At 47.0% G+C, this 288,358-nt stretch overlaps 2 long non-coding RNA genes across 11 annotated transcripts; both read left to right on the forward strand.

Moving 5' to 3' along the window:
* Positions 1–45,851: 45,851 nt before the first annotated feature.
* On the forward strand, positions 45,852–168,181 carry LOC149126184 (uncharacterized). 2 transcript variants are annotated; one of them, XR_016235631.1, is made up of 5 exons: positions 45,852–46,012; positions 46,142–46,186; positions 143,975–144,087; positions 162,643–163,678; positions 167,750–168,181. It is a non-coding gene; the product is annotated as an uncharacterized LOC149126184 (long non-coding RNA). The 2 variants fall into 2 exon arrangements; XR_016235630.1 differs by having other exon boundaries at positions 45,852–46,186.
* LOC149126185 (uncharacterized) lies at positions 74,080–87,037 on the forward strand. Of its 9 annotated transcripts, none has more exons than XR_016235627.1 (6): positions 74,080–74,238; positions 75,190–75,317; positions 78,229–78,365; positions 83,790–83,887; positions 85,470–85,628; positions 86,792–87,037. It is a non-coding gene; the product is annotated as an uncharacterized LOC149126185 (long non-coding RNA). The 9 variants fall into 9 exon arrangements; XR_016235621.1 differs by having other exon boundaries at positions 74,089–74,321; XR_016235628.1 differs by lacking the exon at positions 75,190–75,317 and having other exon boundaries at positions 74,086–74,238.
* Positions 168,182–288,358: the final 120,177 nt, after the last annotated feature.

Consider the following 288,358-nt stretch of genomic DNA (forward strand, 5'->3'; position numbering starts at 1 on the left):
ATCTATGTGTTTTTCTCTTTTTTCTGCCTGTTCAGACGGCAGCAGTCTGGGACTGGTGTGGATATAGGTTCCTTGACTCTGTCGAGCTTCCTGCTTGGCTTGTGTATGTGTAGATTTTGTGTATTTGATCTCAAAGATGCTCACCTCATGTCAAAACACTGCTTCTGTATCCCAGGCAGGAGGAGCAAGCAAGAGCATAGGGCAGAATGTATCTCCCAGCAGAGCCTTCTTTTTTATTAAAAAAAATAATGACTTCCTGGAAATACTACCAAGTACAATTACACTTCACTTCATGAGCCAGGTCATGGTTATCCTAGCTACAAAATTTCTTTCCATTAGTAAGGAAGAGAGAGGATATTGTAGAAAGAAAGACAAGGGTTGATGATGTGGTGCACTGTGTTAAGTCGCTGCTTATGACACCAGTATCCCATATTAGAATGCCAATTCAAGTCCTGGCTGCTCTGCTTCTGATCCATCTCCCTACTAATGTGCCTAGGAAGCTGTGGATGATGGCACAAGTACTTGTGCCCTTGCCATCCATGTGGAAGACTCAGATGGAGTTCCTGGTTCCTGACCTCTGCCTGGCCCAACTCTGGTTGTTGTGTCCACTTGAGGAGTGCACCAATAGATGGAAAATGTCTATCTCTTGCTGTCCCCCCCCCCTTTATTCTGTCTTTTAAATAAATAAATAAATAAATAAATCTTCACAAAATTGTTGAGACTTACTTTATTGCCTTAAGTATGGTCAATTAAAAAAAGACAGAAACAGGGGCCGGCACTGTGGCATGGTGGGTGAGGCTGTCACCTGCAGTTCTGGCATCCCATATGGACGCCAGTTCGAGTCCCAGCTGCTCCACTTCCAATCCAGCTCTCTGCTATGGCCTGGGAAAGCAGTGGAAGGTGGCCCAAGTCCTTGGGCCCCTGTACCTGCGTGGGAGACCCGAAAGAAGCTCCTGGCTCCTGGCTTTGGATCAGTGCAGCTCTAGCCGTTGCGGCCATCTGGGGAGTGAACCAGCGGATGGAAGACCTCTCTCTCTCTCTCTCTCTCTCTCTCTCTCTCTCTGCCTTTCCTTCTCTCTGTATAACTCTTGCTTTCAAATAAATAAATAAATAAATAAAAATTTTTTTGACAGGCAGAGTGGACAGTAAGAGAGAGAGACAGAGAGAAAGGTCTTCCTTTGCCGTTGGTTCACCCTTCAATGGCCGCCGCGGCTGCCGCACTGCGCTGATCTGAAGGCAGGAGCCAGGTGCTTATCCTGGTCTCCCATGGTCCCATGGGGTGCAGGGCCCAAGCACTTGGGCCATCCTCCACTGCACTCCCTGGCCACAGCAGAGAGCTGGCCTGGAAGAGGGGCAACCGGGACAGAATCCGGCTCCCCGACCAGGACTAGAACCCAGGGTGCCGGCGCCACAAGGTGGAGGATTAGCCTATTGAGCCACGGCGCCGGCCAAATAAATCTTTTTTAAAAAGAGAGAAACAGTGTGATGGATTCTAGCAGGATGCATCCCATATTCTTGTTTTAAATGAAGAAGCTCATTTGGGAAGTGGGTATCAAGGTGGCACATAACCAAGCCAGGGAGGATATTGTGTTAAGTCCTAGTGGCCAGAATCTTGGGCTGACATTGGTAGGTCATATAGAAGGCCACCCCTGAGGGAGGAATGGCAAGACATGCACAATGCACAGGCAATGCATGGGGCACTAGCATTTGAAGAAATGGATGTGATATGTGACCCAGATCTGCAGAAAAAGGTAGGTGGTCATGGCTCTCTGAAGCTGGTGAATTACTTTTGAGACTCTAAAATTATAAAACGTAGCTATAAAGTAACGAGGTTTCTTCTTTTAACATGAATATATAGATGAGGATTGCATCTTAAAATGAGGCTCTTGCATGGCCTTATTGTTTGATGAGATGACATTGATATCTTTGTTTTACAAATGTGAAGACTGAGGTTCCAGGTGGTTCAGTGATATTATTGTTGTTGTTGTTGTTATTATTATTATTTTCATTCCCGGTCACATAGCAATCAGCCCAGGGTTTGCACCTAGGCCTTTGTATGCTGAGTTCATACCCAACACACATGGCAGTTGCTTCTTATTTTAATTGAATCAATTCTTGTCCTTGATCTTGGTTGAATCCTTTAGCATTTAAAATCTGGAACATTTTATTTTATTTGTTGAGAGAGACAAAGGAAAAAATATTGACATTTAATTTGTCACCACTAATCCTGAGGGGAAGCCTCTGGTAGGTGTGGTCCCTTTCTCTAGGTCACTGTAGCCCTCATGCTTTGTCCAGTTTTGTCTTCTTTGGCCAATGTACTACTCTTCTTCTTCTTTTTTTATTTATTAAAAGATTTTATTTATTTATTTGAGAGGTAGAGTTACAGACAGTGAGATTGAGAGACAGAGAGAAAAGCCTTCCTTCTGTTGGTTCACTCCCCAAATGGCCACAATAACTGAGCTGTACCAATCTGAAGCCAGAAGCCGGTGCTTCTTTCTGGTCTTCCATGTGGGTGCAGGGGCCCAAGCACTTGGTCCATCTTCTAGTGCTTTCCCAGGCCATAGCAGAGAGCTGGATTGGAAGGGGAGCAACTGGGACTAGAACCATATGGGATGCTGGCACCGCAGGTGGAAGATTAACCTACTGTGCCACAGTGCTGGCCCCCATTGCAATGCTCTTCTGAGAAGCCCACTGTGCCTCAGGCCCCACGCTGGGCTCTGAACTCTGGCCTATCTCCTGCCCCAGGCCCCTCCATGAGCTTCTCCTCTCTTCACCTCCCTGCTGCCTTTGTATGTGCTTCATTTCTTGTTTAAAAAATGATAGTTGCTTATTGTAAATTTTATAGACTTTCACATATATTTTATATTTTTATATCAATGTGTAAATAAATCAAAACTAGAAAAGAACCCAGATTTCAGAAATAATAACTCTGTTAATTGGTTGTTTTAACACTATTCTAGATTTTTCCTGTGTATATATACAAATATGAAAATATAGGAAGAAAGATATTTATAATCTTATATAAACAGGGCTCTATTTTATATGCAGGTCTGTTACCTAATTTTTCATACAATGATACATCATTGGATTTTTATCCATACCAATAAAATAGCTGTGCATCATTATTTCTAATGGTTGGTAGAACTCCATTATACATGCACACTGTAATTTACTTAACCAGACTCCTGTTAGTGGAGATACATGTTGTTTCCCATTAAAAAGGAAAAGCATAGCAAAGCTAGGTGTGCCAGGTCAGGTGTAGTCCATCAGTTGCCCGGAGATATGCCAGGTATCTAATGTGGAAGGTGCTGGCACAGAAATTGTAGTGCTGTTTCCTGTCTTGCAAATGTTTTGTGGAAGGCCTGGGCTCTAGCCAGGGCTGATAAGAGCAAAGTGGAGAGTACCAAAGGACCCAGGCAGCTGGAACCTGTTTCTACAAGAAATAAAAGATCCACAAGGTAGAGTTATTCTATCCCATGATCAGAAACCCACAAAGTCATCATCATCTACCCTTTGAGCAATTCTTTCTTGCCTAGGACACTCTCCTGTGAGAACACACACTCTACATAGTAAGATGAGTGCAGGAACAAGTCCAGGGCCCTAATGACACTTCCCTATGGTCTGCTGAATTCTGTCAGTGTTGAGGTGAAGTTACCCCAGCCTAGGTATTTTGGGATTACAGGCTGTATAGACAAAGAATAGCAGGTTGCATGGGGTCAGCGCTGTGGCGCAGTGGGTTGATGCCCTGGCCTGAAGTGCCGGCATCCCATGTGGGCGCTGGTTCTAGTCCCAGCTGCTCCTCTTCCGATCCAGCTCTCTGCTGTGGCCTGGGATAGCGGTGGAGGATGGCCCAAGTCCTTGGGCCCCTGCACCTGTGTGGGAGACCTGGAGGAGGCTCCAGGCTCTTGGCTTCGGGTTGGCGTGGCTCTCCAGTCGTTGCAGCCATCTGGGGAGTGGACCAGCGGATGGAAGACCTCTCTCTCTGTCTCTGCCTCTCTCTGTAGCTCTGTATTTCAAATAAATAAAATAAATCTTTTTTAAAAAAGTATAGCAGGCTGCAGATACCTCAGCACAGGACATAGTGGTGTCCCAGGTGTAAGCTATCCACACTGAGCTGTATGGTCATTGCTTGGGACTAGCTTTTTTAAAGAATTTATTATATATATGCATTTAAAAATTTATTTATTTATTTATTTATTAGAAAGGCAGAGTTATAGAGGCAGAGGGAGGGAGGGAGGGAAGGAGAGAGAGAGAGAGAGAGAGAGAGAGAGAGAGAGAGAGAGAGATTGAGAGATAGATCTTCCATCCTCAATGGAATCTTCACGCTCCAAATGGCCATGACTGCCAGGGTTGGGCCAGGCTGAAGCCAGGAGCCAGGAGGTTCATTTGGGTCTCCTATGTGGGGTCAGGGGCCCAAACGCTTGGGACATCCTCTGCTCTTTCCGAGGTCATTGGCAAGGAGCTGGATCAGAAGTGGAACAGCTGGGACTTGAACTGGCACCCAAATGGGAAGCTACAGGTGGCAGCTTAACCTGCTGCACCACAGCACTGACCCCAGGACTAGCTTTTCTTATGCTCAGTCCCTGGCTCCCTTGGGAGGGGCCCACAACAGATCCTGGTCAGTCCCATCTTTGGTCTCTTATCTCCTAGTGCAGAGTTACCTTTCTTGTCAATGGTGCAGCAAATTGTGCTTCATAAATGAGGGAGGGCAGAGCAGCTGTTCCCAGTAACAATAACGACACGATTGCTGAGACAAACATTTTCATGGTGATGCATGGGAACACTAAATCCAAACCACATTGTTTAGCTTTCCCTCCAGTAAAGGGGAATGCCATATCCCCTAAAGTAAATGGAAGAGGTCATAGTTTAGAAAATATGACAGAGTTGAAAACTTAAAGCTGTATCACACAGCAACATCCTTTGGAGGGGAAAACAACTGATACAAAGGAGTGTATATATATTGCCATGGCAGTTTGTTAGTTTGGAGACTTCCCTGGTCCAAAAATTGAGCCCAGTGGCGGTGAGTCAGGAGTGCCTGGGGCAGCAGTTAGGGGAGGCGGGAACACTCACAGTCGCTGATGGGAAAGGGCCGCACGTGGACATGGACAGACTGGAGGAATGAGGGCCGTGAGAACCGCTCCATGTGCTGCTTCCGTTCAGTGTTTGTCTCAGGCTGACACCAGACACCATATATGGAGCTGGGCGACCCTCATATTTACATGCTCGGGCTCCCTGTTTTTCTTGTGGATTGAAAAATCGCTTGGCGTCTGTAAACACTGTACGAGGGAATTTGGCCTTCAGAGGCCAGAGCAAGCTCTGGGGGAGGGGCAGCAGTTACTGAGATGCCAGAAGGAGCCGAAAGGAAGTGTGCAGTGAAGGCACGACTTCCAGCCTCTCCCCAGAGCGGAGGCAGATTTACCGTGGAGCCAATACATCTGAAGCTTCAAGGCTCTCCCTTGCCCAGTCTCGGGGGGAGATGCTGGGAGGTATGGCACGTGCCAGGTGATGAGAGGAAACCAGTTTGCTGTCTGCAAGGCTTTCTGTATACATGGTTACAAAACTTTCAGATCTGAAGTGCTCAAAACTCACTTAATTTGTCGTGTTTTCTTTTTGCATTCTGGTAAGTTTTAATTTTGTGCATTATACAATTAGGCATCCATTTTCTTAAAGAAGGGCCCCAACTTACATAGGTTCAGATCCTATAGAAACCAGGACCTAGCACCACCAGTTTTGCTTAGTGTCGTGCTTGAAATCTGTATATTCAGGGGACACAGTTCTAGGAGTCCTGTGTGACCATCACCAAGGCTTCATCACCTGCTCCCCACAGAGCAAGACATACTATGGTTAGTGAAGGCACACAGTAGATACTAGCCAGTTTCTGCAGCATCAGAAAACAAACTTCTAGAACCTCTTCCTAAGGCATGAGATGTGTTTCTACTCTAGGAAGTGAGTCTGCAGGAGGAAGTGACTGAGTAGCTGTCGATAGCTCTTCCTGCTGTGTCAGTGTCCATCAGCTGCTTTAAGGAACACTTTAGAAAGGCCGAGATCTTGCACACAGGAACAACTCTTGGCACCCTATGATAGGCAAAAGGAAGAGTGCACACGTGGGAGGCAGGCTTTTCTGTGTGGCATCTTTTGTCAGCATTGCTGCTTAAAAACACTGTGCCGAGAATGAGAGGGACTAGCTGTTGGGAAAACCTCTGGAAATCTGATACTATTTAGTTCATTCTTTCATCTTACAGATAAGAAGACAGGTCTGGACAGATCCATGGCCAGCCCTGACCATAGGCAGTGTGCACCCTGATGTGAATATGGGTAGCTGGAGAAGAGGACACCCAGCAGAGGCCTGGGCTGGGCAGATCCTGAGAAGGTCAGTGTTGGTCCAGCGGCCTGTTCCTTCAGGGGTGTGACACATAAGAAAGCAAGCCAGTGTGCCACATGTTACAGATTTAAGACTTTTATCTGGCATCCAGAGGATGTGATAACTTTTTCCATTGTGGTGTAACAACTTTCAGGAGTGCAGGAGCCCCACATGGTCAGGTGGGTGTTGTAGGAGACTCACACACGTGAAAGAGGGATACTTTGAGAAAAACACGGGCCTGGCTGCCTCAGACTTTGCTTGTTTCTGCCATCTTCATTCCCAGAGGGCCCGAATGTTACCTCCTGTCTTGCCTTCCTCTGAGTTCCGTGCTGGCCACTGGCAGATGCAGGCAGGAAATGCAAGAGTAGGAACTGGGTCCTGCCAGCATTTGGACTGGAAACTGCTCAGCAGGGCCCCTTCAAACAGACAGGGATCTGGCTGCCCCAGGAGACTTACACTCCTCCACTTGAGCCATCGGTAAATTAAAAACCCCTGCAGCCTGGCTCGCTAGTAAGGCCAAGCAGTGTGTAACACAGCTCCCCTAGAAAGAGGGCTTATGTGCTTTTGTTTTATTTCATAATCCTTGGTCTCTGTTCAAAATGTTAGCAAGCTTGGGAGCCCGGGTGGAGAGCTGCGGCTCTGCTGCAGTGGGTTCCAACAGGGCAGCCTACATAGTTGGCCATTTCCCGGGTGAGACCCTCTTGGCGCTTCCCGCATAGGCTTGGTCTGCACCAGGCCAATTAGGTTGTTGACCAGCTGGCTCCCTGGGGCAGTGTGGCTCCACTCTGGCACCCTAGTGTGTTAGAACAAGCACCATTCCATGCTGCCTTTGTGCAAGGAAGAAAGAAGCCATCCTTCATGGGACCTGGGCTATGTATCAAAGAGTAGTGCAGACAGGCAGAGAGTGCTTGCCAAGGATGGGGCTCTAAAGCACTGGGTGTCATGCTCAGACCCCTGAGCAGGCTACACAAGGTGGTCCAGGGAGTCAGAACCACTTGCTGTTCTCAGGCAGGAATATTTACCTGAGCTGATCAAGGTCCACACTGTGGTTCTTTGTGGGTTTCAGTTCTTGGATTATAAAACCACTGGCCAAAGTCTTGTCCCAAGCTGGGCACTCAGATTCTCAAGCTTGGTCACACAAGAAAATCGTTGAACACATTAAAGTAAAGGTGTTGGGCTCCACCCACAAAGGTTGGGTGGGTCCTGAAAAGGAGCAGTTTTGGAGGCTTAAGGACTAAGGATCCCAGCCTGAGATTAGAACACTGCCGCAGAGGGATCATTACTTCAGATGGGCTCATCGCCCGGGATGACTCACTGTCTCATCCGAGATCGCTGCCTCAGGCGGGTCATGGCCTCGGTTAGATTGTTGCCGCAGATTTGATCACTGCCTCAGATGGATCACTGCTTCGGACATTCACCAGCTCAGATTGGATCGCCTCCTTGGAGCGTGTCACTGCATCTTCTCAGACTAAACCATTGCCTCATAGTAGACTAGGCCGTATCCTCAGACTGTGTTAGCACCTTAGCCTAGATCATGTCCTCGGACTGGTCACAGATTGTATCTAAGCCATAAACTGGATCACGGCCTCACAGACTGGACAATGAGTTTCAGTGAGTGCTGCACTGAAATGCCACAGAGGAATCATCTACTCCAATGCCTGGGCTGCCAGTCTGGGAAGAAGAAAAGGAAGGGATCAGTGCACTACCTCTTTTGTTCCCTGAAAACTGTGCAAAAACTATGCACTGTGCATCATGTGGAGCACCAAGTGCTGGTACAGCCATACCCCACTGATAGGTGTGTCAGCCTCTATGCTACATAAAGATCTTCCAAAATCAGCAGTGCAGTGGAGCAGGAAAGAGTCACCAAATCACTGGGAGTTTTAGAACCAGAGTTCAAGTCTGAAATAAATCAGGCAGTTGTCTCCCAAAAGGTGTCTGGAGATGAGAAAAAACACCAGGATCACCCAATAACCCGTGCATGGACTATGGGTGCATCTGGTCAGCCTTACTAGCTTCATCTTAAGACCCTTGTTCTGCAGAAACTAGGAATGGAACACACACTCCTGTGGCACTGGGAATGGTCTAGAGACTAATCCGGAAAAAAAATGTTTGCGTTGCATTTTATGCCTCGAACATATTTCAGGCATGTGCTGAAGATATAAAAAGTGTGTGTTTCTTAAAAGATAAGAAATAGATTTCTCCTTTAAAAAAGATGTTCACTGCCGGTCCTTATCATGCTGCAAGAATGACTCACATCCTGAGGGAAACTGCTGAAGTTTGGGGGATGGGTGTGTGGGGGAGAAGGCCAGTATTTCCAGGCTTTCAGTCAGGCCCTGCACATGTGGCCCCTGGTCTTCCAAGACAGGGGACTTGTCTGGCTGAAAATACGCTGGTGGGTCCCTGTCACTCGTGACGCCCACACTCCGTAGGGCGGAGGCATGGAGAGGCTGGTCAGTCAGATCCCGCGCCAGGGCTGTCTTTGCCGGCCCGCGCCAGGGCTGTCTTTGCCGGCCCGCGCTGAGGCGAAGTCCGGGAGAGCGCGCGAGCGGCCGGGGCGCCTGCGTCACGGCGCGGCGCTTCCCGCCAGCCTGGCGCGGAGGCGGGCGGGCGCCGCTCAGCTGGCCGCGCCCCCAGCGGGAGCGCCCCGGCCGGCGGCGCGGGCGGCCACATCAAAGGGGTTGTGCGGCCGGCGCGCGGCGCGAGTTGTGTGTGACAAGAGGTTTTACGAGTCTGGACTTTTATCAGCTGTAGGCCAACAGCTTCCTCCTCTCCGTGTGTTGTCCGCTTTTCCAACTCGCCGGAGCGTTCTCACGCTTTTTAGACTCAGCCCGCGTGACTCCGGGCTGGCTGCGGCTCTGAGCTGGGCTCATTCAAGAGCCGCTAGTCACAGTCTGACTCCCGACAGCGGGGCTCCGGTGAATGGGAGCGGGGTGGTGGCTGCTTCCATCTCCCTGCTCCCCGCCTCCCCACCCCTGCACAGTCCCAGAGGCCCGGGTCCTCGGGGGAGGTCACCCGGGCTGCCCAAGCAGACTGACCTTACAGAAGCCACAGAGAAACTGTTCCCCAAATCCTGCAACACCCTGCTGGCCCAGTACTGGGTTCTCCCAGGGGAGAGACCACGTCCTAGTGGGCCTCACCCCTTCTGATGGCAGATGGGCTTTCTTTCCCCTCCAGTTTTCAGTGCATCACAAACCTGTATTTTGATAAGCTATGAGAAAATAAATTACTTAAAAGTGAAATGAAAGAAGAAGCAAAATGCAAATTCAGTAGTTTAATTTTGGATTCAACAGACATCAAAAATCTCTCTCAAATTGCTGTAGTGGTTTCTTAAAAAAAGATTTCTTTATTTTGGAAGAGTTACAGAGAGAGAGACAGAGACAGAGAGATAGAGACAGATCTGTTGGCTGGTTTACTCCTCAGATGGCTGCAGTGGTCAACACTGGGCCAGGCTGAAGCCTGAAGTGTCATCCGGGTCTCCCACGTGGACGGGAGGCTCAAGTGCTCGGACTGCCTTCTGCTTTTCCCAGATCATTAGCAGGGAGCTGGATTAGAAGTGGAGCAATTGGGACTCTGACAAGGGGCCCATGTGGGATGCTGGCGTCACAAACAGATGCTTGCTAAGCCACAGTGCTGGACCCTATAGTGGTTTCTTTCTTTTTGTTTGTTTTTTGACAGAGTGGACAGTGAGAGAGACAGAGAGAAAGGTCTTCCTTTGCCATTGGTTCACCCTCCAATGGCTGCTGTGGCCGACGCGCTGCACTGATCCAAAGCCAGGAGCCAGGTGCTTCTCCTGGTCTCCCATGTGGGTGCAGGGCCCAAGGACTTGGACCATCCTCCACTGCACTCCCGGGCCATAGCAGAGAGCTGGACTGGAAGAGGGGCAACCGGGACAGAATCTGGAGCCCCAACCGGGACTAGAACCCTGGGTGCTGGCGCCACAGGCGGAGGATTAGCCTATTGAGCCGCGGTGCCGGCCCCTATAGTGGTTTCTAATGTCTGCTCCTAACTCCTGTGTTATCTTAGGCTGTGAGGTGCTAGTGGGAAGGCCTAACATTCCACTAGTAGGTCAGTGAGTCTGGGGTGTGTGTGTGAGTGTGCATATATGGATGTGTGTGTGTTACTAGTATGTGTATATGTGAGACAGTATTGTGTACATATATATGTGTGTATACTGAGTATGTGAGTGCATTTTTGTATTTGAGTGTGTGTGTTATATTGATATATGAATGTGTGTATTGTGTATCTGAATGTGAGAGTACTTTGGTAGTATGTTTGTGTCTGCATGTTTGTATGTGTGTATATGTGAGTACATAGATGTATATGTGTGTGTGCATACTGAGTGTGTTAGTATTATGGATATGAGTGTAACTGAGTGGGTGAATGTGTATGAGAGAATATGTGTGTACATGTGTTTTTGTGGATATTGAGTTTGATATTAGTATTGTGTGGATGTGTCTGCATGTTTGTTTGTGTGAGTGTGTTTGTGTGTGTGTGAAGGTAGACTAGAGTTTACACCATGAGAAGAGTATACTGAGGCTTAGATAGCACTGCTGCCTCAACACAGGGTCTATGGGACTGGTGCCTGCAGGTAGGAGTGCACACGTAGTTCAGGTGCACAGGGACATGTGTGAAGACAGGAGTGGACTGGAGGGCCATTGCCAGGAGGACAGGCCTGTGTGGGAGAGGCCATGGTTGATTCAGGATGGATCCATTCTCTCAGTGTGCAGGCCCTGGTCAGATGTGTGCACGCCTTAGCCCTTATGGCCCTCCTGGAGCCCGTAAAGATGTGTTATCATGAGCTCTGTTTTTTTAATTTTAATTTTTATTTATTTGAAGGGCAAAGTTACAGAGAGCAGTAGAGACAAAGAAAGAGAGAAAGGTCTTCTATCTGTTGGTTCACTCCCCAAATGGCCACAATGCCTGGAGCTGAGCCAATCGACAGCCAGGAGCCAGAAACTTCTTCTGGGTCTCCCACATAGGTGCAGAGGCCCAGACACTTGGGCCATCTTCTACTGCTTTCTCAGGCATGTTAGCAGGGAGCTGGATAGGAAGAGGAGCATCCGGGACATGAACCAGGGCCCGGATGGGATGCCGGCACAGCAGGCTGTGACTTAAACCCGCTGTGCCTCAGTGCAAACCCCCATAAGCCCTGTTTTGAAGTGGGGACCCTGAGGCTCAAGGTCCCAGGAGCTTGTTGAAGGGCGGCTGGAAACCACCCATCCAACCATATCTCCAACTCCAACACAGCGTTTTAGCACTCCAGAGGCATCCCTTCCTTTGAGACTACTATTACTGTTGTTGAGTCCTGTTATACAAGGGGTCCTTTAAGGGAAGCCCATACATGCCTGCCTTTGAGAAGTATGGCCCTTCATTGAGAGACCTGATGAGAAATACAGAATGACACCTAATGTAATACAATTCTGAAAAAAAAAATCACTTTACGTAGACATTGTATGGTTACACAGTTTATTCCGGCATCTCCTTCTCTGCAAGAACTGGCGGGGGGAGGGGGGGAGGGAGGGAGTACAAAGGAATTTTTAGCGTTCTGTGGAAATGAGCTCATTTTCTATTTTAAAAAGTTTGGTGTTTCACATGAAGCCAGAAAGGGAATCCAGTTGTCTCCATGAAGACTTCAGAGGGCTTCACACACACATGGCCTGCCGTCCTGTGCTTCTCAGGCGGGAGAGCCAGACTTGGGCAGCATACCTGGGGGGCTGTGTGTGGTGGGGCTCCACACCATCATGGGCTGCATGCTGTTGTGGGGTCTGGCTCTGCACCATAGGGGCTCTGCAAGGCTGCATGTGCATGGCTATCACCAGTTGATTTCTGAGTGATGGTGGGGGCTCCAGTGTCTTCAGGTTCCTAATCCTTTGCTTCCTCAGTGACTGGTCAGGAACCACTTTGCACATAAGGATACAATAAAACCACATGCACACATACACACACACAGGCACTGTTTACCACACCACTATCACCAGATCCACTGTGTAAGGTAAATGGAAGAGGAGTAGAAAATGATCTCTGCAGATTGGTCATTATTGCTTTTCATTTGCTGGGGCTGCATTGCCTTGTCCTGTGAGGTCCAGAGAGCCAGGGAGAAGGATGTCAGAGGGGCTGCCGGGCAGAGCACCGGGCACTGCTGACCCCTCCTGGGTGCTCAGCAGTGGGAAATGTTGGGTTGTAGGAAGGTGGACCTGGTGGAGTCTGATCAAGGCTGAGGGGCTTCAGTGTTCCTTAGAGAGAATGCCACCTTATGTTTGTTGGATTTGGATGGGACATTTTTATAATTGTTGGTATCAGACATGGGAATCGTGTAAGGTTAATGCCTATGAAACTTGGAGTCAGAAAAACACAAGATGTAGATGGAAAGAAACAATACACAAACAGCAGGGAAAGGATTGGGTGTATTTAACTTAGTTTATGAATTGTATTTTTTGAAAAAAAAAAAAAGATTTATCTATTTGAAATGCAGGATGACAAAGTGGGGTGGGGGAGAGATCTCTTCCAACTGCTAGTTTACTTCCTAAATGTCTATAATAGCCAGGGCTGGGCCAGGCTGAAGCCAGGAGCCTGGAATTCTATCCATGTCTCTCACATGAGTGGCAGAGTCTCAAGCACTTGGGTCCTCCTCTGCTTTCCTCGGCACATTAGCAGGGGAGCTGCATTGGAAGCTGAACAGCCAGGACTGGAACTGGTGCTCTGATATAAAATACTGGTTCATAGATGGAGACTTAACCTGCTGTGCTATAGTGCTGGTCCCCATGAATTACCTTTTTACAGAAGATTTCACATGTGCTTGGGACAGGTATGGTGAGAGGGTGATTGCATGATAGCATGATACAGCTTTTTGCCTGTTGGCCCTTGCAGTCCTATGTGCCCTCTGGGGTCACTCTTGAGGGTTCTACTGATCACTTCAAGATTTGGAAAGGAATTCTTGGTGAGCACCATTTTTAGTTGTCTGACTTCCCTCTGGCATCTGAGGCCAGTGGCAGCAGTGCTGTTCAGTTGGTTCAGGAAGGTCTGCTGGGCTGGGTGAAAGTGAAAGGTGGAGCCTCTTGGTCATAGTGTGTCTGGCCTGGAGGGCAGGCTCCTCCTTGGAATCATGGGATCATGGGATCATGCTGAGGCCAAGTAGAGAAGCTCACTGTGGGCAGTCAGAGCACTGCGGAAAGTAGCAGGAGCCAAGGTGAAGAGCCTCAGGAGACAGGCTGGGGAGAGGCTGCTCACGAGGGTGAGGGACTGGAGCTGAGGCCTGGCTTTCTCCTAGCATACACCTGCACTGCAAGACAGGTCCCATCTGAGCGGACACCTGCCCACACCCAGATGGGCTTTTAGTGCCGCAGGCACCATTCAGTTCTTTATCTTCATTTTTTTGAACTTATTTTTAATTACAATGTTGATGCATTCCAGTACATGCATAAAAAATAGAGTAAAAGATCCCTTATAGCCTCCTTTTATAATCATTTTTTCTAGTGATCCCTGTTAAATATAAGAGTGGGAATAAGAGAGGGAGGAGATGTACAATTTGGGACATGCTCAATCGGACTTGCCCCAAATGGTGGAGTTAGAAACGTGCCAGGGGATTCCAATACAATCCCATCAAGGTGGCATGTACCAATGTCCAAGTGATCAACTTCAGTGCACAATTGATCACACTGATAGGTCTCAGAGTCAAAGGGATCACACAAACAAGACTAGTGTCTGCTAACACTAACTGATAGAATTAAAAAGGGAGAGAACGATCCAACATGGGAAGTGGGATACACAGTGGACTCATAGAATGGCAGATGTCCTAAATAGCACTCTGGCCTCAGAATCAGCCCTTAAGGCATTCGGATCTGGCTGAAGAGCCCATGAGAGTATTTTAGGCATGGAAAGCCAAGACACTCTGGGAAAAAAAAAAAAGACCTAAATGAAAGATCTCTGTGAGTGAGATCCCAGTGAAAAGAACGGGGCCATCAAAGAAGGAGGTACCTTTCTCTGAAGGGAGGAGAGAACTTCCACTTTGACTATGACCCTGTCGGAATAAGATCAGAGTCGGCAAACTCAAAAGGCTTCCATAGCCTTGGCAACTCATGACTAGAGCCTAGGGAGATTACTGACGCCATAAACAAGAGTGTCACATTGTTAAGTCAACAACAGGAGTCACTGTGTACTTACTTCTCATGTGGGATCTGTCCTTAATGTGTTGTCCAATGTGAAGTAATGCTATAACAAGTACTGAAACAGTATTTTACACTTTGTGTTTCTGTGTGGGTGCAAACTGATGAAATCTTTACTTAATATATATTGAATCGATCTTCTGTATATAAAGATAATTGAAAATGAATCTTGATGTGAATGGAATGGGAGAGGGAGCGGGAGATGGGAGGGGTGCGAGTGGGAGGGAAATTATGGGGGGGAAAGCCAATGTAATCCATAAACTGTACTTTGGAAATTTATATTTACTAAATTAAAAAAATATATAATCAGTTTTTCTTCCCAGGAGCAAACTCTTTTTTTTTTTAAATTAATTACTTTATTTAAAAGGTAGAGTTGCAGAGAGGCAGAGGCAGAGAGAGAGAGAGAGAGAGAGAGAGGTCTTCCATCTGCTGGTTCATTCCCCAGATGGCCGCAATGGCCGGAGCTGTATTGATATGAAGCTAGGAGCCAGGAGCTTCTTCTGGGTCTCTCAAGTGGGTGCAGGGGTCCAAGGACTTGGGCCATCTTCTACTGCTTTCCCAGGGCTATAGCAGAGAGCTGGTTCAGAAGTGGAGCTGTTGTGACTCGAACCGGCTCTCATAAGGGATGCTGGCACTATAGGCGGCGGCTTTACCTGCTACACCACAGCCCCAGACACAGTGTGTTTTCTTAAGGACTTTCTTTTCCCTGTTCATCAGCTGCTTTGTCCCATAGTTAATTCAACCATTTTCTCTATTGAGAAACATTTAGTTTTTTTTCTGATTGATCACAATACAAATATTGCCACTATGAATATACTTGACCCTTTGTACCCATATTTGAGTATTTTTATGGCATATATATCTAGAACTGAAATTTCTGGGGCTCAGAGAGTCCCTACTTTATCCCTATTGTTAGGTGGCTGCTTCCAGGGTGGTGTTTGCCTGGGTTTGACAAGTTGTGATCGGTTACGTTTGATTTGTATAAGATGGCACAATGATGAGTAAGGCTGGTGATGCCTTAGGAGCAATGGTCTTTGGCTTGGTCCTAAACAGCTGATGCCCTCTCTCAGGGGCAGCTACTGTGGCCTGGAATGGGGGAACACTGCACTCCACAGCCTGGACAAACCTCATCTGGACTCCTCCAGCAGATTGTGCCAGGTTCTTTTAGATCTCTAGCTTGTGGTTTTTGGTGGATGATCCAGAAAAAGAATATTTGAAACCTCCATCAGTACTGGCATCCAGCCAGGGACTTTTTCTGGAATCATGGAGATATAATTTGGTGGCAAATTGAGAGGTCTCATACAGGTGTTGGCTATGCCTGGACTTGGCTGAGGACTCTGGCTCACATGTGTGTCTACATCCTCATCTTGAAACAGGGCATGGCTGAGGTAGCCCTTCTCTCACAGTTCCCAAGCATTTCAGTTTTTCTACACCTCTGTAAAATACAGCTTCACTGGCCCCCTTTTATGTTGTGCTTTATCATGCCCCAATGCATTGTTTCTAAAAGGTAATAATTCATTCTACAAATTCCGTTCCCAGGAGTTTAAAGCTCTACCCATTGCTTAGTATCCCAAAAACCACAGTGAGGAGGTAGCTCAGAGGAAGGGCACGGGTGACAAAATCACACCAAGAGTTATGTCTGCAGCCTCAACATGGACAGCGCCTGATTCAGCAGCAGGACTGGCCCTAGGCAAACTGTGGAAGAAGCAGTGGGTCCCTGAGCCACTTTCTCCCTTTTCCTGTCTCTTTCCTTTCCCAGACATCCTCCCATCTCTCCACCAGTCAACTTCTACCTGTCTAGTATCCTTTTCCTGCACTAAGTCTACTTCCTCTGAAGGGGTTTGATGCATTCATTCACTTGCAGTTATAAGTGAATTTTATCATTTCCACCTTAAGGAGGTAAAGGCAAAATAGGCCACCCAACTTCATTTCGAAGTTAATGAATTCATTGAATTTTGAGTATTTTCTTTAGCTACAAACAGGGGCTGCAGGAACTTGTATGTTGTGTGTTGTATATTGTTTTGCTTTGCCCTGCCAGTGTTGCTCAGCCTACAAGGTGTAATTCATGGCACTACCATGATGCATGGGGGATGTCCTCCATTTTAAGCTCCAGAATGTCCAAATGTGTCATGTTTCTATGAGAGTATACACAGTATATTGATTTTCAAAAATGATCAGCTTGTATGCTAAGTAAGCTGTGCCTCCTCCTCTCCTTCAGAAGTGGCTTAGAGATCATTCTGCAACAGAGAGGAATGCAATAATGTATATCTTCATAAGAGAAAGAGAGAGAGAGAGAGAGAGAGAGAGAGAGAGAGAGAGAGAGAGATCTTCCAGCTACTGGTTTACTTAATGGATGCCAGGAACGAGGAGCATCTTCCGGGTCTCCCACTTGAGTGGCAAGGGCCCAAACACTTGGACCATCTTCTGCTGCTTTGCCAAGGCTATTAACAGGGAGCTGGATTAGCAATGGGGCAACTGGGACTTGAACTGGCATCCATATGGGATGCTGGAGTTGCAGGCAGCAGCTTTACCTGTTTACACCAAAATGCTGGCCCCAGGTTATTATTTTTTAGGATGACTGAAGCTTCATTGTGTTGACAAAGATAAAGCCACTGTGACCAGTTGTTAACAGTGACAAATGGGCCGGTGCCGCAGCTCAATAGGCTAATCCTCCGCCTGCGGCACCAGCACCCCAGGTTCCAGTCCCAGTTGGGGAGCCGGATTCTGTCCCGGTTGCTCCTCTTCCAGTCCAGCTCTCTGCTGTGGCCAGGGAGTGCAGTGGAGGATGGCCCAAGTCCTTGGGCCGTGCACCAGCATGGGAGACCAGGATAAGCACCTGGCTCCTGGCTTCGGATCAGTGCAGTGCGCCCGCTGCAGGGGCCATTGTGGGGTAAACCAACGGAAAAGGAAGACCTTTCTCTTTGTCTCTCTCTCTCACTGTCTACTCTGCCTGTCAAAACAAAAACAAAAAGAAAAGCAAACAAACAAACAAAAACAACAGTGACAAATGAATAGCCTTTGCCTTGAATGTGGGAATCTTAATAAATCTTTGATCAATCGATTTATTGATATGCTTATGAAGCTTATTGGTGAAAGTGTCCACACATGAATGATAAAGGTGAGTAGAGTTTTGGATTCAAGGAGAAATGGCTCCATGGACACTGCTGAACCATTGTAGAATCATAACTTGAGCAACATGGTACTCTTTTGTCATTCTTTTCGGGCTTGCTACAGAAAAGTTTGCATCTTATAAGTGGCAGAACTTTGTTACTATAAGTGGATTTTTTCAGCAGTACTTTTTTTATTTTCTTTGTGCCCCTTGGCCCAAATAAACAATGCTTTATTGAGAGAAAGATGCTCTGTTTTAGAAATGTGATATCATCATAGTCTTCTCAAGAAATACTGTGTGGGCACCATTTGCTGAGAACAAGCCCAAACTCTGGGAAAGAGGTGCTATTTCTCTTAGAAAACAAAGAGTGAGTTCTGGAGTTAATTATTTCCTGCTGTCAAACAAGGCAATAGCAAATGGTCATCTAACTCTTTCATCACGTCCCAGTAGGACGAGCTCAGCCACTTCCTTGCTCTGATTTCCTGCAGGGCTGCACAGAAGGGCTGCAGTGTTTGTTACAACATCCTTTTGAAGTCATAGCAGAAAGTTCTTTCTCTTCCCAGAAGGAGGAGGAAGAGAGTGAGGCTGACACAATAGCTTTGTGTGTAAATAAGGATCTCATGTATGAAACTGGGACTGCTTTTCTGCTCTAGATCTCTGCAGGGATATCAATAATTAGATGCTACTTGCTATTGACCTTGGAAGATATTTTGCAACCCGGAGTTATAACAGTCTTGGGAATTTCCCTGATGTTATTTTTCCCCTGCACTGTTTTTCCGTTAACCCTCAGAAACACCACTAGCGCCACTCAAGTGTCTTAGACACAACCCTTCCCCCATCCAGATCTCACTCACAAGTCCCCTCATTGTGCCACCTGTCATCTAAGCACCCATCTTGCACTTGGACTATGTTGGGAAAGAGTCCTTGCCTGCAGCGCCCAAAGGAAGTTCCCCTCCTATCCTGTAGCCCGTCTTTCTGCCATCTACGGAGGAAGCTGTCCTATTTATTTATTTGACAGGTAGAGAGAGAGAGAGAGAGGAGACAAGAAAGTCTTCCTTCCGTTGGTTCACTCCCCAGATAGCAGAAACAGCTGGAGCTATGCCGATCCAAAGCCAGGAGCCAGGTGCTTCTTCCTAGTCTCCCATGCGGGTGCAGGGCCCAAGCACTTGGGCCATCCTCCACTGCTTTCCCAGGCCACAGCAGAGAGCTGGACTGGAAGAGGAGCAACTGGGACTAGAACCGGCACCCATATGGATGCTGGCTCTGCAGGTGGAGGATTAACCTAGCGCGCCACAGTGCTGGCCCCAAGGAACCCTGTCCTTTCTTGGTTTGGAATCCAGAACTCTGGATTGGAAGCAGAGACTTCAGACATATGGAGAACAAGTGAACACCAAATGGGTAGAGCATGGGAAGGCAGGAGAATGTGAGAGGCTCTCTCTAAATGCCATGGTAGATTATGTCATTTGACACCATCTTGAACATGTTGGCCCAGAGCTGTGGTTTCTAGTCACTACCATGTGCTTTGGCCTCTGCACACTGGGGTGACATCATGTTGGATGCCATTTGGCACCTTTGCTTGGCTGACACATAAGCTTCCCACTTTTGGACTTGGTTTCTATAGGTGCTGGTTCCCCTGCTGCTTTGTGGACCAAACGCTCATGGGGCGCTCGCTCAGTGACCAGCTGTGCACTGGGTTCTCAAGAGCAAAACTGGGAGGGGGGCAGAGGCATTGAAGAAAGAGTCCATGTGGCCGGACACGACCATCACAGGAACATCTCAAAGAGTTTCACACTTGATATCAAGCAGATCCGCTGGATACCCAGTGCTAGAGTTGCATTTATGTAGTAGAGAGCCAGGGTTCAACTCATAGAAGTTTTGGCTTTCTGCTACGGGAGATCAGCTCACTGTTTACTGGTAAGATTTTAGGCATTTCAAAATGATCTTCTATGTGTCCTTACAAGCAGAGAATAGATAATTAAAATTCATTCCTTAGCTATCATTTTTTTTAAGGGAAAGGGTTTATTGGGGAAAACCCAGCAGACTGGAGTGAAGGGGCGGTGAAGAGAAAGAGCAGGAGACTGTAAGAGAGACAGAGAGGAGAGAGGAGAGAGATGAGAGGAGAGGAGCCAAGAGAGCAGAGAGAAGCCAAGAGAGAAGAACCAAGAGAGCACGTGTTCAGGAACAGGCCCTTTTAAAACTTTGCCTGAGGACTGGCAGGGAAGCAGGAGCAGCGAATCCCATTAGGATGGGGGTGGAGGCTGGCTCAGGTAGCTGGGCTATGCGGCCACCTGGCTAAAACTGCGCCAGTTTCCTAACATTCCCCCCGTTTTGTTTTTTATAAAGCAGGGTTTGTATGGATTATATTAGTCCCAAAAGTCCAGGAGGGGTAGAGGGATGATGATCTGTCTTTAGAGCTACTTCCTGCTGACACAGGGCGACGAGGTACTCTTCGCTGGCATGGGGTGATGTCTCAGGCTGCTGTCTCCTGGTTGGGGAGCCTAGTATATTCCTGTAGCAGCATTTGGTTGACCGCCTGGTTTCTGAAGGCCTTGGTTTGGTTCCATTATGACCTGCTGTAAACACTTAGACACTGTAGTATAAGAAACAGGGTGAGAATAGTAACCAATGATCCTAAGAGTAGCATTAACCAGGTAATGAGAGGATTTTATAGAGGAGAGGAAATGGAGGGGTCTCTGGACCCTTGTGGGGACAGTTTGATGGATGTGGCTTAAAGCTGATTCCAGCCAAGACAGGGAGAAAAGTCACTCATCTTTTGTAGGTAGAGGGGTTTGTCTGTAGAGAAATTCTGAACAATCATATAACATTAAGTGGGGAGAGGACCATCAGTACACACAGGTTGGGAGTAGAGCCATTGGTGGTAGAGTAGAGGCTATGATTACAAAGGAATGAGGCTCAAGTGGGCTAGATACAAAGGAAACAGCTAAAGTTATTCAAGGTTACATTTTAATTTGTGTGACCTAAATCTGTATCATATGTTTTAAACTTGTTGGTAGAAAGAAACTAAAAACACTTTATATGTTTGTGCTTAAGTTTACTGGTTAAACAAGTTACACCATGTTAGATATTTAAGAGAAGTTTCCAAATACATGTATTCTTAAAATTTATAGAAGGCATTGGACCTTCTGGTAAATGTTATCTTAAGTTGTTATCTAATGGTTAAAACTGCTTTCTAAGTTTTCATTTGATACTGCTATTGTCAGTAAGCAATCTGGGACTGGCATCCCCATTTTCTATTCTAAGCCCGACTTGTTCTTTCATTTCTCTATTCTCTTTGAGGTAGGAAACTAATTCTATTATAAAGAAATCTCCAAGATACAACATTTGTTTTTTAGTTATGGCTAACATTTTCTGTAGTAACAGTGTAGCCAAAATGAAAGCTTAAATTATAATTTCTTAGCTAGATTTACTTCTCCATCAGTGAGGTAAACAGTAAACAGGAAAAACCTTCCTTTCAGACCAAACAAAAGGAAAGAAAGTTTTAAAGTGGAAACATAGTTTTCCTCATGGGCATTGTCTAACTCAGAAAAACTACTACAGAACATGCCTGTGACTATAGACTTCTAGTTTAGGCCACAAAGGTTAGAGATGGGAATTGGGCACTCCCTTGACTTGCATCCTCTGGTCTGCTTTAACAAAAACCAAGAGGAGAAGAAAGCTAGGCATCAGAAATGTAGAGATAAGTGGCAGGCCTATTAAAGGCAGCTTTGTACAGTGATCTGCCCTCAAGGAGACCCAACAGGCCAGTCCACTGCAGTGGCTTTCAATGTGGTAAGCCTGGGCTTCAGCAGAAGTCAGCTTGTGATGAGCCCTGGCAGCTCTGCCAGCCAAGAGTTAGATCTCTGGAAGTGGAACTGCCTTGGAGTTGAAGGACTTCAGGTCAGAGCCACAGATTTTTTTTTTTTTTTTTGACAGGCAGAGTGGACAGTGAGAGAGAGAGACAGAGAGAAAGGTCTTCCTTTGCCGTTGGTTCACCCTCCAATGGCTGCTGCGGCCAGTGTGCTGCAGCCGGCACACCGTGCTGATCCGATGGCAGGAGCCAGGTGCTTCTCCTGGTCTCCCATGGGGTGCAGGGCCCAAGCACTTGGGCCATCCTCCACTGCACTCCCTGGCCACAGCAGAGAGCTGACCTGGAAGAGGGGCAACCAGGACAGAATCTGGCGCCGCGACTCGGACTAGAACCCGGTGTGCTGGCGCCGCAAGGTGGAGGATTAGCCTAGTGAGCTGCGGTGCTGGCCAGAGCTACAGATCTTACTGGCTCTAAGCTGAAAAGCCCTTCACTCAGCCAAGCTTCCAAAGTGACCACCGCAGCTGAGAAAATGGCCAAGTAGGGTCAGCAACACTGCAGGGAGAACTGTAAATTTCCTGCTAGAGATGCCACCTGCCTTTACCTGGCCAGCTCTCCCAGGCCGGCTAGGTAATGGAAGTCAACAGGGTGCCTTCCCCAAGGAGATTCACACCTCCCTTAGGATGTACCCTATCTGAAGAGATAGATTGTTCTGGGCCTCTTAACTTACAAGGCCTAAAGCCCACTAGTTATTATTGAGCCCCTTCTGTCAGGTTCTATTTGCCTCTCAATCAGAACACTTATTTGTAGCTTAGATGGCACCTTTCTTAGCTCCTCTGATAACAACTCTGTCCTTAGCTATCATTGTCTTCATTCACTCCTTGATTAAAATAAAAATTCATTTAGATCGGAGCTGCCCTAACTTTATGGCTCATTAATACTGCAGTGTCATACTTCTTCAATAAAGAATGTGGATGAGGGTGAATGGGGCAGGGGAGCAGGCTGTGCTGACCAGGGCAAAGGGCAGTCCTAACAGAGGCAGAAGTCCAGCTTCCTTCACAGGCCGTGGCAGTGCTGACTGCCGAGCTGTGTGGGGCTGGGCCTGGGTCATTCACGTGCACTGTCTGTTCTCATGCTGCCAGTTGGCCTTTAGGGGAGACTCACATACAGGGCCTTACTGGGGACATTGTTGCCTCTTTTTACTCACTGGTGCAAAGCCAGTGAAACCAGTGACTGTGGGATCAAAGGGCAACGTTGGTCCTTGGAGAAATTGTGCAAGGAGGAGACGTTGGCCACTCTCAGCAGTCGTCTAATCTGTCCCTTTATTGTTTGGATAACAAGGGCCATTTTCTCAATTGAGGGAGAGACAACAACTCAAAGCTGCTTTCCTCTGGATCCCTGCAGCCCCACTCTGTTGGGAGCAGGAAAGGTCGCAGTGCTGAGCTGAAGGGGGCTTGCACAGGTGCTGTAGCACTGGCGTCTCGTCCCTGCCCCCAGAGGAGGAAGAGGCAGGAGAGAACAGGCCTGAGGGGGCATGATGAGTGGTGGTTTTGGAGGGGGAGAAATTTGCTGTGCTGTAGGTTTAGCTGTAGATGGGGATCCTGGCAGAGTCAGCTTTGTGGTAGTCACTCAGTCATGAGAGGGGGCGCGCTAGCTGGCAGGCAGGATTGTGAGCTCATGCAGGAGTGCTCAGAACTGATTCTCTTGGGCATCCCAGGGCCAGCAGAGCCCGGGTGTCAAGCCATGGGCAAGAACTCATTGAAGAAATAAATTCATACAACATGCTAAGAGTGCATCTTGGGCTTCACTGGGCTCAGGTATGTTGTGGCAGAGGGTAGTATAATAGCGTAGAGCTCAGTGCAGTAGGACATAGTATAATGCAGTATAGCACAGAATAGCACAGCGTAGTGCAGGGCGGCCCAGAATAGTACAGGTCACAGTGGTGCCATATAGTGTCCTCCAGTGTAGTAGGTACAGCCGAGTATAGCTTAGTGTAGCATAATACAGTACAGTACAGTTCAGTGCAACCTAACGCGGGTTAGTGCTGTGTAGTAGAGAACAGCACAGTACAATAAAGTACAGTGACAAGTACAGTAGGGACGGGTGTGGGTTGTTGTGCCTTGTAGTAGAGGGAGTAGCACCTCTTTGATTTCTTTCCTTTGTAATTTCTTAAAGTTTCAACATTTCAAAGTTTTTAATGCTTGATTTAAGAAGTCAGCTTTACTGAGATAGAATTCACATAGCACATAATTAATCTGTTTATAGGATGTGAAATTCCATGATTTTCATATATTCCCTGGATTGTGCAACACCATCAGAGTGAATTCTAGAACACTTTCATCACACCAGAGGGAAACGCCACACCTCTTAAGCAGTCACTCTGCTTCCATTCTCTTTCCAGCTCCTTGCAAACACTAGAGTGATTTCTACCTCTAAAGGATGGGCCTATTCTGGACATTTTATACAAATGGAATCCTACAGTATCAGACCTTTTGTGGCTGGCTTGTTTTATTTAGCATAATGTTTTCAAGATTCTTGCATGCTGACATATTAGTGCTTCATTCCTTTTTATTTTTGAATAGTGAATGGCTATAGCATAGTTTGTTGACCTATTCATTAGTTGATGGGTAGCTGGATTGTTGCTACTTTTGGGCTATTTTAAACAGTGCTGCATATGAACATGTACTTACACATTTCTGTGGATATATGTTTTTATCCTTTCTAGGTGTGTATCTAGGAGGGAGATTGCTAAGTGTGGTAGTCCTGTGTGTGACTTTTTGGGGAGCTGCTGGACTGTTGTCCGAAGAGTCTGCACCAATTTACATTGCCAGCGGTGTCTGAGAGTTCCAACTTCTCCACATCCTCCAATACTCGTTAGTGCCTTTTTATCGTGACCAAGCTAGTGACTTTATTCCTTTCTTCTCCTTATAAGAAATGTTCTATATAATATATACACCTAATAAAAGCAATCTAATAATATCAGGGAGTATAAAAATAACAAACAAGCCTCCCTCTGATTTTCAACTTATGGTCTCCTACTAATCTTTCCTTGTGGTAATTACCAGTAGCTTGAGATCCTGCTGGAACAATATTCTAAGCCCCTACAAGCAAATATAAACCCTTTCCAGAGGATACACTGGGGGGTGTTTTGTGCCTTCTTGCACATTGTTTGCTGATGTACAATGGTCGTAGATTGGGCACGTAACTCGGGCTTGAAACCTTTCTACAGCTATGTAGCATGCTGTAGTTGGGATGTACTGTCTTATTTTTAGCCTCTGTCCCCCCAGTGATAAATACATAGGTTGTTTCTATCCTTATTTTGCATAAAGATCAACACTGCTGTGAACATTACTGAACATAGGTGTTTTTGTGCGCTCATGAGATTATTTCCCTGTCATCCTTTCTGCGTAAGAATGAAGATGGAGGATCAGAAGGGTCTTGTGGAGTCTTTCCATTTCCAGTGCCCTGTGAGGGTGTGCGGTTGGCTCAGAGGACTCCCAGGAAGTGCCGTGGGGTGAGCACCAGCTGTCTGCAGCAGCTTGTGGTGTCAAAATCCATCCAGCCATCAAGCTTCAGCCAGAGCACCTCAGCAGATGCTTCGGGCCAGGGGCAAGGTCTGGAGCTCTCGTTCTGCTGGTTGCAGGCTGGGAGGTAGGAGCCTGGCCTGCTGGTGGAGGTGGCCTGGTGTACAGTGTAGCACAGATCTGCGGTGTCAGCAGCTCTTCATCAATCTGGTGAGACCAAAGCCAACTCTCCAAACAAACATTTCCTGCGTGAACAATGTGTTTGTTATATTTTCCTCATTTGTTTATGATGGCTGTGTCAGCCACACTGATTTACATAAACACTGCCAATCTTGGGATGTTACACTCTCAACAAAAGTAGCTGAGTACAAACAGCATTCCTCAATTTTAATTCATATTGTCTAAACATAGCAGATGTTGATAAAATGAGCCAACAAGAAAATACAACAAAAGGGACCATTTCAAGGGGGTATTTGATTAAAATGCATTCCAGATTGACATAACGCTATAATATTAATGGAATGGATCACTTAGATGTCATATTTGGCTCCTATAGAACTATAAAACAAGCTCAACTCCAAGCTTTGCAGCTTCCAGACTGTAAATGTACAGGATGACTGTATATGCATTTGTGATTGAGCCAATTTGGTTCTTCTTGCTCCCCCATCATTGGCTTAGTCATTGAGTTTTGCACAGGCCTTGCTGTTGCTGTGTTGGAGCCTCAATCCTGGTCACGGTAGACATGCATTACCCTTGGGAAGATAGATACCTTGTGCACTTTAATGAGCCAGATCTACCCAAGGGGACGTGTTACTCAGTTGAGCCCAAAGTGGGCATATAATGTTATCCTCACCTGGAGCCTCTTTATTTCTCATTAATGTGACTGTAGGAATCAGCTTTTTTTTAAAAAAAAGATTTATTTATTTATTTGAAAGGCAAAGTGACAGAGAGGCAGAGGCGGAGAGAGAGAGAGAGAGAGAGAGAGGTCTTTCATGTGCTGGTTCTCTCCCCAGATGGCTGCAATGACCGGAGCTGTGCCAATCGAAAGCCAGAAGCCTGGAGCTTCTTCTGGGTCTCCCATGCAGGTGCAGGGTTCCAGAGACTTGGGACATCTTCTACTGTTTTCTCAGGCCATAGCAGAGAGCTAGATCAGAAGTTGAGCAGCCAAAACTCAAACTAGTGCCCATATGGGGTTCCAGCACTGCAAGGCAATGGCTTTACTCACTAGGCAACAACACCGGCCCCCAAGGGAATCAGCTTTTATATCTAAGGGGTGTGATTACAAATAAGGAGACGATAGTAGACCACAGTAGTACAATAGTAGACCAATTGTTTGACCTTTTATTGTACTTTATGTTGGCTACCAGGGAATAACTTTTAACTGGCAAAGTCCTGCCCTCGAGTTGTTTAGAGTCAGATGAGAGTGAGCAGGAGAGTTAAAGTCTTCCATTGTAAAGGATGATATAGTCAACTTTGAAGGATGACAGTGAGCCTTTGTTTACTAAGGATCATAGAAAAAAGTAAAATATAAAATTGTCCGAGTATCTTGGCTTTTACATGAAACATTTGGATTCCAAGGAAGAGTTCATAGAGACAGCTATGGATGTTATGGGACCTGGAGCGGCTCTGGCTGCTGACCCTGGGGGATGGGAAGACTCCCCAGTGCAGTTTGGGTCCTTCTTGGGATTCTTTAGCCCAAGAGCTGTCTTTTGTCAGATTCCTTTAAGTGCAGTAAGCAGAGCTTAGTCACTCTTTTGTGAGTTCAGGGCTAGCTTCCCATAGCTGTTGCCTGTATGCTATGTGTGTGGGACTGCCACATTAGACTTTTATGTCCAGATTTTGAAATGGAGATATTGACATTCATCCCACTGGTTGCTTTTATTTTTATTTTTAAAAATTTTTAAAAAGATTTTTATTTATTTATTTGAGAGGTAGAGTTACAGACAGTGAGAGGGAGAGACAGAGAGAAAGGTCTTCCATCCTTTGGTCTACTCCCCAAATGGCCACAATGGCTGGAGCTGCGCCGATCCGAAGCCAAGAGCCAGGTGCTTCTTCCCAGTCTCCCATGTAGGTGCAGGGGCCCAAGGACTTGGGCCATCTTCTACTGATTTCCCAGGCCACAGCAGAGAGCTGAATAGGAAGAAGAGCAGCCGGGACTAGAACTGGCGCCCATATGGGATACTGGTGCCGTAGGCGGAGAAGATTAACATGTCGCCGGCCCCCACACTGGTTGTTTTCATTTATTTATTTATTTTTTAGATTTATTTATTTATTTGAAAGTCAGAGTTACACACACACACACACACAGAGAGAGAGGGAGAGAGAGAGAGAGAGGTCTTCCATCTGCTGGTTCACTTCCCAGTTGACTGCAATGGCCAGAGCTACGCCAATGGGAAGCCAGGGACCAGGAGTTTCTTCTGGGTCTTCCACATGGGGACAGGGGCCCAAGCACTTGGGCCATCTTCTTCTGCTTTCCCAGACCATAGCAGAGAGATGGATTGGAAGTGGAGTAGCTGGGATTCGAACCAGCGCCCATATGGGATGTCGGCACTGCAGGTGGCGGCTTTACAAGGGGTGTAAAGGGTCACTTAGCTATGGAAACTTTGTCATAAGGAGAAACAGCACTGCTTGCTTCCTGCCTAATGACTCAGTGAGGGAAAGGCATAAAAGAAGACAGTATTTCTTTGTAGGAGTAGAATATGTGAACTCCTTGAATTTGGTTATGATGCAATAGCAACACCGAGGTCTGTTTTGCATGTGGAGAAATGAAGACCAAAGAGGCCAAGGGCGTGACTTGCCCAAGGTAACACAAATTTGGGAGGCGTCTCCAAACTCAGGGTGCTGATTGGCTCTTGTCCATTCTCCCTGTTAAGTCAAGCTTTGTATTATCTCCAAACCAAGCAGCCCACTGTACTGCTGAGAGCAAAGACCGTGGTACTTAACGCCCAGGTCAATAATTTGTTCAGTATCCCTGCAGAATGCCCATGAAAGATGAGCATTTTCCAGCTACAGGAGACTGTAGAGAGGAAGCAATAAAAATGCCAACCCCACCTTTTTTTTTTTTTTTTTAAAGAAAGGTTTATTTACTTATTTTGAAAGGGAGAGTTACAGAGACAAAGAGAGGGAGAGATTTAGAGAGAGTCTTCCACTCACTGGTTCACTCCTCAGATGCCCGCACTGGCCAGGATTGGGCCAGACTGAAGCCAAGAGCCAGGAGCCAAGAATGTTTTCCAGTTTTCCCACGTAGGTGCAAGGGCCCAGCATTTGGGCTGTCTTTCGCTGCTTTCCCAGGTGCATTAGCAGGGAGCTGAATTGGAAGTGGAGCAGCTGAGACTCCAGCAGGTCTTCTTATAGACAACCAGTGCCACAGACACTGGCTTTATCCACTATGACAAAGTGTCTGCTCCAACGTTTTTTCTTCATCCCCATTAGAATTTGGACATCAGTGAATTGTTATTAACTTAAAGAAAACATTTTATTGGGGCTGTCATTGTGGTGCAGTGGGTTAAGCCACTGCCTACAAGGCTGGTATCCCATATCACAGCACTGATTTGAGTCTCTGGTGCTCTGCTTCAATCCAGTTCCTTGCTAAGGCGCCTGGGAAAGCAGTGGATGATGGCCCCTGCCACTCACGTGGGAGATCTGGGTGGAATTCCTGGATCCTGGTTTTGACCTGACCCAGACATGTCTATTGAGGCCATTTGGGAAGTGAATCAGCACTTAAAGATCTCTCTCTTTGTCTCTTTCCTCCTCTCTCTGTCATTCTGCCTTTCAAATAATAAAATTAAAAAAAAATTTTTATTTTGAAACAGTTCATATGCAGATTCATATGCAGTTGTGAAAAACAAACAGACCTTTACCTAAATCCCCCTATTGGTGACATCTTGCAAAACCATAGATAAACACCATAACTAGGATATTGCCATTGATACAGTCAAGGTAAGGAACGTTTCCACCACGAGGGCACCTCCTTTTAATAAAAGGGCACTTCCCCTCTTATTAACCACACCTACCCCCTACCCCTGTGCTGTATCAGTGGAATCCTATGGTGTGTAATATGCTTGTCTACTTGGAGTAATTCTCTGGAGAATCATGGAGGTTGCTGTGTGTGCTCCTTCTTACTGCTAAGTAGTAATCCATAGTGCAGATGTATCACAGTTCATTTAACCATTTGCCCAATGAAGGGCTTCTAGGGTTCTTTTTTTTTTTTTAATTTTTTGACAGGCAGAGTGGACAGTGAGAGAGAGAGAGACAGAGAGAAAGGTCTTCCTTTGCCGTTGGTTCACCCTCCAATGGCCGCCACGGCTGGCACGCTGCGGCCGGCACATCATGCTGATCTGATGGCAGGAGCCAGGTGCTTCTCCTGGTCTCCCATGGGGTGCAAGGCCCAAGCACCTGGGCCATCCTCCACTGCACTCCCTGGCCATAGCAGAGAGCTGGCCTGGAAGAGGGGCAACCGGGACAGAATCCGGTGCCCCGACCGGGACTAGAACCCGGGGTGCCGGTGCCGCAGGTGGAGGATTAGCCTATTGAGCCACGGCGCCGGCCTAGGGTTCTTTCCAGGTTTTAGAAATAAAGTGGAACATTCACATCCAGGTTTTTGTGTGGACATAGCTCTTCATTTCTTTAGAAAAGATGTCTAGGAGAAACGGGAGTGATCCCGTTTCTCAGCACCCTTGACACCATTTTTTTTTTATTTTTTATTTATTTATTTATTTTTTGACAGGCAGAGTGGACAGTGAGAGAGACAGAGAGAAAGGTCTTCCTTTGCCGTTGGTTCACCCTCCAATGGCTGCTGCGGCCAGCGTGCTGCAGCCGGCGCACTGCACTGATCTGATGGCAGGAGCCAGGTACTTCTCCTGGTCTCCCATGGGGTGCAGGGCCCAAGGACTTGGGCCATCCTCCACTGCACTCCCTGGCCACAGCAGAGAGCTGGCCTGGAAGAGGGGCAACCGGGACAGAATCCGGCGCCCCGACCGGGACTAGAACCTGGTGTGCCAGCGCCACAAGTTGGAGGATTAGCCTAGTGAGCCGCAGCGCCAGCCACCATTTGGTTTTATCACTGTTTTTTAACCTGGCCATTCTGTTAGGTGTATACTGATATCTCATTGCTATGTATCTTATTTAATTTACATTTTCCTAATGGTTAATGATAGTTGAACATCTTTTCATGTGCTCATTTTCCATCTGTATAGCTTCTTCAGAAAGAGAAAGAGAAAGAGATCTTCCATCTGCTAGTTCATTCTCCAAATGGCCGCAACAGCCAGGGCTGGGCCAGGCTGAAGCCAGAAACCCGGAGCTTCTTTCTTGTCTCCCTCATGGGTGGCAGGGAGCTGGATTGGAAGTGGAGCCACTGGGAAATGAACTGGTGCCCATATGGTTGCTGTTTTAGCCTACATGGTACCTGCTATGCTATGATGCTGGTCCCTTAATAGAATCATTCACAGAGAAAAACTTTTGCGTTTTGATGAAGTTTGATTTATCAGTCTTCACTTTTATTGATTGTGTTTTTGATGTATTTTGCCAAAGACTTGATCCTGAATATTTTCTCTGGTGTTTTTTTCTCAAGTTTTGTAGTTTTACTCTTTAAGTTCAGGGCCATGACACACTTTGAATTATTTTTGTGTAAGGTTTGAGACTTGGCTCTTGGCTTTCATTTTCCCCTATGGATGTCCGATTGTTCTGGCCCCATTTGTTGATAGGCTTTTTTTTTTTTTTTTTTTTTTGTTTGACAGGCAGAGTGGACAGTGAGAGAGAGAGACAGAGAGAAAGGTCTTCCTTTTGCCGTTGGTTCACCCTCCAATGGCCGCCGCGGCTGGTGCGCTGCGGCCGGCGCACCGCACTGATCTGAAGCCAGGAGCCAGGTGCTTCTCCTGGTCTCCCATGGGGTGCAAGGCCTAAGCACTTGGGCCATCCTCCACTGCACTCCCTGGCCACAGCAGAGAGCTGGCCTGGAAGAGGGGCAACCGGGGCAGAATCTGGCTCCCCGACTGGGACTAGAACCTGGTGTGCCGGCGCTGCAAGGCGGAGGATTAGGCTAGTGAGCCGCGGCACCAGCCCTGGGCTCTTTTTATTGCTTTTACACCTCTGTCAGAAGTCTGTTGGACATATTGGTGTGAGTCCGTATCTGGGTATTTATCTTGTCTCATGGATCTTGTCTCTGTGTCCATCCCTCCACCAATAACACAATAAAACAATAATATTGTTTATGGTTGTGATATATAAGTCTTGATATTGGGCACTGATTCTTTCCATCTTACTGTTTTCTTTCAGAATTGTAGTTCATTGCCTTTTTACACATGTTTTTGAATAATCTTGTTTATAATTACAAAAGATCTTGTTAAGATTATGGTAGGAATTGCATCAAATCTGCATAATTGGGTGAAAACTGACATCTTTACTTCTTGAATCTTCCTATTCACCAACACCACATGTTTCTATTTATTTAAATTACATTTCATTCATCAACTTTTTATCATTTCTGGTATATAAGTCCTGTATAAACTTTGTTTCATTTATATTCCCTTCCTCCCTCCTTCCCTCCCTCCTTCCCTCTCTCCTCCCTCCCTCTTCCTTCCTTTCTTTCTTTCTTTCTTTCTTTCTTTCTTTCTTTCTTTCTTTCTTTCTTTCTTTCTTTCTTTCTTTCTTTTCTTTTCTTTTCTTTTCTTTTTTCTTTTCTTTTCTTTTCTTTTCTTTTCTTTTCTCTTTTCTTTCTTTCTTTCTTTCTTTCTTTCTTTCTTTCTTTCTTTCTTTCTTTCTTTCTTTCTTTCTTTCTTTCTTTCTTTCTTTCTTTCTTTCTTTCTTTCTTTCTTTCTTTCTTTCTTTCTTTCTTTCTTTCTTTCTTTCTTAGATTTATTCATTTATTTGAAAGGCAGAATTACAGGAGGAAGAGGCAGAGAGAGAGAGAGAGAGAGAGAGAGAGAGATCGATCTTCTATCCACTGGTTCACTCCCCAAATGGCCACAGCTGGGCCAGTCTGAATCCAGGAGCCTGGAACTTCTTCCTGGTATTCTACATGGGTGCAGGGGCCCAAGGATTTGGGCCATTTTCCACTGCTTTCCCAGGCACATTAGCAGGGAGCTGGATCAGAAGTGGAGCAGTTGGAATTGAACCAGTGTCCAAATGGGATGCTGGCACTGCAGGTCGAACCTTTACCCACTATACCACAGTACTGGCCCCCTTTCTTTTCCTCCCTCCCTCCCTCCTTCCCTCTCTTCTCCCTCCCCCTTCCTTCCTTCCTTCCTTCCTTCCTTCCTTCCTTCCTTCCTTCCTTCCTTCCTTCCTTCCTTCCTTCCCTCTCTCTCTTTCTCTCTCTCTCTCTTTCACCAATTACAAATGATATTGTATTTTAAATTTTCTTTGAAATTATGTAGATCACTTGTTATTTGCAAACAGTTTTATTTTTTCTCTGTGTGCCTTTTATTTCCCCTTTCTTGCTTTATTGTTATTAGCTAGAATTGTCAGCACTATTTGAATAAGAATGATTAAGTAGACATCTTTATCTTGTTATCAATTTTAGGGAGAAAACATTCATTCATTCACTGTTAAGTATAATATTAGCTTTAGAATTTTTGTAGATGTTCTTTATCAAGCAGATAAAGTTTATCTCCATTCTTATTTTCATGAGAGTTTAAAAATTATTTATTTATTTTGGTTTAATTTGGAAAATAGAGAAAGAACAGAGGCAGAATGAGAGATTATCCTTCTGCTGGTTCATTCCCAAATGCTTGCAATAGCTGGGTTGGGCCAGACCAAAGCCAGGAGCCAGAAACTTCTGGGTCTCCCATGTGGGTGTCAGGGACCCACGAACTTGAACCATCAGCTGCTGTTTTTCAGGTGTGTGTTGGTGGGATGCTGGATTGGAAGTGGAGGCGGGACTTGAATCCAGGAGCTCTTGTATGAAATGTGGGTATCTCAAGCAGAATCCTAACTACCACATTAAATGCCTACCTGAGTTTTTAATAAAATCATGAATGAGTATTGAATTTTGTTAACTTATTTTTCTTCATACATATTTCTTTTTCAGTCTATGAATTATGGTTGGTTATAAAGACTGATTTCCAAGTACTGAACCAACTTTGTGTCTTTGAAATAAAACCCACTTGGTCACTATGTATAATTCCTTTTGCATAAAGCAGAATTCTTTTTTTAAAATAAAGATTTAATTATGTATTTGACAGATATCGTTACAGACAGTGAGAGGGAGAGACAGAGAGAAAGGTCTTCCATCCACTGGTTCACCTCCCAAATGGCCGCAACAGCAGGAAGGTGAGCTGATCAGAATGCCAGGGTCTAGGAGCTTCTTCTGGGTCTCCCTTGTGGGTGCAGGGGCCCAACCACTGGGCCATCTTTTACTGATTTCCCAGGCCATAACAGAGAGCTAGATGTGAAGAGGAGCAGGCAGAACATGAACTGGTGCCCATATGGGATACTGGCACTGTGAGCGGAGGCTTGGCCTACTATGCCACGGTGCTGGCCACAAGCAGAATTCTATTTGCTAATATTTTGTTAAAAGTTTTTACACTATATTCATGAGAGACATTGGTCTAGTTTTCTTTTGCTATATTGTGTCTAGTTTTGAATTGAGAAGTATTCCCTCTTCTTATGTCTTCTGAAATGATTCTGTGGAATTGACATTAGTTCTTCTTTAAATGTTTCATGGGATTCTCCAGGGACACCATCTGGACCTGGAGACTTCTGGGAATTTGTTAATTATGGGTTCAACTCTTTTAACAGTTACAGTTCTAATAAAATCATTTGCTTAGTAATGAATGAGTTTTGATACTTGGTATTTATTCTTCATGGAATTGCTCTATTTCAGCTAATTTGTAAAAATTGTTTGTTGTGTATAAAATTGTTCATTTTATTCCCTTATTATCCTTTTGAGCTCTGCAGTGAAAGTGATATCCCCATTTTTCTTTCTGATGTTGATGCTGAGTTTTCTCTTTTTTCTTCATCAGTTTTCCTAGATGTTTGTCAGTTTCATTGAAACTTCAACAAATGTCAACTCTTGGGGCCATTGCCTTGGTGTAGTGGGTGAAGCCACCACTTGCAGTGCCAGTATTCCATATGGGTGCTAGTTTGAGTACTAGCTGCTCCACTTCCAATCCAGCTGGATTGATGATTAATGAGCCTGGGAAAGCAGCAGAAGATGGCCTTGGGCCCCTGCACCAGGGTGAGAGACACGGAGGAAGTTCCTGGCTTTGGGCTGACTCAGCTCTAACCGCTGTGGCCATTTGGGGAGTGAACCAGTGGATGGAAGATCTCTCTCTCTCTTTCTCTATCTCTCTCTCTCTCCACACACCCCTCCCCCCACTGCCTCTCTGTAACACTGCTTTTCAAATAAATAATCTTCAAAAAGAGAATCATTTAATAAAAAGATTTATTTATTAAAAAAGTATCAACTTTATGTTACCGATAGTTTCTACTCAGCCATTCTTATTTCCTTCCATCTGATTGCTTCAGTTAATTTTGTTTTTCTTTTTCAGGTTCTTGAGGTGGGAGGTAAAATTAGTAATTTGGAATTTAAAACTACTTTTTCTAATATATTTACTTAGTGGTATGAATTTCCCAGGCAGCACTGCTTTAGCTGGGTCCCACACACTTGCAGACATTGCATTTTTATTTTCATTGGGTTAAATGTGCTTTTGTATTTCCCCTGAGACTTCCTCTTTGACCTATTGCTTTTTCCAGGTGTTTCAGAGGTTTTCTTAACTTCTCAGTACTTGGATATTGATTCCTGATTTGTTTCCATAGTGGTCAGAGAATGTATGATTTCAACTTTTTAGGTTTGTTAAGATTCCTTTTAATGGAACAGGACTTTTTTTTTTTTTTTTTTTTTTTTTTTTTTTTGGTGTGTGTGTGTGTGTTTTCTGAGTCACTTGGAAAAACAGTATATCTGCCTATTGTTGAGAGGAGTATTCTATAAATGTTGATTAGAACCTGTCCTTTCAAGTTGTTGATTTATTCCATTTTCCTTGCTGATATTCTGTCTAGTTATTTGAACTACTGAAAGTTCAATGTTGAAGTCTCCAACTGTAATTTTGGGTTAGTCTAATTCACCTTTCAGCTGTATCTTTTTTTTAGATTTATTTATTTATTTATTTGAGAGTCAGAGTTACACAGAGAGAGAAGCAGAGAGAGAGGTCTTCCATCCGGTGGTTCACTCCCCAGATAGCCGCAATGGCCAGAGCTGAGCCGATCCGAAGCCAGGAGCCAGGAGCTTCTTCCGGGTCTCCCACATGGGTGCAGGGGCCCAAGGTCTTGGGCCATCTTCCACTGCTTTCCCAGGCCATAGCAGAAAGCTGGATCGGAAGTAGAGCTAGCAGAGAGCTGGATCCGAAGTGGAGCAGCCGGGACTCGAACCGGCACCCGTATGGGATGCTGGCGCTTCAGGCCAGGGTGTTAACCCGCTGCACCACAGCGCCAGCCTCCAGCTGTATCATTTTTGCCCACATATTTTGTGGCTCTGTTGTTCAGCACAAACCCAGCTAGGATTGCTATTTCTTCTGGTCATTTTGAAAATTTGCTTTTAAGCCCACTGTATCAAATATTAATACAGCCACTTTATGTTCTCTTGATTAATGTTTTATTTTCAATCTGATGGTATCCTTATGTTTGAAATAAGTTTCTTGTAGATAGCATATAGCTTCATTATGTTTAAAGCATTTTAATTTAATGTATTTATTGATATGTTAGGGGTTAAATTTGTTATTATTTTTCAGTTTCTGTTCTTTTTAAGATTTATTTTACTTATTTGAAAGACAAAGTATTAGAGAGAAAAAGCGATCTTCCACTGGCTGGTTGGTCCCCCAAATGGCTGCAATGTTTGGACCGATCCAGGCTGAAGCCAGGAGCATGGAACTCCATCCAGGTCTCCATGTGGGTGTCCAGGGTCCAAGAACCTGGGCCATCATCTGCCGTCCTCTGCTGCCTTCCCAGGCACAGCAAAGGGGTCTGGATTGGAAGCAGAGTAGCCAGGACTTGAACCGGATCTCTGATATGTGATGCTGCAGTTGCAGGTGGCAGCTTAACCTGCTATACCACAACTAAGGTTTTCCTGCTTTCCTTGAACATTTTTTTCAGAATTCCATTTTAATTTTTCTACACTATTTTAATTTTAATTTATTTCGAGGCAGAGGGAGAGCTAGCAAGGGAGCAAGTACTCCCATCTTTCAGTTTACTCTAAATGTTCACCATGGCAGGGCTGAGATAGGTTGATGCTAGGCCAGGAACTTAATCCAGGTCTTCCACATGGGTGGCAGAGACCCAAGTACTTGAGCCATTGCCTACCAGCTGCCAGCATTAGCAAAGAGCTGTACTCAGTAGTAGTTTGATATGAGATGTGGGTGTCCCAGTTGGCATCTTAACCACCAGGCAAAACACTTGCCCCATCTACAGTGGTTTTGAGCAAATATTTAAAAGTAAAACTTTTTAAAAAGTAAAACTTCTTGGCTAAATCTCTACCAAAAGATGTATAATCACAGTCCCTTTGCTTGAATTAAAGTCTCCAAATGTGTTTTGTGTGATTTTATATCATTTTGAACTTCATAATGCAGGCTATGAATAATTCACTCTGGTTGAATAAGAGGCATCTAGAAGTGAAAAGTGAATAACCAGAATGATGCCTTTTAAATGTGGTCCCTGAGCATTTTAAATTCCTGAACTGTTTTGTAGGCCAAAAATAAAGCATAAAGAGTGAACATAAAGATTTGAAGATTGTCATCCAGATCCCAAAAATAAGCCTAAAAAGGGATGCAGTTCAACAAGAAGCAACCACTCCAATAGAAAATGTAAAAAATAATAAATGTAAGGTAATAAAAATATAAAAATACACTGAGGATGACATAAAAAATTTAAACAAAAGATTGTTTTGTCATCCAAGACGGTTAGAAGAATGCTGTCCTGATCCCATAAAGGCTCCTAAAAATCACAAACCCAAAACTTTCTTAGAGGGATAGGGGTCTGCATCAGCTGTAATTTTGTTATTATAAAAAAGACCTTATAAAATGTAATTCTGTTTTCAAAAATAAGTCCGAAATTATAGCTTAAACATGTAAATTTTTAAGTATTTTGTTTTAGGTGCTATATAATTTATCACAATTTACCAGAGTATTATTTTACTGGTTAGAATGACTTGTAGAAACCTTTCCTCCAATTACATCCCTAGCCCTGTTCCTGCTACATATAGTGTACAGTTGGGTTATGTTTAAATCATTTGCATTTAATGTATTTGTTGAATACATTAGGAGTTAAGTCTGCTCTCCTTTTTAAAAAATATGCTTTTATAATACACTTGCCTTAAGCATTTCCCTTGCATGCATTCAGAATCACATCAGATGTTTAGAAGTTTTGCTTGAACTGTGCAAAATAACTTGGAAGCCTCCAGAGGAGAAGGAAGGTCAGTTGTATATTTATGCATATTTTGGCTCACTGTGGTCTTTTGTCTTTCCTTTATCATTTCCTTTCTGTTAACGGAACTTCCTCCAGTCATTCTTTTAGCATGGGTCTGTCGGTGACACATCCTTTTAGTTTTCCTTCATCTGAGGATCTTTTGATTTCCCTTTTGTTCCTCAAGAACATTTTCACTGGATGTAGAGTTTTAGTGTGACAGTTCTTTTCTTTCAGCCCTGAAATCACGTTGTGCCGCTTTGTCTGGCCTCCATGGGCTCTGATGAGAAATTTGTCATGTGAATTCTTTTCTCTTTATAGATGAAGTGTTTTTCCTTCATTTTAGGATTTATTTATTTGAAAGACCAAACAACAGGAGTGGAAGGGAGAGACAGACAGAAAGAGCAAGAGACAGGTATTTGCCAAACTCTGGGTTCACGCTCCTAATGGCTGCAACAGCCAAAGTTGGGCCAGGCTGAAACCAGGAACCAAGCACTCACTCCTGGTCTCCCACAGGGGTGGCAAAGGCCCAAGCACTTGAGACATCCTCTACTGCCTTTCTAGGCACATGTATAGGAATCTGGATTGGAAGTGGAGCAGCCAGGACTTGAACCAGTGCTCTGATGTGGGATACTTAAGTCGCAAGTGATGGCTTAGCCTGCTTTGCCCTTATTTATTTTTTATACATTTTTTTTCTATTATTCAGATTCAGTAAACTCTATCCAATTGTCTCTCTGGTCACTGATTTTTTTTTCCTCTGGCTCCACCTTTCTGCTGCTAAGCCTGTCCATTGAGTTTTTAATTGAGGCCATATTTTTTCAGCTCTAAAATTTCCATTTGATTCTTTTTCTCTTGGAGACTCTCAATGTCTTCACTAAGGCTACTTTCTTATTTGTTTCAAGGGTGACTGTGCTTGCTGAAGTGCTTTGAAGCTGGCTGCTCTGCGTCATCCAGTGTTGGCGTGGATCGGTTTTCTTTTCCACACAGTGTGAGATCCTGCTGGCTCTTGGTATAAGGAGTGAGTTTAGACTGCAACTTGGACATTTGAGTATTATATGATAGGATTTAAACCTTTGGTTTTAGTATGTTTCCTGTGACCTTTGTCCAGTGGGGCAGGGTGCTGGCTTATTACTGCCAGATGGGGTCAAAGTGCAGGCTCCCACTCAGTCCTTACTGGTACCTTAGGGTGTCTCCTCACTACCATCAACTAGTCTTCCAGGATATGTCTCTGGCTGTGAGGGGTGAAACTTCCATGTGTGGCTTCCACTGACCCCATGGTGGGGCTGGCCTCATTACTGCTGGACTTGGGGGCAGGTTCTGACTCTCCACCAGGCCTTCTCCAACTCCACCCTAGTGGGGCAGAGGGCAGGATGTTGGCGTACCCCTTATATCCTGGAAAGGTGGCAGGCTTCTGATGTGACCTTGTTTGGTGTGGTGTGTGGGAAGCCAAAGTCTTTTTTGTGATGTTTGGCTGGAGTTGAGTGGCTTTTATCTCAAAGTTTTCTGACTTGCCAATGGCACTGTGGTGCAGTCAGTTAAGTTGCTGCTTGTGATGGCAGTATCCTATATCAGAGTGCTGGATTGAGTCCTGGTTGTCCCTCTTCTGATCCAGTTTCCTGCTAATGCACCTGGGAAGGCAACAGAGGATGGTCTAAGTGCTTTGGCTTCTGCTATCCATGTGGTAGATCATGATGGAGCTCCTTGCTTCAGCCTGGATCAGATATGACTATTGTGGGCATTTGGGGAGTGAACCATTGGATACAAGATCTGTCTCTCCCTCTCTTTGACACTGTATTTTTCAAATCAATCATCAATCAATCTTTAAAGAAGTTTTCTGTCTTGATAAGTTGCCCCATTCCTGTCCTTTGCCCAGAGAGAGTACATTTTATTAAGGTTTTTTTGTTTGGTCCATGCCCATTGGCATTTCTAGGTTGCCAGCTTCTTCTCTTCCAAGTCTGGAATCTGTGAGCCAAAAAGAAAGCCCAGGACACTCAACACCACATTGCTGCTTGGGTCCTGAGCTCTCTGCTCCTCTCAGTGGTTCCTACGCAACCTCCTGTCATTTTGTTGTGCTTGGGGGAAGGAATCATGAAAAGAACAGCTACTCCATCTTTCCCGAAGCAGAAGTCCTGCCATTAACTTTTCAGTGTCTTTGCTGAGTAATGTAAACAGTGAGCAGAAAGCAGAAGGCCTGAGACTTTGTATGCAAATCCGTCATCATGATCTAGTAGTATCTACCTCCAGAGAGCATGTTGAAATCCTTTCTGGTTCTTGCAACACCGTTGATTTCTACAAATGTGTTTTACATGGGGCTATTCTGGGAACTTTGCATTGAATTTCCCAAGCAAAGTCAAGCAGGCAAGTGTAAGTTTGCTGAGGGGTAATCACTTAAAAACCAATCTAAATGCTGCTGCAAACTGTGGCTGACTCTCTGGGGTGCAGAGCTCAGAACCTCAAGACTGTTAGGGAGGGGTAGAGACTTCATGGTTCACATCATTAAGCAGTGATGGATTTAAGTGACTGTTCCTGGACAAGACACATTAGTGGATTTCCTGCAGCACTTCATAATGAGCGGTTAATTTTAGCCAACTCAAAGGAGAAAGGAGTCCTCGCTGGCTTGCAGCTCAGTTTTCAGGGATCACTATAGTGACAAATACTGTTGTAAAGTATACAGAGGAAAGCGACTAACAAGTGCCCACTGATGATGAAGTGTTGCCAGATTTCCTGTGAAATGGAGAGGGGTGTGAAGACCAGGCCATGTGCTGGCGTCTCTTGTAATTAGTGATTAATGTGCTTTTGAACCCAACTTTTCCACTCATATGTTGTTTCTAACTAGAGGTCGAAATGGAAACTATTTATTTTTGGATCCCAACCCTAGACACATTGAAGAGTTCAGAATTCATAAAAGGAAGTCTAAGAACCAATTTAAGTCACTTTAGAGACGCAGATTATTGTGGAAGTTACTGATCCGTCTGACCAGAACCAAGTACTCCACCTCCAGTTACAGCCGCTCTGAAGCAGCCACTGATCCCACTGCCTTGTCCGCTACTGCTCTTTACCCATTGAAAAACGCAACATTTGGCAAATAAATATCCTGGATGCCCCGGTCCAAGCTAGTCCTACTCATTTGTGACATGGAATTAAGTTTTCTGAATGCAGTTATTCTGGTGTTCCAGGCTCTGGCCCCATGTCTGGCCCAAAGAAGGTGCTTAGCAAATATTTATGGGCAGTGTGAAATATGAAGGCTCCATGTACCCAAAGCAAAGGGAAGGCTGGAGTCAATTTCAATTTGGCCCTGGAAATTGGACTGGCCTTTAGATGGGTAAAGACGTGTATTTGTTTCAGTTCAGGGTTTACTTTGTCAATAAGACTTGAACCTTGGAATTGACTATGAATTAATGTGGACCTAATGGCTTGATCTTGCAGAAACATTATAATATCAAGAGTCATGTACATGCCATATGCACATACATTGTACATATGAAGGTACTTCAAAAAGTTTGTGGAAAATGGAATAAAAAGTTTATTTTGGTGTAAGAATTTTGAAATCCACACACTTTTTTTCATAATATGCATTTTCCACAAACTTTTTGAAGGTTTATCGTATGAATTTCAAAACTTTTTGCACCAAAAACAAACTTATCTTTTAATTTTTCAGGAGCCTTCTGAAGTACCCTTATATATATATGTATATATATACACACACACACACACAATACATACACAAAACACACACATATATAGCAAACACATGTATCACACATGTACACACATATGCATACACAGAGACACGTATATATACACACACCTATAAGTAGCATATACATGAATTAGTTCCTTCTCGGCCTCTAGACGTGTACCATTGTTTGTGCAGCACATTGGAAAATGCTTTACACAGTATTTTAGCATCTGCTTGTGTGGCTTTCTCTATACAATATACAACAATACCCCGATGATATAGGTTTAGGTGTGTCCATAACTAGAATTGGCCACATTTTCTATGTCACTTTGAGTTGGATTTGATTTTATATGCCAAGGTCAGTGGTTTTACCAAATAGGTGTGCTGTGAGCAAGACTACCCCTGGTTGTAAAGGAGTCTGGGTAAGGCGAGCATTTTTAATGGGATGTGTGGCTGCTCCAGACAAAAGTGGAATTATGTCGTTAAAAAAGAAAAGGAAAAAGAGACTGGATATTCTGCTGATGATCTACATTTTCTGCCACACTACTGCAGTGTGTGGTCATGTCCACTCTTTACCCTGAGTTGAGAGGCCTGCTAGCATTCATTTCTTAGTGCTTATTTGCATGAGAACACCATGGCATGCATTTTTCTTTCTGTTTGGGGATGATATAGGACCCTGTGAACTTGATTTACTGCCCAAATGTATCAGGCGCCATTAATTTGAGCTGTTGTGTAACATCAAACTGAAAAAAGAGAACATAGTCATATATATTCTTAGAGAACCAAGGAATACTAACAGCAGATATGGAGTGAACCTACCTAGAAGAAGAAAAGAGGTATCACGCGCATCCTCTGCTTGGGCAGAATCACAGGAGCCTGCTGGCTGCAGAATTCCAGGAGTGTGCAGGGTTTTATGAGCCCTTACTATGAATGTGTACTTGAAAGTAAGCTGTCCCAAATCAATCATCTGGGCTGAGCTAAGGAGCTGGTGTTTCCATCTACAAAAGCAATTTTTCAGCCCCTGATGTTTTCTTGTGTTTCACCCCCTCTTTCTCTGCTTTTATTTAGCTTCTTTGCAATTTCTTTTTCTATCTTTTTTCATTTGAGAGGCGGAGTTGGAGGGAGGGAGGGAGGAAAGGATCTTCTTGCACAATGAGAAACAATGGGACTATTTGCTATGGTTTGCCCCCTCCCACCTGCCCCCTGCCCCATGTGTCCATGTTCAACCACTGCTCTTCCAGAAGCATGGAGGTGGCTGAAGACACCTGCCGCAGTTGAAACCACTCACAGTGGATTGAAAACATTTGCTGAACTGCCTATTTTAAAAGTAAGGTCATTTTCTTCCCATAGCTGTAAGTCATGGGAAGAGAAAACCACTCTACTTTTACAGATTTCAGACTTGTATGTTCAATGATAATCTATCTTTATTTTAGTTTAGTTCTTAAAGATTTATTTATTTGAAAGGCAGAGCCACCCACCCACCCACCCACACACACACACATACACTAGCACAGAGAGAGAGAGAAAGAGAGAGAGGGAGGGAGGGAGAGAGAGAGATTGATTTTTCTATCCACTGGTTCACACCTCAGATGGCTGCAACAGCCAGAAATGGCCCATCTGGGTCTTCCACTTGGGTGTCAGGAATTCAAGTACTTAGGCCATCAAAGCTGCTTCCCAGGAGCAGTAGAATGGAGTTGGATCAGGTGTGTGGAGTAACCAGGATTGATCCCAGGCATTCTGATATGGGATGTGGGTGTCCCACGTGGCACCTTAACCCATTGTGCTACAATGCCTCTCCCAATAATCTACCTGTAAATCTACCTGTAAATATCTACCTGTAAATATCTTATGAGGTAGACTGAAAACATGATCACAACTCTCCACCCCTCCCTATACCAAGTGAATTCTCTTCCTTGAATGTGGTCTGGTCCTGTGACTTTTTGGCCAACAGAATGCAGGAGAAGAAGCATCATATGTAAGATAGATATTGATTGTTAATATTTATTGAGCATTTACTATATGTTGGTTGAAGCCTGTAATATCAGGATGTGTTTGTCAGTCAACAAACTGCTATAAAACTTAGTGGCCCCTTACAGACTGAATATTTTTGTCTACCCCCAAATTTGTGTGTTGAAGCCTTAACCCCCAGTGTGATGATATCAGGAGGTGGGGCCTTTGGGAGGTGACTATGTTTGGATGAGGTCATGAAGGGGTAGCTTCCATGACGGGGTTAGTGACTATTTAAGAAAAGGAAGTGGCCACATCCCCCACTCTGCCATGCGAGGATGCAACAAGAAGGAAGCCATCCACAAGCTAGAAAGTGTGCCCTTGGGGCCGGCACCATGGCCCACTTGGCTAATTCTCTGCCTGCGGCGCTGGCATCCCATATGGGTGCCGGGTTCTAGTCCCGGCTGCTCCTCTTCCAGTTCAGCTCTCTGCTATGGCCCGAGAATGCAGTGGAGGATGGTCCAAGTTCTTGGGCGCTTGCACCCACGTGGGAGACCGGGAGGAAGCACCTGGCTCCTGGCTTCGGATTGGTGTAGCTCCAGCCGTAGTGGCCATTTGGGGGGTGAACCAACAGAAGGAAGACCTTTCTCTCTGTCTCTCTCTCTCTCTCTCTCACTGTCTAACTCTATCTGTCAAAAAAAAAAAAAAAAAAGTGTGCCCTCACCAAGGACTAAATCTGTGGTCACCTTGATCTTGGACTTTCTAGCCTTCATACCTGGGAGAAATGAATGTGAATTGTGTAAACCACCCACTGTATGGTATTTTGTTATAACAGCTTAAACTAAGGGTTATTTAGTATTTCTCACAAGTATCTGAGTGAGTTGGGCATGGCCCGGCTGATTTTGGCAGGGCTTGTTTATGCATCTGAAGTCAGCTGGTGTGTTGGCTGAGGCTGGCTGGTCTAAGAGGGCTTTGCTCAGATGTCTGACAGTTGGCCACCTGATGGCCGGGGCCATAGAGATACCCGGCCACTTGCCTCTCATCATGCATAAAACTAGCATCATTATATTCACAGTGTGGCAACAAGGTTCCAAGAAGAAAGGTAAAAGAATGTGCAGTCTCTTGAGATCCAGCTCAGAACTGGAATGATGCTTCTTCTGCATTCTGTTGGCCAAAAAGTCACAGGACCAGACCACATTCAAGGAAGAGAATTCACTTGGTATAGGGAGGGGTGGAGAGTTGTGATCATGTTTTCAGTCTACCTCATAAGGTGTTAATTCTTTAAATCCAACAACCTCATGGAGCAGCATTAACTTCCATCCCCCTTTCATAGACGAGAAAACTGAGGCTTACAGGGCCTGAGCAACTTTGTTCCAAATCATGTTTTTCGAACACGGCAGAACTAGTATTCAAACTCAGACTTGTTTCTCCTGGAACTTGTTCTCTTAGGTAGGGTTGTAACTCAGGTAGGGTTGACCTTCACATGGAAAAATTCTAGATAGCAGTAGAGAAATCAAGTAAATGTTAACATCCAGCCATTTGAAAGGGTTTGCTATCAAGGAATAGATAGTGCCTGGCTCACTTAGGTGCAGGGCATAGATTTGAGACTGTACCATTTCCTCTCCCACAGCTGCAGAGGCAGCCCCCAACATGTCTGAACATGGTTCTGCTATGAGAGGCAAGAACAACACCTATTCAAATTCCCAAGGACCCTGTGGTTTTCTCCTGACACATATGCTCCCAGATTGTTCTAGATGCTGGTGGTCTGCTCATGAGGAATGCCCTGTAGACAGATTCAAGAATACAGCTCTCAGCTGCAGCCAGGCTGACACCCCACCCCACCCCCACCCTCCAACCCCACCCAGAGAGCAGAGCAGGTGTCCTGAGGAATAGGTGATAAAGAGGGTGGTTGTATCATAGGGAGTGAGTCACTTGCCGTGAGCAGTCACCGGGGCTGGTGGGCCACTGCCTTGCATTGCACAGTCCCAGGGGCCTGAAATTTAGAGAAATGGACACAGATTGTGATGGTGGCTGCACAGACCAAAAAAGATGCTTGATGTGTCTTTAGGATGGCTGTGAGGCCAACAGATTTGTTGATGCAACAGAGTGGAAGGAAGTATCCACCTAGAATCCCAAACCTACCTTGGTCTAGAAAGAGAAGAGACGTTGAGATCCCCAACCCTAGACTCCTCTTTGCTGACTCCAGGCCTGGCAACCTGGGTTTATGGCATTTGAAGTGGTCAAAGGAAGAGTGTTGAGGTCCCAGAAGGCCTGCAGAGCATGGCTTGTGTTCTGCTGTGAAAAAGTTAGGGGGACGAGCAGTAGCCATGCACATGTGTTTCCAGCACTTGGTACCTTGTCTGAATTGAGCAGTGCAATCTGACAAGAATGAGAGGGAAGATTTTTCCTTAGAACAAGTGGTCACTTTCCCAAGACAGTGACTAATGGAGAGCCCAAATCTTTTAGTACAGTTCTCCTTGTCACAGTGAGACTGAAGATTTCCTGGTCAGTGATCACATAACTGATGAGAAGTTAGACTAAGACTTTCCTTCTGCACACATAGATGGAAAAACACTAAGAATTCAAATGTCCCTCCTGGAGAGTGTAGTTGAAATGCCAATGGGCAAATTTAGCAATACTGAGAAGAATGCAGACAGTGCCTATGAATATAAAGTGACCACATCTAGAGGGCTGTGAAGCTGCCCTTAGAAGGGGACAGAGCCGCCTTCCTGTGCTCTGCACCCTCACCCAAGGCATGCCTCCTAGGTTGGAGCCTCTGTTGCCTACCCTCAGCCAGAAATAGCTTTGGAGTGAGTGATTCTTTCATACTTCTTTGCACTCAAACGTAAACAACCCCTTCCCAGCTGTGTGCTTTGAAAAACAAGCTGCCTGAGAATTGTACCAGGGCAGCAAGTGACCCAGACAGGCAACGACTCATTGAAGGTTGATTGTGGACAAGACACATTCATAGAACATGAGGAAATGAAGACAGACTCGGCCTGAGTCAGATTCTCAGACATCAAGTCAGGAGCATGGTGTGTGTGACAGGAACAGAGCACGGAAATGAAATTAGTTCCGAATGAGAGGGAATAGTCTGCGTGCCTTACCAGCCAGGGAGCCTAGAACTGCCTAATTATCAGTGGTGCCTTCTCTTCTTTTCCCAGGAATACCTGCAAGGACAGACTGTTCTCTAAGTTACTGAAAACTCGGTAAGCGTTCCTGTATACTTCTTTAATATGCTGGGATCACAAGTGTTAGTGCTACTCTATTTTTGTCTTACTAACCCTTATTTTGTCCAAAGCCCAAACATTCTAACTTACAAATGTACTAGGAACAAGCCAAATGCCAGACAAGGAGGCCAGCCCTACCATGTCCCACACAGAGCTCCTGTTGACTATAATCAAATTGCTATGTAAGTGTAAGAAGGACAGAGACAGCAGAGTTGCAGGACCCTACGCCTTGGTTGAAGTTGGCAGTGCAAAACTAAAATATGCAGACAAAGGTTCTCCCAGAAAAAGGAGCTTATTTGCCATGAATTTCATTGCAGTCATATGACAGAATCTCTCACTAAAGACAGATGAATGGATGCACTGCTGTGTGTGTTCTCTTCAGTGTAGACAAGAGGAGCTCTGTAGCAATGTGAGTTTGGGAAATGTTGGTTAAGCAGGTCAAATGAGCTTCTTTACTGCAGAAGGTCTCAATATTCTTATCCTCACATATGTTGTGAGTCTTCCAAGAAGGGTGTATGGTATGCAGGACTTCCAAATGGAGGGAAGCCACAGGACTCCTGCTTCCATGGGAAACAACCTGCTATAGTGATTAAGTTCGAGGGTTCTGAGATCAGCCTGGCTGCTTGGAGTCCAAGATCTCCAACCTAAGAGCTGTGTGGCTTAGGAAAAGTTCTTTTTAAGTCTCAGTTTTTTCATCTTATATAAGAGGAGGCTTTAAAATGTTCATGGAAAGGTGGAAGTAAAAGATACACTTATTTGTATGCAAAAATTTAAATTCATGCATCACTTTTTATAATATACACTTTTCATGCACTTTTCAGAGTCCTTGTGTAGGGTTGTGGGAAGTAAGTTAGGTAATTCACTTGAAACACTGCATTTATTATGGGGCCTCAGAGATAATTAAAGCCTAACTAGTCAGCCACGTCCAGCTTCCTGCGGAATGAACACTGCATGGAGTATGCTCTTCAAAATACTGGTCTAGTGTGGATGTTGGAACAGCTGCTGAGCCCTCTGACATCCCCTGGTACCATTAGGAGGATGCTCACACATGTTCTTCCATGGTGGAGAGAAGGACATCCTTTGATCCGGGTGCTGGGTGGGCGTTCTATTATAATGGGACAAGCCAACCTGGGCTGGAGGTAGACATTGTAGGACAGAGGGTGCAGGTGGTGCCGGCATCTGCCCCCACTGGAAACCTGGCTGCCACGGGGCTTGTCAATCAGGAGAGCCTATAAATTCCTTGGTGTTTATTTTTATCTGAGTAACGGCTTCTGTGATTGGCGTCTGCAACCTCTCAGGAAGGGGAGTGGGCAGGGCACATGGGCTGCGCCATGTTGGAATTGTCACTTGACCGCCCTGCCTCTCTGTTCCCTCTGTGGTGAAAGGAAGACGGTGCAGACTTCCCTGCTCAAACTTGAGTGTGAAAGGCAGGCACAAATGAGAAGTGTGTGCAAACACTTTTGAGACAGCCTTGTGTTGTATAAATGCGCAGCAGAAATGTTTATAGCAATAGTGGAAACTTGACCACATCTTGATTTAAAGCTGCTACACTGAGGTGGCTCAAGATTTTTGGTTAATGCTAACATAAGAACATAAAAGCCAGCTGTCAAAATATTATAATTGGTGTCTGTCTACCCCTAAGGGTTTAAATTCTGTGATGATATAAGTTTAAGGGCTTATCTGTGGATTTCTGCCATTCTGTAATACTTCATCCCATGTAAAATTCTATAGTTCTGACTGTTTTGAGAGAACCTCTGGAAAATATTTGTGTATAAACATGGAACCTCAGAGTCTGGCCATTTTAAAATATTTCCAGTCTTTGTACAACATTAGTCCATAGCATGGCCATTTTTAAATATTTCCAATCTTCGTACAATATTAGTCCAGATTTATCCTAAGTTTTAATTCGACCAAGTGAATCAACTGCTATTTAATAAAAATCATAAAGTTTTTATGCCTAGTTTTAGAGATAAATAGACTCTGTAAAAGAAATCATTTACAAAAGTCGAGAAGAAAGCCTGCACTGACTTTAATGAAATTAGAAGTTTAAATTATTGGCAATAGTAATGGTCAAGTCTTGATTGGGAAAGATTTTTCTTCATGGGTTTCTTGAACTTTTAGTAATCTTGGAGGTATTACAAGAATGCTAGGCACTGATTGATGGGTCATTTCTCAGGATTGTTGTGTTAGCAAACTTTTCCTTACTTTAACTAAATTACTTGAGAGAATCATCTTAGGGAGAAAGCAAGCAATTTTTTGGCTCACAGTTTGGAGTTTCATGCTACAAGATGGACTAGTCCCATTGGCTCAAGCATCAGCTAAGGCTGGAGGATGGTAGAGAGACAATCAGATGGTGAGCCAGGAAGCAGAGGGACATAGGGAGCCCACTCTTCTACTCTCTCTGAGGTCCGTCTTTTAATAATGACATCATGTCACTGGGCTGTACTCAAGCAACCTAATCCAATCATTTTCCAAAGACCCCACCTGCAGACATCATAATGAAATGAATGCTCCACCCTAATCAGTCAATCATTAGTCTTTAACATAAGATGTTGGCGTTTAAACGTTTGTGTGAGTTTGAGGAGTTAAATACTGTTTAAACCCTAGCAGTCATGTTGGTAATAAGGGACCTGAAGGGATGGGGGTAAGATCTCACTCCAGGTCAGAGTAGGTGTGCTTACTGCTCGCTGCAAGAGTGGAGGGCTCCCCAAACTTGGTATTTCTTGGATGTGACACAACTCACTTTATGTTAAATATCCATCTGGGACCCATCATGATGGGACTTGGGGGCAAGGGAAACTGGCATATGCATGCTGATGTTCTCACTGTGTGCCCTGCTTTAACTAACCAAGTCTGTACCTCTGATCCCGGGGTCTCATGTCTTCTGCCAGCATCCAGAACCTGCTAACCCATTAGCTTATGAAGAGATAAAGGAGTCCAGACTCTTCACAGGTCTTGATGCTTTTGATGAGTTTGTATTTGCCTCATTCTCATGAAAAATTCCTTATTAAGGAGTCACAGCTATATGGTCTTCTTTGTAGGCTCCTGGCATCTTCATTAGCCAGCAGAGGGAGCCCATTCTAATTAGCTGGATACAAACCAGCTTTCTTTGTGTTGGAGCATCCCATAGACACAATACTTTTGCAGCGTGGTAGCTCTGGGATCCACAAGGAGATAAGGCCTACACGTCCAGGAATGGAGAGTCCCTAATTGCACTTCCAGGAACGAAAAGTCCTTGTCAAAGTCCCCGAGGGTGCCTAAAGGTCAACCAATGAGGATCAGACCAGCCTCAATCTTTAACCCCCATGCCCGCCCTGTATCTATAAAAGGAGCCCTCCCAACCTCTGACGCGCGACTTTCCCGGCCCCCGCTCTGTTGGGACCGGTGAACCTCGCCGGGGAGCGGAATTCCAATAAAAGCTTGTGAATTAATTGATTCATCTGACTGGGAAGATTTGTTACCCGCCAGACACCTTGTACAGCCCACATGCTGCTGGTAACACATGGGAAAGTGTAGGGCATGAAGCAGTAGCATCACTTACCTGGGCTTCTGGACATCAAAGGTAAAGAGGTATCGCATTTCCATGGGGAAGTATCTGGAACTTGCATCACCAATCTGCATCACCAACCCAAAGAAGTCGAAAGAAGTCTCTTTCTTTCTTTCCTTCTTTCTTCCTGCCTTTTTTAGAAAGCTTTTATTTAATAAACATAAATTTCCAAAGTACAACTTTAGGGTTTTTTTAAGATTTATTTTCTTTATTTGAAAGACAGAGTTACAGAGAGAGGTAGAGACAGAGAAAGAGATCTTCCATCCATTGGTTCGCTCCCTAGATGGCCGCAACGGCTCGAGCTGTACTGATCCAAAGCCAGGAGCCAGGAGCTTCTTCCAGGTCTTGCACGCAGGTACATGGACCCAAGGACTTGGACCATCTTCCGCTGCTATCCCAGGCCACAGCAGAGAGCTGGATGGGAAAAGGAGCAGCCGGGACTAGAACTGTCACCCATATGGGATGCCAGCACTTCAGGCCAGGGCGTTAACCCGCTGTGCCACAGCGCCAGCCCCAACTTTTGGATTATAGTGGCTTTTCCCCCCATAACCTCCCTCCCACCCTCAACCATCCCATCTCCCATTCCCTCTCCCATCCCATTCTTCATCAAAATTCATTTTCATTTATCTTTATATACCAAAGATCTACTTAGTATATACTAAGTAAAGATTTTAACACTTTGCACCCACACAGACACACAAAGTATAAAGTACTGTTTGAAAAATAGTTTTACTGTTAATTCTCATAGTACAACTCATAAAGGACAGAGGTCCTACATGGGGAGAAAGTGCATAATGACTCCTGTTGTTGATTTAACGATTCACACTCTTATTTATGACATCAGTGATCACCCGAGGCTCTTGTCATGAGCTGCCAAGGCTATGGAAGCCTTTTGAGTCCACAGATTCTGTCATTATTTAGATAGGGCCATAAGCAAAGTGGAAGTTCTCTCCTCTCTTCAGAGAAAGATACCTACTCCTTTGATAGCCCCTTCTAAGAAGTATTTTCTAAATAAAAAATTATTCTAAAATTGATAGCACTAGATCTTGTGAGAGGAGAGCTCCTGAATATAATAGTTATTTGTCTTTTGAACTCTTGAAATCTTTCTTTTCTTTACACCATATATCTTATTAAGAAATGAAATCCTGAGGTGGCTGGGTGTTTAGGCTTAGCATTTAAGGTGCCACTTGGAACCTTCCCATGGCAGAGTGCCTGGGTTCAATCCCATCTCCATGTACAATTCCAGCTTCCTCATAATGTGCACCCTGGGAGGCAGCAGATAATGGCTTAAGTACTTGAGTCCCTTCCACTCATGTGGGAGACCTGGTTTGAATTCCTGGTTCCTGGTTTCAGCCTCAGTCATGCTCTGGCCATTGCAGGCATTTGAAGAGTGAATCAGCGGATGGCATCTCTCTGTGGCTCTCTAGTAAATAAACGTTAAAAAAAGAAGTGAGTATTAACTGGGAAATTATCTGACATTTATTATGCTTAAAGCTATTTGTAAGTCAAGTGCATGAATGGGCGCACAAATAGGTCTTTTGCGCTTTGCGTTGGCATTTTCATGTTTGTATGTTCATCCGTCAAAGTTGCAGGTGCACGGGGGCAAGTCCTGAGCTGACCGTCTGCCTAGAGCAAGGCTGGTTCCCCTGAACAAGTCTCAGCAACAGTATCTGACAGGCTCAGAACCTCCTGCTTGTTTATACAATAGAGCTCCTCTCCATCATTTTGCCTCTGGGTGGAAGCACAAAACGAACATATTCATTAAAACAAGAAAAAACAGCAATAATTCAAAAATTGCATTTTAAGAATTACCACACAGAATAAGACCAAATTCAATGGTATTAATGATAGGTAGTTATGATGAAAAGTATTTCCATGGTGTTTGTTGTCACTTGAATTTTATCCTGAAATTTAGGAGTTACTTGTGTGGTAGAGGCAGATTATTCCACCTCCAAGTCTGGTTTGCACAGTGATGTGACTTAGGATTTGGGAAGTAGTCTATTTACTTGTGTGTTTGCATTTAATCTTTAACTTTAATTTTTTTTTACTTCCAATGATGTCTATCTTGCTTAGAAACACCTTTGAGAACTTAACTTGTAGAAGAATAAGAGGTAAGAAAAAGCAAAAGGTTGTATTTCAAATATAGTTGATCTTTTTTTAAAGATTTATTTATTTGGTAAAGTTACAGAGAGGGGAAGTGGGAGGGGGGAGAGGGAGAGGGAGAGGTTCTTCCATAGGTTAGTTTATTCCCCAAATGGCTGCCATAGCCGGAGCTCTGCCTAAGATGGGCTGATCAGAAACCAGGAGCCTGGAACTTCTTCCAGGTCTCCCACGTGAGTGCAAGGGCCCAAGGACTTGGGGCATCTTTCACTGCTTTCCCAAGCCATAGCAGACAGCTGGACCAAAAGAGGAACAGCCGAGACTTGAACTGGTGCCCATATGGGATGGTGGCACTGCAGGTGGTGAATTTACCGGCTACCCCACAGCACCCGCCGGCTGCACCAGCCCCAAATATAATTCATCTTTAAGGCAGGCTATGTCCTTGGAAGAAGTTTTGTAAGGAAGTGACATAAGTCAAATCTCATTTTCCCATGCAAACACTGCTATGAGTCTAGGGTTGTTCCCCTAAACAAAGACTTGATGTTTTAAATTTTAAAAGAATTCTTTACATATCATACTGGTTCAACTGCAGATACAGGCTGCTGGGCTTTGGGAGGAACATGCAAATTGGAGAAGGAGGGAAATTCAGAAGTTGACTGCCTCTTGTCTATGATTTAATTTATGCAGGGGCAACATCCTTGAACTGGGGCAGATAAGATGGGAGGATCTCAGGCTGCCCAAGGCCCAGCTGCAGAGTGGGTTGTGTAGCTGCAAAGAAGAGCAATAAGGTTCCATGGTCACTGGGTGACCCAGCGAAGGGCTCAGTCAAGGAGGAGGTGCTGGAGGGGAGGGGCCTCAGTAAGAGGCTCATAACCCCCAGATCAGTGAGTTTGTGAGCCACCCAGAAACCAAAGTGCCTTTGTGGGAACTCTGGGGTCTGAGGAGGTGACTGCAAATCCCTGAGGAGTCTGTGATAGAAGAAGACCCTTTTGAGAAGGCAGAACTGCAGCCCCCCAGGTAGGCCTGCCAACCATAGTCCCTGCTGCAGACCCCAGAAACTGCTGTATTTTCCTGTGGACTTATATAGCCTTGTTTGGAATAGATCCTGCCACCAGCACTGTCTGTCAAACTAAGAGGCCTGAGAGGAGCCACGCCTAGTTATGCTTCCAGGGAGTGTCCTGTGAGTGAGCTCCAGCCCCTCAGCCAGGGTCAGGGAGAGGTACTTGTTTGCCCACTGGAGGGAACGGTGAAGACACACTGTGTTCCCTGTGGCAAGGCTGCTGACTTGTCCCGCCATGGCTCCCAGGGCTGTTCCTCTTGGTCACCATCTGAGCCCGTCCTGTTGCTCACCCAGGGATCAGCCCGAGGGTGCAGTGGGAGCCAGACCTGCCCACGTAATGGAAATACGACTTTTCAGTATTTATGGGATACAGTTCTAAGTGTGGAGTTCATAACAATCAGTGCCTACATTAAAAAAAAAAAGCTCCCCAGGAAACAATCTAACTTTACACTTCAAGGAACCAGAAGAAGAACAAGCTAAGACTGAAGTTAAGAGAAAGAAGGAACTCATAAAGGTTGGAGCAGAATTAATGAAACAGAGGCTAGAAAGACAGTTGAAAACAGTAAGGAAATAAACTATGCATTTTATTTTGTAAAGATCAACAAAATGGACAAACCTAGGCTGGGCTAAACAAGCAAGAATACTCAAATGCATAAAATCAGCAATGAAAGAAGAGACATTGCAATTAATCTCACAGAAGTACCAAGTGTCATAAGAAACTACCATGAACAGCTGTGTACCAACAATTTAGATACATTCCTAAAAACATATAACTTACCAATACTGAATCTTGAAGAAATAGAAAATAAAACACCAATAATGAGTAAATGGTTTGAAGCAGTGGTCAAAATCCCCCCCCCCCCCCAAAAAAAAAAAACCCAGGAAAAAAATGGATGGATTTGCTGGATAGTTCTATGAAACACTTAAATTAGCACCAATGCCAATCCTTCTCAAAATCTTCCAGAAATTGAAGAAGAGGAAACACGTCTAAGCTCACCTTATGTGGCCAGCATTACCTTGAAACTAAAGCTACATAAGAACACCATCAGAGGCCGGCGCCGCGGCTCACTAGGCTAATCCTCCGCCTAGCGGCGCCGGCACACCGGGTTCTAGTCCCGGTCGGGGCGCCGGATTCTGTCCCGGTTGCCCCTCTTCCAGGCCAGCCCTCTGCTGTGGCCAGGGAGTGCAGTGGAGGATGGCCCAGGTGCTTGGGCCCTGCACCCCATGGGAGACCAGGAAAAGCACCTGGCTCCTGGCTCCTGCCATCGGATCAGCGCGGTGCGCCGGCCGCAGCGCACCGGCCGCGGCGGCCATTGGAGGGTGAACCAACGGCAAAGGAAGACCTTTCTCTCTGTCTCTCTCTCTCTCACTATCCACTCTGCCTGTCAAAAAAAAAAAAAAAAAAAAAAAAAAAAAAAAAAAAAAAAAACACCATCAGAAAGGAAAATCATAGAAACATATTCCTGATGAACATAGGTGGAAAAATTCTCAGCAAAATACAAGCAAACCAAATTCAACAGCACATTAAAGGATCATATACCATAGTTAAGTGGGATCTATCCTTGGGGGTACAAGGATTGTTCAACACATACAAATCAATAAATGTGATGTATCACATTAACAGAATAAAGGTTAAAAAATCAGATGGCCATCTCAATAGATGTCAAACAAGCATTTGACCAAACTGAGCATCCATTTGTGATTAAAACTCTTCAATAAATTAGGTTCAGAAGGAGGTCACCATGACATAGTAAAGGCCATATATGACAAGCCCCCAGAAAGTATATTCAGTGATATGAATTCCATATTATTTTCTCAAAGATTTTCCTCTAAGATCAGGAGCAAGATAAGGATATACACTCTGACCATTTCTTTTCATCTTAGTATTGGAAATTCCTTCCCGAGGATACAAAGTCAGCATACAAAATTGGTAGCATTTCTATACACTGACAATGTCTATGCAAAAAAATTAATCAAACAATCCCGATTACAATAGCAGAAAAATAATAAAATATTTTGGAGTAAATTTAACTAATGGTTAAATATATGTGTGATGAAAACTATAAAACACAATGAAAGAAAGTGACGAGGATATAAGTAAATGGAAAAGCCTCCTGAGTTCATGAACTGGGAGAATTAGAATTGTCACGTTGCCCATACTTGCACAACCAAAATACACAGATTCAAGGCAATCCCTATTAAAATTCCAAAATCATTTTTCAGAGAAGTAGATAAAATTCTAAAATGTACATGGAATCATGAAAGATCATGAATTGACAAAGAACTCTTGAGCAAAAGAGCAAAGCTGAAGGCCTCATACTTCCTAATTTCAAACTATATTACAAAGATATAGTAACCATACAAGTAATCAGTATGATATTAGCATAAAAACAAACTATCGGCCAATGGAACAGAACTGAGACCAACAAATAAATTCTTGTGGATGTGATCTGTGGGGAGCAACTCGGACTAGACTGTTACTGGAATTAAGACTTATTCTATGCATCTGCTCTCCCACAATATGGCGCTGGGAGAGGAGGAAATAGCTTCTACACAGCTGCCTCCAGTTCAACCAATAAACAGCAGGACCTGCTCCTGATTGGAGGAGAGCAGCGTACTCGGCATGTGGGTAGCAGAGTTGGGATTGGTGGAAGAGGACTATAAAGGAGGAGAGAGACAACATGCACCGGGAACATCTATCTGAAGGAACACCTGTGCAGCCCCCGAGAGAGCCGGCCGGCGGTGTGCCGCTCCCCCGCGGAAGTGGGGAAAGTGGCAGGGGGAACCGCCCTTCCACGGAGGTGGAAGGGTCGGTAGCCAACCCGGGAAGAACCAGCAGCAAACCCGGGAAGGGCCGAGCAGACGAAAGAACAACGCAGGGTCCTGTGTCGTTCCTCCACGAAGAGGGGGAGTGACAGTGATCAACTAGTTTTTGAAGAAAAAAACACCAAGAATATACAAAGAGAAAATTATGTTGGGAATCCCATATACAAACATGCAAAAGAACAAAATTGGACTGTTTTTTCACATCATAAACAAAAACAATTCAAAATGGTTGAAAGGATTAAATGTAAGACCTGAAACTCTTAAATTCCTAGGGGAAAAAAAAACCCTACAGAGTAAACTATGTGACTTTGGCCTTGGCAATTATGTCACCAAAATCATAGATGACAATGGAAAAAATAAATAAGTGAAATTATATCAAGCTATAAAGCTTCTGCACAGCAAAGAGAACAAGAGCCTAGGGTGATTACTGATGCCATAAACAAGAGTGTCAATTTGTTAAGTCAACAACAGGAGTCACTGTGCACTTACTTCTCATGTAGGATCTCTGTCCTTAGTGTGCTTTACATTGTGATTTAATGCTATAACTAGTACTCAAACAGTATTTTTCACTTTATGTTTCTGTGTGGGAGCAAACTGTTGAAATCTTTACTTAATGTATGCTAAACTGACCTTCTGTATATAAAGAGAATCGAAAATTAATCTTGATGTGAATGGAAGGAGAGAGGGAATGGGAAAGGGGAGGGTTGCGGGTGGGAGGGATGTTATGGCAGGGAACCCATTGTAATCCATAAGCTGTACTTTGGAAATTTATATTCATTAAAAAAAAGGGAAAGACAACCCATAGGATGGGAAAAATATTTGCAAGTCATATATGATAGAGAGTTAATACCCAAAATATATAAATAGCAACCATACATCTCAGTAGTGAAAAAAGAAAAGAAATAACCTAGTTTGAAAATGGGCAGAAGACATGCATATCCCTTTCTTCCAAGGAGACACACAAATAGGTGATGGTTATATGAAAGAGTGCTCAACAGTATTAATCATTAGGGAAAATCAAATTCACACCAATTAGAAAGGATATTACCAAAAAGGAGAAAGATAACAAGTGTTGGTGAGGATACAGAGAAAAGAATCGCTTGTACATTATTAGTGAGAATTTAAATTGGTACAGTTATGGAAGACAGTGTGGGGATTCTTCAAAAACAAAAAAATAGAACTACGATATATGATCAGGAAAGTGCCGCTTCTGGGAATTTATCCAAAGGGCATAAAATCTGTATGCTGAGTAGATATTTGCAATCCTATGTTTGTTGTAGCATTGGTTATAATAACCATACATGGAAACAACCTAAGTGTCTGTCAGTGGACAGCCAGGTAAAGAAGATGTGGAATGGATATGTAACACACCCACAGAAAGGAGGAAATCCTGCCATTTTCAGCAACATGGATGAACCTGCAAGTCATTATGCTAAGAGTGGCAACTTGGATTAGTTTAGTGATATTGAAGGGGAAACACTGACTGATCTCACATATTTATAAAGAAGTAGAACTCATAGAGAGTGGGATGGTAGTTATGAGGGGTCGGGCTGGGGGTGATGGGGAGATGTTGGTCAAAGTACATAATCTATGCATTAGAAAATGTGCAAATTCTGGGGTGGGGGGTCTAACACTCATCATAATGACTGTAGTTACTGCTGTATTGTATTCTTGATATTTGCTAACAGAGTGTATCTTAAATATTGTTAATAGACCATCACACAAAAGGTACCTATGTAAAGTGATAGATACATCAATCAGCTAGACTATAGCAATTATTTCACAAAGTATTCATATATTGGATAATTGTATACCTTAAATAAACACACATTTTATTTGTCAGTTATACCTCCATAAAGCTAGAAGAAAAGAGGCATTACTGACAGGTGCAGGAAGGCTGCTGCTGGTTTTAAGAGCCCCCAGAGGGTCCGGGCAGCTCCAGCTGCCAGAGAAGGCAGAGGGTCAGCATCCCTGGGGTTTGTGCCTGAGCACTGTTGACTGGGCTGCTTGAGGAGAAGGAAGCATTCTTCGAACACCTAGGAGTTACGAGACTTCCAGTGCTGTACCAGCCATTCTTTCCCTTGGGTAGGAGGGGTGGTGGCGGGTCTGGACTTCCAATGTGGTTGCAGCTGGCTAAGCCCAACCAGTATCTTCAGCTGGAGCTGAGTACTCCTGTCACGTACTACTGATGAGCCTGTTCATGGTATTTGCTATCAACATTGCTTCTCTTCACCACTTTTCCCAACAATTTCTGACATTTTCCTCTCTTCTTATTTTTGTGTAAACTGCCCCTCCCCCCCCAAATTATGGTTCCTTGGAAACTGAAATTGGATATGAGAAATCTGGCTTTTGTATTTTGTCCCCAGCGACTTCCCATGGAAAGCTACACATATGGGAAATCTTCAAAATGGTCATGCAAAAATGCATTTTATAAAAAGAACTATGCATGGATTTCCCATTTTTATGTTTTGCTTCTCCTGTAATGCTGGTTTTTCCTGAACCTTCTGATACACCCTTGTGGTGTTGGGACATTCAGAAAAACAGAGGTGAGAGTGAGATTGTGATTTTCACGCAGGCCACACTGTCTGGGTGGGAGGGAGCATTGTTTCCACCCCCGCACCAGACAGGCAGTCTACACACCGTGGCAAGTCTGGAGCTCAGGTTTGGAGCTTTGAAGCGGGACGTGGGTCTGTCCAGTGGCACTGGGGCCCACTGGCCATGTCGAGCAGTGCTGGGGAGGGTCCAGTGGAGCCCTCCCTATGGCCCAGCCGCCGGGACGGCGCTGACCCGCGATCGCCACACCAGGCACCACAGAGTCCTATTCATAAGCTCGTGTTTTTGGAAGAAAGGTCCAGAGCCTCTAAAAATGAGCAGTGAGACAGTGACATCATAATGGTATTTATTATTTCAGGTTAGACTGGCACCTACTAAATCATTAGGGCCACAGGTAGGTTTTTCCACTGCAGGGAAGTCGTCTTTTTTCCCTCTAAAGCTGGATTACTTGGGAGGCGTGAAGCACGCACGCCCCCTCGGAGCCGCTGTGGCTGACATAAAGGCCTGAGTGACTCCCGTTTCATTTGATTTTCACACATTCCCCACCCCAGAAGTTGAGTGGATTAAGTTTTATAGGGCACAGACTGGGTCAGGCTCACACGCCGGCGCTGCTGGCTGCCACCTCTGCGGTGTGATCCTGGACGGAGGAACATCTCAGGACATCCTGCCCCCAAATGCACCTTTGGGGCCGGGAGTCCTTGTGTTGCTGAAATCTTTATTTAGGCTCAGGCTCTCAAGGGCCCTATGGATACTTGCTGTCAATTTATTTGAGGCACCCAGCAAGTAAAATCCTGAGTGTTTTATCAGACTAGTTTATCACATTGCCCTGAGGTGGAACGGTCTGAGAGGAGGGCACTGGTTAATCTGGGTAGAGGATGAGGCATATGGAAAAGCTCTGGTGAATGGGGCTCTGCCCAGGGCTGTCCGGTGTGGTTCCTGCTGGGGATTTCTGTGCACACGCACACATGGACATGCATGCATATGTGCACAGGCACACAGGTGCTACAATACATGTGCACACATGAGAATGTATACTTGTGTGTGGTTGTGTGTGTGTGTGTGTGTGTACAGACTGGTTGAGGTGGGAGTGGGTGTTAGAGGAAAGGCATGCCAGGTTACAGAATATTTGGGATGTATGGTAGGACTTAAGGAATAAAAACATATATTTGTACGGGTATTTATTTATTCATTCCATATTTACTATGTTAACTTCAACCTAAGCGAAGTTTTAAAGACAAGCTGGAGAGTTGGGCAGTGGTTCAGAGTCATCTCCACACTCACCTGACAACCCAGGTTGTATTTCAGGTGTGGGGCTGGGGCACTTGGGGCACCTTGGTTTTCCCCTGTGGAGTGGAGGCTTGGCAAGGGGAATGCCAGGGAAACAGCTCTCTGTGAGTCAGCCCCAGGCCTGTCTGGGGGAGCGCAGGCTTTCTTGTTCCTGGAGGCTGTGGTTTTCCCTGCATTCAGTTTCTTTCCCTGTCTCAAAGCAGCTGCATCATTAAACTCACCTGGCGCCCGAACAGAAGGATAAATCTTTGCTGAGATTAATGATAATGCACTTAAATTTACATAACACGTCAAGGCCAGAAGGATCCCAAAGCATGGTGTCAACCTCCTAGGAGGGCTGAGACACAGCAGGCTTCTTGGAGGCCTCCCAGAGCTGGGCAGGTGGATCAGGAAGGCGGGTCGGCTTGGGCTTGCTAATCCTGGTGGCTACAGCAACGTTGACTTCACGCTGGAGGGTCAAGCACAAACTACTCCACAGTGTTTTGGATAGTGGTGAAGGTTTTGTAACGCTCCAGCTCAGCACTTGGAACAAAGTGCTTTCCTTCCACGTTGCACGTAAGGGTTGTAAGCCGGTGATGTTGAGGCCCCTGCGCCCCCCAGCAGGTGTGCTCGGGGTGGACCGCAGCCAGCACAGGTGTTCTCTGGATCCCTGATGAGCTGCTGCACAGCCACAGGCAGCAGGGTTGCTGGAGAGATGGAGAGGACCATGCCTAAGACCCTCTGTTGCTGCTCCGCTTCAGGCACACGGCCTTTTGCTGTTCCCCCAAATCACTGAGCTCCTCCTCCCAGGGAATGCCACTAGAATTGTTTTTGCCCCAGCGCTGACTCCTGCAGATCATGCTGGTCTCACTGGCCTGAGTTAGTGTGGGAGGGTGGATGTCCCTGACCTTAGCTGCATTCATTTTCATCAAAGCATGTGCCTAGCTGAAATCCTATTTGTAGGCATGTATCGTTTATTGCATCTCACGTGAGCTGCATGTGTGGGGGGCTGTGGCTTTGTTTCCTGCCGTGTCCTTGGTGCCCAGGAAGTGCTCAAGGTCATGCTGTGGATGAGGGATTGTGCGTAAGATGCTTGCAGCCCTTATCTGTTTCTCCCCTAGGCTGGAGACCTGGGTGCAGTTTGGGAGGTTCCTCATGCTGGCATTTTGGGGATAGCATCCAGAGTGCGTCCAGACGGCACGTGGTTGAGGGGCTTATGTCCAGTTGATCTTGTGCTTGAGATTGAAGCTTTCCTTTTCTTTTTCCTGCTCAGTAGGGGCTTTCAAGTGTGCTGGGCCGGCATTGTGGCACAATGCGTTAAACCACCGCTTGGCGGTGCTGGTGTCCCCTATCGGAGCACTGGTCCTAGCTGCTCTGCTTCTGATCCAGCTCTTGCTAATGTGCCTGGGAAAGTGGAGGATGACTCAGCTGCTTGGGGCCCTGCTACCCCTGTGGGAGACCTGGGTAGAGCTCCGGGCTCCTTGCTGCGACCTGCATCAGCCCTAGTGATTGTGGCCATTAGGGGAGTGAATCAGTGGATTGAGTTTCTCTTTGTCTCTCCTCTCTCTGCCTTTCAAACAAATAAAATAAATCTCAAGAAAAAGGAAAGTGAAGAGTCAGCTGGACCGGGGAACTGTATGGGTTGACAATCTTTGGTACCTGCTACCCCACAGGGAGGCAGAAGGGCATCTATGCTGGACAGTGTCCATCCCTGCCTCCAGGAACTCAGGACACGCAAGCTGAGGATGCGGTCTAACCGGTGCAGGGCAGGTGGAGGGTCTCGGGGGAGACAGCGAGAAGAGCTGGTGGAGTCAGAGCCTGTTGGCCTGGAGAGGAGAGGAGCCGTCAGTGCCTGCAGTGAGAGCCTGCCGAGAGCTCCACGCCCTGCGCGGGGCGATGAGCTCACTGGCTACGCAGGACCAGACCGGGCCAGAACTCATAAGGAGACCTCCCAGGAAAACCAGGGGCCTGCCGGGATTGATGCTGGTGACTCATTCTGCAGCAAGTCTTTCGTCTGAGTCATCTCTGAATCAGTGTTCCAGGACAGCCGTGTGTGTGTGTGTGTGTGTGTGTGTGCGTGCGCGTGCATGCGTGCACGTGGAGTCAGCCTCTGTGAATAGCTCTGTCTTCAGTATAGGAGAGCCCTGGGTCCCTCATATCCCTGGGGACTCAGGCAGGTGCCATCTTCTGGGGTCCGAGCTGTGACCCTTCCCTGAGGTGCCCTCTGGAGCTCCCTCCCATATGCCAAGATGCTGCTGCCCTTGTGACATCCTGGGGAAGTGCACAGGCAGATGTTTCTCAGCTCTGGGAGGCCCTTCAGAGCTCAGTGGCCAAGGGCCCCGGGCTGCTGCCCATTCTTGTATAAAAGCACCTCTTAGCAAACCAAAGGAGCCAGGTCCCCCAGGACAGGGCAGGTCCAGGCTGGCAGCTGTCCACAGAAGGAGAACACACTGGGCCAGGGCTCCCCAGCTCACCTGGGGAGGGCAGGCAGAGGGAAGCACCCAGCTGAGGTCACTGTGTGACTGCCGCCCTGAAGCACCCCTTTATGTCCTGTACTAGTTTTGTCCTGCCAGTCCCGGATCTGAGCTGGGCACACTGTTCGAGCACATCCTGTCTGTCTTAATTATTTTGGGCAAAGTGATGATGGTTCCCGTAGGAGAGCACTCCGTGCCTTCTAATCAAGAGGCTCTCTGCTCTGGGCATAGCTGCTATGCCTTTCATCCTGCCCTGCTGAGTGGCTCCCGGGGTGGGCTGGGTGTGTGTGTGTGTTTACAGGGCTTGCCTGGCAGTGCGTGGCCCCACAGCCTGCTCACCAGGCCTTTCTCAGCATCAGGTGCCTGGCTGGGAGCGGGGAGGGGCCATCCGAGACCCATGGGATGGAGACTTTTGTCTCTTCTCTCAGATCCCCTCAGGGAGGCTTCCGAATGGAAAGCTCTGCTCCTGGCTTCAGTGAGACAGATTTCCCCGAGTTATTTTTGTCTCCTTTTTTCCTCCTTTAAGAAAGATTCTGAATCTTTGAAATAGTCTGGGGCATGCTCGTGACCCGTAGGATTGTAACTCAGCCTCGCAGGCCTGTGAGTTTGAGAACTATTGCAAAGAAGAGTTCTCAGTAGCTGATTGGGGCAGCCCAGGGATGTGTGTCAGGTGCTCACAGCGACTCTTTTTCTTTGTACGAGACCCCGACAATGTTCAGAACCGAGGCTGAGAGCACTCAGCTTTGGAACCCCGTCTGTATCACGCACAGATAGGCCAATACATGGGTGCAAGTGCAAGCCACGCCTGCCACATTACTTCCTTGTGTATGCATGTAGGGATTTTACAATTCTTTGCACATTTTTTCCTCTGACTTTAACACGTCAAATATGCATGAGGCACATTCATGAGTGGGTAGAGTAAAAGAAATGAGTTTTCTACATTTCTTGAATTTTGTATGTTTGGATTACAAACTATGTGATGAATCAAGAATTCTGCCTGTGGTAACTGGGCAAATGTATTTAAGCTTTCTGGCACACCCAAGTTATAAATCTCTCTGGAAACACAGACTGCATGAAGACTTGCACTAACGGTTCCAATTCTATTTCTGCGTTTTTATTCAATATTGTGACTTTGTCAGGCTGAAGGTACACCCTCCCATGCTATCTATGCCAGATTCCTGGAAGCTGGAACTGCACTGGAACATGTTGGCCAGTACAGGGAGGAGTTCCACAAATTACAAAACGCAATGCTTGTCATCTGAGAAAAATGAAGTGCTCCCGACCTGATGACTGATGGCTAATCATCCCCTCTGCGTGCTTTATTAGCGGCTTCATGCTTCCTGTGTGGCTCCTCTGACTTGACCGTGCCTTCTGATTCTCACCCCTCCGCCCCGCTGCCGGGCTGACACCCACCTGCTTAGCAGAAGGTTTGCTGCTCGCGGCCAAGCTGTTTTGGCAGGCAAGGAGCTGGAGAAAAATGCCAAACCAAACCAGGTTTTCTGCATGAAAAACAAAAGCAAGGTGCATGCAGGACCTATCAGAGCCCCTTTCTTAATACTGTGTGGAAATTTCTAGTCTACTGGGGCTACACGTGGCACACATTCTAAATTTCTTCCCTTCTCCGCCGCTTGTACGTGAAAAATTGTGTATTTATAAAGTTAGATGCCACCTGGAGCCACTAGATGTCGCTGCCCTCAACCTGTTCTGCACGCGGCGCTGCGGAGCCGCTTCCTGAGATCCTCAGGTTGAAAGGAAGGTGAACCGATCGTCGAAGGGAGCGCCATTCCCGCGCCAGTCGCGCCCGCTAGGCCGGGCAGGGTGCACGGAGTGGGACAGAGAGTCCTGGGGCGCTCACGGGCCACCTGCCCGCACGTGCCCACCACGTCTGCCTACCAGTTTCCACTTTGCAGGAAAGGAAACGGAGAGGGAAAGTCAGCTATAGGCGCAGGAACAGCACGTCCGCATCAGCTCGGGGACCCTGGCTCCTGGGAGGGGCTGCTCGCTGGTTCCGGATTGGGGAAACCGGGACAGGGACCCGAGGACAGGTTCTGGTGGAGCCGGGTTGCTATGGGGTTCATAACTAATGCTACACAATTGTGGGAGGTGCACGGCCTACGGGGTAAGCCTCCATCGCGAGCAGAAACATCTGGGAGGGCCCCGCCTTTGAGAACGTGCCCGTTGCGGGGCACAGGTGATGCCTCAGGAAGGGGGCGTGGTGTGGCTGGCGTCTGACCCGGGGCTTTTTCTTAACTATTTTCTTAGCTACCTCTTAACTAAATTCTCCCTCTTCTTGCAACGTTCCAGTTGTAATATTCATTCCTATTGGGTATGAACAAACCCATCGACACTGCATGCCGGAAATGACCATTTGTGCAGGAGACAGCGAGCTAAATTATCCATCTATTACCATTGAGCCACAGTGAGAAGGCGCAGAAACCCGAGGGCGTCTGGAAACGAGCGGAGCAGTAAAGCAGCAGGCGCTGCGTTTTATTTGTGCAGTTAGGTTCAAGAACATTCGTCGAGGGTGGGGGCAGACGGTCTCTGTGGTTGGGATCTGAGATCATGGATTTCCTTTCTGAATTCAGGATGAGGAGAAGCCTGCCAGCGGCCTGCAGCGTCCACTGAGCGCTTCTCTCTCTCTCTCTCTCTCTCTCTCTCTCTCTCTCTCTCTCCTTTTTGTTAAGGAAGGCAATGGTCACCGTCTCCCACCAGCCAGGCTGGAGATAGCGAGGTGCCCGGGTGATTGGAGATTCTTTTTACCCTGGGCATATTTGGATGGATGCTTGTTTTTCTGTTTCTACTTGAAGGAATTAGCTGGATGACAGGATTCGCAGGTTTTGTCTGTACTCAGTGTTGGGCTGTGGCTAAGAGGGTTTCCAGGTGGGCAGAGAGAGAGGTAGACAGGAGCTGGGGGTCTCAGCCTGGGGCAACATCGCTGGAATGCAGAGAGCTGTGTGGTTCCTAAGTGGGGGAGCGATCAGCAGAGGAAAAGGCAGGTGACACGGGGGCCTCATATATGATTCTCAAATCGAATCCGGGCTTCTTCGGCTGGGACACATCAGAGAACTCCCAGCCCCAGAGGAGAGGACCCCCTGGCGGGGAGGGGCACAGAATTGGTGAGAGAAGACAGTAGTGCAGTGGGCCAGGTGAGAAGTGCCAAGGAAAAAGAGGAAGGTGTGTGTGTGTGTGTGTGTGTGTGTGTGTTTAGTCCCAGGTAGAGAGTGACATTGCAGCAAATGTGTGGCGCCTGTGAGGGGTCGTCCCAGGGAAGGCAGGGGACAGCATTCAGGTGGCACGTCCTGAGGCAGGATTATGCTGGTGTGACCGACGCGTATGGCTGGGGAGTGAATGAGCAGGGAGAGCACCGACGTGGGCCAGATCCTGGTGGGGAGGGGTTTGTAGTCAGTGGGACACTTGGGCTGCACTCAGGGAGAGACGGGGCTGAGCACAGGACGGCCAGCCTCTGACTCCCGTTTTGATAGAGGAGCCAAGGCTGCTTAGAGAAGCCTGGCAAGGAGGTGATGGCAGTGGTAGAGGTGAGAGATCATGGTGGTTAAGCCTGGGAGACACAGGGTCAGCACTGAAATGTGGTTAGTTTCTGGACATATTTGGATTACACAGTCCAAACCAGGCCTGCAGGAACCAGTTCAGGAAGGCAGGTTGTGAAATACTTAGGGACTCTGTCATCTGGTGGTTAAGCTATCGGAGGCTTGAAATTAGCCATGGTGGGAGTATTTACACCACTGGCATGAGCAAATGGGGCACAAAGAGCTTCTTTCTTTCACAGGGCCTATTCCTCAGCACATCCCAGCATGTGGGGGAAGAGACAGGTGCAGCTGTGGGCAGGGCTGCCCGTGTAGCTGGGGTGCACTAGCTTCCAGGCTTGGCCTGCCGTAGAATTCCTGCCATTTGAAATGCTCTGCTACCTGTATTTGAAGGTGTGTCATCTAGTCTTTCTTTTCAGGTAGATTATATCTAATTCATATCTATCTAGGAGAAAATTGGTATGCAGTGTAACATATGGGGCCAGCATTGTGGTGTGGTGGGTTAAACCAATGTTTGTGATGCCTGCAGGATGCTGCTTCGAGTCCCGGCTGCTCTGCTTCTAATCCAGCTCCCTGTTAACGCACCTGGGAGATCAGCAGAAGGTGGCACAAGTAATTGGGCCCCTGTTACCCACATGGGAGATCCAGATGGAATTTGGGACTCCTGGCTTCAGCCTGGCCAAGCCCTTGCCATTTGAGAGTGAGCCAGTGGATGGAAGATCTTTTTTTCTAGTTCTCTCTCTGCCGTTCTTTCAAATAAATGATAATAATAGTAAAAAGATACAACATATGATTACAAATAATCATGTTTTTCAGGTTCATGTTCTTGGACTACAGCTCTTCATCATCCTCTGAGAGGAGACCAAGCCCACACTGGCCCACTGATTGGTACTTTGTGCTATGTTATGTCCTTGCAAAACTTTTCCTCCTGGCAACTTCTCAAACTGCCTATCCCTTCATCCTGATTTGTACTTCCTGAGGACATCAAGGAATCAAACTCTGTGTTCCTCAGCAGTTTGAAAATTAGCAGTCATGCCATAGCAGTGTTCAGTAGCAATGATTTTTGGCATTGTCCATGACTTTGGCTTGGATATGAGACATCTTTGAGAAGTTCATGGAAAATGCATATTATGCACACATTACACTATGCATGTGTTACAGAATCGTTTTGCACCAAAATAAACTTTTCAAAAATTTATGTATTTATGTGAAAGGAAGGGAAAAGAGAGAGTGCTCACATTTGCTGGTTCACTCCCTAAATGCCTTCAGTGGCCAGGACTGCCTCCCCAAGGATCCACATAAGCAGTAAGTTGGCATCGAGAACCAGACCAGAGGTGAGTATGGAAGCAGGCACCCTAGTATGAGATGTGGGCCTCTCAACAGCCAGGCCAAACACTCACCCTCACTTATCTTTTAATTCCATTTCCCACAGACTTTTTGAAGTGCCTCATACCTTTGTTTTACAGTGTCCCTTCTGCATCAGCCTAAGCATCTGAGGTTAAGTTCCGTAGAAACTTGGCCCTGGCTGGGCCATATGTGGTGACTGCTCCTTTGTACACAGCAAGAGTTCTTGCTGCTCTTTAGAACAGGCAGAGCTAGCCCAGTTTTGAGCACACAGATCTTCCTTTTGAGGCTAATAGAAACACACTGGAAATTTTACAAGAAGTGGCTTTTCTGTGACGTTTCCAGAATTTTCACCTACTACACGGCCTGGCACTGACAGCCCCTGTCCGTCAGTATGGGCCTTTCCAACTGGGAGCAGGAGCTCAGAGGTGTGAATCTGCAGTGAGGGCTAAGGCAGCCAGGCAGCGGGGCCCTGGAGCCAGGATGTCCAGGCACCGTCCCCGACTGGCCTTGACTCACCCTTTTGGATAGGAAAGGCCACGGTAGATGCTCAGCCTCACTGAGGAGTTTGCAAAGATTGGCTACAGCCTATGCGCTGGTTTTGGGGTGGAGCTGGCTGCCAGACCTGGAGGTGGAATGCCCTGTGGCCTGTGCTGTGTGGCTGAGGCCTGCTCCACTGTGCAGGGTGGGTGGTGGGGACCACTGGATGGTAGATTCTTGCACAGTGGCCAGCCTGTTCTGCATCTCACACCTGTTCATTCTGGCTCTGCAGCCCTGGGCATGCGATTCACTCCCTGCCTAGGGTTTGTTTCCTCATGGGCTCGAGTGGGGGAGCAGGGCTTTGAGTGTGAGCAATTAGGATCATGCCTGGTACACAGTTGGTGCTTGCTGGATCTCAGCAAAAAGAAGGAGGGCTTGGGAGTAGGTGCAAAGCATCCTTGATGTCCCTGGAGCCTGGGCAGTGCTATGATTGTTCCTGGGTCAGGCTGGAAGGAAAACATGCCAGCATGCATACTCCATGAGGGGGTGCTGGGCAGCACCTGCTACCTGCTTCAGTAGGAGTCGGGGTCAGAGCAGGAAGGTGCACAAGAAATGGAATGCCCAGCCTGTGAACATGGCAGGGTCCAAATGCAGAGGAAGGGACGCCACACACACAGTACGTGTGCCGCTCCACAGCAGTCCTGGTCTCAGAAGGTCCTTGAGTGATCCTGGTCAAGGTACTTACACTTCAGGCCTCCGTGACACCTGCATGCCTAGGAGGTTGACACCCACAATTCCGAGACCCTTCCCATTGCAGATTCCGAGTGGAGACAGGAGAAAGGGTCCTGCATGATGGACAGGCAGGTGGATGAACTTCCAAAGGAGCTGACTGTGAATGAGTTCCAGGCACCTGGTGCTGGGCAGCACGAGCTCCAGCTGAGTAACAGTCTGCCTGCAATTGGGCAAGGGGTCTGGACAGTAGGTCAGCTTCTGCCTGTAGGGATCGCCAGCTCACCTGAGTGGAGATTTGGGGCTCTACACCTGCTTCTGGGCCTCAATGGCCTGGACTGATGGTGGGAAGAAGGGCCGAGAAAACTGGATTCCCCAGAAGAAGAGAGGGGTGCATGTAAACTGGGTGGTGCTCCCCTCTGAGCAGCCCTAGCACATATGTGTCAACATGACTGGGCTAGGGGCTGCCCAGATATTTAGTCAACTGATATTCTATTCTGGGTGTTTCTGGGGGGGTGTTTTTGTATGGGACGAACATTTGAGTGGGTGGACTGAGTGAAGCAGACAGCCCTCCCTCATGTAGAGGGGCCTTATCCAATCAGCAGAGGGCCTGATAGAACAGAACTGCTGACCTCTTCAAAGTAAGACAGAGTTCCGCTCCCTGGGAGCCTTCAAATGGGGCCATCACTTCCTAGTTCTGTAGCAGCTTTTGGCTTTTGGATTCAGGCTGGAACATCAGCTGTGCAGATTCCGGACTTGATACCTCTGTGGTGACATGAGCCGTTTCCTTGTAATCATGCTCTCTCTCTTTACACACACCTATGCACACACAGTCCATCCCTCAGCATCCGAGGGGTTAAGTTCCAGGGCCTTCTCTCAGGTGGCCAAATCTGCAGACGTTCAAGTCCCTTTTGGAAGATGGTGTCATCTTTACATATCACCTATGTGATCTTCCTGTAACTTGCAGTCACCTCTAGACTAATCCAATGTAAATGCTCTGTAAATAGTTGTACACTGTGTTGTTTAGGGAACAGGATGAGGAAAAAAATCCTGTACATATTTAGCACAGATGCTTTTCTCCCCACCATTTTGATCTGCAGTGGCTGAATCTGCAAATGTGGTATCCATAGGTACAGAGAGCTAACCTGCACACCCTGTTATTAGGATCGCGATCCTATTGGTTTGGCTTTCCTGGAGCACCCTGACTAACACACTAAGTATCTGATTATCTCACATGCTGGGTTGTCAGTGTCAGGACTGGGGTCGTCTCCATGGAGCAGTGTCTGGAAGGCTCAGGGAGTGCTTTCAGGCTCCCCCTAAGGACATGAACTGCCAGAAGTAAGGGTAGGAGTCAGTGACGGGAGCAGTGACATGTGCTGGAGCACACACATCACCAGTCTTCTCTCCTGTACCCAGACTGGAGAGAAAGGACACCAGGTCAGCACCTTGTAACTTCTCCCTCCCCATTAGTCACTGGTTGTTCAGAACAAGCAGGCCCAGGGATGTGTGTGAGTAAGTAAGCTAATCCATGCAAACATTCCCAGTGGGCTTGAAAGATACTGGGAAGTATTTTAGTAGTATTGCCATTATTATTTCTGGGTTTAATTCTACGTGTGTTTAAAGAAAATGAGGAATAAGGTTCTATGACCTATGTGTTTTTAGCAAAAATGTTTAGAATTTCCCCCTTGCTCAAACTGGAAAAAAAAATCTTTCGTAATTCTCAGCTCAGACATATAAATATTCTAAACAAAAGCTTATTATTTCTACCCACTGCACCATCTATTGAGTTAAGACTGGCTAATCCTGAGGTTGACACAGTTAAATGGAAGGGTTCATTTGGAACTGTTAACACGTTGCACTGACACCTTCACTTATACAGGACCTTTCCTGCTGAGGACCTGCACTCTGCAGACTGTGTGTAAATAGAAGCACCTCCCTGCCACCACACGCAGCCTTCTCACGGGCACCGTGCGGCCCAGTCACCACCCAGCAGTCTTTCTGTTGAAAAAAAAAAAGATTGAAGACTATGAGACTGAGAGAGTATCTTGCACCTACAGATTAACTCTCTAATTCTCGACACCAACTGGATGTCTAACTAGTTAATTCAGTTGTGCCACTGTCTGGGGTTTGCCCAGACCCTGTCAACTGTGGACTTGGTCCCACAAGAATGCCTCAACGTCGGGGAATGCCTCAACGTCGGATACCTTTTCTAAGTACTGAGTGACCAGTGTTGAACTGAAGTAAATTGGGCCTAAATCAACCTCCATACTCCAGTAATAAATTTGGCCCCTAGCAGCTTCTGTACGTGGTGGATTTATCCTAGATAACCTAGAGTTCCTAACCTAAGAGTAGCCCCTTGTAACCAAACAAGTAAGTCTCTGTCAGTCACAGTAGCTGAGCTTCAGCCAATCATGGGCTATAACTGATCAGATCATATCTAAGACAATTGCCTCCTTAAGCCAATCAGGTTGCTTTTATCCATCACTTCCGTTTCTCTGGCTATAAATAGGAGCTGCATATGTGGTGGAGTGCACACCCCATCTTTGCTCTGGAATGCTGTAAGTTCTACAAGCTTCTTCTTGCTCAAGTAAGCTGTAAGAAACTTTAAAAATTTAATGTTTTAATGTGAAAGAGGGAGGGGGGAGAGAGAGAAAGAGAGAGAGAGAGAGAGAGAGAGAGAGAATGTTCCATATGCTTCTTCATTCACCAAATTCTCACACAGCTAGGATTGGGCCAGGCTGAAGCCAGGGGCTGAGAGTTCCATTTTGGTCTACCACATGTGTGGCAGGGTCCCAGTTTCTTGAGCAATGCATCACCTGTTACCTTCCAGGGCCTGCATTAGCAGGAAGCTGGAATTGTAGCAGAGCCAGGACTTGAACCCAGGCACTCCAGTATGGGACCTGGGTGTCCTAAGTGGCATCTTAATCACTGCACCAAACACTTACCCCAAATAAATTTGTCAAGGTCTTTTTCTTTTTTCTTTCTTTCTTTTTTTTTTTTTAAACAGGCAGAGTGGACAGTGAGAGAGACAGAGAGAAAGGTCTTCCTTTTTGCTGTTGGTTCACCCTCCAATGGCCGCCAAGGCTGGTGTGCTGCAGCCGGCGCAGCGCGCTGATCCGATGGCAGGAGCCAGGTGCTTCTCCTGGTCTCCCATGGGGTGCAGGGCCCAAGCACTTGGGCCATCCTCCACTGCACTCCTGGGCCACAGCAGAGAGCTGGCCTGGAAGAGGGGCAACCGGGGCAGAATCTGGCGCCCCGACCGGGACTAGAACCCGGTGTACCGGCGCTGCAAGGCGGAGGATTAGCCTAGTGAGCCGCGGCGCTGGCCAAGGTCTTTTTCTTTTTTTAAAGATGTATTTATTCATTTAGAAGGCAGAGTTATGGAGTGAGTGAGTGAGATTTCCATCTGCTGGTTCACTCCCCAAATAGCTGCAAGAGCAGAAGCTTGGAACCGGAGCCCCAAAGCCATGAGCCAGGAGCCAAGAGCTTCTTCTGGGCCTCCCACATGGGTGCAGGGGCTCAGGGACTTGGGCCATCTTCCACTGCTTTCCCAGGTGCAGTAGCAGGGACCTGGATTGGGTTTGGAGCAGCTGGGACTCAAACTGGTTCTCATATGTGATGCCAGCGCAGCAGGTGGTGGGCTCTACCCACTATGCCACAGTGCCAGCCCCTCAGCTTTTCTTTTACCAGGTCACCCACACTTTTGTCTAATTTGTCTACAAATGTGAGGTTCCCATGGCCCTTCCTGAGGTTGAATAATTGGCTACTATCACTCAAAAAACTCATGGGAACTCTACCCATTATTACCAGTTTATTATGGAGGCGAAAACTCAGGAAGACCCAAATGGGAGAGATGCAGAAGGAAGGTGTGGAGCTCAGGTGCATGGGGCTTCCATGGTCTCTCTGGGTAAGTTATCCTCCCCAGACCTTGCTGTATTTAACAGCCTGGAAGCTCCCGCAACTCCACTCAATGTTGTGTTGGAAGTTCCATTATATAGGGACGAGTGATTATGTCATTGCCACTGGTGATCAAACTCAATTTCCAGCTCCTCTCCTCTCCCAGAGGTTGGGGTGTGAGGCCCAGAAGCTCCAACCTTCTGATCACGTGGCCGATTCTACTGGCTGTCAGTTGCCGTCCTGATGCTATTTGGGGCTCCCTAGGCATTAGCATAAACTCTGGTACAGCAGAAAGGGGCTTCTTACGAGTGATAAAAGATGCTTCTCTCACCTCATTCTCAGAAACTCCGAGGGCTTTAGGAGCTCTGTGTTAGGAATTGGGAAAAAAGACCAGATATGTATATTTGCCCTTAGACCACACAAGAGTGCGTTCTTCATTTGATCAGTACTGTCACAATGAAATGAAGCCAGGACACCACTGTGGACAGGTCGCCATCCAGGGACAGAGCTCTGGGGTGTCTGAGATGGCTTCCTTCAGCTCTCGTCTCCCACAGAACATGCCTTCTGTATCAGCACCATCTAATGGTGGTGGTGGTGAAAATGTTCCGTAACGTGCATTGCCCCATAAGGTAGCCACTAACCACGTCCGGCCAGGAGCACTTGACATGTGGCTAGTTAGGACTGCCATGTTATTTATTTACTTTTACAATTATTTAGTTTCATTCAGTTGACTATGCTGTGCAAAGCACAGAATCTCTGGAAATGACTGATGACCTGACATGTGGGCAGTGGTGACTCTTGCTGGGTCAGGAGCAGCCCTATGCACCCCCCACCCTCACTCTGACATTGCAACTCAAAGTGAAGAGATGCTGGCCTTCCAGAAGGTCACTGTGGAATCCATCCATCCCCTCCCTCCTTCCTTCCTTCCTTCCTTCCTTCCTTCCTTCCTTCCTTCCTTCCTTCCTTCCTTCCTTCCTTCCTTCCTCTCAAAAGATTATTTATTTATTTGAAAGTCAGAGTTACACAGAGAGGAGAGGCAGAGAGAGGGAGAGAGGTCTTCCGTCCGATTGTTCACTCCCCAGTTGGCCGCAATGGCCGAAGCTGCTCAGGATCCTGGAGCATCTTCCAGGTCTCCCACGCAGGTGCAGGGGTCCAAGGACTTGGGCCATGTTCTACTGCTTTCCCAGGCCACAGCAGAGAGCTGGATCAGAAGTGGAGCAGCCGGGACTAGAACTGGTGCCCATATGGGATGCCAGTGCTTCAGGCCAGGGCGTTAACCAGCTGTGCCACAGCACTGGCCCCAATCCACTTATTCTTTCAAAGAATGCATTTTTAAGGAAAAAAATACTTTATTTGCTTGAAAGGCAGAGAGAGAGAGAGCGCGTGCAAGAGAAAGAGATTCCATCTTCTGGTCCACTCCCCAGATGGCTACCATGGCAGGGGCTGGGCCAGGCTGATGCTAGGAACCAGGAACCCTATCCTGCTCTCCCATGTGGGTGGCAGGGGCCCAAGCTCTTGAGCCACCTTCTGCTGTTTTCCCAGGCCTTTAACAGGGAGCTGGGTTGGAAGTAGAGCAGCCGGGACTTAAACTGGCGCTGTGATATGGATTGCACATGTTGAGTGGTGACTTAAGCCACTGTGCCACAATGCCCATGAGCAAATACTTTTTGAACATATTCAACAGAGTCACATTTAACACGTTTCCTGAAAAATGGACATTTTGAATTTAGAGCCACGTGGCAATTCTTTGTTTAGATGCAGGATCAAACTTTGGAATAAAAGTCAGGTTAATTACTATGATTATGTTTCAGAAGAGCACTCCCGCCTAAAGTGAGTGCAGAGAAGGGCTGATTCCCGGCGGAAGGAGAGGGAGGAAAGAAGGGATGACTCCAAGTGTTAAATATTGAGGGTCCTCCCAGACCAAGTCGGCGCCTTTAACACGGACATGGGTGTATGGTGTGTAGGGTGCTGGTGATGGAAGCGGAACGCTGCGGATGGCAGCATTTTCAGGAGGGAAGCTGATTCCCCCCAGGTGAAACTGTGGTATGGGAAGAGGAAGGAGAAAGCCAGCTGGAGGCGCTGAAGCAGAGCTCAGGTGGAGAGAAGCAGGAGACTTAAGAGCCATACAGGGAGACGGAAAGATGCACTGAGGGCAGGACCCGGGGGAAGCAGCTTCGCACAGAGCACGTGGGCGCGCGCGCGCATGCGGGGTGAGGGGTGCCTCGCAGGGGGCCTCTGCCTCCTGAGCAAACCGAAGTTGGTCAGTTTCTCCAAGGGGGGCACGGCCTTGGAGGTAGGCTGAGAACGGTGGCCGGCTCTGTGAGCGCTCGGAGAGGAGAGCCTGAGGAAGAGCCGAGTGAGAGCAGGTCTTGGAAACAGGAGTGGGGGTGGCTGCAGGGACCACCCGGAGGCGGAGGTGGGGGGAAGGCTCCAGCTCTGCTGTGGAGCCGCATAAGGCCAGGGGCAGGTGTATGATGTCCCTCATGGGGACTGAAGTGTTTCCTCTGCTGGAGGCTAGCGCAGTGGCTTTCCCGGGGGAGAAAGAAAGGCTGAAAGAGTGACGCCTGCAGGGGTTCGGGTGCGTGTTTGCTTCTGTGTGCTGTGGGCAGCAGCCCTCGTGTGCTCATCCAGATACTCTGGTTGTCTGGTCCACGGTGGCTTCACCTCCCGTAACTGTGACACTGTAGCCCATGGGACTGGCCAGGGAGGATCTTCGTGGTTTTTCTTGAGCTCTCTGTTAAAACAGAATGGAACGTTTGCCATGAAGCACACTTGCTTTTGCATCTGCTGTGGCGCCACTGTGGTCTGAATGACTCTCTAGGGATTGAGGACAAGGTGCATTTGTATGGAGCTTGCTAAGTCCTGGGGCTGTGTTACTGAGTGCAACAAATCCTAGGAACTGTTGCTTCTTTTATGCCCTTTAATTAACTTTGAAATTTAATCTCTCCCTTTAATATTGTATAAGTAAATATATAGGCGCTTAAGTGCATTAAAATATATTTATATTGTAATATATATATTTCAATACATTTTAATTGAGAAGGATTTGAAATGGGATTCTTGTGCTTACATAAGTCACCAATAACTTGGCCTGGTTTGTTTGAACCTTTGCAAGTTTATATCAATGTTTTTAATCCAATGACTTTGAATTTTTTTTTAAGATTTATTTGAAAGGCAGAGAGACCAAGAGAGAGATCGTCTATCTACTGGTTCATTCTTCATGTGGCTGCAACAGCCAGGTCTGGGCCAGGCTGGAGGCAGGAGGCAGAAAATCTTTCTGGTCTTTTATGTGAGTAGCAGAGGCCCAAGTACTTGGGCCACCCTACTCTGCTTTCCCAGATGCATTAGCAGGGACTGGATTAGAAGAAGAGCGGCTGGGACGCACACTGGTGCTCCGGTAGAGGGTGCCAGTGTCAGAAGCAATGGCTTAGCTTTCTGCACCACAGTGTTGGCCCTGGGATAGATTTTTGATCCCTCGTTATGAGAGTTTCAACATCCTTGATCTCTTTATTCCAGAATCTGAGATAACTTCACATTTGAAATTGGAAGAACAGGACGTCAGCGTGAGGAGCTATCTCCTTCCTTGACTGTGTGCTGGGCAGTCAAAACTGATGCTAGCCTCAGGGCACAGGGCTGGATCAGCGGTCCTGGCCCCAAAGCCCTGGGATCAGACAGCCCCATTTGAAGATGTGCCAAGGTCTGGAAGGTCAGATGCAAGGGCTGAAGCACAGGGGTCAGGCTGTTTGCAAGAGGCTGACTGAGAACTGACACTGACCTGGAGCCCTGGAGCCCTGGAGCCCTGCTTTGTGATGGCCATGCTCTTGGCATTGGAGGACAAGCAGGCAGGGGGCAGGAAAACAGAATATTCCCTGCAGGCTGGGCTGGAGCCCTACTACCAGGGGGGATGGACCAAATACAAGGAAGAGTCTCCTGCAGGAGTCTGCAAGGGCTGGCCACACAGCTGTCCTAGGGTCCCCACCTCTCCAGCCTCTTGGATTCCTGATTTGGTTTCAAAATTGTGTTTCTTTTTTCCATGTAAAGTTTTTTTTTTTTAAACTTATTTGACTGGTAGAGTGTTAGACAGTGAGAGAGAGAGAGAGAGAGACAGAGAGAAAGGTCTTCCTTCCGTTGGTTCACTCCCAAATGGCCGCTACGGCTGGAGCTGTGCCAATCTGAAGCCAGGAGCTAGGTGCTTCTTCCTGGTCTCCCACACGGGTGCAAGCGCCCAATCACCTGGGTCATCCTCCACTGCCCTCCCAGACCACAGCAGAGAGCTGGACTGGAAGAGGAACAGCCGGGACTAGAACCTGGCACCCATATGGGATGCTGGTGCTACAGGTGGAGGATTAGCCAAGTGAGCCACGGCGCTGGCCCCTCCTGTAAAGTTTTTTTTTTTTTTTTAACTTATTTGGTAGACAGTGAGAGAGAGAGAGAGAGAGACAGAGAGAAAGGTCTTCCTTCCATTGGTTCACCTCCCATGTGGGATGTCCTTGATCCATCCTCCACTGCCTTCCCGGGCCACAGCAGAGAGCTGGACTGGAAGAGGAGCAACCAGGACAGAATCCAGTGCCCCAACCGGGACTAGAACCTGGGGTGCTGGCGCCACAGGTGGAGGATTAGCCTAGTGAGCTACTGCGCTGGCCCCTGTAAAGTTTGTTAACATTTGACTTTTATCCAAGGGCGAAGGGAAATGATGATGCCTAATGGTAATTTGGTAAAATGTTTCATTTATCACATGGAAGCCGACATTCCATGCCAGGGTTTTACCGACACAGGCATTTTCACATCCTGCTCAGAACAACATTTATACCCCATTAATATTAACTGGGTGAGAAATATCTGGCTCTTTTAAGGAAACCTTGTTGGGGGGGTTCATCTTGGCTAGTTTCCAGCAAACAGGGAAGCGGTGGTGTCACGGTGTGTGGTGGGCCTAGGCCCAGGACACCAAGACCAGGTGGGCTATCTGGGGGTAGGGCAATGGGGGGCCACCCACAGACTCACACAAGATGATTCCAGCTTGCTCCATCTGCGCCTTCTTCTGAGTAGCTCTTGATTCTCAAGCGTCTCCTATGGCCAAGGCCCATGCATGGGTGTGATATCTACCAACTCGGACATGAGGAGCCTAGCACAAGGCCCCAGTCTGCCAGTGCAATGGCCAGGCCTCTGCCCCTGCTCTGTGACACTGGGCCCACAGGAGTCCCTGTTGGTGGAGGTGACAGCCTCAGCTAGGGCCTGGCCTGGGCGTGTGGTTGTGGGAGGGCTGGGAGGTGGACGTGCAAGGCTTCTGCCCAGGGGCTTCCAGTGTCTGAGACGGATTGTTAAGACAGCTGCACAGTGAGAGACCCCAGCCTCCAGACCCGGCATGAGGCCGCCAGATGCCTGCAGGCCTGCAGAGGGCCTCTTCCTTGAGCTCTTCCTTCCGTGCTCTCACTGTGGCCTGAGATTCCTTGCCCAGGGGAAGAATTCTTCCAGAAGGGCCAAGTTTCTGTTTTAGGAAATTTGTGATATTTAGAGATGAAAAATCCTTTGAAGATTTACTTAGCTGCTTCTGAGCAGGTGGCTCATATCTCTCTGAGTTGCAAAGTATGCTTCTTTTTAATTTCTTTGAAGATTTATTATTTACTGATTTGAAAGGCAGAGTGACACACACACACATACACACAGAGATAGATAGATAGATAGATAGATAGATAGATAGACAGACAGATCTATCTCTTCCACTTGCTGGTTCACTCTTCAAATGCCTGCAAGAGCAAGGACTGGGTCAGGCTGAACCCAGGAGCTGAAACTCCATCTGGATCTCCCATGTGAATGGCAGGGACCCAAGTACTTGGGCCATAATCCATTGCTTCTCAGGCTCATTGTCAGGAAGCAGGATCTGAAACACAGGAGCCAGAACTCAAACCAACACTCTGCTATGGGATGCCTGTACCCAAGCAGCATCTTGGGACACATCCCAAGCACTGAGCCACAAAGTCTGTGTCTCAAATCATGCTTCTCAAATTAAGCAATTATACCAGAGGAATGCTTGGATCTATTTCAATTTCAAAATGTTTTGATTCTCTAGTTTCATAATTATAAAAACAATACCTAGATGAGAGTTCTTCAAGAAGTTTGTGGAGATGCCTGTGTTATGGTATAGTGGGGTAAGCCTCTGCCTGTGATGCTGGCGAGTCCTGACTGCTCTGCTTCCTATCTAGCTCCCTTCTAATGGCCTTGAAAAAGCAGCTGAAGGTGGCTTAAGGTTTTGAACCTCTGCCTCCCATGTGGGAGACCCAAATGAAACTCCTGGCTCCTGGTTTCAGCCTGGCCCAGTGCTGGATGTTGCAGCCATTTGGTGAGTGAACCAGCAGATGGAAGATCTCTCTCTCTCTATATATATATCTATTTCTCCTTTTTTGTTAATGTGAATTATAAAGTAGATAAATAAATAAAAAACAATAGATTTGTAGAAGATGTAATTGAAAGAGAAATTAATTTTGGTACAAGAATTTATTATTTATTTATTTGTATTCATATTTTAATTTACATATTTATGAGTTCAGTATGATGATTTGATACATATATTCAATGTGCAAAAAAGCAAATCAAGTTAGTACTTCTTTTTTTCCCCCAGAAACTTTTTATTTAAGGAATACAAACTCCATGCATTTCATAAATACAGTTCAGGAATATAGTGATTCTACCCATGGTACACAAACTTCCACCCACACTGCCACCCCTCTTCTTCCTCCCTCTCTTATTCTCATTCTTATTTTTTACTAAGGTCTATTTTCAATTAACTTTATACACATACGATTACTTCTATACTAAGTCAAGAGTTCCACAAATTGTATGAAAAAAAATCTGTTCCTTAACAGTCAAGAAAGAGCTGTTCAAAGTCATTGCATCTTGAAATATTAATTTCACTTCTGTAGATTACCTTTTAGGTGCTGTTAGTTATCACAGATCGGGGAGAACATATGGTATTTGTCCTTGTGGGACTGGCTTTCCAGTTTCATCTTTTGTTGCAAACAACAGGATTTCATTTTTTTTTTTTACCACTGTGTAGTAGTCCATGGTGTATATATTCCATAATTTCCTTATGCAGTTTTCTGTTGATGGGCATTTGGGTTGGTTCCATATCTTAGATGTTGTGAATTGAACTGCAATAAACATGGGGGTACAGATAACTCTTTCATATGCTGATTTCATTTCCATTGGGTCAGTTCCCAGGAGTGGAATGGCTGGGTCATATGGTAAGTCAATATTTAGATTTCTCAGGTATCTCCATACTGTCTTCCACAGTGGCTGCTATCAGTTTACATTCCCACCAACAATGGATTAGGGTACCTTTTTCCCCACATCCTGGACAGCATTCATAGTTTGTTGATTTTTGTATGAAAGCCATTCTAATGGGGGTGAGGTGAAACTTCATTGTAGTTTTGATTTGCATTTCCCTGATGGCTAGTGATCTTGAACATTTTTTCATGTGTCTGTTGGCCATTTAGATTTCCTCTTTTGAAAAATGCCTAAGTCCTTTGCCCATTTCTTGATTGTGTTGTTTGTTTTGTTGTTGTTGAATTTCTTGATTTCTTTATATATTCTGGTTATTAATCTTTTATCAGTTGCACAGTTTGCAAATAATTTCTCTCAGTCTGTCAGTTAGCTCTTCAGTTTGATTAGTGTTTCTTTTTGCAGTGCAGAAGCTTGAAAATTTGATGTAATACCGTTTGTCAATTTTGGCTTTGATTTCCTGTGCCTCTGGAGTCTTTTCCAAGAACTCTTTGCCTATGCCAATGTTTTGTTTTGTAGGGTTTCTTCAGTGTTCTCTAATAATAATTATTGAGTCATAGATTTAATCCATTTTGAATGGATTTTTGTGTAAAGTGTTCACATTCTAGTATTGAAATGTTGTGTTCTTCTGGGGGCATCATGTTTTCTTCCTTATTCTTGTTTCTTGAATTGCTGCATTTATTATTAGGCATTTGTGGTGATATCTTTTTTCCCCTATGGTACCTTTTATCTTTGAACTATTCCTCTGTGTCTTAGTGGAGTGTCAGCTCTTTCAGTGAATACCCAGAGGTGTGTGTTGGGAGTGGTCATGGAGCTCTGTTCAGTGCTCCAGGGTGAGTGTCCAAGGTGAAAATTTGGTGTGGTAAATCTCCTCTTTTGTTTTTCATCAGAGGGTAGGTTTTTTCTGCTCTGTTGATGTATTTTCATGCTCCTCTCCTCTGAGGAAACCAATACCTGGGTGCTAGCCCCAGTGGGTACAATTTTTATCTTCGCTGCCACAAGAACCACACAAAAGATCCAGCGTGATCACAGATTCTGCAGCTTGGGAGCCCCAAGCATGTGGAGCTGCCACAGTGACTGCCCAAAGTCCCAGCCACAGTGTTTTCGCAGTCCCAGCTCAGCTCATAGGGCTCCCATGGTCGTGCACTCCAGCCCCCTGTCAATCTTCCAGCCAGACTCAGGCATCTCCTATTGGCTGGTTGCGGGGCTTGTGGACATGAGCAGGTGCAGCTGTTGTTATGTATGTCCAAAATGGTGCCTGCCATCTCTTGGCTAGTTACATGACGCCAGTGCTGCTGGTCAGGGAAACAGAGATGTGCTCCCCCTTTCCCCTCTATCTTGACAGGTATACTATCCTGCCACCCCCAGGGCACCAAGCCAGACTCACCCCTCAGTTTTATAGCTAGTGGCTTGGACTGCTGCAGTCTGGTCTCACGTCACTCTCCAAAGCTGGTGCTGAGGCTCTCGGCTGCTGGGGTCATGAGTTGTGCACGTCCACACCCTCCACGTAGGTCCACGGGGTCCTTCTAATTTGAGTGGAGTTTTCTCTGCCGTTTTCTCCCTAACTCCTCCCTGCGATTGGACTCTCTCCACTCTTTTAAGCTATCTTCCCATAGACTAGAGCAGTGAACTCCCTCCCTATTCCACTGTCATCAAGTTAGCATTTCCATCTCACTGAAATTCATGCATGACAGGTCTTCAAAAAAGTTTGTGCAAATTGCATATTATCAAAGCAGTATGTATGGATTTCAGAATTTTTTTCTTCCAAAATAAATATTTTTTTAATGATTTTTAAAAATTTATTTGACAGAGTTAGACAGTGAGAGAGACAGACAGAGAGAAAGGTCTTCCTTCCGTTGGTTCACCCCCCAAATGGCCACTACGGCTGGCGTACCGTGCTGATCCGAAGCCAGGAGCCAGGTGCTTCTCCTGGTCTCCCATGAGGGTACAGGGGCCCAAGTACTTGGGCCATCCTCCACTGCCTTCCCGGGCCACAGCAGAGAGCTGGATTGAAAAAGGAACAGCGGGGACAAGAACCCGGCACCCACATGGGATGCCGGTGTTGCAGGTGTAGGATTAACCAAGTGAGCCGTGGCCCCGCCCCAAAATAAACATTTTTAAAAATTATTTATTGGCCTGCGCCGCGGCTCACTAGGCTAATCCTCTGCCTTGCGGCACAGGCACACCGGGTTCTAGTCCCGGTCGGGGCGCCGGATTCTGTCCCGGTTGCCCCTCTTCCAGGCCAACTCTCTGCTGTGGCCAGGGAGTGCAGTGGAGGATGGCCCAAGTCCTTGGGCCCTGCACCCCATGGGAGACCAGGAGAAGCACCTGGCTCCTGGCTTCGGATCAGCACGGTACGCCAGCTGTGGCGGCCATTAGAGGGTGAACCAACGGCAAAAGGAAGACCTTTCTCTCTGTTTCTCTCTCTCTCATTGTCCACTCTGCCTGTCAAAAAAAAAAAAAAAAGCTTCTTAAAAAAATTATTTATTGCCAGCGCTGCAGCTCACTAGGCTAATCCTCTACCTGCGGTGCCATCACTCTTGGTTCTAGTCCCGGTTGGGGTGCTGGTTCTGTCCCGGTTGTTCCTCTTCCAGTCCAGCTCTCTGCTGTGGCCCGGGAAGGCAGTGGAGGATGGCCCAGGTCCTTGGGCCCTGCACCCGCATGGGAGACCAGGAGGAAACACCTGGCTCCTGGCTTTGGATCGGCGCAGCAGGCTGGCTGTAGTGGCCATTTGGGGGGTGAACCAAGGGAAGGAAGACCTTCCTCTCTGTCTCTCTCTCTCTCATTGTCTAACTCTGCCTGTCAAAAAAATTATTTATTTATTTGAGAGACAGTGAGAAAAAGAGAGAGGGAAGTAGTTCACTTCCCAAATGCTTATAATAGCCATCACTGGGCCAGGGCCAAATCTGAGAGCTGGGAACTGAATCTTGGTCTCCCATGTTGGTGGCAGGGACTCAACTACTTGTGTCTCACTGTTGCCTTCCAATGCCCTCATTAGCAGGAAGCTGGAGTCAGGAGTCAGAAATGGGTATCAAACCCAGGTATTTGGATGGGACAGAGCGGTCTTAATATGCATCTTAACTGCTAGGCTAAGCACCTGACCCTAAACTTATCTTTTAATTCCAGTTTTCCAAGAAATATTTGAAGTGCCCTTTTACTGTGGGTTCAGGTGATAAAAGAAAAAAAAACCTCATGGAAATACAAATGAGCAGCCTCTGATACTTCCTGAGATCAGAATCTGTAAAGGACAGGGGCATAGACAGATGAGCAGAAAAGAATACAGAAGAGAGGAGCGTACAGTGTCAGAAATAGATTGCACTGACCAGCCTGGACTTGAGTGTCAGTTCTGCTCCTACCCTGTGTGACCTTGGGCACACTGCCAACCTCTCTGTGTGTGTCAGTTTCCTAACCTGTAAGGTGGGAGCCCAGTTCAGAGGCTGCTGGGTGGCTTGGAGCAGTCGGAGGACTAAACCTGATGGGCATAGGGGAGGGTTCCACGAGGAGTTCCCGCTTGATTACGGTTGTTTTGAGGAACCCACACTCTGGGTAGCAGACGTTTGGAGTGATTCTTCTCGAAAAGATCACTTGTGAACCTGGCAGTAGCAGGAAGTGAAAGGAGGAATGCAAGCTTTAGTCTTGGCTTTAACAAGTTGGTGGAGCCTCAGGAAGTGACACCCACATTTTATGCATGTCCATCTAAGGAGCTGCTCCCAAATCTTGCCTGGGTGCACTTTGAATAACAGGGTATTGGTTTTGCAATTTGCATGGCTTTTCAAAAGTCTCTAGTAGGTTTTGTTGAAAAGACATATTGTGTATTTCCAGGCTGTTGACGATTCATGTTGTTTTTTTCCTTCTGTTTTAAAAAAGGTTCTGTTTTAGGCTTCATCATCCTAAAAGTTTCTGTGACAATTTCTTCACCTGAGTGCAGTGTAGTCTGGAACATCTTCCTATTGACCTTGGACTCTAGGGAGAGCCGTGAGCCCTCTCTCTGCAGGGCCTCCAGCCTAGCTGGGAACCGAGTTTCCTCTCTGCTCACCCTCTCCCATCCTCCCTCCCTTTGCAGGCCTGGGCATGATCTCAGGGGTCTGTGGCATCGTCTCTCTCTCTCAGGCCTGGAAGTCTCTCTTGGGGTGGGGAATGCAGAGGGCGCAGTATATGCTGGCAATGTCTTTTTTCTGCTTTCCCCTTCTTCTCTACATCTACTTTCCATGGAGTAGTTCTTTACTAATGGATACAATCATGTAATTACACAGAGCTTATTGTAAAGTAAGGATTTGAAGTTATCTACACCAAAAGCCACATGCAAGAGGATCATAAAAAAAAGATGCAGAATAAAAAGCCAAAGGGCTGAAGGAGGATATTAGCGGAGTCTCCAGATGCTGCTGCTGTTAGCTGTGATAGGCTCAGAACCGAGGCGGAGAGACAGGAAGACAGAACAATCACTTAATACCACGTGTTCACGATTTCCCTTATACCATGAATGAAGGTACAGCTGGTTGAGCCTTGACTCAGGAGTTTGGCTCTCACGTGGAAGGGGAACTTGCCAGATGTGTCTTTCCAGAAGGACTACTGACTGTATCCTGGGTGAGTCTTCAATAGATTTAATAGCGGTGCCAGGAGAGTGCCAGAGACTTGGGCTTTCCTATTCTTGTTGGGTATAATCCCAGGTCACCTACTCTACCAGTGAGAGGAGCCAGAAATGAGGAGGCCTAGAGAGGAATTCTTCTGTGAGATGCTTCAGCATAGAGCCACAGCTCCCAGCAAGGCCTCCGGGACTTGTTCCTGTGTGCTGTCCATCAGACAGGCCCTACTCCCACTGCCTGGATGCAAACAGAAAGGGAAGGACAGGTCAATGCTCTCATCTAGAGACAGGTAGGGGCCCCCTGTAGGTCCTGCTACAGATTTTGATCTTTATATTCAGATCAGTGAAAATCCATTGAAGATTATTTTATTTCATTTTGTTATTCCTATTAGTTTTGGCATGGCAGACACATACTAGGTTGGAATTTTGGAAACATCACTCCATGTGTGCCTGTGGGAGACACCTGGGACATGCAGTGACATCAAAGGGCTGACGCTTGGCAGGAGGGAGCAGTGAGTGTTGAGAGAAGAGGTGGCATCTGTGGTATATTAGGAGCCAAGGGGCAGAGGAATGCCAAGGACAGCTCCTAGACAGTGGATCCAGTGTGGTGCACTGGTAGGGACCTGGCAGGGGAGGGAGCTGCGTTTGTTCAGAATTAGTCCCGCAAAGCCCTAGGAGGAGATGTGTAGTGGGAGTTCTTTGCACATGTGGATTCAGAGGCAGTGTCGTGGATGAGAAGTGTGAATGGAGCGCTAAGCTAAGAGGAAGAGACATCATGGGCATGAGGCCATGGGCCTAGCATGGAGACCTGAGGCTCCCCAGTGTCTAAGTGTCAGGGATGGGAGGAGGAGCCAGCACAGGAGATTCAACAAGAGGGACGGGGGTGGGGCTGGAGAGAACCCCAGCCATACCTGAACAAGGGGGTGGGGTGCCACCTGCCACTGGGCCGCAGGGGCAGTGTGGGGGTGTCCCTGGGAGCACCTAGACTGAAATGTACTGGAGAAAGCAGCAAAGCAACTGTGAGCAGTTCTTTCAGGAAGGCAGCTGAGGAGCGGGGGAGGGGAAAGCAGCCGGAGGGTTTTGGAGAACTGGAGCAGAGTTCTCAGTGTGATGGGGCAGGGGATGATCTGAGTTCTTTTTTTTTTTTTTTTTTTTTTTTTAGATTTATTTATTTATTTGAGAGGTAGAGTTACAGACACTGAGAGAAAGACAGAGAGAAAGGACCTCCATCCGCTGGTTCACTCCCCAGATGGATGCAACGGCTGATCCAAAGTCAGGAGCCAGGAGCTTCTTCAGGGTCTCCCACGTGGGAACAGGGGCTCAATCACTGAGCCGTCTTCCACTGCTTTCCCAGGCCATAGCAGAGAGCTGGATCAGAAGAGGAGCAGTCGGGACATGAACTGGCGCCCAAGTAGGATGTTGGCACTGCAGGTGGAGGCTTTAGCCCACTGCGCCACAGTGCCGGCTGGGTCTGAGTTTTAAAACATCTACCACTGCAGGTGTTTTCTCAGCCGTCAACCGAGAGGGAGAATTGGGTTAACTGTAGGATTCTCCCTAATGCTGCTGTCCTCAATTCCCTCACAGGACAACCTCGAATCCCTTACCTTTGTAATTAAAAACATAAGCGGTTCCACAAAGACTGTCACTGTGCAGTGAGGCCACCTCCCAGAACGGGAAGGAGGATCATGAAACGAGGAGACAGAGGACGTTAGAGAAGGAGAGACCGAGGGTGAGAGACGCCAGGTAGGTGTCATATATGCTGTGCTCGCCAAGATTCTTAAATCTGCTCCTCTGAACATAAAAATAGCCTTGGCCCCTAGCCTGCGATGTGTCTAGTGCTGCCTGCTTCCTCATTTAGCGAGCACACTTTGTGCGCAGCCCCTGCCTCTGAACGCAGGTCCTGTTTCTGTCTCTCAACGTGAACTGTGTCACAACAGAGCCAGCCTGAGCGTCTCTCCCTCCTACCCCGCTCTCCAAATAATCCCCAGAAGTGCAACCCATCAGACTACAGCTCCGCCACTGGACCCAGCCAGGGGCCCGGCAGCCAGCAGTCTGGCAGCGCCAGCTCTGGACGGCATTCTGCCTCCGCGGAGGGAAGGGGATTCAGCCCCAGAAACGCGGCGTGGGAAGACTGTGTGCCTGGGAAAGGGATAAAGTGTGAGATGCCTGCTTGCCAAACACCCCGCTTAGCCACCTTTTCCAGCGTCAGTGCCTATTGGAGATGGGAAAAAGTGCTCTCCTGTCCAAGAACAGGGAAGGCTCACTTGGGCAACGAACCTGTTAGACTTGAGTAGTCAACCGTGGTTCCTAATGTGGGGTTGTTGCAGTTCTAGCACAACCACACAGAATCCTCCTCTTGTCCTGGGGCTCTAGCTGTGGGATCCAGGCAAGCAGGCAGCCCACTGAGAACAATAAGAAGGAAATGTACGTGTTGTGGGCGTGGGGATGGTCCTCCTGCTCGCCCCAGCTGCTGACCGCTCATCTCCAATATTCCTTCACTCATCAGGCACACAGAAGGGAGGGGGAGAGTGAGGGAGAGCCTAGGAAATCACATGGGCTTGCTCACTTAGAGGGGAGCCGGCCTGACAGCACTCACCTGGTGCACTAAATGAGTTCATAGATGTCAAGTTCTGGACAGATGTGTTTTGTGGAAACACCTCCCCTTCAGAGGGATCATGGGGTAGCAAATAGAGCAGCCATGGGTAAAGAGCCCCAGACAGAGGGGGCAGGTCAGAATAAAGAGAAAGATTTTACCTGTAGGCCTTAAAGGGAAGCGGGAATCGTGTGCGTAAGAATATGATTCTAGGGGCCTGGCGCTGTGGTGTAGCGGATAAAGCTGCCGCCTGCAGTGCTGGCATCCCATATGGGTGCCAGTTCGAGTCCTGGCCACTCTACTTCTGATCCAGCTCTCTGCTATGGCCTGGGAAAGCAGCGGAAGATGGTCCAAGTCCTTGGGCCCCTGCAGCTGCATGAGAGACCCAGAAGAAGCTCCTGGCTCCTGGCTTCAGATCTGCACAGTTCCAGCTGTTGTGTCCAACTGGAGAGTGAACCAGCGGATAGAAGACCTCTCTCTCTCTTTGTCTCTCTCTCTCTCCTTATCTCTCTGTGTAACTCTGGCTTTCAAGTAAAATAAATAAATCTTTAGAAAAAAAGAATCTGATTCTAATTCTCTGAATATGGGCAGTTGCGTATTTGGGTATTCATTGTGATGCTGCTGTTGTGATAGGCCGTTGCCATGCGTGTTAAGCTGTGTATGTCCTCGTTTGGCCTCTAGGTGTGCTTTGGTAGAGCAAGCCAGAAGCATGTGGGGCTAGAATATTGCAGGGAAAACAGCAGCAGCAGAGGAGGAAGACCAACACTAGCATCCAGGAGGGTCTGACTTGATAGGGCATGGGTAGCAACAACCAGTTGTGGGGGCTGGAAGTGAGACAGCCCCTGAGTTCAGAGTGGTGCCCATGGAAGAAGCCTTGAACTAACAGCTGGAAGTATGGCAGTGGGTGTCTATATGGGAGGGTTCTGGTCAGCACTAAGTTTTTGCTCACCAATCTGGCTTTGCGGGAAAACTGGATAATTAGCAAGTCTGGTTGGAGAGTCAAGTAGATGGTTGGACAACTTGGGAATTGGAGAAAGTATAGTTTGGCGGCCTTCACCAGGGGAAGACATGTTGGGCTGCCCGCGGTTCTGAACTGCAGGTGAGAACCACCTGATGAACTTCCATCAATACTAATGCTGAGCCTCACCTACTGACTGGTGGGCCAGAAGCTCTGGGATGCCGTGGATATACACTTGTCCCTGACTTATAAAGGCTCAGCCTCATGAGTTTTGACTGTGCACAGGTTTGAAAGTGATACTTAGTCAAAATAAACGTACTATACTTGGAATTTAAAATTTGCTTCAAAGTGTTGCAATCCTCTCTGGGGGTGCTGGGCTGTGACAGAGTGTAGTTCCCAGTCAGCTGTGTAGTTATAGGAGGGAGGAACCCACAGTCTATAGTGTGCTGTGCTACTGAACTGTGATGCTCGGTAGATGAGGTAGATTCAATGCCCTTTCAATTTATGGTGTAAATTTTGACATTTCCAAAGAACCATCAAAAAAGTGAACACACAATCTAGAGAATTACATATAATTTTTGAAAATCATATATTGAATAAAAAGACAAACCAAGAATGGGCAAAGGATCTGAATAGCCAGCATACAAAGAAGGCACACCAATGATCAGCTTATGAAAATACTCAGCATTGTTTGCCATCAGGGAAACGCAAGTCAAAACCACATTGAGATACAAATTCACTTTAATTCAGATGACAATAAAAACAACAAAAATGACTGTTGGTAGGGATATAGAAAAATTGGAACCCTAAATATTTTGCAGAAGAGAACATAAAATCATTAAGTTGCTTTGCAAATCAGTCTGATAACTCTTCAAAAACTTAAAACACTTAGTTACCATATAATCAAGCTATTCCATTCCTTAGTGTACACGAAAAAATATTGTGATATTTTGATGTCAACTTGACTGAGCCATGGGGTGCCTGGATGTTTTGTCAGACATTCTTCTGGGACTATCTCTGCATGTGCTTCTGGATGAGATTTATGTTTAAATTGGTAGACTGAATAATGAAGATTGTCATGCTAATACCAATGGGTCTCATCCAATCAGCTAAAAATCTGAAAAGAACAAAAGACAGAGGAAGAGGGAATTTCTTCCTACCTGGATTTCTTGAGCTGGGACATGAGTTTGTTTCCTGTCTTTGGACTCACCTGAAACTCGAGCCTGCTGGATTTCAGACTGGAACTTCCGTCATTGGCTCTCCTGGTCCTCAGCCTTTTGGACCTGCACTAGAACTACACTAGTGACTTTCCTGGGTCTCCAGATTGCTAGCTTCAGGTCTTGAGATGATTCAGCTTCCACAACTGTGTGAATTAATTCCTTATAATCTCTCTCTCTTGCTTGCCCTGTCAATTTAGTCTTGTCTAACCTAATCTATCACCTCTATCTATCTATCTATCTATCTATATTTGTTTATTATTTATCTATCTATGCTATAGGCCATGGGATCCTGGAAAAATTGTTTCCTCCTGGTTTGTTTTAATTTGCTTACATTCTGTCCCCGAGTCAGTTATAAGGTGTTTACTTTACTCTTGGAATAGAGATTGCTTCTGCCCTTACATTGTCTTGCTATTGGTCTGTTGACCTCCATTACAAGCACTTTGATTCCAGAAGTTGGTCTTGCACATAAGCCCTTCCCAAAGTTTGCAGATTTCTTTAGCTGTTGAGAGTCTGCCCTCTTTGAAACTTGTAAAAGATTTGTGGTCTGGAAAGGTAATGGTGGTTGGTGGTGCTGACTCTTGGCTTATCACCCAAGCAAGGATTAACTGTGTACTCTGAGCCACATGAAGCTTTAGACTCTTCCTACTAGAGGTCTTCCATCCACTGGTTCACTTCTCAAATGGCTGCAATGGCCTGAGCTGGGCCTATCTGAAGCCAGGAGTCAGGAGCTTCTTCCAGGTCTCCCATGTGGCTTCAGGAGTCCAAGCACTTGGGCCATCTTCTTCTGCAGAGGGCTGTATCGGAAGTGGAGCAGCCAGGACTTGAAACCAGCACTCATATAGTGACTTCACCACAGGCAAAGACTTAGCCTACTATACCACAGCACCAGCCCCCTACTCATCTCTTTTCTACCCACCATAACTTGTAGCTTCAGAATGAAAAAATGCCTCAACAGGAACGCTTTCCCTTTGAGGGATGATAGTGGGGTTCTTCTTGGAAAAGGCATCTGGGCCCAATGATTGAGTGAGCTGCATGTAAGAACAGTAGAGTGGAGAGGACTTCTGGTAGGATTGAGTAGACACACATTTACCTATATGTGTTTACCTCACGTTTCTCTGGCTAAATGTAGCAAATAGCCCTGTTTTATGAATATATTCCAATGCTACACTGGTAACTAAACCTGATCTACATATCTACATCTCTATTGTCCCTATCTGTATTTGCAGCAAAGACTTCTTTGGGGTTTCATTTTCCTCATATATCCCAGACTGGATATAGGAGAGGCTGACAACCAAGAAACATCAATGGGTACAGAAAACAAGAACGGGCTCCCGGGAAAATCTGCTGGACCCAGGCTGAGGATCAGGAAATGGAATGCCTAGCAAGATAAAATTCTTTTTGCAGAACAAATGCTGTATCCCAGCTGAACACTACAGGGTGGCTGGGTGGGGAACTGTGACTCCTACCTCTGCCATGCCAGTGCATGTTCCATGGAGAACTCAGACTTCTGCTGTCCGCAGGTCATAAGGAAGTGCCCCAGTCTGCTTGCTCGAGTGGTGTAGGAGAAGCTGAGCATAGAGGCACCTGCAGGGAGAGGAGTAATAGGCGTCCCTTTCCTGTGGTATCAGTGGGTACCCCTGGAGAGCTTAGACTTCCCCCAGCCTGGCAGTAATGAGGTGGTATCCCTCTTTCCCAACAGGAATAGTATCAGAGGATGCTGACTAAAAATGTGTATTTAAACAAGATTATGAAGAGCAAGATTTAAAATAGAGTAACGGAGGGAAAAAAGATTAATGGAAGCCAAAAAGAGGTGGCACAAAATTTTCTGAGTGCTGAAAGATAAGAATGGTGAACTCAGAATTCTCTATTCTTTAAGAATAAAGGCAAGAGATTCTTATGTGAAGGAAAATGAAAAATATCTGTGGTCAGTAGTCCCTAAAAGAATTACTACAGGAAATTCTCTAAAAGGGAGAGAAATGATACAAGAAGAAATCTTAGAACACTGTTTTTGAAGTAAAGAACAATGGAAACATATAAATATGGTCAATCAAATTACTTTTTTTCTCATTTAGTTTTTTGTATTATGCTTGAAGAAACAAAAATTATAGCATTGTCTATTGTGTCTTCTAATGTAAATAGATAAAGGTTTAGAAAAATTACATTATAAATGGGGAGGGGTATACAACATTTCTTCATTCCACATGAACTGATAAAATTTCAGCAACCATAGACTGAAATAAATTAAGTATACATAATGTAATGCCAAGAATAGCCATTAAAAAACCTATGAAAACAAATATACCAAAACTACCAGAGATAAATCAAAAGAGGAGCTGAAAATGTTTAAGAAATTTATAGAAAGGCAAGAAAATAAAACAGAGAGAACCTGCAAAACGAATCATGAATAGCAGACTTAAAGCTTACTGTCTCAACAATTACTTTAAATGCAGATGTAGATGGCCTAAATATATGATTAAAAACACGTAGATTGGAGGCTGACGCTGTGGTGTAAGGGTAAAGCCACTGCTTGTAGCATCCTATATGGGCACCAGCTTAAGTTCTGGCTGCTCCAGTTCTGATCCAGTTCTCTGCTGTGGCCTGGGAAAGCAGTAGAAGATGGCCCAAGTCCTCGGGCTTCTGCACCCATGTGGGAAACCTGGAAGAAGCTCCTGGCTCCTGGGTTCAGATAGGTGCAGCTCCCAACATTGTGGCCATCTGGGGAGTGGAACAGTAGATGGAAGACCTCTCTCTCTCTCTCTCTGCCTCTGCCTCTCTGTAATTGCCTTTCAAATAAATAAATAAATCTTAAAAAAATACCTCATAGATTGACAGAGTGGATAAAAATATCATGACCCAGGGTGGACATTTAGTTAATAATAGTTAATCTAATAGGTAAGATGCCTATATCCACCATTAGAATAACTGGGCTTAATACCTACCTCTGGCTCCTGAGTCCAGCTTCCTGCTAATGAAGACCTTGGTGGGCAGTGGTTATGGCTTAAGTAATTGGGTTCCTGCCACCCATATGGGAGAGCAGATTGAGTTCCAGGCTCCTGGCTTTCATGCCTGCTGGGGGCTATTGTGGGAATTTGTGAAGTGGACCAGCAGATGGAAGCCCTCTCTGTATGTCTATTTGCTTCTCTACCTCTCAAATAAACAAATACAAATTTAAAAGGACCATGACCCGACTGTATGCTGTGTGTAAGAAACTCACTTCCTGCAGATTGAAAATAATGTGATGGAAAAAGATGTACCATACAAACACTGGCAGAAGAACGATGGGGTACTATATACTTTAGAGAAAAGGAAAGTAATTGGGCAAAAGGACAGCATATCACTATAAAAGAATTACTCTGCCAAGAAGACACAGAAATCCTAAACGCTTTAAGATGCATAGCTGAAAATACTTGAAGAAACAAACTGATGGTGCTGAGCAGCGATGTAGTGCAATTACAGTGGTTCAACATTCCATACTAAGGGCTGCTGTTGCGACGCGGTGGGCTAGCTGTCGCCTGCCACACTAGCATCCCATATTGGATTCCCCGCTGCTCTGCTACTAATCCAGTTCTCTGCTAATGTGCCTGGGAAATCAGTGGAAGATGGCCCAAGTGCTTGGACCCCTGCACCCATGTAAGAGACCTGGATGGAGTTCTTACCTCCTGGTGGTTGAGGTCATTACTAGCAGATGGAAGATCTCTCTCCCTCCCTCCTTGTTACTCTGCCTTTCAAATGAATAAACTAATCTTAAAGAAATCCCATAATCATTAATTGATAGAACTGATAGGCAGAAAATTGGCAAGAATATAGATGAATTCAACAACACCATAACTAATAGCGTCAAATTGACGTATGTAGAAAACTCCATCCAAGAATAGTGTAATGCATGTTCTGTTCATGTACCCAAAGAAGATTCACCAGCAAAGATAATGTACTGAGTCATACAACACACTTCAACAACTTTAAAAGAAGTTAAGTCGTGTAGAGCACATGACCACATGGAATCAAACTGGAAATGAAAAAAAAAATAAAAAGAAAATTAGAAATATTTGTAAACTAACCAACGTATACTACAAAGTAACCCTTGTCTCAAGGGCAATGAAAAATATATTTAACTGAATGAAATGAAAGTACAATTTATTAAAATTGTTGAGCTGCAGCTAAAGTAGTTATGGAAGGACATTCATAAAACTAAATGCTTATATTATAAAAGAGGAAAATCCCAAAGTAATAATCCAGTCTCTTACCTCAGGAATTTAAGAAAATAAGAGCAATATAATCCCATAGCAAAGAGAGAGAAATAATCAAGATAATGAAATTGAAAACAAAGACAACAGAGAAAATCTATGAAATCAAAGGCTGTTTCCCTGAAAAGATCAATAAAATTGATCTGGCAAAGCTGAGGTGGATGCAAAAAGAGAATATACAAATGACTGTTATTAGAAATAAAGCAGAAAGTACCAGTATAGACCCTGAAGACACCAGAAAACAATAAGGAAATACAGGGGCCAGTGCTGTGGCACAGTGGGTTAATGCCCTGGCTTGAAGTGCCAGTGTCCCATATGGGCGCTGGTTTGAGACACAGCTGTTCCACTTCCAATCTAGCTCTCTGCTATGGCCTGGGAAAGCAGTAGGAGATGGCCCAAGTCCTTGGGCCTCTGCACCCACGTGGGAGACCTGGAAGAAGTTCCTGGCTCCTGACTTTGGATTGGCACAGCTCCGGCCGTTGTGGCCAATTGGGGAGTGAACCAGCGGATGGAAGGCCTCTCTCTCTCTTGGCCTGTCTCTCTGTGTAACTCTGACTTTCAAATAAATAAAGAAATTTAAAAACTAAAGAAATACAATTAACAATTTTAAAATTTTATTTATTGCTTTGGAAGTAGAGTTACAGACAGAGAGAGGGAGAGACAGAGAGGTCTTGCATCTGCTGTTTCACTCCCCAAATGGCTGCAATGGTTGGAGCTGGGCTGATCCAAAGCCAGGAGCCTGGAGCTTCTTCGAAGTCTCCCACCCAGGTGTAGGGGCCCAAGCACTTGGGCCATCTTCTGCTGGCTTCCCAGGCCATAGCAAAAAGGTAGATCAGAAGAGGAGCAGCTGGGATATGAACCAGTGACCATAGGGGATGCCGGCACCACAGGTGGAAGCATAGCCTACTACGCCACAGTGCCATCCCCACAATTAACAATTTTATCCATGTAACTTCAATAACTTAGATGAGATAGATCAATTCTTTGAAAAACAAAGTAGTAGAATTTACTCAGTAGGAAGTAATTTGAATTGTCACATAATTATTAAGGGAACTATGTTGTAATAAATTTCTCCAGATGAAATCTCCAGTCTCATACAGTTTCACTGGAGAATTATACCAAATATTTAAAAAAATTTGCCACTGGTTTACAAGATCTCTTTCAGAAAATAGAAGAGAAGGGAGGACTTTCCATGTTCCATTCTTTGAGGCCTGTATTCTTATGGTACCAAAAGCAAAGACAAACAGAGGGAGGAAAGAAAAGAGAGAGGGAGGGAGGAAGAGACTAGTATCTTTCACTATAGTTGTAATAATTCTCAACAAAGTTTTAGTGCATAAGTTCAGCAGTATATCAACTCTTATACATTGTCATCAAATGAGGTTTATTCCAGGAATACAAAGTTGGTTGAATATTTGAAAATCAACCAATATAATCTACCATGTCAACAAATTAAAGAAGAAAAACTGTGATCATATCAAGTGGTGCAGAAAAAACATCATTATTAAAAAAACTCAGAAAAATATAAATAGAAGGAAACTTTCTCTATCTGATAAAACCCATAACTAACATCATACTTGATGGTGAAAAGCTAATTTGCTTTCCCCTAAAATCAGGAAAAAGGAAAAGATGTCCACTTTAACCACTGCTACTAAGTATAATTCTAGAAGTTCTGGCTAATGCAATAAGGGGTGAACAGGACACAAAAGACCTAGTGTTATGAAAAGAATAAATGTAGCTTACTGTATATATGCTGACAATACAGTTATTTACACAGAATATATCACTGAGCATATTACAAAAAAAAAAAAAACTCCTAAGACTAACAAGTGACTCAGCATGGTCACAGGATACAAGATGAACCTACATCTAAAATAAAAAATAAAATTTATAATTGTTCTAAAGAAAATGAGGGGGTGGCAGGTAAAGTTGCTGCCTGCAGTGCTGGCATCCCATATGGGTGCCAGTGCGAGTCCCAGCTGCTCCACTTCCAATCCAGTTCTCTGCTATGACCTGGAAAGCAGTAGAAGATGGTCTAAGACCTTGGGCCCCTGCACCAGCATGGGAGACCTGAAAGAAGCTCCTGGGTCCTGGCTTTGGATTGGCACAGTTCCAGCAGTTGCGACCAATTGGGTAGTAAACCAGCGGATGGAAGACCTCTCTCTCTCCCTCTCCTCTCTCTGTGTAATTGTTTCAAATAAATAAATCTGAAAAAAAAAGAAAATGAGATATTTATGTATAAATTTATCAAAATATATATAGGAATTATAGGGTGAAAATTACAAAATACCAATGAATACATACAAGATGATTTAAAATCATGAATAAGCCTGGTTATGTTTGTGGATTGTAAGACTCAATATTGTAATGATGCCAGTTGTCCCTAAATTAACATACAGGTTTAATACAATTCCTATCAATTGTACACAAAATTCATTAAGTGTAGACATGAGTATTAATAAATTTATATGCAAACACAGGAAACCAGAAGAGTCAATAAAGTTTAAAAAAATAGTAGGGGGCATTTGTCCACATGACTTTAAGAGTTATGCAGCTCTAGAAAGCAATACTAAATGGTGTTGGCAGAAGAGTAGACACTTAGATAAACAGAAGAGAGAACTCAGACAAAAAGCCCACCTATTAGCATGGCCAGCTGATTGTTGACTGAGGTACAAATCAATGTAGTGGAAGAAGCATGAGCAATACTGGAGTAATATAATGCCCATAGGTAAAACCCATGAATTTTTATGAAAATATCACAATTAGTTTTAAAAATCACTCAGAAAAGATCATAAGATCACAAATTTAAAACCAGAGAATTTTTAGATAATTCAGTGTAAAATTTTCAGTTTCTGGGTTTGGTGAAGAAATCTGAGATGTGACATCGAAACCATAAGCCATAAAAGAAAGAAAGTTAATATTGACAAATTGGGGTTCACCAAAATTGAAATCTTGCTCTGAAAATGAATCTATTAAGATGAAAAGTCAATCTACTGATTGGGAGAAAAGGTCTGAAAACTACAAACATGACAGATTTTTGAATGTCACAATTTAGTGATTCACTTCATATATAGAATATATGACTACTTTCCAAAACTCAATCATAAAAAATTCCAATTTGAAAACTGCCAACAGGAAGCTGGCGCCGCGGCTCACTAGGCTAATCCTCCGCCTTGCCGCGCTGGCACACCGGGTTCTAGTCCCGGTCGGGGCGCCGGATTCTGTCCCAGTTGCCCCTCTTCCAGGCCAGCTCTCTGCTATGGCCAGGGAGTGCGTGGAGGATGGCCCAAGTCCTAGGGCCCTGCACCCCATGGGAGACCAGGAGAAGCACCTAGCTCCTGGCTTCAGATCAGCATGGTGTGCAGGCCGCAGCGCGCCGACCACGGCGGCCATTGGAGGGTGAACCAACGGCAAAGGAAGACCTTTCTCTCTGTTTCTCTCTCTCTCACTGTCCACTCTGCCTGTCAAAAAAAACAAAAACAAAAACAAAAACAAAAACAAAAAACACTGCGAACAGGAAAAGACATATCATCAAAGAACATACACTGGTGGCAAATAAGCACATGAAAAGATATTCATCCTCACTGGCTATTAGGGATTTGTAAATTAAGACCATGGTAAGGGGCTGGCTCTGTGGCATAGTGGTAAAGCCACTGCCTACAGTGCCAGCATCCCATATGGGTGCGGGCTCAGGTCCTGGTTGCTCTACTTCCAGGCCAGCTCTCTGCTATGTCCTGGGAAAGCAGAAGATAGCCCAAGTTCTTGGGCCTATGCACCTGCATGGGAGACCTGGAAGAAGCTCCTGGCTCTGGCTTTGGATTGCCTCAGTTCTGGCTGTTGAAGCCATCTGGGGAGTGAACCAGTGGTTGCCTAGGGAGTAAATCAGCAGATGGAAGACACCTCTCTCTCTCTCTCTCTCTCCCTCCCTCCCTCCCTCCCTCTGCCTTTCTGTAACTCTGCTTTTCAATAAACAAATAAATCTTAAAAAGAAAAGACCATGACCACACATCTCTTAGATCAATATTAAATGCTGCCATAGGGCCAAAAAATTGGATTTTCTGTGTATTGCTGGTGGGGATGTAAAGTGGTACAGAGACATTGGGAAACAGCTAGATGGTTTCCTAAAAAACAAAAACAAAAACAAAAACCCAAAACAAACCATATAAAACAAAACCACCAGATATACAGTTATCATGTAGCCTGTAAGTTGTACTCATGGATGTTTATCTCAGAGACATGAAAACATATTTCAGCGTAAAAACCTGTAAACTACTCTTCACAGCATCTTGTATTATTGTAAATTGAAAACAACCAACATGTTTCTAATAGATGATTGTTAAATAAATTGTGTTAGGTCTGTGACGTATACAATTCAGCAATAAAAAGGAATGAACGAGTGATACATGCAACATTCTGGTTCTATCTCTCGGGAGTTATCCTGAGTGAACAAAGCCAATATTAAAAAAATTTGCATGCTCTGTAATTCTTTTTATAGAACATTATCAAATGACAAAATTATAGAGATAGAAAATTAGGGGCTGGTGGGGAGAAGGGGAAGACGTGATTGTAAATGGGTAACACAAAGGAGATCTTTGTGGTGAAGGGAGAGCTGTGATTCTTGATTGAGGTGGTGGTTACATAAATCTATATATTTGATAAAATAGCACAAAACTAGCACACTCATTTTACCAATGTCAATTTTCTGGTTTTGAGCTTGTACTATAATTAAGTAGGATGTAACCCTTGGGTATAACTGGGTGAAGGGTACATGGGACCTCTGTACAATCTTTAAAATTTCCTGCAATTCTATATAATTATTTTAAGTAAAAAATTTTTGTTTTTCAAGTGTAGTTGGCAGCCCTGGGTAGCCCCTATAATCTCTGTTCCATTCTTATCTCTTTGCTAATTCCCTCCCCTTGCGTTTGGCTTGGTTTAATGAGTCACTTCTTTTTCTTAATTTTTTTTTTTATTTTTATTTTTTGACAGGCAGAGTGGACAGTGAGAGAGAGAAAGATCTTCCTTTGCCGTTGGTTCACCCTCCAATGGCTGCTGCGGCTGGCACACTGCAGCCTGCACACCACGCTGATCTGAAGCCAGGAGCTAGGTGCTTCTCCTGGTCTCCCATGGGGTGCAGGGCCCTAGGACTTGGGCCATCCTCCACTGCACTCCCTGGCCACAGCAGAGAGCTGGCCTGGAAGAGGGGCAACCGGGACAGAATCCGGCGCCCCAACCGGGACTAGAACCCGGTGTGCCGGCGCCGCAAGGCGGAGGATTAGCCTATTGAGCCGCAGCGCCGGCCTAATGATTCACTTCTAATGAAGAGAATGCAGCAGAAATAATGGGACACCCCTCCTGATCCTGGGTTATCAAGGAACTATTGCTTCCTTTTAGGATGCTCTCTCATTCTTTTTCCCTCTGGAAGATGCCAGGTGCCTTGTGTGGGAGGCCTGTGTGGCAAAGGGAGTGATGTTTCCAGCCAGTAGCCATTGGTCTCCCAAGTCCAGCCTTGAGCATTCAGCCCATGATTGACTGCAGCCCTGGCTGATACCTTGTGAGAGATGCTGAGCCAGGGGCATTTAGCTTGACCTTGCTTCCCAAGCAGAAGGAATGGTGCGATGCTACATTTGGTTGTTTCTAGCTACACAAAAACAACAACATGAAAGTTGTGGGGTTGGCTCTGTGGCTCACTTGGTTAATCCTCTGCCTGCAGTGCCGGCATCCCATTTGGGCGCCAGGTTCTAGTCCCAGTTGCTCCTCTTCCATTCCAGCTCTCTGCTGTGGCCTGGGAGGGCAGTGGAGGATGAACCAAGTGCTTGGGCCCCTGCACCCACCTGGGAGACCAAGGAGAAGCACCTGGCTCCTGGCTTTGGATCGGCATAGTTCCAGCTGTAGCGGCCATTTGGGGGGTGAACCAACGGAAGGAAGATCTTTCTGTCTGTCTCTCTCTCTCACTGTCTATAATTCTACCTGTCAAATAAAAAAAAATTGTGAGGAGGAAATATATGAGGTGGGACAAAGTAGGCAGTCAGTCTGTTTGGGTTGATCCTATCAAATGAGGGTGCTTCAAAAAATTCATTGGAGATGTGTATTATTGAAAACTGCGCCTGGAAGGCTGGCATTGTGGTGCATTGAATCGAGTTGCTGCCTCCGACTTTGGTATCCCATATGAGCGCAGGTTCCATCTCAGCTGCTCTGCTTCCCATCCAGCTCCTTGCAAATGAGCTTGTGGAAGCAACAGAAGATGGCCCAAGTGTGTGGACTCCTGTCACCCATGTGCTGGCTCCTAACTTTGGCCTGGTCCAGCCCTTGCTGTTGTGGCCATTTAGTGAGAGAACCAATGGATCGAAGATCTCTCTGTGTCTCTCTCTGTCTCTTTCTTTCTCCCTGTAACTCTGTCTTTGAAATAAATGAAACTTAAAAAATTAAAATTGTACAAAGATTTCATTTTGTGAACCAAAATAATCATATCCTTTAACTCTATTTTCAATGAACTTGAAAAAAGAAACCCTTATATTAGTGTATGTTAAAGTTGGAAAATTAGGTTTTTAATAATGAGTGATGACTAGATCTTGAACAGCTTTGAGCACTTAAGAAGTCAAGGGCCAGCATCCCATATGGGTGCCAGTTCAGGTCTTGGATGCTCCACTTCCAATCCAGCTCTCTGCTAATGGCCAGGGAAAAGCAGCAAAAGATGGCCAAGTTCTTGGAGACCTGTATGAAACTCCTGGTACCTGGCTTTGGCCTGGCTCAGCCCTGGCCATTGCAACCATATGGGGGAGAAAGAGCTCTGTGTCTGTCTGAATCTCCCTCTCTCTCTGTGACTCTTTCAATTGAATAAATTAATCTTTTTTGTTTTTTAAAGAAGTCAGGATTTTATCCCAAGAGTAAAGGTAATGCAGTTTGTGAGTAGGAACATGGTGAGAGTGCTCTTTTTAGAAGATCTTGGCTTGAAGGCCATGTGGGAATGAGAAGATTGGAGCAGGGAGAAGCCTCCTTTCAGGTAGCTCAGTGAGGTTCCTGTCTTGGTGATGTCAGGTGAGGTTCTGGAGACCTCACTTGACGTGGTGGCAGCAGGAAAGGATGGGTAGAAGTGTAAAAAGATATAGTAAGGAAGACTCAGCCCTTCTAGGTGGTGGGCTGTTAAGACGCCAAGACAGTTGAGCTTATGAATTGGACATTTTTACTAGTCTTGAAGTCATTAGTAGAACAAAGGGTACTCCATGTACTTTTTCAAACCAACATGACACTTACTCTAGGAAAGAGGAACTGAGAATTTAATTTCCCGCTCTTATTGATGGATACCACTGTGGGCCAGTCTGACAAGCTGTAGCAAGGATCTAACCAGGCAAAGCCCAGGAGGTCTTCTGGAGAACTAATGCGCTTGTGTCTGCCCAAAAGGCTTTACTGTTTTGAGTGGGCAGCCCTGTTCCTCTGCAGCCTTGTCTGTCTGACTGACAGTTCAGAATGGTTCAGAGCATGTGCTTTGACATCAGATGGAAGAGTTCTCATCCTGACACGGGCTCCATGACGATAATCAAGTTACTCTAAGTTCCAAAAGTTAGTTTTGTTAACTGCCTAGTAATACAATAGCATTGCCCCCTGAGGAGTCCCTTGGGGATTAAGTAGCAGCACCAGGTGTGAGCAAGCCCTGCATCAGTGGAGCCACTTTAATTATTGGTCCGAGGCAAGGGCAAGTCAGGGTGTGGTATTAGTCCTCCACGTCTCATGTTAGTGTTCACTGCACTGATGGTGAGTGAGGATGTCAGAGCCGGGTACAGCCTGAAAAACTGGGGACCATGTTCTGTTCCTGCTTAGATGTGGATGGTGGCCTCCAGTGAAGGGATTTTCTGTGTGCCTTCTTGGAGAAGGGCTCATGTTGGTTTATCAAAAATTGCTCATAGGGACAAGCTGGAAGCTCTTGGAGTGCTGTATTCAAGCCCATGGTCTTTCATTATAACTCACCAAACAATGTGAAGTTCAATGGTCACTTCTGTCCCTGGAAGGGGGACCAGGGCCAAGAATCCACCGATTAGTAAGATACTGAATAATAGCACGGTTGTATTTATGCTATGTCTCTTCAAGCAAAACGTTGAAGGAAGGTCTCATATTTTTTCTTACTTACATGTACAAAAGGAACCTGGCCCTGAAAAAGCACTCTGTGTGGGTTCCCCTCCTCCTTGTCTCTATAGAGACTGCTGGGGAAACCAAGCTAAATCTGTCTTTTTATGGGATTACCCTATGCTCTGCTAGTATGTTCAGTATTAGGAAAGGATGAATATCAAGAATTTTGGGACCCAGTGTTTTGGCACAGTGGGTTAAGCCCACTGTAACACCAACATCCTTTATGGGTGCCAGTTTGGGTCCTGGCTGCTCTACTTCTGATCCAGCTCCTGGCTAATGTGCCTTTTTTTTTTTAACTTTTATTTAATGAATATAAATTTCCAAAGTACGATTTATGGATTACAATGGCTTCCCCCACATACCGTCCCTCCCACCCACTACCCTCCCCTTTCCCACTCCCTCTCCCCTTCCATTCACATCAAGATTCATTTTCGATTATCTTAATATACAGAAGATCAGCTTAGTATACATTAAGTAAGGATTTCAACAGTTTGCTCCCACACAGAAACATAAAGTGAAAAATAATAGATGATTTTTTTAAATGATGATGAAATCAGATCAGACCTATTGTCATGTTTAATCCCAGTGAGAGTCAAGTTGGGAGTTGATAATTTCTTTTTTTTTTTTTTTTTTTTTTTTTTACAGAGGATCAGTTTAGTATACATTAAGTAAAGATTTCAACAGTTTGCACCCCCATAGAAACACAAAGTGAATAATGTGCCTTTGAAAACTGCAGAAGATGGCTTAAGTGCTTGGGCCCATGCAGTGATGCAGTGAATAGAAGAGCTCTCTCTGTTTATTCCTTTCTCTGTGTAACTTTGCCTTTCAAATAAAAATAAATAAATAAATTTTTTAAAAAGTTATTGGAAAATGGAACTTAAAAATAAATATATTATGGGGCCAGCACTGTGGTGAAGTGGGTAAAGCCACCACCGCCTGCAGTGCCGGCACCCTATATGGGCACTGGTTTGAGTCCTGGCTGTTCTACTTCTGATCCAGCTCTCTGCTCTGGCCTGGGAAAGCAGTTGAGGATGGTCCAAGTCCTTGGGCACCTGTGCCCATGTGAGAGACCCAGAAGAGGCTCCTGGCTCCTGGCTTCGGATCAGTGCAGTTCTGGCCATTGTGGCCATCTGGGGAGTGAACCAGCAGATGGAAGACCTCTCTCTCTTCCCCTTTGCCTCTCTATAACTCTGCTTTTCAAATAAAATAAATAAATCTTTAAACATAAATTTATTATGAAAAAAGACTTTCTGATCACGTGGGCTGCTAATATTTCAGTGGAGCTATCATTGGTAACTAATGATAAAAAATTTAATGCAATAATTAAATAATGGAATCTTCTCTTGTTAGATGTTTACCAGTTGTTCAACTTATTTTGCTATCCCTGAACTGAAAACTGAAAACACTAGGTAGACATGATTTGGGCTTCAAAAACTGTTTCCTGGAGGGTAAAATATAAATGTTGTGGGCATTCTAAGATACAGACACTAAGTGCCTTTAGGTGTAGGAGGGAAGGAACGCCAAGCTGTGACACTTCAGGAGCAGAGGAATAACTTTGTAAAGATGGGCACAAGGAATATTTCAGGAACCTGTATTACATTTGAGCTTGCCCTTGAGACTGGATAAGCTTTGGACAAGAAGTAAAAATTAACGTGAGTAGGCATAGTGGGGAGGGAAGCACGTGACATGGTAGGGGGTGAAGATCAGTCCATTTGGCTGGAGGGTGGGAACTGAAAGGGAGCGATTGAGAATTTTACTAGGAATAGACATTTAAATACCAGGCTAAGGAAGTTAGATTTTATCTGTCAAGTGGTTATGGTTTGAAAACAGTTTGGATGTTTCCCAAAGGCCCGTATATTGAAGGCTTGGTCCCCAAATTAGCCTTCTGGACTAATGTTAATGGCCAAGGAATGAAGGCTTGATACAGTTATGGTGTCTAGGAGATGGGACCAATGGGAGGTCTTTAGGTAACTGGAGGCTTTTTCTGGGAAGGTAGTCCTTGTGAGAGAGTTGATCATGTGCTCCTGTCTCTCTGTTTCCTGGCTCACCATACGTTCCTCTATCCATCGACCTCATTAGACCAGTGGGGCCACCTGATCTTGGGCTGTGAAACTCTAAATCAATGAGCCAAAATTAGCCTTCTTCCTTTCTGGGAAGCGCCTCTCAAGTATTTGCTCTAGTTAGGAAAAACTGACTAATATACAGCCATTTTTTGCAGACTCGTATATTGAGTATTGATGTGTTTCAGGGAGTTTTTTAGAGCAGAGCAGAGGTTGGTGAATGGAAGGGACCTGTTTCAGTCATCTTGGGATGACCTAAGAAAATCTGAATGGCAGAAATTTATTTATCGCTGTTCTAGAGATTGGAAGTCCAGGACCAAGCAGAGCTGTGTCTGGTGAGGCTTGCTGACAGTGCCTCCTTGCCATGTGCTCACATGGTCTTTCCTCAGCAGAAAGTGAGAGGCTGCAGTCTCAGGTGTCTTGTCTTATAAGAACACTGATCCTATCAGATTAGGACCTGTCCTTATGACCTCTTTTATCCTTAATTACTTCCTTAGTGTCGCTCCCCCTCTTCGTGGAGGAACGACACTAAACCTTGCCTAGGCTTCATATCCGAGTCACGGCACCATTATGTCGCTCCCCCTCTTTGCGGAGGAACGACACAGGACCCTGCGCTGTTCTTTCGTCTGCTCGGCCCTCCCCGGGTTTTCTGCTGGTTCTTCCCGGGTTGGCTACCGTCCCTTCCACCTCCGTGGAAGGGCGGTTCCCCCTGCCACATTCCCCACTTCCGCGGGGGAGCGGCACACTGCCGGCCGGCTCTCTCGGGGGCTGCTCAGGTGTTCCTCTTAGATGTTCCCGTTAGATGTTCCTGGTGCATGTTGTCTCTCTCCTTCTTTATAGTCCTCTTCCACCAATCCCAACTCTGCTACCCACACGCCGAGTACGCTGCTCTCCTCCAATCAGGAGCAGGTCCTGCTGTTTATTGGTTGAACTGGAGGCAGCTGTGTAGAAGCTGTTTCCTCCTCTCCCAGCGCCATATTGTGGGAGAGCAGATGCATAGAATAAGTCTTAATTCCAGTAACTTAATCTAGTCCGAGTTGCTCCCAGTTGCTCCCCACACTTAGGAGGTTCACTTCCAAATCCAGCCCTGCTGAGGATTAGGGCTTCAACATGGGAATTGTGAGGGGACACAAACTGTCATCTCATAAGAGGGCCTAAGGTTGAAAACCGGGAAACCAGTTATGGTCCTGATGGCTGAGTGAGACTGGGCGGAGGGTGTGCCAGGGAGTTTGGAGCAAGGCTGGATGGAGTGACTAGAGCAAGAGCTGAGGCTGCCCACTCCTGCACTTAGAACCCGTGTGTCTCTTCCTGGTCTTCTTTATACCTCTAACATCACATGTGAGTCAGGACTATTTGCACAGGAGGCCAATAATGTGGGGTGTGCTGAGAGAAATAGGTGAATGCTCCCGTCTTGTGCTGCATGGAGAGTGATGAATAGAGACGGAGGTCCAGAGTTTATCTCTTAAGGGTTGGTTTTGTTTTGGATCCAGGAACCATATCTGTCAAGAGGGGTCAAGAGCTGCTCTTCTATCACAAAGGAGGATTATGCCTTGCACAAGGGGTCGTTAAACTTCTCTGTAAAACCTAGGTGGTAAATGTTTTAGGCCTTGTGAGCCAAGAGATAATATTGAAGATATTATGTAGGTGCTTACATAACAAGAGAGAAGCTTGATTTCTACAAATGTTTTATTGATAAAATTCAAAATATGGTTGTGAACTGTGTTTTGTAGTATAGGTAACTAATGAGAAAAAGAATGGGATTCTTTACTGAGGAGATAACATTTCACTTAGCTGAAGTTCAAAGTTAGTGTTCTCTGTAACCACAATCGATTGCAAGTGGCTGTCTTCATGCTGACCTGGAATGAGATTTTGCCAATTTCCTTTGAAAGTGTCTGTTCACATAGTTACTTACTGTCAAATGCTGACGTTAATCCACGAGCAGATGACTTTAATCACTACTTGGAAGACATTTATAGGATTCAGTTAGATTCTTCCCTTGTGGTGTGCTTTTAATATGTCATGATATTCCAGATTTAATACTTCCTATTGAATGCTAGGCAAAGCTCCTTGGTTGCACTGTTCGATGAATCTTTTTAGAAGAAAACAATTGGCTGGCGCCGCGGCTCACTAGGCTAATCCTTCGCCTAGCGGCGCCGGCACACCGGGTTCTAGTCCCGGTCGGGGCGCCGGATTCTGTCCCGGTTGTCCCTCTTCCAGGCCAGCTCTCTGCTATGGCCCGGGAGTGCAGTGGAGGATGGCCCAGGTGCTTGGGCCCTGCACCCCATGGGAGACCAGGAAAAGCACCTGGCTCCTGGCTCCTGCCATCAGATCAGTGCGGTGCGCTGGCCGCAGCGCGCTGGCCGCGGCGGCCATTGGAGGGTGAACCAACGGCAAAGGAAGACCTTTCTCTCTGTCTCTCTCTCTCTCACTGTCCACTCTGCCTGTCAAAAAAAAAAAAAAAAAAAAGAAAACAATTGCTGTTTTCAAAAATCACATGAAAAATAGTCAGACATAGTCATACAGATCCTAGAATCACCAGGACTTTCATGTCCATTTCACCTATAATGTCTTCTTTTTTCACTTGTTTTAAAAGAAAACATTTTGCAGCATGTCCCAGATACCATATCATTTTATTTTTTTATAGATTCATCTATTTGTTTATTTGAAAGGCAGAGTTCTAGGAAGATATATATATATATATAGAGAGAGAGAGAGAGAGAGAGAGGAGAGAGAGAGAATCTTCCATATGCTGGTTGACCACCCAAATGACTAGCAGCTGGGACTGGGCCAGGATGAAGCCAGGAGCCAGGAACTCTACCTGAGTCTCCCCAGTGTGTTGCAGGAACTCAAGTACTTGAACCATCATCTGCTTCTTCCCAGGAACACTAGTAGGTAGCTGGATTGGAAGCACAGTAACTGGGTCTCAAGTCGGCACTTGATATGGGATGCAGGCATCCCAAGTGGCAGCTTAATCCATTGTGCCCACAACGCTTGGCCCCATATCGTGTCACTTTAATTTCTACATGTTTCAGCATTCATCTCTAAAAACATTTGGATCTTATACTATTGTTTTTTTAAACTAAAAAAATACAAATACTTTTTTTTTGACAGGCAGAGTTAGACAGTGAGAGAGAGAGACAGAGAGAAAGGTCTTCCTTCCGTTGGTTCACCCCCAAATGGCCGCCATGGCTGGCGCCCTGCGCTGATTGAAGTCAGGAGCCAGGTGCTTCCTCCTGGTCTCCCATGTGGGTGCAGGGCCAAGCACTTGGGCCATCCTCCACTGCCTTCCCGGGCCACAGCAGAGAGCTGGACTGGAAGAGGAGCAACAGGGACAGAACCGGCACCCCAACCGGGACTAGAACCTGGGGTGCCGGCACCACAGGCAAAGGATTAGCCTAGTGAGCCACAGCACCATCCACAAATACTTTTAATTAGAAGATTTAACATTTTCCTCTCTTGATATCCCTCAGTGTAGTGCTCACGAGCAAGATCAAAACAGTTACAGGAAAAAAAAAAAAAAAGATGCAGCTACTTTTCTTTGCACATCCGGGTGTGGAAATGATCAATCCTATTACTTTAATGTGTTTTTTTAAAAGATAACTTTTAATTTTGAAATAATTGCAGAGTCATAAAAAGTTGCATGTGAAAGTACAGAGACAACCTGTGCAACCTTCACCCAGCCTCCTACAACGTTGCATAAATATAGTACACTCTCAGTGAGGAAATGGACGTCGGTTCTATCCATAGAGCTTATTCAGATCTCACAGTTATTTATGCAGATGTTCAAGTTGCACATGTGACAAGATTGCATAGAACTGCACATGCAGTTGTTCATAGTTCTGTGCAATTTCATCACACGTGCAACTTCATAAAAACAACCCCTGAAGTACTTCCCAGGGTGGCCATACTGCTTCACATTCTCACAAGCAGTGGGTGAATGATCCAGTTTCTTTGTATTATCCTGATGCAGTTGATGTTCACACTATTTTGATTTTAGTCATTCCAGCTGTGCAATGATATCTCTTGTGGTTTTAATATGAACTGCCCGCTGGAGAAGAGTACTGATCATGGAAATCTTTTCATGTGTTTGTTTACCATCTCTATGTCCTTTATACTGACATGTCTTCATGTCCCTGGCCCATTTTCAAATTGGATATTTGTTTTAAGTTGAGGTTTGAGAGTTTAGATATCCTACATACAAGTCCTGTGTTAGATACTTGATTGGTAAATATTTAATCCTATCTTACAGCTTGTCATCCCTTCCTTTTCAACAGAGACTTTTGCAGAGAAAAAGTTTGAATGTTTACTGAGATCCACTTTATCATTTTTTCCTTCAATGGATCATTATTTTTTTCTGGGCATGGTCTAAGAGATCTTCATCTAGAACAAGTTTCCAAATATTTCCTATAGAAGTCTTCTGTGTTTACAGTTTACATTGAACCCATTGATGTGTTTTGAGTTGATTTTTATATAAAGTGTTATGTTTAGATTGAGGTTCACTTTTTGGCCCATCAGTGTCAAATTGTTCCAGCATTATTTTTGAAAAGGTTTCTCTCCTTATGTTGAATTGTGCTTGCTCCTTTGTCAAAAATGAGTTGGATAGGTATGAGTGAACCTATTTTTGGGTTCTTGATTCTGTTCCACTATTCTGTGTATCTATCCCTCCACTAACATTATGTGGCCTATATTACTTTGTAGTATATAGCCCAGCGATTTTTCCTATTTTATTTTACTTCATAAAAATTGATTTGACTCTTCTTGAACTTCTCTGACCTCTCTGTCTCTATACCATTTGTCTATAGCTATGAAAACAATATTCAAGATTTTGATAAAAATGTCATTAGACCTGTATATGCATTTAGGGAGAATTGATATCTTCGCTATGTTGAATCTTCTGTTCAATGTATATAGGATGTCTATCCATGTATTAATGACTTCTTTGATTTCTTTTGTCAGCATTTTTACCATACACATTGTACATGTTTTGTTAATGTTCATAGTCAGATATTTCACTTTAAAGAGATTGCAGCTGATAGGTAGTACATTCTAAATTTTGGTTTTCACTTGTTTGTAACCGATAGAAGTACAATTGATTTTTGTGTGTTGATTTTGTATTCTGCAATCTTATTGAAGTTATATATTAGTTCTATGAGGTCTTTTTGGGGGGAGTAAACTCCTTGGTATATCTATATAGACGATCATGTTCTACAAAAAGAGATCATTTTGCTTCTTTGTTTCTGATTTGTACATCTTCTATTCCTTTGCCTTGCCTTACTGCACAGGTTAGTAGATCAGGATATGCTAAATAAGAGTCCTTGGACCAGACACTCTGGTATTGCTCCTGATCCTAGAGAGAAAACATTCAGTTTCCCAGTATGATGTCAGTCATAGTGTCTTTTTAAAGGTTTTTTTAAAATTTATTTATGTGAGAGGTAGAGTTACAGACAGTAAGAGGGAGAGATACTCCCCAAATGGCTACAACTGCCGGAGCTGCGCTGATCTGAAGCCAGGAGCCAGATGCTTCTTCTGGGTCTCCCATGCGGGTGCAGGGGCCCAAGGACTTGGGCCATTTTCCACTGCTTTCTAGGCCACAGCAGAGAGCTGGATTGGAAGAGGAGCAGCCAGGACCAGAACTGGTGTGCATATGGGATGCTGGTGCCTTAGGCAGAGGATTAACCCACTGTGTCATGGCGCTGGCCCCAGTCATAGTGTTTTTACAGTGCTGTTTATGACATTGAGAAAATTTCTCTGTATTCCTAATGTAATACTTTTTTAAAAAAATTATGGATTGTTGCTAAATTTTGTCATTCTGTATCTGTATTCTGTTGAAGTGAGCATACACTATTTCTTCATTAGACTGTTGGTAGAGTGAGTGGCATTGATTGGTTTTTGAGTATTGAACCAGCCTTGCATTCCTGAAATACAAACCCCAGTTGATCATTGTGTATATTTTTTGTATATTTTGCTGATTGTATTTGCTAATTAAAATTTTTACATTTCTGTCCATGAAGAATATTGGTCAGTGATTTGTTTTGTACTCTGTTTGCTTGGTTTTGGTTACATAATAATCCTATTTTACACTATTTTTGTAAGTGAATTGGGAATTATTCCTTTTCTTGTTTTCTGGAAGAGATTTCTATACTTGTATTAATCCTTCTTTGAACATTTGGTGTAATTTCCTAAGGAAATCATCTATAAGAGATGCCTTTTTTGGAAAGTTTTAAAATTTTAAGTTCAAATCTCTAAGTATAGACCTAACAAAATTATCTATTTCATACTGAATGATTTGTGGTAGTTTGTACTGCTGAAGTAATTAATATATTCCATTTATGTCATTAAATTTAGGGGTGTAGGGTTGGGTTGTTCATAGTATAATTTTGGAAGTGTTTCTCTTCTGTTTTCTGGAAGAGTTTTTGTAAAATGGTTAAGTGTTCTTAATATTTTGGGCCTGAATATTTCTTTTTGGGGACTTAAAAATTACACACTCAATTGAACAATTATAGGACTATTTAACTTAACTGTCTCATCTTGGATGAGTTTTGGTAGCTTGAGTTTTCCAGGAATTGGTCTCTTTTTCTGAATTATCCAATTTATAAATATAGTTGTAAGTAGCAGTACTTCTTTGTTATATTGTGGAGTCTTTAACCCGTTTTATTCTTTTTTTAAAAAAAAAAAGATTTATTTATTTTATTTGAAAGGCAGAGTTACAGAGAGAGGGAGGGGGAGAGAGAGAGAGAGAGAGAGAGACAGGTCTTCTATCCTCTGGTTCACTCTCCAGATGCTGCAATGCCCGGAGCAATGCCAATCTGAAGCCTGGAGTCAGGAGCTTCTTCTGTGTCTCCCACACAGGTGCAGGGGCCCAAAGACTTGGGCCATCCTCTACTGCTTTCCCAGGCCATAGCAGAGAGCTGGATTGGAAGTCTAGCAGCAGGGACTCAAACTGGTGCCGAGATGGGCTGCCAGTGCTGTAGGCAACAGCTTTACTGGCTATGCTACAGTACCGGCCCCCCTGTTTTATTCTTGATCCTGATGATTTGCCTATTTTTATATCTTTGTCAGCTTGCTTAGAAGTTTGTCAATTTCACTGATTTTTTTAACCAAAGAACCACCTTTTTTAAACTATTAATATACACTATTGTTTTCCTGTTTTCACTCCACTGCCTTCTGCCTTATATTGTTTCCTATCTTTTGATTGATTTTACCTTATTTTATTTTGATTTTACATGTTTCATAAAATTGAAACTTAGTTTTTTGATTTGAGATATTTTCTTTTAACAGCATTTTGTGCTATAAATTTTCCTCTTATCACTGCATATGTGGTATTTTAATTTCCATTCAGGAGTAACTATTTAAAGTAATTTCCTTTGGACTCCTTCAACTCATGGATTATTATAAAAGTGTATTTAATTCTCAAGTATTTGGAAATTTTTCTCTTGCCTTTTTGTTATTTATTTGTAGTCTGATTTCACTGTGACCAGAGAATGCATTGTATGATTCGATTTTCTTCATTTGGTAAGGTTTGTTTTATGACTCAACGTTCTTAATGAAAGTTGCACGGACATTTTAACAGAATGTGTGTTTTACTGTTGTTGGGTGGTGTGTTCTGTAAATGTCAGTTGGACCCTGTTGGTTGGCAGCTGCTCAGTTCCTCCATAAGCTTGTCGACTTTCTATCAACTGCTGAGAGTAGGGTTTTGAGGTCCTCAGCTCGAATTTTTTTTCTCCCTCCAACTCTATTACTTCTGGTGTTTGATGCATCATGTAATCTTGATGGATTGATTAAATTCCCCTGTTTTTATCCTGTTAAATTTCTTTTTTTGAAATATAATTTATGTTTAATTAATATACCCATTCCTGCTTAAAAATTAATGCATACCTTCTATATCTTTTTCTATTCTTTTACTTCAAATGTACCTTTGTTGTTATGCTTTTAATAACTTTGTTGTAGGCAACATATATTTGGATTGTATCCTTTTAAATCAACTGTACTGATTTGTGCACTTACATTGGTGTATTTAGTCAGTTTACATAGAAAATAACTTGCTATTGCAGGGCTTAGGTTTGGCTTTATGTTATTTCTTCTGTTTGTTTTCTATAATTTCTTTCTTTTTATCCTTGCTTTCCTATGTATTACTTGAACATTTTTTAGAGTTCCATTTTGATGTCTTTACAATTTTTTAGTGTTATACTGCATAGCTTTCTTTCTTGTGTGTCTGTGTATCAGCTTATACATAGGTAACTTACCACAGCTTCCTGGTGCTGCCATTTCCCACTTTGAATGGTGTTTTTACGGACTTTACTTTCACTGAGACCCCTGAGAAGAGCTAGGCAGAGAGGGCTCCCAACTGATGGCGCTCTCTCTAAGGCCGGCAATGGCCTGGGAAGGAGGGGTGAAATCAGGAGCCAGAAAGTCATCCCAGGTCTTTCAGATGAGTGGTAGGAATCCAACTACTTGAGCCATCACTGCTGCCTTCCAGGTTCACATGCACAGGAAGCTGGGATTAGCAGCTAGAACTGGGAATTAAACCCAGGTACTGCAATATGGAATGAGGACATCCTAACCAGTGTCTTAACTATTAGTCTGAGCTATCATCCCCTTCCTTGCTTTGAGATACAATTTTCGCTTTTCCTTCCCATACATTGAATACCACATCAGTGTTTAAAATTTTGCTTCAACCATAAAATATGATAAAAATAACTCTTTAAAGAGGGCTCTCTTATGTTTACTTCTGTTTCACCCTTTCCATTGTTGATTTTCTTCCTGAAATTTCTAGCCTTCTTTTGTTATTTTCTTTTTGTTTGGGAAGCTTCATTTAGTCAGCCTTTTTTAGGGTGGGTATGCTAATGACAAATCGTCTTTGCTTTCTTTAGCTTGCAAGTTTTGAGCATTTCTGTATTTCTCCTTCATTCCCTAAGCATTGTTTACCCAGATATAGGATTCACAGTTGAAAATTATTGTGCCACCTTTTCCTGGTCTCCGTGATTTTAGGTAACAAATTTACTGTGGCAGGAATTGCTGTTCTTTTACAAGCAATACATCATTTCTCCCTATTTTACAAGTTTTTCTCTCTGTTCTTAATTTTCAGAAATTCAAGTAGTATCTTTTTGTGTAGATTCCTTTGGGTTTACCATATGAATATTTTTCTCAGCTTCTTGAATCTATCTGTTTATGTATTTTAACAAAGTTGAGGTGCTTTTAGGCCCACAGTCTTTTGCCTTTTCCTTTGGGATGCTGATAATGTGACTGTTCAATCTTTTGTTGTTATCTCCCAGGTTCCTGAACCTTTGTGTATTCTGATTTTTTTTTTTTTTTTTGACAAGCAGAGTTAGACAGTGAGAGAGAGACAGAGAGAAAGGTCTTCCTTCCGTTGGTTCACCCCCCAAATGGCTGCTAAGGCTGGCGCGCTGCACTGATCTGAAGCCAGGAGCCGGGTGCCTCCTCCTGGTCTTCCACGCGGGTGCAGGGTCCAAGCACTTGGTTCATCCTCCACTGCCCTCCCGGGCCACAGCAGAGAGCTGGACTGGAAGAGGAGCAACGGGGACAGAACCAGCGCCCCAACCGGGACTAGAACCCAGAGTACTAGTGCTGCAGGTGGAGGATTAGCCTAGTGAACAGCGGCACAGGCCGCATTCTGCTCATTTTAAAAGTCTGTTTTCTCTGTGGTGTTGTTTAGATCAAATAAACGCTAATGGTTTGTCTAAAGGCTCACTGAGTGTAACATTTGTCACCACCACTGTATTATTGAGTTCATCAAATAGTTTCAAAACTTTGGTTGTTGTATTTTTTAGTTCTACAATCCTCATTTTTTTCTTAAATAATTTCCCTGCTGAGATTTTTGATTTTTGCATAGGTTTATTTAAGACAATTTGTAAGTGGTTCTTGAAGCAGTTTTAAGATGGCTGCTTTAAAATCCTTTTCCAGTAATTCCATCTTCTGATTCAACTCCATATTTGAATCAGTTACTTGTTTCTCATTGACATTATGATTACACCAATTCTTTATATAATGAATAATTATTTTATTTGAAAAAGAGAGGAGAGGGAGAGAGAGTGAGCTCCTATTTGCTGGTTCAGTCTCCCGATTCCAACAGTGGCTCCAGATACGGGCCAATGCTAGGAGTGGGAACTCAGTCCAAGTATCCCATGTGACTGACAGGAATCTAAGTATTTGAGCCATCACCACTGCCTCCTAAGATCTGCTGTGGCAGGAAGTTGGCATCAGGAACTGGAGCTGAGGCTTTATCCTCCAGGCACTCTGATATGGGATATGGGTGTCTTAACTGGTGCATTAGCCACTAGGCAAAAAAGGTGCTACTTAGAGTGATGTTTTTCAACTTTTATTTAATACACATACATTTCCAAAGTACAACTTTTGGATTATAGTGGCTTTTCCCCCCATAACCTCTCTCCCACCCACAACCATCCCATCTCCCACTCCCTCTCACATCCCATTCTTTTTTTTTTTTTTTTTTTTTTTTTTTTTTTTTTTTTTTTTGACAGGCAGAGTGGACAGTGAGAGAGAGACAGAGAGAAAGGTCTTCCTTTGCCGTTGGTTCACCCTCCAATGGCCACCGCGGCCGGCGCACCGCGCTGATCCGATGGCAGGAGCCAGGTGCTTCTCCTGGTCTCCCATGGGGTGCAGGGCCAAGCACCTGGGCCATCCTCCACTGCACTCCCAGGCCACAGCAGAGAGCTGGCCTGGAATAGGGGCAACCGGGACAGAATCCGGTGCCCCGACCGGGACTAGAACCCAGTGTGCCGGTGCCGCAAGGCGGAGGATTAGCCTAGTGAGTCGCGGCGCCGGCCACATCCCATTCTTCATCAAGATTCATTTTCAATTATCTGTATATACAGAAGATCAGCTTAGTATATACTAAGTAAGGATTTCAACAGTTTGCACCCACACAGATACACAAAGTATAATGTACTGTTTGAGTACTAGTTTTACCGTTAATTCGCATAGTACAACACATTAAGGACAGAGATCCTACATGGGAAGTAGGTGCACAGTGACTCCTATTGTTGATTTAACAATTGACACTCTTATTTATGATGTCAGTAATCACCCGAGGCTCTTGTCATGAGCTTCCAAGGCTATGGAAGCCTCTTGAGTTCACCAACTCCGATCTCATTTAGACAAGGCCATAGTTTTGACTATGTGGAAGTTCTCTCCTCCCTTCACAGAAAGATACCTTAGAGTGATTTTTGATTGTATCTTGGACATTTATTTTTTTGCATATGCAGACTAGACTCTTATCTATTTATGTTTTCTGTTTTAGCAGGCAGTCACCCTGTTCAGCTTCAGATTGTAAGTCCTGGCCTACTTCTATTGGCTCTAGTTCTATATCTGCTTAGTTCCTTTGCAATGCTCTTCTGGTCTGACTCATTCTTGTGGCACTTCTGGGGCCCCCTCCCATCCCTGCTGATCTTGCCTGGAGGGATGAAAGGCAGTTTTCTGGGTTGCCTTGTGTTGCTGGCCCACCTCCTTCTCCTCTTTCTTCTTCTCCTTCGCCTCCTCCTCCTCCACCTTCTTCTTCTTCTCTTTAATATTTATTTATATAAATATATTTTTAAAATATTTTATATTTAAGAAGCAGAGTTACAGAGAGAAAGATAGAGAGAGAGAGACAGAGAGAGACAGAGAGAGAGGTCTTCTGCCTGCTGGTTCACTCACCAAATGGCCACAATGCCCAAGGCTGGGCCTATGTGAAGCCAGGAGCCAGGAGCTGCTTCTGGGCCTCCACAGGTGCAGGGGTCCAAGCACTTGGGCCATCTTCCACTGCTTTTCCAGGCGATTAACAGTGAGCTAAATCAGAAGTGGAGCAGCTAGGATTCCAACTTGGCAGCCCTATGAGATCCTGGCATCACAGGTGGACGCTTAACCTACTAACCATAGCACCAGTCCCTGCTGGCCCACCTTCTGTCACTGGGTTGTCTCCTTATGCAGCTGGATAGAGGGCAGGGCAGTGTTTGGTACTGCTGAGAATGACTCTGCAGGAGGGTTGGCCAGCTTACCTGTGCCCTGGTTGGCTTTCCATCAGGACCCTTTCCCAGGCTTTTGGAGGAGAGAGCAGGAGAGAGACTTATCTCCTTGTCTCTGTCTATGCCGTTGGAGGGTCTGAATTGCAGGCTTCTCTGATCTCTTAGAAAAATCAAGAGACTTCTTTGTTTTTCCTCAAGTGTTGGGGTCCCCAGTCAGTTCTCCACCTTCTTCTTAGGCTTTTATCATCATGTATTACAGTCTCCAGGGTTGCTTGGTTATATTTAGGGGAGATAAGCAGGGAGAAATGAGTTATGTGTCATCTTGTTTCAGATCTGGAAAGCTTAAATGGATTTTGAAATACAGAGAGTTCTTTTGCACCTGCAGTGAAGCCAAGCATTGCTGCTATAACTATCATTTGAGTTCCAAATATATCTATCATGCTGCACCTTGGTGTAGGAATGGAGATCTTGTTTCTTGTTTTAAATTTTAACAACACAAGAAGTGTATGAAGTGGCTTGATGTTACTTATGATTACTGTGCCCTAACAATAGTAGTGGTTGATGAAATGAATTTATCACACTATGAGTGCTGTATATAAACACTATGTTGTGCCTTGTCAGTTTAGGCCAACTTCATTAAGAAACAAGATCAAACCGGTAGCAAAATCTCATTCCCAAGGTTGCTCTGTGTTTGGGAGTGGTGGTTGAGGGTGGTTCCTCCAGCCGTTGTTTAATTTATTTTTTATTTTTGACAGAGTGGACAGTGTGAGAGAAAGAGACAGAGAGAAAGGTCTTCCTTTGCCGTTGGTTCACCCTCCAATGGCTGCCGTGGCCAGCGCACTGCGGCCGGTGCACCACGCTGATCTGAAGCCAGGAGCCAGGTGCTTCTCCTGGTCTCCCATGAGGTGCAGGGCCCAAGCACTTGGGCCATCCTCCACTGCCCTCCCGGGCCATAGCAGAGAGCTGGCCTGGAAGAGGGACAACCGGGACAGAATCCGGCGCCCTGACCGGGACTAGAACCTGATGTGCCGGCGCTGCAAGGCGGAGGCTTAGCCTGTTGAGCCGCGGCGCCGGCCCCCTCCAGCCATTTTAAAAGCATACAAGACGTTTTCACTTTGGCCTATGCAAAAACAAGCAGAGATCCTGAAGGTGCCTATTTCTGCTCTTCAGCCACGGCGGTTGCAGGTGGGTGTTTGACTGGTGGAGTTCTGGGGAGCAGGGAGCCCTGGTTCGTGGAGTTTACTGGTAATTGTGGGGGGAGTGCTGCCACCACGGCTGAGTTCAAGCTACTGATGTGATGTCACTGTCTGAGGGGTTGTGAAACCTGGAGAAAGCAAGCTTCGGTACAGCATTGACTGGGGAGACCTTAGGAGACCCCTTAAGAAACTTTAGCACATGTGCCACACGCATTGAATAGCCATAGTGGGCATCATATTTTGATAATTGTTCAGTTGGCATTCCTCCACCTTTTAAAAACATACAGACGTACGGAAACATGGCTTTCTGCACGATTTCACTTTAATGGAACAGAACAGGTGAAAAAAACACTGATTTTTACTTTTCTGCACTGGCCCGAAAAACTGGTTTAACCAATTCCACTATTTTCTTTATAAGCAAATATTTGTTTTCTTTATAAGCAAATAGAAGCCTTGCACATGATGTAGTAGCTGATACCACCTATTAAATGATGTTGCTTTTTGTTATTTACAGAAAGGCACTGGCCTGGTTAAAGCTTCTGAAAACATGGCAATTCTTGTTGTAAACATCTTTTGTGGCAGCATTTGTGAATATATCAAAGTGATCAAGAGACCTGCTTCTTTGAAAGGCAAAGCTACTGAGAGAGCTGTGCAGTTCCTTGCCCGTGAATGGCTGCTCTGCTCCTGCATGGCCAGCAGGGGAATTGCTCTCCTGGGATATGTTTGCTGTAATGGATTCTCTTCAAATGCTTCCCATTTCCAAGCACTCTTGCATTCTGCTCTAAGTGCCCCTGTCACTTGCTGTTTGCATGCTTCTATAATACCGGTTTTATGGGCTCTACTCTGTCCCTCCACCCAGGTTTGCCTCCTGGGGCAATTGGACATTACCAGGACCCACCCCTTCCTGCCCAAATCAGAACTTTCCTAGCTGGTGTCCCATGCCATTGAAGCCTCCACAGCAGAGAAAGAATCCAGATGAATGGGTCCAAAGCATTGGGTTCTCTGCCTCCGAGATAACTGCGTTATTAGCAGGGGACTTTTTGATCTCAGTGGTTAACCTTGGAATGATAAACTGTCTGGGAATGGATGGGTCAGTGGCCCTAGTCCTTCTGTCATGCTCCTAAAAGCACCTGCTGACTTCCACTGCCCATAGGCTGATCTGAAGCTTGTTATAAGCCATTTGGTGAAGTGCAGTTGTCTTCCTGTGCCTCCTTTATATACTGTCTGCCACATGTGTCACTCCCCCTCTTCATGGAGGAACGACACTAAACCCTGCCTAGGCTTCATATCCGAGTCACGGCACCATTATGTCGCTCCCCGTCTTCGTGGAGGAACGACACAGGACCCTGCGCTGTTCTTTTGTCTGCTCGGCCCTCCCCGGGTTTTCTGCTGGTTCTTCCCGGGTTGGCTACCGTCCCTTCCACCTCCGTGGAAGGGTGGTTCCCCCTGCCACTTTCCCCACTTCCGTGGGGGAGCGGCACACCTCCGGCCGGCTCTCTCGGGGGCTGCACAGGTGTTCCTTCAGATAGATGTTCCTGGTGCATGTTGTCTCTCTCCTCCTTTATAGTCCTCTTCCACCAATCCCAACTCTGCTACCCACACGCCGAGTACGCTGCTCTCCTCCAATCAGGAGTAAGTCCTACAGTTTAATGGTTGAACTGGAGTCAGCTGCGTAGAAGTTGTTACTCCCTTCTCAGCGCCATATTGTGGGAAAGCAGATGCATAGAATAAGTCTTAATTCGAGTAACAGTCTAGTCTGAGTTGCTCCCCACACACATGGAGCCCAGGCTGGCACAGGGAAAAGGAGGCTGCATTTCATTCCCAGCTCTGCCATTGTCCTGGGACTCTGCCAGCTCTTCCACACCATTCTTTTATTTTTGGAAATGGGGCAGAACCTCACCCATGTTACCGGGATTTTAAGCACTCTCCTTATCCACTTTGTTGTCACCCCTTCACAACCCTGAGAACTACCTGTAGTTTCTCCAGAGAGAGGGTGCTGGGTGTCTGTGATTAGATAGATGTTGGCTGCAGACCGCAGCGTGGGTTACAGTAGCCTGCTTTCAGGGTTGGAGATTGCCCTTTATAATTTGAGGGTCCCTTGTTGTTCTTAATGGTGTGTTGCTTATGGAAACGGAAACTTCCAAGAGTGAGGTACCACTTCCTTCAGAAGGGTCAGTTGAATGAGTCCATCACATCCACTCCATAAGACCAGTGCAGAGAGGAGGGGAGGACGGACTCAGTGGAGATAGGTTTACTGAGCAGGCAAACTTAGGGCAAAGGGTGAACTTTGGTCAGTCACACTGTAGCTTCTGGCAAGTCTTTGGGGAAGCAAAAACACATGAACTAGTTCAGCAATAGCATCTTCCAAGACAGGATGTTGAATACATTCACTGGGAGGAAGTTAACTACACATCTGCCTAGAAAAGCCTTGTTTTACTTCTTTTTTTTTTTTTTTTAAGAATTATTTATTTGAAAGGCAGAGATACAGAGAGAGAGAGAGAGAGAGAGAGAGAGTCTTCTGTCTGCTGATTCACTCACCAAACAGCTGCAACACCAAGGATAAAACCAGGCTGAAGTGAGGAGCCTGGAACTCCATCTGGGTTTCCTATGTGTGTGGGGGCCTAAAGACATGGTCATCTTTCGTTGGTTTTTCCAGGCATGTTATAGCAGGAAGCTGGATCAGAGTGCAGCCAGGGCTCCAACAAGCTCCCATATGGAATGCCAGTGTCGCAGGCAGTGGCTTAACCTGCTGCACCACAATGACAGCCCCCAGAGATCCTTATCTTCAAAGGATGCAGCTTTTGTTCTAACTGAAACAGACCCTTGACATAGTACAGTCACAATCTCTCTCTCTAGCACTGACTATATTTAATATGGCATAAAACAACAGAAAAGTACAATTGGATTTGACCAAAAAAAAGAAAGAGATTTGCTCTCCAAGACATGGTGGTCACCAGTGTTTCCAACATGTTCTCTAGTTTCTTTCATATAACTGTATATGGAATTTTTCCACCTAGAACAATGACTGTGAGACATTGCATGGTCCTGATTTATTGAAGGAAAGTTAAGTGCCTCCCACAACACTGTGCATGGGAAAGAGCTAACTTCTATTACAGCCTGTGTTGAAATGGAAGTACAATCTTGGTCAGCTTGAGACACCATAAGAAACACCATGGCTGAGTGGTTTCAACAAAAGGTGCTTATTTCTGAGTCCCGGAACTCAGAAATCCAGCCAAGATCAGGGTGCCAACAGATTTGCCATCTGCTGTGGGGGCCATTCGTGGCCTGTAGATAGCCTTGCTATGTCCTCACAGGGCAGAGAGGGGATAAGAACTCTGGTTCTCAGTTCTGAGAATGCCACCAGCCCTATAAGATTAGGAGCCCATCCAATGATGATGACCTCATTTAACCTTAATTACCCCCCTAATGGCCCTATTTCCACATATGGTCACTTTAAGGCTTCAACGTATGACTCTGGAGGGGGAGGGACACAATGCAGTTCGCAGCACTCAACTTGAAGGTTGACTGTGTTTAAAACAAAGAGTTGCCAAAGAGGACACCGAGGTCCACAGAGGTGAAGTAGCATGCTCAACATTTCCTCACAGAGCAGTGGCTCCACTGGTTCGGGTGTGGACCAGTTGAATCCGGAGCGTGTCCCTTCAGTGTGCCATGCTAAGAGCAGACACTAGGCTGGGTTAGGAGGCTGGGCAGGTGAAGATGGGCGTGAGGTCTGCATTCAGCATGACTCTTCCTGGGACCTAAAGAAGCTTGCACCCAACCCCAGAGCCCCCAGATGCTCTCATGCCTGGTGCACAAGGGGCTTCCCTTTTATTCGGACTTTGGTGAGTTGAAGAACAACATTCTGAGATAGTTCTCTCTGAAACGCAAGGCCTGATTGTGCATTTCATCCCTTATCTAGTGTGATTCCACAGAAGGAGTGACTGAGGTAGTTACCCTAGAGTCTGCTAGACCATGTGTACCACTCTAACAAGATGCCTTAGAATGGGGAATTTGTAAATAGAATTTTCTTTTCACAGTTCTGGAAGCTGGGAAGTCCAAGATCAAGGCTTTGACATTGTTATATGTGGAGAGCGGCTCTCTGCTTCCAGGGTGGCTGCTGTGTCCCCCGTGTTGTGGAAAGGACTGATGGGCAGGTGAACACTGTGACCCCCCAAGAGCAGAGAATGGAAGAGCAAGAGAGGCTTTTTGTGCAAGGCTTGTTTTGCATAAAATGCCTCTTTTATAAGGGCAATCATTCATTCATGAGGGCAGGGCTCTCACAACTTAATCACTTCCCCAAAGGCCCCACCTCTGCAGACCACCGCAGCCTGGATTAGGTTTCAGTGGGGATTTCGTGGTGGTGAGGGGACACACGTTTAAACCACAGCATTCTGCCCCAGCTGCATCCTTCTCATACACAAAATATATTCATTCCTTCTCCAAAGCCTTCTCTCACACCAGCACCATCTTTAGTTCGATGTCCCAAATCTCATCTAAGTCACATGTGGGAGAGACCCAAGGTACAATCCATTCCAAGGCCAATTGCCTCTAGTTGTGGGTCTGTGACATCATGTAAGTTATGTTCCTCTAACAGACAGTAGTGGGACAGGCACAGGATAGATGTTCCCATTTCAAAAGGGAGAAATAGGTAGGAAGAATGGAGTCCAAGTTCCTAAGTAAGTCCAATACCCAGCAGGACAAATATCAAATCTTCAGCCTTGAGGATAATCTTCTCTGACTTCACATACTGGCTTCTGGATATACTGTGTTGGGTCCCCCACAACTTTACAGTGTAGGGCGTGGTCTACATGGTAGGTCTCTGGGTTGGAGTCATGTTCCTGCAGCTCTTTTGCACTGGGACAGTACTTTAGTGGCTGCATGCTTCTGAGGCCTTGTAAGAGGCTCTGCTCCCAAAACCCCACTTGACATTGCACTGGTGAGGACTCTCTGTGATGGCCCTGACACTGTGGCTTTTCTCTGCCTGGTCCTCCAGGATCTCTGAGGCAGTCTTTTAAAAAAGATTTAAGAGATTTATTTGTTTATGTGAAAGATGGAGTTACACACACACACACACACACACACACACACACGGAGGGGAGAGGGAGAGAGAGGGAGAGAGGGGGAGAGAGGGAGAGAGAGAGAGAGAGAATCTTCCACCCACTGGCTCACTTCCCAGATAGTTACAGTGGCCAGGATTGAAGCCAGGAGCTTCAACAGGGTCTCTCACTTAAGTGACCCAAGCACTTAGGCCATCTGCTGTTGCTTTCCCCTGCACATTAGTAGGGAGCTGCATTGGAACTGTAGCAGCCAGGACCCGAACTAGCACCTATATAGGATGTCAGCATTGCAGGTGACATCATATGTATTTATATATATATTTATTTATACCTGCTGTGCCACAACACCAGCCCCAACTGGGGCATTCTTTAGAATCTAGGTGGAGGTAGCCATGCCTCCACAGCTTATGTACTCTGCATGCCTGCAAAGTCAGTGCCATGTCTTATGGCCTGTCCCTTCTAGAGAGACATCTAGGACATCCCGAGGAATGCCATGCCAGAACGTGGGGGCAGAGACTGGAGCAGCCCTGGGCAGAAAGCTCCATGATCCCATGGGTTCCCTGGGTCCTCCTTGAAAAACCTTCTCTCCTCAGGAGCCTGGCACTCTGGACCTGGCTGGACACAGCAGCCTTGAAGATCTCTTCAAATGTCTGTGGGTCATTCTTCCATGGTCTTAATGAATAGCTCTTGGCTTCCTTCTGTCCAGTCACTTGGCCATACCCTTGGTTGTCTCTCTCTCAGTGTGCTTTTGTATTCTTTGCATGGCCAGGTGGATGGTTTTCTAAAAAAAATTTTTTATTTTATTATCTGTTTGAGAGGCAGAGGCAGACAGACAGAGACAGAGAGAGGGAGAGACAGATAGAGCTCTTGGCCATTGGTTTACTCCCCAAATGCCCACAGCAGTCAATACTGTAGCTAAGAGCTAGGATCAAAATCTAAGTCTCTCACTGAGTGACAGAGACCCAACTATTTGAGCCATTACTGGTGCCTCCCAGGGTCTGCATTGGTGGGAAGTTGGGATTCTGGAGCAGAACTAGAAATGGAACCTAGGCTCTCTGATTTGGGATGTGGGCCTTTTAAATGGTACAGGTTAATGACCTGCTCCCACATTTTCCGAATCTTCAAATTAGACTCCCATTTGGATTCTAAGTTCCATCCTTAATTCATCTCTCTCTTCTGAAATTTACTGAAAACAGCCAAGAGAAGCCACGCAGCACCCTGGACACTCTGCTTAGAGATTTGGTCCACTAAACATCCTAGGTAATTGCTTTTAAATTCTGCCTTCCACCAAGTTCTAGGACATGGACATGGTTCAGTCCGATTCTTTGCCACTTTGGTAGATGGATGGCCTTGCCTCCTATTTTCCATCACATGTTCCTCACTTCTGTCTAAGACCCCATCAGAAGAATGTATCCACCAGCATTTTCCTCACAGCCACTGAAATCATTTCTCAGACTGAGCTTTCTCTACAGCTCTCCTCTTCTGAACCTTCACCATCACTGCCCTTAGGGCTCCTCGGGTGGAAATCTGGGCTTTTTCCTAGCATGCTCCTCAAACTTCTTCCAGTCTTTGCCCATTTCCCAACCCCAAAGCCACAGTGCCAGTCCAGTCCCGAGCAGCTTTCACAAGGCATTTAAAGCATCCATGAGGGCATAGCCTCGGTGACTTAGTCATGTCCCCAAAGGCCCTACCTCTTAGTACCACCGCAAAGGGGATGAGATTTCACCACGGAACCTGGAGGTACCGCATTGAAATCACAGCATCTGCAGTAAGAAATTCTTATGGAAATGCACACAAATGGCCTAAGAGGCTGGCCTAGGATTTCTTGAGCATTAGCATTTACCAAGTGCTTTTGGAAACCTGTTTCATCCTCTCAGGAATCCTGTGAGATGAGTAAGATGCTTGCTTTCGGAAGAGAAAAACAGAGGCTCCAAAAACTAGTGATGGAGCCAGGGTACCGACTCTGGAGGCCAGCTGGACACTCTCACCTGTGCGGGAGCCATCCTTCACCTCCCTGAGGCATCCCTGTGTCAGAGCAGAATTGTCAAATTTAATCCTCCACTGATTATACATTCACTTTCAGTCATTTGTTTCCTATTCTCTTATTAAACATTTATTAAGCACCTACAGTGTGTGCTGCTATTCTGGGCACTGGAGATAAGGAACAGAGAAAAAAGAGCTGTGGACTAGGTTTTCTGTGCTCCTAGGTACAGGGCCTGCTCATGTAAGCTTTGCGGGTAGGTATGGTGGTGGTGTATCCCTCTCCATGTTATTTTTATTATATTCTATCCATTTCATTTATTTTAGGACAAATGCATAAAACCTTGCTGCCCAAGTAGACAGAGCCACAGAAGGAACTAATTATGAAGATCAAGTGGTCATCCATTTGCAGGATTTGCCGCTGTAATCAAAAGAGGGTTGATCTGACACACATTTCCTGATGTGCATCGTCATTACTGGGCTGCAAGATAATTAGGCATGAATGATGAGCAGGTAACCTAAATAGCTATAATCAGTACAGCTTTCTCACAGGCAAGTCATCTTCCAAATGTTTTCTCCTATCTTATTGGGTCTCTAGCATTTGGCACTGGTGTCACTCTGGCTTTCCTGGTGCTGTATGTGGCTGAGAGTTGCCACTGAGCCTGGTGCAGATCTGGAAGGGCTGTGTCAGCTAGGTCTTCCTGGGCCTGGCCAGCCCTGCTCCAGCTTCCTCTGCACCTCTCCACATCCATTCACCTCTGGCCTTGGTGGCCTCAAGGCCCTGTCAGTGCCTTGTGTGTCAGTGGCACAGGAAGGGTGCAGGTGAATTGGCTGTGTGTTTCTTTTTACCCACTGTACAGTCCGGGTGACAGATTTGAGGGCAGGGTCCAGGGTGAGGGGCCACGGGGGCCAGGCAGCGGATCACCAGCTCGGCGCCCTTAGCTCTTTCAGATCCAGGCACGCAGAAGTCTTGATGTGATTTTAGGTGTAAGGAGGATTTACCCAAAAATCCTTCCCTCCAACCAGACATTCCTTCAACAAGACACAAAGCTTTCATTTAATGATTGGAGATAAAAATCTGGAAATGCAAATGCCTGGAGAATTACCACACTGGCTCAAAAAGGGTTGAGTTCCAGGATAAATACATTGCTTTGATTTAGAAAGCAGTGAGGAAGCAGGAAGCCCGAGAGATAGGAGAGGGCAGGGGGAGTGCTTTATGGGCAGAGAGTGGGTGCCGTGATTGGAGTCCCTGGGGTTTTCTGGAACTGTTCTCAGCCTATGGGAGTTGTTGGGGAAACGTGTGCTGCTCAGGGCCTGTGACATCGGGCCTCCCTGGCCGCTGTGAGGAGGCTCTGTGAAAAGTGATTCTGGATAGAAAAAAGATGACACACACCAATAAAGCAAGGCTATTTTATTGTAAAAAGGCTCTTGCACATGCTGAGAACATTGCATTTTGAGGCAATTACTGGATGCTCTGGGTGGAGCTACAGGCATAAGGCCAAGGTTGAGTGACTTAAGCCACCCAAGTAGAACAATCCTTGCTGAGGCCTGGGTGTAGAGGTGGCTGGGTGACCAGTGGGCTGGCAGTGGGTGGAGACAGCCTTTGGTAACTCAGGCAGCTACCTGGTGGCAGTGTGCCTGGATCAGGAAGACCATGGTGGGGTGATGGGTGAGTGCCTGGGACACTAGGACCAAAGCAGACACTGGAGCCTCAGCCATGGCCCAAATCCTGGTGGGGCCCAACGACAGCTGGCCCCTCAGCCAAGGCCATCTCACACAACCTGCACTTGGATTTGCTAGGAGTGTGAGGGATGAGAGAAGGACACAGAAGCCCCCAGTTTCGTGCCCTCTCCTCAAGGCCTGGCCAGGATCACAGAGTGACTGAGTTCGGGACTGGGCTCATGCCTGTGGGTGGCAACACACCAAAAAGGAACCACAGGCAGATGGCTCCCTTGGAGTTGTACATTCCTCACCAACATTTGAAGTCAGAGAGGCAAGAGAGAGGGAGAGAGAGAGGAGCATGCCGGGTCCGGATTGGTCTGGCACAGCACATCCTCTTGCTGTGATTGCTTCGGGTTCCTGGACTTCTCTTGGGAGGTTGTTCTTTTTTGGAACAGATGTTAGATGCTGTCATTGAAGACACATTTCACAACCAAGCACTGTTCCTGAATGCAAGGGAAAACACTGGTCCCTAGGAGAAGCTTCGATTCTCAGAGCCATCCAGTCTGGCTCCCGCTACCAATCAGAGTCACAGGTGTTTCTCATAAAATTGTGCAAATTGATCAAATATGCAAATTAACAAGAAAGACCTCATGCATTGATGTGTGATCAAATATGCAAGTTTATATCATGCATGCATTAATATGTGATGTAAATGTAGACGTCAGATGTTTTATGTATAACAGAGAACATTCTGGTCACCCCCACACATATGCCAGGACCCTTCCGTCTGGAGCTGAGGTTTCCCGTCCTGGCCAAGATGCACAGCAGGCCACTGACTGGCCTCTTCCTGGCTCCCTTTCCCAAGGGGCGAGGGAATGGAAGTACACGTGTCCAGTCCCAGGAGCCCGCAGGGCTGTGGATTTAGGATGCCAGACCTGGGGGGAGAAGTGAGCCAGTGCTGGCTGGAGAAGCATCCATCCCACCTGAGGATGCACACGCCCCTCCTCTGTTCACTGAGGCAGCTGTTGAAAGGTAGAGCAGGTTGTTTGACATGAGTTATCGTGTATCTGTCAAATAGAAATATTGGGCTGGTTGTTAATTCATAAACAAGCACACCACTGTGAATTTTCTGTGATCTTTGCACGTCTCCCGATCAATCCTGTCTGCACCCTGTGGCCAAGGCTCTTTTTCCCATGTGGGATTCAGCCCTTGCCCTACCAGGCCTTCATAGGCCTCTGCCTCCAAGAGAGCCTCCCTGATTGATTCTCCACCAAGGCTGTGCAAGTCCTTGGCAATCCCATCAGTCACTAATTCCTCTAGCGCATCACTGCCTGTTCCAAATACTTTGCAAATGTGAACTCCTTCCCCATGCACAGAAATTGCCTAGGAAAGATATGCAGATATCAGTATATTCTGTGCAGACAAATGAAGCACACCGAGAGGTTCCCCGTTTCTGTAGGTCCCACTGCTTACCAAAGTGCTGAAGCCAGGCTGTGTCCCTTCCCGACGTGAGGCCCTCCCAGGAGCAGTGCACCAGCAGCGTGCTTCAAAAGGGCCGGCAGTGCGTTGGTGGTATAGTGCTTAGCATAGCTGCCTTCCAAAAGGGCCGGCAGCAGAGATGCAAAGGCATGTTCTGCTGGTGATTCTGGCTTCAACTCAGAGAAACCTGGGTACCCTTAAGAATAAAAAAAAAGCCAGCGCTGTGGCTCACCTGGCTAATCCTCTGCCTGCGGTGCCGGCACCCCAGGTTCTAGTTCCGGTTGGGGCGCTGGATTCTGTCCCTGTTGCTCCTCTTCCAGTCCAGCTCTCTGCTGTGGCCCAGGAGGGCAGAGGAGGATGGCCCAAGTGCTTGGGTCCCTGCACCTGCATAGGAGGAAGTACCCGGCTCCTGGCTTTGGATCGGCACAGCACTGGCCATAGTGGCCATTAGGGGAGTGAACCAACGGAAGGAAGACCTTTCTTTCTGTCTCTCTCTCACTATCTATAACTCTCTCTCTGTGTTTCTCTCTCTCACTGTCTAAAAATCTGCCTGGCAAAAAATGAAAAAAAAAAAAAGAATAAAAAAAAATCCCAGGCTCCATACTTGCTGAGCCAAGTTTTGGGAACCTTATTTCGTGCAGCACAAAGCCACGTGTACTGTAGGTACATGCGGGGTCTTTAAGAAGTTCATGGAAAATGTGCATTATGAAAAAAAATACACAGATTCCCAAGCTGTCTGCACTTAAATAGCTTATTTGTAATTCCGTTTCCCATGAACTTTTCAAAGTACCCTTGTTTGATGAATAGTCAGCATGAGAAATGACCTCTTTGTGTGCGTGTGTGTGTACATATGTGTGTGTTTATTTGGACTGCCCAACAGAGACTGGAACATCAGTGACGGCAGGCGTAGGTGAGTCCACAGATGTGGATGACAAGGCACAGCAAGGTAAGAGCTGTCACTGGCCAGTCTCACCAGACATGAAATAGTTGCTAAAGGTGCGTTCCTATTCAAGAAATTTAGGGAAACGTATTTTTAACTTAAAATCAAAACCTCTGGCTGGAAGAGAAAATTATTCCAAAGCTCATGCCTCCAATTTTGTCACTTGCCTCATTATCAAATGCCTTCACAGGTTAGAACGGGACTGGCTGAGGGAGACACCCACAGCCCCCACGGCCAGCGGTCCTGAGCAGTGTTGCTCACTCACGTCCACACCCCGGAGGGGCAGCCCTGAACCAGAGGGCTGGGGAAAGACAGCCAGGCCTCTCTCATCTGCTAATAGACTCTGTGGTCTCAGATTCTAGTAAACCAATGGCCCCACGGGTGTATCAAATCCGAATTCAGAATCATCTGTAGCAAGTGCGCCCCCTTGACCACAGCCCTGCTAACCTTGCAAGAGCACCCCACCCCCCAACCAGGGTCCTCCCCGCCTTTCCCTGCTCGAGGAGGGCATTTTAATATAAATTCCTGCTCCCCGTAGGCTTCCAGAGCTCACATCTTTCTCACATCAGAGCAGAAAAAAAAAAGGCAAAAAAAAAAAAAAATCCCAGGGTAGCCACTAAAAGGGATTAATTTCCCCTTTCTCTTGGCCCTGCTCCCCTCCTCCAAGGGTTAAGTATGCGGAGGGAAGACTCGCTAGACTTTGTGTCTGTGCTCGGTGGGAACTATTAAATTACTGTTGGATGTTTCTGATTATACCACACATCGCTGCCTGCGCGGCTCGGGGCCACGTGCACCCCAGCGGCCCACACTTGCTGCTGGAGGCCCCTCGGTGGCACCGACGCAGTATGGGTTTTTTATTTCAAGGGCAAGGATGGGAGCTGGTGCTGGCCAAGGGGAAGGAAACGGGCCATAAAACTGAGAGCTGAGCGGCTTACTGGAGCCAGGACGCTGGGGTCTGCTTAATTGCTCTGAAATGAAAAAGATTCAGGGCTTTTCGTGAAATCCCATAGGCACACTTGCCAACCCTCAAATATTAGGTTGAATTACAGTTTCTGATCCTGCGCCTCTCTCCTGGTCATGCGTCTTGCTTCTTCTGGAAGGCCATCCCCCAGCTCCAGGGCCGCGGGACGGGAAAGGTTAACTGGAGGCATGGCCTGGCTCCCAGAGGGTGGGTTGGGGGGGCAGTCGCGGCAACCCCATCCTCCAGCCTGGGGAGTTCACAAATGCCCACGCGGTGGTGCTCTTACTGGGGGCCTCTCCGCCCACGCCCTGAGCTCCGGAAGCATTTAGAGCAAAGTGCTTCTCCGAGGCCCCGGAATAACCACACGAATGCGTTCAGCTCTTCGGGGGCAGAGCCATGACTTTTGCCGGAGTCTCGGAGAATCTTCAGCATAAAGACATTGCGTGAAGAAGCCGCGATGTAGACAACCGGAGTGTGATAACACTGGCGCAGGGTTCCTGGGGCAAGGATCGTTCTAGGGCCCAGTGAGTGGGGAAAGGAAGCCAGGAGGCGCCTGAGCGAGCTGCTGAGCTGACCGGGCTGGTGCCTGTTCGGGGACGCATTCCTCCTCTGATCTCACTCAGCGGGAAGCAGCTCATTGAGTAATTGAGGGCAGGAAGCGTGGCCAGAGCAGAGAGGATGCAGCCTGCACACACGTGGATTAAGAACCACGCTGCATGGGCCAGCAAACTGTGCCACCAGCGGCCCCTCTGGGCACACTTGCTCCGTGTTTGCTGGTCTGTGGGCGGAGCCTGGCTTGCTCTCTGTGTGTGAGGGGCTGGGACCTAAGCCTCAGTAGGGTTTGTCTGCTGGGGCTTCTGCTGAATCACGTTCCTTCCCCTGGTTGTGCACTGAAACCATCTGCAAGGCCCAGGCACTGGACCCAAAGAGCTGCCTCCTGGGTGGTGAAAACTCTTGAACTTCTCAAGCATTCTCAGAAAAAGGTGATGCTGAGGTCTGAGGGGCCTTTACTACGTAATACTGTTTTGGTCAGTGAAGGACGCATATAGAACGACAGGGGAGTTCAAAAACTTACGGTAGGCCGGCGCCACGGCTCACTAGGCTAATCCTCCGCCTTGTGGCACCAGCACCCCGGGTTCTAGTCCCGGTTGGGGCGCCGGATTCTGTCCCGGTTGCTCCTCTTCCAGGCCAGCTCTCTGCTATGGCCCGGGAGTGCAGTGGAGGATAGCCCAGGCCCTTGGGCCCTGCACCCCATGGGAGACCAGGATAAGTATCTGGCTCCTGCCATCGGATCAGTGCGGTGTGCCGGCCGTGGCGGCCATTGAAGGGTGAACCAATGGCAAAGGAAGAGCTTTCTCTGTCTCTCTCACTGTCCACTCTGCCTGTCAAAAAATTAAAAAAAAAAAAAAACTTACGGAAGATAGAACTAAATGATGTTTATCTTAGCACAAATATTTTTTAAATGGTGCATGTGAGAGGTGTTCAAAGAGTTCATAGAAAATGCCTATGGAAAAAACATATGCAGGGCTGGCGCTGTGGCGTGGTGGGTGGGGCTTCCAGCTGCAGCACCCCGCATCCCATGTAGGCGCTAGTTCGCTGCTCCTCTTCTGATCCAGCTCTCTGCTACGGCCTGGGAAAGCAGTAGAAGGTGGCCCAGGTGCTTGGGTCTCTGGGCCGGTGTGGGAGTCCTGGAGAAGCTTCTGGCTTCGGAACGGCCTGGCTCTGGCCACTGTAGCTACTTGGGGAGTGCACCAGCAGATGGAAGACCTCTTTCTGTGTCTCTTCCTCTCTCTGTCAGTAACTCTACCTCTCAAATGAATGAGAAAATCTTTAAAAACAAAATTAAAAAAACTATTCATGAGTTTCAAATTTTTCACCCAAATAAATGTTTCATTTATTTAAAATGGTTTATTGGTTGATTGTTTTGAAAGGAAGACACACACACACAGAGCGAAAGAGAGAGAGCTGCCATCTGCTAGTTCACACTCCCTCCCTAAAAAAAAAAAAAGACTGCAAAAATTGGGCTGGGTCAGATGGAAGCCAGAAGCCAAGAACTTCACCAGGTTCTCCTGCATGGGTAGCAGGGATCCAACTATCTGGCCCATCATCCAGTGCCTTCCCAGGTGCATTAGTAGGAAATCTGGATTGGAAACTGAGCAGCCAGGATTCAACCCAGTGCTGTGATTTGGGGTGCAGGTGTTTAGAGACCTGTCCCCAAATTCTCTTTAGTTCTATTTTCCCACAGGCTTTCTGCAGTTCCCTCATCAGATGTAGGTGTGTGGTAGGCTACACTCTGAGGTCTGTGGAAGCACACTCAATGATATCCCCACAATGATGACATCGTCTAACGGCACATTTCTCAGAGTGTGCCTGCCCTGTCAACTCTGTAAGAAAAGCTATGGGAAGATGGTGAGGATACTGACAACCTGGTGTGAGTTGCAGAGACTTTAGCGGGCATGGAGATGAGGATGTGAGGAAGGCAAGGAGGCTGTGTGCCATCTACGTTGTTCTGTAATCATGAATGAAGAGGGGCCGGTGTTTCTCCTTGCTAGGTTACTGAGTCAGTGGCTTAGTGTGAGCTGAATTGGGAGACTGGCTTCTCTCCCACACACACCAACAACCAAGCTCAAAGTGTCCTTCAGGGCAGCACTCTGTCTTTGGGAAGGGCCCCCGGGGACATGGATCGCAAGCACACTGCCCTTTGCCATTGCTGTGGTGACACCTGTGCTGACCCCAGTCTCCTCCTGCCTTTCAGCAGTCCTACCTGGTATCCTGTTCTCCGTATGTTTGCAAGCGCATGCCACGGATTTTCCTTACTCTACTCTGTGAGGTCTTCTGTGGCTTTTCTGTGGGCAAAGGGTGTTGCTGTTCTAGTGGGAATAATGCCAGGTGTCTAGGGTGCATTCTGCCCCAGGGGGCACCCCATCTCATCAGAAAGCACCTCTGTGGAACACGAGGAAGCCACAGTCACTGGAGGATGACTCTGTGCAGGGGTCTTTGGTTTCTGAGCACAGCCTGGTCCTTGTGGTGAGACTAGCAGCCAAGCCCCAGGGTGATAAGAGGCGGAGAAGCAGATAAAGCCAGTGGGGTCACGTGGGTGCCAAGGGAATGAACTATGCACCCAACTCCCACGTTCCCAGCTTGTGTCATCCTGTGAGGGTATGGCATCCCATATGCCTTCTCTGGCAGAACCAGATCAGCACATATTGGTGGGCTGTGTGGACCATGACTGACCTCCTTCAAGTCCATCTGTGACAAAGGACTCCCTGTCCTCCCTCTGCAACTGAAGAGAGGGAGGAACAGATGAGCAAGGCTCCCTCCTACAGGCACTCTGTGGGCCCTTCTGCATGCATCATTTCATTAGGGCTCACAGTAACACTCCGACATGCTGATTTCTATTCTCAGTCTTTGAATGTGGAAATCAACGCTTACAAGTTATATGTTAGTTAACATCACCCTAGTTAACACTAGCCATTGTAACAAACCAACCATAGGCTTATTTCCCATCCATTTAAATCCCAAATGAGTGTTCATTCTCAGCTCTCCTCCAGTTGTCTGCTCCTGGGTGCAGGTCCTTCCACCTTTAGGACTTCTTTTCTACTCTTTTGTTGTGCTTTGGCTCCTATGGCGAGATTTAAAATGTAAGATCGATGTAAGATTTGGTGAGAGCAGCATTTCTGAACATGAATGAACCACAGCAATAAACAGTGTAAGTTCTGTATTATCTTGAATAAGAATCTGAGATCCATGGAGATTGAGGGATTGATCGAGGTCTCAGAATTAGGTAACAGAAATTCTGTGATGTGTCCAGATCTATAGGTGCTAGTGAAAATTTGCTAATGAGGCTGGGAGTTGGATAAAGTCCGCCCCACCCCCAATCTCAATAAACTGGAAAACAAAGAAACTACACTTTCAAGTCAGTTCCTATGTGAGATGGAAAGCATGGGGTTTCAAAGTTCTCTTCTAGAAGTCCTTGACATGAATGTTTTGGTGATGAAAAAGTAACACAAATATCTGTCAGTGGCAATGCCTTTCAAGGTAGATAATGTTGGGCTTCCCCTGACCTTACCACTGAACTTCACTTCTTTCTGTAAAACCAATCTGTTTCTCTCCATTGGCCATGAGGGCTCCCTATAGGCGACAAGAGGGGCTTCCCGATCAACCACTGAAGAGATGAGTCTGCCTGTGGCTCACCTTTGGTGCTCCCAACATTCCTGGTGAACACCTAGTGTCTGGACGGTTGGGAAGAGAGGTTGGATTAGATCATTAGGAAGGAGCCCCCATGACCTTGTAAGAGACCACATGGATGTGGACACACATGCTCCCTGTCTCTTGTTCTCTGATGCCCTGTGCATCACCAGATGAGGGCCCTAGACTTCACACTTCCAGAACCGTGAGCAAGAATATGCCTCCTTTCTTTATATAGTTAGCCTGCCTCAGGTATTTCATTACAGAAAGGAAGTGTAGACTAATGTGGTCTTATGTTGGACACCCAGAGTGTGGCAGGTGGAACCAAGCTTGTAAGACCAGGATGCAAAGCCTGGCTGCAAGAGAAAGGGAGGAAACAGAAGACAATGGAAAAAGATGAGTCAAGGCAGTTCCAGTGCAAAAACTCTACATATGGAGAGGATGAAGGAGTGACGACCACATCTCATGCTTTGATTCATTCTTTCTAAAGCTGAAGAGTGAATTCGATGATCTTTTGGGGGATGTAAGCTGAGCCTTACCATCCCCATTGTGGAATATCTGCTTGTCTCATGAACTGGATTTTAGTGTGTGGTGAGAGACAGAGATCTTCCATCCATTGGTTTATTCCCTAGATGGCTGCAGCTGTATGGCTGTGCCAGGCAAAAGCCACAAGGCTGGAACTGCATTCAGGTCTCCCATATGAGTGGCAGGGGCCCAAGCACTTGGGCCATCTTCTGTTGCTTTCCCAGGTGCATTAGCAGGGAGCTGGATTGGAAGTAGAGCAGCTGGGACTTGAACAGTTGCTTGTATGAGATGCCGGTGTTGCAGGCGGTGGCTTACCCCGCTATGCTACAACAAGGTCCCCCACATGTCTCCTCTGAATCAGCACTGGCCTGGGACATCTGACAGCTTTCACTGTCATGTGCAGTCAGCTTCCTGGTAAAGGCAACTGCCGTGCTGGCAATAAAGTTAGAATGAAAATATGCATAGAGCAGATCAGATAAAAGGTGCCTTTCTTTTTGATTGCAAAAGTTTAGTGACCAATTGCCTTTATTTTACTTTAAAAAATTTCTTTTGACTTTCCAGTTTTATTTGGTTTGTAATGATATTTTCCTTGGGCTTGTTACGGTAAATGTGCAATACTTTTGGCTTCTTTGGAGAACAAAATGGAAAACCCTCTGTTTCTAGATGGGAAAAAGCAGACCACCAGCTAAAGGCTGGAATACCATTTGATCCCCACTGTGCCGGCAGCAAGAAGACCCCTGTCTTCTGGCTCTGCGCCCTCTCCCCTCTCCCCCTTCCCTCCTCCCTCTTCCGCTTCTTCTCCACACATTGCAAGCTTCAAAGGAAGCGCCTGTGGCTGAGTGACCAAGTCCTGGAGGCTCAACACTGGGATAAAACTTGGCTGTCCCGCAGAAGACTGGTGGACACACTCAGAGCAGGGCTGCCGCCGAAGCCTGGCTGTGTCTATAAGCATCTGGGTTGGGTGAGAGTTCCGGGCTGTTCTCTAACTGGTCCGATGCACGCAGTGTCACAGGCTGGGAATCAGCAATACATTCCCTTTAAGATGGACAAATGTCTGGCTGCTACACTGTTTACTTGACAATATTTTCATATCAAAAAAAAAAACAAAACCCTTTTTCAAAAAAAGGATAAGAAGGTTCTGGACTTTCTTCAGTAGTGTAAGCCAGAGCTAAGGTGTTGAAAACAGAAACAGCAAAGAAATCATATTTGTTACAAGCGTGGAAAAAAAAAAGTGCTGTGCTTCTCCTTCAGCCTTCTCTCATTTCTCTTTCTCTTGTTAAAAGCCCTGGGCATGGCTCTAAAAAATGTCCTTTTGTCTTAAATTCCAGTAGTTTTTGAACCTCTGGAATCTCATATGAGGGGCCAAATATAGCTGACCCCAGACTTCTTAGTTGAACAGAAGTAGAAGCCTAGAGGAGAATTTTGTCATTTAAAAATTCCAGTGTTATGTTTCTGACTTTTTCACCCCAGTGAAGCCATCGGTGTTCTTTGTGCAGCCTATCTGAGATCCGCTCTGCAAGCACAGATTAGGACTTCACAGTCCAGACCAGCTGCAGCGATTGCAAGCCCTTTGCTGTTACTGATTTTGTGCACAGCACTGTTTGCTGTTTCTGCTGAGCCTGGCGCTTCTGGGTGCTACCAGAGAGCAGAGGTTGTACTTGCTCTCCACTGGAGAATCCTCCCGTCCACTGTGAATCCCCGGAACCCCTGATCTCACTGCCGGAGCTCCCCAGACCTGTGCAGCTGACATGCAGGCTGTGGGATCAGTAATGAAGGCTCTTGTGAGTGTGACGGAAGCAGAGCTGGAAGACTCTGGAGGAGGGGCTGCGGGAGGTCCAGGCCACTGGGATTCTGCAGAGGCTCAAGCAGATGGGCCCAGTGAGGGGGGTGTGTCTTCCCAAAAGCCAAAGTGGTCACGGAAGGGAGTGGGGCAGAGCACTGAGGCAGCAAGCGTGTTGTGCAGCAGGTACAGCCGGAGCAGAACCAGATCTCCAGGGTCTGGGCTGTGGTTCTTCCCCCTGGGCCAGACCAGCCTCTGCAGCTGCCCCAAAGCCAGCCTCCAGGAATGGCTGCGACCTCCAACATGCAGCTTAAAACCAGTCCAACAGGGTTGCTTGCTGAGAGCTACTCTGAAGCTGCAGCTGTGCCTTGCCAAGTGAGCCCCTGTGCTCAGAAAGAAAAAATGATGGTTCTGCTTCAAGGAAGACTTTGGCCTTCAGCACACTTCACCATGTCTGTGCAGACTAAGCAAGGCCATGTCAAGTGCACAGGTGCGCTAAGGCCGGACTGTCGGCCACTGGTTTGAGCCCAGGCCCATCTGAGGATGTAGTTCACAGGGTTGTGGGCGGGGCTTGGGACTCTCAGCAGTTGCACCAAATGGATCTGATTATGGTGGGAATTTGCATTCTTCTGACTGTTCAGAGTACAAAACAGCTTTTCAGGCAGTACAGAGGTGCTTCGGCATCTCCTGGAGTTCCGTCCCCAGGGAGTTCTTCCTCACAGGCATGGTGGTAGACGGGGGAAGCTCCTGCAGGTGTCTCCAGTCATAAGTGCAGAGACGGTCAGAGGCTCTTGTCAGAGCTGGCTGCGGCTAGGAGGGACTCAGGCTGTCCCCGGGCAGCTGAGGGCAGATCCAGAGCTAAGGAGCCCCAGGAAGGAGAGGCACCAGGTGCTAAGGACCCATTGCGCCCAGTTGAACTTCAGTGCAGGGTGTGTGTCAGCTGCTCCTGAAAGGGAGTAATCCACAAACTCCTTGAACTTGGTTGTCCAAGTGGCAGCAGCAATGAGCAAGGGCCATGTGGTCACTCTCAGTGTGGCCCTCGCCTCAGACTGTATTTGGATGGCTCTGGGTGGGCTCTTCCTTGTCACCCACAAGGAGGAGCCACTGCAAACTAGAAAGGTTGGCTGTGGTCCTTATCCCAGGCTCAGGTGCCCTAGGAGGTGGGTGCCGCCGTGGTGGCAGGGAGCACGGCCCCGATTCTGCTGCTCCTGGGAGAGCCTGGGCGTTCAGAGTGGGCCCGCGCCAGGCTGCCCGTGTGCTCAGAGCCAGCCGGCACCACCAACCAGGGTACAATTATAGGTAGTTCGGCCATTTTCCAACCTAATTCAGATGTTCCATTATGAGTCTTTAGAGTTGGACCAGGGTAGTCCAAATACCATTTTGTTTACCTGACCTAGTTTAACAACTTGTTCTTTTTTTAAAAAACAAGGAACTGAATTTGTACTTTTTTTTTAACCCCAATGTTATTGCACATTAGAGCTAGAGGGGAGACTCCTGGTCCATTTCATAGAGGGGCCATGCCCTGTGGTGACCCAAGGCACAGGCTTTGGAGGCCCACCGCCTTGGGTTTCAATACTCAGGTCTCAACAGCATGGGATACCCAAGCTTCCAGTCCCAAGTTATCTGTTTCTAGAAAGGAAAACACAGCACTTACTCTAGGCCTCTGCACGGACTGCATGGGGCAGCTGAAGGGAGGGCCTGTGGCTATCATCGTCACTGTGGAATCACCAATGCACACCTACGGCGAGGTCCTGTCTTTGCCTTCCAGACCTAGCCAGAGAGGGTGAGCCACGCCACCAGCTGGGGTGGGCCCCATATTTAAGTGTCACACCACTGTGGTCACACACTCAGCACTGTAGTGAGAGAGCTTGAGCCGTGTCCTTTCTCTTTTATGTACTGGGATGTAGATTGGATGAACACACAAGATTTAAAAAGCTCAAGACCCTCCATGATTTTGAAGCTAGGTTCCAAGCTAAGAGCTATGGAATGCCCCAAATTTCTCTCAACCTTGCTTTACCTCATCTGTGCAATGGGAATGGACAGCGAGAGGCAACAACTCACAAAAATGCTTCGCACAGCGGGTGCCCGGAGCCAGCACCCTTCTGTGGGGTTCCTGAGGCTTTAGGCAGCATCCTCACTGTCATTGTGAGGCACTGAGGTCACTCTCCATTGGGACTCCACAATCACAGCCTGCCATAGAGGATCATGGGTCAGGAGCTTCCTGTCAAGTCCCTGTGCCACTCCTCAGGGCGGGCTGGCAGCTCCTGCCAGGCAGAGTCCTGTCTGTTTACTTCTTCTTGGCTCCTGGCTCACCAAGTATTTGTTCCGTGAATGAATGCAGAGGAATAATGCAGTCTGGTGGCCTTTCAGGACCATCTCCTTGCGGGAGGTTTGAAAGTGTGTGAGCTCCAGATACAGCCTTGGGTTCCAATCCCATGCCCTGGGTGAGCAGGTGTACGTGGGGACTTATGACAGCTTCTGTCTCACAGAGTGGTTCTGACCATCCATGGAAACAACAGAGGAGGCATTTCAGCAACGTTCTTAGTTATTTATTTATTTATTTGGCAGAGTGTTGCAGAGACAGGGGTAGACAGAGACAGAAAAGAGGGAGGGGGTGGGAGTTTCTTCCACCCATTGGTTCATTCCCCAAATGGCTGCAACGGCTAGGTATGGGTCAGGCTGAAACTAGGAGTCAGGATTTCCATCTGGGCCCCGACATGGGTGGTGGAGGGCCAAGGATTTGGGCCATCTTCTGCTGCTTCCCAGGCACATTAGCAGGGAGCTGAATTGGAAGCAAACCTCAGCACAGCACTCCTATATGAGAAGCTGGCATCACGAGCTTAACCTGCTGTGCCGCAACACCAGCCCAGCAATGTTCCTTCTCACCAAGACATCCCATGGGAATTAAACTAGCATGCTCCCATTTTCTTCTTTACTATCTTTTCCAAAGAGAGAAATTCTTCTTCATTGACTGTGTCTGTATGAACAAATGTGCTGGACACAAATGCACTAAAAGGAAAGTTAATTCCAGTTTCTAAAAAGGAAGCTATGCCAACTCCCCAATTTGACTTTCTATTTCAGCCTTCAGGAGCGCATTCTTTGGCTTAGGGATGATGGGCAGAGGCATCCTGGGGTGGCTGTCCCACAGAGCTCCCCTGTGCTGCTGGCCGGCTTCTCTCTCCCTTCTTTCCTTTTTAAGTTGTTTGCCAGTCTAACTCAAGATTGCACCTTGGTTGGATTCTTAGAGACGCACCTGGATGAGAAGTCCCTTCTCCAAGAACAGCTCTGTTAGTGTTCAGGAATTTTCTCAAAAGACAGTGTTCTCCAGGAAGGGTGTCTCTTCATTCACGATCCCAGGAAGGGTATCCAGAACACACGCCTCCTACCTTGTTACTAATGGGGTTTGATCCCATCCTACCGAGTGGAAAAGTAGGTGTCACCTGCTGGTGGCACAATGTGCAGGCACCCGGGGCCCTCGGCAGCGCTGAGGGCGAGGATGCCTGGTCTGAACAGGCCACACCGGGGGAGAATTCCCATGGGTGTCTGCACCCCAGGTAGCACAGCTGGGAGGTCTGGTGGGACACCAGGCCCTCCTGCAGAAGCGTTACGGTGGCTTCTAATCTCGGATTTGAACGCTAATGCTCTCTCGGCTAAGCAGCTCCACTGGCTTCACAGCCAAGAAGGCCTGGCACCTTGCGCTCACCTGCGAAGAACGCAGGGACCACGCCAAGGACGCAGGGACACGCCCAGGGCACAGCGCGGAGGCGGTGCTGGTTCTGGGCCAGAGGCCCCTCCGTCTTCCCAGAGCCCGCTGCTCACTTCTCCCTGCCTTTGGTCTCCGAAGCACGCATCCCCCTTTCCCCTGCCGGCCTCCCCCTGCTCCGGGAACGTGGGCAAGTCCCCATCCCTCTCTCCGGCCTCGGCCTCCCCCGCCCCTCCATGAGCTCCAGTCCCCAGGGGCGCCCTGGCCCGAGTCGGCCTCCACCTGCCGCCCGCCAGCCCCGCTGACGGCCGCCCCCGCGCGCCGCTGGCGCCAGCCGCTCGATGGGTCTTGCACTTTGATTATTTGTGTTAACAGTTAATTTAGCACCGTGGCCACGTGTGCCAAAGCTGCCTCCACTTCCTCCGGGCTCCCAACAAATGGCACTTTTATGAGGTCCTTTCAAAGCGGCGCGCAGGCCGGCGCCGCCTCCGTGGCCTCCGCCCCTGGGCGCGCTGACTCCGTCTCTGGGCCGCGAGCCCTCCCCGCGGCCCTATCGCAGCTGCGATCTCTCTGGCGTTTGCAGGAAAGGAGCTATTTCTGGCAGCTCTGTCCCCCACCCGCCGCCTAGTCTGACCTCCTGGGGATTCTCGGAGCTGCGGCGCTGGCCCAGCGCAGGGGGCAGCAACACCGCTGCGCGCACGCAGACCGCAGAGGCTTTCGATGCAGGCTTTTTGTTTACATGATAATTTGGAATATTTCTCATTTCAACAAATCTGCCACCCGGTGGACTGCAGTTCTCCCAGCCTCCCGTATGTCCGCGTTCTCGGTGCCCACCGTGCCTGGGTCCTGGGGAAACCTGTGTTTTGGTCTTGAACCCGTTCAAAGCCTCAGATGCTTTTTCCTAGCTGAGTTGCGGGATTCTGCCAGGAGGAGGAACTAGAGTTAGCCCGTCTTCTGAATTCCTGTTCTCCTTTCCATTTCTTGGATTTAATCTCCCTTTTTCTTGGGTGTTCCAGAATGCAAGTACCTTTAGATTTCACCTTTTCTTCTGCACCCCAAGTACACTTTGCGTTCTGTTTTCCGTCCTCTCTACCAGTAATATTTAGGTTTTTTCAAGAAGGTCATGTGTGCAGTAACTGTACTGGGCTCCCAGGCATAGGGTGCAGGTGTCAGAGGCAGGGGCCCAGGAGGGCAGTCTTTTTCTGGGATCACAGTCAGCCTGGGCTGATTTAGCGTGGTCTGGGACTTGAGAGCTGCTTCACCACTGGCCCGGGGTGGCTCAGAGCGTTTGGAACCTTCTCACTCTTGTATAGCTGGAGGCCAGGCCCCTCCATATTCCAGGAGCCCACTGCCATAGGAGCGGTCCCTGTAATGGAAGAATTGCCTTCTGCAATGGAGCTGACTGTGCACTGAACTTGGATGGCTCCCTTCTCACTGATTGATCCCTGGCTCCCTCATTCTGACCACAAATGCCTTCAAACTCAACATTCCATTATCAATAATCCATTCACAGTGCCCCCCTCCCCAACTTTGGGAAAAATCCTGATTCTCTCCTCAAAAATGACTCTGACCTCTGAAGAGAGACAGCAGTTTCAGTTTCTGTATGGAAATAAAAATGCATGCCTTGAGCCCCTATTTGTGTATTGTGATATCCAACCAGGGATAATGAAAGAGATCACAATTCTAAAGCGACTTCTCTGAAGGTCATAGCGACCTCTAACTCATCACAGCCAGTCCTAATCCTCCTTCCCATTAAGCTCTCTGGAATATTGCACCGAGTTGTTCAGCCAGGCTCCCTCTGGCAACTCTTTGATCTCCGTGACTGTGCACCAGCCTCTGGCCTCCCTCTCCCCCTCCTGGTTCCTAGCTGTGCATGGGTGCAAGCCTGCGTGGTGGGTAACTGCTGTTTTACAGGTGACTCTAAAATTGAACTTTGGGTGCTAAACACCAGGCCCAAATCAGGTATCTGTGAGTGGTCCGACTGCCATCATCTTAAATGCAATATATTCACCAGTTTGTTTATTCAAATGATGTTGAGCACCTAGCAGTCTGTGTTCCTGGTGTTGGGGACACAGTAGTGAACAAGGCAAAACAGGAAAGTGCTTGCTGTGACAGGAGCCAGAGTTAATGGGGGCGCGATCCCAGCTGAGCTCTGGCCATGCTGTGCTCCTCCGTCCTGGGCCTCGAACACTTGAAGTCTGCTCCATGTCCCTTGATGTGTGCTTCTTACATCCCATCGAGCCTCTTGGTTCTTCCACCACCATTTCACCCTACCCTGCTCTTCCCTTGCTATGAATACTCCCCTAGGATGGGGGTTCCGAATCTCTGACTGCTTTTAGATTCTGATCCAGTCTCCCCCCGCTGCTAGATTATTTTTCAGAAAGAACAGATCTGATCAGTTCCACTAGTTGCTCAACAGACATAGATGGGGACTTCCTAGGTGTCAGGGCTGGGCTATGTGCTGAAGTGACAGAGCAGCAGAAGAGGCAGCCTCACACATCCCTGCAGATCTCTCCACCTGCTCAGTAGGGGACTTGCCCTGGGAGTGAATTAAAGCAGTGTGATAACTGCTCCGATAGGAATATGCCTCCTCACCATCCATATTATTAAAACAAAGATTTAACACTGGGCGTACAAACCCCCCCCCCCCCCCAACCTGGGCCTTGCTACATTTCCTAACATGTCTTCCTCTACTCTGCTTCCTGTCCTCACGGCCACACTGTGCTATATGCCTCTTCCGCTGCCTGCCACGCCTTTCCTGCCATTCTGTTTCTGTCTCTGCCTTTTCTCTTTGTCTATAGTGCACTCCCCTCGCCATCACTACCAGTTAACATTCTCTCTCTGTCCTCTAAGACCAGGTTTAAACTCCGTGTTCTCCAAGCAGTTTTTATTCAGACCCCTACTCCCCTACCTTGTCCAAAGTCTTATCTCTTTCCCAAACTCTTGCAGCATAGTCCTTGGGACTTGGCCATGACCCTGTCAGAGACAGTCTCCTCTGAAAGTTCTCTGTGCTCCCCATGAGACTGCTGAGTGCAGCTCCTGCATTCCTCATCTTTTTTTTTTTTTTTTTTGGACAGGCAGAGTGGACAGTGAGAGAGAGAGACAGAGAGAAAGGTCTTCCTTCTGTTGGTTCACCCCCCAAATGGCTGCCACGGCTGGCACGCTGCGCTGATCCGAAGCCAGGAGCCAGGTGCTTCCTCCTGATCTCCCATGCGGGTGCAGGGCCCAAGCACTTGGGCCATCCTCCACTGCCCTCCCTGGCCACAACAGAGAGCTGGACTGGAAGAGGAGCAACCGGGACAGAACCTGGCGCCCCAACCGGGACTAGAACCCGGGGTGCTGGCTCCGCAAGTGGAGAATTAGCCTATTGAGCTGCAGTGGCCTGGCCTAGCACATGCGCCTGCAGAGGCACGCCTTGCCTGTTTTGGAGTGAATGCTTGGTTGAGAGGCTCATAGAGGAAGTAAACATCTTTAAGGCCTTAGGGTGAGGGGGTCACATCCAGCATGACTGATGTGAAGAGCAGAATCTGGAGGGAGACTGTGAAGGTGGAGGATGTTGAATTGAATCCAATGACACAGGGGACAACACTGTGGCCAGAACAGAGCAATGTTGCGTGTTGGTTGGGGAGGCTGGTATCTTCAACAGAGTGTATTTTCAGTAAGAATATTCAGGGACTGGCGCTGTGGCATAGTGGGCGAAGCTGCCGCCTCTAATGCCAACATTCCACATGGGTGCCAGTTTGTGCTCCGACTGCTCCACTTCTGATCCAGCTTCCTGCTAATGCGCCTGGGAAAGTAAAGGAAGATGGTCCAAACCCTGGAGCCATCACACCCACTTAAGAGACGTGGAGGAAGCTCCTGGCTTCAGATCAGCCCAGCTCCAGCCATTTCAGCCATTTAGGGAGTGAATCAGAGGATGGAAGACCTCTCTTGCTCTTTCTCTCTTTCTCTGACTGTTTCAAAATAAATGAATCTTAGAAAAAAAAAAAGAATATTCAAATGAGACTGTGTTTAGACTCCAGGAAACAAAAGGATCGTGTTTTAGGTGAGCTGGAGCTGGAGGGATGACTGCAGCCAGGTCTCAGGGTCAAACTCTAGTGGGTCAGCCCAGAAGAACAGTACCCCGCGGGCTAAAGGGGAAGAATGAATAGAAGCCTCTCAAAGTCAGCTTAGTTCTTCGAATCAGCCACCTGTATGCCGCAACTTACTCTTGAAATCTCTACACAATTTGTACCCTGGAGAAGGGGGAGGCACCAAGACTGGGGCACAGGGGCACAGCTTCCTAGGGAGGGGTGTTGTAGTCTGGCATTTCAAAGCGCCAGGGATGAGAGGGACTGTGGAAGCCCAGCCAGCTGCCCCTGTGGGCAAGGAAGCCACGTGCTGAGCGTGTGCTGTGGGACTCTTTTAGGCTGCTTCCAGTTGCACATAACTGGAGGCCCCCTCTGAGGGCCTTAAAGGCTACAGGAAGGCATTTCTCGCATCTCTGGAAGCCCAAGGTATTGGCAGCTCCGTCTGTTTCTTCACAGTTGACACTGACCGACCTCAGGCCCACCTTTGGGTGGGTTGTAGTCCTCTGGTGATGCTGAGGATGACCCACTGCAGGGGGCAGGGTGTCCAGTGCCACGATGAAGGACTTGATCTAGATGTGCTGACTCCTGGAGCTGGAGGCCCAGTCAGCGTTCCTGGAGTTCTGTGAACTGCCCGATGGTTTCCTGCAAAAGGGGTGTAGGAGGGAAGAGAGGGCCCAGCACATGGCCCAGAAAGCTCAGTTCCTTACTGGTCCTCAACAGCTCCAGCTTGGGAGCCACACAGCATTGCACAACTTACCAAATCTAAGTCAGCTGAAGGCTAAGTACTTCAAGGGCAGATATTTTAATTTTTTAAAAAATCACCCCTTTGGGTTGGGTATTGTGGCACAGTGGATTAGGCACCCTTTATGATGCCAGCATCCCATATCTGACTGCCAATGCAAACCCCTGTTTCTGATCCAGCTCCCTAGGAAGGCAGTGGAAGATGGCTTAATTGCTTGGGCTCCCACCACCCATATGGGAGACTTAGATGGAGTTTCTGGCCCCTGGCTTTGGCCTGACCCAGATGTGGCTTTTGTGTCCATTTGGGCAGATGGAAGATATCTCTTTCTCCTTCCTCCCTCCCCCCACCTCTCTCGGATGCTCCAATATGGCCTCTCAGGCTGCCCTCCCTGAATCTGTGCCAGCCGTGGGTTCAGCCCTCTCCCCCACACCTTTCCGTCCTTTCTCCAGTCCCTTCCCTCAGTTACCCACATGTTCTCTGGTCCTCTCTTTTCTTCTGCCAGTCTCTGCTGTTTCTTTCACAGACATCCCTGTCCAGGGCCCCAGTGTAGCATTTTTATTCTGAGTTGAAGCAGAAGGTTAGAACAATTGAAGATGTGCATGAAAATGTTTTTCCTGCCTGTTCTTTTTCAGGATTAGCTACTCTTTCTTGAGCAAACACTTCTGCTGAAGGTTGCACATGACATCATCATCGAAGTCCAGCAACACAACTGTGTGAAGGGCTCAGTAAGTGAGTGCTACAGCTGGTAAGTTGTCAGGGTTCTGGCTCTAGATTCCATGCTCTTGTCTTTTACAATCTTCTTCCAAAGTCTATCCCTTCAAGGGAAACTCAATACTACATCATTTTTCATCTCCAGCTGAACGAAGAAGACCAGCATCTCCCACCCACCAAAGAGGCTCTAGTGTTTTCTAACTACTGCATTTGATGCAGTTTGTCCTGGCACAGTACATTCTGTACAATGGGGATGATCTGGCTACTGTCCTCATTGGTGTGGATCTGCAAAGACAGGGGGTTAATTGGGCCTCTAACGTGTTTCTATACATGATTGGAAAAACCTAGCATGGCACCAGGCTCTTCTTCAGGACTGACACCAGCCATCCTGGAGGGTGCTGTGGTCTCACAGTGCAGTGCCTTTGTAACTAATGAGCAAAGCAGGAAAGAGACAGAGGAAGATTGCCTCAGCTGATTGCTTTATCTTGCTGGAGTCTGTGGTTTATGGTCAAAGCTCTTGCATCTGTAGACATCACATACACTGCATATGCACAGTCATCCCTTGATGTGTGCACGGGATTGGTTCTGGGACCCCTTGAAGATACCAAAATCTGCACACACTCAGGTCCTTCATATAAGGTGGCATAGTGTTTGCATATAGCCTATACATACCCTCTCATGTAATTTAAATCATATCTATGCTATTTAAAAAGCAAGGTAAGTAATTTGTAAAGGGTTGATACATTGCAGTCTGTGGATGTGGAACTCACAGATGCAGAAGGCTGATTGTGCACTTTGCAGGCTGAGAGTGTTGCTTTTAATGAAATGATGTGTCCTGGTGTGTAAGGAAGGGTCTGGTGTCTGTGGCTCTCTTGCAAGGAAAGCTTTCACTCTTCTTCCTCACGTAGATGACAGGTACCAAGTTAGTTTTATTCCCCAAGAAACAATAAGCACTGTTTTTTACAGTGTACCTAGATTGCATGAGCAGCTCAATATCTTTTCAATAAATGGTTACTTACTTTCCATTGGCCAGAGCAGATTTCTGTTGTTTGTAAGCAAAGGGAACTAATGGATACCTGAATACATGATGGTTGCTGATGGTTTAGAAAGCACAGAAACACAGAGCTTCATCACTTGGTTGTCACAGACATGAAACATCGCCCCAGCATCCTGGCCTGTGCCTCGGTGATGGAGGAAGCCACTGGGAGTGTCTGGTCCAGAAAACCATTCCAGGGATACCCAGATAAACTCATCTACCCTAAGAGGAAGGCCCTGTGGAAATAGACAATGTTGTAATGATCAATGCAGATAAAGAAAAAGGGGTAATGGTTTTTCAGTGAGGGTCAGGAGTGGGGTTTAGAAAAACCACATTTGTGTCCTGAGAGCATATCTATAGATACTTCCGTTCCCTCCCTCTGTGATTCCTTTCTGTATCTTAGGGCAGCCAGGGGATTGATACTAAAGACTTTTTTCCCCAACCTAGCCAAGGGAAGGCTTGTGGGCATGGGAGGTCTGCTTGGAAAGCACACCAGGGTTTGGAAATACTGGAACCACCAGGGTCATCATGCACCCTGTGCTCCCCACTCAGTAGGTTGGAAAGATGAGGCTGAGGCAAGGCAGCCTCCATGCTTGGCCACCTCCACTGGGGTGCTGGTGGTCCTTCTTGCTGTGTCTGCCTCATGGCAGCTATGGCTCAGAGCTGCAACCTTGTGTGGAGGTTCTTCTGTTCAACATCATTGAGCCACGGTGACTGACAGACGTGAACCACCCTGGAATACACAAAAGTGAGAGAAGGCAAAAACAAAGACATGCTTGTGGGTGGCTGTGTCCTCAAATTCCCATGCTGTTGAGCTTGACCCCGTCACCCATGGTTCCCAGAGCCACACTGTCAGCACTGTGCCTGGGAATAACTAATTGTCTGGGGCCTTGGCCCATTGCAAGTACATCATTGTACTTACCCGAACACAAACAGACTGAAGGCAGTTATGGAGGAAGAAATATAACTTGACTGTGCCTTGAACTGGATTTATAGGCGTGAGGTTAGCAATAGAACCGCAAGGAGTTTGGTGATTAGAGTTAATGGAGTGTTCGAATGAATTGATTTTTTTCCCCATGTACTTGCAGGCTTTTCGTTGTGGTCTCCGTTTTGTGCCTTCTTGGTTTGAGTGAAAAGTTCTTCTAGTTTTGTCTAAATTCAAATGCTAGAGTCAGGTTTCTGGTGAGGACAAGACCATTGACGTCAACAGTCACTGATGTAGCTGGCGTTAGAAACAAAATCCTAGTCTAGAACCACGCCAGCCAGAATGGCCTTCATGTGTGATGACAGCCAGGCAAAAATGCGCATAAGAAGGGAGAAACCAGCCACTTGTCTGGATGTTCCCAAATTGTCATATTCTCATGGCCTGGGCATGAGGTGGCCCTCCTTTCCTGGAGCCTGCACCTTTATAACACCTGTGCCTGCCTCGTGGGGGTGCCCGGCTGCTCCCCAAGACAGGCTGAATGAGTGCCCAGTGTCTGCACTGAAACCTCAGACAACTTCCCCTGGCCTGCAGGTTACTGTAGGTCACGTTTCCTCAGGAATTGTTAGCAAAAGGAAGCTCTCGGAAGACTTTGGACACTTCTCTGGGTGTTTTTACTTGGTTTGTGAAATGATATTGTTTCAATAATTTCCTAGATCAGCTTCACACACTGTTAGAATCACAGTGCACTAAGAGTTGTGCCCTATCTGGATGTGTTATATAAAAGATCAGCACTTTCTGGCACAAAAATAGTGCACTTTTTTAAAAAGAATTATTTATTTACTCAATAGGTAGAGTTACAGAGAGAGGGAGAGACACAGAGAGAGAGGTCTTCCATCTTCTGGTTCACTCCCCAGGTGGCCAAAATGGCTGGGCCTGGGCCTATCCAAAGCCAGAAACCAGGAACTTCCTCTAGGTTTCTGATGTGGGTGCAGGGGCCCGAGCACTTGGGCCATCTTCTATTGCTTTCTTAGGCCATAGCAGAGAGCTGGATCAGAAGAGGAGCAGCCGGGACTTGAACCAGTGCCCATATGAGATGCCAGCACCACACACAGAAGCTTGACCCCTACGCCACAGTGCTGGCCCCGACAGTGCACTCTTGATGACATGTTGAGTACCAGGGAGTGGGGCTTCTTCATCCTCTCCATCCCCAGCTTAAATAATAACAAAAAAGTGCTAGCAGAATTTTAAATGAAGGCTTTGATGTTTAAAATCTGCTAGCCTGTATCTCAAAAGTACTACATGGTATGGAAAGAAAATGTCAAGCATCTCATCCCTCATTCAAAGTGATCGATATGTGGTATATGGTCAGTGGGAGACGCTGGGCCCTCCTTTGGCAAGGGTGTCATGGATGCCAGTCTCAACTCCGGGAACTTCTGGCCTCTGCAGAGCTCACAGCACTTGACCCTGACCTGAGGTTGCGTTTTCCAAGAAGGAACGGAGCCCTCACAGACCCAAATGGTGTTAAAACTTTTCCTTTAGACTGCTTAATTTGTATGAAGAGAGAGCTCCTTGTTAAACCAAGAAAATAAGCTAGATTTCCCAGGAAACCTCATCCGGGACATTGGAAAAGGACAGAGCATGGAGTTGCACACAGGTGTGGTGAGCTGGCTGCACACACGTGCGCTGGCTGGGAAGCTGATGAGTCCTCTCCTCTCACGGGCACCCTTGGTCAGGGCACCCAGGTCAGACTCCTGCTGCCAGTGGAACCCCCACAGGCTGCCAGTGGGTCCCATGTGTTTTCCCTCCTGGGAACAAAGCCTCCTCTGTTTCACGTGGGTGCGGGGAGCCCTGCTGCTCTCGGGGGTGGTTGGCCTGCTGCCCCTGCAGGTGTTAATGAAGCACAAACCTGCTTGGGGCTGGCATAGTGGCACAGCGGGTTAAGCTGCTGCTTGCAACACCAGCATCCCATACTGGAGCGCTGCTTTGAGTTCTGGCTGCTCCTCTTCCAGTCCAGTTCCCTGCTAATTCACCTGGGAAGGCAGTGGAAGACAGCTCAAGTTCTTGGGCCCCTGCCACCCAAGTGAGAGACTCAGGGAGAGTTCCTGGCTCCTGGCTTCAGCTTGGCCCAGCCCCAGGCTTTGTGGCCATCTGGGGAGTGAACTAGCAGATGGAAAAATCTTTCTCTGTCTCTGTCACACTGCCTTTCAATTAAATAAATAAATAAAATCTTAAAAGAAAAAACAGCAAAGAACCAACCAGCTGCGGAGGCCAGGCTCTGCTCAGTGATCCATCTTGTGTGCCCTAGGGGTTACCCCACACCGCCGCTTCATCCTCTCAGAGCTCTGCATGGCACGAAGGGGCTCCCCACTTTCTAGATAAGGCATCTGAGGCAGGCCCAGGAGAGGCTGGGGAGCCAGGCCCAAACCCCCACACCTGGGCTGTGGTGAAGATGGGGTTTAAGCACAGATCTGCTCGGCTCACCTTATGCTCTTTCTCCCAAGGTGCACTGGTGCTCAGGGGCGGGAGGAGGCAGCAGAGTGTGGCAAACATGGCTGCATGCTTCCCATTATCCAGGGACCACGTTTTCCTAAACCTGTGCCTTGGATCACTGCCACTGAACGAGGTGATATCGGCGGCCGTATCGTTACTAGGTAATAATGCAAAGTCAGGGAAACAAGCAATAAGATGACTAATGTGAGAAAAGCTGGGGTGGTGTCTGCACCGCCAGTGATTCATTTGAATTTACCAGGACATCAGATGGCTGGGGGCCGTGACAAGCACATTTACTTCTGCACATGGGTGCATTCGGCCAGCACCCCAAGTCCACTGTGCAGGTGCCCCTGTGCACTGGCTGTCTCTGTGCGAGTGCTGTGGCTCGGGGCCTCCTGAGTGTGCTGTGTCTGTGTGGCGCTTGCTGTCCAGGATCTAGCCCATGGCCCCTCCAGATGTTCCGTCCTCCCAGCTGTTGGTGAACCTGTTGCAACCGCAGAGATCTGACTCACAGGAAAAGCTTGACTCTGGGGCCCACTTGCCTCACCGCTAACTCGTTCCCATGTTCCTCCCATCTGGGCCTGGTCAGCCCTCGAGTCTTCCTCGTGGCAGAGAGGAATGAAGCTGCATGACTTGCCTCGTGTCCTTCTACTTTATTATCCCCAAAGAAATGCTCTCGGAAGAAGTAAACGCTTACAGTGAGAAAATGCACTGCACTATGAGGTAGAAGGTCCTGACTCTCCTCTCACAGCTGAATTTGCAACAGAGAAAGCAAGGAAGGAAGGAGAAATGACACACGCACACATCTTGCCCCCGCTCCCCGAGACACACACAGCTCTGCAGGCCCTGGTGGGGGCCGCTCCCTGTTGCAAGCAAAGCTGCTGAGAAAGCACACGCCAGCCATGGTGTGAAGTCATGCAAAAGCTATGCCCCCAAAGGCCACAGGAATTGTGGAAAGATTTGTGTAAATATCTCATGCATTCTTGTGATCTAAGGTTTATGGAAATGAAAACCACAATCGAGAAGCCAATGCCACATTGATTCCCCATTCTCCCTTCCCTCCTTGAGAATAAATTCATAGTACATTTCATGGAGCAGCCAAGAAAATAAATTATTTCAATTTCATTACCGGGAAGACACGAACCAAAGTGCACGGCAGGGAAGAGCTTAAACAGGACCCATGTGGGAAGAAGATGAGCGAACATGGCTGGGCATCCCTGCTGCCCCCTGGGCTACAGCGCCGGGAATGTGAGATCGGGGCTCTGCAGACGCCCCTCTCACCTCCCCACGGCCAGACCGGGTTGGTGGAATTAGCAGTATCCAGTGAGCTTCGGGCTGCCTTTCCTCTCTTCTCCTTTCTTAATTCTGTGGTGGATACCGGGCTTGAGACTTCTCACCCACTCAGAGTATAGCTCGGACGCTGAACTTGCTGAAGCTTCCCTGGCACCAAGTTAAAAGAAACCACTGAGGAACACATGGTTTCCCACACAGGCTCCAGCCGGGTCGCACCCTCCCCTAGGCTGCCAGCAGCAGGCCTCCCAGAGTCCTGGACCTCAGAGTCAGGAGGGGCCCTCTCTGGAGAGGAGCCCAGGACACTGTGGACATGGCTCGTGCCCCTCCCTCTCTTCTCCTAGCCCGGCATGGAAGCTGGTGCCCTGAGCACACATTTCAGCCTTATGGTTTTCAGTGCACCTGTGGGCAGTGCTACAAATTGCCATTGAATTCTTGCCCTGAGGCTTCTGGTTTATAGTTTGCAGGTTTCCTCCCTCTTGTTCCTGCCTTCTTTGTCCCCAGCTTGCACCCTGGGTTTGTGTGTCACCAATATGGATTTGACTCAGGACAGGCAAGCAGGAAACAGCTCCATTTTTATGATGAGATTTGGGAAGGATCTCATAGCTTTTCCTGTTCACTATCAGATATTAAAAGTCCAGCCTGAATTAAATAAAAATGTGAACCTCTCAAGTAGTTGAAAGTGCTCCTACCCATGACCCCATCCCAGTCATGACCTATTAGCCTTGAGACCTGGTTCTGGGAGGGATAAGACTTCTCCATGCTTTCCATGTCTGGGAAAGGAGTGGAGGTGGCAGGAAGGTCTCACCTGCCAGTGGCAGTTACCTCCTGGCATTGGACCCTCTCCATGGGTGCAGACATTGGCTGTCCCTACGTAGATGCTCCCATGCATTCTTTGGTGAACACTCATTTTAGAGAGAGGTGCTTGCATGATCCAGTAATCCACTTCGCCTCTCGACCTCTGTTCTGGTAGCAGCACTGTGGGATCTTGCTCAAGGACACATGGGCCAATACCTGACTCACAGGTAGATGAGCATCTTCTGTTCCAGCCCACTCTCTTTGCTTGGACATCTGGGCAGCTCACGCAACCCTCTGTGGTTAGGCTTTTCCCATAGGAAGCAGCACAGCCATCTGATTTCCTAGGCTTCTGTGACAGGCCCTGCCTGGTGCCACGGGGCCTGCAAAGTGCCCTCATGTGGTGTGACATACATATGTCTTTGGGGATGCAGGTACCATGGCATGCCCCCCCTTAACACTAGCCCCAAAACTCTCCCCCAAAATCCCCTCTCATCTGGATAGACCAGTAGGTATAGACAGCTCCTGTCTCTCCACAGAAATGTCAAAACCTAGCAGAAGCTGTCAGAACTCTGGAAAACAATTGAAGATTTACGGCAAACAAAAGAATGCTGAGTCAAAGAAAAGGCAGCACTAAAAAAATGGTGAGAAAGATTTGTGGCATTTTTATTTGCTGTCATCTTACCCCACCCCCTCTCCAGGTTTGCAGGTGTCTTGAGCAAGCAACCTGCATTGTCAGAGTGAAACCTTGGTCCCTGACTCCAGCAAATTATTGTGTTCATCTGTTCTAACTTGTCTGGAGCCAGCTGAAGGACAGACACAAGGTGCTTGTCCCTGTTTTGGGAAACTCAGAAATTAATCAGGGTGGAAAAGCAGTGGGCATTGCTCAAAAACATTGTAAGGCAAACAAATAACCCACAGTCTCCTGAGTAAAGGATTGCAGTTGAGGCACAATTGAGTACATACATCCTGGAAAGGAAAGCTGGGGACAGTTTCTGTGTGAACCAAGAACACTGAAGTCTAATACTGATGTATGCTAGAGAACTTAGAAAACAACATCTGTACCCACAGCAGGACAAATCACCCAAAGGACCTGTGATGGCCTGAAGCTTTCACTTCCAGCTGATTTACTAGGCTCAGAGTAAACATAAAATGAAGGCTAAGGCAGAGTTGCAAATAGATTGGCTAAGTGTAGAAAGAGTGCCCCAACCAAAAAGCAATTTACAAATACTAGAAGAAGGGTTTTTGGTTTGTTTAGTTTCCTAGTATTCAAGGAAATCTCTAGGAAAATACTCGTTGAAAACAAACTAAAGGCACAGGGCTTCCCTTGGCCACACATGACAAAAAATACACTGTTTGGAAAAAACAATTCAGTGAAATCACTGGAGGTGGATGACTGCAGCCTTCAATCAAAAACAGCAAAACTTAGGGAAGGGGAATAATCTGATTTTCAGAGTTGTCTTGTTCGAACATTCAAATGTCTGGTCTTCAACCCAAAATCTCACATACAAAGAAATAATTAAGTTGGGCTCATTTAAAGTAGTACAATAAATTGTCAGAAACCATCCCCAAGAAAACCAACACATTAAAGTTACTAGACAAAGACTTATGTCATTTGTCTTAAATATGCTCAAAGAGCTAAAGTAAACCATGTACAAAGAGCTAATGGGAACCAAGACAATGAACTATCAAGAAAGAGGTAGAAATTACAATAAGAAACTACATAGAAATTCTAGAGCTGAAAAGTACAATAACTAAAACAAACAATTCAGTGGAAGAGACAGAAGAATCAACAATCTTGAAGACAGGACAATTATGATTAGACAGTCAATGGAGCAGAAAGAGAAAAGATTGAAGATAGATGAGAGATTTGTGGAATGCTATCAAGCACACAGCTTGTGTGTTTTGAGTGTTAAATGAAGGAGAAGTGAGAGAGAGAAAGAAAAGATAAGAAAGACTACTTGAGATAAACATGGCTGAACACTTCCCAAACTGGATGAAAGACATGAATCAACAGTTTCATGATGCTCAACACATTTCAAGTAGGATAAGTTCAAAGAGATTCATGTCAAATCTGTTTTATAATCATTAGACGCTAAAGATAAGGAAAGACTCTTGAAAAAAGAAGGAGAAAGTGATTTGCTATGTACAAGGGATCTTTAATCAGATTAATAGCTATTTATTAGAAACCATACAAAACTATGCAACACCAGTCAATAAGCCACCAGAATTCATGCAGAAACCACTGTAAAAGGCAATGATAAGACACTTTTAAGATGTGAAAAAAAGATTATCAACTGAGAAGTCAATACCAAAAAGATAAGGGACAAATGAAGATATTCCCACATAAGCAAAAGTTGAGGGAGTTTGTTACCAGTATATCAGTCTACAAGAGATACTAAAGGAAGTGAAATGAAAGGACAATAGACAATAACTTGAAGCTATATGAAGAAATAAATATCTCCAATAAAGGTAGCTCTATAGGCAAATACAAGAGTCAGTATGACGTGGCCAGTGCTGTGGTATAGCGGATAAAGCCACTGCCTGCAGTGCTGGCATCCCATATGGTCGTTGGTTTCAGACCCAGCTGATCTACTTCTGATCCAGCTCTTTGCTGTGGCCCAAGTCCTGGGGCCCCTGCACTCTCATGGGAGACCTGGAAGAAGCTCCTGGCTCCTGCCTTCAGATTGGCTCAGCTCCGGCCATTGCAGCCAGTTGGGGAATGCACCAGCAGATGGAAGACCTCTCTCTCTCTCTCTCTCTGTGTCTCTCCTTCTCTGTGTAACTCTGATTTTCAAATAAGTAAATCTTTAAACAAAAAAGTTGGGATGACTGTAATAGTATCAGGTAAATAGACTATAATTCAAAAGCAAAGAAAAGATGAATATGCCTCAAAAAGCTCACAAAAAGCTTATTTTGGTTTAAGAATTTTGAAATCTGTGTTTTCAGAATATACACTTTGCATGAAATTTTGCTTGGATTTTGAACTTTTTTATATGCCCAAACAACCTTATATTTTAATTCCATTTCTGTGAACTTTTTGAATTACTTTTATATTTTGGTGAAAGGGTCACCTCTTCAAGAAATTGCAATAATAAACATATTTGTGCCAAACAACAGAGATGCAAAATGCATTGATGGTAACAAAAAGAGAAAGAGATAGTTCTATAGTAGTGCTTGGAGACCTTAATGCCCCACTTTTTTTTTTTTTAAGATTTACTTATTTGAAAGACAGAGTTACACAGAGACTCACACTCACTCACACACTCACACACACACACAGAGAGAGAGAGAGAGAGAGAGAGAGACAGGCAGAGAGGTCTTCCATTTGCTGGTTCACTCCCCAAATGCCAACAACAGCTGGGGCTGCACTAGGCTGAATACAGTAGTCCAGAATTTGATCCAGGTCCCTTTTTTATTTACTTTTATTTATCTTTATTTATTTATTTTTATTTTTTTAAAAAAATTTTATTTATTTTTTTGGACAGGCAGAGTGGACAGTGAGAGAGAGAGACAGAGAGAAAGGTCTTCCTTTACCGTTGGTTCACCCTCCAATGGCCACTGCGGCTGGCGCTCTGTGCTGATCCGAAGCCAGGAGCCAGGTGCTTCTCCTGATCTCCCATGTGGGTGCAGGGCCCAAGCACTTGGGCCATCCTCCACTGCGCTCCCAGGCCACAGCAGAGAGCTGGCCTGGAAGAGGAGCAACCGGGACAGAATCTGGCGCCCCAGCTGGGACTAGAACCCAGGGTGCCAGCTCTGCAGGCAGAGGATTAGCCTAGTGAGCCGTGGTGCCTGGCGATCCAGGTCCCTTTTGTGGGTGGCAGGTGCCCTAATACTTGGACCATCACCTGCTGCCTCCCAGGGAGCACGTTAGCCGGAAGCTGGGATCAGAAGAGGCACTGAGACATGATCCTAGGCACTCTGATAGGGGACTCGAGAGGCCCAAGCAGAGTCTTAACTGCTGCACCACAGGTCCTCCCCTCTATATTTTTCTATAATATCTAATATAATGTAAATACTCTGTAAATAGCTGTTTTACTATATTACTTAGGGGGTAATAACCTAAAACCCCTGTTTGTACATGTTCAGTACATGTACAATATTCTGCATAGTTTCTGAATATACAGAATTTTTTTCTGAATATTTTCAATCAGTGATTGACTGGATCTGCAAATGTGCAACTCATGGATATGGAGGAGCAAATGTCCTTTGAGGTGACTGGAAATGAAGCTTTAATATACTGAAATTTGTGGAATGTAGTGAAGGCCATGGTCAGAGGGAAATTTATACAGGTATGTATTAAACAAGAAGAAAGATTTTATGTCAATAACCTGACCATACCTAAATATACTAGGAAAAGATGAACTCAAGGCTGGAAGAAAAAAGGAAATAATAAAAATTTGATCAAAAAGAAATGAAATAGACTACAGAAAGCAATAGAGAGACTCACAGAAACCAAAAGTTTGTTCTCTGAAAATATCAACAAAATTGGTCAACTACTAGCTAGACCTACAAAGCAAAAAGAGGGAGATGAAAACAACTAAAATCAGAAATTAAGGAGAACATTAGTAATGCTATTTGAGAAATAAAAAAGGATTATGATAAAATATTAAGAACAGTTGTGTAACAACCAATAAGATAACCTAAGTGAATAGGACAAATTCCTAGAAACACACACAAAATCAAAGCTGATTAAAGAAAAAGCAGATAATAAGTAAATCAGTTCAATTGGATGTGAAAATCTTCCAATAGTGAAAAGTACAGGATCAAGTGATTTCATTGGTGAATTCTAGCAAATATTCAAAGAAGAATTAATGCCAATGTTTCTCTGCCCTCCCACTTCCATAGAAGAGGGAATGTTTCCTAACTTATTTCTATGATCCCAGTGTATACTCTGTAGCAATAAAGACATAATGAGAAAATAAAATTATGGACCAATATCCTTTTTTTTTTTTTTTTTACAGGCAGAGAGAGAGAGACAGAGAGAAAGGTCTTCCTTTGCCGTTGGTTCACCCTCCAATGGCCGCCGTGGCCGGTGCGCTGCGGCCTGCGCACTGCGCTGATCCGAAGCCAGGAGCCAGGTGCTTATCCTGGTCTCCCATGGGGTGCAGGGCCCAAGCACATGGGCCATCCTCCATTGCTCTCCTGGGCCACAGCAGAGAGCTGGCCTGGAAGAGGGGCAACCGGGACAGAATCCGGTGCTCCGACCGGGACTAGAACCCAGGGTGCCGGTGCTGCAGGCGGAGGATTAGCCTATTAAGCTGCGGCGCCGGCCCCAATATCCCTTTTGAATAGTGATGAAAAAGTCCTTAATAAAATACTAGCAAACATAATCTAACAGTATATAAAAAGATTATCCACTGTGACCAACTGGGATTTATGTCAGGCATGCAAGGGCGGTGCAACATAATGCAACTAATCAATGTAATATGCCAAACAATTAGAACAAAAGGGGGCAAAACACACAATAGCTTCACAATTGATACAGTTAAAGTATTTGACATAATTAATCACCTTTCATATAAAGATATTCATTAAACTAAAAATCAATGATATAAAAGACATTTATGAAACATCCATTGCTAACATCACAGTCAGTGGTAGGAGACTGAAAGCTTTACTCTTATGATCGAGAACAAAACAAAGAGGCCCATTTTTATTGCTACTACTCAATATTGTATTGGAAATTCTAGACATAACAATCAGATCAAAACAAGGTATTCACATTTGAAAATAAGAAGTTAAACCAAATAATGCGATTCTATCTATAGAAAATACCAAAGAATACACAAGACAAAGATGCAAGGTATTTTGTGTTTCTATATACCCTAATAAACAGTGTAAAAAGGAAATTAAGAAAATTTCATTTGTACTAACACCCAAATGAATTAGATACCTAGCCATAAATTTGATTATGTGGGTAAAAGGCTTCTACATGAAAATCATAAAACATTGATGAAAGAAATTAAAGAAGATCTAAACAGAAAAAAGATATCCATGTTTGTAGATTAGAAGAAAATATTGTTAGATGTCAATTCTACCCAAAGCAATTGCCAAGAAGATTGTAATGACCTGGGGGCAGATGTTTGGCACAGGGGCACCTGCATCGGTGATGGAGTGCTGGGTTTTAGACCTGGCTCTGCTTCGCCTTCCAACTTCATGATAATTTGGTTGAAACAGTTAGCTGATGGAAGTAACCTAGATTTAATTCCTGGCTCCTGGCTTTGGCCTGGCCCAAACTTGCCTGTTTTGGATATTTGGGGAGTAAACCAGTGTGTAGACATTCTCTCTTTGTCTGTCTATCTCTACTTTCTCTCTCTCTGACTGCATTTCAAATAAATACAAATTTTAAAATTAAGAAAATTCTAATGACTTTGGAAGAAATGGAAAAGGTGATCCTCAAATCCATATGAATGTGTGATAAACCCTGAATAGTTGAACAAAGTTGGAGAACTCAACTCACACTTCCAGGTTTGAAAAGTTACTATTAACTGCAGTATCCAAAGTAATGTGGTACTGGCATAAGGACAGGTACATTGTCAATGAAATGGAACTGAGAATCCGGAAATAAGCCATCTGCAGTCAACTGAATTTTTGCGATGACACTAAGACCATCAATAGGGGAAAGAATGATTTCTTCAACAAGTGGTTCTGGGTTAATTGGCTGTCCACAGGTAACAGACAAGTTGGACACCTTTCTCACATCACATGCAAAAACTAACTCAAAATGGATCAATTGCCTAAATATAAGAACTAAGCCTGTAAAATTCTTAGAATATTACATAGAAATAAATCTTCATGATTTTGGATTTGACAATGGATTCTTAGATATGACACCAAAATCATGAGTATCATAAGAAAATAAGGGATAATTTATTAAAATTTAATAAAAATTTTGTGCATTGAGTGATGTTATCAGGGAAGTGAAAAGACAACCTGAAGAATGTGAGAAAATATTTTGAAATTATATATCTGATGAGATTCCAGTATTCAGAACATACAGTTTAGTAACATGTAACTCTTACAACTCCATAATGAAAAGGTAAACCCAATTTAAAAACAGCAAAATGATGGAGCCTGTGTTAGGTAGTTACTGCCTATGACACCTGCCATCCCATACGTGTGCTGGTTTGTGTCTTGGTTGCTCCACTTCTGATCTAGCTCTCTTCTAATAGCTTGGAAAAAGCAACAGAAGATGGCTCAAGTGTCTAGGCCTCTGCATCCCATTTTGGAGACCTGGATGAAGCTCCTGGCTCCTGGCTTTGGCCTGGCCCAACCCTGGCTATTGCGGCCATGAGGAGTAAATCAACAGATGGAATATTTCTCTGTCTGTAACTCTGACTTTAAAATAAATCTTAAAAATAAATAGCAAAAAGAGTTTCTCCAAAGGATATGTGTAATGTATAAATGGTCAACAATCATATGAAAAGATGCTCAATGTGGTTAGTAGTTACAAAAATGCAAGTGAAAATTGCAATGAGGCACCATTTCATACCTATTAGTATGGCAGTAACAAGACAAAGGAATGATAGACTGATACGTACTATACTGTGAATGAACTTTGGCAACATTATTCTAAGGGAAGCCAACCAGATGCAAAAGTCTGTGTATTGTGTCTTTCCATTTATGCACAACACTCAGAAAACTTCATAGAAGAGAACCCAGAAGGTTGGTTTTCAGACGTGGGATGTGGGGTGAGGGGGAAATAGCGAGGAAATGCTTTATGGATAAAGGGTTTTACTTTGGCATGCTGGAAATGGTTTGGAGCTGGGGAGAGGAGGTGGTTATACAAACTATGAATGTGCTAAGTGCTACCAAATTGTTAAGTAAAATTAAAATAAACTCTCTCAATTTGCTGTTTCCATCAGGCTAGAGGTAGATGATGAGCAAGTGTCCTGGAGCAGGTGCTGCATCATTTTCAGAGAGCCCATCACTTTTCTTTACGATGGATGTGACCATTGTAAAGTGCTTTGTGTCATGGGGTCGTCGACAGCTATCCTGTTACTGTGCTCTGTGATCTATGCTGATGTGCCCAGGCACGGCCAGGGGCTCCTCTCTCCAAGGGGCAGGATAATGGCAGAGCCGGGTGTGTGAGCACAAGGGAAATGGGGGCGTGAAACACTCCTTGGTCTCCCTAGAAAATCTTATTGGAAGAACATAACCCAGGCCAGGGCCAGCATCATGATCTGTTTTTGCAAGGTCTCATGAAAAATCCTTGATTGCACAACAACAGGTCTGTGTGTTAAAGGGAAAGAGGCTTCCAAGGGCTTCCCTGACATCTGCACAGCCTGGCTCCTTTCTTTCTACATGGGGAAACTGAGGCTCAGACAGGTTCAATATTTGCTTGGAGTCAATAGAGACTGGAAATAGATTAGTGATTGCCTAGGGCGGGGGTTGTTGGTTGCAAATAGGAGTGACTGCTAATACGTACAGAATTTTTTGGTGGGTGATGAAGTTATCTCAAAGTTGCTTGTGGGTAGATTAATTGCATCACCCTGATTATACTGAAAATTGGTGAATTATGTACTTTAAATGGGTGAGCAGTACACTATGTGAATTATATCTCAGTAGATCTACCTGCTTTGTATTATTTTTAAGGACCACCTAGGCTCACACATGACTGATCAGAGCTGAGCAGCCCTCCAGCTCTCTTACCATGATGATGACCTGTCACTGCCACCCTCTAATGAGGCTTGTCCTAATACCTGTGTCTGCTAGGAACTGGCTTGATTAACTGCTTTGTTCCTCTAAATCACTTGTCTGTGGATGTGAGCCAGGTCAGACTGCACATTCTCTTCTTGGCTTCATATCCACAGTAGCCACTTCTGCTGGAATGAAGATGACTTTGCATTTCAAGAGCAAAATTTGCCCAGGAAGCAAGCAATGACGTGTTGAGTTCTCAAGGAAAGCTCGGGACTCCATTGGAAGAGCCCTTGGGACGTGTACAGAGGGTCATGTGGGCAGAAATGGGAAAGAGTACATCTGGTGAGGAGGCTACTCTACTTCTGAAACTAGCTGGACATAAGCCTGTTGGTGGAGAGGGCACAAAACCCTGGTCACAGTTATGTCCAAGTCCTCTGGGTACTTGGCTAAGTCCATGCAAGAAGCATTCAGTGAATGACTACTAGCAACCATGCTTTTGTATGTACGGTGACTTCAAAGCCTGCAGAAAACCTGCAGCCCCAAAGCTCAGTCTTTCCAAACACAGCAGCCCTGCAACCACTGGGTTGATGAACGATTCTCCCCTGAGTACGGCCACTCTCCTCCCTGAGGTTCTCCTGACAAGAGGGGTTTTCATTTCCAGAGCTGGGTCCACACCGTACAAAGCCAGCTGCAAGCATGACTGTGGAGGGAACCTGCTGTAAACAGATGGCAAGTGTGTGTCGACAGGGGGCACCTTCCAGAAGGATCTGCACAGAGGAACCAGAGAGCCCCCCGTGAGCCAGCTGTGCCTTGGACGTGTGCCACTGTGATGGATTTGCCAGGAGCCCTCACATGGATGACCTGCCTTCTCTGCAGTGGAGCCATACTGTGTGGATGGCGGTGTTTCTCACAATAGCTTCTCTTCTGTACCTGCCCCAGCAAACTTCCTCCTCCATGTGCCGTCACCCTGCAGGAGGCCGCTGTGCTCTCCTGACCTGAGTTCAGCGCTCTGTTGCTTATTTTATCTCCCCAAAACAAAAACACATTTCTCTCCGTTTTGTCCTATTTCCTACCAGATAGGATCTTTTGTTTTCACTTGCTGCCTCGTCAGCTTGCAAGAATTTTTTTCCTTCTTGAGACCTGTCCAGACACCCAGGGTTCAGTGGTCTGCGCCAGGCTCCGGCCCAAGGTCGAGGATTCCCTCCTTTTCCTTCCCTGTATTGTCCAGCATCCTGCAGGGCCCCTGTCCGGAGGGACAGCGCCGCCTGGCACGGGCACCCCCCCCCCCACACTGCTGCGGGCGCCGCTGAGCCCTTACCAGGCTGTGGCACCACTGGTCGCTGGTCCTGGTCCCTTCTCCAGGATGAAGCCAGGAGGTTTGGGAAGGCTCTCTGCCTTGTCCTGGTGGGCACAGGCTGCAGAAGCTCCAAGGAGATGGCTCCCCCACAGGTTTTAGCAGCAGCTTCTCCTTGGGCCCTTGCCTTCTCTTGGATCACATGTGGCTTGACCACGCGGTGGACTGTGTCTGCATATTACAGGCACGCTTAGCAGGATGCCCAAGAAAGGAGGTTGAGGACACTGCAGCTTCATTCCTGTGCCTTTCCAAGTAAAGAGGAGGCTCTGTCTCTTACAGCCCTTCCTCCAGATTGAGTTTTCACTGGAAACGTAGATTGAATCATGTTGCTTTGCTTATAAATCTTCCGAGACTCTCATTACCCATAAGACAGTGTGCCTATCCCAGGCTGCCCCCTAGACACCTCCTCCTGTCTGTAGCTCTGTAGGCTTTCCCAACATGTGTCCACTGAAGCTCGACTCACTCCATGGGATGCACCAATGACCAGGACTTTCCTGTGAGACTTCTCTCAGTGTTCTGAAAAGTCATCATTTTCGCTAGCAACCTTGATATAGCATTCACCATGGTGCACCAAAAACCGTTGCATCTCTGCCCATCTTCCCCCTTAGACTGCATGCTCCTGAACTTAGGTCTGGCATGATGTTTAGCACACAGTAGGTGCTCAAGTCGCTTTAGAAGTCTGTAAGATAAAAATCAAAAGGCTTCTGATTGCATCCTCTTTGAATGCTGTGCTGGGCTAGAAGGGTGACATTAAGATGACAGAGATGCTTTTCCGCTAGCAAGGAGCAAAGTGGTGACTCCAGTTCCGACAGGTGCAACAGAGGAGGACAGGCGAGGTGAGTGCTCGAGGCTCAGGAGGATGTCACCTAATGGATTCCTGTTCATGAACAGAGTAGGTGGATGAGGTTCACAGAGGAGTAACCCTGGTGCGGTTGAGGTGTGTTCTGATATTTAACTTTTGTAAGCTCCTCTTTCAAACTTCCAAAGTCACTTAGTATCATTTTGGCCATTTCTGTGTTGGGAAAATGACTTTGCTCAGATAATGACCTTGATTTTCTCTCAGGAGAGTTGAAATCAGTGCTGAGAGAAGGGAGCAATGGGGGTGATTTAGCAGCTGGAGGTGTTTTACAGGAAGGGAAGCTGTGACACCTGCCTTGACCTCCCTGGTCACAAATCCTCTCTCCTCAAGCCCTGGGTGATGGACACGTGGCACTCACTGGGCAGAGAGCAGGGATGGACCCTGCAATGACCCCTACAAGGCCTGACACATGGCAGACATTTGGATGATCAAAGATTCCTGTTTCTCTGAATGTGTTCCACAGAGCACCCGTCTCTGCAGTCTCTAGATACTGGTGTGTGAGGCCACACATCTTTAGGAAGTGTAAGCTTTCTTTCTTGCTCAATCTACCAGGGGTACAGAGGATGCTCCACTTTCCAACCCCATCTGAGCACAGAACTCTCTTTTTCCTTAAACATAGAGACAGAGCACATATTTTGGAAATGTTGATGAGTCAAAAAAAAAAAAAGAAGAACTTTGCAGACAGAAGAAATGAGGCAGCGTTGTCAGATGTGAGCCTGGTTCTCTCCACTGTCAAGACAGGGCGAAGCCTTGGAACACCCTTGCAGGCCATGTGATGATGTGTGCTGGACATGCCATGAAAGACCATTCCCCAGGGGTACCTCCTGGTTTCTGTGTGATCATTTCACTCACACTTGGAGCCATAAGTGCCTTCTATTCAGATTGCAGTCGTCTCTAGGTAGTTATGGGGGAACTGGACTTAGAACATCCCCAAATCCATAGGTGCTCATCCCTATATAACACGGTGGGTGTGGAATTTGCATATAATCTATGCGCGTCTTTCCTTATGCTTCCAATCATCGCCAGGTTACAAACAACAACTAATACAATGTCAGGGATGTGTAAATCCTCATCATGCTGTGTTGTTTAGAACATAATGACAAGCAAAGAAGGTCTGTCCATGTTTAACACACATACAGTGTTTTTTGAATATTTTCCATCTGCAGTTGGGTGAATCTGTGGTTGTTGAATCTGCAGATGTGAAACCACAGACATGGAGGGCTGACTGTATTAATTCGAGTACCTACTTCATCTTCAGAGGAACATGAAGAGGTCAACAAGCCTTAATTGTTGAGCCAGTGGAGTGAACGTGAGTTAATGGAAAGGGAAGGGGGGAAAGCAGAGAGTATGGGATTAGTGTTTTTCTCCTGGCATCATAACTGTCTTTGCTCAGGAAAGTGCCAGAGGGTGGGAAGTGGGACCTGAGAGCATTCTGTCCTTTATCCACTACTGGAGGGTGACAAGGAGGCTGTGAGGTCAGCCTGGTGATATTGATGATGTTGTGTGCATGGATGTTGTATTGATTGAATGAGGCAAGGTGAGACCTCAGAAAAGGAACCTGGATGGAAACTGTAAATCTGAGTAGAAGTTGAAACCATGAGAATGTCTCTGTTCTCCTGGGAGAGAGTCCAGAGCCTGGGCTGGCAAATGCTGGCTGCTAAGACAAATTCAGCCTGCTGCCTGCTGCTATAAATCAAGTTTTCTTAGAATCTGGCCATGCCAAAGCATTTACATACTATCTGTGCCTGCCTTTGTGCAGTAATGGCCAAGTTGAGCAGTTGGCAATATTGACTTTATATTAATAATCTGATCTTAAATAGAAAAGTTTGCTAAGCCCCAGTGTATAGAGTGTGGGAAAACAGTGGGTGTAGAGTCAATCCTCAAAGAGATCTAAATTTGTTTAAGTGAAAAAAGAAACTTATTTGAGAAGCTGAAGGGAGAGAATGTGTACAGAGACAGAGTGTGTTCGCTGGTTCACTTCCCTAACGTCTGCAAAGACGTGGGCAGAGTGGCTGAAGCTATGAGCCAGGAACTTAATTCACGTTTTCCACATGAGTTGGCAGGAACCCAACTACCCAAGTCATCACTACTGCTTCCCAGGATCTGGATTGGCAGGAAGCTAGAGTCAGGAGCCAGAGACAGGACTCAAACCCAGGCACACTCATATGGAATGATAGTATGTCAACCACTAGGCCAACTGCCCGTGCCACAGGATCCAAGGCTGAACCTACAGGTAAGGAGCATGCATATCCTGGGCCCCTGAGTGAGAGTGGCAGGGAGGAAGGAGAGGAGAGCAAATTTATATGCAAAAGTCAAGAGAAGAGCACGTTTTAAGAAGACAGTGCCAAAAGGTTAAGGATGTCAGAGGGTAGTGCGGACAGGATAACCATCTCCTGAGTGCAGCTGGGGGCTGCTGGGGCCCAAAGAGGATGTTTCATTGGAGTGATGGGCAGAAGCCACTGACACTAAGTTCCTTCCCACTCTCATCTGTATGAGGGGTGTCGGGGTTGTGTCAGTCTGTTGGGGCTGCTGGAACAAAAAAAAAACACGAATTGAGTAGCTCATGAACAGTAGAAATCTATTCTTACAGGAGGCTGAAGGTCAAACATCAGGGTGCCCCATGATTGGGTTCTGGTGAGGGCCTTCTTCCTGGGTTATAGAGGTCTGACTTTTCCTTTTAGCTCACATGACAGCAAGAGAGAGCTCTCTGGGGCCCCTGTCCTAAGGGCACTGATCATGAAGTCTCCACCCTCACGTTCTGATCACCTCCCAAAGGCCCCATCTCCTAACAGCATGACCTTCGGTGTTGGGATTTTCACATATGAATTTCAGAGCGCACACACATTCACTCCATAACATCCCACCCCTGACTCCCCAACATTCATGTCCTTCTCAAATGCAAAATGCATTCATTCCATTCCAACCTCAAAAGTTTTAATTCATTCCAGCATCAATTGTAAAATCCAGTCTCATCTAAAAATCATGCAAGTCAGATGTGGGTGAGACTTGAGGTATGATTGATCCTGAGACAGATTCCCCTCCAGCTGTGAGACAAAGCTATGTGACTTCAAAACACACCCATGGGGGAGGGGGACACACCCAGGGTAGACATTCCATTCAAAAGGGAAGTAACAGGCCAGAAGGAAGGGGTGGCAGATGGCAAGGATGTCTCAAACCTAGCAAAGCGAACAGTGTGAGAGCTGAAGGCTCAAGAATAAGCCCCTCGGGCTCAACGCTGCATTCTCCTTGCCCACTGGGGTAGGAGTCCCCCTTCTGGACCCACTGGGGTAGGATCCTCATCCCCTCCCCACCAGGAGTGGAAGGAGAGCAGAGCAGGTGCCACTGGGTAGCTTTAGCTGGTGGTAGGTGGAACGTAGCAAACCTGGGCAAGCACATGTGAAAGTTATACTTTTGCCTCAAGGATTCAGGCTTTTTTTTTGGAAGATTTATTCATTTATTCTGAAAGTCAGATTTACACACACACACACACACACACACACATCTTCCATTGCTGGTTCACTGCCCAAATGGCTGCAATGGCTAGTGCTGTACCATGTCAAAGCCAGGAGCCAGAAACTTCTATCTGGGTATCCCATATGGGTGGCAGGGGCCAAATACTTGAGCTATCTTCCACTTCTGAGCAGAAGTGGAACAGTTGGGACATGAAATGCACCCATATTGGATGCCCGCGTTGCAAGTGACAGCTTTATCTGCTACGGCACAGTGGTGGCCCTGGATCCAGACTTACTGTTTATAGTTTAGGTATAGTTTATTTTGTTCCTCATCCTGACACCATGTGGCCCAGGCAAATATCTCCCTTGCATGGCTGTGTCCTCTGCACTGCCAAGTCCCTTTAGTGATGTGACAGTACAGAGGGAACCCCTGCTTTGTAGTGTGTACCTGAGGAGACCCCACCCACTTTGGGACCCCCTACAGCCTCTGGGGAGGTCTTCACTGACATCTGGAGGTGTGCACTCAATTAGGGGAGTCCAGGATTAAAAAACCGTGGCTCACTTGGTTAATCCTCCGCCTGTGGCGCCGGCATCCCATATGGGTGCTGGATTCTAGTTCTGATCGCTCCTCTTCCAGTCCAGCTCTCTGCTGTGGCCCAGGAATGCAGTGGAGGATGGCCCAAGTCCTTGGGCCCCAGCACCCACATGGGAGACCAGGAAGAAGCACCTGGCTCCTGGCTTTGGATAGGCGCAGCGCCGGCCATTGTGGCCATTTGGGGAATGAACCAACGGAAGGAAGGAAGACCTTTCTCTCTGTCTCTCTCTCTTACTGTTTATAACTCTACCTGTTAAATAAAAACAACAACTACAACAACAACAAATTAAAAAAAAAAAACATAGGCTGAAGTGTCACTCACTACAGTGGGGCTAACATCTCCTAATCCCCACCCCTCTGGCTGTTTCTTGTGAGAAAATTGCTTTTGCCATTTGCTTTCTTAAAATGTTGAATGAGCCTTGGGGTATGAGTGGATGGGATGGGGGCATGGGGCAGAGAATGTCACCTCCGAGCCTTGGCCTGTGGCCGTTAGGCCACAGCTACCAGCTTGAGCAGAGTGGCCGGAAGCAAGGTCTGGCCTGGGTGTTATTCCCAGTGTGAAAGACAGGATGGTTTGCCCCGTTCAGAGTTGACTGAAAGCCTTCAACGGCTCCACTCTTCAGAAGCCGAAGTCCTACTCTAAGCTGCTCTGCAGGTTCAGTCTGCCCACAGGGTTTCCCCCAAGCTCCTGCTCACTGCCGGCGGGTGTGCAGGGAGGAGCACGCAGGGAGGGGCCGCCCCTTTAGCCACCTCACCCACAGGGTTGTCCTGGAACTGATGGGGGGCTCTGTGGAAATCCTCAGGCGGATGCTTGTGGGGATGGGGATGGGGCGAAGTTGCTCATTGCTGTGTGGAGTGTGGAGACACGGAACTGGGGTGTCCTGAGTGCTTGTCTCTTGTGGCCTGCATGGTGGAGAGCGGTGCATGTGGCCCATGGGAAGCTTGTTGGTCAGAGGCCATGGGCTTGTCTTGTGCACAGTGATGCGGGGGAGTCTCAAACATGGTACAGTCATTTTCCCTCGCAATTACTTGGGGGCGCTGGCTCCAGGACCCACTGGGGACACTCAAGTCCCTTGCACAGAAGGGCACCGTGTTTGCCTAGAATCCCCACACATGCTCCTGTATACCTGAAATGACCTCCAGATCACTGGTGTAATACCTAACACAATGCAAATGGTGGGAGACAGGTATTGTACTGTATTGTTCAGTACAATAATCACAAGAAGGGAGAGTCTTTATATGTGCAGAATGAACACAATATGTGTTTTTAGTATTTTAATCCCAGGTTGATTAAGCCCACACATTCAGAAGGATTGTCTGTACTGGGGTTAAACAGATAGGAAATCTAATGAGATAAATTACACATCATTTGCATAAATCAAGGATACAGACACATAAAATCATAAAACTTACTTTGTAAACAACAAAACCAACATTGCCTGGGGCTGGCGCTGTGGCTTAGTGGGTAAAGTTGCCTCCTGCACTGCTAGCATCCCATATGGGTGATGGTTCAAGTCCCGGCTGCTCTACTTCTGATCCAGCTCTCTGCTATGGCCTGGGAAAGCAGTGGAAGATGGCCCAAGTGCTTGGGCCCCTGCACATGCATGGGAGACCCGGAGGAACTCCTGGCTCCTGGCTTCAGATTGGCACGGTCTGGCTATTGTTGGTGCTATTTGGCCATTGGGGCCATTTGGGGAGTGACCCAGTGGATGGAAGACCTCTCTCTCTGCCTCTGCCTCTCTGTAACTCTATCTTTGAAATAAATCTTAAAAAAAAGACATTGCCCTTGAAGGAGACTGGAATTCCTATGGGATGCAATAGAATTTAAACATTACAGCAAAAGGGACCTTGTGCAGATTGATGGACTGATGGTAACGTCCCAAGAACTAGGGGATGTAATCTATCAAACTGTCTGCAGTGAATGTTTAAGAGGCCTTTCAAGGGCCAGTGTGCTGGCACCATGGGTTAAGTCACCACCTGCAATGCTGGCATCCCATAGGAACACTGGTTCGAGTCTTGGCTACTCCACTTCTGTTCCAACAGCCTGTTATTGTGCCTGGGAAAAAAAGAAGAGGGGGGGACCAGATGGATTTCCAGGGTCCTGGATTTGGCCTAGCTCAGCCCTGGCCATTGTAACTATTTGGGGAGTGAACCAGCAGATGGAAGATCTCTGTCTCCCAGTCTCTCAGTTTCTCTCTCTCTTTCAAGTAAATAAATGTTTTTAAAAAGTGTGTTTCAAGGCTCTTCTCTTTAAAAGTGTAATTCCAGGGGTGGATGTTTAGCCCAGCAGTGAAGACGCCTGTGTCAAACATCAGAGAACCTGAGTTCAATCCCAGCTCCAGATCCTGACTCCAGCGTCCTGCCATTGCAGACTCGAGGAGGCACTGCTCATGGCTCAAGTAATGAGGTTCCCGCCCCCAACGTGGGAGACCTGGATTGTGATCCTGACTTCTGTCCCAGCCCAGTTCCTGCTATTGCAGGCATTTGGGGGAGTGAAACAGTAGCTGGGAGTCTCTCTGTGTCTAACTCAAATAAATAAGTTAACTAATAAGTTTTTTAAAAAACCCTATGAATCCTTATAACAAGCGTTGGGGAGGATGAGGAGAAATTGGTCCTTTTCTACACTGTTGATGGGAATGCAAAATATGACAGTGGGCAGCTCCTTAATAAAATAAAAATAGAATTACCATATAATGTGGCAGTTGCATTTCTCGGTGTTTACTCTAGTAAATAAAAGCAGGATCTTGAAGAGATAGCTGTACACCCATGTTCACAACAGCAGTATTCATGGCAGCCAAAAGGTGGCAGCAACCCAAGTGCACATAAAGATGAATGAACAACATGTGGTAGATACACTTTTCAGTCTCGAAAAAGCAGGAAATCCTGACATAGGTTACAACGTGGATAGACTTCAAGGACATTATGGTAGAATCGGCCAATCACCAAAGGACAAACACTGCACGGCTCCACTTATCCGAGGGACCTAGAATACTCAGATTCACAAAGACAGAAAGTAGGATGGTGGTTGCTGGGGCTGGGGGTAGGGGGTCAGTGAGTGAATGTTTAATGGGTGCAGAGTTGACGTTCTGGAAGATGAAACGAGCTGCGGAATGAGTGGTGGTGACAGCTGTACAACAGTGTGAATGTACTTAACTGAACCATGCAAATGAAAATGGTGAAGGTGGTAAATTTTATATTATATTTTACCACACCAAAAAAAAATAGTTGTAAAAGGGGCTGGCATTGTGGTGCAGCCACTTGTGACACTGGCATCCTATATTGGAGTACTAGTTCAAGCCCTGGCTGCTCCACTTCCAATCACACTCCTTGCTAACACACCTGGGAAGGCAACAGGTGATGGCCCCAGTGGGAGACCAGGATTAGGTTCCTGGTTCCTGGCTTTGGCCTGGCCCAGACCTGATTGTTGCAGCCATTTGGGGAGTGAACCACTAGATGGAAGATCTCTCTCTGTCTCTTTCTCCCTCCTCTCTGACACTGTGCCTTTCAAACAATGAAATAATAAATCTCTTTTAAAAAAAAATGGTAAGGTTAACCTTAGCAGGTCTAATGGTCGCGATAACAATTTGTAGCCTGGGCCCCACTTGCTTCTGCAGACTTAACTCTGCCGCCTCCTACCTCTCACCTGCTCCCCATCCTGGGCTCCAGAAGTTAATGCTCCCTTCCTCTAACCTAGCTACCTCCTGCGGCCTTGGTATAATCCTGCTGCTCCCTGCAGAGCCTGCAGATGGCCCCTCCCTGGGGCAGCAGGACCCCCCCCCCCCCCAGCACAGGCCCCAGCCCTGCGTGCTGGCGCCTTCCAGCAGGCCTCCCAGTGGGGTGGCAGTCAGCAGGCCTCCCCTGTCATAGGAATGCTGCCTTCCTAAGGAAGCCCAAATATTCAGCTACTTTGGCTGGGAGAGTGATCTTGCTCTCTGATACATTCTCAGCAGAAAGACAAGTAATTTTGACTCCGTCTTTTCAAATTCTGCCTCGCAGGCCGGCCTGGCTCCTCCGTGTCACTCACAGGCCTGAGAGTGGTGAGAACAACTCCACGACTGCCGGCCCTGCTGTGTAAGGGCTCCTACAAGCTGGGTCCCCTGGGGCATCCCCTCCACTGAAGTCTCTGGCAGCCCAGCAGGTACCCCCAAACCCCAGCATCTGCCATGAGGGCACACTGATGTCAAGGCCCTTCCTGCAGATTGGCACTGGGCTCAGAGAGAAAGGGAGCTAAACTGGGTTGAAAGAAATGCATGAAGTGAAGTGCGCTCCGGCTGTATCTGGGAGCCGGTGCCTCTGGTGCTCCTCCCCAGCCCGTGTGCTTTGCAGGTGCCTGGTCTGTGTGTGGATGTTTGCTCCTGCATGTCTGGTGGCCATCCCAGAGCTGGGGGGCCAGGCAGGCCTTGAGTGTCACCGTGGCCGGCAGCTCCCAGAGGCTGCCTGCATGCTGTGGCCTTCACCACCCCATGCCATGAGTGTGAGCCATGAGGCCAGATGCCCCTCCCGCCCTGCCCGGTGTCCTCTCATCAACCATGCAGCGCTGGTGGCCGGAGGGACCCAGCCCGCAGCTTCTGATCCAGGACACCGAGTCTGACCCAGTTAGGAATGGCCCCGGCCAAGGCTCCTGCGGAAGGTGCTCGGCCCCAGCCCCTGGCTAATCTGTGTCCTTCCCCGAACACACAGCTCAACCACCGGGAATGGCCAGGGCTGGCAGTCTTTGAAAGAGACTTTCTTTCCATTCTGGCAACTTGTCTCCCGAAAGACACTGCGTCCTTTTTTATGGGCTGCGAATCGTTTCACAAGCCGCACACCGACTCGGGTGAGGAGCCCCCCAGCCCGTCCCGCAGTCCACCTCCCAGGCACGGAGCTGCTGCTTCATCTCCTTTCCTTTTCTTGGCCTCTAGTGTTAATTGTCATAAGGTCAGAGCGTAAACCCTCTAGGGGATCCCAGCGTTGTACGGACTTGACTGAAGAGCAGAAACAAATTGCAGTGGAGCAAAAACATCAAGACCACAGCGCCGAAAGCCGTGAGCGTCCCAAACGGCCGCCATGTGTGCCGCGCTCGGCCGGCTGGCGCCTGGGAGCGCTTGGCTTGGCAATCTCCCGCTCCCACTCTGTTTTCCTTGGGGGGTGGGCGGGGGTGGAGGGTGAACGGGGAAGGAGGGGGCGCAGAGCGGAGGGAGTGCAGTTGCCCTTTTGCCTGATGATTTATGTTTGGTCGGAGTTAGCCCTGTTCCTCTCTCTTCTGGCTGGAATGTGTCTTGGACATGTTGTTTCAATATGAGACGATCAGCTGGGCCCTCTGCAGAATGTCCCTCAAGAGTGGAGGCGACCTCCCAACAGGGTCATTTGTTCAGCAGAATTCCGAGTCGCCTTCTCCAACATCTGCATTCTATTAATACCTCCAAAATCTTTCCATCGGCTCTGGGGAGGCAGAAGATGCCCTGTGTCCCAGGGAAGGGCTAACCCTGGGCTTGTTTGTGTTCCGTGTGGAGATGCCCTTGTCCCCTCCACCTCCGTCCTTTGTCCTCCGCTACCGTGCAGGTGGATGTTCGCATCTGCCCCGGAAGTTCCGGGGGCCAGGGCAAGTTTGGGGTGTGGACTGCTTTGCTTTAGTGGAGGATGACCCACAGTGGAAGGGGAATTTGTGAGTACACAGGAGAGCAGTGGACACGGGCAGGGCTGTGACAGGCATTCTGGGAGCATCTGCTCAAGTGAGTTGGGAGAAAGGGACCCTGCGAGGTCCCAGGCCACATGGGGCCCTTGCCCGAGACAGGTCCTGCTGGGGCTACGAGGATCCTAAAGGAAATGAAGGGAGGGAGCAACGAAGAGAAGGGATGACGTCGAGAGAAGGCAATAAAGTAGGGGAGATTTTCTGTAAGGAAAAAGAAAAGTACCTGTGGCATTGAGACCCAGTGTGCCTACAGCTCGCCTGAGTGACACTCACGGACACCCTGACCCTTGGCTGCAGCTGAGGCCTCGCAGGAGGGCTGCTCACACCCTGGGCCTTGCAGGAGACTCTGTGACGAGTGTCGGGGTTTTGATTGAGAGAGCGAGCCCATGGTCCAGAGAAGTGGCTCCCTGCAGGAGGCACTGTGCAAACGTGGAACCTGACCGAGGGCAGAGGAAACCTGACCAGAGTTGGGGATCCACTACCAGGGCCCTGCTCCCTTAGCCAGGAGAGGATGCTTTGGGAGAAGCAGCGATGCACCAGCACCAGGACGCCTCTGCCTGCTCACTGTGGCCCTGTGATTTGAACCTGTGTCCTGCCTGCTGAGACAGTCAGTCCCCCCCCCCCGGGCCCCCCCCCCCCCCCCCGGCCTATCTCCAGTCCGTTCAGTAATTACCATAGGAGACTCAAGAATATATGTTTCTGCTACTGAAAAGCCCTGGAAACTGACTGCTACCCCCACTTAATTTTTGCTCTCGAACTTCATGGCTTACAGTGCTCCTGTGCAGCATCAGCTGGGTGAAGGCTAAGTCTTGGTAAAAATGATGGAGAGCCTTTCTTGGGAATGCAGAGGAATGCCAGGCTCTGATAAGGCCTCTGATAATGACAAATGGCTTCCTGGTTGAGGGACTGTGGAGGGAATGCCTCCTAGCTGGCCCACGGCTGGCTGAGGCATGAAGGACTCACTCATTGGATAGGAGGGAGGCAGCCGGCTGGCGGCCCCCTACTGCATCATGTTTGACGGCCAGTGTCCACTGCCGGCTGACTGGCTGGCTGTCCACCCGTGGGGACAGGTCTGTCGGACTTGCTGGGCATGTCCCCTGCTGGTCTGGATGCCAGCGCTCCTGTCACCCAGCTTCCCGAGCGAGCTCTGTGAACCCTGGTTTCCAAAGGGGAACCAAACACAGTTAGCTTTCTATCTTCTCTCCTTTTGTCCAAATTATGCAAAAATCTCCTAGAAAACAAATAAACAGCTACAGCAAATGACTGCGGCCAGCTCCCTGGCTCAGGAAGTTCCCCAGCCCACGTGCTCCTGCTCGCCTGGGAGAGGTTCCCACAGCCTGGCTGTGATTCTTTTTTTTTTTTTTTTTTTTTTTTTTTTTTTTTTTATCTATCCCCACAGGAAGCGCTCTCTTCTGTCTTCCAGGGTCCCCCATTTCCTGCTCCTGTTCCCACAGCTGCCCAGGGCCACTGCTCTGGTTTGCCCTGGGAGAGTCCTGGAGGTCGGCTCGGGCTGGTGGCTGTGCAGAGAACATGGCAGGTGTTCAGCATCAGGAATCAAAACAGCTTTCACACCACGTGGCGCATTCTTCCTCCCCAGTCCGCTTCGTTTCCTCTCCCTGGGATATGAAACAATCATCCTCATCTGTTGCTCGCTCAGTGGGTTGGGGATTCTGTGCGTTTTGCAATGATCCGTAGATTTCTCCCGAATCTGTTCCAAGAGGTTTGTTTGTTTGTTTGTTGTTCGTTACTGACTTTCTTTCCCCTGGAGGGGTTTCTGGTTTTTGTGTGAGCTGCAGGTGAAACCCAGAAGCAGATGAAGGCTACAGAGACCACGTGGGGTTTCCAGAGTCTTGGCATCCCAAGAATGCATGCAAGTTGGTGGTGGTTGGGGTTCCTCTACACTCTGGAGAAAACATGACAAGGTTTCAAGATTAAAGGAAAAAGCAAAAAGGCAGCTTCTGTTCCTTGTACACAGGAGAAATTCCAAGCAGAGCTTCTACCGCGGTGCCTTGCCGAGGAGGACGTGCTGGTGGGAGGCAGAGAAGTGGGCACCATTCTTGACAACTGTAGTCACTCTGTGGTCAGCGTCCAGCCACAGCCTTTGGAGCTATGCCCACTGCAGCGGTTTCCTTCTGCACTCCCCGGCTATGTGCCGTTGCCTTGGCTTAAATGCTTTGTTTTCCTCTTCCATTAGCAACCAGGAAGGCAAACTAACACTTGCAGCTCCTCACTGGGGACAAGCCACTTTCCGTGTTATCTTGATTCTCACCACTCTGTCGGGGAAAGGAGTGTTGTGCCCATTGTGTGGATGAGGAGACAGATCCAAAACGTTGGTTCAACTTGTCCAGGGTCAGCTGGGAAGAAGGGGTTGGGCTCTGAAAGAAGCCCTTGCATAGCTGTGCTTGTCTTACTGCACTGCTGCATATCATCAGGTGTCTCCATTCCTCCCAAGCACTGGCCAGGAAAATAGGTGCACCATGAGAATTCAGGGCTGCATTTTATTTTATTTTTATTTTTGGCTTCTTGCCGCTTGGGAGAAATGGGCTGGTTTTCAAGGACTGTCATTCTTGCTGCCTGATTTCCTGTGTCCCAGGAGCATGCTGGGTTTCACAGATGCTGTCCCTGGTGAGTGGGTTCCTCCATGGCCTGCGGAGTGCCAATCAAGTGAGTTGAAGGGAAGTGAGGACCCATTCACATTGTTCATGCCACGGGGGACCCACGCGGAAGGCACCCGGCTCGGTGTCTTTGCTCCGTGAGCTTTCAGTTTTGTGTGTAGGTCACATATTCCTGTCTTAGCTCATGGCTGGATTTGGCTGTGGGCTGCAAGGTGGGTGGGAGAGGATCCTGACCCTCTCTGCATTCTGAAGGAAGTCCATGGAACGATTTTTCCCCCTGTGTCCTGCTGGAAGCACTGGACCTCTGTTTCTCATCCCCACAGACACTGCCGGGCGAGGTCTGCCTTGCAGACTTTGTCAGCATAGCAGTGGCCTGCAGGAGCCTATTAATAGCCTCATTTCCAGTATGTGCCCTGTAAAGTCAAGCCTCATTTTTAGCAGCTTGCTGTTACTCACAATTCTAGGAAAAGTTCCCTTTGAATGTCTTCCTGCCGGAGGACGCTTCAACTCCTTGCGCCTGCCCAGGGGAGAGGCGGAAAGAGGAGCATGAGTGAGCCAGCCAGCCGTCCCTTAGTGGTTACTTGTAAGACCTGCTGTCTCCCAAATGCCACCAGGAACTGCAGAGAGAGTGGCCCCGTGAGCCTCATGGGGCAGGAGGCTGAGCTGCTTGGCCCAGAGCTGATGGATGACTCAGCCCTTCCTCTCACACCACGTCCAGTTGGTTGTACATCCGGCGACTTCACCCTCAATGTACACCCAGCAGCCAGCCCTTCTCACTGCTGCCAGCTCTGCCTGGTTGTCCCATCCATCCTCCAGTCCCACCAGCCTCCCCACTAGGGCCATGGCCCTGTGCCCCTTCAGTCCCAGCTCCCACCACCCATAGTCTTGGAAATTGGTGGAAGGTCCTGGAAGTGCATTGTCAGACTTGGTGCAGCTGCTCCGGTGACTTGCAGTTTACTGCCGCACAAAAGCTGATCTTCCCAAGGCCTATAGTTGCATGACAAGGCCCATTTTCTCCTGTCCTTTGCTTCTTGCCACCCCTCCAGACACCCTAAGTCTTTTGGGTCCCTGTCCCAATGTCCCCCCACCTCTAAAGCCTTCCAAGATCACCTTAAATAAGAGAGCAAGCCTTGGCCCCACAGCATAGCACCCCTCTCGCTGTCTGATGGGTCTCCCAGCCTGGAAATGCAAACCCCATGAGGCGACCCAGATAAGTACCTGCTCAGAATCAGTGCTCACCACTGATCTGATTGAGGCACAGTTATTGATCGAGGTGACACCAGATGGCCAAGCTACTTTGCACTGAGAATGAACAGGAGGACTTTGCCAGTAAGGGAGAGGCGAGGAGAGGAGCAGAGAGGGGTCATCGCATGCACAGGGGCTGTGGCCTGGGTGTGATGGGGTCTTCACCAGCAGCACTACCCAAGACAGAGCTAGGTGCTGTCAACTCTCCTCTCCTCACTCAAATGTTTTTGACTTTTTTTTATTGATGAACAATCATTAGAGAAAGAAGAATCAGTGCCACAGTGAGATGGCCACTAACTCATGCTTGCTCCGAGGGGCCAGAGGGCAGGAGAATAAAAGGAAGGAAACTTGGGATGTCTCTGAAATCTTACGGATGGCCTTGGCTGTACACCAGAGGCAGAGTCAGGACATGATCTCACATGAATTTCAGGGGCAGGTGACCCGGGTTGACCTTTAGCTGTACTCTTAGTCAGGCCGACAGAAGGACAGAGAGATGCATGGAGTGGAAACCCCAATATCAGCTGCTGGAGGCATATCAGAGCGTGAGGGAGCCATGGCTTTCATCAGGATCATTAGCTGCCAAGCCACGGCAGTTAAAATTGAAGGATACTTAAAAGTTATTTCACCAGCTCATGCTGTGGCCTGAGCACCCTGGGGCTGGAGCTGGAGCTGTCTCCCTGCTTCTTGTGCTGGATCAGGCCAGCAAGCCTCCAGAGGGAGGGAAGGAGGCTGAAGGAATTAATGGATTGATCTTCAAGACAATGCAGGCCAGCTTCTTGTTGAACAGTCCTGGAGAGGAGAAGCATTCTCTCAGCCAAGAGGTCACATTCTCTTTTCTGGGAGCTAGCAATTATAAAGACATTAGAACTTCACACACACACACACACACACACACACACCATTGAATGAGAATCTTGGTCCTCTAGGCCATGTCCCTGGTTTTCTTTCTGGATTATCAAAGAAGAAGCTGTTCTCTCCTTGATTGATAGATTTGTTGAGCGTTTGTAGGGACAGCTCAAGTTTCTTCTGTAGGACATGTTACTGTTTGATGGTAAGAATAAATAATAATAAAAAACATCCAAAGTGCAAAGTGACGCCATCCTGTGTGCTGAGATAGTAATTGGCCACGTCTACCATGGCTGGTATGTTTGTGAGGTTGGCTCCACTGCGGTGGGAGAGGCTCTGAGCCTACATCATTGTGGATTTCCTTGCATTACAAAGGGGAAAGAAATGGTTGAGCATCGTCCAAGTCCTAGCATGGCTCCAGACATGGAAATACTACTGATGTGTAGAGGAAGGAAATGCTCCCTGCCAAATCCACTTGGGACACAGGGAATCACATGGTCCCAGGAGTCCTGGAGGCCAGCACCCACCCTTAGGTCTGCTTCTGTCTTGCCAGCCTGAAGCCAGATGGTGACATGAAGCCATTCCAGCTCCTTTGATGCTAGTGGCCCTGGCAAAGAGTCCCAGACAAGGCCTTGGTCTCCCTGTTCAGTTCTGGGCCACTGTTGGCTTCTGCATTGTCCTGGGGGCTTTGAGCCCTGAGTGCCTTGTGTCATTTCTGACTCAGCTCTGCCCTCACCTCCGTGAAGGCCAGCACATTGCTTGTGCCCCTGAATCTGAGTGAGGTTCAGTCATGTCAGGGGCTCAGCTTGTCTCTTTTCAGATTGGTGCCCTTGGGACAGATGGCTGAAATGCCCAAAGCCAGGTCTGGTGCCCTACAGGCTCCCTCTGATGCCTTTTTGGCAAAAGCATCATTAGTTTAGTGGTGAAATAATGAGTTTCACATGGGGAGGAACAATGGAAAGAGGCCACTCAATGGCCCTCTTTCAACTCCTTCCCTTTCTTTTTTACCCTCGTTTCCAGAAACAGAACAAAAGCGAGAAATAGCTGAGAACCCAAACCTTAATTCCTACAGGAGCCAGCTCCTCTTGCTGAAAATTGCATGTCTACAGAGCTTTGCACACAGCCCCAGGGTGGTGGTGTTTGCAAGGGTTCCCACGCCTCCTGTGTTTTCTCCCCTCGTGGGAGCATTCAGCCCATGGAGACAGGCATCCACGTCCCTACAGCGAGCAGCGGATGGTGCCCAGAGTTGGCAGCAGGCGGCGAATAGTGGGTAAACCACCTTCTCCCAGCATCTCGGAGGGACACTTGCCTCAACACTGAGGCTTCTCTGTGGCCTTCCACAGAGCTCCCTCACATGGAAATTTGCATCCTGGATTGTGCCCGGTGAAACTTCTAGAGTCTGTTGGGGCATTTGTGGCCTCTCTATGGAAGAGGAGACCTACAATGGGACAGATGACAGCACAGGATGACTGAATTTAGCTTTCTTTGTCCTCGTTTTTACTGACTGCAGAACCAATGGTGTGCAGAGTACCCTTCTGTGCAAAATGCTATCCATTGCTAAAGGGGCCCAAAGCTATGGCTCTTTCAGACATAGGCTCCCAACACCACTGCCCACATTGCTTTCAGTGAACATCCAAATGCCTGCTGACAAGAGAGGCACTTGGGGTTCAGTAATGTGGCCCTCTGCCTTTTTCACAGGCGCCAATGAGTCCATGCAAGTCTCAGCCCCAAGCTTTGGTTTCCTCTCCCTTGCACCTTCATCCAGCAGTTGAACACTTGGGATTTGGAGCCTTGGATCCTGCCACAGTCCTTGTTCGGCTTTGAATCACTCAATTAACTCCTCCAAACCTCAGTTTCATCATTAAGCACCTGGGAGCAATACTACCCGCCCCACAGTCCAGGCCCATGGGGAATATTCATTGACCATTGGCTCTCACCTGTTCTGGGGACCTGAACCTATGTCAACTTTGAAAAATCTGAGAGAGGAGAGCAAGTTTTGAGGTGCAAAGAAAAATCATGGAGTTTTCCCTCCCTGTGGAAAAAGGGGAGACGTTCCAAAAACAGTCTGTTATTTACAACCACAGGGAGGGAGCTCCTCTAGGAAAGGGATTTGTTTTCCCTGGTGAAGGTTTTAACCCTTTGTGGAGCAACATGTAAATATGAACACCTTTCCGGTGACAATCTTTTTGAAATATGCTCTCCAATTTCCTGCCTTCTCATGCAAAGTTTCCTGGACATAATTCATCAGTTTCCTTTTGTCCCAAGTTGTCAGTCTCCACATCAATTTTACTGTGCTGTATTTTAGAGGGCGATGGTGTGGGAAACTGGGCTTCCACTGGCTGGACTTGTCTCCTTGCTGTTCCGTGCGGGGAACACCTGCCCCTGCTGCTGTGAGCTGTGTGTGTGTGTGGGGGGGGGCTCACAGCTGTGCCACAGATGCTCCTCATGCTTTGGTCACTCCTGGCACCTCAGAGAGCCTGGCAGAGGGTGCATCATGTGTGTTTGCAAAAGACAGGAAGCCGACTGGACCTTCTGGGGCCTTCTTGTGGACTCAGAAATTTTACAGACACCTGGGAGATGCAAGGTCATGGGTCTCAGGGCCCCCAAAGTTTAACTTTCTTGTCTTGCACCATTGCTGATCTTCTGTATTTCCCATTTACTTTTTACTTTCTTCATGAATACTTGGGAAGGACAAAGCATTCATTATCTCTAGTTTCATTTTTTTTAAAGATTTCTGTATTTATTTGAAAGGCAGTTACAGAGAGAGGGAGACTTAGACAGAGAGAGAGAGATCTCCCATCTGCTGGTTCACTCCACAAATGCCCATGGCTGTAAATTGGAAGTGGAGCAGCTGGGACTTGAACCGGCGCCTGTATGGGATGCTGGCATCACAAGGTTATTTAGTTATTTAGCCTACAGTGCCACAAACAAGTCCCTATCTGCAGTCTTAATAGGTCTTAAGGTGTCTGTTGCATGGCAGGGACCATTTCCTGGTCTGCCCTCATCAAGGAGGAGTAAGAAAAGTATTGTGTAGCCCAAGTTTCAGCTGTCATCTGCAAGTTTGATCTCACAGAAATTGAGAAGGGACTGTTGGTTATAGAGGCTGGGGAGAGTAAGGGGTAGGGTGGGATGGAGAAAAGGTGACCAGCGGGTGCTGACTTATGGTTAGATGAGGGACAGAAGTCTACAGATAATGATAATGCACTGTGCATTTCACCAACTGGAAGAGAGGATTTTTAATGTTTTCACCACAAGGAAAGGTTGATATATAAATATCCCCTTAAATTTAAGGGGATAGGTCTGATTATTCTGATTGGGAATTACACTATGAATATGAGCATCAAAGCATCACATGGCAACTTATAAATATGAGCAATTTGATATGTCAGTTGAAAAGTTACAAACATTAAAAAAACCTGCAAGGTCTCGATGGTCGTTGTCAGTGGCTTTGTGGGAAGGAAGTACATTGGTTCCTTTTGCTCCCTTCCCTCTCTGTTGACAAATGGACAAATGGATACATGTACGTAGCCCTGAGCCATGCCAATACTTCCTCCAAACACAAACACACAGGAAGGTTAGGAGAACACAGGTGACTGTCTTCTTGCAACCATTCTCAAAATCAAGCCCAGGATCACACTCCAGGAATGTTCAGGAAAGAAACACGAATATAGCACCAACACTTGGTACTTAAAACGAGATTGCACCTCTATGTCATCTCGTAGAGTTTCTGCATGTGTTTGATTTTCTATCCTTGGGATTGCCCGAGTATTAAATTTTGATTAAATATGAATCCCAAACATTTGGGGTGTGAGTAGAACCCTTGTGTAAAAACAAGAAGCTTTGCTCGCAGAGCACACATGCCCACCCTCAGTCTTTGAAGCGTTTCTCCTGCCTTGCTGTTAGAATGCTGCCCACACAAGGCTGCCTCATTGGATTTCCTTAGTTGTCTATCATGGAAAAACTGTTGTACATGACATGTGCACACATCATAGTAAGTAAATATTCATTTTGTATCTGTGTTTTTGTGCTTTGAAAAACACAGCATACAAGTCTGTTTGGCAAAGATCAACCTGGAGAAGCACTAGGCTGATCCTAGCGGCATCTGAAATGAGGGCCCTGTCTGTGTGGGAGGAAGCATGTTGTCCTAGGAACCTGGCATCTCCCTGAGAGGAACTCCACCATGCTCATTCCTTGGTGAATGGCTTTGCCTCACTGAGATAGGGCGTTCCAAATGGCCTGACTTTATTCCAGTAAATGGGTCAATGATCCCACCTGCCCATGCAGGGCACATGGTGGGACCCAATGACATCACCTCTTTCTATTTGCTGTGATCACTGTGATGTAGATATAGAATGCTACTCTCTTCCCAAGGTGGTGTTTAGGATTGTTTTTGCAAATGCTCTAGAGTGAGCCACCAGCCAGGCAGCTGTGCTGCTGGAATCTTTGTGCCATTTGAAGGAAGCAATGGCTTGGTTGGGTGAGAATGATGAGTGGCAGCTGAGACATGAAGGGGACATGGCTCCATAATGCTGCCAGCACAGGCTCTGGAAAGGCCAGCTGCTGGTGCTGGGAGAGAAAAGCACTGGGTATGCTTGGGACACGTTGAATGTGAAGATGGTGACCAGGGGCACATGGTGCACAGGTTGGGGCAGGAGGGGCAGATGAAGCGATATATCCCCCTCCCCTCCACGCCGGTGGTGAGGGATGGCAACCACCTAGTGTGAGTATGCGAGGGTTATTCCAGCAAAACCGTAGGCCTAATGCTCTATTTCCTAGGTTCCCAAACTCAGCTGCATTCCTGGGAAGTCTGCAATCTATGTTGATACAGTCATTCCCCTCCCTTATCTTCTGAGGATAGGTTCTGAGACTGCCAGTGAATGTCTAGAACCACAGGTACTACCTTATATAACAGTTGTCCCACAGTAAGCTGTTGGGAGTTGGTATACCTCCTTTGTATACCAAAACCACCATGCTCAAGTCCCTTACATAAATATGCATCATATTTGCTTATAACTTATACACATCGTCCTGTGTATATTTTAAATTATTGTGAGAGGGCCAGTGCTGTGGCTCACTTGGCTAATCCTCCGCCTGCAGCACTGGTGGGTTCTAGTCCTGGTTGCTCCTCTTCCAGTGCGGTTCTCTGCTGTGGCCCGGGAGGGCAGTGGAGGATGGCCCAAGTGCTTGGGCACCTGCATCTGCATGGGAGACCAGGAAGAGGCACCTGGCTCCTGGCTTTGGATTGGCATAGTGCTGGCTGTAGCAGCCATTTGGGGAGTGAACCAACGGAAGGAAGACCTTTCTCTCTGTCTCTCTCTCTCAGTGTCTATAACTCTACCTGTCAAATAAAAAAATTATTGTGAGATTACTTATAATACTGACTACAGTGTAAATGCTATGCGAATAGTTGCTCTACTATGTTATTTAATGACAATTGAATTTTGTTTTCTAGAATTTTTAAAACAGATTTATTTTATTTAATTGAAAGAGTTAGAGGGAGAGAGAGAGAATGAGAGAGGTCTTTCATCTGCTGGTTTACTCCCCAAATGGCTGCAATGGCCAGGGCTAAGTCAGATCAAAGCTAGGAGCCAGGAGCTTCTTTGGGTCTGCCATGTGGATACAGGGGTCCAAGGGCTTGGGCCATCCTTTGCTGCTTTCCCAGGAGCAATAGCAGGGAGCTGGATTGGAAGTGGAGCAGTTGGAACTTGAACTGGTGCTCATACGGGATGCTGGCATTGCAGACGGCAGCTTTACCTGCTATGCTGTAATACCAGCCTGTTTTCTAGAATTTTTTAAAAAAGATTTATTTATTTATTTGAAAGTCTGAGTTACAGAGGGAGGGGGGAGACAGATAGAAACAGAAAGCTCTTCCATCGCCGTTTCACTCTCCAAATGGTCTCAATGGCCAGGGCTGGGCCAGGCCAAATCCAGGAGTCAGGAGCTACATCTGGGTTTCCCACATGGGTGCAGAGGTCCAAGTACTTGAGCCATTTTCCACTGCTTTCTCAGGCACATTAGCAGGAAGCTGGATTGGAAGTGAAACAGCCAGAAAATGAACTAGCACCCATATGGGATGCTGGCACTATGGGCAGTGGCTTAATCTGCTATATCCCAACACCAGCCCCTTTTTGTAATATTTGTGATACTTTTGATTCATGATTGGTTGAATGGTGGGGCCCAGGAATATGGAGGGCTGACTATATGATGTTTCTTCCTAGACACACGTATCTATGATGAGCTTGTACCTTTTGACTTAGAGAAAGCACTCTGGCTTCTTTCTGGCACACCCCAATTGTCAGTATCACTACTCCTGCATTTTGCAGCCGTTACTGGGTAAAATAAGGTGACTTGAACACAAGCCCCATGCTACTGTGACAGTGGACGTGATAACTGAGACACCTACAAAGTGACTGATGGGCAGATAGCAGGGACAGCACGGTTACGCTGGAAAAGGGATGATTCACGCCCCAGGTGGGATGCCGAGAGATATCAGCATGCTGCTCAGGAGGGGGTGCAATTGAAAACCGTTTATTTCTGCTTGTTTTAGGACTGTGGGCAACTAAAACCACAGCGGGCAAAAACTGTGATTTCTTTCACCTCCCATCTGTCTTCATCAGCTTCATCCTGTGCCCAGGGCAGCCCCTCTCCCTTCTCCCTTGCTCCAGAGGCCCCTTGGGCATGTCCCGGTAGAGGAATGAATGGCTGGTGCTTGGGCCATGTTCACAGCCTGGCTCCTGGCTGCGTCTTAGCCCAGCAGCTCCCATCAGTCTGACAGCAGGCCTGACCCCACAGAAGCCGATCGCATTCGCACAATGATTTCTTGTGTGTTTTCGGCAGGGGCTTTCCCCCTTTGCATTTTGAGTATTTGTAGAGAAACAAGCCTTACGGACCCTTCGCAGGTCAACAGTGCAAGTCGCTGAGAAGGGAGGCTGGCAGCTGAGGAGCAGTGAGCACTTCTACACACACGGGGGAATGAATGGCTGAGACCTTTCTTCCAATTTCCCCAGCTCAGGAATGAATGAAAGTTAAACAAATAGTGGTGCGCACAGTGGAAACCAAATTAGATTTGAGGTTTCTCCCCTCTCCGATGGAATAATAAGTAATCCAAACAGTTATCATTTGGGCGAGTAAGGAAGTGATCCTATGAAAATAAATGCGTCCTTTGTCCCTGTGTGTTACTGCAGTGGCCCCGAGCCCGCTGCCTGGGCTCCTGCTGCACGGTTTGGCAGCCCCTGAGAAGCACAGCTCCCAGAGAGGCAAGGAAAGCATGAGTCAAACGGGAAAGGAGATCCTTCAGTCCCAGCGTGCCCTGCGAGGAAGTGCGAAACTCTGCTCTCCTAGAAGCCGGGGAATCTGTATCCCAAACCACTCCCACCGGTTTTTGTTTGTTTGTTTGCTTGTTTAACAACCCCTTCTGAAAGTGAAGAGTGACTTTGTAATTTTTTGCCTGTGACGCTTGAAGATAACGATTCCACAGTGGAGTGGGTGGGAGTCCAATTCCAGTCACGGAGTGTCCTTGTATTCTGCAAGACAGAACGCACAGGATCCGGACCGCTTTCACAGTGACGCAGCCTTCGGGTTCAGGCTGTGTCTCCGCCTCCCTCCACCTCCTGCTCCTTGGCTCAGGGTCCAGGCCAGGAAATGGCTCCTCAGGCTCCTTGCTGCAGACAGCGGCCCTGGGAATTGAAGCACAGCCCTGGCGGCGCGGCCGGCCCCGCGCGGAGGCCCGCTGGTGTTAATCCAATACAGGCCGGCCCGTCTGCAGGCACAGAGGGGAAGCGGGGAGCAATTCCTCTCCCGGAGGTTTCTCCAGAGTCGTTCCTGGGAAAATGAATCGCTGACCATTCTCACCTTGAGAAATAATTATCTCTGCTGCCCCATAATGAAACACAAGCCCCCAAGTCGTGTTGCTAGAACTGTGGCTCAATACCTTGCATCCTAACCCCCTCGAGCCCTATCCCTAACTTTCACCGGCTTGTTTCCCCCTGCGGCTGGGCAAAGTGCTACACTTTTAAGTTTTTTCCCAACTTTTTGCAATGGAGGAAGCCAACAAGCCCAGTCTGATGAAGGATCGAAGACAGAGTTTGCCAACGGCTTTCCTAAGTGCTAGTCTACGAGCTGGGTCTCCGCTTTGCAGGCCAAACCTCCAGCTTCTGAGACTCAGCTAGGGCAGTGACCGAGTCAGGAAGTGGTGGTGGTGACAGCTGAAGGCCCTCTGCTCCCCTGAGGCTGCTGCTTTGTCCCCCAGCCCCACTGTCCTCCTGAAGGCAGCCCTGGCTTTGGAGAGGACCCAAGAGCGTCCACACTCCCCAGGCCTCTCACTGTGTGGAGATTTTGGAGGGGCTGCAAGTCACAACTGAACACAATTCCTGCTGGTTACGTTCGTTTTTCACATTGACTTTGAGGGGTGCTTGACGAAATCACTTCTTGAGTGGTTATATTTGCAACACCTCACCAGAAAGCTTGGCTTTTTGAAATAGACTGAGGGCAATACATTCATTTGAAGATCATAGATTTGTGGGTTTCTCAGAATCCTGCCTTGGGCCACTCGAGTTTGCCCTCAGTACTACATGTGTGCATGTCTATGTACACATGTGTATGCACGTGCATGTGTGGTTACATGTGTGTGCTCACATAGATGTGTGCACACATATATGGGTATGTTGCATTTGTATGTATGCATGTGCATTTTAGTGCATGCAAATACAGATACACAAGCACATCACACACGTGTGCATGCATGTATACACATGCGTATATTGTTGCAGATGTACATGTATGAGTGGGTGTGTGTATATTGAATGTACGTATATTATATGTGTGTGTGTGTCTGCGTGCCTAGGTTCATGTTGACTTGCATGGCAAGCGTTGCAAGCTGGGTACCAACATCTTCTCCTCTTAGCAGAACTCCAGTCTTATGGTAAGTGGCAGTCATTTCAGCTAAAAGGCCTGTCGTTCCCAGCAAGCTTGCTGAGTGTTGGCCCCAGGACAGCTCTGGCCACGTGATCAGCAGAGGTCAGTTGAATACGGCTTCAGCAAAGCTCCTTCAAAGTGGAACAGAGGCTGTGTGTGCCTTTGCCATCCTCCCTTCCTTTCTGAAATGGGGACAGGGCAGTAATCACAGCTCAGGGTGGATGCCAGCCTGCATCTGTGAGGATGAGGGTGGTCTCTGGACAAGGAGGAGCCTGAGACAGCTTTGACCCCGTGACCTGCTGCCCAAGCCTGAGGGCTCCCTCCCCACCGGTCGCTGTGCAAGGAGACACTCCATGCTCTCTGGCTGAATACTGACTTATGGGCAGCCAGCGCAGTCTCTACCTGGAGTTCCTGCATCTCTTACACACCGTGGAACTTGTATGCACCCACTCTGGAATGTTTCTCTTGATTCCATCACATTCCACCCCATCAGCTGAACTCTAAGGGGTGGTGTGCGGGGACTTGGGTTCTCCATCAGGAATTGGCCTGGGGCAGCCCAAAAAGTCAGAGGATGTGTCTTCTGTCAAGTCCCCCACGTGGTTTCTGCAGTGGACAAAGCCTGCCTGCTGGCTCTGAGCAGGGGAGGAGGGGGCACGGAGCAGAGCAGAGCAGTGGCTGTTTGTGGGGTGAGACCTGAGCATTGTCCATCAGACACTCGTGCCACCGGGGTGGGCAGGGCTGCGGGGCCCCGCACGGCTGGAGGGAGCAGACGTGGTCAGTCCTCGGCCCTCTGCAGCTGCCTTGACAGGTCCTGCAACTTGAGGTCTTCAGAGACAGAAGCTTTCAGTCCCCAGCTCGTTCTGGGACAGAGCTCCTGTGTCCCTGGGGTTCTGTGGGTTTCAGCGGTTGACGTTCTCTGGTGGTTGCCTTGGAAATCTGGGGCTGGCTGTGCTGGCTGTGCTGGATTCCCACGAGGCAGGTGTGTGTGCTACCGCCGGCCGAGTCACAGGAAGTGGCTGCTAACGTGAGATGCTTGGGGCCGTTGCCTGTCCCTGCTGGCGTCTTGAGTGGCTGCGTTAGGATGGGAACAGTCTCGTGTGTCACTCTGCTGTCCTGTCGCCTGGTCCCTCCCCTGAGCCTGAGTGAAGCCGAGCCCTGCTCCCTAGGAGGATCACAAAGAAGGAGTCTGATGGGGCACTGCTCACATCAGCCCCTGTCTGATCTCACAGGGAACACACAGGCCGGGGTGAGGACAAGGTGAAGATCAATGTGAGCAAAACGTGATGTTGGATGGGGCTGGCGTCACTTTCCCCAGGATGTGGCCTCTTGGACGTGAGAATCTGAATCACGACCATCAGCCAGGATAACACAGAACAGAGTGATCCTCTATTCAAAGCCCTTGCATGCCTTAGGGCTGGAAATCTAACTGGAACTGGTTTCTGTTTCCTCGTGGATTTCACAGATGGCAGAGGACACGTTTTGGGGCTGGTGTTGTGGTGCAGCAGGTTGATCTGCTGCCTTTGACGCAGGCCTCCTGTATCCCATCCTGGCTGTTCCGCTTGTGATTCAGTTCCCTGCTAATGTGTCAAAGAAGGCAGTGGAAGATGGCTCAAGTGCTTGGACCCCTGCTATCCATGTAGGAGACCTGGATGGAGTTGCTGGCTCTTGGCTTTGACCTGGCCCAGCTCCAGCCATTGTGACCATTTGGGGAGTGAAGCAATAGATGGAAGATATCTCTCTCTCTCATTCTACTTTTCAAAAATGAATTTTATATTTGACAGGCAAAGTTAGACAGTGAGAGAGAGACAGAGAGAAAGGTCTTCCTCCCGTTGGTTCACCCCCCAAATGGCTGCTACAGCTGGTATGCTGTGCCAATCCGAAGCCAGGAGCCAGGTGCTTCCTCCTGATCTCCCATGCGGGTGCAGGGGCCCAAACACTTGGGCCATCCTCCACTGCCTTCCCGGGCCACAGCAGAGAGCTAGACTGGAAGAGGAGCAGCTGGGACCAGAACCCAGTGCTCTTATGGGATGCCGGCACCACAGATGGAGGATTAACCAAGTGAGCCACGGCGCCGGCCCCATAAATGAATTTTAAATGAACACATTTATTGGTGTTTTAGAGATACTTTGTAAGTCACACCATGTGCCTACTTTATTTTCAGGAGCAAGGAGAGGTGTGCAGGGTTTTCATAGCCTAACCTCCCCAGGCCTCCTGAAGACAAAGACTCGACGTTGCTCAGCACGATCAATGGGATTGCCGCTCAGACCTTCCCTGGGACAAAACCAAAGTCTGGTTAGACCAATAGCAACAGTGATGGTAATGTATCGGGCACCCATTCCTTTCACTTTCCCATCTATGGATTATTTTTATCTCATATATCTATATATATATTTACATTTACTCAAACCTAAGATCACCTTGACCTAAAAAACAGTGACCTCAGACCCAGCATGCTTTCTCTTCTTTCTGTCATTCACATGTGTATCTATTTTCCAAATCTGGGCTGAGCACAGAAAACACGACAGGCACGGGGCTGGGCATTGGAGACGTGGAGCTGGGCAAAGCTGTGCACGGAAGGGTCTGGGGGAGAGAGAGGCACCAATCACACAGCACAACTCGACCCTGCAACCTGGATCAAAGCTTTGGGGGAACAGTACAGGGTCCATGTGCTCGAGAAAGTGGTGCTGGTGATGGGCATAGTTGTCGTCAGAGCTGGGGTGGGAGGGAGGACACAACCCAGGGAGTGTCTGTGGAGCTGAAGGCTAAAGTCCCTGCCCGACAGGTGGGAACTCACCGGGGGCTGACATGAAACAAGAGGTCCTTCAGACTGGGAAGGCAGTGGGAGACTATGTTGGCTGGGCAGAGAGGCCTGGTGAGGGGAGGCAGGAGGGCGGGGCAGAGCCCTGGGCAGTTGCAAAGCAGCAGAAGGGAGGGAAGGTAGTTGACTTGTTGCACCGTGCACCTGATGACCCTAAAGGCTGTGGGGCCACGAGGGAGAGGGTCAGGGGGACAGGAGATGCCCAGGAGGCCCCTACAGGACATGGAGCAGGAGACCTGGGCCCTGGACTGGTGTTCCTCAGGGGTTTGGAGATGGGGCACCCTGGATGGTGAAGGTAGGCACCCCAGAGGGCCCTGTGGCTCAGGTGCCTGGAATAGGGGTTCCTGGAGGGAGCTTCAGGGAATTTTCTGGGCAGGGAGGGGCTGCCTAGGCCTGGGATGCTGTCCCAAGGGCAGGTGTGTCTGTGAGTCTGGGTGGGGTGTAGTCATGTGTTTTGGAGTTCTCAGTGTGCAGTGAGTAAGGGAAGCCGTGCGTTGGGGAGACTGCCGAGGTGAGAGGAAAGTTGCTTTTCTGATTTTGACACTAAAAGCCCCTCTCATACCTCTGCAATGGTGAGAGTGACAATGCAGACCACATGTCGTGGTGCTGCAGGCCGGGATGGCGGTCCTGGAGCTGTGCCCGCCCCCTGGCACCCTCCACTAGCTCTCCCTGCCACCGCCAAGCTGCTAATGCAGAGAACAGAGATGTCAACTACCCATGCAGCCTCGCCTCCCCTGCCCCACTCCTCGTTGGCTGCACCCCAGCCTGCAGCCTACCTCTGCAGAGCTTTGTGCCTCGAAGCCTCTGCTTTCCTAAGGGGGCCTGTGATGGTAGCAGAGGCCTCTCCTCACTGCCCCCCACCACACACCTGCACAGCGGCTGATCTGTGGGTTTTAATCTACCTTAAAACTAGCAAATGCCAAACGGGGACTAAAAACAAACAAAAGGAAAGAGAGAACAGGTATGGGGCCAAGTCGGCAGGTGCCTCGGCTGCGGCCATTCTTTCTGTTGCCAGGGCCGGCCCCTACCTGGAGCGGAACTTCCCGATTGCTTCCCACCAGCATGGAACTTTTGGGACCTGCCTGGCGGTGGCCATTCAGCCAATCCATCCCCCATTCAGCTGACTCCAACTCCCACCCCAGCCTCTGGCACCATCTGCTAAGAACCCTGCTGTCCTCACACCATGTGCCAGGAGATAGAACCTTCCCAGAGGCTGCGGGGAGAGCGGGTTCTGTTCAGAAGTGCTGCCTGTGAAACTGACTTGGGGCTTTGTGCAAATATCGATTGTGTATGCTCTGCTTCTTTGCTGCCTGTGGCAGGGTCCAACCGGTTACACACAAGAATGTCTGAAGAACACATTGCAGGCACAGCTACGAAAGCCAGCTCACCTTGGGTCAAGATGTGAAAATAAATATCCAGGCCCGAGGGCCAGACCCAACGCTGGAATGATTGCATTACACAGAAAGACTTCATTCAGGCCTTTAAATAAGGGATTGCAAAACCTTCCAGGCTGCAGACTTGCTGAGGGCATCTGGGAAACAAATCCAGGGCAGGAACACAGGGGCCCCAATTCATTCACAGTTGACAGCAACATCCAGGATTTAGAACAAGGTGTTTTGGGGAATAACAGAAAACATCAGTTACAAAGACATCAGTTAAGAAGAATATCAGGGTCACAAGTACCTTTCTTGGGATTGGGGAGAAGCTAAGGCACTGCACTGTTTTGGAGAGTTAAACAGAACTGGTGCTGTAGTGCAACTGGTTAAACTTTAGCCTATGACAACGCTGGCATCCATTATGGGTGCCAGTTTGAGTCCTGGTTGCTCCACTTCTGATCCAGCTCCCTGCTAATGGCCTGGGAAAGCACTTAAGGATGAACCAAGTGGTTGGGTCCTAGCCACCCACGTGCGAGACCCTGATGCAGTTCCAGGCTCCTGGCTTCAGCCTGGCCCAGCCTTTGCTGTTGCAGCCATCTGCGAAGTGAACCAGTGGATGGAGGATCTTTCTCTGCCTCTCCTCTCTTTCTCTCTCTCTCTCTCTCTCTCTCTCTCTCTGCCTCTCCTCTCTCTCTGTAACTCCAATTTTCAAATAAATAAATAAATCTCTTTGTAAAAAATCATGAATTAAAGGCACACCAGCCACCGAAGCCTGTCCTGAGGTTGAGGGGGTATTGCATTATCCAGCCATGTGCAGGTCAGTGTCCCAGTTAGGAGGGGGCTGCGGTCTTTGGTGAAGAAGATCTCTCTAGGATGTCATCTGGTGTGAATGCTTCATGGAAGGGGGCCTTCCTTACCACCCCCACCCCGCCCCTCTGCTGTTTTGTTGATGGACAAAAGGGCTCACTGACTGTTGCAGAGTTTGGGTCAAACTCAGAAACCAGGAGCAGAGGCTCAGGGATTTGGGAGCAGAAAGAGCCCCCATGAGGATTCTGAAAGCATCTTTGGCAAACGCTGTGCTTGGTATTTCAGATCACACTATTCAGTCCCTTTGTGCTTTCAGGTTAGATGTCAAAATGTTTGTATTGATGTGTTACTTCCTAGAATGCTTTGGAATGGTGCAAAAGTGATTTCTCTAGAGGTTGGCAGGGTAGGAAGGAGATGTTCAGGGGAAGGGCCTGTAGCTGAGTCACCCAGGAACGTGCAGGGAGCACCACCTGGTTCTGACCTGCTGTTCCCATGGCCTCTGTGAGGCTGGGGCCCAGCTCAGCCCCAGTCTGCCCCTCTGCCTAGCTGTGAGAGAGCCCCCAGAGCACAGGGCCCTGGGATGCCTGCCCCGTGGGAGGGCAGCTGGGCTAACTCGAAGACTTTCAGGGGCTGAAGAACCCAAGGAGCAGGGTACACTAACAAACCAGGTGTACAGTTCTTACAACAAAGGTGGAATGCGAATGAAGGATTTTCTAATCTGTACTTTTCTTGCCTAACTGAAGATGAGCCTTTCCGAAGTTCACAGAGCCACAGGTTTTGAAAGATTGTGACTCAGGACTTGCTGAAATGTTAAGTTTGTCAGTTCCAATGTGTTGCTCAATAGCACAGTTTAGATATTTCTATAATGGAGATGGAAGTCTGAATTTATGTGAAGCATGACAGGGTTCCCGCTGTATTCCAAAGATTCTTGAGGTGCTTACGTAAAAGTTACCTGATGGATAAGTCGTGTCTGTGATGTTTGTGTGATGTCATCTCATGAACATATGTATTTAACTGAAAGTTTATTATCTATCATCTATCTATCTATCTATCTATCTCTATCATCCATGTATATCACATACACAACATGCATTTGAAAACAAGAGAGGCAGCTGTTGTGGTGTAGCAGTTTGGGCCACTGTTTGGGACACCTGCAGCCCATATCGGAGTGCTGGTTCAAGTCCCAGCTACCCCATGTCTCTGTTCCAGCTCTCTGCTAATGTACATGGGAGGCAGCAGATGATGGCCATGCACAGAGAAGACTGAGATGGAGTTCCTGGCTCCTGGCTTTGGCCTTGCCTGGCTGTTGCAGGCTTTTGGAGAGTGAACTACCTGATGGAACTTCCTTCTCTGTCTTTGTATATCTCTGACTCTCCCTCTCTATCACCCTGCCTTTCAAATAAATAAATAAATCTTTAAAAAGTAAAAGCAATAAGATTGTTTTTGTCAGTCACAGCAACAATGAGAAGGCATAAGAGACTTAAATTTTTTTAAAAGATTAGAAACAATATGAGGCTGTGGCATAGTGGGTTAAGCCACCACCTGCAGCGCCAGCATCCCATATGGACGCTGGTTCATGTGCAGGCTGCTTGTCTTCCCCATCCGGCTCCCTATTGGTGGTCTGGGAAGGCAGAGGAAGATGGCCCAGGTGTTTGGGCCCCTGCCACCCACATGGAAGACCTGGAAGAAGCTCCTGGCTCCTGGCTTTGGTCTGGCCCGGTGCTGGTCATTGTAGCCATCTGGGGAGAGCACCAGCAGATGGAGGACCTCTTTCTGTCTCTCCCTCTCTGTAACTCTGAATTTCAAATAAACAGATCTTGAAAAAAATTTAGAAACAATTTGTAACAGAAAAGGTTTCAAGAATAGCACAGAAATTCCCATTAAAATTTCTTCAATTTTCCCAACAGTAAATCTAAGAAATAGCTAATGCAGGATCACACATTATACCTATTTGTTTTTATTTCTTTTAACCTTCTCCATTCTGGAACAATTTCTCAGTCTTTCCTTGAAAAAAAAAATTTTTTTTTGACAGGCAGAGTGGACAGTGAGAGAGAGAGAGAGACAGAGAGAAAGGTCTTCCTTTGCCGTTGGTTCACCCTCCAATGGCTGCTGTGGCTGGCGCACTGTGGCCGGCGCACCGCACTGATCCGATGGCAGGAGCCAGGTACTTATCCTGGTCTCCCATGGGGTGCAGGGCCCAAGGACTTGGGCCGTCCTCCACTGCACTCCCGGGCCACAGCAGAGAGCTGGGCTGGAAGAGGGGCAACGGGGACAGAATCCGACTGGGACTAGAACCCGGTGTACCGGCACCACAAGGCAGAGGATTAGCCTAGTGAGCCGCGGCATCGGCTTTTCCTTGAATTTTGTGACCTTGCTATTATTGAAAATTACTGGCTAATAATGTTATAGAATATCCCTCCATTTGAGATGGTCTGATGTTTCCTCGTACTTAGGCAGAGTTAATACATTGGAGGGCATTTCAGAAAGTTTTTTGAAAAAATTGGAAATAAATAAAAAATTTATTTTAGTGAAACAATTTTTAAATCCATGCATAATGTATCATATATGCATATTTCATAAACTTTAAAAATATCTTGAAAAGTTTTTAAATTATTTGACAAGCTGAGAGACAGAAAGAGACAGAGGAAGACAGAGATTTTCAATCTGCTGGTTTACTCCCCAAATGCCTGCAACAGCTGGGGCTGGGAGAAGCTGAAGCCAGGAGAATTTAATCTAAGTCTCTTAGTGGATGGGAGGGACCCACTGTCTCCCAGAGTACACAGAGCAGGAAGCTGGAATAGGAAGTGGAGCCAGGACTACATGGCATGTGGGTAGCATGTTGACCACTGTGCCAAATACCTGTCCCCTTCATACATTTCTGATGACTCCTTGTATGCATGGGTTTCCAAATGTTTTGCACTGAAATATGCTTGTCATTGATTCCATTATCCAGGGCCATTTTGAAGTACTCTCCTATTTTGACCAGAATATTGCAGATGTGGCATTGGGTTCTCCATTGCATCTTATCAGCAGGCAAATTGCTGCCAGTATTTCTCATTAACCTAGACCACAAGGCTAAGATTCTTGATGCTAAGTTTCTCTACTCTAATGTTACTCTTGATTTCCTTTGCACTCAGTAAGTATTCAGCGTGGAGATGACTCTGAAACTATCGAGAATCTCATTCCTCATCTGTTCACCCTCTTAAGTTTTAGGATCTTTGGAAGTATCTTTCCAGAAGAACAGATGTTTGTTGAAAAGTGGTTTTCAATTGTTATTAATCTTCCTGCAATAATTGATTATAGCTCTATGAAAGGAGCAACTTTCTCTTTCATGGCTGGGTTTTATACAGTTTTAAAAATTATTATTAATGTGATAGCTTTCATGAATTCCTATTTTACTCAATCAACCATAATTTGCTGATATCATAATTTGTTTTGATGTTCACATTGTCTTGGATTTGGCCCCTGAGAGTCCTGTCCATCTGGCTCCTGTATCTTTTCAGGATGCCTTTGATATTCTTTGTGAACTTTCTTGTACTTTCTCTGCTCCAGCCCTGAAGCAGCCAACTCCCCCAAGGAGCCCTGATTCCTTTCAGTAGTACAGGATTTTGTTTGGATCCAAAATCTGGAATATACGTGTAGCCTTTGTTACTTGAGGGCCCTGTTCTCAGGCATCTGGGGATAGCATTAGGAAATATACTTTATATGTCTGTCTCTACATCTATACACACACCCACACACATCTATATCTCCAAAATCATGCGTTGATATTGTATCTCATATTTCAGGCCAACCCCACCCCCTGTGTTCATGCTAGCCTTCCCCTGTTCCGTAAATCTCTCCTTCCACAGTACAGAACCCGACCCCCTTTCCTCAATCTATTTGCTTATTTACTCAGTCCCTCTCCCATGGCCAAGCTCTCCATCCTGCTGGGCCCTTTGTCTGGACCTGGCTCGGATGGCCCAGGCCACTGCTGGGTGGCCCCACAACCCTGCCATCTACTTTCTGATTTTTTGTGTGTGTGTTGTCTGTTTGTTCATTTTTTCATGGTGGGGGGACTATCTACTTGTAAGACATATGAAAAAATCAAAAGGAAAATGAATATTTTCCCACATTTAAAAATTTCAAAGATCTAGAGAAAACAAGACTATCAGGAATATAATATTAAGTAGGAAGGGAGATCTGGACTGGAATGTGTGGTTTTCTGATCAGAAGGAAGCAGCAGAATTGGGACTCACTGGGGGGTCTCAGGCCCTCTGTGTGCTATAATTGAAGTCTGAAGACAGATTTGCATGTCCTGTACAGAAGTCTCATTAGCAAAAGCAGATTAGTGATAGTTCTGTCCTAAGGTTCCCAGACTGTACAATTGACAGGCACTCAGCCTGTGATTTACCTGCTGAGTTAACTCAGGTTGATGGGCTGGATTCCACTTGGTTCTTCTTTGCCATATGCTGCACCCTTCCACTGTGGCCTCCAGACACTCCCAGGCTTGTAGGCAGGGGTTCTCAGCAGCCAGGAATCCAGGATGCTCCTACATAGAGCCTTCCTGGAGTGCCTGGGAGACAGAAGTCAAAACCAGAGACAGCACACAGAGCCCCTTTCCAAATGGCCTCAGGGGGATGGGAGACCCTATCACTGCCGTCCCCTAGCCCCAGAAATGTCCTCCCTGCCCTCCTAAGCAAGGCCCAAAGGCCAGCCAGAGCCCCAGGCTGTCATTTACAAGGGAATGCAGGGCCAGCGGGAGTCCCTGGGAGCAAAGTGAGTGACAGTGGCTCTGTAATGAAAAGCCCTTCCCAGGGAAAGGAAGAGGGGGGGAATGAAAGCTGGGCCTTGGGAGGGTTGGGCTGCAGGGGGGCTGGGGCCTCCCTTCTCCCAAGGCCCTGGAGTCAACTTGCTTGGGGCCCTGCAGTGCCCAGGGGTGGCAGCACCCGAGGTCTTGTCAGGCTCTGACATGGGACTGGTGTCTGTCAGCAGGTGGGAGCCCTTGGATTACCGGGAATTCCTGCCTTGGTCCAGCTTTTGAAGTTGCAGTTCAGGGATCTTGCCTCTGAGGATTCCAGTGACAAGAGGGGAGAGAACTGGGAATGGTTGATCCTTGCAAAGCAGGCTCCTAAGGGTTCACTTTGTGTTGATTCGAATTCAATATTTACATAAGAGCCCAGACTCACAGCACTGTCCCACAGAAATAGAGTGGAAGCCATGGATGGGATTTCAAGTTTTTCTGGAAGCTGCATTCAAAAGGAGAAAGTGAAACTAATTTTACTGAGTTTAGCACATAGACTATTAACCCATCAGTATGGAATCAGTATAGAACTATTTTTTTAAAGATTTATTTATTTATTTGAAAGTCAGAGTTACACAGAAAGGGAAGGAGAGGCAGAGAGAGAGAGAGAGAGAGAGAGAAGAGAGACAGAGAGAGGTCTTCCATCCACTGGTTCACTTCCCAATTGGCAGCAATGGCTGGAGCTGCGCCAATCGGAAGCCAGGAATCAGGAGCTTCCTCCGGGTCTCCCACGTGGGTGGAGGGGCCTAAAGACTTGGGCCATCCTCCACTGCTTTCCCAGGCCATAGCAGAGAGCTGAATCAGAAGTGGAGCAGCCGGGACTTGAACCAGCACCCATATGAGATGCTGGCAGTGCAGGCGGCAGCTTAACCCACTATGCCACAGTGCCAGCCTCTCAGTATAGAACTATTAAGGAGATGCTTTCCGTTTTGTTCGCCATACTAGGTGTGAAATCTGATGTGTCATTCACACACAATTCACATCAGCAATGTTTCAAGGGCTTGAGAGCCACGTGGGCACTACCTAGTTCTGAACGCTGGCTGGATTCTTATTATTTTGAGCTCAGATAAAATCAGGAGATGCCTTTCCAGAGACTGTGTGTGTCCGGTCACCTAAGGGTAGCGTGCCAGACTTGTGAAATCCATCTTTTGATTAAAGGTTGCATAGAGGGAAGCTGGGTCTTCATTACAAGACACGGCGGGTCCCGTTAGATGCTGACTGTGACTCTGTGTGCAGCAGCAGTGTCAGTTTACTGCCAGGCCTTCTTAGGCTTGCCACGCTGGAGGCTTTCCTAGGAAAACTCAGGTTAGATTTCTAAGCACCTCTTGGGTTAGGAAGCTGAGGCAGGAGCAAGCCACCAGCTTTCACTTGCAATGCCTATAAATTTGAACAAATTCTTCTCAAGATCTTCCAAATATCCCAAGTCTCCTAGACTTGCCAGGAGCCTATAAGAATAACCTGGTACCAAACTGGTTTTCCTCGGGTGGGAGGGGATTTATAAGCACTTGTCGCACAGTCAATCTGTTCCTTAGAAGAGTCTGTTCGTGTCTGATTAAGTGACTGTCATTCTCAAATATCACCTCTCAGGCATAGCCTTGGTTCTGTAACCAATGTTTCAAGTGTGTCCTGTTACAAGGAAGAAATCTTCTTATTAAACTTTGATAAACAATTGTACTGCTGTGAAAAGTAGGAATATGCCATAGGGTGGATTCTGGAGGGTTCAGGCCAGGATGATATGGTATCCCTTAGCAGTGTTTCAAATTGCTGTGACTTACATGGAAGTGAGGTTGTGGCGAAGCAGGTTAAGCTGCCACCTGTGACTCTGGCATCCCACATGGGCACCAATCTGTGCCCTGGCTGCTCCATTTCCAATGCAGCTTCATGCTAATAGCCCAGGGAAAGCAACAGAAGATGATGCCAATACCTGGGCCCCTGGCTGGAAGACCTGGAAGAAGACCTGGAAGAAGCCCCTGGCTCCTGGCTTCGGCTTGGCTCAGACTAGCCATTGTGACCATGTGGGGAGTGAACCAGTGGAAGAAAGATTCTCTCTCTCTAACTCTGACTTTCTAAATAAATAATCTTAAAAAAAGACTGTGTGAGTTACAGACAGAGTTGTAGAGAGCTGACGGAAAAGCAAAAGAACTCACCTTGTGTTGCTAGAAAATGGAACATGAGAGCATCAACAATATCCCATAGAAAACCATGGTCCCTTGTCAGTTTGTTCAGTCCTGTGGAGTGGAATCTTCTAGATTTTGGGCCAGTGGGTTTGTGAACGCTTCTGCATGGCTTCCTCAAGACCTCATCCACTTGACTGAGCTCTGGGAATTCTGACTGGCCCATTAGCATGATGTAGGCAACGCCTTCTGAGCCTGATGCTTTTTAGGGAAGGAGAGGGCAAAAGACTTGCAATGACTGCATTTAATATTCGCTAAGAATTTGAGAATTTTCTTTTTTTAAAAAGATTTTATTTATTTATTTGAGAGGTAGAGTTACAGACAGTGAGAGGGAGAGACACAACAGCTGGAGCTGCGCAGATCCAAAGCCAGGAGCCAGGAGCTTCTTCAGTCTCCCACGTGGGTGCAGGGGCCCAAGGGCTTGGGTCATCCTCCACCGCTTTCCCAGGCCACAGTAGAGAGCTGGATCAGAAGAGGAGCACCCGGGACTAGAAGTGGCACCCACATGGGATATGGCACCGTAGGTGGAAGGTTAACCTACTGGCCCAGAGTGCCGGCCCCCACTGAGAATTTTCAGAAGTGAAAATGTCTGATGAGAGTTCATGGAAAAAGTAGTACAACTGAAAAGAGGTTTGGTTGTTGCTGTGGCTTACAAAACAAGAAAATGAAGTCAATCCAAAAAAGCACCCACAAAATATCTATAAACACAATTAACACCATTTTCAAAGAAGAATAGTTATTAGGGCTAATTTGTTAAAACGGATGAAGATGCTTCCTAGAGAGAAAATATCTTCAGGTAAAATATGCAATTAATCCTGACATTCTATACAAAGGACATACCAACCACATAGTTAGAATATTATAAAAAATATATGAGGCCGGCGCCGTGGCTCACTAGGCTAATCCTCCACCTTGCGGCGCCGGCACACCGGGTTCTAGTCCTGGTCGGGGCGCCGGATTCTGACCTGGTTGCCCCTCTTCCAGGCCAGCTCTCTGCTGTGGCCCGGGGATGCAGTGGAGGATGGCCCAAGTGCTTGGGCCCTGCACCCCATGGGAGACCAGGAGAAGTACCTGGCTCCTGCCATCGGATCAGCGTGGTGCGCCGGCCGCAGCGCACCGGTCGCGGCGGCCATTGGAGGGTGAACCAACGGCAATGGAAGACCTTCCTCTCTGTCTCTCTCTCTCTCACTGTCCACTCTGCCTGTCAAATATATATGTATATATATATATATATATACACACACACATATGTAAACTCTTATTTATCTCTAAGACAATCAGAATAAAGTTTCTTCAAGAGATTTTATAATCTATTTTTCTAATATCATCTGGCAGTAGGAAGATGCATGACCACATAAGGAAGAATAAAAGCCTTTTTGAAATATAGACATATGAGTGAGAGAGAGAGAGAGAGATCTTCCACCTGCTGGTTCACTTCCCAAATTGCTCAGGCTGGGCCAGGCAGAGGCCAGGAGTCAGGAACTCCATCGAGGCCCAAGCACTGGGGTCATCTGCTGCTGCTTTCCTAGCTGCATCAGCAGAGAGCTGGATCAACCCAGGACTTGAACTGGTGCTCACATAGGATGCTGGCATTGTAAGGCGGTGGCTTAATCCACTGTTCCGTGACACTGGCCTGGAGAGTATAGCCTTTTTCTTTCTTTCTTTTTTTTTTTTTTTGACAGGCAGAGTGGACAGTGAGAGAGACAGAGAGAAAGGTCTTCCTTTGCCGTTGCTTCACCCCTCAATGGCTGCTGCGGTTGGCGCACTGCGCTGATCCGAAGGCAGGAGCCAGGTGCTTCTTCCTGGTCTCCCATGCAGGTGCAGGGACCAAGCACTTGGGCCATTCTCCACTGCACTCCCGGGCCACAGCAGAGGGCTGGACTGGAAGAGGAGCAGCCGGGACAGAATCCGGCGCCCCGACCGGGACTAGAACCCGGTGTGCCAGCACCCCACGCGGAGAATTAGCCTTTTGAGCTGCGGCGCCGGCAGAGTATAGTCTTAATGCACAGTTTAGTTTTGAGGCAAGGGTCCACATAACATCACAAAGTCCCTGGTCTGCATCCATACCCAGTGGGTATGGATACTGATTGTGCTCCCCGAGGACCAGGGTCCATAGTCCAGGGCTAGGTCCCTGAGCTGGGACATGAAGGGAGCAGAGTGGCCTGACAGCATCTTTACCTCAAGGTGTGACTGGGACTTCCAGGCAAAGTCTGGCCCTGTCCAGGTCACAGCACTGGGGCTGAGAAGATGTCAGGGACCCATGAGACTGCTTGGCTCTGCCCAGAGCTCCTGAGGAGAAGGTGCACCAGGGAGAGATGCAGTGCAGACGACAGGAGCTTGGGCATGGTGGAGGCCAGTGCTCAAGAGTTCTGCAGAGGCTCCTGGAGAGGGGTCAGGGAGCATGAGCCTCGGGGTGGGCTGGAGGTGGGCGCCATCTCACATCGTAGGCTCACTGGGTTGCCCTGTGGCTATCCACTTCTCGGAACCTTCCAGGAGAACGGTTCCCTTTACAGAGAGGTTGACGTTTAACATTGTGGTCCCCTTTCACACTAACGAAGGTGGGTTAAAGAGAGGAGTCACTTTCTCACCACATCCAGATCCAGTATTACTGTGTTTGCTAACCTGTCACTTCCGATGCTCTCAAGTCCGTGTGAAGAGTAGAGATAGAATTTCCATAAGTTCTCTTCAACTCTGGAGCAAGTTTCTCTGTGGAAGAATGTTTTTGTTCGCCTTCAGGTTTGCTGCCTAAAGCGGGAGGATTGATATTTCAGCCGAAGCCTGGGTTCCCCTGGGGAGCAGATGTGGGGGTCAAGCTTCTCCCCCTGGGAAATGACATCATCAAAGACATATTCTCACAATCAGCTCAATGCCAGCACCCTTTGCACAATGCTGTGGTTTTTGCAAAGACAAACCACATCTCAGGACATCTGCATTTCTCAGTATACATTTCGCTTTTCAGAAGCAAACCCGACAAGAAACTATAAGCCACAAGGTTCTTCCACCATGCAACTTGCCTGCCATAAAGCTTTCCATCACGATTTTTCCTTTAGGGATTTCATAACCAGATGGAATTGTAGAAATTCTTGAGTTGAGGCAGCTAGACGTTTTTGGGGAAAATGTGCCAAATAAGTGTTTTTACACGAGAGGCGCACGTGAAGCAAGAGAGGCACGGAGGATGGTTTTCTGGGGAAGGGACAAGATGAGGGCCAAGTTGGCTCTAGGTTTAGAGGAGGAAATTGCTGGCAGCTGCTTGACCAGGAAGCCGCCCTGAAGTTGCTGGGGATGACTTGTGACTCGCTGACAGGGCAGGCTCCTGCAGTGCCTGGTCCAGGTGCCCGAGCTGGGTGCTCTCACCCTCCAGGATCTGATGATGGTGACCATGCGGAGAGTGCGAGTCCCGGGACCTCATGGAAAGCACCACCCTGGCTTGTCCGAGTGTGTGTTGCGAATGGGCTGGTGTAGCCTTCTCTCTCTCCACCCCATCACGGCCCTGGGCGCAGGCATTATTGCGAGTGTTTCAGAAATAAGGAAACGGAGCCCCCATAGCATTGAGGTGACCTGTCCTCAGTGGAGGCATCGGGTGCAGGCTCATTTCTGACTGAATCCAGTGTCCCTGCCTCTAGGGAGTGGAAGATCTCTGCCACCTGAAAAGAGATAGAACTCAAGATGTAGGCGGCAGAGGCAATGATACTGTTTCTTTACCTAGAAGGTGAGAATGTGGCTGATGCCTGTGCGGCAGAGATGGGTGGTCCTGGCCTGGTGGCAGAGGGTGTGGGAGCCAGGAGGGGACATGGTGCTGATGCCAGCAAAAATCCTAGGGCACTCTGATCTGGGAGTTGTGCCAGATTTAGATACGTTACCTTGGGTGAGGTCTAGGGAGGAGAGAGACAGCAGAAAGAGGGTATTTTTTTTTAAGATTTATGTATTTATTTGAAAGGTAGAGTTATGGAGAGGTGCAGAGAGAGAGGGAGAGAGCGCTTCTATCCCCTGATTTACTCCCCAAATGGCTACAACTGCTGGAGTTCGGCTGATTTGAAGCCAGGAGCCAGGAGCTTCATCCAGGTCTCCCACATGGGTGCAGAAGCCCAAGGTCTTGGAGCATCCTCTGCTGCTTTCCCAGGCTCATTAGCAGGGGATTGGGTCTGAAGTGGAGCAGCTGGGACTCAAACTGGGGTCCATATGGATTGTCAGTGTTGCAGGTGGTAGCTTTACCCGCCATGCCACTGTGCCGGCCTCAGCAGAAAGAGTTTTATGCCGTGTTATAACTCCAGATCCTTGAGATGGCAGGGCTGAGGGAGAAGTAGGAACTGTGGCCAAGTGCCTTTATTGAGGCTTCCTTGAGAAGGAATAGGCAAGACAGCACAAACAGGGTCAGGATTGGCGGGTTTGGGGCCCCGGGACTGTGGCTAGGACCTGGGCCATGGGTGATCAGGGCAGGTGAATGGTGACCCAGAGTGTGAAAGAGAGGAAAAAGGAGGCAGTTGGGCTGAGTGGACTTAACTGGGACCTCCATAGGGGGAACTGAAGCCAGCCCTTAGCCCAGGCCTCAAAACTGGGCATTTAAAAGTCCATCCCGTAGAAGTGGAGAGTAGAGCAGTGGTCACGAGAGGGAAGGCTTGGGGAAGGGAGGGATGGAGAGAGAATAGTTAATGAGTCCAGGGCTGCGGCTGGGCAGGAGAAACAGCTTCTAATGTTCCATAGCACAGGAGGTAACGGCGGCTGGCAGCGATGAATCGCGTGTTTCAAGGTAGCTAATTGGGAGGATTGTGACTGTTCCCACACCAAGACGGATAAACGTTTGAGGTGATCAATATGCCAATTATGCAATGTCCTCCCACACCCCATAAATATATACAGTTAACTGTGTGTCAGCTAAAATTTCCAAATTAAGGGCTGGTGCTGTGGTGTAGCCTACTAATGCCACCTGTGGCGCCAGCATCCCATATGGGTGCCAGTTCGTGTCCCGGCTGCTTCTCTTCTGATCCAGCTATCTGATATGGCCTGGAAGATGCAGCAGAAGATGGCCCAAGTGCTGGGGCCCCTGTCACACATAGGAGACCTGGAAGTATCTCCTGGCTTCCATCTTTGGATCAGTCTAGTTCCAGCTCTTGTGGCCATTTGGTAAGTGACCCAGCAGATGGAAGACCTTTCTCTCTGTCTCTTGCTCTGTCTGTCTGTAACTCTACCTCTCAAATAAATAGTCTTTTTAAAAATTTAAAATCATATTTAAATAAACAAGGCAAAATAAAACACCACACAACAGTGAAATGGCATCTCGCACGCCCTCCTGCCCTCCCCACACTCTTGGGCACACCCAGCTTCCCTGAATTCCCTTGGCCCCTGTGGGCTCCTCTTAGCAGGGTCTCATCACACACAAGGCAGAGGGGCTGAGGGGCTCAGTCTGGATCCAAACTCTCACTGCACCTGAAGGCTCTAACATTGACTTTGACCTCTGACGTCTTTGAAATATGCAGGAAAGGTGGATATTTGGGTGTGAATGAGACCAAAGAGAATGCTTTGTCTATTTTCACTGTCTCTACCATTCTCCATTTTCTTTCCTTTTCAGTTTTACTATGATTTTGGTTTCCTGGAAACCCTTGTGTCAGGAAGAGTCAGCTTTCCAAATGGTTATAATGAGGATAGTTTCTCTATCAGTCCAGTTTCTGCTGTTTTCACAAAATACTGGAGGCTGGGTAATCTATAAAGAAGAGGATTATTTGTCTGAGAGTTTTCTAGGTTCAAGGGCATGGTGCTGACATCTGCTTGGCTCTGGTGAGCGACCCTTGCTGTATCACATGCCTGATTGCATCATGTATGTGAAAGGGAGAGACAATGTGACAGGATAAGAAGCAAGTGGGATGAGCCAGTTTTCTTTTTTTAAAAAATATTTATTTGAGAGGCAGAGAATGAAATATAGAAATACATATATATGTGTGTGTGTGTATTGTATGTGTGTGTGTGTGTGATAAACAGGTAAATGGAGCTCCCATCTGCTGATTCACCACACAAATGCCAACAGTGGCCAAGATAACCGAAGCCTCAAGCTGGTAATTCAGTCTTGATCTCCTGCATGGCTGTCAGAGACCAAAGACATTGAAACATCACCACTGCCTCCCAGGGGCCAAATGGCAGGAAGCTGCACTCAGGAGTCAGATCTGGGGGCTGAGCCCCAGTACTCTAGTGAGGGATGTGGGTGTTTCAACTGTGAGGCCAAATACCTGTCATCAGTCTTGCTCTTTTATCAAAACTCTTCTGTGACAGTTAACTGAGGTCCCATGAGAACCACCTTAGTATCTTCCCAAGGTGGTGCCCCAGTGACCTAATGACCTCCTACTAGGCTCCCCACTGACATTGCCACTCTGGGGACCAGGCCTTCAGCACACTAACCTTGGGGAGGAAAACACATCTGAATCATAGCAGGGTCTCTGTCAGCTCCCACCGCCTGGTGCTCAGCTGTAGGCTAGACTGTAGGATGGGCCTTGCCATACATGCTCAGTGTGCTCAGGCTTACTTTGCCCTAGGTCACACGCGTATGTGTGGCAGAGCTGCCTTTCCCTGTCTGCAGAGTCCGTGCTCTTCTCAATACACTAATTTACATGATTTCAAATGGCACAAACTGTCTTCATGCAATCTCCCAGCTTCCTCTGTCTGCAGCCTGAGCCAGGGTGGCCAAAGACAAGGGCAAGAGTGTCTCAGAGGGCTTTGTGCCATCTGTTTAAAGAACTCCTTTACTTTATTTATTTGAAAGGGAGAGAGTTACACACACAGAGAGAGAGAGAGAGAGAGAGAGAGAGAGAGAGAGAGAGATCCCACCTGCTGGTTTATTCCCCAAATGTCCACAACAGCTGGTGCTGGGCCAGACCAAAAACAAACAAACAAACAAACAAAAAAACCAGCCAAACAAACAAACAAAAAAACAACAACAAAAAAAAGCAGAAGCCAGGAACTCCTTCCAGGTCTCCCACGTGGGTGTCAGGAGCCCAAGTGCTTGAGCTACTGCTTTTCAGGGTGTGCATTAGCAGGAAGCCAGAGTAGAAGTGGAGTCAGGACTCAAAACTCAGGTGCTCCGATATGAAATGCTGGCATCTAAGTGCTACACCTAACACCTGCCCTGTGTTCTGTCTCTTAATGACTTCATTATAGAAACGTTCTTTTATGTCTCTTATTGTGTTGGTTAGTCACTGAATGAGTCTGGCTCTCTTGGAGTGCAGTCATTCCCCAGTACTCGCAGAGCACTGGCTTGAAGACTCCACCTGGATACCCAAGTCTGAGGATGCTCAAATTCCTTCTATAAAAGGGCTTGACATTTGCATATAATACATGAAATTCTCTCTAGATTACTCACAATACCCAATACAATGCAAATGCTAGGTAAATAGATGCTTTACCATATTTTTAGAGAATAATAGCAAGGGAAAATGTCTCTGGTGTTTAGCATAAAGGCGATTTCTTTTCCAGAATACTCTGGTTGATTAAATCTGAGTTTGCAGAGCCCACAGAGTTAGGGGGCCCACTGTAATACCATACTCACCCAGTGGCCATGAGTCTTTTCATGACCTCTGAAGAAAACCTGTGGAGGCACAAATGACACTTCTTTTGTGCTGAATCCAAAGCGGGCTCTCAGGAAGGAATTGTGGCCTGAGTAGGTTTTCAGTTATGGTCATGTAGTCACCCTTTGGAGTGGCCTCATGGAGTGACTCCCTGTTAGGTGCCAGCCACTGCAAACAAAGTGTCTGAGAAACTCTGTCTGCTCCAGAGGTCATAGCCTGGCAAGTGCATGCCCGCAACTACATAAGCTGCATGGTCACTAAGGCTTTTCTGGAGGTCAGTTGATAAATGTGGTGTTAAGTTGGAGCTTCCAGGACAAGGGTTAGAAGGAAAGCAGCCCAGGGAGGAAAGAGCCCAGAGGGACACGAGCCTACACTGGGCTGTGGGAGGTGGGCAGAGCAGTGGCCAGAGGAGGGAAGCACCAAGACACCAAATGTTGAAGGAAGTCAACTGCATTGAACATTTGCTATTTTTCCTATTACCAATATGTTTTTCTTAACATTAGTTTCCATTTAGATTCTTCATTTAAAAATTACTTAGTTTTTAAACTGCTACAAGTATACTATCCAGCATGCTCTTTTGAAATATATCTATGTTTGGAATAGCTAAATTGAGAAAATTAACATGCATTATCTCAGGTACTTTTTGTGTGTGTGGTGGGAACATTCAAAAATCTTCTTTTTAAAGATTTATTTATTTATTTATTTGAAAATCTGAGTTCTACAGAGAGAGGGAGAAACACATGGAGTGAGATCTTCCATATGCTGGCTCACTCCTCAACTGGCCAAAGACAAGAGCTAGCAGTTTCATCAAGGTCTCTCAGGTGGGCGGCAGAGCCCTGACCTCTTGGGACATCTTCCACTACTTTTCCTAGGCCATTAGCAGGGAGCTGGATTGGAAGAGCAGCTGAGACATGAACCAGTGTCACAGACGGCAGCTTTCACCGCTACACCAGAACACCGGTCCCCCAAATCTTTCTTAGCAGTTTTCAAGAATACATGACTTGGATGTTAACTATAGTCACATCTGGGCTCAGAATATAGCACCCCAAAAGTGGTGCCCTTGTGCACGGAGAACTTGGAATGAAGGAAACGGGGAGGACTCAGAGGCAAGGATTCTCTGACCTCTTGCCCTCCTGTCTCTGGATCCTCCTTCTCCCTGGAGTGAGCTCCAGACACCAGCATCCCTCTCTTCAAGGCAGGTCATTGAACCTAAGATCCATGTCCCTGCAGTGTGGACCCTAAACCCTAGAAAGGCCACCATCTTGCTTCTCCTTACCCTTTGGAGACTCACCCCCGAGGGGTCCTGCTCCACCCCTGGGAAGAGGGGGGCTGCCCAGATAGTCCCGGGAGAACTGGAACAGACAGGCTGGGCTGAGCTCCCCCTCAGGCTGATGGGTCCATCATACCCTTCTGCCCCATCACATCCCTGCTCTGGTGTCCATTCTTTACCAGCCACAACCACAAAAACCAACGTTCCCCCAGGGTCTCTGGGCCTTCGTTTCTGAACTTCTCTGTGTCCCTTAAACTGTAGCCGGAATAAATGGATTCCAGTTCGCTCTTTTGTAACCTGTTTTTTGTTACAGGAGCGTTGGCTGTGACCTCCATGGTAGGTGAGGAGATGTATCACACACCAATCTCTCCCCTCCCCTGGTCTCCAAGCCCCTGGCAATTGTCACATTTTCCTCTGCAGTCTTCTCTACTCCCTTTCTTTTACAAATGTCTTTTCTTGCGGATTCGGTTGAAGTTCTTTACAGAAGACCACAAGCGTCCCTTACCAAATCGTGAATTCTGGAGAAGTCGGGAGAATTCTGAGTACTTTCTTCCTTTCCTAAAAACTTGAAAGAACAATGGCAAAGCTGACTCCTTCAAAAAAAAGCAATGCATGGATTTTGGTAAAGGCCTCCATAGTTCCTGTCTGATACAATCGCGTGGGGGTGAGACTGCATTGGAGAGTGTTTTCTTAGTAACTGAGAGTCCGAATTAAAGAGTTGAATTGATCCCAAGGAAATCCAACTTTATTTTTCCTGCTTCTCGCCACCCCACACGGAGAGCTTATTCATTATGGGACTTCTTTGTAAAGGGATATTTGTGTTCTTTTGCGCTTGAAATTATACTCAAATGTTCTTCTGCAGTGTTTTCGTTTTCCTTTAAAATAATACGTTTATTGACGCTCCGGAGTGAAATTAAATTAGGCGCCCACGGCCAGGAAGGAGTTGGAGGAAGGCAGGACTGTGCTCCTGGCTGAGGACCATGGTGAGCGGCTGCGTCTCCGACTGTGGCTGGCGTGGTCTTAGAGAAGCTGCAGGTTGCTTTATGACACACTTCAGGGTCATCTGGGACCACCTGGTGACCTTGGGCAAGTCCCTTTTTTCTAGATGCAATAGCTCTTCCATCTGCGGATGGGGTTGGTGGGGCAATCATACCTAATCTATAGGATTTTCAGGAGATTAAATGAGAAAACATAGACTATATGCCTGGCATAGGAGGTTGCGTCAGAAAGTTTGTGGAAAGAGGGAATTAAAATAAGCTCATCTTGGTGCAAAAAATCTACTCGCAGTTTTTTCTGTTTTGTTGTATGCACCTTTAGCTCCATTCCAGTTGAAGGACGGGGTCCCCTGTGCATGGTTCATGTCGGGGAGGAGCTGTTACCGTGGGAAACACTGCCACTGAAGCCTGACATCACATTGTTAGGCTGTTTCTGAGAGAGGAAAGCGAGAGCTGGCCTTTTGATTTTGTAAAGGAACAAGCAGGGGACAGGCAGATGATCCCATGGCGGGGGCTCACTTAGGCTGGCTGCCTTCAAGCCTCCACATCCCTCAAAGGAGGACCGAGGCACCGTAACCCACTGCTCTGGCCTGTGGCTGGGCTTTCTTGGCAGGGCTGGCATGTCCATGCTGAGTTGTAGTGACCAGGCCTGACGCAGGCAGGGGCCACTGGTGTGTGGACGAGGCGTTGGGTGGCCCTTAACAATATGTGTTGGGATGAGAGGGAAGCTCAGCATCCTATGGCTCTTCTTGAAATGTCCATGGCAAGAGGGTGACGGAGGCCAAAGGTCAGGTGAATCAGTGTCCTGGCTCCATGGTCCGCATAGCACACACAGATATTTCCAACTAAAGTTGGGTTTTGTTTCTGTTGGTCCGGAAGGTTCACAGGAATATTGGGAAGCAGGTGTGATGGATCTTTGCCACCCACCTACCTGTGCCTTTGTGACAGAGCAGTGAACTTCTCAAGAGCTTCCCTACACCTCCATCCACGCATCTCCAGCATGCACCCATGCACCCACGTCCTCCTCAGACACGCTGCTTGCCTTTGATTCATTCTTGGTGGGGGGTGTTCTGGGTCTTCTCTGCTAGATCTCAGGACACTGTGATGTCGATTCAGAGCCCCTGTCCTCAGGAGCTTACAGTACAACTGGGAAGAGGATGAGTGACAGAGTATGTTGGGTGTTGGAATAAAAGCACGTGCAGGTGGAGAAATCGTGAAAATCAGAGGGAGGGGGACTCAGGTGAGACTGAGGGGAGTGGAGAGGTCAGCAGCCCAGGGAGCCAGCAGTGGAGGGAACGGCACACAGTGTGTCCCATTTTTCATTGACATATCCAGACTCTCTGGGCCTTATTGTTTTGCACATTGCTCAAGAATCCTTCAACACACACGTCCGAGGTGTACAAGGTGACCTGATTAGCACAGTCCCATTGGCACCCACTCAACACCACCTGCTGTCCTATAAGGGGAGGGGGGCCAGGTTCCTCTGCCCCATCAGCCTCGTTACTGTCTCCATGCCTGCTCCCTCTGCTAGGAAACAGAGGCAGTGACTCCTGCCCTAGAGGATGAGATGGTGTGAGATATGTGGAAACCACTCTCAAAGTTCTTGAAATCATACACTCATTGTGCATCACAGCTCAGTATACGAGTGGTTCATCCCTCATTGCCACTGTCAAGTGCAATGCCTCATCAACACAGGAAGCATGTTATGTGTTCTATGGCTGTGAACAAAGAATCTTCTATTTCCCCAGAGAAATTGGCAGATGTTAATATTTATCTAATTTTTCAAAAAAGTTAATTGCTTGACTGGCTGACCCAAGGACCTTAGATGGTGGGAAGTTCAGCCCGGATGTCATTGTTGGACCTGCTAGTCTTTACTGGTGCGTGATGTTGAGTAACACCGGTGAACCCACAGGGCTCAAGCTTGACCTGACAACAGCAGGGAAACTTCCAGACTGGGGATGATGAAGGATGGCCCCTCCCACAGCCACTTTCTTGGCCACAGGAGCTGTCGTGAACCGACAGAATGGGAGACAGCGCTGTTGCTGCCCTCAGCCTAGAGAGGTCTGGGCAGCTGATACTTTTGCAATAGCCCCCTTAAGCGCAAGCTCAGCACCAGGGAAAGTCAGAGGGAGAGGGCACGGTGTGGGAGGAGGAGACGCCAGCATCAAGCTGGACTGAGGAGTGAGAAGATTTACTGAGCAGACACACCTGCCCTCGGGATGCAGGTAACACACAGGGCAGGGATGAAGTTACGAGAAGAAGAGCTCCCTAGCCTGCTGAAGGTGCAAACTTCTTTTGCCTCCTGGACTTCACTATTTCACAGAAGCATCCTCTTCTCCAGTTCCTGGGTTTTTCTGTAAGAATGTGTCTAGGAGGCCAGAGCCGTGGCTCACTAGGCTAATCCTCTGCCTGCAGCGCTGGCTCCCCGGGTTCTAGTCCTGGTTGGGACGCCAGGTACTAGTCCCGGTTGCCCCTCTTCTAGTCCAGCTCTCTGTTGTGGCCTGGGAGGGCAGTGGAGGATGGCCCAAGTGCTTGGGCACCTGCACCTGCATGGGAGACCGGGAGGAAGCACCCGGATCCTGGCTTCAGATTGGCACAGTGCCGGTGGTCATTAGAGGAGTGAACCAACAGAAGGAAGACCTTTCTCTCTGTCTCTCACTGTCTATAACTCTCTCTCTCTCTCACTGTCTAACTCTGCCTGGCAAAAAAAAAATGTGTCTAGGGGAGAATGAGAGGTTTGAGAAAACAGACGTCTGCCAGGATGGGCCTTTGTGTGCAGTGCAGAGGGCTCCAGGCCTGCTGTGGACCAGGGCAGCTTCCCCATTGCTAGAAGCAGCAGATGGGAATTAGGAAAACTCCCTAGAGACTCCTCTAGTCTAAAATATGATAAATTCAACAGTTGAGGTGCCCCCTGGGGTGACTCCAGCAAGAAACTCCAAGCTTTCCTGGACACCTCTGTTTTTGCAAAGCTACAGCCTCAGGGCAGGCTGTTGAGTCCAGGGCTGCATGGTCAGCAGGTGCAGGTGGGCCTTGCAGCTGGGGTCACCACTCACAGAAGGCCATCAGGCATGATAGTAGCCTCCAGAGTCAACTGCATTCTCTCTGGAGAAAACAGATGATGTAGGATAACGGATTTATTTGTATTATTTTCCACCCTGGTGCAAAACATGCCATTGTCTTGGAGAGCTAACTCTTGGAATCCTGTGGTTGGAGTTCCATCCAGGAATATAGCTGCCAGAGTTTAGCAAATACAGATAAATAGCATGGGTGATATTGGAGTCTAAGATAAAGAACAAGCCAGGGCAGCATTGTGGTGCAGAGGGTGAAGCTGCTGTTTGCAGTGCCGAGATCCCCTGTTGGATCATCCATTTGAGTTCCAGCTCCTTCACTTCTGTTCTAGCTCCCTGACAATGCACCTGGGAAACCAGTGGAAGATGACCCAAACACTTAAGTTCCTGCCATCCCCATGGGCATCCAGGTGGAGTTTTAGGCTCCTGGCTTCCCACTGTGGCCATTTGGGGAGTAAACCAGCAAGATCTTCCTCTCTATCTCTCCCTCCCTTTGCACCACTCTTTCAAATAAATAAAATGAGCTTTTAAAATATTAAAGATAAAGAAAAATGATTATTTTTAGTACAGGTATGTCCCAAAATGTTACTAGGGGCATCCTTGCAGTAAATTTGGACATACTTTAGACTAAATGTTTATGTTCATGCTGATATAAAATTCAAATCTTGTGTTGTCTCCATCCACCTTTTCAGGATATGAATTCATCTTAAAGTCAATTGCTTCCCTGGGTCTCTGCTTTTTTTTTTTTTTTCTTTAGAGAGAGACCGTTAAACAGAAAGAGAGGTAAGAACAAAGAGAGAACATATTCCCGTCAGCTAATTCACTTCCCAGATGCTTACAAATTGGGTCAAAGCCAGAGCCAAGAACTCGATCCAGGCCTTCATGTGGGTGGCAGGAATCTAATTACTTGAGCCATCACCACCCAGGGTCTGCACCAGCAGGAATCTAGAATCAGAGCCAGAGTTGGGGATCCAACCCAGGTACTTTGGCGTGGGATGTGCATGTCTCAAATGCTAGGTCAAATGGCCGCTCTTACCCTCATTTCTTCTTGTTTGGTATGTATTAGCTTTTATGGTCAATAAAGAACGCTTTATTCTCTTTTCCCCTCCTCCCATCCTCCCTTTTGTCTTTTCTAACGGACAAATTATTTCCTTTATATTTTTCCCTTGCCTACTGGGAATGTCATAGAATTTTTTTCTATTTTTTAAAGTTATAAGAGTAAGATATATATTTCAGTTAAGAAAGTTTAGAATTATTTAATATAGTAGTCCCCCTCCGTCCACAGGGGATTTGTCCCAAGACCCTCAGTGGGTGCCTGAAACCATGGATAGATTGAACACTGTGTACAATATGATTGTTTTCCTCTGTGCCCTATAGCATAGCCACACCAGAGTCCATCTGTGTTATGTCCTGTTGCCTCTTGTGCAACACTATGTTTGCATGGTGAGGCTATTCTTACATAAAATAAGGGTTGCTTAAACACAAGCACTCTGATGTCACAACAGTAGATCCGATAAGTAAGTGACTAGCACAGGGTAGTGTATACAGGATGGATCCGCTGGACAGAGGCATGACTCACATTCCAGGCAGGATGGCAGGATGGCACAGGATAGCCTGATTTCATCACACCACTCAGAACAGCATTCAACGTAAAACTTATCATCTGCTTATTTCTGGAAACTTCCATTCACCATTTATGGACTACAGTTGACTGTGAAAAGTAAAATGTTGGATAAGCAGGGACCATTTACCAGAACTCTACTCTTTTCCCAACCTGCACAACAACACTGGAATTTATTTCTGATAATCTCCTGCCCTATTCCACATCATTCGTTGGTATTTTAATCCCAACACTGCATTTTACTGTGCTATTTTTCTTATGTTTCTACTAAAGCCAATTTATTTACATTTATCAAGATGTTTAACAAATCCTTTCATTTTTCTTCATTTAGGTCAATTTCCTGTTTATTGAAGTTGATTATTTTTTAAACAAATTTATTTCAACTTTGATTAATTTTCTTATTTATTTTCTTGGAAATCAGGGAAAGACAGACTGAGAGAAATCCACCATTCACTGGCTTACTCCCCAAATGCCTGCAATAGCTGGAGCTGGGCCAGACCAAGGCCAGAAGCCTGGAACTCCATACAGGTCCCCCATGTAGATAACATGGATTCAAGCACTTGAACCTTAATCTACTTCCTCAAAGGGCTTGTGTTAGTAGGAAACTGCATGAGAAGCAGAGTCACGACTCAAATCCAGACATTCTGATATGGGATACAAATGTCCCAAGTGATAGCTCAACCACTGTGCCAAATGCCTGCCTTTGATTTTTAAGATTTATTTATTGGCCAGTGCCGCGGCTCACTAGGCTAATCCTCTGCTTTGTGGCGCCGGCACACCGGGTTCTAGTCCAGGTTGGGGCGCCGGATTCTGTCCCGGTTGCCCCTCTTCCAGGCCAGCTCTCTGCTGTGGCCAGGGAGTGCAGTGGAGGATGGCCCAAGTCCTTGGGCCCTGCACCCCATGGGAGACCAGGATAAGTACCTGGCTCCTGCCATTGGATCAGCGCGGTGCGCCGGCCGCGGCGGCCATTGGAGGGTGAACCAACAGCAAAGGAAGACCTTTCTCTCTGTCTCTCTCTCTCACTGTCCACTCTGCCTGTCAAAAAAAAGAGATTTATTTATTTATTTTAAATGTAGAGTTAGAAGCGCACACACACACACACAGAGAGAGAGAGAGAGAGAGAGAGAGAGATGTTTTCCATCCACTAGATAACTCCCCAAATGGCCACAATGGCCAGGGCTGGGCTGTTCTGAAACCAGCAGGAGCTTCTTCCAGATCTCTCACACAGGTGCACAGATCCAAAGACTTGGGCCATCCTCTACTGCTTTTCAAGGTGCATTAGCAGAGCTGGATCAGAAGTGGAGCAGCAGGGAGTTGAACGGGTGACCATAGGGGATGCCAGCACTACAGAAGGCGGCTTTATCTGCTATGCCACAGTGCCACCCTGAAGCAAATTCCTTAAAATTGTGGTCTTTATCTGCAGAAACTGAGTCTGCCTTATGTGACAATGCAGAGGCGAATTAAGGTTGCAGCCAACTGACACTGTATAAGGTCATTGTTATATAACAAGGTTAGCCATGTGGTTCCTTGAAGGTGGATGTGGGAGGCAGAAGAAGATGTTGGAGTCAGAACAAGACTTGAGGTATGATGCTGCTGGATTGGAAGAACGGTCACAAGCTGAGGAGTGCAGCCAGCCTTTAGGAACTGAAAAAGGCAGTGGCAGACGACCCTCCTTGAGAGCCTCCAGGAGAAACGCAGTCCTGGGGCCGGCGCTGTGGTACAGCAGGTTAAAGCCCTGGCCTGAAGCGCTGGCATCCCATATGGGTGCCAGTTCTAGTCCTGCTGCTCCTCGTCCGATCCAGCTCTCTGCTATGGCATGGGAATGCAGTGGAGGGTGGCTCAAATCCCTGGGCCCCTGCAACCATGTGGGAGACCTGGAAGAGGCTCCTGGCTCCTGGCTTCGGATTTGCACAGCTCCGGCCATTGTGGCCATCTGGGAGTGAACCAGCGGATGGAAGACCTCTCTCTGTGTCTCTACCTCTCTCTGTAACTCTGTCTTTCAAATAGATAAAATAAATCTTTAAAAAAAAAGGAAAGAAACGCAGTCCTGCCACCAGCTGGGTTTTGGCCCAGGAAGAGCTATTGTGACTTCCAACCCCCAAAGCAGTCACTAAGTTTGTAGTAATTGGTTACAGCAGCAAGAGGAAACTAATGCAGTCATTCTGTCAGTGACAATCAGAAAGAGGTAAACTCTCAGTCTGTATTTTATCCTCACTTGAAGAACTTGGACAAACCAGATCATCTCTCTGCTTTCAGGCATCACATTCATTCCATCTCTCCAGGGCTGGGATAGGAGCAAAGAGAGGTTTAAGAACTCTTGGCAGAATTGAAATTAGTGTGTCGAAGGGATATCAGTTCTTCCATGTTTATTACAACTCATTCATAATAGCCAAGATACCTCAGTTTCTATCGAAATGAGAATAGTTTAAAAATGTATATACACAATGGGACTCTCTTCAACCTTTATAGAAAAGGGACCACTGCTGTCTGTGACAACATGGATGGACTTGGAGATCTTTCTTCTAAGTGAAATGAGGCAGGCACAGAAAGACAAGCACTGAATGACCACAAGTGTGTGAATAGATTTGTGTTACTATAATGAAATACCTGAGGCAACTAATACATAAAGAGACTATGTGCACTTAAGGCACAGTTTTGGAGGTTCACTGTCCAAGATTGGGCAAGTCCAGTGGGCAATGGCCTTATAGCCTTGTGAGGGTAGTGGGTGTTGGTACATTACTGTGGGAGGGCATTTATGTGTGTGTGTGTATGTGTGTGTGTGTATAAGAGCTCACCTCATCATACCAGAAATCAGAGAGACTGGAACCCATTGTCCCCTCCAAAGCATGACCTCTTTGACTGAAGGATCTTCCCAAAGCTCTTGTATATTTTTTACTAAGCAATAAATAATTTCAAAAAAACCCCTAACTCATCCCAACACGTATTTAAGCAAATTTTTACTACTTATTTTAAAGGTTCATTATTTATTTGTTTCCCAGGCGGAGTGACAGAGAGAAGATCTTTCAGATCTTCTATCTATTGGTTCACTCCACAAATGCCCACAATAGCCAGAGCTGGGCTAGGCCAAAACCAGGAATGAGAACTCCAGCCAGATCTCTTACATGGATGTCAGGAACCCAAGTAATTGGGCCATTACTCCTGTTCCCAGCAAGAAGCTGGATGGAAAGCCAAGGCAGAGGTGGGACTCGATCCCGAAGCCTCTGATACAGGATGTGGGTGTCCCAGGGAGCGGTTTAACCCAGTGTAACACAATGCCTATGTCTAAGCACATTTTAAAAATGCTGTGGTAAAAAAATGAGTTTAAAAGGCTAGACCATTTTTCATTTTTTGATAGTTTGATTCAGATCTTCCACAATACTGATGTGGCACTTGAAGTTGCAACATTTTAGCAAGAGGGAATTCCCAAGATTAGATTTTTCACTTCAGCTAAGGTCAGTCCCCCCCAGCGTGCAGACACATGCCTGGAGCCTGCATTTCCCTCTGGTGGGCCGGGTCCATTTGCCGTCACCTCTGCCCAGTTTTCCTCCTGGCGCCACAGGGAGGCGACGGAGGGAGTGATCGATCGCACGTCAAGACCCGCAGTTGACCATGAAAAATTGCAGGGGAAATAATCTCGATTGAAAAGGGGGAATTTTCATGTTTATCTAGTTTGGCTAAACCTTCTGTTGGCTCAGCCTTGGGTTTGTTGGATGCAGTGTGGTGTTTCTAAGGCAAATTGGCTGGTGCGTTTTATCTCCGAGCTGATCAGGATGGGAAAGTATGTCTGCAGTATTCAGTAAGCACTCTGGGCTTTATTTTCATTGGCCAAGACCTAAAATGGGTTATTCCCCAAAGTATTTCAACAGCAGATAAGACTCAGAGGAAGCTCTCTCCCCAAGAGGCCGTGTGGTCGGATGAGGGAAGCAGGGCTCACAGCCAGGCCTCCGAGGTCAGACTCAGCTCTGCTGCCATCAGCTGTGACTCCTGCTGTGACCCAGCCTCCTAGCACTGCACTGTCCCCAGCGGAGAGCCAGGCCCAGGAACAGCGCGCCACTCCACTCGGAGCACTGGGTTCAGAAAGTGAGCAAAGCACCCACCAGCGGGCCTGGCCGGCTGTGAGCATCCCGTGGGGGGCGGCTCTGGAGATCCTGAGGCCCAGCCACCACTCTGGCACAAAACGGCTGCTCCTGCAAATGGCCTGCATGCTAGCAGTGGTGAGGATAGAAGAGGGCCATCTCGTGCTGCCTCTCCGGACTGAACCAGCACAGGTGGAGCAGAAGAAAGGACCCTGGGGGATGAGGAGGCCTAAGACTCTGCGTTAGCTTCCTGTGGCAACTGGGCGGCTTAGCACAATGAAAATTCATTTCTTCACCCATTCGGAGGCCGGAAGTCTGTAATGCACAGGACCACGCCTGCCCTGGGGACTCCAGGAAAGACTCTGTTCTTTTCTTCCATTTCTCCATGGCTTCCAGCATTCCAGCCTCAGCTTTCCTGGTCACGAGGCCTCCTCTGTGTGTTTCTTATAAGACCATGTCACTGCATGCAGGTAGTCTCACGCCCATCCCCCTTACCTCAGTCACATTTTTGTCGTGTGAGGTAACAATCTCTTGCCTGTGTGTATCTGTGAGTCCGCTCCTTGTCTTGTGAGGACACCCTTCCCTGGACCTTAATGGAGTACAACTTTATCTTAACCAAGACCTGAGTAAGGTCACGGTGCTGTCCACCCAAGCGGACAGGAACTTTGGGGACATTAACTGCCCTGCCCGCCCCAGTTTCTTTTTGCAGGTGGTAGCACCTAGAGCACTGGGGACTAAATACTGCTTCTCGAACTCCTCCTTCTTTTGCCATGACAAGGGGTTTGCTCTATTCCCAAGGCCTGACATCAAGCGGTAGGTACTCAAGTGAGCTTGGGCAGGGGCTGGCATTGTGGTGCAGCCAAGGTCGACAGTGGGTCCCAGCTGCTCTACTACTACTGGTGCAGCTCCCTGCTGGGGCACCTGGGAAAGCAGTGGAAGATGGGCTGAGCACTTGGTGCACTCTGGTCACATGGGCAATTGGGATGGAATTGCTGGCTCCTGGCTTCATTCTGGATGGAAGATCTCTCTGTCTCTCCCCTCTCTCCATCACTCTGCCTTTCAAATACATACATACATGCATAAATCTTAAGGAAAGAGAGAACGTAGACGAATGAATTAAATTCCTGCATTGTCCACATTTTCCTATATTAACTTGGATACTATGTTACAGATTTACTGACAGGAACTAAAGGCAATCATCATCTTCTATTTTTATATTTTTCATGTTCTCCTCTTATAGTATGAACTAGCTTTAAACTGAAGTTCAACTCTACTAGTAAGCTATTCTCAGGCACAAACACCGTGATCTCCGTTCTGAATGGCAAAACCAAGGACCCATGTGGATTGGCTCCCATGGTCCCTGGCCCTGGCAGAGTATCTGGGACACCACCCTCAGTTCTCTAACTGATGACTGTCTCCTCTATCAGCCCCTCTGCCCTTCCACACTTTAGGAAAGACACACTCTCTCAGACCCCGGGCTCTACCCCTCAACACAGCACTCCCTGGGCATGGCCCCAAGGACTTGTGCTCACACCTGCTCTGAGGATTCTGAAGGAGATGGCATGGAGGGTGGGAGCATTCATGGGAGGCAGCAGGGTTAGGAGAGGTGGAGGTGGAGGGACAACTGGGCACAGAGCTCCAGTGCAGCCTGGTGGGGAGGTGGAGGCCGGCTATGGAGAGCAGGCCCTGGAGAACAGTTTCAGGGGAGCCTGAAGCAGTTGGGTTGTGAGTGACAAGGCCAGCAGCCTAGGCCTCTCCTGAGTTGCTTGGTCACTCCTTGCTTGACTGTGATTTTGAACCTCAGCCCTACACTATCAGATCTAAAGAATGATGTCTCTTTGTCCCTTGCTCTGGGATTTCACCTGAGGCTCCCAGAAGAGGGGGCTCCCAAGGCCTGTGCCCTGGGTCCTGTGGCTGCAGAATTATCCATGGACACCACGCGAGCATGTGGCAAGCTGAGAGGCAGGCAGGGTATCTGGCTGCTCCTCACTGCAGCTGGGCACGAGACTGGGAGGTATTAAGAGCTCAAGGCATCTGTTTCCTGAACCAAGGAAGGGCGGCCTATGGAAGATCCACTGAGTCCATCAGGGGTTGGTCAGGGGAGCAGGCACCCTCAGAGCCCCCTGAGACGAGGTTCATGGGGGCAGTCCAGATAGCACATTGTGAGAAGGGTTGGGGTTCTAGTGGGCATGGTGCCATCAGCATGCCCAGCTCATCCAGGGGGATGGTTACATGTGTCTCTGTACAAGAGCTGGGTTCCTAAGCAGGCTCTGTGGTGGACTTGGGGCCACTGGTGGGCAGTGGGGTAAGAAGGCAAGACCGACTGTTGGACTGGGATGGGGCTGCAGCAGGGAGCAAGGACAGCCTGGGACTCCTCCAGTGCCTTGCATCTGTCTCCATCTCTTAATTTGATCAGGAGAAAAACCTTCAGAGAGCGTAGTAGTCAGGACTCTCCAGAGAAACAGAACCAATAAATATATGTTGAAGAGGAGATTTATTACGGGAATTGGCTCACAATTATGGAAGCTGAGAAATCCCAGAACTTGACACCTGCATGCTGGAGAACCAGGGATGTCAGCAGTGTAATTCAGTCCGAATCCGAAGGCCTAGGAAGCAGGAGCTCTGATGTCTGAGGCCGGAAGGGGATGGAAGTCTCAGGTCACAAAGAGAGGGTTCTCCCTCCTTCTGCCTCTGTGCTTGGGCTCTCCCTGTTGGAACGCTGCACCCCTACACGGGCAAGGTGGATCCTCTCCACTCAGCTCACCCACTCAAAGGCCCATCTGTTCAGGAAATGCCCCCAAGGACCCACCTAGAAATAGTGCTTCTTGTCAGTTGGGCCACACGGTCAACATTTAGCATTACACATTTAATCTCCCAGGATTCTGAATTTCCCAAGTTTGTTTCTGCTTTGGTTTCCACTTAGATTCTGTTTTGTGAGATGATCCATTTCGTAGGATTTGACTGGCTTTAACTTTGTTGAAGGTTTATGCTGTGCTTGTGGCCTATCTTGTGGTCTAACCTGGAAACAAGTTCCCTGGGGATTTCAGAAAGACATGTGTCCTGCTGGTGCTGGGTGGAGTTTGTTAGGTCTGGTTGGCTTATCGTGTTGGTCAAGTATTTAATTTTTCATGATATACTTCTGATAAACCAGGCATTTCGTCACAATAAAAATCCCCCTTATTAGCACTCCAGTAAATATTTTTGTCTTAAAGTCTATCCTGTTTGGTGTTAGTATAGTATCTTTAGCTCTCTTTGGCTATTATTTACGTGGTATATCTTTTCCATCATATTTGGGGCTGACATTGTGGCACAGTGGCTTATGCTACCACTGTGATGCCAACATCCCATACTGGAGTGTTGGTTGGAGTCTCAGCTGCTCTGCTTCTGATCCGGTTCCTGCTGATGCTCCTGGAAAAGAAGCAAAAGATGGCCCAAGTGCTTGAGTTTCTGTTACCCATGTGGGAGACCAGGATACAGTTCCTGGCTCCCGGCTTTGGGCTGGCTCAGCCTGGGTTTTGTAGCCATTTGTGGAGTGAACTAGTGGATGGAAGATCTCTCTTTCTCTCTCACTTTCTCTTTTTGTCTTGCTCCCTCTGTCTCTGTTGCCCTGCCTTTAGTATAAATAAATACATGATCTTAAAATTATATGCTATACACTTAAAACACAGTTTTATGATTATTACTGTATTCAATTTTCTTTTAAATCAGATAGGAGAAAAAAAATGTTACCAACAGCATGCATTCCCGCCTTGTATAATGTTTGTTTATGCAGTTGCCTTCTCTAGTGCTCTTCCTTTCGGCATACGCCTTTGAATTGCTGTCTCACGTCTTCTTCAATCAGAGGGACTACTCTTAGTATTTCTCATAGGGCAGGCCTAGTAGTGACAAGTTCTCTAGCCTTTTATTTGTAAATATCTGAATTTCTCCTTTTTTAAAAATAAATTATTTATTTAAAATGCAGAGCTACAGAGAAAGAGGCAGAGACAAAGCCAGAGATCTTACATCTGCTGGCTAACTCCCCAAATGGCCACAATGGCCAGGGCTGGGCCAGGCTGGAGCCAGGATCCAGGGTCATCATCTGGATATTGTACCTCCCATGTAGGTGCAGGGGCCCAAGTCCTTGGGCCGTCTTCTGCTGCTTTCTGTGGGTGCATCAGCAGGGAGCTGGATCAAGAGTGGAGCAGTTAGAACAGGGACCAGTACCCATATGGGATGCTGGTGTCACAGGTGGCAGCATAACCTGTTATGCCCCAATGCTGGCCCCTCCAGTTTCTATTAACCTCTGGCCTGCATGTGCTCTGATGTCAGTTGTTATCCTATTGACAATCCCTGCACGTGATGGGATTTTTTATAAAAGATTTATTTATTTACTTGTTTGTTTGACCAGCAGAGTGACAGAGTAAGGGAGAGACAGAGAGAGAGGGCAGGAGGTCTTCCACTCACCGGTTCACTACCCCAATGACTGCAATGGCCAGAGCTGGGCCAGGGAAAAGCCAGGAGCCTGGAGCTCCATCTAGGTCTCTGATTTGAGTGACAGACACCCAAGTACTCATACTATCTTCTACTGCCTTCTCAGGTGCATTAGTAGGGAGCTGGATTGCAAGCAGAGCAGCCAAGGATCAAATTAATACCCTGATATGGGTTGCCAACATTGCAGGTAATGGCTTAATCTGCTGTACCACAATGCTGGCCCTGATGAGGTGTTTTATTCTTAATGTTTTCAAGATTCTTCTGTCTTTGACTTTGGTAGATTGATAATGACTTTTCTGTATCTGGAACTCTGAATTTATTCTATTTAGAGTTCTGTGAACTTCTGGGATATGTAAATTCAAATTTTCACTAAATGTGGGAAGTTTTCAGGCATTGTTTCTTCAAATATTTTTATGAACATTTCCTCTCTTTCTGGGTCTTTCTTGTGCATATGTTGATGTATTTGATGTTGTCCCACAGGTCTCTCTGAGGCCCTGTTATTTATTATGATTTTTTTCTTCCAATTATTTACGGTGGGTGCTCTCAGTCGATCTATTTTTAGTCTCAGTGATTCTTTGATCACCTGAAGTGTTCTTTTAAGATCCTGTAACCAGGCCGGCGCCGCGGCTCACTAGGCTAATCCTCCGCCTAGCGGCGCCGGCACACCGGGTTCTAGTCCCGGTCGGGGCGCCGGATTCTGTCCCGGTTGCCCCTCTTCCAGGCCAGCCCTCTGCTGTGGCCAGGGAGTGCAGTGGAGGATGGCCCAGGTGCTTGGGCCCTGCACCCCATGGGAGACCAGGAAAAGCACCTGACTCCTGGCTCCTGCCATCGGATCAGCGCGGTGCGCCGGCCGCAGCGCGCCGGCCGCGGCGGCCATTGGAGGGTGAACCAACGGCAAAGGAAGACCTTTCTCTCTGTCTCTCTCTCTCACTGTCCACTCTGCCTGTCAAAAAAATAAAAAAAAAAAAAAAATAAGATCCTGTAACCAATTTTTCATTTTAATATTTATACAACTACTGACTGTTTTGCTTTTAATGCTTTATTTTATTTTATTTGATGGGCAGAGTTGGAGAGAGAGAGAGAGAGAGAGAGAGAGAGAAATCTTCCATGTGCTGATACACTCCTCAAATGACCGCAATAGCTGGGGCTGGGCCAGGCCAAAGCCAGAAGCCTGGAACTCTATCCAGTTCTCCCATATGCATGCAGGGCCCTAAGCACTTGGGCTATATTCCACTGCCTTCCCATGCATATTAGTAGGGAGCTGGATCAGAAGTGGAGCAGCTGGGACTTGAATTGGTGCCTACAATGCTGGCTCCTGACTTTTTAAAAAATATAGTTTCTATATCTTATTGATATTTCCTTTTTGGTAAGACGGTATTCTCATGCTTCCCTTTAATTGTTTATAAATAATTCATTTTAGTTATTTGAACCTATTTGTAATGGTTGTTTTAAAGCCTTTTAAACACAAAATTTGGACTTTGTCAAGGGAGAGTGTCTGCTGTTCACTTTTTTCACTTTCCACACTTCCCATTTCTTTGTATGTCTTGTCTATTTTGTTGAAAACTGTAAATCAGATTCCCTTTCCCCTGTCTCCTGACTGTGGGCTTGTTGTCACTGTTGTTTGTTTAGTGGCTTTCCTGATGTGATTCTGCAAATTCTACATTCTTCATTGTGTAAGCCACCTAGGTCTACTCATGTAGCTTAGTAGACAGCTAATGAATGGACAGAGATTTTCTTAAATGATTTTAACCAGTAAGTCTGTTGTGACCGTACGTTAACCAGTAAGCTCTGCACATCGGCGCAGGCTTTCAACAATCAGGTGGTTTATATTTCTGCAGTAGTCTTCATGTGCAACCTGTGCTAGGCCTTTAAGTCACATAGAATTTAGAGATTAGAGCTTTATCAGCTTTTCCTGAGTATGCCCAGGGTCTGCTCAGTTCCCAGTAATACATTAGAAGTTTTCAAAGTTGTTTGTAGACATCTCATCCCTCAGCTTCCTTTAAAGATTCAAGGGCAACCTGATAATCTCTGGAAGCTGCAGTGTTAACTATTATTGATTATTCATTCAAATATTCATTCTCTCCCTGGAATGCATTTTTGTGATTTTAGCCCAGTGAGACCCATGTAGAACTTCCAACATACAGAAATGTAACATAATAAATTGGTGTTGTTTGAAGCCACAAAATCTGTGGTAATTTGATATAGCAGAACTAGGGAATGCCGGCAGTGGAGATGGGAACAGGGCAAATTAAAACACCACAGAACTCACTGCTCTTGCAGAGATTTAGTCACTTTTTTGGCAACTTCTTGGATTGCTGTAATCCTTTGATTAACTTCCAGAGTTCTGAAAAGAGTTGATCTTGAATTTTTTTCCCCAGTGTTCTTACAGCATTTATGAATGGGTGGATCTTCTGAGGTCCTTATTCTTTCCAGAATTGCCTCTAGCAGATAACAGTTTTAAAATTGTGTTTATGGAAGTCCCAGGAATTCTGTAGTTTTTATGGAAGGCCAAAGGATGGCCAAATGAGTCTCTAGGTCCTTATCTAAAAGGCTTAACCTATACAAATATTGGTTTTAATATGTTTAATACACTGGAATTCTATTTCAGTTTTGTTTGGAGGAGTCTTTGTTTATTGAATAGAAACAAATCTGAAAATATTGCTTTCTTCCCTTGTCTTTCCACTTGATTCTAGTAGTCACAAATGAGACATGTTAAAAATTGCAGATGATCACAACCTCTGTGTTGGGCGATGCTTGCTCATCATGAGTCATTGCATTGTTCTAAGCAGAGGTAGCTGACAGCTTGTTCAAAATATGGGAACGCAGACATGAGCAGGTCATGTTTATGTCTGTGGAACTGCCAGTCAGCCATGAATTGATTGGCTGGATTAGAATATAGTTAGGTAAGAACTATCTGGATTGAAGAGAATAGACAATATATTAAAGAAATCAAAGAGGTCAGCAACAGTGGTTAATTCATGTAAAATTCTCAGCTCGAATAGAGCCACATGCAGAATGTTACAGTGGAATGGCTCCATGGAGGTCATCTGGCCTAGCTCCTCAATTTATAAAGGCAGCTATGCTGTTCTTAAGTTCCATAGTGGCTGGAAGCTAGAAGTTGTTCCATAATCTTCTGAAATGAGTGCGAAGAACTAGAGGAGATCCAGCGGTGGAGCAGGACTTCCCACTGTGCTGGAAGGCTGTAGGCACCATCCTGGAAACAGGAGCTGTGACCATGAGGAAGGTAACATTGTGACTTGGGTTCCGGGAAGTTCACCCTCAGACACATTTGAGTTCCATTTCTAATCACAAGCTGTGTGGCCTTTGGGTTATTTAATTTAATATCTGTGGGCTTTGTTTCACTATCCTGAAAAGACAGCAAGGCTTAATTATCTCTAAGGAGAGAGTATGTGTGGAAGCAACATGTATATAAAATTGGCTCACACAGAGCCTTCGCTTAATAGGCTTTCTGTCCCGTGACCTAATGGATAATGTTTTGATTTTAAAAAATCCAACCATAGATATTAGTTTCTGCTCAAAAAAGTGATATATAAATCCATAGATATAGAAGTAGTGGGATATAATTGTGTTATCTACATATACAGCCATTATGTTAACTGACAATTACTGGATAGCTCTCAGAGCAAAAGAATTAGAGTTTGGGGCCAGTGCTGTGGTGTAATGGGTTAAACCACTGCCTGCAGCACTGGCATTCCATAAGTTCAGCAGTTTGAATCCTGGCTGCTCCATTTCAGATCCAGCTCCCTGCTAATGTGTCTGGGAAAGCAGTGGAAGATGGGCCAAGTCCTTGGGCCCCTGTACCCATGTGGGAGACCCAGCAAAAGCTTCTGACTTCTGGCTTTGGCCTGGCCTAGTCCTCGCCATTGTGGCCATTTGGGGAGTAAATCAGTGGATGGAAAATCCATCTCTGTCTCTCCTTCTCCTTCTGTAACTCTACCTTTCAAATGAATAAATAAATAAATCTTAAAAAAGAATTAGAGTTTGACTATGTATAAGTATCCTTTAAATGAGAGGCAAAATGTAAATAAATAAGCCAATGATTCTCCTCAACCTAAATCCAGTAGATGGTGGCTGGTTGATCAATCCTGTGGTTTCAAGACTTCTCAGTCATGCTGTCACCTCCTACCCCATGCTCATCTGGTAAGAGCTAGAGGCAATTTTGATTGTTACAGTTTGGGGGATGGGTACACTAGCATCTAGTGGGTAGGGGTCAGGGATGCTGCCAAACATCCTGCAGTGTACAGAACAACACTCACCCACCCACTCACAAAAGAATTCTCCAGTCCAATAGCACTGCTGTTAATAAACTCTGCCCTGAGTCAGTGTTTACCCTAGTCGTTAAAATTCCCATTCCCACATTAGAGTACCTAGGTTCAAGTCTCTGCTCTGGCTCCTGACTCCAGATTTGTACCAATGCAGACCCTTGGAGGCAGAGGTGATGGCTCAAGTAATCACATTCTTGTCAACTGTGTAGAACTGGATTGTGCTCCCAGATCTTGGCTCCATCTCTTGCCTAGCCACTGTAATTGTGAATATTTGGAGGCTGAACTAGTATGTGGGAGTGCTCTCTCTGTCTCTGACTCTGTCTCTGTCTGTCTGTTTCTCTCTCAAGGACACCCTTCTCTGTTGTTATTTAACTTTTTGATGGGCTTGAGATCCTGTGTGATATACCCTCCTTGATTTAATGTCTCAGTCTTTCTACCTGTAATGCCTTTGTGTTATCGGAACACTTGCTGGAGTACATCAGATGCTCTTCTCTCTCATTGTAGCACGTTGTTGAACTGGCAGCAAGGCCCATTAATCAGCTCCCAGTCTAGGCAGGGCAAATGTCAATAGGAGAGATGCTGTTCTAGGTGACTAATAGGGCAGACCCAGTATCTCACTACCACTTCTGCTGACCTTTCTCCTCTCAGTTGACATAGAATGATTGAAATGGGAAATTGGATGGGAAGAAATGAGAAAATCATCAACCTTGGGGCTATTGGGAAAGGCTAGCACTTGTGGTAAAAAGCTATTCTCCCTTTCTTATAACACCTTCCCCTCTTCCTCCAAGACAAGTAGACAAGCCTGAGGCAAGAAGTCCAAGTCTGTCATTCCATTTGCCAGTTTCATATTTGCCTGTGAAGGCAGAAGCTCAGCTGATGTCCTCTTGGCCTAGCAGAGTTTGGAAGCAGTGAGAGGATGTGGGGAGAGAGTGGTGGGGGAGTAATCCTTGTTCCTGCGGTTTAACTTCTGAAAGGGATACTGGAGTACAGGGAAGTGTCCAGTGAGCAAAGAGAGGCCAGACAGAGGAAGCCCTGGAGGTGGGAGCTGAAGGGAAGAGAAGGTCATGTGGCAATAGGAACATTCAGGTCAGGAAACTGTATGGAGGGATCCCCACAGACTCAGCCAAAGGACTCCCCTTCCCTAAAGAGTAGCACATAGAAAGCAGAGGGACGGGATGTGCCAACTTTATTCTGAGAAGTAGACAGTCAAGCATGCTAGATAAAAATAATCTTGGCCTACTTCTTCAACTTGCTCGTCACACCAACCCGCTGCTCTCGAAAACAGACAGGGGCAAGTCATTTCAGAGCAACAGGAGTGCCGCCCTCCTCAGACCCAAAGTCAGACTCCCGCTGGATCCTGACTGTAGAGTGGGGAGGGGAGTGATTGACACTTAGTCTAAGATGGAAGTCTAAGTGGGGTTTTGTAGCAGGAACAGACTAGGAAATCTACCTTAAGTTCTGGGAACAGATGGGAGAGGGAGACTCAGTGGAGCAGGAGTCAACAAATGTTTTCAATAAAGGGTCAGGTATTAAATAATTTATTTTGGGCTCAGTATTGAGCACAGCAGGCTAAGCAGCTGCTTAAGAGATTGGGATCCCATGCTGGAATGCTGGTCTCAGTCCTAGCTGGTCCACTTTTGATCTAGCTCCCTGCTAATGAACCTGGGAAGGCAGCAGAAGATAGCCCAAGGATATGGATCCCTGCTACTCATGGGAGAGGACTTGGGGTAGTTCCTGGCTCCTGGCTTCAGCCTGGCTCAGATCTGGCTGTTGTGGCCATTTGGGGAGTAGACCAGCAGATGTCTCTGTCTTTCTGTCTCTCAAATAAACTAATGAATTAAAAAATAATTTAGGTTTTGTGATGTATATGGGCCCTGCTGTTATAATGAGAGAAGAGCCATAATAATATGCAGATGAACGGACATGGCTTGGTTCCAAAAAAATTTTGCTTATGGATACAGGCATTTGTCCAGGATTGGCAAGTGGGCCAGAGTTCGCCATCTTTTTTAACACAGTATGATTGAAAGCAGAGACTGGGAAAAAATTTATTCATATGAGAGAGAGAGAGAGAGAGAGAGAGAGAGAGAGAGAGAGAGAGAGAGAAGCAGAGGTTCATAGCACAAAAAAAAATGCATGGCTTTGTGAGTTCAAATATACTCATGTGGCACAACTATGCCTTTAAAGGGGATTAGGACTCAAGAGAGGGTGGGCACCTGCATAGGCAGGAAAGCAGCAGGGAGGAGGGGTCCAGGGGACTGGAGAGATTTGGGAATCTCAGTTGAAACAGAGAGTTATTTCTGGCAAGAGGCTGGAGGTCTGAGTTCAGGAAGCCAGCATGACCGGCTTCTGGTGAGAGCCTTTTTCTGGGTTGCAAACTGCTGTGTTCTGTTTGCCTCCCCATGTAGCAAAAGAACTCTCAAGGGTGCCCTTCTTCAGGGCACCAATCCTATTCACGAGGGCTCCACCCTCATTACCTAATCACTTCCCGAAAGCCCTGGCTCATAATATTTTCACATGGAGGCTGTGTTAAGGAAATCAACACATGGATTTTGTGTGGAATTAAACACTCAGCCAATTGTACCCTTTTAGCCAAAATTTTATGTTCCCTTTGTACATTCTGGTGGTAGGCTTGAGCTGCAGGGGAAAGGTTAAACCTGTAGTTATTCTGAAGGATAAACTCCATGATATTGGAAAATATCTAAAATGAATCTTCAGTTCTAGTTTGTGGATCACTAATTCTCATACATTAGTGTGCATAAGAACTACAAGGAAGTTTGTTTAAAAAAATGTAGGTCCAAGGATCACACCCCAAGATTCGGACCCACTAAGTCTTAAAATGCTGTGGAATTTGTCTCTTAACAAGCACCACTGGTGGTGCCTGGAAGCCTCACTGTGTCCTCTTACACCTTGATCTATGTATGCATAGGAAGCCAAGGCCAGGGAAGGGGTCACGTGCCTAAGGCTGGGCAGGTAACAGGGACCAGAAATTAATTCTTAGATCAGTATCCTTCCCATTTTATTATCATCTCTTCCATGACAGCTTATTCTTCCTCTGAGTTGTCTTTTAAGGAGAAGAGGCATTGCAGGAAGGCTGTTTTAAGTAAAATTTGAAGATAGTTCCTAAACTGATAATCTTGCAAAAGCAAAAAAGAAAAAAAAATTTTAAATGTCACCACCATTAATCAATTGCTTGTCTGAATCAATTCCTTGCAGGTGGATTAGACGGACAGGGAGAGTCACAGAAGGAAGCAGGTCCTGGCCTGACACGGTGCATTTTATCACCACTACTGTTACCTCTGTGCCTCTTGGAGATTTGCCCACTGGAATCCATTAACCCACACAGCAGCGGGCTTTCAGGATCATGCTCAGAGCTGGCTTCGAAAATCACCTCATGAGCATTCCTTGTGCTTCATAAACACTGGTCACAGGATAGGCACACTTGTTGTGCCACGTGTTGGGACTTGGGTGGTGTGACCCCACATGGTTGGATGATGAGGTCAAGGCTTTTGTTCTAAAATGACATTTCTCTTTCTCTTCTTGAATCTTAATTCTGAAAATCAACACGTTAACTGCAAAGGATGAAGCAGAATGGATAGACTACAAGTAATCATCACCCTGCAAAACGATCTCAACATTCTGGTGAGACCTTAAATCAGAAGTTAGTTATCATATTTGGAAGCCTGAAAAAGAATGGCTGAGATGGAAGAAGTTCACTGAGCAGCTTGGTTTCCTTCCTGAAACCTCCGTCAGCTTGCTGTAAATTGATAGTCCAGGAAAGTACCCTGGGAGCTTTCTGGGAATAAGGGGAGTGCTGGGGCCTGTGCAGACACGATCGTCTGGAGAGCCAAGGGTTGGGATAGCCAAGGCCTCTGTGCGCCAGTGTGCCTAGGAGATGGTGCCCTGAGTGCATCTCACACGCCCTGCTCTGGATCCCATAACTCAGCACCTGTGTTAGGGGAGTGTGTTATTATCCAGTGATAGATGCTTCTTTTCAAAAGTTGGCAGAGTTCCCAAGCGCCTACCTGCCAAGTTGGGCTTCTTTCGAAGCCCCAGAATTAAAACGAGGCTCAAGCTAGAGGGCATGCCTGCGTTGCTCAGCTTGACTGGGACCCAGATGGTCAGGGAAGGTCACGCCTGGCTTCTCTCTCTGTTGCAGTAACAGTTTGCTAACAGCAAGATATCTTGAGGGTGTGATAGAGCTGAGATGTGAGAATGATTCATAAAAAAGATCTCAGGCTAGGGACTTGCTCCCATGGGATTCCCACGTTATGTGGGAAAATGTCAAGCATACCGGACACATCCACTCCAGAGCCAACTGTTTGGATTCATATTGTAAGTGATTGGTCCCTGTGTGCAGCCAAAGTGTCAGGGTGTTTTGGCAGTGACACCCACTCAGAGAAGAACTGTAGAAACTGCTAGCAATTGTGTCATACACTCATACCTAATAGTCATTTAATTCTATTTTTCTAGAATGAGTCAATCACCAAAAAGTTTGGGACATTTCAAAGCTGAATATACCCAATATGTATCAGGGATTCGATTTCTTGTTAAACAAGCAATGAGCTTTAAGAGAAAACCATATGCTTTCAAATCAGTTCTTGGGGCCGGTGCAGCGGGTTAAAGCTGTGGTTTGCAGTGCCGGCATCCCATATGGGTGCCATTTTGAATCCTGGCTGCTCCACTTCTGCTCCAGCTTTCTTCTATGGCATGGGAAAGCAGCAGAAGACGGCCCAAGTCCTTGGGCCCCTGCACCTGTGTGGGAGAACTGGAAGAAGCTCCTGGCTCCTGGCTTCAGATTAGCTCAACTCTGGCTTTTGCAGCCATTTGGGGAGTGAACTAGCAAATGGAAGACCTCTCTTGAAATTGCTGTTAGCACATATCATGAAACCAATGATGATCGAAATACACAAATTAAAATTAAATTTTAATTTAAATTTGAACTGTTTGCTTTTTAATGACATGGAAAAACATAGTGCAGTTATTTGAAAAAAATAAGGGGCCGGCGCTGTGGCTCAGGGGGTTAACACCCTGGCCTGAAGCACCAGCATCCCATATGGGTACTGATTCGCGTCCCGGCTGCTCCACTTCCAGTCTGGCCTTTGCTGTGGCCTGGGAAGGCAGTAGAAAATGGCCCACCCTGCACCCACGTGGGAGACCCAGAAGACGCTCCTGGCTTCTGGCTTTGGACCAGTGTAGCTCCGGCCGTTGTGGCCAATTGGGGAGTGAACCATCGGATGGATGACCTCTCTCTCTCTCTCTGCCCCTCCTCTCTGTGTAACTCTGACTTGCAAATAAATAAATAAATCTTTAAAAAAAGAAAAAAGATAAATTCTAGAATACTTGATTTAAGATTTGATGTAAGATTGCTGTTATACAAACATGGACATAAACAAGAGTACAACAATTTAAAAAAATTAACTTATTTTACTCTCCTGTAGAAGGCTTAGGATATTAACTTAAAATCAACTATATTCATAAAAAAATGTTTACTTAGTTATTAGAGAGGGGGGCGGAGAGTGACCTTCCATCTGCTGGTTCACTCCTCAAATGCCAGCATGGCTGGGGCTGGACCAGGCCAAGGCCAGGAGCTGGAAACTCAATCCAGGACTCCACTGTGAGTGGCAGAAATCCAATTGCTTACCTCGCAGGGTCTGCATTAGTAGGAAGCTGGAGTCAGGAACTGGAGCTGAGCGTCAAACCCAGGCACCCAGTAAGGAATGTGGGTTTTAACCTGTGGGCTAAATACCTGCCCCTACAATAGCTTTAATATTAATATTTTCTTGTTTGTTAGTGGAAACAATAGTGGCCTTCAATACTCTGCCTGCTTTTGTTTGAAATTGATTTTGCTTATGAGTTCAGTGAGAAAGATCAGGTCTTTCCGTTTCTCTCATTCTGAATCCATGTTTCTTATAGTCCAAAAAGAAAATGCACTGTTTGGCCAGTTCCAGTAGAATCTACATCTAAAGGTGGCCACAGAATCTTGTATCTCTTCTTAGCTCAACCTAGGTCTAAAGATGACTATTCCAGAGTCCCATCCAATTCTAATCATTCAACAAAACGCACTTTCATATGGATGTTTATAAAGCATGTAGGTTTGCTTTCATGCACATGTTTTGGGGAGCTGGGATAAAATTCAGGGTAGGGAATGGTGTGTGGACGTGGGTCAGTCAGCTTTTTCCTTGCAGAGGCTCTGATACCTGTGTCCCACATAGGGATCTATGAGGTAGAGAGGTTCCTGCTCACCAGGACCCCAGGGCCTGCACAGCCCTAGCAACACAGCAGGTGCTCAGGAAATATTCGTAGCACAATGAAATGCAATGTGTGATAACTTCACTTTTTAATCAATCAGCTGATAAAGAATACTGAGGAACTTTGGGGATAAGTGAGTGCTTAGTATAAACTCCAAAGGGACACGGGAAATACACATGTTGGGTCCCTGTGTCCCTGTTCCTTCCACCGGCCCTGAGAAGCTCTTTCAAAAGTAAAGTTCAAGCACCCTCAACGTCTTCCTCTTTGTTCTAAAATATATTTATATAGTCTATTCAAATATATAATAGATATTTAATAAAGTGTATATTATATAAGTATGTGACTTACGTAAAACAGTGATGTATTTATTTAATATATGTATGATATATACACACACGTGTACATATGCATGTGTGTGTGTGTGTTTGTGTAATATATTGTAAAGCCATATAAATTGTATGGAAGAAGAAAGGAAAATCCTTGTGGCATCCATGTCTATAGGGCCACAGTGTTTGGTTGAGATTCATTTTTTTTTTTTGCATAACTTACTGATTAGATTACTTTTTTTTTATTTGACAGGTAGAGTTATAGACAGTGAGAGAGAGAGACAGAGAGAAAGGTCTTCCTTCCATTGGTTCACTCCCCAAATCACCACTACAGCCAGCGCTGTGCTGATCCGAAGCCAGGAGCCAGGTGCTTCCTCCTGGTCTCCCATGTGGGTGCAGGGCCCAAGCACTTGGGCCATCCTCCACTGCCTTCCCAGGCCACAGCAGAGAGCTGGACTAGAAGAGGAGCAACCAGGACTAGAACCCAGCACCCACTGATTAGATTACTTTAAAAGCTGTTATGATGGTTTGCCCCTACTTTTCAATAAAAACCAAAATGTCCTAAAGAAAACAAAATGGACTGAGTGTTCATGTCTTTGTCAGGCTTCTATGTCTGTATTTTTCAATTTTTAGTGCCGCGTTCAATATGGAGTTCTGTTCCCATTCCAGTTGAGCAGGACAGAACCCAATAAATGTCCTTTCACACAGTGGATTTAGCAATGAGGGCAATGCGAGGTTCCCATCCTATCAAGAGCGTGAGAAAATTTCCCAGGGTGTTCCATGGCTGGGAACCTGCTGGGAGCTCAAACCTGCTGTGCAGCTTTGTCACCTGGCCACTTCCTCACGGGCCCATCCCTGGGAGCCCTGACAGGCCGGCCCTGCTCAGCTCACCTCGCAGAGCAACGGCCCCACCGGGCAGCATTCCCACATGCGGCACCTGCCCCTTGGCTTCTTCGCGATTGTGCAACCTGTTTATTGAATGCAATTCACTGCACGCTGTGGATCATGCATTTCCCACGAGGCCCTGCCCTTTATGTGAGGTGGATAATTAGTTCATAGGGTTTAATTTTACTGTATCATTTGCCAAAGCTTTCGATGCTGTCACTCTCTATGAGTTGTTGCAGGTCACCCTGAGAACTCTAATGCAGTAAGTGAGGTCTTTTGTCACACTGGGAATCAGATGCAGTTTAGGGGTGCTCATGTGGGTGGCTTTATTTGGCAAACTCAAGGATCAAAGAAAGCATGTCTCTTAGTATATGAAAGCGTCCTTCTCAGCATAAAATAAGAAGAAAGCCACTGGCTCTCTCCTGAGAGGTCTCCAATCACCTCATGCTGTTCCAAAAAGGGGCAATTCATTTCTAAACATTTATTTATTCATTTGAGAGACAGAGGCAGGCAGGCCAATCTAGAGTTCTCATCTGTTGCTTCACTCCCTAAATGCCCTCAACAGCAAGGGCTGGAGATAGGAGCTGGGAACTCGATTCAGGTCTCCCATGTGAATGAAAGGAAACCAGCCATTTGCATCATCACCACCGCCATTCAGGATTTGTTCTGGCAAGAAGGTGGAATCAGGAGCCAGAAGTGGGAATCGAACCAGGTACCCCAGTTTGGGATGTGGGCATCTTAGCTGGTATCTTACCCATTAGGCTAATGGCCCACGGTAGAATAGGGAATTCTTTTTTTTCTAAAGATTTATTAATTTATTTGCAAGTCAGAGTTACACAGAGAAGAGTGGCAGAAAGAGAGAGAGAGAGAGAGAGAGAGAGAGAGAGAGAGAGAGAGAGAGAGAGAGAGGTCTTCCATCCGATGGTTCACTCCCCAATTGGCCACAACGGCCGGAACTGCACAAATCCGAAGCCAGGAGCCAGGAGCTTCCTCCAGGTCTCCCACATGGGTGCAGGGGCCCAAGGACTTGGGCCATCTTCTACTGCCTTCCCAGGCCACAGTAGAGAGCTGGATCAGAAGTGGAGCAGCCAGGTCTTGAACCGGTGCCCATATGGGATGCTAGTGCTTCAGGCCAGGGTGTTAACCCACTGCGCCGCAGTGCCAGCCCCAGAATAGGGAATTCTTGATGCTAGAGAATATCCAGGGCCCAGATGTTTGGTATGGGGCCATCTTTCTTGTTTGAGCTCATTGGAATTCATGGATGGAATCCTTTATCAGATCCAGGTGCATATGCATTTGTGGAAAGCACCCTATTTGGGGAGCATACCTTCCCTTCAAAACTCAAATATTGCCAAGATGATAATCAACATGGTGGTATCTGTGGACTAGTGAAATTCAGAGAGAGCAAAGGCACCTCTGAATTTAGCAGTGTTGGAGAGTAATAGTTCTCCTTTTCATTTTGATGCATCATTGCCCTCACTCCAAGAAATCCAGTCTTCCAGCCAGAAAACTGATGACTCCCTGGAATGATAAGTTAGAGAGAACAAGCAAAACAGAATCTTTGGTGCACTTTCTGAGTTCTGATTCCCCTCTGGGACACATCCTCCCTCTGCCATCGGGCTCCTGACTCCCTCTGGGTGGAGGGGTGCTCTAGTGGGAGTTGACCCAGAGGGCTCTACAGAAAAGCTGCCTGTCCAAGAGGGTAGGTAGGTGCACTGCCAGCCCAATCCAAGACACAAGAAGCAAAGCATCTGTCAGTCCCTCAGTGCTACTTCTGTTTTCTGGTGTAGTAGATTATATTTTAGTAAAGGCCAATAAATAAAACATATGGAGATCAATCTGATTTCTTCTTTTTGTGCCAGATACTACAGGAATCAGGTACTCTGTTTTCTCTCATTGTGCTGCTTCCCACTGATGGTATGGATACTCTGCAAGGTCATTCATTTTTCTCAATAAAGCAAATTGTAACATATTTGAATGACTCTAAGGTTTTACTGCCATTGGCCATTGGAGATTTGATTTTAAATTTTTATATTTTTATGTGTTTATTTTATTAGAGAGAGAGAGAGAGAGAGAGAGAGAGAGAGAGAGAATCTCCTTGTTGGTTCACTCTCCAAATGCTAGCAATGGCCATGATGGTACCAGGGCTGAAGCTGGACGATGAGAACTCAATCCAAGTCTGCCATGTGATAGCAGGGACCCAACCGCTGTTAACCATCACTATTTCCTTGAGTAAGCATTAGCTGGACTCACAGGTTAGGTGGGTGTCCTAACGGGTATCTCAGTTGCTGTGCTGAACACCTGCACTGGAGTTTTGTTTTGTGATAAAAAAAAAAATTGAAGTTCTCTAACTGCTTTTGAATTTTCTGCTATTTATTGGAGCCATTTGTTCATAAATTGGATTCACTCATTCACTAAATATTTGTTGGAGACATGCTAAGTTTCAAGCATATTTATGTAATATACACTTAGTCCTGGGAAATAGCAACGAACAAAATCATTCACATCCTTACGCTGATGTAGTAAACTTCCTGTCTGGTGAGAAAGAGATGGACTGAGATGTAAACAGAAAGCAGTAAATATTCTGTTTATGTGCCCCTCCTAGCTTATCCTTTAAATTATATTTTGCACTGTATATTATTTAATGTACATGATAGAATAATATAATATTATATATATAATGAATAAATATCCCTATAATGGGTAGATAAATTCAATTGATTTTTCCTAAGAAGTGGTTAAGATAAAACAGACTTGGAGGTACTTGTTCTAAGGATGGTCAAGAAATCAGATAACTTAGCTTAAAGGAAAAACAGCTTCTATTAAGTTAGAAGCTTTGAACCATGAGTTGTGAATGCCAGGCTCTGTACCAGGGCACATGCTGCGCCCTCTGCCCGGAGCACCTCTTTCCAGCTTGTGCACTGACACACATGCATTTATTCTTGGCTGGGTTAAGCTCTCCTCTCCTCCAGATGCCCTGGTGAGCCCACACAGGCCGTGTGGAGAGATGTCCCGTGTGCTCCCCAAGTGAGAGTGCGAGGGGCGCCTGCACAGTGCATGCTGCCATTTCCATCAGCATGTGACTGCTGGGATGACTGTTGCACATCTTTGATAACACTGGCTGCTCTATATTTGTAGCCTCTGTTCACTGTCATGTCTCCCCATTCTAAAGCAGCCTCTGCACCTCAGAGTATCTACGTAAGGCCAGTGGACTCCAGTTCTGTTAAGCTGGAAAAGGCCTTTGGGAAGGCAAAAACAGAGGGAGGCAACTGGAGGCCTTGTGCAGATCACATCAACCTGAGGATGAGGCCAGAGTGGGAGACACTGTGGAGCTGGATGTAAGGGATTGCAATGGGCTGTGGGCACTTGGCCACATGTAGGCAGCAAGCAGGTAAGGTGGGCAGCATGGATCCAGGGGGAATTGCTGGGGAGATTCAAAGTAATGAGAGGACTGGAGACTCACTGAAGATCCAGAGGGTGTGTGCTCACACTGGTGTCTTCTTTTTTTAGCCCCCAGTGTATGGAGATGGTACTATTGAGATAATTTTTGGGTGGAATAAAGCAGCATTTATCTCTCTTTCCCTGTAAGGACTAGAAGAGGTTCAACCATTCAAGTCATTAGTTTGAGAACTGGGTTAGTAGGGCTGGCGCTGTGGTGTAGTGGGTAAAGCCACTGCCTGCAGTGCCAGCATTCCACAGGGGTGCCAGTTTGAGTCCTGCCTGCTCTGATTCCAATCCAGCTACCTGCTAATGCACTTGGAGAAGCAGTGGAGGATAGCCCAGGTGCTTGGGCCCTTGCACCTACATGGGGGATGTGGAAGAAACTCCTGATTCCTGGCTTCAGATCAGTCCAGCCCCAGCCATTGCAGCCATATGGGGGAGTGAACCAGCAGATGGAAGAGCTCTCTCTCTGTGTGTGTTTCTGTCTCTGTCTCTCTGTGTCTCTGTCTCTCTCTCTGTAACTCTGCCTTTCAAATAAGCAAATAAATATTTTAAAGAGAGAGTGCGCTGGGTTAGCATATCTGAGTCCACAAACCACAGTACACTTCTTAGATTGCTTTTATAACCTCCATGATTTGGCCTGACTCTTGTGCTTGGCTCTTGGCTTGTGGTACTCTGACTGGCTTCTTGGTCAACCATCCATCCAGCAGCTGCTGTCCTTCTCTTTTTTTGTTGATGTATTTTACCTAAATCCTTGATTTACTGCCAAATATTCTAGGCATATGTAAATGTGGGAGAATGTAGGTGGAACAAGACAGAGGAAATCACTAACAAGATTTGGTCTGAACCACTGGCAAATTGAAACTATGATGGCTTTAGAACCAGGCAACAGAGATGCACTCCAGGGAAACACATCCTCATCTCCTCTTGCTGTCATGTCTGGACCAACAACATCGCTGGAACCCATCTGAGTCTGAGAAGACTTAGAGATGTTTCCAGACAAGAGATTAGAGGAAAATCTGAATTTTATTTTGTTGGGCCTGCATTTTTTGTTTCTGCTTGTTTGTTTGGAGACTGTATTGGCCAAGTGACAGAAGGCCTGGTGCTGCTCCCAAGGCAGGCATCCTGCAGCCATGTTCTGAGGGAGACTCTCATGGGATACAAACAGGCAGATCGCTCAGGAAGACTGAGGCTACTCAGGGGGTCTGGACAAATGCATGGGGAACACTGAGCTGTTCCTTTACAGGGCAAAACACCTCACTTTCCCCTAACCACACAACCAGTGACTGAGACTCAGTGTTCCCCATGCATTTGTCCAGACCCCCTGAGTAGCCTCAGTCTTCCTGAGTGGTCTGCCTGTTTGTATCCCATGAGAGTCTCCCTCAGAACATGGCTGCAGGATGCCTGCCTTGGGAGCAGCACCAGGCCTTCTGTCACTTGGCCAATACAGTCTCCAAACAAACAAGCAGAAACAAAAAATGCAGGCCCAACAAAATAAAATTCAGATTTTCCTCTAATCTCTTGTCTGGAAACATCTCTAAGTCTTCCTCTATATTGTCTGCCTTCTCTAGTGACCGCATTTATTCATCAATATAGGCCAACTGCCTTCATGCACAATTCTAGAATCCCAGCATTGACACCACGGCTTATTTCTAACCATTTTATATAGATTTGGAGATGATATATAAGGAGTGTGATGGAGATGAGAAGTGCCTGTTCCATGCTGTCATTCAGGGATCCAGGCTTTTTAAAAATTAGGTCAGCCATGGTCTATAGCAGGGCTTCTTGGTCTTGGTGCTATTGACATCTTAGGTCAGATAAGTCATTGCTGTAGCACTTTGTTCGGAGTATAAGATGTTTAGCAGCATCCTTGGCTTCTGCTCACAAGGTATCAGTACCATCTTGCCCAACTGTGGTAACCAAAATATGTCCAGATATTCCCAAATGTCAGCTGGGAGCAACATCAGCCCTAGTTGAGAACAAGTGGTCTAAGGCCTTGGCACTGTCCCCTAGCTTCTAAGCGCTGAGAGAGAACTTGGTGAATTACATAGGAAGGTCTGAGAGCCAGAGGCAGAAATTTTGTTTCTCACATAACTCACATGTCATTGGCCAGACGTAGTCACATGATACCACAAAGGATGCTGGGAAATATGATGGAACTGTGAAAAAAGAAAATGGAGGGAAATCCTAAAACATACATTTAAAATTGTTTTATTTATTATTTGAGAGGTGTGTATGAACTTCTGAAGATGCCTTGTATGTGGCCCTGGTGGTTTTGGGAGTAGACCTGGTTTTTAAACATGTGGATCTGAACTTTGGACAACTGATACTGTTTACTGACTATTAGTCTCATGAAGATTACTGTACGAGGTGGTGGTGGTTATGGGGGTGGGGAGCAAAGGAAATGGACGTCATGGCCAATGTCCTCAAGGAATTCTCAGGCTAATAGATTATACACACATGCCAGTGACTGTGGGGTGTTTTGGCTCAGAGCCAGGTGTAGGTCTGTTTGCTTGCTCACTCCATCTTCCTCCAATGTCCCACAGAGAAACTCTCACCAGAATGAGCAGAATCATTTGAAAAAGCTCTTCCTCAAATAGACGTTTATTTCTGGGTCTTTTATTACAAATACAGATCACATAGAGATTAGGCATGGGTCTGTGTATGCTAAAGGAGATGAGAAAATACTTTCTGAGCCAATTAAATCAGTGAGGATTATCACTCTGGATGGGTTTGAGTTTTCCCCATTCTCCTTTCCCTTTCCCAAGTCTATCAGAAGCCTCCATAGTCAGATTTCTGCCAGGGGCAGGTAACTCACTTCCCAGTGGATTTTGCCTGTATCACAATTGCTCAGATCCTCGAGGGACTATGATGGACAGGGGTGCTGGAGCTCTGCTTGGTTGGTTTGGTCCCATGCAGGGCTGTTGTGTGCAGGTGCAGAGGATTCCTCTGTCTTGGGGATGTCAGTGCTTGACGGAGGGGACCTTTTCTGGGCAGAGAGAACACTTGCACATGCCATTTGGAGTGGAGGCCCAAGCACAGCGGCGAAGCCCTGTGTAACTGTGCATTTACCTTTGTTAAACAGAAGAACACCCCAACTTAGCTGCAGGACCGATTCAGCTTTGTCCTCTCCACTCCTCCCCACCTTCACCTGTGCTGGTCCCTAGCCATCACCACACAGTCAGAGGAGGCACAGGTAGGTCCTGGGGCAAACACTTCCACCTCCCAACACAGAGCGCCAGAGCTGCAGGCCTTGCGAAGTCCGGTCGGCACCAGGCAACGGGAGCTTCCAACCACGTAGGATTATTTTCATTTGAACTTGTGTTGGAGGAAAAGACCCAAGTGAAATAATACAATACCTCTTCAGATCAGCATTGGCAGACACTCTCTTTATTTTTAGAGTGTGAATTCCTTCATTCAAACCAGGTTTCCGGTGATGGCTGAATTTTTTGTGTAAGCTGGTTAGTACCAAAGAACTAACCAAAAATAGTCCGAAATCTAGCTCCTCCTCAAATAAACTAGCAAGCACTTCTGGGGGGTGGGATTCTTATCTTATTTCCTTTCAGCTAAATCATTTTCAGGTTTTTGTTTTTGAAACAGCTGTGAGCAAAGCTGATATTTACTGAATGCCTGGCACTCCACAGTGCACAGTTACACACACTGTTTCATTAAAGCCTGCAGAGTAAGTGCTTTTAAATACTTCTCTCCTGTGGACAAAGAAATCACAGATGAAAGACCTGACAGCAACCTGCCCAAAGCTACAATGGAGGGGCCACAACCTGAATCCAGGACTGTGCTTTCCAATGTTGGCCCTTAATGCTCAGAGAGCCAATGTTTTCGTGAGGCCAATTAATGAGGTGCAAGCCTAGGGTCAGCTTGGTAACTGCCTGCTACATTAGTTCTTCCCATTCTTCCTTTCTACCCAGGTTTCAAGCAAATATATTTTAGGTGTGTTTGATATGCTTCTGGAAAGTTCCAATTGTCTATCCAGTGTCTGCATCTATCTGTGATTTATCCATGAGGCCGTCAGATGCTCTTCTTTGTGCATGAAGGAACTCTAGGCTTTGTGTCAGTTCTCCTGAAATTGCTTTTTCATGCTCTTATCCAGGTTAGTCAAGGCCTACAGTTCACAGCAAAACCACGGACATGCATAGGAATGCAATCCTCATCTGGAGGTGAGTGCCATGGGGTGAAAATCACATGAAGCCCTAAGGCACAGTATCTGGAGGTAGGACTCTCAGAGGTAATAAAATTTAGTGAGGTCCTGAAGGCACAGCCCTCATGTTGGGATTAGTGTCCTCCCAAGAAGACAGAGGGAGGAAAGAGCCTGAGACCTTTCCCTTCTTCCCACCACATGAGAATACAACAAGTGAAGGACCACCTGCAAACCAGAGAGCCCTGAACTCATGCTTAATCTGTTGGCATCTTGATCTTTCTAAACTCCAGAACTGTGGAAAGTCAATGTTGGTTGTTTAAGCCATCCAGTCTAATTTGTTAGAAGCTGAAGGTGACTAAGACAGACCATCTTTAAGACTTTATTAATTATTCATTAGCTATGAGACTCTGGGCAGAGTATTTTATTTCCATGTCCTCTGTTTCCTCACTGGTTAGGTGGGGTGGCAGTGCTGGCTGGGAGGGTTGAGAGTCTGGAAATGATCACCGTCGATGCATATAGTAATTGCTGCTGCAATATTACTGTTGTGGTCTGATTTCATCCCCTCTGGCCAGAGCTGTACAGCTTTTTTTTCTTTTTATAAGATTTAAAATTTTTGTTTGAGGGGCCGGTGCCGTGGCTCACTTGGTTATTCCTCCGGCTGCAGTGCCAGCATCCCATATGGGCGCCGGGTTCTAGTCCCGCTTGCTCCTCTTCCAGTCCAGCTCTCTGCTGTGGCCCGGGAAGGCAGTGGAGGATGGCCCAAGTGCTTGGGCCCTGCACCTGCATGGGAGACCAGGAGAAGCACCTGGCTCCTGGCTTCAGATTGGCACAGCTCTGGCCGCTGCGGCCAACTGGGGAGTGAACCAACGGTAGGAAGACCTTTCTCTCTGTCTCTACCTCTGTCTATAACTCTACCTGTCAAATAAGAAAAATAAAATTTTTATTTGAAAGGCAGATTTACAAGGAGGGAGGGAGAGAGAAAGGGAGAGAGAGAGAGAATCTCCCATTTACTGATTCACTCCCCAAATGGCTGCAACAGCTAGGGCTGGGCCAGGCTGAAGCCAAGCAGAGGCCCAAGTCCTCTGGCCATCTTTCACAGCCTTCCCAGGCACATTAGCAGGGAGCTGGATCAGATGCCAGGACTCCAACCAGCACTGAGACCTAGACAAATCTTGGTGGAATCAAACAAGACTGAGCTGTGTTTGGGGAGAGGAACAGGAGTGCAGAGCTCAGTCATTTTTACTTGCTTGCCTTCCCGCTTTCGTTATGCACTGGAATTACAGCTGAGAAGAGCAAATATAATTTGACAGCACTTAGTGCATTTTTACATTTAGAGGTTCAAATGAAATACTCATCAATGCTTCCTTACCCGGAATTCCTTCTTCCTATTACATATTACATGACTAGGGCCTCAAATCAAAGCAAGGAAAAGTCAGATGGGCTATTTTGAAATCTTTGTAGCTTAGACATGCCCCTGTGCTCAAAAGCGAAGACTTGCCTAGATCACTGGCTGACAGAGATAGCACCTTTGAGTATGTTGAACAGTTTGAAGGAAATTGGCTGCATCCCCTTAGTTTCCCTCAGCAAAACAGATTTGCTAAGTAGGTTTTCCATATAAACCTAGTCCCACAAGAGCTCATTCTTTCTATTTCTCCAGGATGCCAGAAATTCTGCTATAGATGGAAAGAAAATGAAATTTTTACCCCTTGAGTTAATATGTCCACACACTGAATGAATGCACTTCTGTGCTCAAGGTCATTTATGTACTTGTTTTTAATAAAGCTCATTGAATCAGTGCACACATGCCTCTGCCTGGACAACAGAGCAGGTGGGCTGGGGAGTACTTGATCTTGAAGAGAGGAGGCAGTGGCTGTAAAACGTGTGTGAAAGCTCATCTCAGTTCAGGGGGCCAGTGCAAGAGAAATGCCAGCTCTGTTGTAGGCCTACAGGGTACATTTAAGACTGAGGCCTCAAAGAGTAGCAAGAGTTCACAAGAAGTTATAAGAATTGGTAAAATCCCAACACAGAGATTAAAAAACAAAACACCCCACGAGGGCAGCGTTGTGGCGTGCGGGTAAAGCTGCAGCGTGCAGTGCTGGGCATCCCATATGGACGCCGGTTCGAGTACCGGCACTTCCAATCCCGCTCTCTGGTAGGCCTGGGAAAACAGTGGAAGATGGCCCAAGTCCTTGGACCCCTGCACCTGCATAGGAGACCTAGAAGAAGCTCCTGGCTTCAGATGTGGCCATCTGGGGAGTGAACCAGTGGTTGGAAGGCACCCCCCGACCCCCGCTTCTTCCTCTCTGTAGGTCTGCCTTTCAAATAAATAAATCTTTTAAAAATTTAAAAAAAAATAAAACACCCACTATTCTGCTCTATGCTTGCAGATCTCTGGGTCTCAACTGTCAGGCTAGCAGGCCTTGGTGTGCCTGTGTTGGTCCAGTGGCCCAGGCTTCTGTGAGCCCCCAGTGCTTCCTTCTCCTGAATCAGAGCAGCCAGGGCCTGGGACGAGTCCTCCCGTGTCTTTGCTATTTTGGCCAGGATCCTGGCCCTCACTGCAGTCCCCAGGCCTTGCCCTCTTCTGTAGTCCACTCAGCTCCCAAGAGGAGCTCATTGCATAACCTGGCCTGTCCTCTGCTTCTGACTCCTGTGTCCCGCCATGAGGTCCTGGAATTCATTCAGTTCATTTTAAGTGCACACTGGGACTTGTAGGGGATGCTTATTGGAGACACTATGGAGGTTTTCTTTCCGTTGCTATGACTCTGAGTGAGCCAGCCTGAGAGGTGTAAAACTGCCCGGATGTGCAGGGTGAGGCACCAGTGAGGCCATGTGAACCTCTGCTCCCTTAGGAGGGTGCTCCTCCAGACTCCGCCTGGGTCCTTGTCTGGGTTCTCTAGTGTGGTGCATCCGGCCCAGCCCACACAGTTCCAGGAACACGACCAGTGGCCTCCCTGCCAAATTCCTCCTGGGCCACAAGGAAATGCAGGGCCCTCTCCCTGCCCCACGCCCGTCTTGCAGACGTAGGTCCAGAGGCAGTTGTGTGAAGAGTGTTATAAAAAGCCTATGCCGAAGCAGGCAGGCAACAGCCTCGAAGCTCAGGAAGGTATTTTATGCCAGAGAGGCCGGCTCCCTCCAGGCCAGTGGCCAGGAGAACCAGGCCGGGAGGGACCCTGGACAGCCAGCCTTGGCCTTCAGTGCAGCCCCAACCTCCTCCCCACTCCCGCCTTTCCTCTCCCCCAGCTCAGGAGCAGCAGCAGCAGCAGGCTGGGCGGGGGAGCTGACGTCAACCTGCGGCCCCTGCTCCTGACCTGCGGCGGGGTGCGGTGGCGCCGGTGCCGGCCCACTAGCGGCTCGGCGGCCGGCGACCTGCTGATGGATGGCCGGCCTTGCCCTGTGCCCTCCGGCCGCATCCACAATGGCGTCCAGTGTCCAGGAGGCCCAACTCCTGTGCACACAGCAGCCCTCCGTCCAATCCGGCTCCCCGCCGCCGGTCCGCTCACGCCGCCTGCACCCTGGACTGGGCTGGGAGCCGCTGCTCTTGGCAGCTGCTCTGTGCGCCCGCAAACAAACACAGCTTTCCCCTTGCCTGCCCTCCTGTCTGCTTCCTCGGGTGCTCCCTTGCTCCCAGGCTCTTCTGGTGAACTGCCGACAGACACCCCGCAGGGTTGCGACTTCCAAGCCAGGCCTCCACCAGAGAGGCGCAGTGCCCCGCCCTGCGCTGCGGGCCGAGGCCGCCCCCTCCTGGGAGGCCTGGGGGCGGGGGTCCCCGAGCAGCCGAGGTGCAGAGGCTGCCCGCGCTGCGAGCGCCTTCCGGGCTCGCCGTTCCCACCAGCCTGGCCTCCTCGCCACGCATCTGTTTTCATTTTCTTAGTGTTTCAACTCGGCTCTCCCCCCACCCCCGCGTCCTCCCTCCCACTCCCATGGAAGACGGAAGATGGATTTCATCTGCATCCTGAACGAGGGCGGGGCGCACTCACACTGGGGACACGGGGAACACCAAGTGCGAACTGTCGCCTGGGCTGTCCCTGGAGGAACAAAAGCAATGCTTTTTTTTTTTTTTTTTTTTTTTAATTAGGAAGCTAATGGAAGGGTTCATCATTCCCCCCCCCCCCCCTTAAACAGGTTTTGGCAATGACATGTGAGATCCATGAACTAAGTGGTTCCTCGAATTGAGTACCTTTCCCCGTTTTATACTCTCTCTCCTTTCCTTCCCTTCCCTCCCCTCCCCACCCATTCCTTTCCATCCCCTCCCCTCCCCTCCTCTCCTCTCCTTCCCTTCTCCCCTCCCCGCCTCTCCCCTCCCCTTTCCTTTTTCTTCTTTTCTTTCCTTTATACTCATAAGCTGTGGCATCAAGAGATACTCATCAGGGTTCTCTCTGTTTCCGTCTCTGGGTGTTTAGAAATGACACCCTGCTTACTTCACATGTTGATTATACACAATCTGCTACTCCACCCAACTCTGCAGTGTAGATTTTAGAAGTGGGTAGAGACCAGCACTGCAGCTCAATAGGCTAATTCTCTGCCTGCGACGCTGGCACACTGGGTTCTAGTCCCTGTTGGGCGCTGGATTCTGTCCTGGTTGCTCCTCTTCCAGTCCAGCTCTCTGCTGTGGCCCAGGAGAGCAGTGGAGAATGGCCCAAGTGCTTGGGCCCTGCACCCGCATGGGAGACCAGGAGAAGCACCTGGCTCCTGGCTTCAGATCAGCGCGGTGGGCTGGCCGCAGCGTGCTGGCAGCAGCGGCCATTAGGGGGTGCAACGGAAAAGGAAGACCTTTCTCTCTGTTTCTCTCTCACTGTCCACTCTGCCTGTCAAAATAAATGAATAAAAGAAGTGGGTAGAAAAAAAAAAGTTGCACAGCATTCCTCAAAGGTCCCTGTTTTCAGCTGGGTGCCTCAGTACTGGCAGAGAAAGGAGAGACAAGCAAGGCATTGATTTGATGCCTTCATGCCAAGGTTTCATACCCACCCCCAAACATGCCTGCCTGTGGGGAGCAACTCGGACTAGACTAAGTTACTGGAATTAAGACTTATTCTATGCATCTGCTCTCCCACAATATGGCGCTGGGAGAGGAGGAACCAGCTTCTACACAGCTGCCTCCAGTTCAACCAATAAACTGTAGGACCTGCTCCTGATTGGAGGAGAGCAGCATACTCGGCGTGTGGGTAGCAGAGTTGGGATTGGTGGAAGAGGACTATAAAGGAGGAGAGAGACAACATGCACCAGGAACATCTAAGGGGAACATCTATCTGAAGGAACACCCGTGCAGCCCCCGAGAGAGCCGGCCGGCGGTGTGCCGCTCCCCCGCGGAAGTGGGGAAAGTGGCTAGGGGGAACCGCCCTTCCACGGAGGTGGAAGGGTCGGTAGCCAACCTGGGAAGAACCAGCAGCAAACCCGGGAAGGGCCGAGCAGACAAAAGAACAGCGCAGGGTCCTGTGTCGTTCCTCCACGAAGAGGAGGAGCGACATAATGGTGCCGTGACTCGGATAGGAAGCCTAGGCAGGGTTTAGTGTCGTTCCTCCATGAAGAGGGGGAGCGACACCTGCCTTTCCCAAAAACACTGCCAAGGCCTGCCCCTCTCATGAGTCTCTCAGTTTTGGACAGTTGCATTTGTATGAAAATTTTCTGAATTTTCTGAATATCAATTTGAAAGGAAAGGAATTAAGCAGGCTGCTTCTGTCCTATCCTGCAGATTTCCCAACCTTCACTGTAAGAGAGCTTCATGGAGGAGGCATTCTTCCCCTCACTTTCCTCAAAGTTTCTGTGGGTGACTTTGTGACCTTAGGGCCACTTACCAGGGCAAGTGTCTCGTGCTTACTAGGCCAGAAGTACTTGGGGCACCATTTTTCTGGAAACTTCTTGTTGTGGCAAGGGGCAGGTGTCGTGCCCAAGCAGTGACTTCTCAGGGTTGTCTGAGAAGGTATTTTCACCTGCTCCTCAGAACTAAGGGACGCCTTCAACCTGGCACTTCAGTAGGACTAAAAATATCACTGGGGTCCATGTCGAAGCCCAGTGAAGACACAAGGGTTCTTGTTATTTTCACTTTAATATACGCTTCAAAGTTTCAGCTGAGAAAAATTCCTAACACAAATGACCTGAGTTTTCTCTTATGTGACAAAAATACAAAAGAATGAAAAATTGCACTTTGTGTACACAAATTGTGTTTGCTATGTAGAGTCTAATTATTTTAACATTTAGCAAGTTTCATTGTATACAAGGTATGACACAAAGCATATACAATATAGAAAAAAGAAACCTGTAAGGAAATAACGTGGAATGACATTTTTGCCTTGGGGCTTAAAAATTAGTCCGTCTTTTAGTGAATAAGAATTATCTGAAAGGCTGTGCTTTCAAGAGCACAAAAAGATAGCAGCATCTGAAGGCAATCTCTCAGAAAATTGCTCAACTGTCTCGGTTTAGTCTCCAAATCAAATGTGCACCTGATAACCTCATTTTCAGTCTCAGTAGACCCCCTGGAAACAAACCAAAAGTGAGAGCTTCTCCCCAGGTTCCCTCTTCCACCTCCTCCCACTCTTGTGTTGAATATCATTTGCCTCCACCAGCAACTCTAAAAAAAAAAAAAGATCAGTGTGACCCTTCTTTGATTTTCACTGAAAGAAGTGAGCCATTGACAGTGTTAATGTGGCCCTGTAGAACAGCTGCCTGGGGCTACTCTGCACAACAGGGGTCCACCCATTCCCCAGGGTCCTCAGACATCCCTGGGGCAATGAAGCTAATCTCCCTCCTGGCCTTCCTAGTGCTGTGCACGCAGCAGCGCAGGCTGAAGTCATACACCACCTTCACTGGAGCTTTCAGTGGATAAGGGGTGAAGACTCAGGCCCACAGAGGGAAGTAAGCCAAGCAAGGGGTTCTCAATGGCAAGGCTGTTTTCCACGGGCACTTGGTGACCCTCGCCTTGATAGGAGGGAGGCACAGTGCGCTGTTTGTGGAGGAGAAACACTTGTACCTTTATGCAGAGCCTGCGAGGCTGAGAGGTCTGCCATTTATGGAAACAACGGGGGATTTAAAGAAGGAGAACTTCTCCCGCCTGGCTGCAGGTGCAGGAGGGGTGAGGCCTCCCCTCCCTGCTGGGGCCTGGGGACCTGGCTCCTGGAAGTCGGGCTTGGGTAATATTCCAGTCTGCAGGGCCTCATCTGAGCTCTGGTGTGCTGGGATCAAGACAGAGGGAAGAGGTCAGGGCTCACACCCTGGGGAGGGAAGGCTTGCTGTCCAGAAACAAAGTTGGGATATGGAGCAGCTGGAAGATCCCAGAACTCTGAAGTGTTGTGCTATGGATTGCAGGAATCTTCTCCTCCGGGTCCTCCTACCTCCCCCTGTGTTGTGCACTGAACACAAAGAAATGCAGCTTGAGGCAGTGAAGCCAGACAAACAACTGCACCTGCAGGTGCCTGGCAAATGTTTAAATCTCTCTGAACCGAGTTTGGAGTCAGACTAGCCAGGTCACCACTTGGCACTAAGACGGCCATAATGAAGATACCTACCTCATCTGGCTGCTTGGAAGACAGAATGGGAAAATGAATGTGTTGGGATTCTTGAGCACGAACACCACGGGTGGTCACCAACTTAACTTTAAGAAGGCAATGAGCTGATTAGCAGGTTACCCTGGCACGGAGAAGATTTCAAAATAGGCAGGGACCCAGGAAGCAGGACATCCACAGCCCTCAGGCTCTGGTTCTGAGTGCACTGCTGCTGCAAGCACTTGACTCCAGCGCTGGGCACACAGCTGTGCTGTTTCCCATGCAGAGGCATTTCATCCGGATTCAACGGCCCATGGGCAGGGAAGGAGGCAAGCCACAGGGTGTGTGTTGAGGGAAGGCAGCACTCATCCCCCGACTAGGGTGGGCAGTCCTACACTCTCTGGAGTGCGTATAACAATTTCTGCCTGGAAGAGCATAAATTATGGGAAAGACCCAGTCTACCTGTCACCTGGCATACGAAATACACACTAAACATAATTGTAGCTGATGTTAGTAGTGTAATACAGTTACTGTGCTACGGATGAATGAAATATTTTTGTCTTCTCAGTAGCATCAATACCTTCCCTAGAAATCATTTTTACTTAAAAAGTTTATTTGTTCAATTTTAATTTATTTGAAAGGGGTGGGGGCTGATTTCACTCTCCAAGTGCCTAAACGCTTACAACGTCCAGGGCTTGGCCAACGCAAAGTTGGTAGCCAGGATCTGAATTCGGGCTCCTTATGTGGGTGTCAGGGACTCAACTACTTGAGTCATCACCATGCTGCCTCCTCCACAGGGCGTGTAATAGCAGGAAGCTGCAATAGGAAATGGAGCCAGAACTTGAACCCAGGTGCTCCAGATACGAGATGCAGGAGTCCCAAGCTGTGTCTTATCTGTTTCTCCCAAAGGGCCTTATTGCAGGCATGGGTTACTTTGCTGCTTAGGATGCCCGTGTCCTATGTCAGAGTGCCTGGCATTGAATGTTGATTCTGCTTCTGATCCAGTTTCCTGCTAATGCATAGCCTGGGAAGCAGCAGATGATGGCTTAGGTAGTTGAGTTTCTGCCAACCATGGCGGAGACCCACATGGAGTTCCAGGCTCCTGGCTTTGGCTTGGCCCAGCATTGGCTATTGCGGATATTTGACGAGTAAATCAGCAAAATTTCTCTCTCTCTCTTTATGTCAATCTGGCTTTTAAACAAACTTAAAAGAATTACCATGGGGCAGACAATTGGTGTAGCAATTAAGCTGCCGTTTGGGGCACTCATATCCCACATCAGAGTTTGATTCACGGCTCTACTCTTCATTCCGGCTCCCTGCTAGTACAGACCCTGGAAGGCAAAAAAGTGATGGCTCAAGAACTTGGATTTCTGCCACTCATGTGGGAGACCCAGATTAAGTTCCTGGCTCCTGGCTTGGGCCTGGCCTTGTCTTGGCAGTTGCATGCATTTGGGCAGTGAGCCAACAGATGGGAGATCTCTGTCTCTCTGTCTTTCTACCTTTCAAATAAATAATATTACTAAAGAAATTATTTTTTAAAAAATCACCATAGAAGAGTAAATCAGGTCAGGTTCTTCTCTTCCATGTAGTTTTCTGTTTTACTATCAATGTCTCTTTGTAGGATCCTGGTTTCGTAGGAAGGAAAACATCTGTCTAATGCTGAATGTTCTGTGAAAAACAAATTCTCATGGAATTTGACATGGAAAGCATTCATTGCCATTTTATTTTCTGAACTATGGGCAAATGCTTTTTTTTTTAACTTAAGGAAATGTATATTGTCTTAGAAAAATTGAAGTCATGGAGCCGGCACTATGGAGTAGTAGGCTAAGCCTCCACCTGTAGAGCCAGCATCCCATACAGGAACCAGTTCAAGTCCTGGCTACTCCTCTTCTGATCCAGCCTCTCTGCTATGGCCAGGAAAAGCAGTGGAGGATGGCTCAAGTGTTTGGGCCCCTGCACCCAAAAGACCCAGAAGAAGCTCCTGACTCCTGGTTTCAGATCAGCCCAGTCCCCACCATTGTGGCCATTTAGGGAGTGAACCAGCAGATGGAAGACCTTTCTCTCTGTCTGTAGCTCTGCCTCTCAAATAAATAAATAAAATCTTAAAAAGAGAGAGAAAAGTCACTTTGAAGTCTATTTTCCAAAGATTAGGTTGGTGTGTGTTAGTGATGTTAGGTTTTGGAGCAGAACCAATTAATGATGAAAAATTTTTAGTTCTTGGATATTTCTTCAGCTCCTCATGAAAAATGTAACCTGTTCTAGGCAAGGATTGAGATTTAGAGGAGGAGGGAAATGGCTTTGATTATTTCATACGTTATTTGCATTTGTGTGGTTGCTATGTTCTTCATGGTGCAATTCACAAGAGAAGGAGTTGTTGATATTTTGTGTGCATGCTACTCCCAGGGCTCCTCAGTGGGCTGCTTGGGTGACCTGAGTGAGGTATTGGATTTGCTGCTTCCTTGCTATTATGGGATCTTCAAAAAGTTCATGGAAAATGCATATACTTTTTAAAAATTTTGCAACAAAATACATTTCTCTCTATTTTTAAAATTATTTGAGAGATAGATCTATCTATCTGTCTGTCTAGGAGAGAGACAGTGACAGAGACAAAAAAAAACTCCCATCCACTAGTTCACTCCCCAAATCCCTGTGACACCAGTGGCTGAGCCTGGCTAAAGCCCGGAGCCAGGAACTCATTGTAGATCTCCCACACAGGTGGGTGGAGACCCAGCTACTTTGGTGATCACCTGCTGCCTCCCTCCCACAATGCCCTCTAGCAGGAAGCTAGAATGGGGAGCGGATCAGGACTCCAACCCAGGCATCTTCATCACTAGGCCAAGCACCTGCCTTAGACCTACCTTTTTTTTTTTTTTTTTTTTTTGACAGGCAGAGTGGACAGTGAGAGAGAGAGACAGAGAGAAAGGTCTTCCTTTTGCTGTTGTTTCACCCTCCAATGGCCGCCGAGGCCAGTGCGCGCACCACGCTGATCCAATGGCAGGAACCAGGTGCTTCTCCTGGTCTCCCATGAGGTGCAGGGTCCAAGTACTTGGGCCATCCTCCACTGCACTTCCTGGCCACAGCAGAGAGCTGGCCTGGAAGAGGGGCAACCGGGACAGAATCCGGCCCCCCGACCGGGACTAGAACCCAGTGTGCCGGCGCCGCTAGGCGGAGGATTAGCCTAGTGAGCCGCTGCGCCTGCCAGACCTACCTTTTAGTTTTGCTTTTCAAACATGTGACCCCACTATGTTCTATCTCTATTTCTTCCTCTGTACGGCAGTGATGTCATCTGCCACATCAGTACTGTGAGGATGCAGGGAGAGAATGCCCGATAACCACTCAGGGCACTGTAAGGTCTGCGGGAAATGCCAGGTGGGCTGGGTAGGGCTTTGTGCTCGGAAGCACTGGTTGGCAGGCAGAGCTGCAGGTAGCTGCTCCTGCAGTGGGTGGATCCACTCACCCCAAAGATGGGAAACCTCAAACCTACCCAAAAGCAACTGAAATAACAAGGTCATTTGCAAGAGACCCACCAGCCACACAACCCTGAAAGGCCTAGGGCTTACATTGTTGTTCTGGAAACAAAACGATGGAAACCCGAGGAGGCCCTTGTGAAATCCCCAGTTTTGGATGAGCCGCGAAGCACACTTGAGAATCATTTTCTGCTGGGGCAAGGGCTAGCTTATGGTGCTTACTTGAATGCAAGCCAGCAGTTGTGGTGGTTTTGAGTGACCCTGAACGCTTGGGCTCACATGAGAAGGGGTTTCTGGCACATTGGCAGTAATGGGGAACTACGGAGGAGAAGGTTATTAACACAGCTGGCATTCTTTGTGTCCCACCTGGCACCTGCTCATACCAGGGAGAGACCACTGGGTAGTGGGCATTGTTTTTCCAAAAGGAGTTCTGTTCAGGTGCACACACAGGATGGAGCCGACACTTCGCATCTATGTGCACCCCCCACCCCTTCCACTCTTTACAAGGCTGCCACCCCTTCAAGACCCTGATTAAGCTTTTACAAGTAGATGTATTTGCATCTGCAGCTACAGGAAAGAAGGTGACTCTGTGCAGGTAAGCCTGGGTGTCTCCATCCAGGCTCCGATTTCTCAGCCCAAGAGCCTTTCCTGGGACTCCTTCAAATACAAATGCCATTTTCCATTAAAATCACACTGATTAAAAAGGGTCATACAGGTGGAGAAGAGCCTCAGCTTCACGGCTTGACCAGTGTCCGAAAATGAAGTTGGTCGAAGTCCCCAGGAAATTTGGCTATTGCCAATTCCTGGCAATCCACTGGGCCCCTCACCTGTGCCGGGCACCATACACTTGGCACGAAGCCATCCATGCACGGGGCCCCTGTGGGCTCGGTCTCCCATCTTGCCACTTGCTCCTGTAACTCTGGGCACCCCTGATCAGGTTAAAAGTGATACTTGTGCAGCTGGTTCAGTTCCAGTATCTTTCACTATTTCCTTTGTTTTATGAGTACAAACAGAAGGAGACCTTGGGCTGCTGACAGCCTGTGCTAGCCAGACGTGAATTTCCCTGATGTAGGTGTGGGAGTGGTCTAAGAGTTAGGCAGGTGCAATACAAAACTCTGTCAGGGGAGGGAGTGGGGCTGGTAACAAGTTGGCACCGCTCAAGATGGTACCTTCACAGGAATAAACAGCAGGAGGAAACCACGACCCTGACCACAATGGGCTGGACCGCAGACCACAGACCAAGAATAGACGGGCGGCCACTTCCTGAAGGCAGTGGCTTTGTTCGCCAAAGAACTGGGACAGCAGAAGTGCAGGATTCACCTGGGCTTTTGCTTGTGCCGGATGCTGAGGATCTGGCGGCTCAGATTTCTCCGAGGGAGCAGCGATTCAGACTCAGCAGAGAAGACGGGCAGCCCTGTATCCTGACCACACTGCACAGGAGAAGGGAACAGCCAGAAGAATTCTACAGAAACCTCAATTTATTTTCTCTTTGTCATGAAAACATGTCTTCTGTGTATGGCCTTCTAATGGTAAATTAGTCTGTAGAATACACTGATGCAATCCCCATTAGCATGTGCATTAGCAGGGTGCTCTGCCCGCTCTTGACAAGAGCCTCGCTAGGCAGGCGTTGAGGCAGCATGAAAGCATTCCTTATCTATTATCACCTAGGCACTAATTTAAGTGTCTCTGTGCAATTAGATTTGGCTTGAAACAGGATTCATTTCTCAGCAGGGTTACTCAATGAATTACTTTATTGTCTCTTTGTTCCCTCAGTGGGGTCCCGTCACATAAGCACAGAGGGGACACTGGTGCTTCTGGGCAAACCCCAGAACTGAAGGTGAACAAATGACTGATGGTCACCTCTGGGCCTTGGTTACCAGGGCTGGCTTCCTTCCCACTGTTTGGCAGAGGAGTCAGGAAGAAGAATCTGAAGTTAGTTGGTTTAAAAAAAAAAGACAACCCCAAACCTCTGGGCTATGGAAATTCATGCTCACTGGAGAACACTTTCTTCCACTCTGAAATGCTCATCACTCCGTTAGGCTCCTGGGCTTCATCCGACATTTCCCGCTCTGGTAAGAGAGCTTGAGCACCACGCATTCTTTGTAAATTGGAGAAGGCATTGTTAAGAATATAACTGTGGCTCTGTGGCTTGCAAACACCTGCTCACCCTCCCACATGATGCATGCATGTACAAGTACATTTTTTCAACAAGTACAGGTCTCTTTCCCAGTTGCTTTAACAGGTAAAAACTGGCAGAGTTTCCTGGCAGAACGTGCACTCTAATTGTCCTTCTAGCTGATACCTGTTCGGAGTTGCTTCCAGTGGATTTATTATAAAGCCCTGCTATGATCATCCAACTGTGAAGCACTCCAGTGGGCTTGCTTTGAAAGCCTGGTGGTTGCACAGACCATCTAGAATGAATCAGAGAATTCCAGACAAAGCCTGAGGAAGCCCCGCGTGGCTGCCATGGGCTGTGCAACCACCCTGGGCGGAACAGGTGGATATAAAGGTGACGCTTAGTCCCAGGAGACAGTGCCTCGGGAGCTGCAAGTCAGAGCATGCTGTGAGGTTTTCAGGAGTGAGGTGTAAAATTCCTAAGATTTGGGTTCAGTTCAGATAAGCACCCACATGTTTGGGTCTTCAGCAGAAACCTGTCGGAAATGTCTCAAACAGCCAGCTAAAATGCACTGGAAACCTCTCCTGAGGTTTTTGGTACTTCCTGTAAGAGTCGGCTCAAAATAGCCTTTTCATGCCTGAGCCAGAGATGGAAAAGTAATGAAACAGCCTTCTCACTTTCCATTGTTTCGTGTTAAAAGAGTGTGCTTATTGGATGGTTGCAAGGGCTTCACACACAGGTGGGATAAGAGAGAAGTCGGCTTTGGAAGTGTGCAGAGGGAAGCTGAGTTGGCAGTGAGTGGACCCTTATTTCATTTGAACGGTTCACCCGTGTACAGTCCTCACCCCTACTGAGTGGTTATTTTAATTTTGAGTGAGGGAGAAAGAGCATGTAGGGGTTCCAGTTTTTGTGTTGGAGGTCCCAGTCTCCAGGAGTTGATGGGAGGTTATGCAGATCAGCTCATCTGAGCTGTTTCCTGGAGATGGTACCTTGGTGGGGTGGGGTGTGGGTGTTAATTCTGATGCTGGTGACACAGCAAAACTGAGGGACCCAGCTCTTTCCAAACTCATTGCTGTTCTGGGGGTATTGTATAAAACACTGTACTCAGAAGCTAATAATGAAACAGCTGCTTAGAGCAGCAACGAGACTGGATGCCTTTTCTTCCTGGGGAAGAGAGATCCCACATGTTTGGTGTGCCTTGTGCCCTTTGACATGTCACAGAGCAGCCGCTTTCCTGGGGTGGGGGAGGGCCTTGGGAACAGGACTTCCCCTAGGACAGAGCTGCTGAGTCTCCCTAGGCTGGGGGTGAGCTTTCTCTTGGGGAGAATTGTGGTGGTTTGGGTCTTGTGGCTGCGTCCCAAATGCTGTCGCAAATGAGCTTCCCTGCCAGTTCCCTCTTGTGATGGTCCAGCTGATTTTCCACAGGGAGAATGGCTGGCAAGCAAGCTGGTCAGCCACTTCCTGCATTTTCTGGGCACCCCTGTCTATTACTCATGTTAATGCAACTTCAAAGCGCTTAGGCTGCACCACCCGGCAAACCCACCCTGCTGGGTTCTCCTGGCAAGGTCCTGTCTTTCCTAAGGATGGGCACTATCAGAGGGAGCTTCCTTTTGGGGGATGATGATTCAGTTCAGGGGTGGGCTGGGGCTTAGCAAGCATCCTGCCTGGGCGCCAGGAGGCACCGCAGTGCCGTGAGGGAACCTGCTCCATCTGGCCTGAGAGCCCAGTTGACTGTGAAATCCTGTGAAGCCCTGGGGCTTGCCTAGATGAGCAGGTTGTGCTGCTGCTGCCCCACCTGCCCGGGGATGCTGGCTTATCTGCAATGAGCCTCCGGTGGGGAGAGCAAGTTCACCCAGGGAGGCATCTCCTCATAGTGGAGTGTTATGATGTCTAAAGCCAGGAGATACAGAACATTTGGAAATATTTGAGGGCCAGATCAAAGCCCGTGAATTTAATTACCCAAGCCCACCTAATTAGCTGAGGCTGGCTGCTCAGCCTTCCAGGCTGACCATTATTAATGGGCCGCTGCCCTCTGTCCAGCCTCCCCCACTGGGTGGGTTTTCAGAGATTTGCACGGGAGAATTAATGATAGTTCGCAGTGGAGGCATTCAGTCCAGGGCAGAATGGCCTTGGAATGGGCAGGCTGGGGGTGGTGGCGGGACAGAGAAGCCCATAGGGGAGACGGAGGCCTCCTCTGACAAGCTGTGGGCTTGCGCACACTTGTGAGCAAAAGCCCTGAATTGTCAGTCAGGGACCCCCTCCCCCTACCTCCCTTCTGATGCACAAACCTCAGAGGTAAAAACGCTGGGAAGAACACTATTTCAAAAGAATTGGCTCAGTGGTTGGGTGGGGCAAGGGCTTCCAGCCTCCTAGGGGAGTGGTCTGGGTGTGGGCAGGGACCTGTGACAATGGTGGTGTGGAATCCTGGCTCAGTTCCTGGGGGCAGAGGCACTGCTGCCTGGCGATTGGACCTGGAACATTATCCAGGTTTGCCTGCCCTGCAGAGGTACTGTGCTCACCTTAGAATAGGGGAAACGCCTCTGTGAAACTTGCAAGGGTGGGCTCTGCCGGTCCCGCTGGAGCCAGTACCACGTGCCTTACAGTTGGCTCTGAATAAATTAGATCCTTGTCCAATATCAGCAGGAGGAATATTTTAAGAATCCATGACGTTATTCTGTCTGATCTAGTGTTTTTAAAAAGTTTTTATGTATTTATTTTTAATTATTTGAAAGACAGAGAGAGAGAGAGACAGAGAGAGAGACAGAGAGAGAGAGAGAAAGAGATCTTCCATCTACTGGTTCATTCTTCAAGTGCCCACAACAGCTGAGGGGTAGTCCAGCTGAAGCCAGGAGCCAGGAACTCTATTTCGGTCCCCAACATGGGTCTCAGGGACCCAAGTACTTGAGTCATCATTTGCTTCCTCTAGGATGCACATTAGTAAGAAGCTAGATTGGAAGAGGAACATGGACTTGAATCTAGGCACTCTTGGTGTTGCCTACACTACTCCTGAGCTGGTTCTTTGGTTGTCTTCAGTATAATGCACATCGAAAAAAATGCTCACTTGGGTACACATTTGGCCTAGCAGTGAAGATGCTAGTTAAGATACAAGCATCCCACATTGGAGTACCTGAGTTCTGGTCCTGTCTCCATTCCTGACTCCAGCTTCCTGCTATTATGTACCCTGGAAAGTACCAGGTGATGGCTCAAGTAGTTGGATCCTTGCTACCACATGCATTGAGTTTTTCTCGCTCCCAGCTTTGGACTAGCACCAACCCAGGTCACAGTAGGCATTTGAGGAGTGAACCAGTGATGGGAACCCTGTCTGCTTTTCAAGTAAAAAAAAATACTTGCAGATTTAGAATCTCTCCAGGCAAGCATCCGGTTTCACCTTAGACCCTGCTTCCTCCATAGGCATGGGCGTTCTGAGGGAAGCAGATATGGATGAGGTGAGTCTTGGTCCTCCTCCTCCTACTCCCCACTCCAGGCTGCACGATTGACCTAATGCTCAGGATTAATTTCTCTGAGTGTCTCCCAAATACTTTCCTCAGGAAAAGCATTCTTGGTCCTCCCACTCTACCACCCTAAGCCCTTCTTCAGGGGTGCATTTAATGGGTTTCATTTCAAAACTTACACTTTGTTTTTTCTCTCTTAGCCCTGAATTACTTTGCTTACATAATACCCCAGGGCCTCCTCCTCTTCCTTCTTCCATTTGCTGTCTTCATTATACTCTTATCTATGAGTATACTTCAAAAAGCTCATGGAAAAATGGATTTAAAAGATGAGTTGATCTTGGCACATAATTTTTTGAAATCATATGTATAAGGAGTCTTCAGAAAGCTCACGGGAAGCATTTATAATAAAATGATTATGCATAGATTTCAAACATTTTTGTACCCAAATTCAAAAATTCTTGCACCAAAATAAACTTCCTTTTTAATTTCATGTTTCTATGAACTTGTTGATGTTCCTCTGTATCTGTATTGCTGAACTCCCTGTAACTACCAAAGATTTGACTGGCCTCTGGGATTCCCATGGAAGACACGGGCCTGCCCAGCCCCAGGGAGCATTTCTGGAGGGGAGGATGGAGGCTCCCCCTGCAGATGTAGCTGAGAGCACAAGTCCACCCAGGCCGCAGCAAGTGCACCTGGGTGGGCAGCAAATGGGACAGCTGACCTCCCAGAAACCCAGCTCTGTTCCCTGGGGCCCTTGCTGTACATGATTGACTATTTTAAAGTGCTGTACTGCTCTTCTCAGCAGCATTTTGAAAATTCTGCATTTGTTTTCGATAGAACTATGTGGGTCTCCCTTCTTGGCAAGAAGTCCAACCTAGGGAAACTGGAGGAACCCACCAGACAGGCAGCAACCTGGGATGTTAGTGCCAGAGCTGAAGGCAAAGCTGCCCTTCGCTTGTCTCCAGGATGTGGGAGCGTCTCTCTGTAAAGCTTTGCAACCCCTTCCTCATCTGCCCAGCCATGCTCACCCTATTTCAGGGAGTGAAGCTTTCTGGACCTTTCCTGACCCGGCCTACCTCAGACTTCAAGACTCGGGGTCAAAAATGGACTGGGACCTTGGCTGGCCCTTGACCTTTAAGCTCCACACTGCCCCGGGCCCACAGGGAAGGACGGATGGGCAGCCTCCATCTGTGGAATGCAAGTGTCCCCCTCCATCCTGAGCTTCCTGAAGCTTTTGTTTGTTTACCCTTCGCACACAGGGCTGCTGATGGAGCACTCCGAGTGGGGGTTCTTACTTTTTTCTTCAATGTGCAAAAAGAACAGACATTTTGTGTTTATTATTGTTGAGTTTCTCTCCAGTAGGCTGAAGAATTCTATCGAGATGGTTTATTCTCAGGAGACTGAGTTCAGATATTTCACAGTGTATAAATAATTAACTTTAACATAAGCCACTTATTCTATGTCTTTTTTGTATACAAAGAATTTTCCTTACCCAATGTTGATAAAATGATTAATGTACACTTTGGGGGCTCTGAGTCAAATCATACATATTCCTGACCTTATCTCATATCTTGGGTGCTGAGAAAATTCTCACTGATGTGAGGATACTCATATTGGTACACTTTGCAAATTTATGCTGATCGCACTGCGTATCACACGCTGTGAAGGCATGGGAATGTAACACATGGCAAAGACCTACTGTGTCCACTTAGGGTTTGTCACACTGAATTCTCAGTTTGGGCCAACAAACAGTTGTATAACAACAGCTTTGAACGGGCGACTTGAATTAAAAAGCCATTGTGATTGTAATAAATCCACAGGTCACAAATCAGTGTCTTCTATAGAACCTTAATTCCTGTTTTTTTTTTTTTTTTTTAAGATTGTATTTATTTATTTTGAACTGCAGAGTTACAGACAGAGAGGAAAAGACAGAGAGAGTAGTCTTCTATTTGTTGGCCCACCCCCCAAATGGCTACAACAGCTGTAGTTGGGCCTCTGATCTGAAGCCAGGAGTCTGGATCTTCTTCTGGGTCTCCAACATGGGTGCAGGGACCCAAGCACTTGGGCCATCTTCTACTGCTTTCCAAGGCCATAAGAGAGCTGGATCAGAAGTAGAGCAGCTGGGACTCAAACCAGCACCCATGTGGGATGCTGGCACTGCAGGCAGAGGCTTAGCCTACTACACCACAGTGCCACTCCAAATTCTTGGTTGCTTTAAAACTTACCGGTCATCCTGTCTCTGACTGGGAACTTTTTTGAGTTTTTCAAACTGAACACATCTTTTTTTCTGGGAACTTGTCCTGTGTAGTAGCTAAGCTGGTCTTGCAGAGTATGGCATCTCAAAATGTCCAAAGCAGTGTCTGAGCAGGACTCGCAGAGCCTGCTTCCCTGTTCAAGGCAGGTTGGTGTCCCTAAAAATTCACATACACTTTTTGTGCATCAATAATTTTCAAAGAAACATGATTTGACTTAATACTATAGATTTTGGTTGCCTTAACCATGAGGAGTGAATTATCTCCTGAGCTCTAAAATAAAAGTTGGAGAGTATTTCCTTGTCATTTTACTTCCATTTCATTCTAAACTTGGAGTCACAAAGGAGATTGTGCCAACAAGCAAAATGTCTCAGAAACAAAGAAACCCAAGAGGTATTATTGAGCAATCGGCATCAAGAGGCTCCAGGGTTTGACCCAACGTGTGGTTAAAAATGTTTTGGAGCCAGACAGACCTGGATTGTCATCTTATCTGTCACTGAGCAAGCTCCTTTCTGATCGAAATGTCCTCCCGTGTTCCGTGAAGTAAGGTACTCCTACCTCATGGGACTATGTCTACAATGCCATGCATGGCACACAGCAGGTAATCCAGGTGAGCACATCCGGCTTGTTGTACAATGCCTTGTCTTTCCTTCCTTCCCTTAGTGTTATCTACCACATTTAAGAAATAGGATCAGGTTGTGGTCACACAACCTTGTGGACTTTTTCTCCTAAGATGGGCAGAATGAAGGCTCAGGTGGATATTAAGGGTGTGGGATGATGGTGGATGGAACACAAAGTCAGAGCAGGCCAAATTTATTGATCTGGTCCCACTAGGCAGAGATTCTGCATTCAGTTTTGCAGATGCTTGGGGAGTTAGGAAGGACTCTAATAGTTTGTTGGGTTGGCTGACATGTAGACCAAAGGTGAGCCATAGTGAGTGAGTCGGATATGCTGGACCTGTCATGGTTTAATGTAGGGGAAGGGATTTAAAGGCTTAGGGAGATTGGAATGCTGGAGTGGATTTGTCATTTGAGACCCACAGACTCACACTGGGAAGGTCCAGAAGTCATACCTTTCACCACATGACCCGTGAGAAATAAATTTGTGAGGGAGTCCTGGCCTCCTGGAAGAGCTCTGTGATCACTCCTCTCTGCAGGCCAGACCCTACATCTGGAACTGCAGTCACTGAATTAGGAAACCTAAATGCAATGGTGGAGGGGTGGGGCAGTTGAAGGTCAAGTGCTGGGGCCAAGTGACACCACTCAAATGCCCAAGGCAAGGTGGGCATGGGTGCTGCAACCAATGGGCAGCGGAGCAGGGCCAAAGCAGCAGCTGGAAGAGTTTGACTCCTATAGGCCCACAGCACAAGCAGTTGGCCATGGTGAGCCTGGAAGTGAGACAAGTGGGAAGGCCACTAGATTCTTACTTGATCTGTATGAGCAGAAGTGTTTTAGGTCAGGTGAACAAAAGTCTAACTTGAATCGGAAGAACAGAGTCATGATCCTTCAATCAACTCCCAGACTCGAGCCTGCTGAGAGACTCAGACCCCTTGATTGAAGGGGAGGCTGGGTCCCCTTAGGAGAGACCACAATGCAATGCCAAAAACCTGGAATTGATGACAGGCTCTGTCCAGTCACCTTGGGGCTGCAAATTCAGAGTGGAGCAGCCCCCATCAGTGCCAGGGGAGCTGGGACCACTGCTTGCCATGCTGTTTGCTGCAGCCTCTCAGGGCTATTGTTCTCTCCATCCATGGCTTGCTCGCTCCTTACCTCTGCGCCTTTGCAGTCTCTGCACCCTTCTAACAGTCCTTGTTCATTTTCAAAAACCTTTGCAAGACTCTGCTTTTCCAGACAGTGTTCTGTTTAACCTTGTTAGGCTAGTCCTTGTCAGGCTGTGTCAGAGTGTTGCCCCGTCCTGTTCTTTGTGGTGCCTTCCCCTTGCAAATGCTCACTTCACCTTCCATGCGACTGTGCAAATCTGAAGGGCAGGTTGTCTTTGGGCTTCCTCCACATTCCTAAAGTACAATGCCTGCTGTTGGTTGTGCCTTGGGTATATGTTGCTTGGTGATTGCCTAACACTTAAAAGTTCTTTCCTCCAGAATTCAGGAAAAACAGAACAGATAGTCCCTGTCTGAGTTGTTGGTCCTTGGTAGCACAAGCTACTGTTGGTGTCATCACTGACATACATGACAACTTTATCATGAGGTCGGTGTTGGAACCTTCTATTCCTCACGTCTTACTCCTCTCTGTGAGCTCACCTAAGGCCTTTGAAATCACAGTTCATGTCTTTGTAGAAGCTTCCCAAAGTTTGTAATCTTTGTATCTGTTTAATCCCCAGCAGCGTTTTGTAGCTTTGAGCAAAAGCAGACATTTAAGTGTATAAATAGTGAAGAAGTACACACTGACAGTACTGTAAGTACATCTAATGGTGGTGCGGGAGCAAGACAGCAAGAGCAAGAGTGAGAGTGAGCGCGCGAGAGAAATCATTACTGTCTGCTGGTTCATACCCCAAGGCCCCCAGTGGTTTGGGCTAGCTGGCAACTGAAGCCAAGGACTGGGAACTCAGTCTCCCATGTGGGTGTCAGGAATGCAACCATCTGAGCTATCACCTGCTGCCTCCCAGAATCTGCATCGTTGGAAACTGGAGTGTAGAGCCTGAGCTAGGAATTGAATCCAGACATTCTGATGAGGGGCATAAGAGCCTTAAGTGGCATCTTAACTGCTGGCCTAAATACTCACCCCACAGCTGGTGTTTTAAATTTTAAGTGAACATGTGCACTTTAAGACATGTGAGGATCCGTACCACATTCAAGATCTGGGAAGCTCCAGCACTCGGTGCTTCAGGGTGGTCCTTCCCTGGCCCGTCCTGCTGTGCAACATTTGGAGGCTGACTTCTTTTCTCAGCATACTCCTCTTTTTGTTGCTGTATAGTATTCCTTTGCAGAGACGTGACACAGTGTATTTATTGATCTGTTAAAGGATATTTGGGTCGTTTCCTATTTTGGGTGGTTATGAGTAGAACTGCTATAAACATGCATGTATAGAATTTTGAATAAACATTAAGTCTTCATTTCTCTAAAGCAAGGCTAGAGAACCATTCTTTTCTTTAGGGGCCAGCTAATAAATATTTTAGACTTTGTAGGCTAAGAGGTAAAATCAAGGCTACTATGCAGGTACTTTGTAACAATTTAAAAACATTAAAACCATTATCAGTTTGCTCAGAGTATAAAAAGCAAAACAAAATCAAACAAAAGGAGGTGATACTTGTTTTTAAAGAAAGTTTTATTGGAATCCAGCCATGCCTGTTTGTTTGAGTGCTTTGCTACGGCTGCATTCAGGGGAGTTGAATTGTTGCAGCAAAGACAAGTCTAGAATATTTACTATTTGACCCTTTAAGCAAGCTTGCTGACCCTTGCTCTACAGTAAACACCTAGGAGAGAGTTTAAATTTGTAGGCAAACTGCCACGCTGTTTTTCAGAGTGGCTGTATCATTTTTGTATTCCAGAGTGATCCAATTTCTCCAGATCCCTTTCCAGTATTTGATTTTTTTGCATTTTTAAAAAAGATTTATTTATTTATTTGAAAGGCAGAGCAACAAAGAGGCAGAGGCAGAGAGAGAGAGAGAGAGAGAGAGAGAGAGAGAGATCTTCCATCCACTGGTTCACTCCCCAAATGGGTGCAATGGCTGGAGCTGAGCCAATCCGAAGCCAGGAGTCAGGATCTTCTTCTGGGTCTTCCACACAGGTGCAAAAAAGGACTTGAGCCATCTTCTATTGCTTTCCCAGGCCATAGCAGAGGGCTGGATTAGAAGTGGAGCAGCCGGGACCTGAACCAGTGCCCATATGGGATGACAACACTGCAGGTGATGGCTTTACCTGCTATGGCCACAGTGCCAGCCCCTTGTTTGCATTTTTAAAATTAATTTATTTATAAGGCAGAGTTGGAGAGAGAGAGAGAGAGAGAGAGAGAGAGAGAGAATAAGAATCTTCCATCCACTGATTCACTCCCTAGATGGCTACAACAGCAGAGGCTGGGCCAGACTGAAGCTAGGAGTCTGTGGTTGGCAGAAGTCAAAGCATTTGGGTCATCCTCCATTGCTTTCCCAGGTGAATTAGCAGGGAGCTGGATCAGCTGGAGCAGCGAGGACTTGAACCAACATTCATATTCAATGCCAGCATCACAGGTGGCAGCTTAACCAACTGTGCCACAATGCTGACTCCTGCTTGTATTTTTCATTGTAGTCGTTTTAAAATTCCATAGTGTTGGCCAGTGCTGTGGCTCAATAGGCTAATTCTCTGCCTGTGGCGCTGGCACACCGGGTTCTAGTCCCGGTCAGGGCACCGGATTCTGTCCCAGTCACTCCTCTTCCTGTCCAGCTCTCTGCTGTGGCCCAGGAGTGCAGGGGAGGATGGCCCAAGTGCTTGGGCCCTGCACCCCATGGGAGACCAGGAGAAGCACCTGGCTCCTGGCTTCGAATTAGCGCAGTGCGCCAGCCACAGTGCGCTGGCTGCAGCAGCCATTGGGAGGTGAACCAATGGAAAAGGAAAACCTTTCTCTCTGTCTCTCTCTCTTACCGTCCACTCTGCCTGTCAAAAAAGAAATTGCATAGTGTTATAGTGGTTTTAATTTACATCTCCCTAATGATCTTTTATGCATGTTTATTTACCATTCACCTTTAGAGCAATGTCTAAAGTCTTTTGTACATTTTCTCAAAATTACATTGTTTGTCTCATTATGTTGTGCCATGAAAAATATTTTTTATGTTCTGGATACAAGTACTTGGCTTGTACTTGTATGATTGAAAAATATTTTCCCTGGTCTGTAGCTTTTCTATTTACTCTCTTTTTTAAATTTTTATTTGACAGGTAGAGTTATAGACAGTGAGAGAGAGACAGAAAAAGGTCTTCCTTCTGTTGGTTCACCCCCCAAATGGCCACCACTGTCAGCGCTGCACCCATACGAAGCCAGGAGCCGGATACCTCCTCCCTGTCTCCCATGTGGGTGCAGGGACCTAAGCACTTGGGCCATCCTCTGCTGCCCTCCTGGGCTACAGCAGAGAGCTGGACTAGAAGAGGAACAAATGGGACTAGAACTCGGGGTGCTGGTGCCGCAGGCGGAGGATTAGCCAAGTGAGCCACGGTGCCAGCCTTTATTTACTCTCTTAATAATATCTTTTGCTGAGCACAAATTTTTTTTCAAGACTTATTTTTTATTTATTTGAAAGGCCAAGTTCCAGAGAGAGGAGGAGAGATGGGGGAGAGGGGAGAGAGAGAGAGAGATTCCAACTGCTGGTTCATTCCTAAATGGCTGCAATGGCTGGTGGTGGGCCAGGCTGAAGCCAGGAGCCAGGAGCTTCTTCCAGGTCTCCCATGTGGGTTCAGGGGCCCTTGGACTTAGGCCATTTTCTGCTGCTTTCACAGAAGGATTAGCAAGGAACTGTATGGGAAGTGGAGCAGCTTGATCTTGAACCAGTGTCCATATGGGATGCCAGCATAGCAGCTACACCACAATGTTGGCCCCTGAGCACAGATTTTTAATTTTAATGAAGTGCAATATCTTTTTTCTTTTATAGATCATACTCATGATGTCATATTTAAGAGTGTTTTTGCTTTATTTAGTCATAAAGAGTTTTTATGCCTTTTTACTAAAATTTTCATAGTTTTATGTTTTGCATGGATTTATGATCCACTTTGAGGCAACTTTTATATATACTATGAAGTTTAAATTGAGGTTCAGTTTGGGTTTATATGGACATCCAATTGCTTCCACATTATTAATTAGGATGCCTCCCACCTTATCTATACTGAATTGCTTTTGCACCTTAGCAAAAACCATTTGGTCATACTTATGTGGAACTATTTTTGGACTCTGTATTCTGTTCCAATGAGCTATGTTTGTGCTTATGCCCCACCAATACCACTTTCTCTTCATTCATGTAGCTTTCTAGTACGTCTTAGAACTGAGTGTGATTTAATGTTAAACTGAGCATTTATATAGCATTTTTTTTTTTTTTGGACAGGCAGAGTGGACAGTGAGAGAGAGAGAAACAGAAAGAAAGGTCTTCCTTTTCTGTTGGTTTACCCCCAAGTGGCCACCGCGGCCAGCGAGCTGTGGCTGGGGCACTGCGCTGGTCCCAAGCCAGGAGGCAGGTGCTTCTCCTGGTCTCCCATGCGGGTGCAGGGCCCAAGCACTTGGGCCATCCTCCACTGAACTCCCGGGCAATAGCAGAGAGCTGGACTGGAAGAGGAGCGACCGGGACAGAATCCAGCGCCCTGACTGGGAGTAGAACCCGGTGTGCCTGCGCCACAGGCGGAGGATTAGCCTATTGAGCCGCGGTGCCGGCCTATATAGCATGTTTAATGGGTGTCCTGTTCCTCACATCACTAATACTTGGTTAACCCTGCCAGCAAATCTCATTTGGCACAGTTTAACCTAGGGAATAAGATACAGATTTGCTTCTGTTTCTGTAGAACTTGTACCTTGCGTACATACATGTACTCTCTTACGGTTGCAAAACTTGGCCTTCTACAGAGTTCTATGAGATATTTTCTGAGGTGTATTAAATACATGAGGAAACAGACATGAGACGTGACTGAGGAACCATGGCTTTTAAATATGAACACGGACTCCAGCATATTCCCTATCACGTCTTCTTCATTTTCCTCAGAGTCATACAGATGGCTGAAAAGCTCCCTGTACCCTCCCAGCACTCCCAGCTCACTCTCCCTGGGCTCAATCTGCCCCAGCGGCTTGGCCTTCTGCCACTTCGTGCTCATCCCTGTCCTGGGCCTGTCCCTGCCTGGCCTCTCTACCCTGAACCGAACCACTTCCTTCAAGCCTGTGCCCCAGTCTCGCTCTCTCATTGAGCCTTTCCTGAGACCCAATCAAAAAGGTGAAACTACTCTCTGCCCAGTTTCCCTTCATGTTTCGTGCTGCCCTAGCATGTACCACTGCTCAACATGTTATTTTGTTTTCTGATTCTTCTCACTTAGACAGTAAACGCACTGATGCTAGGGGCTTTTTGCTTTGTTTACTATTGTTTCCCTAGGCTCTAGAGAGTCCCTAGAGTCCCACAGACTGACTGGTAAATGAATAAATCCTAATTTGTCCTGAGACAAATCTCTCAGAGACCAAATTTCTCTCTCTCAGCACAATTTCTCCTAGAAGTCAGTTTCTTATGCAGGATACATATTTCGTTGTTTTAAAATTTTTTCTTTGGCCTCCAATAGGTCTTTGATCAAGGGTCTGAGGGAACCAATATATAGACATCTGCAAAGAAAGTGAGTATAACAATGTTTTATACGTGTTTCTCATAGAGGTGTTTCCTGGTAACACCTGACTTCATCATAGTTTTAAAAAGCATCCCCAATGCACACAAAAGAATCAGAATCCAACAACACAAAGAGGAAATTAAGAAAATAATTCCACTTTTAATAACATCAAGAACAATAAAATACTTAGAAATAAACTCAACCAAGGAAGCACATGACTTGTACACTGAAAAACAGAAAACATAGGTGAAGGCAATCAGAAATAAATGAAGACATTTCATGATCATGGCTTAGAAGATTTAATGTTTTTAATTAATTTATTGTTATAAATTAAAATGTTAATTCTCCTCCAGATATCTTTAGTTTCAGTGTTATCCCTGTCAAAAGTTCAATGGCATTTTTGCAGAAGTAGAAAAAATCATTCTAAAATTCACATGGAAGCTCAATGCCTCTTGAATAGCCAAAATGATATTGAAAAAGGTCAATGTTGAAGGTTCCTTGCTTCTTAATTTCAAAATTTACTACAAAACTATAGTAATCCAGTGTGGTACTGTGGGGAGCAACCCGGACTGGACTGTTACTGGAATTAAGACTTATTCTATGCATCTGCTCTCCCACAATATGGCGCTGGGAGAGAAGAAAACAGCTTCTACACAGCTGCCTCCAGTTCAGCCAATGAGCTGTAGGACTTGCTCCTGATTGGAGGAGAGCAGCGTGCTCGGCGTGTGGGCAGCCGAGTTGGGATTGGTGGAGGAGGATTATAAAGGAGGAGAGAGACGGCATGCACCAGGAACATCTAAGGGGAACATCTAAGGGGAACACCTGTGCAGCCCCCGAGAGAGCCGGCCGGTGGTGTGCCGCTCCCCTGCGGAAGTGGGGAATGTGGCCAGGGGGAACTGCCCTTCCACAGAGGTGGAAGGGACAGTAGCCAACCCGGGAAGAACCAGCAGCAAACCCGGGGAGGGCCGAGCAGACAGAAGAACAGCGCAGGGTCCTGTGTCGTTCCTCCACGAAGAGGGGGAGCGACATAATGGTGCCGTGACTCGGATATGAAGCCTAGGCAGGGTCCTGTGTCGTTCCTCCATGAAGAGGGGGAGCGACATAATGGTGCCGTGACTCGGATAGGAAACTTAGGAGGGAAGAAATGGGAAAATATCGGAGAGAGATACTAGCAAACAGCCTAGGGAAAAGCCAGACAAAAGAGGTGCCAGAGGAAGCTGTTGAAAGCCTAGGCATAGATTCAGATACGGACTACAAGGGGAAGCTGGGAGAAATCTCTAAGGTTGAAAGCGAAAGTGAAAGCTAGAACAAACAGACTCGGACGCGGACTGTGGGGAGAGGCCAGGAGAAATGAGGGAGGAGTATTGTTGGAAGAAAACTTAGGGAAACATACCGGGTAGAGAAAAATGTTAGGGAAATTGAAGCCGCGGGGGGCAGGCCGAGGCGGAGACGAAAGCCACTTTGGGATTCTCAAGTTAGCCCGGGAATAGGGGGCAAAAAGTTGAAACCAGAAGCGGAAACGTAAGCCGGATTGGGATCCGTCTGATTAGCCCGGGGAGCAAAGGACGGGAAGCCAAATCGTGGGGCGGAGACGTGAGCTGGGTTGAATTCGCCAGGCTAGCCCGGGGAACTTGGATTGAATGCTAGTGGCGGAGACGTGAGCTGACGCTGTGTGATTCGCGAAGGTTGCCGCGCGCAGAGAGAGCGTGCGGGGCACAAGTAGATAGGGAACGCGGGGCTAGCGCGAGACCGCGGAGTGTGCGCGCGAAGCCGAGCCTCGCAGAGCCGCGAAGCCGCGCAGATGAGAGAGGCGCGGGCTGAAGTGGCTCAGAGCCGGAAAGCCGCCGAGAGGCGGCCTCGGGGCGGGCGCCGGGAAGCCACGGGGATAAGAGAAACAGAAGTTTAGAAGTAAAATGAGAGAAATAGGAATGCTGGAAGATAGAAGTAAAATGGGAGAAATAGGAATGCCCGGAGATAGAGAAATAGAGAAATAGAAAGGCCTCCCTACAATACTGCAATGAGAAGGCTTGGATTCGGTCTGCCTGATTAAGTGAGGCGATGAGCACCTGCGGGCGGCTAGCAGCTTATGCGCCGCAGGTCACCGAAGACAGGTACGAATTAACATCAGTAAGGCCTCCCCACAATACAGCAATTAGGAGGCTTGGATTCGGTCTGCCTGATTAAGGCGGTAAGCACCAGCAGGCGGCTCGACCAGAGTGTGAGCCGCAGGTCACTGAACACAGGCACGCATCAGCGCCTAAAAACCTCCTCACAACATGGCGAAGAGAGGACCCGGATTCGGTTTGCCTGATTGATAGGACTTGTAAGAACCTGTGGCAACTCTAGCAAGCAGAGCAGAGTGTGTGCCGCGGGACACCGAAGACAGGCGCGTATCAACGCCAAAAAAAATAAAAAGAAAGGGGGATCTGTGGGGAGCAACCCGGACTGGACTGTTACTGGAATTAAGACTTATTCTATGCATCTGCTCTCCCACAATATGGCGCTGGGAGAGAAGAAAACAGCTTCTACACAGCTGCCTCCAGTTCAGCCAATGAGCTGTAGGACTTGCTCCTGATTGGAGGAGAGCAGCGTGCTCGGCGTGTGGGCAGCCGAGTTGGGATTGGTGGAGGAGGATTATAAAGGAGGAGAGAGACGGCATGCACCAGGAACATCTAAGGGGAACATCTAAGGGGAACACCTGTGCAGCCCCCGAGAGAGCCGGCCGGTGGTGTGCCGCTCCCCTGCGGAAGTGGGGAATGTGGCCAGGGGGAACTGCCCTTCCACAGAGGTGGAAGGGACAGTAGCCAACCCGGGAAGAACCAGCAGCAAACCCGGGGAGGGCCGAGCAGACGAAAGAACAGCGCAGGGTCTTGTGTCGCTCCTCCATGAAGAGGGGGAGTGACAGGTACAGGCACAAAAATGGGCATATATACCAACAGAATAAAATCCCACACATAAATGGTCAAATGATTTTTGACACAAGTATCAAGATGATTCAGTCAGGGAAATAACAGTATTTTCAACAAAAGGTGGTGGGAAAATGGATATCCATATTCAAAATAATTAAATTGTACCTTAACTTTATATCATATGCAAAAATTAACTAAAATGGAACAAAGATATACATATCAGAGCTAAAACTGCAAAACATAGGGGAAGAGATTCATGACGTTGGATTTGGCAACAATTTCTTGGGTAGGAAACTCTGACATTTTAAAATATGTTTTCTCTTCCTCCTTGTTTCCTGAAGATGTGTAACTCCTAAAGTTCTTAGACCTTTCAGAATAAGTATCTTTAGGTAAGCTAATAAGTTAGCTAGGACTGGGGCCTCCTTGATAGCTTCAGGCTGGGGGCTGATCATAGGAAAATCCAAGGCATGATTCGAAGGTTGCAACTTTCACCCCTCCTCCCAACTTCTAGGGAGAGAGAGGGACTGAAAGTTCAGTTGATCACCAATGATCAGTGCTTTAATTAATCATGCCTGTGTAATTAAGCTTCTATAAAAACCCAAGAGAATGTGTCCAGAGAGCTTCAGATAGATGAACATGTGGAAGGTTCCCAGAGAGTGATCTCCCAGAAAAGGCATGGAGCTTTGTGTCCTTTTCCCCAAGCCTGATACTGTGTGTCTCTTCCATCTGGGTATTCATTGATCTCCTTTGTAATATCCTTTATAATAAACCTATAAATGTAAATGTTTCCCTGGGTTCTGTGAGCTGTCCTAGCAAGTGATTCGAACCTGAGGAGAACATCATGGGAACCCTGATTTATAGCTGTTGGGTCTGAAGTTCAAGAACCCAAACTTGCAATTGGTGTCTGAAGTTTGGATCAGTCTTATGGGACTAAGCCTTCAACCTGTGGGATATAATATCAGAACCAAATTAAATGAGGGGATGCCCGACTAATGTCCGCTGCATAACTACTTGCTTGCTTCATGTTGGGGGCAATATCCCCACACATCTGGGGTTACCAAAGTATTCTGAGTTGTGTTGATTGTTGAGTGAGAAAAATTGAAAAACACACTTTAAAAAATATTTTATTTATTTATTTGTCAGGCAGAATTACAGACAGTGTGAGAGAGAGACAGAGAGAAAGGTCTTCCTTCTGTTGGTTCACTCCCCAAGTAACTGCAACGGCTAGAGCTGCGCTGATCCCAAGCCAGGAGCCAGGTTCTTCCTCCTGGTCTCCCATGCAGGTGCAGAGGCCCACAGCAGAGAGCTGGACTGGAAGAGGAGCAACCGGGACTAGAACTGGTGCCCATATAGGATGCCAGCACCACAGGCAGAGGATTAGTCTACTGCGTCACGGCGCTGGCCCCAACACACTTTTTTTTAAAGTTCATATCCAGAGAAATATCACAAGAATAGCCAACAAAATTAGAAAGAGATAAATTGGATTTTATTGAAATAAAAAAAATTCTTGCTCAGTAAAGGACATTGTCAAAAAAGTAAAAAGGAAATCCACAGAATGGGGAAAACATTTGCAAATTGTGTATCTAATAAGGGAATGATATCTAAATCTGTGTAAAGAACTCCTACAATTCAACAACAAAAAATGCAAATAATAATGGGTAGAGGACTTCAATAGACATTTCTCCAAAGAAAGCATACAAGTGACCGATATGCACATGAACAGATGTTTGACATCACTTATTGTTAGGGAAATGCAAATCAAAATAACAAAGAGATACCACTTTATATCTAGTAGGATGACTGTTATAAAACAAAAGAAGCTAAAGAACAGAAGACAACAAGTATTGGTGAGAAACTGGAACCCTAGTGTATATATTTTGTGAGAATCATGATGACTCTTCAAAATAAAGCATAGAATTACCATATGATCTAATAATCCAAGTTCTGCATTTATACCCCCTAATTATTGAAAGCAGAGACTCAGATATTTGCACACTGATGTTTACAGCAGCATTATTCACAAGAACAAAAAGGCAGAAGGAAACAACCCAAATGTCTATTGATGGATGAATGGATAAACAAATATGATATGTGTGTGTGCATAAACATACATCTAACAGAATATTACTCCTCCTTAAAAAAGAGTGAGATTCTGATACATGCTACAGCAAGGATGAATCTTGGAGATAGATATTACACTAAGTGAAATAAGTCAGACACGCAAATGCAAACACTGCATGATTCCACTTGTATAAAGTGCTACTATCTGGAGCACACAGATTCACAGAAGCAGGAAATAGAGTGGTGGTTGCCAGGGGCTGGGGCTAGAACAAATGGAGAGTGAGTTTCAATGGGTACAGAATTTCAGTTTGGGAAGATGAAAGATTCCGAGATGAATGGTGTTGAGAGCTGCACAGCAATGGGAATGGTCTCAATGCCGTAGAACTGTACACTGGGAAGTTGATAAAGTAGTAAATTTTATGTTATATAGGCTTTGCCACAATTAAAAAAAAAATCTTCCTGTCACTGCCCAGGAGCCAAAAGGTCAATATGTAATGCTAAATCTCCTAATGTCTGTGACCCCTGGTAAAGTCAGTCCAAATGTAACGGATGACACATGGGCGTGGCGGGAGGCCACAGTGACTTCTGGAGCCGTTGGTTCATTCTAAATAAAGCAGATTCACTAAAGGAAAAAAAATGAGCTGCAATTGCAGAAAATTTTCCTGAACACACGATTATTGTATTAAGTTCCCCCGCACCATGAGCTCTTATTACATGAGTTCTTTGCCCATGTCTGGAACTCTATCTTGTGGTCAAAAAGGGGAAAATTCTGTAAAAACTCTGAGGATATAGATTGCATGTTGGGGGGAAAAGAGGCCAACTTTTAAAAAGTGTCTCAAAGCACTTAAAAAACAGCTGTCCCTGACACCTCAAAGGGGCTGGACAGTTAACTGCTGTCTGATTTTGACTGACATCCCCCTCTTTTGTGTGGGCTCCATGTGAAACCACATGGCTTTAAGGTTGCAAAGTGGGTGTGGCTTATAAAGACCCAGATTACAGCAGCCAGTGTGCACGAATGATTTTTTCCCCTCTGTAATAATAATGTCAGGACTGTTATTACACTTGGCTCTGTGGGAGATTGGAAGTGTTTCTCCGAAGGAAGTGCTTCCAGCTCGAGCTCCTTTCAAGAGCTCCATTCCCATGTACTTGCTGGAAACTTTCAGGAAACCACATTCCTTTTCACATCCCCATTTAGCAATGTGATCTCTCCCGGCCAGAATGCTTCCCGACCACCTCATCAGCCAGGCCTGGGAACGGAATGTGACCGCACGGGCACAGCTAGCACACTGGGGTTTAGGTCTTGTTTCTGTGTTGTGTTTGTGAGTAACACAGCAAAGGCAAGAGTTTTCCTCCTGAGAATACTTTGTCAACCCCCAGCACATTTCAAAGGATGGGAAGTCTCTAATGAATCAAAGGATTCAAGGTCTCTAATCTGGGGATGGGGGCAATGCAGCTCCAGAGGACCCTGAGTGAGTTCTGCCTCCAAGTGGGTAGCGTTGGCCTGGGTTTTAGGTCAAGAGGCATTTGATGAGTGTCATGAAAACCCATAGGAACTTCCTGGTAATTTTCTGTAACTTTATTTGGAAATGATCAGACCAAAGGAAATGAAGTATAAGAAGAACAAGACAGTGATTCCCTGCTTTAAGATACAGTGATTAAAAAGAGAGAGAGGGGAGGGAGAAAAAGAGAAATCAAATCTTTCAAAAAATCAAGGAGGGATGTTGCAAATTATATGACTTTGGATGAGCGATTTCTTTTATTTATTTTAGAAAATCCTGTAAAGCATAACTCAGCACAAAACAAGACCATCCAGCAAATTTTACCACATAGATTATTGGATTATTACAGACCGCCTCAAATCCCCAGTACGTGTTGCCATGGAAACTCTTGGTCATAGTGAAGCTCCTTACCACACAGAGAACAATCACAGTGGGCGGGCCCTTTCATTTGGCGTCATTCTCATTGAAGTGGGCAAGTGTATGTGTGTTGTGCCGAGGGAGGACTGACAGAATGGGAGAATAGATAGTGGGATTAATCACGGTCAGAGCGGTAGTGGTTTTTAGTGGTCACATACGGCACAGGTTTTGTTTTTTTTTCAGGCATTTAACCTAAGTACTTGGTATTCTATGTAAAACAGTTAAAATGTATTTCTTCCTTAAGTCTATAAACTAGAATCATATCAGTTGCCAAAGTTTCTTACGTAGGTCAGAAAATGTACAGAAAGCCTTTAAACTTTGTCCTGTGGTAGGAAATTCACTTTGCAGTCCACTGTCTAGAGGCAGTCTGTGTGCGGACTAACACAGCCCGGTGTTTGCTAGAAAAATGATAGGAGAGAGGCAGCTGCAGTGCCTCATACCCCCGCAGCCTCTTTAATCACAAGCTTTTACTAAATGCTGCATGGGTTTTACATATTTTTAGAGTTGGTGATTGTTTAGATTTACACAGGTGTTCAGCAATGTCCTTATGCATTCGGGCTTTTAGCATCTTTTTCCTGGTGTTCCTTCTTCTGGATATATGCCCAGTAGCAGTTATTTTGGTGATGGTCTGTGACTGAAAAATTCTTCTTTTCCTGAAAAAGTTTCTCTTCCTCTCATTCTTGTCTGTAATTTAGCTATGTGTAGAATGCAGGCCAACATTGATTTGACCTTCAACACTTTGAAGATATTGTTCCCTTCTCTCTGGCCTCTTTCTTTTGGAAAATTCACCCTGGATCTGTCTTTTCTCTGGGGTTACTTGGTTACTTTTTATTTATTTATTGCAAGATTTTATTTATTTGAGAGGCAGAGTTACAGTCAGAGAGAAGGAAAGACAGAAAGGTCTTCCACCTGCTGGTTCACTTCCCAAATGGCTGCAATGGCTGGAGCTGGGCCGACCTGAAGCCAGGAGCCAGGAACTTCTTTCAGGTCTCCCATGCGGGTTTAAGGACCCCAGCACTGCTTTCTCAGGCCATTAGCTGGGAGCTGCATCGGAAGTGGAGCAGCTGGAACACTAACCGGTGTCCATATGGGATGGAATGCTAGATGACTGCTTCACGTTTAGTGATGTGCCTGTGTTCCATATAGAAAGGATTTTGGTGGTGGCTGGGGAGGGGGGAGAGGACAAGCTTTTGTTCTAATTAATTTATTTGAGAGAGAGAGGCAGAGAGAGACAACATACTTCCATTTGTTGGTTCTTTCTGTAAATGCCTGCAATCATTACGGTTGGGCTGGAGCCAAAGCTGGAAGCTGAGAATGCAACCCACATCTCCCATGAGAATGACAGAAACCCAGTCACTTGAGTCCTCACTTCTGTCTTCCAGGGTCTGATTGACAGGAAGCCAGAATCAGTAGCTGAAGTCAGGATTTGAACCCAGGTACTCTGATGTGGAAGGCGGATATCTTAACTTCCAGGGCTGATGCCTGCTCCATGGCAAGCTTTTAAAGAGTAATCTGCAGGAACTTCACTTGGAAATTTCTGTTTCAATTTCACTGGACAGATCTGAGCATTTGGTGATTTCTTTGCTTTGGGAAGCTGGGAGATCATCTTTTTAGTGGATATATTGCCATCCCAAATAAAGCAGCAATCTGTGAGTGAAGACAGTTGAACTGAATTCGTATGACTCAAAAGCAGTATCTGCCCAGGAGTGTGCAGGAGCGCTGTACAATGTCTGATGTTACTCAATTCTGCTTTTATGTTATTGTCTCAATGTCATCTGTGACTCAAGACTTAGGGTGACTTCCTCAGATTCATATTCTAGTTCACTAATTCTTTCTTCACCTTTGTCAAGTGTGGTATTCAAACCAATCATGAGTTTTAAATTTATTGACTATGTACCTTCTTTGTAAAAGTTTTCTTTCCAAAAGCTAGATATATTTCCTTTAAAGTATCTTGTTATTTCCGTACATATTCTATTCTTTATTTTTTAAATAATTTAAAAATATTTATTTTACAATTTACTTAAGAATATTAATCTATTTCAAGTTCATGGAGTTTGCTGTGTCTGATGACTTATTCATGATAAATACTTCCTTGTGTATATGTTTATGTTTTAAATATGAAGATTAATATTTTTAAGATGCTTATTTCTTTTCATTGAATTGAAAGGCAGAGAGAGAGGAGAGAGAGAGAGAGAGAGAGAGAGATTTTCCATCCATTCTTTCACTCCCCAAATGCCCACAACAGCCAGAGTTGGACCAGGCCAAAGCCAGGAGCCAGGGGCTCCATCCAGATCTCTTATGGGGATGGCAAGGGTCCGAGCACTTGAGCCATAATTTGCTGCCTCCCAGGATGCATCAGTAGGACCTGGATGGGAAGCAGAGCAGCCAGAATTAGAACTGGCACTGACATGGGATGAGGTGTCCCCAGTGGTGTCCCAACTGCTGTGCTAAAATGCCCATCCCTCCTTGTGTGTTCTGAAACTTCTGGTTGTGAGATTTCTCTCTCTCTCTCTCTCTCTTTTAAAAAGGTTTATTTGTCGGCCGGCGCCGCGGCTCACTAGGCTAATCCTCCGCCTAGCGGCGCCGGCACCCTGGGTTCTAGTCCCGGTCGGGGCGCCGGAGTCTGTCCCGGTTGCCCCTCTTCCAGGCCAGCCCTCTGCTGTGGCCAGGGAGTGCAGTGGAGGATGGCCCAGGTGCTTGGGCCCTGCACCCCATGGGAGACCAGGAAAAGCACCTGGCTCCTGGCTCCTGCCATCGGATCAGCGCGGTGCGCCGGTCGCAGCGCGCCAGCCGCGGCGGCCATTGGAGGGTGAACCAACGGCAAAAGGAAGACCTTTCTCTCTGTCTCTCTCTCTCTCACTGTCCACTCTGCCTGTCACACAAAAAAAAAAAAAAAAAAAAAAAAAAAAAAAGAGGTTTATTTGTCTGGAATAGTTACAGAGAGAGAGGGGGAGAAAGAAAGAGGGAGGGAGAGAGGGCGAGAGGGAGAGGGAAAAAGAGAGAGAGAGAGAGAGAGAGAATCTTCCATCTGTTGGTTCACTCCCCAGATGGCTACAACGGCTAGGGATAGGCCAAGTGAAAGCCAAGAGCTTCTTGCAGGTCTGCCACAAGAGTAGCAGGGGCTCAAACACTTGAGCCATCCTCTGCTGCTTTTTCCCAGATCATTAGCAGGGAACTGGATCAGAAGTAGAACAGCCAGGACAGAAACCGGCACCCATGTGGGATACCAGTGACGCAGGCAGCAGCTTTACCCTTTATGCCACAACATTGGCCACTGTGAGATTCTCTTGAATGGGGATCTTTTCTCCTGCAATCCTGTTGTTGAAAGGCCATCCCTTGGTGCAGCTTTGTGAGTGTTTCTCTGGATTCCCGGGAGCTCCTGAGCGCTCAGGACACTGCAGAGTGCTTTTCCTGGAGGCCTGGTCCTGCAACCAAACTCTGGGGAGGGTCACCTAGGCTGATCTGCAACTTTTTTGGGCTCAGCTGACTTAAAGAGTTTGAGCCCCTACTTGTTTCTGCACCCTGCAGTGTGTGGCTTGCCACCCCCAACACCCCCACCCAGAGTCCCAAGCAGAGCTCTTAGTAAACTGAGACACAGTTTACGGCTCAGCTCAGAGATTGGAATCTCTCAGAGAAGGAAAGTCAAGGCGGTGCTGACTCCATGAGATATTCTGGGACCTAAGGTAGAAACAAGGAATGCAACCTCTATGAGTCAAAAGGCAGTCCTTATTTTAAATATGGGACTTCATGTACATGTTTGACAACATCGTGAGCTAGCCTTGGGACTGTCACTTGGGGAGTACAAATAAGAAACAATTGGGAAGATAAAAAATGATCTTATAATGTATTTAACTACCTGTGACCCCTGCCCCGCAAATTGCAGATAGATTCATGCAGTAATTCTACTACTGCATTTTTATTCTGACTACCCGTGGTGTGCAAGGTACTGTGCTGTACTGGTGGGAGGTGAAGGAGATGAGATTTTCATTCTCAGGGGCAGAGGCAAAGACACAAAGCAATCATTCTAAGGTAATAAAATCTATAGTTGGAGGACTTCAGGGGCACAAGGAAGAGGAGGAACTTAGGGTTGTAAGTGAGGACTGCCCAAGGAAGCAGTGCTTGGGTTAAATCTTGAATGCTAAGTAGAATTTTGAAAAGTGGATGAATAGGTGAGACGCCCTTGGCTCAATCTGGGTTTGGCTCTGCTGTTCCCTTCTTGGAGAAGCCTTCTCTTACAAGGTCATATTAAAATAGTTATTTTTAATTGATACATAATAGTTGTGTACGTTTATGGGATGTGGTATGCTATTTCTATACATGTATACATTATATAATGTTCATATCATTGAATAGAATATCCATCATCTAAAACACTTATCATTTCTTTGTGCTGGGAACATTCAAAATTACTTCTATTTTGAAGTAGATAATCAATGATTGACTATAGTCACCCTACTGTGCTATAGAGGAGTAGAGTTTATGCCTCCTATCTGAGCTACCAACCTGTATCCCCACTCCTCTTTGGTAACCACTATTCTACTCTCTACTTACATGAGATCCAATGTTTTAGCTCTCACATACAAGTGAGATCATGTGGTGTTCTGTCTCTCACTGTGCCTGGCTTATTTCAGTTAATGTAAAATCCTCTAGGCCCATCCTAGAGGGCCATTTTTTAAGGCTGAGTAATATTTCATTGTGTATATATGTACTGTGTTTTCTTTATCCATTCCATCTGTTGTTTCCATTTCCTGGCTATTATGAGTTGTGCTGCAGTGAACATGGGAGTGTGAATGTCTCTTAGACAGATGGATTTCATTCCCTTTGGATAGGCACCCAGAAGATTGCTGGATCAAATGCACTTCTATTTCTGGGTTTTTGAGGAATCTCCACTGTGTTTGCCATGATGACTCTATTAAAGTTCCCATCAGCAGTGTGCAAGTGGTCTCCTTTCTCTACATCATAGAGCCAGCATTTGTTATATTTTGTCTTCTGGATAATAACCATTCTAAGTGCAGTGAGGTAGTATCTCACTGGGGTTTGATTTTTCAGTCAGTGATGTTGAGCGTGTTTCACATGCCTCTTAGTCACTCACATATCTTGAGAAATGCCTGAGGAGCTCACTTCAAGTAGCTTCCCCATCATTCTGTTTAACCCACTTTGTAACACCTCTATCTGGAGCTCCTGGTTTGTTTAGTAACTCCTTGTCTATATGTCTGTGCCCCCAATAAGAATGCAAGGTCCGTGAGAGGAGAGGGTGTTTGTCCTATCAAGCACTCAGTAACATGTATGCACAGTGTGCGTAAAATGGCACGCGTGCTTTCTCAAGGTGGGCGGACAGGGCTTACTTCCTTGGTCTGCCACTCTGAGGGTGGCCAGGTTCAAAGGGGCTACACTGTGACTGTCTGCCTGGCCACTGGTCCTGGGGGAGTTGCATGCCATTAATGCAACCTTCTTAGCCCTTGGCCCTTCCCAACTTTCAACCTTGATGCTTTGCCAGTCAGAATTCCTTTTCTTTTCTTTTATATAGAAAGGGGCTAAGCATTCCTTTTCTCTTAAACTTGGCTTAGAGTATCTTCAGAATGTATTTATCTTATCAGCCATGAATTACTTACAAAGCAGTGGGGTGAGTGTGCCTTGGTTACAATGTGGTTTGGGATGCCCACATTCCATAATAGAGTACATCTAGGTTCTAATTCTGCTTCTGACTCTGCTAATGTGCACCCTGGGAGGGAGGAGCGATGGCTCCAGTAGCTGGGACCCTGCCACCCACTGGGAGACCCCAGAGTGAGTTCCTGGCTTCTGGCTCTTGGCTTCAGCCTAGCCCAGCCCCCTGGCCTTTGCTGACATTTGAGGAGTGAACCAGCAGATGGCAGATCTCTGTGGGTCTCAGTCTCTGCCTTTTAATTAACATAAATAACAGCAAACAAATGAGGAAATAAATCAGCAAAGCAACTGCTCATGCATACTTTCTTGGGCTGTGTCACGCAGTCTGGTTTGCATCACCAGAAGAATCTTTATGTCAATCAAATTGTATCTTTTTCATTTCTTATGGTGCAATATGGAAACCATCTGAAAGGTAAACAAAAAGAAAGATTCACATTCAAAACAACCCATACCTTCCTCGGCTCCTTCCAGTCCTTGTGACTTCCTCAGAAAACCGTTAGGAAATGCCGCGGGACTTCGGATCTCTCCAGTTCTTTGAAACCGGAAGTGAGGTGGACACTTTGCAGGTTTTCCTCCACCTCAGCGGGAACAATGGGCGCAGGGCTGGCAGAGTTCGTGTGCGGTTCACACAGACATTTCCACAAACACCTTCCCTGCAGGCGCCAGGAAGTTCCTCGCACGCGACGCGTGTGCAAGAACTGAGAAAGGCAGGCAGTGTCCTGCAGGGAACACGTATCCGCATAGCCTGTCCTTTCACTCGCCACGTGGGCGCTCCAAACGCTGTTTGCAGAGCCCGGGACAGGTTGGTGGCTCCCTTTCAGCCGCCCCCTGCCCAGCACTCTGTCCTGGAGAAAGCTGGAGGAGGGGGCTTCAGCACCCCAGCTCATCTGTCAGGCCAGGCAGCACCTGAGGGGCCTCTTTTCAAAGACAGACATTTCCGCTGTCTTCAGAAGGGAGCTTCCTTTTGTTCTCTTTCCAGAAGGTCACATGGCCGGGCGGCCCCCTCCAGAGCAGGAGAAATTCCTGAGGAGTTCCCTGGGATGGGGCTTCTGTTCTATATCAGGCCGCAAGTGGTCCGCGCGGCACTGTTTACGAGACACCCCGCGGCTTCCCCGAGTGACCTGGTTTCAGCGAGCCAGCCCCAGGTGGAACATGAAAGCTGTGCAGGCTCCCGGGACGGCAGGGCAGGAGGCATGTGTCTGCGAGGCGCGTCACTGATTGAGAGACCGGGGCTTGCACTCCGCGGCTCTCAGACTCATTAAGGAACCAGGGAATGTGGTAATTTGCGCAGGCTAATAAGGCCCCAAGAATCCCTCTGCCTCATGGAAACCCCTGCAGATGCATTGGGACTTAAAGGGCAGCAGATCCCAGGAAGGGGAAAACGCAGCCCTGCACATGCTCTTTGCTTCTGGCGTAGGACACACAGCAACACATTCCCTTTTGCTTTCCCCACCTCTAGGATCACCCAGGGGCAAACACATTTTAAACCGTTTTGGCAAAAGAGGAACTGGTTTTTCTGTGCTTTTGTTGGTCAGAGGAGAAGCAACATCAGTTCTGAGAATTTCAGTGTTTTGTTCGTGGAGGAGGGCGCAGTCATTTTTCTTGATTAAAAACTATCAAGACAGATTTCAGAGTTTTGCCCTCATCTCCTCCCCACCCATTAAACCATGCAATTAATTAAAAAAAAAAAAAAAAAACCACTTAGGAGCACACAAAGGAAAAGTTTTGCCTCACAAATGGCTTAAAGATGTGGCTTTCCACTGCATCTCAAAACTCTAAGTCTCAAAACCATCTTCATCAGGTGAATACTTAGTCGCGCATAAAAAACCCATACCCTCCAATTCCACAGCCCTTATGGAAGATGTATGACCCGAGCTTCATGGGAGAATCACATCATCCTATAAATGAGAGGCAGGGGACGTGACAGAGATAGAGATGAAAGGGAAACAAGCAGGAAATCCTCACTGCGAAGCTCCCCCGTCCTCCTGTCCCATGAAAGGAAAAGGCCAGAGTTAATGAGACTGCTGAGCCCTCTTTATCCAGTCTTTGTTTTGGCCGGATGTCAGTCCCTATCGGGAGATCGGAGCAACAGAGGAAGCTCCAGTTATGGGCCTGAAGGCTCCCAGGTCTGGGGGCCACCAACTTGTGACATTGTGTGAAGCAAGGAGTGTCACAGCTTTTGGTAAGAGCTCACGAAGCAGTCTTTTTCCACACTGAGTCTTCTCACTTCATGATCTTGAAGGATGCTGCAGTAGAACTCATGGCCTCAAATTCGACACACAGAGAGGCTCAAGCCAAAAGGAAAGACTGATTCTCTACTGTGCTAGTCAAGGTATTTTGCCCTCTGCTAGTCTCTGTAAAAATATTCTCTTTTTAATTTGTTAAAAAGATTCATTTATTGATTAACTCAAAAGGCAGTGCGTAAAGGAGGGAAGGAGGAGTGGGGAAAAGAGAGAGAGAGAGAAAGAGGAAGAGAGAAAGAGTGAGAGAGGGAGGGAAATCTTCCATCTGTTGGTTCACTCTCCAAATGGCCACGACAATCCAGGCTCAGCCAGGCCCCCAAGTCAGGAGCGTAGAATTCCATCCTGGTCTCCCACGTGGATGGCAGCCAAGTCCAATTCTTGGGTTATCGTCCCCTACATTTCCAGGTGCATTAGTAGGAAGCTGGATCAGAAGTAGAATTGCCAGGACTTAAGTTGGTGCTCCTATATGGATGCCAGTGTTTGAAGTGACATAACCCACTGTGTCACAAACTAGCCCCGAAAAGATGTCTGCTCTTTCCCAAAGTGTGGTGACCAATTCATAATGCCCAGGATTCGGTTTAGCTGCCATGGTTTACCAGGACTTTAAAATACACAGACGTGTCACTTTGAACCAAAAGCAAAACAGCAAAATAATATTGCACCATGGAAGTTTTGTTTTAATTGGCATGTAATTGCATGCGATAGTTCAGTGCAGGTATACAACGTGTGAGGATCAGCCCAGCGTAATTAACAAGTCCATCTCTTACAAGTTCACCATTTGTTTGTGCTGGGAGCCTGGCTGTTCAACTTTGTGTTGACTGGCATCTCAAGTCTCCTTTCTGACAAGCACATGCTAAGCAATTCCATGGCTTTATTAGAGACGCGGTGCTGACCACAGTGAGAAATTTATCTGAAGTCACACAGTGAGCTAAGGGAAAGCCCAAAATTCAACCCACCTAGAGGCTATGTATATATAAAATAAAATTCAATTATAAATATGATCCTTGAGAATTTTTCTCTGAGTTCTTGATTACTCTGCTTTTGTTACCAAAGAATATAAGGATAAATAGGCTGGGTTTGCTTCCAGAAGGTGTTGGTAACACAAAGCCTGCGTGACACTACGCCCTGCACAACTCTGTCCACACCTCCACGTCCCAAGGAGTCAGTGACTGAGGGCCTGTGCTTTGGGCACTTTGGGAAGCATAGCATGTCATCAGGAAAGCTCTAGGTGGCTAGTGATGTCACAGGTGCAACTCCAAGGTCAAGTGCATCAGGAAGAAGGTGCAGAAGGTTCAGAGATGGGTGCCCTGGCCCCAGGACTCTATGACACCAGCATGTTTGGTCACCTTGGGCACATCATTTACTGACTTCTGCTTGGGTCTTCTCAGCCACCAAATGAAGAGCTTGGGCTTGAACTTCCCAGGGCAGGTACTAAAATCTCACCCATCTAAAGAGGTGGCCACAGGGCAGGGGCAGACCTGGCAGGCATAGTTCCTGGGGAAAGCCCACCTGCCAGCAGGGGCAGGAGTCTCAGTGGAAGCTGATGGTCAAGTCCTGCTGAGTGAGCCCTATGGGCATGGTCACTTAGGAAGCCGGGTGTTACCTGAGGAATTGTGGATTCTGTGTCCAGTGGTTCCAGTCTCAGCTACTGTGTGATGGTGGAACGGGGCTTGCAGGAAACAAAACAGCATGGCATTTGGGAGAGAGTACAGGCTCTGCACTTAGGGAGGCACCTACTCTAATTTAAATCAAGTACCAGTCTCAGTGAGCAAACCTCTCAGCACTGTCAGTGGTAAATAGGGATGCTAGCAGTGACCCCACAAGCGTGCCCTGCAGGTGAAGTCAGCTATGGGCCAGCCCTTAGCAGATACCCAGCCTTTGGTGACTGTCTCTTCCTTCTCTAGGCCTGGAGAGTTGATCTGCCAAGTGCAGCTTGAGGTGAGAAATCTTAGGGTTTTTGGGAGTGCTGCCCAGCCAGATTGGTGTGGCAGGATTCACAGGCCGATTTGGGACCTTCCCTCCACCTCTGATCTCCTTGTTGACCCTCCATCAGTCAATGGACAGTTCTTGAGACACATTTGGCATCTTTGCTGGAGGGAGTGTGGTGCCACCAACATCAATGCTATGGTTTTCCAAGCAAGGGCCATGCAAAAGGCCAAGTGGTGGTAGCACAGTGTGCTTCTGGGTCTTTTCAATTTTTTCTGATGGCAGTAGGAGGCTTCCCTTTTACCTTTTATTTACTTATTTGATAGACAGAGGGAGAGACAGAAAGAGATAGTCAGAGACAGATAGACAGACCATCACAGGTACACGCACAGAGTTCCCATTCCTTGATTTACTTCCTAAATGCCTACAATGCCTAGGCTGAAGTCAGACCAAAGCTGGGAGCTGAGAACTCCATCCAGCTCTCCTACGTGGGTGGTAGGAATCCAATTATTTTAGCTACCACCACTGAATCCCAGGATCTGCATTAGCAGAAATCTGGAGTCAGGATCCAGAACCAGAGTCAGGGGTAGGACTTGAACCCAGGCATCATTCTAATGTGGAATACAGGTGTCTTAACTGCTAAACCAAACACCTGCCCTCTTTTAGCTTTCCGGCATTGAGATTTAAAGGACATGAGCAGACTTGGGTTCCTTTGTCTTGTAGAGAGTAACATCTTTGGTGCAGACTCATGCTTGGAAGAATTCCTTTCCTCTGAAACGTGGCATGTGTTGTCTGTGCAGAGTGTTCTGAGTCATGTTTGCAACTTATAAAGAGGTCACAGATACTGTCACAACACATAAAGATTTTATCTCAGCTGCAAAGAGGGTTCGTGGTGACCAGATAGCTCATGATGACCCAGCCTCCCACCTCAGGGTGCTGGCCCATTCCCAGGGCACCTTGGCAGTGCACAGAAGCCCTCCTTCAACCAGGGGGAGAGGAGATCGGAGTGGGGACTGGCCTCCATGTGCGATTTTGCTGCCCTTGCATTTGGCACAGTGCTAGGCATGCAGTTGGTGCTTAGGAAACGCAAGCTGAACCCAAGGCTTGAGTACACCACTAGGAGCTGCAGCATCACTGATTTCCACCCTACTCAGTTCTCAGCTCCAATGGTACACGTGTTTACTGAGTGCCGTATGATGACCATTAGGTAAATGTGAAGTATGGCTGTTTGTCTACTGTCTGAAAGTCAGACAGCTTGAAGTTTCTGGAAACTGCCTTTGTATTTAGAAACAAAAAATGTACAAAGAAATGTCACAACTATCTATGAGATAACACCTTACATGGGGAACCAGCAGTGACCTCGCTCAGCCTCAGTATTGGGCTACACTGACTCCAGTTGCTACTCGAGTCTTAAACCAGATCGCTCATCTCCAAGTTCATAGCACAGTAGATGGAGTAAACCTGAACACTGAAGAGCTGGAGGTAGAGACTTACACAACAGCTTTCTGAGAGTGCAAGAGCAGGAGCCAAGTCAGTGTAGGGCCTTCCGGACACTTCTGACAGCTTCTACTTCAACTGGAATCTTCTGTGATTGCTTGAGAATCATGTGGTTAATGAATAGGTTACTGGAGCTGTACGCATGTGCATTATGCACACAGCAGAAGTATTCTGACTCCCTATTGTCACCTCATAGGTGTGGGCACTGAAAGGCTCTGTCCTCCTGGTGTTCATCCAGCTGTTTCTTCATTGTCCAGTGAGTGTCCATTTCTTCTGAAGTGGACCAGAAAGGTGTTGCCATCCAAGTTCCACACGAACATGTTTGTTTTTAGGTTCAAGTTTCTGTAATGCATACATCCTTTCATGGCATGGCTTACATGGATCCTGCAGATGATTTCTTGTCTGTAGGCATGCACATGAGGAATACGGCTGTCTTGCTAGTAGAGACCTACCGACTCCAGGTCTGTAAACAAGCTCTGTATGGCTGCCACTCACAGATGCAGCTTATTTTTAACTGCTTTTGTGTGAGAATACAAAGAGAAATATTACGTAAAGAACAGGATGTTTTGGACATCCATTTCTACTGCATTACCTAATACTGTAGTTACAGATTTCATAAGATTCCTCTGCAGCTGTTGAGAGCATAAAAAATGAGCATTATTATGTTTTAGGCGTTGGCAATAAGAGCAAAGTTGAAAACTCTGCAAGTGATATTGGAGACGCCAGAGGTAAATCATATATAATCTTAGATTAGAATGATGACCCTGATGTAGCTCAGATAATTGCATTTATTGATGTTGGCTTATAATGGTGTCACCTTGGGGTGCTTTTACATTTTTTTGGGAGGAGAGAGTTGGTTTCTGCATTGTTTTAAAGATTTATTTATTTATTTGAAAGGCAGAGTTATGGGGATGGGAGATCTTCTATCCACTGGCTCACTTTGCAAATGACTCCAAAAGCCAGGGCTGAGCCAGGTTTGAGGCAGGATCCTGGAACTCCATTCAGGTCTCCCATGTGGGTAACAGGGGCCCAACCACTTGAGCTATCCTCCAGTGCTTTCCCAGGCATATTAGCAGGGAGCTGGATTGGAAGTGGAAAAGCCAGGACTCAAACCAGTGCGCATGTCAGATCCTGGCTGATGTTGCAGGTGGTGACTTAACCTGCTGTGCCACAAGGCTGGTCCCTGGTTTCCATGTTTGAGAACTGGAAAAGCTAATGTTCTGTGACTATTACATAGGGTGAGTGTGTGATGAAGTGAGATGTCCAGAGTGAGAGAACTTTAGAATCCATACTTGATGCTTCCAATTTTTACTCAATTGTTGCAGTGGCACATGGGATCCCCATGTTTGCGAGAAGAAGAGTTCATTTGCAAAGTCAACCTAGGGGAGAGATGAATTTGCAGCCTCTCTCCGCTCCTACTCAAATCCTTCTTCTATCTGAACACTAAGTGACAGGTACACAGTTAAATGAGGGGCAGTTCCATAACCATTCCTTTATAAACAACACCGGGGTCTCCTCAAACAGAGTCATGTTGAAAAAGAACATTCACCGCTTTTCCAGCATTCTAATGGGGCTGCTTGAGGGATTCCTTACCCAATAGACTAGATATTAATGATTGCTGCATTGGCATTTCAGCTCTGTCAGGGTTTCTGAAACCCCAGGAATATCAAGCAGTTTCAGACAGTAATCAGTGGATGTAAGTATGGAACATTGGCTCCTACGATGCGGATAGAGGTCCCTGGCTTCCCTCTAGGACACCTTGTTCTGCAACATTCATGGAGTGAAACAGAAAGTAAGCTCAGGGTGAGTGTTTCGCCTAGTGGCTGAGGTGCTGCTTGGCATGCCCACTTCCCATATAGGAGTACCTGGGTTCGAGTCCCAGCTCCACTCCTCACTCTGATTCCCATTATTCTACACCCTGGGAGGTAGTGGATTATGGCTCAAATAGTAGGCCCCCTGCCACTTAACGAGGAAGGCTTGGACTGGGTTCCTGGCCCCTAGCCTTGGCCTTGGCCCAGTCCCATGCTGGGAGGGCGTTGGGAAGTGAACTAGTGGATGGGAGATCTCTGTCTGGCTGTCTCTCTGCCTTTCAGATAAATGGATAAATAGAGTAGGACTGCTAGTCATTGAGAAATCTCCTCTGAAGGACAAGAATCACAGCACCTCCTCCAAGCTGGAGCCACAGCTCACTGTAGCCCTGTGGCAGTGGAGACACAGGGGCGTGGACTGAAAACCTCAGCCCCCCTTCTCTGCATGACCAGGTGGTAATGACCACTCTGGGACTCAGTTTCCTCATTTGTAAACTGCCTGGTCCTCCTGGGACTACCAGGGGATGCCCATTAGAGTGACATCCAGAGCCAGCGAGATGGTGCAAGGCACACCCTGGACACCGAGTCCGTGTTCTCTGTTTATATTAAAGCCCATTGTACAGATGAGGAAACAGTGGCTCAGGAGGGAAAATCGCGTGCTCAGGATCATTCAACGAGACAGTGAATGCAGGAGTTTCTCTCTTGAACATGATGCTTACTCACAGCTCACAGTGGGAGCTGAATCCCAGGGGGAACCTGCAAAGAACCTGCTGCTCTCTGCTGAGGTCAGAACTTGCCCTCTTCTGGGGGGAGGGGAGGACAGCCCCTTTGGATTCTCTGTGCCTAAGGCCAATGAGAGTCTCAGGTTATGGGAGCAGAACCAGGCCGATTGCCTTTTTGCAATAGCTGTCATCTGTTCTGACATTGATCCCGAAGTCTCTGCATCACACTCAAGGAAATCCGATACAGACCACAAATGCACAGTGCTACTGCATAATGGGGGGAATGCCTTCCTTCTTCCCTTATACAACTCACCAAGATAAAATATTTTTCTTGAAATCGTATGCCTGTAATGCTCACTAACTACTTGGCAGAAGGTGGCTGTGGTCTGAGGATGAGGTCTGAGTTCTATTTCAACTTATTTTTGCAAGAGGCTTGGACCATCTCTCCTGCCTTCTGTTGAGCCTGCGGGCCTCTGTGTTGCTTTGTAGCCACAACTGCTAGGCTTTTGTGCCACACGGTTGTAGACTCTGGGCTGGTGGCTGCCTGGGTAGCTGTGAGGTCAGAGACCAGTGTGGGCGAGGCATGTTGTGAGAGGAAGGCTCTTGGCTTCTGTGTTAACTCAGGGGTGTTTGGTCATGGCACAGGTGACATCTGGGGCCAGGTCATTGTTGGGGTGGGGCACTGTGCTGTGCGTTGTAGGGTGTTACATAGCATCCCTAATCTCTTCACGTCCACACCCCACAGTCCTGACAACCCCACTGTCTCCAGACAGTGCTAACCATCCCACAGGTGAGAGGCACTAGGTTACAAGTTTGGAGACCTCAGCTTTCCCAAGGTGATCAGCAACAGAGAAAAGTTAAGGCTCAGCCTAATACACAAGGGGATTTCAAAAAGCCTATTGAAAAATGGACTTAAAAGATAAATTTACTTTTGTGTGAAATAAATTTAGAATCTGTGGTTGTTTTCATAATATACATTTTCCATGACTTTTTAAAAAAATATTTATTTATTTGAAAGGCAGAGTTACAGAGAGAGAGAGGTCTTTCATCTGCTGGTTCACTCCCCAAATGGCCACAATGGCTCAGATGAGACCAGGCTGAAGCCAGGAGCCTGGAACTTCAACCAGGTCTCCAATGTATGTGGCAGGGGCCCAGTACTTAGGGAATCTTCTGCTGCTTTCACAGGTGCATTAGCAGAGAGCTGGATCAGAAGTGGAGCAGCTGGGACTGGAACCACTATCATAACTGGCAGCCCCCAAGGACTTTATTTTTTTTTAAGTTATTTATTCAGTGATTTGACAATCAGAGTGACACCACACTGGTCTCCCATCCACTGATTCAATCCCCAAATGGCTGTGATGGCTGAGGCAGAGACAGGCTGAAGCGAGAAGCCAGGACCTCCATCTGAGTTTCCCACGTGGGTGGCAGAGACCCAAACACTTGAGCCATCTTTTGCTGCCTTCCCTGGCACATCAGCAGGAGGTTGGATCAGAAGTGGAATGGCTAGATGGAACTTGAACCTGCATTCCAATATGGGATGTTGGTATTGAAGGCGGCAAATTAACATGGTGAACCACAACACTGGCTCCTCCATGAACTTTTTGAAGATTCCTCAAACCTGGAATCAGGATGGAGGAATGCATTCGTGATGGGATTGTCTGCATATTTAAACACATCCTAAAGAAATTTCTGTTGGGTTCAGAGTTCTTCAGAGTGTGGCATAGCAGGCCTTTCATTTTGAAAAATGATTAATTCAGGTTTGTTGGAATCATCGTGCATATTGGGCTTTGAAAAAAACTGTTCTGTGTAAATATATCTGGTCTCACCATATCCCCCCCAGCTCTTTAGAAACATTCTGGCAAAGAACAGGAAAGATCTGGGGCAGGCAGACAGCATGAACTGCTATAGCAGGACTGCTGTGTGGTTCTCATTCCCTCTGTCCTGGTGCCTTAGCCCAGAGCCTGGGTGCATGGCTGGCCTGAAGATTCCTCCTCACCCTGCCTAAGAAGAATGAGGGCCAGAGACTGAGAAGGAGGTGCAGAGCATATGCAGGAGGGACTATGCAGCTCCGTCTGCCTGTGGTGTTTGCTGCCAGTGCCACAGCAACTCAGAGTGTGGCCCTGAATGTGTATCTGTGTGTGTCTGTGTCTCTGCATGCATGTAACTGTGTCTATCTCTGCATGTGTCTGTGTATGTTGGTGTATCTCTGTGTTCTCTACATGTGTGTCTATGTCTCTGTGTTTGTGTATCAGTGTGTGTCTGTGGGAAGGTGTGTGTCTGTGTATGTGAGCTTGTATGTCTCTGGGTGTGCATCTGCACATGTGAATGCCTCAGTGTGTGTGTGAAGGTTCGTGTCTCCATATGTCTATGCCTCTGTGTGTGTCAGTGTATGTTTTTCTGTGTGTTCATGTGCACGTGTGTCTCTCATGTGTGTCTCAGCATGTCTG

This window comes from Oryctolagus cuniculus, chromosome 6 (genome assembly GCF_051225735.1).
Source record: "Oryctolagus cuniculus isolate XC-2025 breed Fujian yellow rabbit chromosome 6, ASM5122573v1, whole genome shotgun sequence".
NCBI lineage: Eukaryota > Metazoa > Chordata > Mammalia > Lagomorpha > Leporidae > Oryctolagus > Oryctolagus cuniculus.